Below are 288,358 nucleotides of genomic sequence, written 5' to 3' on the forward strand. Positions count from 1 at the left end.
AAAACAGTTTCTCTGTTCACATTTGCAGAAAGGATACCGTGTATGCATGGGGTCCACAAAGGAGCCCAATATTGCGACTAATAAACGGAAATTGTTGGGTTGGAATCAGGCTGAAATTATGAACCAGGGACAGCAGCACTCTGGAAGCTTTGCGTGTCTCCGCGGTATGAATGTGATTGACTGAGCGTACTCATCCCCCCCGTATCATTCATTCTTTCTTTCTCCCTCCCTGTTGAACGAACGGAATTAGGGGACGACCGTCGGAGGTTATCTAGGAAACTGCGGACATCTCTCCGATGCTAACTTATCAACGATTTCGTATATCCTTGCGAGTAGCCTACCACCATTGCTTTGCCTTTACTCTGTCAAATGTAGAGGACTGCCTATGTTTCTGTCAAATGTAGAGGACTGCCTATGTTTCGTATCACGCCGTGCTGCACAAGCAGCGTGAAAAGATCTGACTCAAGGATGCGGATTTAAACAGAAATACGCTGCCAACTGGGATTTGAAACATTCACATTGAATTAAGTCACTAATGCCAGTAACCAGATACTCTTTATGGTAGTTTTATATTTGATCAGTGACGCGGTAAAAATATCGAGAGCCAACCACCAACGAAGATAAACCGCGAGAACGGGTAAGCGTGCTTTTTTTTTTCTCTCTCTCCAACACAGCATCACCTCCGCCACCCAGAACCAGCTAGCTAGCAAACGTGGGCTAATCCTAATATTCAGGTAAAGATGTTTTTGGGGGTACCCTTTGTCACTTTAAAAATCGACCATTGTCTAAAAAAAATGAGCCATACATTAATAAAGCATTTGCTCTCAACTTGGCTATTTAATGTGTATTCTATTGGCTACCTCGCCATGCTGTGTTGCCTTTGTTTGAGTCGATGTTCGCCAGTTAGCTACTAGCTTGATAGCGCCCCTCATCTTCTCGGTCGAGTCCGCCAGCCATCCAACCTGACCATATTGTCCAACCAGGCGCTGTGTGACTACCCGGCGTCCCACTGAACATGACATTAGCGTTGGGCAAGGTATCTCGCCCCCAATTAAACTGTGTATGCATACCCGACTCAAATTATATGAAGCATCTTCATCAAATGTTTTTTTGCATAGCTTTGTAAATGTTCTACTGAGCGAGCTTCGTAAGGAGTTTTGATATGTCATCGTAGCTATGGGTAAACCTGGCTGTTGCGCTGTCTCACGACGAGACCAAGGAAACGACACGATCGTTCTTCTCTGGGGGACACGGAGGTAGCCAGCATCATCTGCTGGTTGCTCACCATTGCAATGTTAATTGCCTGTGGATATAAACTACAACCGTTATACTTTCAGATGGCTGGCCTGTTAAGATCATATCTGTAATGCATAGCTAGCTAAGTGGTGTATTGATGTCAACCTCCAAGTGTTTTTTTTTGTCTTTCTTCCTGGACAGAGCCCGTGTGGCCTGTACGAGGAGGATCAGTTTAGGTAACTTGGATGAAAAACACCACGTTGTATATGATTTAGTAGGAAACTAAACCTGTGTTTTGTCAGCTACGGTTTAGTCACCATTTGAGGTATGATTATGACCAGTGGAGACTTGTCATTCAGGGCAGTTTTTGAGCCCTACCCGTTTAGTATGTATATATATCTTGTTCAAAAGTTTGGAGTCACTTAGAAATGTCCTTGTTTTTGAAAGAAAAGCATTTTTCTTGTCCATTAAAATAACACACAATTGATCAGAAATACAGTGTAGACATTGTTACTATTGTAGCTGGAAACGGCTGATTTTTAAAATGGAGTATCTACATAGGTGTACCGAGGTCCATTATCAGAAACCATCACTCCTGTGTTCCAATGGCACGTTGTGTTAGATAATCCAAGTTTATCATTTTAAAAGGCTAATTTGATCATTAGAAAACCCTTTTGCAATTGTTAGCACAGCTGAAAACTATTCTGATTAAAGCGAAATAAAACGGGCCTTCTTTAGACTAGTTGAGTATCTGGAGCATCAGCATTTTTGGGTTCGATTACAGGCTAGAAACAAAACTTTCTTCTGAAACTCGTCAGTCTATTCTTGTTCTGAAAAATGAAGGCTAATCCATGCGACAAATTGCCAAGAAACTGAAGATCTGGTACAACGCAGTGTACTACATCCTTCACAGAACAGCGCAAACTGTCTCTAACCAGAAAAGAAAGAGGAGTGGGAGGCCCCGATGCAACTCTGAGCAAGAGGACAAGTACATTAGTGTCTAGTTTGAGAAACAGATGCCTCAAGTCCTCAACTGGCAGCTTCATTAAATAGTACCCGCAAAACACCAGTCTCAAAGTCAACAGTGAGGAGGTGACTCCGGGGTGGTGGCCTTCTAGACAGGGTTCCTCTGTCCAGTGTCTGTGTTCTTTTGCCCATCTTAATCTTCTCTTTTTATATGCCAGTCTGAGATATGGCTTTTTCTTTGCCACTCTGCCTAGAAGGACAGCATCCCGGAGTCGCCTCTTCACTATTTACGTTGAGACTGATGTTTCTGGCCTTTTTTGAGCCTGTAATCGAACCTACAAATGCTGATGCTCCAGATACTCAACTAGTCTAAAGAAGGGCATATTTCTTGCTTCTTTACTCTGAACAACAGTTTTCAGCTGTGCTAACATAATTCCAAAAGGGTTTTCTAATGATCAATTAGCCTTTTAAAATGATAAACTTTGATTAGCTAACACAACGTGCCATTGGAACACATGAGTGATGGTTGCTGATAATGGGCGTACGTAGATAATCCATTAAAAATCAGCCGTTTCCAGCTACAATAGTCATTTACAACTTTAACAATGTCTACTCTAAACTTTTGATCAATTTTATATTTTAATGGACAAAATTTGGATTTCTTTCAAAAACAAGGACATTTCTAAGTGACTGCAAACTTTTGAATGGTGGTGTGTATATACAGTATAAGTACCAGTCAAAAGTTTGGACACCTACTCATTCAAGGGTTTTTATTTGTACTATTTTCTACTTTGTAGAATAATAGTGACAACATCAAAACGATGAAATAACACATATGGAATCATGTAGTAACCAAAAAAGTGTTAACAAATCAAAATCGATTTTATATTTGAGGTTCTTCAAAGTAGCCACCCTTTGCCTTAATGACAGCTTTGCACTCTCTTGGCATTCTCTCAACCAGCTTCACCTGAAATGCTTTTCCAACAGTCTTGAACAGTCTAGAAAGAGTTCCCTCGTGCTGAGCACTTGTTGGCTGGGTTTTCTTCACTCTGCGGTACAACTCATCCCAAACCATCTCAATTGGGTTGAGATCGGGTGATTGTGGAGGCCAAGTCATCTGATGCAGCACTCCATCAATCTCCTTGGTCAAATAACCCTTTCACAGCATGGAGGTGTGTTGGGTCATTGTCCTGCTGAAAAACAAATGATAGTTCCACTAAGCGCAAACCAGATGGGATGGTGTATCACTGCAGAATGCTGTGGTAGCCATGCTGGTTGTGTGCCTTGAATTCTAAATACATCACAAACGGTGTCACCAACAAAGCACCATCACACCTCCTCCATGCTTCACGGTGGGAACTATACATGTGGCGATCATCCGTTCACCTACTCTGCCTCTCACAAAGACATAGCGGTTGGAACGAAAATTCTAATTTGTATTAATCAGACTAAAGGACAGATTTCCACCGGTCTAATGTCCATTGCTAGTGTTTCTTGGCCCAAGCAAGTCTCTTCTTATTGGTGTCCTTTTTTGCAGCAATTTGACCATGAAGGCCTGATTCACACAGTCTCCTCTGAACAATTGATGTTGAGATGTGTCTGTTACTTGAACTCCGTGAAGCATTTATTTTGGCTGTGATATCTGAGGCTGGTAACTCTAATGAACTTATCTTCTGCAGCAGAGGTAACTCTGGGTCTTCCTTTCCTGTGGCGGTCCTCATGAAAGCCAGTTTCATCATAGCACTTGATGGTTTTTGCAACTGCACTTGAAGACACTTTCAAAGTTCTTGAAATTTTCTGAATTGACTGACCTTCCTGTCTTAAAGTAATGATGGACTGTATGTTCTCTTTGCTTATCTGAGCTGTTCTTGCCATAATATGGACTTGGTCTTTTACCAAATAGGGCTATCTTCTGTATACCACCCCTACCTTGTCACAACACAACTGATTGGCTCATATACATTAAGAAGTAAAGAAATACCACAAATTATATTTTAACAAGGCACACCTGTTAATTGAAATGCATTCCATGTGACTATCTCATGAAGCTGGTTGAGAGAACGCCAAGAGTGTGCAAAGCTGTCATCAAGGCAAAGGGTGGCTACTTTGAAGACTCAAATATAAAATATATTTTGATTTAACACTTATGGTTACTACATGATTCCATATGTGTTATTTCATAGTTTTGATGTCTTCACTATTATTCTACAATGTGGAAATTAGTTTTTAAAAAACAGTGAGTATGTGTCGGAACTTTGACTGGTACTATATACAGTGGGGCAAAAAAGTATTTAGTCAGCCACCAATTGTGCAAGTTCTCCCACTTAAAAAGATGAGGCCTGTAATTTTCATCATAGGTACACTTCAACTATGACAGACAAAATGAGAAAAAAAATCCAGAAAATCACATTGTAGGATTTTTAATGAATTTATTTGCAAATTATGGTGGAAAATAAGTATTTGGTCAATAACAAAAGTTTCTCAATACTTTGTTATATACCCTTTGTTGGCAATGACAGAGGTCAAATGTTTTCTGTAAGTCTTCACAAGGTTTTCACACACTGTTGCTGGTATTTTGGCCCATTCCTCCATGCAGATCTCCTCTAGAGCAGTGATGTTTTGGGGCTGTTGCTGGGCAACACGGACTTTCAACTCCCAGATCTGGAGACTGGCTAGGCCACTCCAGGACCTTGAAATGCTTCTTACGATGCCACTCCTTCGTTGCCCGGGCGGTGTGTTTGGGATCATTGTCATGCTGAAAGACCCAGCCACGTTTCATCTTCAATGCCCTTGCTGATGGAAGGAGGTTTTCACTCAAATCTCACGATACTTGGCCCCATTCATTCTTTCCTTTACACGGATCAGTCGTCCTGGTCCCTTTGCAGAAAAACAGCCCCAAAGCATGATGTTTCCACCCCCATGCTTCATGGTAGGTATGGTGTTCTTTGGATGCAACTCAGCATTCTTTGTCCTCCAAACACGACGAGTTGAGTTTTTACCAAAAAGTTGTATTTTGGTTTCATCTGACCATATGACATTCTCCCAATCTTCTTCTGGATCATCCAAATGCTCTCTAGCAAACTTCAGACGGGTCTGGACATGTAATGGCTTAAGCAGGGGGACACGTCTGGCACTGTAGAATTTGAGTCCCTGGCGGCGTAGTGTGTTACCGATGGTAGGCTTTGTTACTTTGGTCCCAGCTCTCTGCAGGTCATTCACTAGGTCCCCACCGTGTGGTTCTGGGATTTTTGCTCACCGTTCTTGTGATCATTTTGACCCCACGGGTTGAGATCTTGCGTGGAGCCCCAGATCGAGGGAGATTATCAGTGGTCTTGTATGTCTTCCATTTCCTAATAATTGCTCCCACAGTTGATTTCTTCAAACCAAGCTGCTTACCTATTGCAGATTCAGTCTTCCCAGCCTGGTGCAGGTCTACAATTTTGTTTCTGGTGTCCTTTGACAGCTCTTTGGTCTTGGCCATAGTGGAGTTTGGAGTGTGACTGTGAGGTTGTGGACAGGTGTCTTTTATACTGATAACAAGTTCAAACAGGTGCCATTAATACAGGTAACGAGTGGAGGACAGAGGAGCCTCTTAAAGAAGAAGTTACAGGTCTGTGAGAGCCAGAAATCTTGCTTGTTTGTAGGTGACCAAATACTTATTTTCCACCATAATTTGCAAATAAATTCATAAAAATCCTACAATGTGATTTTCTATGATGAAATTACATGCCTCAAGTGGGAGAACTTGCACAATTGGTGGCTGACTAAATACTACTTTGCCCCACTGTATATATTATACTGTCAATCCAGCATGAATTCTGCTGGGTTCAAAACAACTGTGAACTCAGAACTGGGAAATCTCCGACTTCGGTGCGTTCAACACAATTGGGAACGAAGGATAAAAATGAGCTCCGACTGGGAAAATACATTTTGAACGGTCATCCAACTCGGAATTCCAAGTCGGGAACTCTGGCTTCTTTCGAGAGCTCTGACTTTCCAACCTGAAGATTGCTGACGTCATGATTCGACCTAGTTTTTTTTCTGAGTTCCCAGTTGTCTTGAAAGCACCACAAATCCATAGAATGCCAGACTTTGATGACAAAGTTTGCACACAAGAAGAACCGCCGTGCCACCTTCCTGTTCAAGTATAACAGTGCTAAAATAGGCCTATGTCTTGTATGCTGCTGTATAAATGATGTAATATGCCAGGGATCTATGTATACTGTAGCTAAGTAATACTATGTGTATGTTGTGTGTTAAGCTGTTAGTAGCCCATGCAAATTTGGTCTATTTGCACCTCTTAATTTAGCCTATTCTGATTTGGTGGTGCACATGTAGCCTATAAGCAGTCTTGGATTAATGTAATCATTGAATATTGTAAAAGCATTCTTTGTCTCCTTATATGCCCTAGTTATTTATCATACGTTTCTAACTTGGTGTACAGGGAGAATACTGTAAGAATACGAAAATGTTCTGAAATCTGTTGCTGTACATTTCAAAGTTCTGAACAAATAGTTATATTGATTACGTCCGTCTTAGCTCGCTCATTAATGTCATAATCGAAATTACTCCTTGCCTCAGATCCCTTCATCGTTCCCTTGTGTCGTAGTTTGTACTTCTCATGTCAGAGTTCGTCATTATTGAAGGATGCGGTTTTTATCGAGTTACACAAATCCACAAGGAGTCAGTAAAAGCCATATTTATTTAAGCAAGTCAGTCATATCAGCTATGGTTTTTAAAAAGGCAGTAAATGAGGCTTAATGAACTGTTTGGCTGCCAGACAAGGCCCCGCTGATAGCCAGGTGTAGCGGTGGTAAGGATTCACGTCATGGTGCCGAAATCAAACAAAGCTCTGATGTTGGGACCGCTTTATGTGGGCACCGTTTGCCACCATTATAGTTACATTTATGTATTGCTTAGTGTTGTGTAGTGGCTTTGCTGGCATGCATCTAAAGAAATTGTTACGTTTGCTCCACCAAGATTTACATGCTAAAATCGCCACTGATTATGACTTAATGACCACTTACGGAGAACCTTTATGGGCCAATGACAAAAACGATCCTATCGCAAAGCTGTCTTATAACTTTCAAAACCATACCCATCCTTGTGCTCCCCCAGCCTAGACAGACCCACTATTTTCCACTAACATTTTTATGAGTACAGTATTGCGAGCTCTAGATGGATGTAGTCCAGCCATTGGTGCACTGGTGTGTTAATCAACAGGATTTGTGAAATTTAAATGTTTGCATGGTGCATCAGCCTAATTGCCGATGTTTATTTTGTTTGAATGTATTACCGTCTTGGACGTAGCCTATTAGTCATGCTGTTGGGAACCTGTTTATCCTTTACATGTACAGTATATGCTGTTGAGGGGGGTATTGACTAAAGGTCGACCTATTAATCGGCATGGCTGATTACATTGCAATCCACGAGGAGACTGCGTGGCAGGCTGACCACCTGTTACGCGAGTGCAGCAAGGAGCCACGGTAAGTTGCTAGCAAGCATTAAACTTATAAAAAAACAATCAATCCTAACATAATCACTAGTTAACTACACATGGTTGATGATATTACTAGTTTAACTAGCTTGTCCAGCGATGCATATAATCAATGCGGTGCCTGTTAATTTATCATCGAATCACAGCCTACGACAAATGGGGGATGATTTAACAAAACCGCATTCACGAAAAAAAGCACAATCGTTGCACTAATGTACCTAACCATAAACATCAATGCATTTCTTAAAATCAATACAGAAGTATATTTTTTAAACCTGTTTATTTAAAAGAAATTCATGTTAGCAGGCAATATTAACTAGGGAAATTGTCACTTCTCTTGCGTTCAGTGCAAGCAGAGTCAGGGTATATGCAGCAGTTTGGGCCGACTGGCTCATTGCGAACTGTGTGAAGACCATTTCTTCCTAATTAACCGTAATACATTTTCCATAATTATACCATTTGAAGGTTGTGCAATGTAACAGCAATATTTAGACTTAGGGTTGCCACCCGTTCAATAAAATACGGAACGGTTCCGTATTTCACTGAAAGAATAAATGTTTTGTTTTTGAAATTATATTTTTCGGATTTGACCATATTAATGACCTAAGGCTCGTATTTCTGTGTATTTATTTTCTGTTATTAAGTCTATGATTGACTATTTGATAGAGCAGTCTGACAGGTGACAGGCAGCAGCAGGCTCGTAAGCATTTATTCGAACATCACTTCCTGCGTTTGCCAGCAGCTCTTTGCAATGCTTGAAGCACAGCGCTGTTTATGACTTCAAGCCTATCAACTCCCGAGATTAGGCTGGCAATACTATAGTGCCTATAAGAAGAACCTCCAATAGTCCGAGGTATATGAAATACAAATGGTACAGAGAGATTCCTATAATAACTACAACCTAAAACTTCTTAACTGGGAATATTGAAGACTCATGTTAAAAGGAACCACCAGCTTTCATATGTTCTGAGCAAGGAATTTAAACGTTGGCTTTTTTACATGGCACATATTGCATTTTTACTTGTCCAGCACTGCTTTTGCATTTATTTAAACTAAATTGAACATGTTTCATTATTTGAGACTAAATTGATGTTATTATGTATTATATTAAGTTAAAATAAGTGTTCATTCAGTATTGTTATTGTCATTATTACCGATTTTGAGATCGGCCGATTTATATATTTCTATCGGCTTTTTTTGGTCCTCCCAATAATCGATATCGGCGTTGAAAAATCATAATCGGTTGACCTCTAGTATGGACTACTTCAGATCTATGGATAGACTATTGGACGGGTTAGGGAGTGTCTTCAGTTGTCGACCCTAGGTGGGTGAGGAATGGATGGATGTTTGGAGAGCGCAAGTTATATGGAGGCTGGGGAATGCAATTGTGGGGCCCCCCCATAGTGCTGATGCTCAGAATCCCTCCCATACAAGCTTGTTTCAACTCCGGCCACTCACAGGATCATTGTGCTGCAGTCATCCATGTCAGTTAAGCTAAGTCATGCCATTATCACTAACCGTGTTATTGTTCTTATCAGATGTGCAGGTCCTGATGCAACAACTCATTTAAACTTTATTCTGCCATTGAGATAAAAGGCAAATAGCCTTCAGTTTTTTTACCCTTCTGTTTCTGCCTATTCTTTTTTTGGTGGGTGTACAGTATCAACTCGAGCACCTCTTCACATTTCAGTATTGCTCTCAGCCTCTTCAGCAGGATTAATTTGATCTGCCCAATGAAGATTAATGTTATGACATCTCAATATTCACTTTAGAAAAAACATTTTGTTTTTTACAAGGTTGAATATGAAAGTTCCAGTGTGTTGTCATTAGTCCACACAGCTAATTGAAACATTGAGATGGACCAAAATGAATGCCATGGTCTACCTGCATGCTTAAGCTACTTGAGGACAGTGATTTCCTCATTGTCTGGGTTTTGTATGGAGTATTTGAATTGCTGGGCTGTTTATAGTGCTTCAATAAATTGTCCTCTGGGCAATTCCACGTTAACGGACTCAGGTTTTCACTTAAAATGTATTTAAAAAAAATTTAAATTTAAAAGTATAACGAACCATAGAACTATGCACGATGACTACTTTTAACTCGGGGCTCTACAGTGCGACCATTTTAAGGATTCTAGCATTAATACCTCAATTTCCTTTGTTATTTTGTGCTCGCCAACGTTTTTCAACTTAGGTGCACTTCAACTTAGGCGTGTTCCTTGTAAAAAAAATATATATATATATATATTTTTAAAGTTAAGCCTAGAGCCCTGTAACAATTTACACTGAACATTTTAAATAAACCGATGCAATGCTTGGTAATGTGACCATGTTTTCCAAAAACTCTTAACCATCTGCTCCAAATTAAGATTCACCGAATCGGTGAATCTTAATTTGGAGCAGATGGTTAAGAGTTTTTGGAAAACATGGTCACATTACCAAGCATTGCATCGGTTTATTTAAAATGTCAGCTATGACATGACACCTTTTCAATTTGAAAAATAAATAAATATTTGCAGTGTTTTCCACAAGTATATAGAGTAGCCAGCCAAACAGAAAATGCACTCTATTTTGGTGGCCTCAGGAACATCCTAATGACTTGATTTCATCTGAAATACACAGCAAAATGATTGAATAATTATTTTCTTTACCTCCCAGGTTGGAAAAATGTGTTGTATTGTCTTTTAAATGACTGACCATTTATGAATTCAGTGTATTGTTGTTTTGGATATTGTCTTGGCCTATATTATCTGTGCCCGATCCATAAAGCATCTCAGTTTAGGAGTGCTGGTCTAGGATCAGGTCCACATCTGTCCATATAATCGTATTCATTATGATCTAGAATATTAAACTGATCCTCGATCAGCACTCCTATTATGAAACACTTTGTGGATATGGGCCCAGGACTGTTTTCGAAGGGACCTTTTTACATTTAACCTGTCTTCTCTTGAGATTAAAGTCATATTTACAGTTTTACTACACAATATGAATTGCTGCTGATGTTTGTTAACATATTTTATTAAAACAGAAAAATGAAGTAAATAGCCCACATTATCATGGAAAAGAAATGAAAGGTTATATTGAAACAATGTATGGGTTATATCAGTCTTAAGTATTATCTTTCTGATTTTACGTAGCCCCAATTCATGAAAAAGTATTGTTAGGTAGGGCTCTATAAAACCCGTAATAATTTTTGCCTGATTTCGTTTGGTTCTTTCCCAAATTCAATCCATTTTTAAAATAAAACATCCAATCTTGTTGTTTTTCTAAGTCCACACCAATGCAACGGCTTCACAAAGTGGAAGACGCGAGCACCACACATGCAGACGGGCATTCTCGTTGCTTCTTCAGAAAGTTGCACGAACTACGAATCACTGATTCATTGGGTTCATCTCTTATGATAAACTTGAACAAATTCATTACATTAATAAAACATTTTTTAAATGTTTAGTTGATTCCCTAAGGTCAATACATTTTTGAATATTGTTGAATTCCGTTTTAATGCCTGGATTTCGTGAAGGCCCTAATTATCATATTTGTACCAGAATGAGGCTCTCCACTGCCTATTGTTTCTGTAGTGGTGATTCACAAACTTCATGGAATGTTATCTGCCTAGGCCTACCTGTAACCTATGCAAATTAGGTAGCCAAATGAACTTCTCTCTCACCGATTCGGTAGTCTACATTGACTGATGAGAGGAGTCACTCACTTGTCATTCATTAAGACACTAACAGCTTACAGACGGTAGGCAATTTAAGGTCACAGTTATGAAAACTTAGGACACTAAAGAGGCCTTTCTACTGACTCACCAAAAGAAAGGTGCCCAGGTTCCCTGCTCATCTGCGTGAATGTGCCTTAGGCATGCTGCAAGGAGACATGAGGACTGCAGATGTGGCCAGGGCAATAAATTGCAATGTCCGTACTGTGAGATGCATAAGACAGCACGGACAGCTGATCGTCCTCACAGTGGCAGACCACGTGTAACAACACCGACACAGGATCGGTACATCTGAACATCACACCTGTGGGACAGGTACAGGATGGCAACAACAACTGCCCAAGTTACACCAGGAATACACAATCCCTCCATCAGTGCTCAGACTGTCCGCAATAGGCTGAGAGAGGCTGTACTGAGGGCTTGTAGGCCTGTTGTAAGGCAGGTCCTCACCAGACATCACCGGCGTCAACGTCGCCTATGAGCACAAACCCACCGATGCTGGACCAGACAGGACTTGCAAAGTGCTCTTCACTGACGAGTTGCGGTTTTGTCTCACAAGGGGTGATGGTCGGATTCGCGTTTAAGGTCGAAGGAATAAGCGTTACACCGAGGCCTGTATTCTGGAGTGGAATCAATTTGGAGGTGGAGGTGCCGTCATGGTCTGGGGCGGTGTATCACAGCATCATTGGACTGAGCTTGTTGTCATTGCAGGCAATTTCAACGCTGTGTGTTACAGGGAAGACATCCTCCTCCCTCATGTGGTACCCTTCCTGCAGGCTCATCCTGACATGACCCTTCAGCATGACAATGCCACCAGCCATACTGCTCGTTCCGTACGTCATTTCCTGCAAGACAGGAATGTGAGTGTTCTGCTATGGCCAGCGAAGAGCCCTAATCTCTATCCCATTGAGCATGTCTGGGACCTGTTGGATTGGAGGGTGAGGGCTAGGGCCATTCCCCCCAGAAATGTCTAGGAGCTTGCAAGTGCCTTGGTGGAAGAGTGGGGTAACATCTCACAGCAAGTACTGTCAAATCTGGTGCAGTCCATGAGGAGGAGATGCACTGCAGTACTTAATGCAGCTGGTGGCTACACCAGATACTGACTGTTACTTTTGATTTTGACCCCCCTCCCCTTTGTTCAGGGACACATTATTCAATTTATGTTAGTCACATGTCTGTGGAACTTGTTCAGTTTGTCTGTGGTTGATTATTATGTTCATACAAATATTTACACATGTTAAGTTTGCTGAAAATAAACGCAGTTGACAGTGAGAGGGCTTCTTTTTTTGCTGAGTTTAGATGACACAAACACATTGACGCAGCAGTCTAAGGCACTGCATCTCAGTACAAGAGGTGACACTACAGTCCTTGGTTCCAATCCAGGCTGTATCACATCCGGCCGTGATTGGGAGTCCCATATGGCACACAATTGGCCCAGCTTCGTCTGGGTTTGGCCGAGGTAGGCCGTCATTGTAAATAAGAATTTGTTCTTAACTGACTTGCCTAGTTAAAGGTCACACACCACACTGACCAAAAAGGTATTTGATAGGCATTTACGTATGTCCCCATTACCAGTAAAACATAATGAATACCCAATATTCCAATGTACAGTTCAGTCGTTTCATTCTCAACCAGGATTTCTATGGAATGCCGTTTGGGTCTTTGCATGTCAAAAAAGACATGTAATATAACTCTATTTAAAGTGTCAAATAAGCTTGTTGACCAATCAGGACCTGAATACGATTGCACGTCATATTTTAACGCGTTCATAAATTTATTTGCGTAGTTATTACACATTGATTGCACATGTCACAACGATTCATCGACACTACTACTATGATGCTGGTAAAGTTGTCTCGCGCACTTACAGTGCTGGTCATTAAAAACAGCTAGCTAGCTCATGGATGCAAACAATGTTCTTCCCCAAAAACATAGCAAAACGGTGTAACGTTTCAGTAGCTTTTTTTAAATGTATATTTATTTCATTTAACTAGGCAAGTCAGTTGAGAACAAACTATTTACAATGACAGCCTAGGAACAGTGGGTTAACTGCCTTGTTCAGGGGCAGAACGACCGATTTTTACCTTGTCAGCTCGGGGATTCGATCTAGCAAACTTTCGGTTACTGGGCCAATGGTCTAACCACTAGGCTACCTGCCGTTAGCTAGCTATATAGCTAGGTGTCATCATGTAAAATAACCCTAATTTATAAGACAGTTTTATTTGATTAATGGTGGTCGGACCCATCTATGTGAAGCTAGCCACAATAAGGATTAGCCACAATAGTGGACTTTGTGGTTACCCTTCAAAGTAAAAGTATGTCATTGACAGGGATGCAAATGAATACTAATAGTAGAATTATGCCGTAATTGAATAGATCATGCTAAACGAGGTTGGAATGTTATATCAAATCAACAAAATACAATTTTGTTAATTTGACAAAAATATGTTGAAGTCACACTATGTATTCTACTTTAGGATTGCATTGGGGGCATACTTATTTCACTGTACCGCCTTACCTATGGATTGTGGATCAATGACATGGGGTATCAGTCTACTCAGTGACACCCAGAGAACATTAGCATTGTAGCTCTTATTGTGGGACTCTGACCCACATTTATTGTCAACCTATGTGTATTGAACACTATTCCAGAGGAAAAACAATACTGCGTGGATTTTCGAGTCTAACTCTGAGGACATTGGTAAAAATGTAGAGGGTAGACCGTTACCCCATTTCATTGCTTCACATTCCAACCTTGCTTAACATTATCTAGTCTAAATATGGCATGATTCCACCAATTTGTAACCTTCTGCATCACTTTTAAATAGGTACTTTTATTTTGAAGGCAAGCCTCAAATTTCCCTATTGTGCTTAATTGTTATTGTGGCTAGCTTCACAACACAACCCGGTCAGGTTGAGCCTCACTAGCCAGATGAAGCTAGCTGGCTGCTTATAACATTAGCTTTGGACGACAGGGTTAACTTGTTATGGCTGCAATCCCACTAACGGGGTAAGTGTCATCAACCGCTGAATAGCATAAATATTACTACAAATATTTATATTCATGAAATCACAAGTGCAATATAGGAAAACACAGCTTAGCCTTTTGTTAATCCACCTGTCATTTTGAAATTATGCTTTACAGCGAAAGCAATCCAAGCGTTTAAGTTTATCGATCTCACGACAAAACATTAAGTACACTTAGCATCAGGAAGCTTGGTCACGAAAATCAGAAAAGCAATCAAATTAATCGTTTACCTTTTGATCTTCGGATGTTTTCACTCACGAGACTCCCAGTTACACAACAAATGTTCCTTTTTGTTCCATAAAGATTATTTTTATATCCAAAATACCTCCGTTTGTTTGTCGCGTTATGTTCAGAAATCCACAGGAAAGAGCGGTCACGACAACGCAGACGAAAATTCCAAATAGTTTCCCATAATGTCCACAGAAACATGTCAAACGTTTTTTATAATCAATCCTCAGGTTGTTTTTAAAATATATAATCGATAATGTATCAACCGCAAATGTCTTTCACAGTAGGAGAGGGAAAAGCAATACCTATCCAAACTCTGTTGCGCGAGCAATACCGACACGGTATTGTAAACACATTGTTCGTGGCCAGTGTTTGCTTGTTTGCAGAATTCTTTTTTTGTACGGCTTTGACAGTGCTACTGATAGCAGTGGTGGCGCTTGGCTTGCACAGGCAAGTTCAGAACACACAACATTCTATAAGATAACTGTTATTTGACGTGTCAAATGGTGTTATTTGACGTGTCAAATGGTGTTATTTGACGTGTCAAATGGTGTTATTTGACGTGTCAAATGGTGTTATTTGACGTGTCAAATGGTGTTATTTGACATATCTTTTTTGACACGCAAAGACCCATGCGGCGTTCTATAGTATGTCGTGAAGTGACGCAATTACTCCATAACTCCGGTAGGGCAACATCTGAACAATAGCACACTTGGTAACGTTAATGTGTACCGGTGCTCAACAAGCTGCGAAAGCCAACATCACCCACGACAGAGAACGGTTGATTGTCAAGGGCAATGAATTCCATTATCTTGGCGTTAATGGATTTCGCCTTTTGAATTGTCTCGCTGAAGTTTTCTTAGTCTTTCAAATGACTGCTCGACTTCTTGACTGCTCAATCCACACAGCAGCAGACATTGTGGACTAAGTTAGGAATGCTGTGTTGCACGTCGCCATTACGTCATGTACCGACGTTATATAGGTATGCACGTCAGCTTTGACATCGGTTTTTCACATCAGCGTTAATCTAGACATCGGGCCGATACCGATGGTGGCATTTTTAGCTATTATCGCCCGATTCCGATATGTTCACCGATTTTAAAAAATGTATATATTTTTATATCGTGCATCCCTATCAAAATGTGGAAAAAGTCAAGGGGTCTGAATACTTTCTGAATACACTGTGTTTGGTCTCATAGGCTGTGAGTGAGATCCTCCTTTCTTTAATTAGTAGTGCTGAAACAACTTCTATTGAAGGCTGCTGCCGTAGGGGAGAGAGTAGGAATGGGCTGGTATTATATTAACTGTGTTTTTAGAGATAAAATTGTTAGGTTTAAGCAATTCATAGATGTTGCCCCAAATTAGATTGTATTACGTTGTTGTTTTGCAATGTTTTCTCTTGTATTGAGAAATGCAGTCCCCTGGCAATTTGCTCTGTTTTGGAGATGGTGATAAGTTTGTCCCCCCACATCATCTGTCCAGTTATCCAAGGCAGGCAGGAGTTTTGCCGCTCAGGATAGAGGGGGTGGGGGATGTTTTGCAAGTTGTGGACATATCCATTTGCCCTCACGCCTCCTGGCCTTGTGAGTTCAACATTTGAACATGTGTTCCTAATTTTTCCCTGTAGAGTCCATGCTGGGCTTTTGGAATTCTTCCTAAACCCCCACAAGTCCGCCAGAGCTCCTTTTTGAGCCATCTCAAGTAAAGAAGCAACAATCTGTTGAACTGATCGGTCGTCCATCCATTGCCTTAAATGGAGAAGGGCCTAAGGTTCAGAGTTTAGGCTGGGAATGATTGACTGTATGGAAATCTGCTGAAAGAACCCTATGTTGGGATCTGTGAGGTTTTCTGTGACCGTGAGTAGGCTGGAGGTCTCTTACCTAAGGGGAGCGCCGACCCTGAACTTTCTCCTACGCCTCATGACCCAGGCCCTGTGGGTGGCATTTGTGCTGCAGGTCATGAGTGCAATGGAGTACATTGGATGGCTCACTTCTGCCAGTTTGGCTAAATTACAAATTCTAACCGAGCACAATAAAAGGGAGGAGAATTGAGAGGATGAGAGTTTCTGCGCTCATAGCTTCATACTAAACTTGACTCTTGTGTTAGAATGTAGCCTAGATGGAGATAACACACAGATGTTGCCCTTATTCCTGGCCAGTCACGCCATAATTAGCCTATTGCACAGTCATGCCATTTCTGTTACCCAGTGTTGAGTAATGAAACCTAGCTTTAGTATAGTGTTCTTATTGCTTGTCCCATGTGGAGAAATGGCTTGTGTGATTTGTCTATGTATAGCCAGGCCCATCCTGTACAATATCGATTTGCTCCGGTCTCCCTTCTCTGGGCATTTTAATAAATTGCAGTTGATGTTCTGTGGCTGTAGCCGTCATGGTCTTTCACATTTGTGATTCGTTTCAGGAAACTAGGCTTATGTCACGCGCCATTACTTCACACAAATCTGGAGACTGAGTCGAAAAGAGAACACACAATGATTTTGTATAAAACATGCATATTACATCTTCAAACTAAGGGCAACCATGGCATCCATGACAGAGGGGGAAGAAGCGTCCATCCATGTATACTGGTAAGAGTCTAGCTAGATACATTTTCAGATATATGTTTCTAATTTTGTCAAAGTTGTTTTCATTTCAAGCTAGCGTATTGTTAGCTAGCTACCTAACGTTAGCTGGCTCACTGTCTAGCTGACGTAACGTGTATGATCAGTGTAGTAATATTATTAGTATCTCAGAGCCATTTGCACTGCTAATTATAGCCTAATGTTAGCTAGCTAACATTTAACCTGTTGAATCTAGGGGGCACTATTTTCATTTTTGGAAAAATAACGTTCCCAAAGTAAACGGGCTATTTTGTCAGGCCAAGATGCTAGAATATGCATATAATTGACAGTTTAGGATAAAAACACCCGAAAGTTTCCAAAACTGTAAAAATATTGCCTGTGAGTATAACAGAACTGATATTGCAGGCGAAAACCTGAGCAAAATCCAATCAGGAAGGGACTCTTATTTAGAAACCTCTGCGTTCCTATGCGTCCCTATTGAGCAGTGAATGAGATATCAATCAGATTCCTTTTTCTATGGCTTCACTAATGTGTCTAGTGTCACAATACATAGTTTCAGGCTTTTATTTTGAAAATTGAGCCTGAACGTCAACATTGCGTCAGTGGTCAGCTGGAGTCTCTTGAGTGTTTTGTGCGTAAGAGACATGCGGCCAATGTTTCTCTTTCCTACTAAGAAGCCATCTGTCCCAGTTGATATATTATCGATTAGATATTTGAAAAACACCTTGAGGATTGATTATAAACACCGTTTGCCATGTTTCTGTCGATATTATGGAGCTAATTTGGAAAACTAACGGAGTTATTTCGGCTACAAAAATACGATTTTTGGAAAAAAGGAACATTTGCTATCTAACTGGGAGTCTTGTGAGTGAAAGCATCCGAAGCTCATCAAAGATAAATGATTTAATTTGATTGCTTTTCTGATTTTCGTGACCAGGTTGCCTGCTGCTAGCTAGGCATAATGCTATGCTAGGCTATCGATAAACTTACACAAATGTTTGTCTTGCTTTGGCTGAAAAGCGTATTTTCAAAATCTGAGATGACAGGGTGATTAACAAAAGGCTAAGCTGTGTTTCGATATATTTCACGAATATTTTCTAGTAATATTTATGTCCGTTGCGTTATGCTAATTAGTGTCAGTTGACGACAATGCTCCCGGATCCGGGATGGGTAGTTACAACACCTGGTTGGTTAGCTACCTGCAGATTCATGCAGGGTAGTAACGCTATGAGTTGGGATTATGGTTCATTGATTATCTAGCTAGCTACCTACATGTCTTAACAAAAGACTCCACTATGCAAGTAACTATTTCAATAGAATGTTTATGATGTCACTGCGACAACGGTCGATAGCCAGAGTGAATTTACCATGAGTGTGCCAGAGTGCAGAATAACTGACAAACACTCAACACCTGCTGAATATGACCGGTGTCAGTAAACGTTGGCAAAAAAGCTCCATTAAATCATTGCCAGCTGCACAGTTGCAGTCGCCAGAGCGTCCAGTGTGCGCTCTGAACGCTCCGTGAGCGAAACGCTCTCAATTTACGAACGCCCAGAGCACACTCTGGCACTCCAGATTAATTTACGACCACAACCATAGTATAAGCCAGCCTTTAGTCTTGAAAACTTAGCCTCACGTGTGAATCTTTAAAGAGATGGTTGGGGCTAAAGCTGAAGAGCGTGCGAGCGATGCTGAATGGGTGTAGACTAAGAAGAGCTCTTCATTAGGTACAAAAACATTTAAGGGACATTTTTTCAAAAGTGAAGTTACAAGTTTATCAACTTTCAAAGCAGAATTACTTTCCCATTGTTCCTTGACTGTAGTGCATGATATTTCATTTTCTACCTCTGAGTCTCTACTTTTATCCAATGTCAAAAATAAATAAAATAAAAAACATTCAAATTTTGCTACGTAAGACCGAATCCAACCTGTCGGTCACATTTTTGCTAAAAAGGTGTTCAGTTTTAAACACAACTGAATTTGAGCTAGCCACAAATGAGAGAATAGGCCTAAAAAGTCTCTGGTGTGTCACATTACATTACATGTATGCCTATAAGAAACTGTCATTAGTGTGTCTGTGTGAGTGTTCCACTAGATTAAGCATGTAGTAGATTGTTCCTGTAGAGGTTTATGTGGGTGTTTTTATATGGATAAAAGCCTTGAGCGCCTGGTACGCGTGTTCCGCGGGTGAATGCATGACGTGGGTGAGCGCAGCAATGGCATGATGAGTGTCGTTGTATGAGTGAATCAATCTGGCTAATGAGAGTGGGTTTGAATGGCCACTGATGGGGAAAACGAAACAGACGTTTTTTGGAGAGATGTGGGGGTGGTAGAGGTGTTGAAGTGATGGAGAGAGAAATAGGAGAGTATGTCATGGAGAGGGCGTTCTCTCTCTGGAGGACTCTGTGTTGGTGAGCATTCTGGGGTGGGGGGTGTGTTTGATGAATGCGACGCTACAGGCTTGACAATGGGCCGCCGCTGCTCTATTCAGAAAAGCATTCAGGGCTGGATCAGCGCCTCTGTGAGTGGCCCTCTGATACATGTGTGTCTCTGGCCACCTCATTTCTGCAAACAGGAAAGGCGTGAGCTGCTGGCCCCTTGTTCTGCTGACTCCTCCATTATGTCGGGCCACTGGCGAGATGGTCTTTGTGCTGGGCTTTTTGGGGATCTCGCCCCTACTCCTGTCCTACCCCATCTGAGCTTGACTGACAGTAGGACATGGAGCCAGAGAGGGGTTACCCCCCCAGGAGATGAGAGGCTGTGGGTAGAGGGGTCTTGCTGCAGTGATTATAATTCCTGATTATTAGCATATAGGCCTAGAACTCAACTCTGGACCTAGAAGCCAGTTTCACTGCATTTTTTCATTGTGCCCCTCTAATCAGGGACTGATTTAGACCTGGGACACCAGGTGGGTGCAATTAATTATCAGGTTGAACAGAACACCAGCAGGCTCTGGACTTCATAGGGTAAGAGTTGAATACACCTGGCATAGAGAAACATCATCCAGTGCTGTGGGGGGTTTGTCTGGGTGGTCATGCAGCCTCCATCCTTATTTTCCACAGTTCAGCTCTGGGACTGGCAGAACTAAATGATTTGATGAGCGGTGTGTGTGTGGTTCCTATAAGACTGTATTCTCTGTCTGACAAAGCAAGCTTAAGTATTGTTGTGGTGTTGGGGGGATCGGATGCATGGCCAGGCTTACAGCCCGTCTGTCTGTCTGGGTGAGGGAGTGAAGTGTGGCCCCATCCCCCGGGCGTAGTGTGGCGCGTGTGCTCATCTGGCATGTTGTGCGCTGGGGTAATTCCCTCCTGGCGACTGTGCTGGGCTCCATTTCTCCCTGATTAACTGGTGCAGTGAAAAACAGACCAGCTAGCGGAGAGGAAAGAAGGTCAGGGAGGGAGGGACAGAATGGAGAATGAGGAAAGAGGGGTGGTGATTCTGCCTGTGATGCTGCTTGCTCTGTCCTGCTTTCCCTCGTTCTTCCAAGCTCCCATCGTTCTCCTGAAAGTGATGCCCTCTCCGTGCCAGAACAGCCACCAACACTAGTCTTCCTTCTAGCGCTGGGCCATGTGGACAAATATCGCGATAAATTGCCTGTATTGATGCGATAATGATAAATACAACCATACGTTTATAGCATTAATGTGGACCAGTTTTTTTTTACTACTACTAATTTGATTGTTGTAGCCATCAATTGTGTCATTAACAATCAGCCATATTAGAAAACTTATTTCATTTCAAACATCACATTTCTCTTGAATAGGCTACTTATTGTAATGAACGATATCAAATCAAAATTTGTCATGTCCCGAATACAATAGGTGTAGACCTTACAGTGAAATGCTTACTTACAAGCCCTTAACCAACATTGCAGTTTAAAGAAAATACCCAAACAAAAAAAAGTAAGACAAGAATAACAAATAATTAAAGAGCAGCAGTAAATAACAATAGTGGGGCGATATACAGGTGGTACCAGTACAGAGTCAATGTGTGTGTGGGGGGGGGGGGGGGGCACCGGTGTCGAGGTCATATGTTCATGTAGGTAGAGGTAAAGTGACTATGCATGGATAATAAACAGAGTAGCAGCTGCGGGGTGGGGACAATGCAAATGGTCCGGGTAGCCATTTGATTAACTGTTCAGCAGTGTTATGGCTTGGGGGTAGAAGCTGTTAAGAAGCCTTTTTGACCTAGACTTGCTCCTCCGGTACCGCTTGCCGTGCGGTAGCAGAAAGAACAGTCTTATTAGGGTGGCGGGTGTCTTTAACAATTCTTTGGGCCTTCCTCTGACACCGCCTGGTATAGGTGAAAAAATAAATAAAAATAGAGGTCCTGGGTGGCAGGAAGCTTGGCCCCGGTGAAGTACTGGGCCATACGCCCTACCCTCTGTAGTGCCTTGCGGTCGGAGGCAGAGCAGTTGCCAAACCAGGCAGTGATGCAACCATTTTTATTATTATGCTTTTGATGGTGCAGCTGTAAAACCTTTTGAGGTTCTGAAGACCCTTGCCAAATCTTTTCACTCCTGAGGAGGAATAGGTTTTGTCGTGCCCTCTTCACGACTGTCTTGGTGTGCTTGGACCATGTTAGTTTGTTGGTTACGTGGACGCCAAGGAACTTGAAGCTCTCAACCTGCTCCACTACAGCCCCGTCGATGAGAATGGGTGTGTGCTCGGTCCTCCTTTTACTGTAGTCCACAATCTCTAGAGGTCGACCTATTTAATTGGAAGGCCGATTTAATTAGGGCCGATTTCATGTTTTCATAACAATCGGAAATCAGCATTTTTGGACCCCTATTTGGCCTATATATATATATATTTTACACCTTTATTTAACTAGGCAAGTCCGTTAAGAACACATTCTTATTTTCATTGACAGCCTAGAAATGGTGGGTTAACTGCCTCGTTCAGGGGCAGAATGACAGATTTTTACCTTGTCAGCTCGGGGGATTCAATCTTGCAACCTTACAGTTAACTAGTCCAACGCTCTAACCACCTGCCTCACGAGGAGTCTGCCTGTTACGCGAATGCAGTAAGCCAAGGTAAGTTGCTAGCTAGCATTACTTATCTTATAAAAAACAATCAATCAATCAATCATAATCACTAGTTAACTACACATGGTTGATGATATTACTAGTTTATTAAACGTGTCCTGTGTTGCATATAATCGATGCGGTGCGTATCGTTGCTCCAATGTGTACCTAACCATAAACATCAATGCCTTTCTTCAAATCAATACACAGAATTATATATTTTTAAACCTGCATATTTAGCTAAAAGAAATCTAGGTTAGCAGGCAATATTAACCAGGTGAAATTGTGTCACTTCTCTTGCGTTCATTGCACGCAGAGTCAGGGTATAATGCAACAGTTTGGGCCGCCTAATTTGCCAGAATTTTACGTAATTATGACATAACATTGAAGGTTGTGCAATGTAACAGGAATATTTAGACTCATGGATGCCATCTGTTAGATAAAATACGGAACGGTTCCGTATTTCACTGAAAGAATAAACGTCTTGTTTTTGAGATGATTTTCTGGATTCGACCATATTAATGACCTAAGGCTCGTATTGCTGTGTGTTATAATGTTATAACCAAGTCTATGATTTGATAAAGCAGTCTGACTGAGCGATGGTAGGTAGCAGCAGGCTCTTAAGCATTCATTCAAACAGCACTTTTGTGCGTTTGCCAGCAGCTGTTTGACTTCAAGCCTATCAACTCCCGAGATTAGGCTGGTGTAACCGATGTGAAATGGCTAGCTAGTTAGCAGGGTGCGCGCTAATAGCGTTTCAAACGTTACTCGCTCTGAGACTTGGAGTAGTTGTTCCCCTTGCTCTGCAAGGGCCGCGGCTTTTGTGTAGCGATGGGTAACGCTGCTTCGAGGGTGGCTGTTGTCGTTGTATTCCTGGTTCGAGCCCAGGTAGGAGCGAGGAGAGGGACGGAAGCTATACTGTTACACTGGCAACGCTAAAGTGCCTATAAGAACATCCAATAGTCAAAGGTTAATGAAATACAAATGGAATAGAGAGAGAGATTCCTATAATAACTACAACCTAAAACTTCTTACCTGGGAATATTGAAGACTCATATTATTTTTTTGGTCCTCCAATGATCGGTATCGGCGTTGAAAAAAAATCATAATCGGTCGACCTCTAATAATCTCCTTTGTCTTGATCACGTTGAGGAAAGTTGCTGTCCTTGCACCACACAGTCAGGTCTCTGACCTCCTCCCTATAGGCTGTTTCATCATTGTCGGTGATCAGGCCTACCACTGTGGTTTCATCAGAAAACGCAATGATTGTTTTGGAGTAGTGCCTGGCCGCGCAGTCATGAGTGAACAGGGAGTACAGGAGGGGACTGAGCACGCACCCCTGAGGGGTCCCCATGTTGAGGATCAGCGTGGCGCATGTGTTATCAGCAAAATGCCTGCGTTAAGTGATCAGTATGGTCGGGGGTGATAATCTTCGGTTCATCGTCCTAGCTCTACCTTCCTCCAATTCTGGAAAGAGCCTGTCCTAGATCTACCTAGTAGCTAATTTAAGAGAACAGGTGTTCTGTCACTTCCCCTTTGCATCATCATAGCATTGCAAAATAGTATCCTCTCCTTCTAACTGTTGAAGCAGGGTTTTAATCTGGGGTTATTCTTGCTGGCAGCAGAGCAGGATGAGAGGGTTTGGGAACATTAGGCAATGTAGCTGGCTACATATATATATTTTTAATGATAAATATTCAAAATGTGATGGCCATGCATCATTTTTGCGAAAAAGTTATTTTTAAGCTAATTTGCTTGTGTGGCTGCTAGCCGAATAGCGTTGCCCTTCTGTCTGTTGTTTCTGCCAAATGTATTGCACTAATGTATTTTTTATCAAGAGATAACTATAGTTCAACTAAAGTTGCACGCCCCTTATCGCTTGAAGAGAAAAAACAGACTTTCAATATAAAACACAGGCGAAGTGGTTTAAAATGCAGATTTTGATTGTCTGCGTTTTGAAAATGCTGATTTCTGAAAGCTAATGCAAACCCTGCATATTTCAGACAGTTTTTTTCCATCTCAAGATTAGAAAGCCAATGTCCCCTTAAAGTAATGTTAATCTGTAGTGACCTGAAGACGCACTGATCTGTTGTGATCTCTCTCTCTCACACACGCACACTCTTGAGACAAAAGCCGGGTTGACAGTTTTTCATGGTGATGAATGGCGTTTACAGGAAGAGTTCCACAGCGTTCAGTATCTACGCACTCCACCATCTTAGCACCCCGTTCTAGCTGTGACATCTTGTTGGTTTATGACTGCCACACTTTTCTTTTTTTCTTCTCCTCTGTCTCTGTTAAAGGGTCACAAGGTGATTTTTATCCAGGACAACCTTGGCACATTTAGTACATCATCCATTTTGGGTTGAGGCTCATAGGTTTGTCCCGTAAGTCCACTGCAACAGCTCGGCAGACGTAAACATGCTCTTCCACCATAATGGCTGTCAACACGAGGCAGGCGCACAATGACGAGTAGAGGGGGAATAAAGCTGATATGATTATTACGGGGTCCGCTGCACTGCAGGTAGGAGTGTCACCCAAATTGTCTATACATCATACATTAAGGGTGATTAGGGAGGTGGTAGCGCTTTACACTTGTACCCTTATATACGGGTTGACAATGGCAGATTTGGACACTGATAAGCGCCTTAATTGGGACGCAGTGGCTGTACAGTAGCGTGCTATACATGAGAGCTCGGGGTCAGAGATCGGGGTCTCCGCTTCACAACGCTGTATGGGATTTGTCTGACAGCCGTTCTGAACTTGAGCACCGTGCGACAAAATGTTGCCCCCATCCCTTCTGCTAATTTAGCAAATTTCTTTTGTCGTCTGAGTGAGGGGGGAAAAAGCTATAAATTACGAGGACTCGATGTATTTTGAAAGATGAAGATTATAATAAATACTGCTTTGACGGCATATAGAGAAAGTCAAACACCTGTGAGTCCAAAGTTGCACTTCACATTTACATATGTAATATCTTGTCATCGTTTATGATCACTATGTTTGGTGTACAGTTACAAGTGGACATGGCGTCATACCCTGAGATGACCTGACCAGAATGAGCCCGTTTGATGTATTGTGAAGAAAATTTGCCATAGGCCACACACCTGAATGCACTCATGACTCATGCTTTTCTGAGTTGCCTTGTGAAAGCTTTCGTTAACAACAAATGTGGCAAAGTACAGTAAATGTAAAATGCTCGTAAAATCAACATTGTAATGTTTGCATTCAGTCTTGTCAGGTGAACTGTCAATTTTCTGAACAGGAACTGAATAATTTCCCCATAATCTCCAAACTGTTCCCTTTTAATTGCTACCAGGGATATCTGTTTATTTGGATCCCCATTGAGCTTTTACAGAAGCAGCAGCTACTCTTCCTGGGGTCCACTAATTATGCATTACATATTTCTTCATTAAGAAACATTTCAATTTAGCCCTATCCATATAGGGCGGTTTCCACGAGTGTATGGGGTTAATTTGCTAAGATGGGGTTCATTTGCTAAGATGGGGTTCATTTGCTAAGATGGGGTTCATTTGCTAAGATGGGGTTCATTTGCTAAGATGGGGTTGGTGGGTGTGTGAGTCGGAGGAGGACGTGTGTGACGGGAATGAATATGTGCATAAAGGAGGTTATTTGTTGGTATGTAGTTAGTGTATTAAAAGACTGCATGTGTGAGAAAGCTGTAGGCTCTCTATTTCTGGCTTGTGTGTATGGAGCAGACAGTCCCAACAAAGCCCTGTCACCTCATCCCCTGCAGGCAGACACACTCCTCCTGGGTCCTGTGTCTGGCCCTCCCTCCCCAGCTCTAAGCCCTATTGATTTATATCCCCTCCAATTCATCACCTTTATCAGTGACCAGGGGAATATTGTAATTCACTCATTAGATATCAGAGAAGGCCATTTTAAACAGTCATTTTTTAAACTTTATGAATTGCACTTTTCTAAGGCACGCGCTGTAGATATGACTAGTGTGACGACGCGTTTTGGAGGATAGAGGTGGTGGTGACAGCCAGGTATCATGATGAAAAATGTCATATTTTTGCCTCATTAACTTTAAAACAAAATTGTGGGATGCTGTTTTGGAGGAGGCTGTGTTCAGGAGGTTGTGTGTATTCTAGGCTCAGTGGGGAGGCTGGCTAGGTTCGAAGCTGTGTCTATTGGCTAGGTTCGAAGCTGTGTCTATTGGCTAGGTTCGAAGCTGTGTCTATTGGCTAGGTTCGAAGCTGTGTCTATTGGCTAGGTTCGAAGCTGTGTCTATTGGCTAGGTTCGAAGCTGTGTCTATTGGCTAGGTTGTGTCAGACGGAGGCTGTGTGTCGTAGGCTACGTCATAGGCTGGGTGTATCGTAGCATGTGTGTTGTACCCTGTGCCCTGTATTGGAGGCTGTGGAAGTGTGAGGGTCTGTGTCATAGTGGGTCAGGGTGTGTGTGTGTCTGATCCAATCAGGAGTGATTAGTCCAGACACTGAGCCCCAGCTCCTCCTAGCCATAGCAGGGATACACCCCCTTACACCCCCAGTCCCCTAGTACCATCTCCTTCCCCCTATTCCCCTCTCCCCCCCCCACCCATCACCATTCCCGTCATACCCCTGCTCCAAGTACAGGAAGTGGTGGTAGCCATGGCCGCCCGTTCGTCCAGGGGTAACGCGATGTCCTCCTCTTGTTGCGTTGGCTCCAGGTACCAAGGACCAAAGCTCTTCCAGGCTCTAGCAGGGGCCTGGTCAGTCAGTCATCCCCAGAGGGCCCATCATGGCTGCCTGTCTGTCTGTGGGGAGGTAACGAGATCGGCGGGTCGCGGGGGTGGACTGGAGGGAGGCGTTGCCGACTGTTCCTCCTGTCTTGCTTTAATCCAAGGATAATGACTGAGTTTCTATTCTGAGCCACTTCCTAATCTGACTAATGGGATTTACCCTGCTTCTTCTTCTCGTTGTTTTGATATTTACATGTGTGAGGAGTGGAGTGCTGCTTGCGCCTGTGTTACGCTATGTGCTGTAGCAAGGCGTTTGTGTGTTCCGTCCCCTCGTAGGCTGACTCATTGGGGCGGCAGGGTAGCCTGGTGGTTAGCGCGTTGGACTAGTAACCTGAAGGCTGCAAGTTCAAATCCCCGAGCTGACAAGGTACAAATCTGTCGTTCTGCCCCTGAACAGGCAGTTAACCCACTGTTCCTAGGCCGTCATTGAAAATAAGAATTTGTTCTTAACTGACTTGCCTAGTTAAAAAAAAAAAAAAAAAAAGATTTCGAAATGTGATTTCACTGTAAGGCCCTTGATGAAGTGTGTTTTAGGCAGTGGAATAGATGGTCCTGTGAGATGTTATTACAGACCGCTTTATTCGGGCCCATCAATCTCTGTCACAAAGACACTGCCCTGGTCCATTGTTCATCACTAGCTAAGAGTCCCATGAATGCATAACCGTACATTCACTAGTACACCTCACTAGTGCCGCATTTCCATGGAGACTTACCCCCACATCAGTGTGTTGCCAGTGTTTTAAGTTAATATAAGCTCTATAGTGTTGTCGTGGATCCATTAGGCATGTGACATGAAACACACTGAGACTCTCGCTGCCGATAGGTATTTATCACAGTGGCAGGCCGTTCCTTTTATTACTAGAACAAAAGCGGTACCTGCTGCGTGCCAACCCGGGTTGCGACGAACTTGCCATTTGTACTTGTAGAAGATCCCAGACATTTTCCATGCACACAAAGCGTATTTCTCCCAAATGTTGTGCATACATTAGTTTACATCCCTATTAGTGAGCATTTCTCCTTTACCAAGATAATCCATCCACCTGACAGGTGTGGCATATCAAGAAGTTGATTAAACAGCATGATCATTACACAGGTGCACCTTGTGCTGGGGGACAATTAAAGGCCACTCTAAAATGTGCAGTTTTGTCACACAACTCAATGCCACAGATGTCTCATGTTTTGAGGTAGTGTGTCGTTTTTAGAAAAGTTTGCAGTACATCCAACTGGACTCACAACCGCAGACCATGTGTAACCACACCATCCCAGGACCTCCACATCCGGCTTCTTCACCTGCGAGATCGTCTGAGGGAGGGGTGCTGAGGATTATTTCTGCCTGTAATAAAGGCCTTTTGTGGGGGGAAAAACTCATTCTGAGTGGGTGGGCCTGGCTCCCCGGTGGATGGGCCCATGCCCAGTCATGTGAAATCCATAAATTAGGGCCTAATTCATTCATTTCAATTGACTGATTTCCTACTATGACCTAACTCTGTAAAATCTTTGAAATTGTTGCATGTTGTGTTTTATTACTAGCGTTACCCATAGACTTCCAGTCATTGTGCTATCTACTATCATGCTGGCAGATACCCATAGACTTCCAGCCACTGCCAGTCACACTTCATATGCAATGTAGGCTATGGGATGGCTAAGTGAACAGACGCAATGCACACAACACTATTGTAGGAATAGGTGGGGTTTAGCATAATTATGACTTTGTGGCTGTGGTAACTAGTGATGACCCTGATGGACAAACTTGGATCCTCTCAATCATGTGAGACACATTTGACAGAAGTACCGAACGTAGCAGAAATTCTAGTACCAAACTGTTTTTTTTACCGTGCAATACAATAGATTAGATTCCATGAAACAGCTGCCGAATTAGTGCAGTGTCCTTAGCTAACTAGCTATGTTGCGCTAACAAGAGAATATGCTAACAAAACAATGCTACTGCCACCTTCTGGTTTGGAGTATTTTAACAATGCTGAGTGGCTGACGACTTCAAAGTCTTTGCTGTGTGAACACAAAAGAGATTTACTGCCGACACTGTTCAGACGTGCTAAATACAGTTTGACAATCCTACCGGTGTCTCTGAGCTATAAGAACTCAGGAGAGAAAAATCAACAACCTCTGCTTCATCAAGACTGTTGCTTTGTTAGAAGGTGTTAAAGTACCGGTGGCCTGGCTTTGGCCCCAGGTAAAAGCAGGTCCACTGGAGCCATGGACCAGTGAGACACGGATGCCGGACCGCATAGACGGAAACAGACTAGTCTCGCCCTTTTGGGTAAAACACTGGGGTAAATCCTGAATGGAAATGCGCCGTAGAAGTGTTCTCTGAGCCCCTACAGACATCCTGCCCTGTCTCACATATAATATCTCTTGTTTTAACACCCCATCCTCCACAAGGTGTCCCCTTTTTATATGAACTCTTTCTGTTCTCTCCGTTCCTGGCCTCTGTCTATTGTCAGTTTATTTGGAGTAGGGACTGGGAATGACAAATGTTCTTTCATTGTACTATGTCCACATTTCTTACCTTGATGCTTCCTGCTTATTAGAGGGAAACCTTTTTTTGATATAGCTGAGGGAAGACAGACTCAGGAGAAGAGACTGAATACTCAATGTGAGACTGTGAATGCTCAATACTGCTGGACATCACATTCTGCTGGATCTGCTGAATATATGAGACTTAAGTTCCTCTGTTTTTCCCAGATGGATCCGTCTGTATTAAAGGTGTCATTCTTGGAGTATGGATTTAGCTAGGCCTAATTGATATGTCTAAATTAGGGGGTGAGTCAGTGTGTGCATACTTGCCTGCATGCATATTTACCACTATTTTGAAAATGGCTCTTGTAGCAGGTCAACTCTCCTCTGGCAGGTCTACTCTTCCCTATTTCCCAGTTCATGTGGTAGTGGTGCTGACACTAACTCAGCGGATGAGGGGTCTCCTATAGCAGAGCATGGAGCAGCAGGAGCTGTCTATCCCGGTGGAGGGAGAGCGGCAGCATGCTCTGCCCCAGCCTTCTGGATTAAGACAGCCTCCTGCAGGGAGAGATGGAGCCTGGAGCAGAAGGCCTGCCGGTCAGCCTGATTTGAGGACAGGGGAGCAGCCTCGCTATCGCTTCGACATAAAGGCCTTAAGGCGTCCGCGTGCTTCCCATTTGAAACAGTTCGGAACAGTTTGTGCATATATTATGTCGACCCGTTTGTTCATTTTGGCCTTCGGCAAGGTATTTAAAATTAAAATAAACTTTTGGCCTTTCAGGAGGCTGAAGTCGACGCCCTTTTGTCTGATTGGTCAACAGTAGGGATTCTTCAATGATGTGTTTGTTGTCATTTAACGGTAGACGGCACGTTTTCGCGCACATTTTTCACTTGAGAAATAATGCACCAAACATCTTAGTTTAGATGTCAAGTTATGCAACTATGATCTCTGCAAAAAACTTAAGTTATTTACGGTGTCTCAAGATGGACAAACGGTACTATTGGTGCTTTTGTCTTGGTTTTTAAAGCCTTTTTAAGAGTGTATGCGAGCACACTCATTCGCTTTGCCTAGCTGAACCGAAGCATGTGGACGGCCTTTACCACAGAAGCCCTACTACTCAACCCCCACCCCTAGATCCCACTAAGAGCCTTACGACAGACACAAAGCCAGACACAACAGAACAAACAAACATGGCCTTGATAAACAGACAGATCCGATCTGTTATCTGTCCTCATAAACAAACAGGCCGTGTCAGCTAATGGGCCTTTTTAGTTAACTGTCTGGGTTTCAATCTGAATAGATTCCCCACGGGGAGGGGAGGCCATATAGCTGTCAGAGAAGATAGAGGGGGTAGTCACTTTAGCCAGGGAGAAACCTGAACCCCCCCCCCCCCACAGTTAACCCACTGTTCAACGGGCCCCGAATACGTGGATGTCGATTATGGACCCCCCCCCCCCCCTCTCTGATTCAGAGGGGGTTGGGTTGAATGCGGAATGCACATTTCAGTTGAATGCATTTAGTTGTGCAACTGACTAGGTATCTCCCTTTCCCCTCTCCATGGTGGGGCTTTAACTCTTACCGTGCCACAGCTTACTCAGAACGCGGGGAAAGGAAGGAGAGGTTCTGGGAAGGAGCAGTGCATGGCCGTGGGCACGTCTCTGTCCTCTCCTGGCTCCTGAGTTCAGTCATTACCCAGAGATCTACTTCTGGACAGTACATGGACGAGTTGGTCTAGTGCACCCACCCACCAACTCAGTGGCCTTGTGATTAGTTTCCGCCCTGAGATTGAAAGGTTGGGAGTTAGATCCTCGGCCGAGTCATACCAAAGACTGTAGAAATGGGACCTGATGCGACTCTGCTTGACACAGATTTGGGGTAAGGCACTGTGATGTACACTCGCCCAGACAGGACGCTAGTCTTTGTACATCAAGCTGCCTCACGCTACAGAAACAGGAGAGAGACTCCTGCCCCTATGAGCTGTTCCAGCTTGCACAACCCAAGGCTGGTGCAAGGCAACTTACTTACCCACCCATCCCGCTGTATCTAACACCGTATTTGATGTCTGGATTTCAGATCCCTTGTACTTTTTACCCTTTTTTCTCCCCAATTTCATGATATCCAGTTGGTAGTTAGTCTTGTCCCATCGCTGCAACTCCTGTACAGACTCAGGAGAGGCGATGGTCGAGAGCCATGCCTCCACCGAAACACAACCCTGCCAAGCCACACTGCTTCTTGACAAAATGCTCGCTTAACCCGGAAGGCAGCCGCACCAATGTGTCGGAGGAAGCACCAACTGGCCACCGTGTCAGCCTGCAAGCCCCGGTCCGCCACAGGAGTCGCTAGAGCGCGACGGGACCAGTCCATCCCGTCCAGTCAAACCCTCCCCTAATCCGGACGACGTTGGGCCAATTGTGCACCGCCTCATGGGTCTCCTGGTCGTGGCCGGCTGCGACACAGCCCAGGATCGATAACGGATCTGTAGTGACACCTATAGCACTGTGATGTAGCGCCTTAGACTGCTGTACCACTCGAAGGGCAGTTTTTCCCACTTGGATTCTGAAGCTGTTGGTGATGGTCAGGGATGTATGTTCTGCAGAGGCATGTTGGTCAGGTCAGGTGGCATTAGAGCTGTGCGATAGACAAACATCCATATTACAATAAATGTATAACGATCAATCAAAAATAAATTTGGGGAGGTGGTAGAGCTGGGGCGACATCGAGCAAAATGGTTATCACAATATAAAACTTTTTCGAACAGTAAATACAACCACTTTACATTCATGGTAGGGCTCTTGAATTTTCTCCAGTGTCAGGCTACCACCTTAGTTGTCTTACTATGATGAAAAGTAAGCTATTTCATCTAACATATTGAGAGAATGCATGCTTGATATTTTTGATGTGTGACCTGTCAAAATAGAATCCAGAATTATCAGATTTCTTTTTTGGCTCTTCAGAGAATTTGACAACATCTTTGTGCATATCGCCCGATAATCTATATTATACACCACCTGAGGAAATGGGAACTCAAAACACCTAGCTAGATTGCCTCTAAGAGGGGAGAAATAAATGATCTACTCAGAGAGCTGCGACTCTCCCCTCTGTAACTAGAACAGCAACGTTGCTTTGAAAACTGTATTTGTCCCAAAATAGCATTTTTAAGCAACGGTCATATGCTTGTTCTTCTCAGAATGCATCTCTCCCTCTTCCATGTCACAGTGGGGAGAGTGAGTGATGGCTGCTGTGTGAACGAGCCACTAACAGCAAAAAGGGGACAGGCAGATACTTTCACAGCATTAATCAACATAATGCATAGGTTATTACTGTTGACCAAATAATGGTTTTAGAACCATCTACAGGAACGTTGTGTAGACAAATGACCTACGTACGCAAATTGCTTCAGGTAAGCGGAAGGTGGAGCCGGTAATTTTCGGTTTACTGTCCCAGTTCTAGGTGACATTGCCCTTGGCACCAGGCCAGAGTGGCATCAGAAATTGGTGTGTGTGTGTGTGTTGTGAGGCGTGTGCGTCCTTCAAACGGATTTCACTGAGAGACATCACGGTTATACAGGTATCTTCTCCTCACGCACGTGTGTGGGTGTGTGCGTTTTTGTGCGCATACGAAAACCATAGGACTTTCTCATGAAGCTGCTCCTCTTGCCGAGTCGAGATAATACAATCAGTTTCTCTGGTATATGAGAGACGATGGCAATTTTAAATATTTATCTTAAGTAAACGGCCAGTTGCATGGCAGTTAAACTACAACAGGTGCCGTTTGTTGTACCAAGCCATCCCTCACCTTTCTCCGTCTCTGCTTGGCTTCATTTTCACTATCTGTCCCAGCTGATATTTGCATCGGCCTTGTCATACCACGCTAGAAAATGTGGCAAATGAAAGTGTGAGACTATCAGTCTGCAGCTTACTGCGGGAGGTGTTAGAGGCTGAATTAAGGGTTCTCCAAAGTCTACGAGGGACGGGCAGATCTAAAAAAAAAAACACTTGTTCGGGTGGGAAAGTACCTCCACGAGGTTTTAAGGCACCTCGACTGACCCCCCCCCCCCCTTCTCTGTTCCCCTGCAGGTTGGATGGTTTTCCCCCAGCCCCGGTCACCATCATGAGCACCATCTCTCCCACCGACTTCGACAGCCAGGAGATCCAGCAGCAGTACAATGACATCAACAACCGCTGGGACCTGGCCGCAGAGACCGACTGGGACAATGAGAACAGCTCGGCACGCCTCTTTGAGCGCTCGCGCATCAAAGCTCTGGCAGGTAGGACGAGGCCCCGGGTGTTAGCGCCGGCATCTGCGTGTGTGTGTGTGTGAATGTCGGTGTGTATGACTAGTGTGTGTTCCCAGTCCACCGTCCTGTTGTGGAACATGACCAGCCACGCTGGTTGCAGTAATGTGGAGGCCCAGCAGAGGGAAGCACCAGGCAGCCAGAGGCAGCATCGGCCACCTCTGTTCTCACTCTACCATTTAAACAGACAAAATCTCTCTGTGGTCACACATACATACACGCACCCCTCCTCACCCCTCAATGCTGGAAGCAGAAACTGACACCACGACTTCAAACTGTGGTATGTGATAGTATAGTGGTGAAGAGAGAGCGCTGTTTAAAAGTTTAGCCTGATCACACATTGAAAAGCAACCATTCTCCTTGTGGGAACAGACTCATTCAGACTGTAGGTCACACTGAACTGACTAACAAACTAGTGTGACCTGAGTAGTGGATGTGTCTTTTCATATAGTATTTGACAAGGTGCGTGTGCTCTTTACTCATCTCCTGGGAATGCCACTGATACCATCTCCTTTTGGCAAGTAGGAGCTTGATGTGCACATTCTTTGACATGCTGCAGCAGTTATCTCTCTCTGTCTCGCTCTCTCTCTCGATCTCGCTCTCTCTCTCTCTCTCCTTCTACACTTGTGTTCTGTTCTTTCATTCTCTCACTCCATTCATGGGCTTCCCCTCTGTGTTCTTATCTGTTGACTAATCCTCTGCTCCCCCTACACAGCGAAGGAGGTGCTAACATCCCCTGTGCTCAGGATCATTTGCATGGGTTTCTCCCTCTTTTGTGTAGACTCATCTATGCACAGCTAGCTCGAACTGTCACGTCCAGGCCTCCGTAGTCTGAGGATTAGAGTTCTCTGTCAAGTGTAGTCTGTATCTACGGACTACCAGAGCACAACAGCACTGTGACTCTCATCAGCAGCACTCTGGTTACCGGTCTGATTCCTGCCATGGCCTAGGAGTGCCTCCTTCCCTCAGCTGTTCATTTGAATACTTCCTGCTCGTGTGTTGGTGTGACTCATCCAACTGTGTGTGTGTGTGTGTGTGGCCTAGTAAGATCTGACATCCCGCGATGTCTTCACAAACCTGTCTGGAGTGTGAAATGCCTGGAAGGGAACATGGCAGGTAGGAACCAGGGTACGACACACTGACAGACTCTGGCTGAGAGAGCTGTCAGAGGGACGGGGAGTAGGGAGCACAGAGGGTGTAATGAGGCCCTGTGTAATGAGGCCCTGTGTAACGAGGCCCTGTGTAACGAGGCCCTGTGTAACGAGGCCCTGTGTAACGAGGCCCTGTGTAACGAGGCCCTGTGTAACGAGGCCCTGTGTAACGAGGCCCTGTGTAACGAGGCCCTGTGTAACGAGGCCCTGTGTAACGAGGCCCTGTGTAACGAGGCCCTGTGTAACGAGGCCCTGTGTAACGAGGCCCTGTGTAACGAGGCCCTGTGTGCGGCGCCAGAACACTGATGCCACTGCACCCCTGTCTCACTGGGCCATGGCTCCAGTGGACCCTGCTCTGACTTGGAGCCAAGGCCTTATTAAGTACTTTTCAGTTGGTATTTACAGAACAATGGCTGACTGAACTAGATCACCTTCTCACAAAGCAACAGTCCTGAATGATACTGAGGTTGTTGATTCTGCTCGCCTCAAGTCTTTAGTGTCACACTCCTGATGGAAACACAACACTAGAGCAACATTAGCATAAAACACTGCCGGCCCACTGGTGTGGGGTTAAGTGTCTTTGGAAAAGCACCATGACAGCCTCAACTCTAACACCGTGACCTGCGGAGAGAGGCATCTGGTTGTTCTTTCTCTATCTCTTGCCCCCCCCCCCTCCACCACATATCCTCACTGAGAGGAATGTGCAGAGGACGAACAGAATAGACCCTCTAGCAGCATCAGTCTACAGGCCTGTCTGGGTGATACTCTACATCCTCCTCTATCCTCCATTCGGGGGTTTTAGTATGACCTCTGTGCCTTTTGCAGGGGCAGGAGTGTGCTGAGCTGCGTGTGGGGAATGTTCCCGGGCGCCTCTCCCTGCCTGGGTCTTTGCGGAGGAGTTGCAGGATGTGGAGATGTTTACTCTCAGCCCCGCCAGTGGATCGCTCCTCTGCCCCCCCCCACATGGTTCACTCCCCCTCTCCTCTCACTCCTCTGCCCCTCCTCACATGGTTCACTCCCCCTCTCCTCTCACTCCTCACCCCCCCTCACATGGTTCACTCCCCTCTCCTCTCACTCCTCTGCCCCTCCTCACATGGTTCACTCCCCTCTCCTCTCACTCCTCTGCCTCTCCTCACATGGTTCACTCCCCCTCTCCTCTCATTCCTCTGCCCCTCCTCACATGGTTCACTCCCCTCTCCTCTCGCTCCTCCCCCTCATGGTTCATGGTCTCACTCCCCTCCCACATCTCGCTCCTCCCCCTCACATGGTTCACTCCCCTCCCCCTCTCAGATGGTTCTCCCCCTCTCCTCCCCCTCACATGGTTCACTCCCCCTCTCCTCTCCTTTCCTCCTCCCCCCCCTCAGATGGTTCACTCCCCCTCTCCTCTCACTCCCCCCCTCACATGGTTCACTCCCCCTCTCCTCTCGCTCCCCCCCTCACATGGTTCACCCCCCCCTCTCCTCACATGGTTCACTCCCCCCCCTCTCCTCCCCCCTCATGGCTCCTCCCCCTCACATGGTTCAAATCTCCCAAATTTTATTTCTCCTCACATAGCAGGTTCACTCCCCCTCTCCTCACATGGTTCACCTCCCCCTCTCCTCACATGGTTCACTCCCCCTCTCCTCACATGGTTCACTCCCCTCTCCTCTCGCTCCTCCCCCTCACATGGTTCACTCCCCTCCCCCTCTCCTCTCGCTCCTCCCCCTCAGATGGTTCACTCCCCCTCTCCTCTCACTCCCCCTCTCCTCACATGGTTCACTCCCCCTCTCCTCTCGCTCCTCCCCCCCTCACATGGTTCACTCCCCCTCCCCTCTCCTCACATGGTTCACTCCCCTCCCCTCCTCTCCTCACATGGTTCACTCCCCCTCTCCTCTCTCTCCTCCCCCTCACATGGTTCACTCCCCCTCTCCTCACATGGTTCACTCCCCTCCTCCCCCTCTCCTCACATGGTTCACTCCCCCCCTCTCCTTCACATGGTTCACTCCCCCTCTCCTCACATGGTTCACTCCCCCTCTCCTCTCGCTCCTCCCCCCTCACATGGTTCACTCCCCCTCTCCTCAGATGGTTCACTCCCCCTCTCCTCTCGCTCCTCCCCCTCCTCACATGGTTCCTCCCCCTCTCCTCACATGGTTCACTCCCCCCTCTCCTCTCGCTCCTCCCCCCTCACATGGTTCACTCCCCCTCTCCTCTCGCCCCCCTCAGATGGTTCACTCCCCTCTCCTCTCGCTCCTCCCCCCATGGTTCGCTCCCCCCCTCTCCTTTCGCCCCCCAGATGGTTCACTCCCCTCTCCTCTCGCTCCTCCTCCCCCCTTATACACATGGTAAGGAATATGTACTCCCCTGGTACAGAGCAGCTCTAGATCCCCCCTCACATGGTTCACTCCCTCCCCTCTCCTCCCCTCACATGGTTCACCCCCCCTCACATGGTTCACTCCCCCTCCCTCTCCTCCCCCCTCACGCTCCTCCCCCCTCACATGGTTCACTCCCCCTCTCCTCACATGGTTCACTCCCCCTCTCCATCTCGCTCCTCCCCCCTCACATGCTCCTCCCCCCCTCACATGGTTCACTCCCCCTCCCCCTCACATGGTTCACTCCCCCTCTCCTCACATGGTTCCTCCCCCTCTCCTCACATGGTTCACTCCCCTCTCCTCACATGGTTCACTCCCCCTCTCCTCACATGGTTCACTCCCCTCTCCTCACATGGTTCACTCCCCCCTCCCCCTCTCCTCACATGGTTCACTCCCCTCTCCTCACATGGTTCACTCCCCTCATGGTTCACTCCCCTCTCTCGCTCCCCCCCTCACATGGTTCACTCCCCTCTCCTCACATGGCTCCTCCTCCCCCTCACATGGTTCACTCCCCCTCTCCTCACATGGTTCACTCCCCCCCTCTCCTCACATGGTTCACTCCCCCTCTCCTCACATGGTTCACTCCCCCCCTCTCCTCTCACATGGTTCACTCCCCCCCCTCGCTCCTCCCCTCACATGGTTCACTCCCCTCTCCTCACATGGTTCACTCCCCTCTCCTCTCGCCCCTCCCCTCACATGGTTCACTCCCCTCTCCTCTCGCTCCTCACCCCCCTCTCACATGGTTCACTCCCCCACTCCTCACATGGTTCACTCCCCCTCTCCTCACATGGTTCACTCCCCATGGTTCACTCCCCTCTCTCCTCCCCTCTCCTCTCTGCTCCACTGTCTTGCTCATGTCCGTAGAACGGGCCATTATCTGTAATTGCACAGTGCTTCATACAGGAGCTCTTGCCGAATGCTTCCTCGTATACTCCCCCCTCTTTTAGTTTTCACAAGTTGCAGAAAAGGGTTGTTTATCCAGCCCTCTGTACAGCAAGCGGACGAGCTGTTTTCTAGAGGAAGGAAGCTTATTTATCCCGAGGCGTGAGCACAGTTACACACACACACTCAGAGACCTGCACACATTACAGGCCTGCATGTTAAGAGAGATGTTTGGTATTTTGTCAGGACAGCGATGAGCGCACCACCGAGCTCTCCTCTCATCACCCCCTGGCGACAGCGACAGAATCCCTTACCCCCCCCCCCAGTGAGAGGCCTGCGTCTGTTCTCTGGGCCTCATTAAGCCACTTCCTTCTATAAAGTGCTGGTCACTCTGAAAACCCTGGCCCCCTAGATCTTCTAATGAGAGTAGGCCGCAGGGCTCCTGTACTGTACAGCCTTAACCCAACCAAACCCAAAGTAGCCCAAACACAGCCTGTAAAACAACAGATCTGAACACGTGCCCCATGGACAGGGCAGGCTATACCCTTACCTTACCCCCACACCTTAGCACGCACCCATTCATGCTACACACACACACATCACAACCGCTGCGACCGGACTCTGATTCTGACTTGCTAAATACCACACAGTTATAAACACTTGAACCCCAAATCCCCCCTTTCCCAAAAACACTTGTAAATATTGAACTATAAATTCTACCTTCCTGTGTTATACTTAAGATACAATATTTTATTCTATTCCACTTGAGCCGTTTACTTTATGTTCATAGTCTTATCTGTTCTCATTTCTTATTGTTGCGTTGTCGAGGAGGAACCCGCGTGGAAGCAACTAGTTAGACACTGTATACCACCACGTGTATCCTGTACATGTGTATGACGAATACAAAACTTCAAACTTGTATCCTAGGGGCTCCTGTATGATTTGGCACAGCCACTTGCTCTGACCTGACTTGTGTGAGAAGGGAGAAGGGTCGTCCCCCCCCAACACGGCTCTGGTGTGTCATATCCAGGTCACTGGAGGACAAGCTTCCGCTGCAGCTAAGCGTTGAGCACAGTACCGAGAGCACTGCAAACGGCTGTCATGTCCACTTATTTCTGAGGAATGCATCGACATTTTTATTTTGGTAGCGTTAAGTCGTTGTGTTCATGTGTATGTAGACATGCGGGAAATCGATGCTTCGACGTTTTTGATTGGGTGGGCCTCAGTGGACAGTGATTGAGCGCACACACACACACACACATTCTCTCATCACACTCCGCTGCTCAGGCAGGAAAGAGCGTTTTGCTGCTGCTGCCGTTTCTCAACTACTTCCTTCCTGTCTTAACGCCTTATTTTAGTCCCGTGAAGCGGAAAGAGAAGAGAGTGATCGTGTAAGACTGAGACAGAGAATGGGAGAACAACAACCGTAGATGCTGGCTTGTGTGACACCTCACTGGCTGACCACACCTCCTACACTACCACTGTGGCATTGTGAAGGATTGGAATGATCCATCTTCTGCCTCTCCCTACTGTACCTTGCTGAATGGTTAAGTCCACCTCACCACTCCTCCAGCCGCCCCCCACCCCCTCCACTGATCCAGCCCATCCACCCGCTCTTTTCTCAGGCTCCTCCCTAAAACACACCTTATGCAAATGTCACAGCTTTCCGTGAGCAGCAGGCTCTGTTTACACAGCCATCCGACCACAGCCGGTTCTCCTGTTGTGCTCAAACAAGGTGTGTGTGTGTGTGTGTGTGTGAGGCGGAATGCGCGCTCAACGTTTTGGAGGGAAGAGCCAGTGTTCATTTGACTCTGAATGTGAAGAGGAGAACTTCTACTGCTCTAAAGGTTTCTACTTTGCTCAGAGAAAAGGAGTGTGGCACAGATTCCAGGAGAGGTGAAAGCGACGAGAACATTCTGCTCTTAGTTTTGTTTGGAAAAACTCCTGCACCTCTGTGAAAGGGGGAGAGAAAACAAAGGAGGATATTATTTTTTTGTACGTGGGGGATAGCATGGCGTGCTCTGCTCATAATCTCTGCTAGAGGAGAAGGACTGGGATTTTACGAGGGAAAGCGATCCATAAAAAAAGCACATTTTGAATCTAACAGACCTTTCCTCAACTAAAGCCTGTAGCTTCTGTAGTAGAATCTACAGGTAGATAGCTAGCTCCTGTCCTGTGGACAGCCCTGCTGGCCCTGTGCTATGCTGGAGAGCCCACTGGCCCAGCCACGCTGCAGAGCTCCATACCTGAGGTTGATTTAGGCTGAGCGGGAGGGAGAGAGCGCTCCAACATGGAGCTGGACCACCAGCGAAACAGGGAGCCCTGTCTCTCCCCGGCGGCGTTTGTTAACCAGGTGCAGTACTCCAACATCCTGGAGGGGAGATTCAAACAGCTGCAAGGTAAGAGCTTACTAATAGTCTGGCTCTTCCCTGGGGCAGGCTGGATTAACACTTATTCTGGTGGCTCCTAAACCTGCTGGAATAAGAAATGGAAAGTCTGTAGAGCTTTTTGGCTCCTGATGTAATATGTTATTGAGGGTTAGAGTGCAGAAAGTCCATCCAAAAGTCCCCAGTTTAGAGAGATGAAGAAATTACTCCCGCAAATCTTTTTTTTCTTCTTCCTTTATTCCTGTTGTGCGTGGTCAGCTCTGACCCCACACCGTGTCTCCGTTTTGTGTGGCCTGTGTTTGAGTATAGCGCAGGGGGCTGTGTAGCTCCAGGCTCCTGTCCCAGGTCTGGCCTGTTCAGGGTAGTTAGAAACACTGGCTGGCCCGACAGATCAGCTCCAACTGATCACCAGGCCACCTGGCCCTCCATATCCAATTACAGGCCTCCGTCAGTGGCCTAAGCCATGCGTGGTCATGGGCACGGAAGTCACAGTTGCCATAGTAAGAAACACAATCAGACGAGTACAACCCAATAGCTGGTTCAAATTGTTCAGGGTAAAGGTTTGAAGTGTTTACCCAGCAGCGATCCATTCCACGGGGCAACCCCTTGTGTAGATCTGGTGATCCCCCTTTTCAATAGAGCCATTATAAGGTTGAGGTGCTGTAGCAGACTAGCAGTAAGGATCAGTATGGGTTACTGGGTATTTGGTTTGTTTATTTTGTCTATCTGGGTGGGTGGGTGTGTGTGTGTGACCAGGTGTGCCTGGCTCCTTTTGAGCTGCACACCTCCCTAGCATGTGGCCATTAGGCAGGGTTAGATTAGCAGAAGTGCGATGCAGTCAGTCAATGAAGTTATCACTAAAGAGCATTGTGTTTCATCTGTTTGTTTTTTTTACTCTTAAAGATTTTAAGAAACGCCGTCTGGGATGGAGCATTTTCAAGGAGTTGACTTGTGGTGCAAGTCCACACACCCTACATGTTTGATATTCTTTGTGCTCGAACGATATTTCACCTCCCGGATTGGGCAATCTGCCCAGTGTCACTAAGGCAGACGCGCAGGGTTTCGTTTTATTTGACTTGAAATCCCCCAGGGTGTCATGACCTCCTCCTTCCACTGTTCAGTCTGTTTGAGGTCACCCCCCTTTTTTACCAGCCAGTAGGATCTTTCTCCATGATAAACCTGTTTATCTGTTTGCTTCTCGTGTTCAAAGAAAGTGTTCTGTGTCTGTGACACTCATTCCATCTGCTGGTAGGTGCTGGTGTATCCAAGCTAAGCTTTGGGTACAGGGTCTACACATTGACTTTAGGTGGAGATAAGAGTTATGTAGTGCACGGTGGGGGTATACTATCTTACATGCCCCTTCACTTGAAAAGAGGGAGCCTAAATCCCACCAATCAGTGTGAAGTTCAGCGTTAAGGAGTGGTAGCTCTGCGCCTAGCAGGATCCTCCTCTCTTTCAGATGGCTTGTGTAAAGTCTGAAATTTGCCTCTGAGTCTGACCTTTTTTTGTCAATCATCTCATCTCCAAACAGGAGCTCAGTCTGCTGATGCCAGACGAGATGTACACATCACTCGCATACCGCTCGCATTCACTTCACCCACATACCCAAAGATATGAGGTGACAGCATTTAAGTCAACTGTTGACAAACTATTTATTCTCTTAACAGAGCAGCCTGCAGTCTAGACCTATAGCAAGGCTGATCAGAAATGTATGAATGGGGTTTTCTGCCTAGTCCCGATCCTTCCCACTCTGCCTCCCGATCCCACCTCACCAGTCCTCTGTCTGTCCATGGCATCGCCACCACCCACCCCCTGTAGACACACTTAGGCACCACACTAGTAATTCCGGTCTGACTGCACTTGAGGCTTATGCTTCTTCCTCCCTCTGTTCTTCTCTGACTGGGGACAGGAAAACTGGCCTGTCTGCTGGGACCGCAGCAGTGCGATAAGACACAGCGATATATTTGATTGACATCGGTACACCATAGTTATCGTGTTAATAAAGGCGTCACTGAAGTGATAGGTATGGTATGCTAAAGAAACGGAATGTTTCCTCATTCTTGTTGCGTCACCGTCCCTCAGGCGGTGTGTTTTGCGTTCAAACATGGGGATCAGTAGGCCGTAGGTCACACAGGACAGGAATGTTCGAACCAGTGATAGTCTTTGAGAATTATTTGTGCCACCGTCGTCATTAGCCAATGTAGCAGGGCACATACAGTGCCTTCGGAAAATATTCAGAGCCCTTGACTTCTTCCACATTTTGTTACGTTACAGCCTTATTCTGAAATTGATTAAATGAAACATTTTCCTCACACACAATACCCCATAATGACAAAGCTAAAAACATATATATATATATATATATTTTTTTACAAATGCATTAAACATAAAAAACAGAAACCTTATTCACGTAAGTATTCATACCCTTTGCTATGAGACTCGAAATTGAGCTTAGGTGCATCTTGTTTCCATTGATCATCCTTGAGCTGTTTCTACAAATTGATTGGAGTCCACCTGTGGTAAATTCAATGGATTGGACTTGATTTGGAAAGGCACACACCTGTCTATATAAGGTCCCACAGTTGACAGTGTATGTCAGAGCAAAAACCAAGCCACGAGGTCGAGATAGGATTGTGTCGAGACACAGATCTGGGGAAGGGTACCCAGAAGTGTCAGCAGCTTTGAAGGTCCACAAGAACACATTGGCCTCCATCATTTTTAAATGGAAGAAGTTTGGAACCACCAAGACTCTTCCTAGGGCTGGCTGCCCAGCCAAACTGAGCAATCTGGGGAGAAGGGCCTTGGTGAGGGAGGTGACCAGGAACCCGATGGTCACTGTGACAGAGCTCCAGAGTTCTTCTGTGGAAATTGGAGAACCTTCCAGAAGGACAACTATCTCTGCAGCACTCCACCATTCAGGCCTTTATGGTAGTTGCCAGACAGAAGCAACTCTTCAGTAAAAGGCAAGTGACAGCCTGCTTGGGGTTTCTCAAAAGGCACTTAGACTCTCAGACCATGAGAAACTAGATTCTCTGGTCTGATAACACAAAGATTGAACTCTTTGGCCTGAATGCTAAGACGCGTCTGGAGGAAACCTGGCACCATCACTACGGTGAAGCATGGTGGTAGCAGCATCATGCTGTGGGGATGTTTTTCAGTGGCAGGGACTGGGAGAGACGAGTCAGGATTGAGGCAAAGATGAACAGAGCAAAGTACAGAGATCCTTGATGAAAACCTGCTCAGGACCTGACTGGGGTGAAGATTCACCTTCCAACAGGACAACAACCCTAAGCACACAGCCAAGACAATGCAGGAGTGGCTTGTCCTTGAGTGACCCAGGCATAGCCCGGACCTGAACCTGATCGAACATCTCTGGAGAGACCTGAAAATAGCTGTGCAGCTGTGCAGCAACACTCCCCATGCAACCTGACAGAGCTTGAGACGTTAGGTTAGTGTGTGTGTGTGTCTACACTTTGTGTAGCCGTTAGTGATGATGCTAATGAAAACCTTCTTATGGTAGAGATCTAAAGATGTATCCAAAAACCTTTTTTTCCAACGTTAACTACAAAGTAGCATGAATTTGCATGAATCCAGTGGCTATGTATTCTTTCAAACTCAGCAATAACATGAGCGCTACAGGAAACATCGCTAACCAAACAACCACAGTCTCTTGCTTGTGCGCACTTGCATTAACTTCTTTGGGGTACCCCCCCCCCCTTCTCAATTTCCACCTAAAGACATACCCTAATCTAACTGCCTGTAGCTCAGGCCCAGAGGCAAGGATATGCATATTCTTGGTGTCATTTGAAAGGAAAGGAGAATATAACACAATAGATCTGGTAGAAGAAAATACAAGGGAATAAACATACATTTTCTGTTTTTTATTGTTGCTGCATCATCTTTCAAATGACCAAGAACAACCAAACATACTGATAGGACCCTGTGGATGATTTGAATGAAGAACATAAGATGGCAACAATAGCTGAGCAAAGTTTTGGACAAAACTTCAAAAATGAGCGAGCTACATGACATTGAGCATTAAGTCACCCAGGTGTCCCACACAAATGTACCCAAGTGGCCGAATTGGTACAGTGATACATTTTGAAGGAAAGAACTATATACAAAATAAATTAATTAATGAATAATAATAAAACAAACAATTAACAAGGGTAACTATTTACTTATTTTCTATTTACAATATTGTGAAGAACCTCAGTCCTCTACACAATATTGTGCTGCTGTTGCCATGGCCCATAGCAGTCTCTTTCTGCTGTAAAGCAAAGGCTTACTGAACAGGTTGTGCAGGTGATGGGGCATTTCCTGTGACAAAGGGCACAACGACTTCTGCTTACTGTGCCCTTTTTGCCCTGAGACACATTCATGTCTGCAGAGATGAATCTGGGCAGGTGAACACCACTGGTTGGAGCAGAAGGGACAGAGGTAGAGGGGACAGAAGGTGCTACAGTGGACTTGCTGTAGCTAGCAAGCTCCTGGATGAGCTGCTAGCTGTGAGATGGGGGGGCTGTCCACAGCTCTTAGCCATTTCCTTCTGGAGGATGAAGGCATTCACCACAGCAATGTCAATGAAATGATAGAAAAATGTCTTGTACCATTTCATGGTCTTGTGGAGAACATTGTAGTATCCTATCAGTGCATCTGACAGGTCCACACCTCCCATGCCCTTGTTGTAGTCCTTCACAGCAGCTGGAATGGGGATATTTTTTGTGGTCCATGACCCGGCACCGTCCTTCACACGCCTGACGACGTGATCTACACTGAAGGACTTGTGGATACTGGAGCACATGACCACCTCTGGTATCCATCCACATCACAAAGAGCAGGCCATCTTCACGGATGGTACCCCGCTCAGCCCGCTTAGGCATGTCGTTCACCTTTGTCTTTGGAAATCCCACTCTGTTTGTCCGAATGGTGCCACAAGCCTACACATCCTGCTTCTTCAGCTCTGTAAACAGGGTAGGGCTTGTGTAGAAGTTGTCCACAAACAGTTTGTAGCCCTTCCCCAGCAGTTGAAAATCCAATAACTCCATAACGGAATCATAACTCAGTCCATTACCGGTAGCAAAACTGTTTTTCCCCTCATAAACAAAAAAATTGCAAGTGTAGGCACACAGAATCAGTCAAAACAAACAGTTTGTAACCCCATTCGGTTGGTTTGTTACGCATGTATTGTTTGAGGCTGATTCTGGCCTTTGGGGCTACCATCCTCTCATCGATGGACAGGTTCTGGGCGGGCTGAAAATAGGTCTTGCAGGCCTCAACGATGTTGGGGTAGAGAGGTTTGATTTTGCACAGCCTATCAAACCTTGGTGTGCCTCTCTTCTTGTCATTCTCCCCATCAACTTCTGGGTCACTGATGGGAAGCGCCCGTGAGATAGTCAGAAACCTTTTACAAGACATGACAGTCATGGGGAAAGGCAGTTGATAGAGAGCTGATGTTTTCCAGTAGTCCCCCCAGCCCCATGTAAATGACCATTGGAAAGTAGCAGAAAAGGTCTGACATGGAAATGATCTTCCATGCCTCTTTCTTTCCTGCCTACACCCGTACTGGTGTTCGACACCAAGGAATCAACAACTGACGAGGTGAAAAACAGTTGAAAAAGTTGAAGGGGGCTGTACTTTGCAGTCATGTCTAGTTGAGGTCCTGGCTGCATTTTGGGTCTAAAAACTGGTGGATTTGGTTCCACATCTTCTAACACAGAGTGCCAACGACCCTCTGGCCCTCTGTCTGCAGGTTTCTCTCTTCCCCACCTCCTCTTCTTTGTCACCGACTTCACATCTCTAGATGGCCGGGTAGGTGTGGAGCCGGAGACAGCGGGGTCCTGCTGGATGAACCAGCTTCCGAGGGAGATGGACACCTAGACATTGGCGGCTCATAATCAGAATCACTGCCACTATGAAAGCTTTTTAAAAATCAGTAACAATACTTTCACGTATGAACCCTGTAATCAACACTTAAAATAAACAGATACAGTGGGGCAAAAAAGTATTTAGTCAGCCACTAACTGTGCAAGTTCTCCCACTTAAAAAGATGAGGCCTGTAATTTTCATCATAGGTACACTTTAACTATGACAGACAAAATGAGAAATTTTTTTTTCTCCAGAAAATCACATTGTAGGTTTTTTTTTAATGAATTTATTTGCAAATTATGGTGGAAAATAAGTATTTGGTCACCTACAAACAAGCAAGATTTCTGGCTCTCACAGACCTGTAACTTCTTTAAGAGGCTCCTCTGTCCTCCACTCGTTGCCTGTATTAATGGCACCTGTTTGAACTTGTTATCGGTATAAAAGACACCTGTCCACAACCTCAAATAGTCACACTCCAAACTCCACTATGGCCAAAACCAAAGAGCTGTCAAAGGACACCAGAAACAAAATTGTAGACCTGCACCAGGCTGGGAAGACTGAATCTGCAATAGGTAAGCAGCTTGGTTTGAAGAAATCAACTGTGGGAGCAATTATTAGGAAATGGAAGACATACAAGACCACTGATAATCTCCCTCGATCTGGGGCTCCACGCAAGATCTCACCCCGTGGGGTCATGTCCAGGCCAATCTGAAGTTTGCTAGAGAGCATTTGGATGATCCAGAAGAAGATTGGGAGAATGTCATATGGTCAGATGAAACCAAAATATAACTTTTTGGTAAAAACTCAACTCTTCGTGTTTGGAGGACAAAGAATGCTGAGTTGCATCCAAAGAACTCCATACCTACTGTGAAGCATGGGGTGGAAACATCATGCTTTGGGGCTGTTTTTTTTGCAAAGGGACCAGGACGACTGATCCGTGTAAAGGAAAGAATGAATGGGGCCATGTATCGTGAGATTTTGAGTGAAAACCTCCTTCCATCAGCAAGGGCATTGAAGATGAAACGTGGCTGGGTCTTTCAGCATGACAATGATCCCAAACACACCGCTCGGGCAACGAAGGAGTGGCTTCCTAAGAAGAATTTCAAGGTCCTGGAGTGGCCTAGCCAGTCTCCAGATCTCAACTCCATAGAAAATCTTTGGAGGGAGTTGAAAGTCCGTGTTGCCCAGCAACAGCCCCAAAACATCACTGCTCTAGAGGAGATCTGCATGGAGGAATGGGCCAAAATACCAGCAACAGTGTGTGAAAACCTTGTGAAGACTTACAGAAAACGTTAGACCTCTGTCATTGCCAACAAAGGGTATATAACAAAGTATTGAGAAACTTTTGTTATTGACCAAATACTTATTTGCCACCATAATTTGCAAATAAATGTATTAAAAATCCTACAATGTGATTTTCTGGATTTCTTTTCTCATTTTGTCTGTCATAGTTGAAGTGTACCTATGATGAAAATTACAGGCCTCATCTTTTTAAGTGGGAGAACTTGCACAATTGGTGGCTAAATACTTTTTTGCCCCACTGTGTGTGTGTGTATATATATATTATATATATATATATATATATATATATATATATATATAGAGTACAGGGAACATAATCACTATGGTGAAGGGCTGTTCCATTCCATGTTTATGTCAAATAAATTTAAAAATATATATATCACACACACACACACACAATATAGCCAATGTATACTTTACACATTTCATTACAGATATTTTTACATATTGGAAATAAAATAAGAAAATCTTTCAAAAAATCTCAAATGAATAATATTTGATATTATTAATTTCCAACAATGACATTAGCATTAGAGTTTACCAATCCAGCATGGCATCCTCGCCATGCAGAAACATGTCTTCTGCCTGGGAGTCAAAACTAGCTTCGCTGAAAAATTAATCTTCCTGAAGCACCTCGGTCTCGCTGTATCGATCTATTTCCTCTATCATTTGGGTTAAATCTGTATACCTAGACTTTGTTTTAGCTTTTCCTGATTTATTCGGCATATTTTAAACATATAAACTTGTTTGAAAATGCTATTGAATATGTACTGCTATGCATAACACCCGTGGCTCCGTCAAGTAGGATTTGCAATGGTGAATGAACCTCTTTTACGCCAGAGTTTACGACAAAGGCTGGTCTTCAAACGTATAACCATTACATATTGCCGTTTACCTCTGCTCATTGGCGATCTTCCAAGCTAGATTTCAAGATGATCATTGGGCCAAAATACAGTCAATCAACGATAGACCGGTCCTACCATTGGTGCGCAATGATGTCATTGATTGGTGTCTTCAAATCGGTTTGTTTCGGTCAATTACGTCCCGGGAAAATAACCATCAAGTATGGTTGTGTTACTAACAACCAGAGGATTGCAATGAAAGCAACCATGACTGGATAAACGTTTGTTTAGTCTGTGTAATTACCACGAACGCATCGTCCAAAGTTGAATGAGACGGAAATCATGACGCAAGCGGTTTACAAATGTTTCGTGTTAGGCTATAAAAATGGATTTTATCAAACAAAATGAACATTCACTGTGTAGTTAGGACACTTGGCATTGCCACCAGAGGAAGATCTTCAATGATAAGCTATTTATTTTATTGTTATTTCTAACTTTCATGACGCTAATGCTTGGTTGGAAAATGCTAGTAATACTTGTGTGTGCGGGGTGCAATCCTCAGATGTTTGCTTTCGTAGTAACAGCTTTTTGAAATCTGATTAAGACGTTCATCTTTTAAACGACGTAAGATACATGTATTTACAAGAATGTTTACGATAACTATAATGTTTACTATGTATTTACAAGAATGTTTACTATAACAAATGGTGTATTTAGAATGTTAGCTCTCTGCAGTTTCACCGGATGTTGGCCTGGTGGGACATTAGCGTCTCACCCTTTAACCGCTCTAGGGTAGGTATCTACACTTCTTCTTTTATTATTTTTTTCTCCCAGATCTCAAAAGTTGTGGACTTAGAAAAACAACATTTGAGGTTCTATGAATAAGGTGAAAACGGAATTTGGGGAGAAACTCAAACGGAATCAGGTAAAAAAAATCTACCGATTTTCTAGGGCCCTATTTGCAGCTGTTTCTCACCACAGTACAGCACAAATCTGGTGAACTATGTGTTCATCATCATAATTTACATGGCAAACACGTCTTCTTTACTTGGCAAACAAAATCATCTAGTTAAAAGCCGTACTGTAACCAGCAGTAAGTCAGCCTTAAGCCCTGTTCCACTGGAGATGCCAGTCTGGGCATCTAATGGGTTCAACGCAAACACACAGGCTAAAGGATACAGTCCATCATCACTGCCTATCTCATGTTGCCATGGTGATAGGCATGGTGAATTTGGTTAGGTAGTGTGTCCGGGTCCAAAGGGTCACTGTCCCTGGTGCCAGTCACCTCTGCCTGCACTTCTGAGTAAACACTGATGTGTGCTTTAGGAGGGACTGCTCAGTAGCCATTAGTAGTGTGCCTCTATTCAACCAGAAGAAAAATAACATATACACTCATTTTAGACATCAAGACACATCTGTTGTTTTTTGGGGGTGGCGTGACAGATCTGCATATTTCCGTTAGGGGACACCACCTCTGAGGTGGGCGTGTGCAATAACCCAATTTGCCTTCTAAACAACTTTCTTTTTGAAAAACTTTTGTGATGGGTGAAGTTCGTAACAGACTGACATCAAACGTTTCATTGATGAGAAAGTTTGCAGAATCCTGGCCAAAATCCATCTCGTTTCATCTTCTCCCAACCTATTTAGTAGTGAGTTGAAACCCCAAGCGAATGCTTCACATTTATACATCCGGTAAAATGTCTGTCTCATTGTGCTATCTTTGTCTATAGGCTGGATCGGGCCTACCTGATTTTAAACACACATGAGCCACACGTCAGGCAGATGTTATCGGAGCGTGAGGTCTGGGGAGAAACAGGCTCAGAAACCGTTTCTATCTACAAGCCATCAGACTGCTGAACACTTGAACTGGACTGACCACCTGCTTTGATTCTCCACACCTTAACACACACTCATTCATTCATGCTCATTCATTCATGCTACACACACACACACAAACTCCTGTTATTATGAGTGCACAATTTAACATCTTGACGCTACCCATCTCTTTAGCGGGATAATTGTCATCAACAACCGCTGAATAGCATAGCGCCATAATATTACTAAAACTATTTATATTCATGGAATCACAAGTGCAATATTGCAAAACACAGTTTAGCCTTCTGTTAATCCACCTGTCGTCTCAGATTTTGAAAATATTTTTTACAGCGAAAGCAATCCAAGCGTTTATTAACTTCTTTGATATAGGGGGCGCTCTTTTAATTTTTGGATAAAAAACCGTTCCCGTTTTAAACAAGATATTTTGTCACGAAAAGATGCTCGACTATGCATATAATTGACAGCTTTGGAAAGAAAACAGTCTGACGTTTCCAAAACTGCAAAGATATGATCTGTGAGTGCCACAGAACTGATGCTACAGGCGAAACCAAGATGAAATTTCAAACAGGAAATGTCCCAGATTTTGAAGGCGCTGTGTTCCAATGTCTCCTTATATGGCTGTGAATGCGCCAGGAATGAGCCTACACTTTCTGTCGTTTCCCCAAGGTGTCTGTAGCATTGTGACGGCATATCATTGGAAGATTGACCATAAGAGACCACATTTACCAGGTGCCCGCTTGGTGTCCTCCGTCGAAATTATTGCGTAATCTCCAGCTGCGTGCATTTTTCCATTTGGTTCAGAGGAGAAACCAAACTGCCACGAATGATTTATCATTGAATAGATATGTGAAAAACACCTTGAGGATTGATTCTAAACAACGTTTGCCATGTTTCTGTCGATATTATGGAGTTAATTTGGAAAAAAGTTTGGCGTTGTAATGACTGAAATTTCAGGGGTTTTTCTTAGCCAAACGTGATGAACAAAACGGAGCGATTTCTCCTACACAAATAATATTTTGGGAAAAACTGAACATTTGCTATCTGAGTCTCCTCATTGAAAACATCCGAAGTTCTTCAAAGGTAAATGATTTTATTTGAATGCTTTTCTTGTTTTTGTGAAAATGTTGCCTGCTGAATGCTAGGCATAATGCTATGTTAGCTATCAATACTCTTACACAAATGCTTGTGTAGCTATGGTTGAAAAGCATATTTTGAAAATCTGAGATGACAGTGTTAACAAAAGGCTAAGCTTCTGAGCCAATATTTATTTCATTTCATTTGCGATTTTCATGAATAGTTAATGTTGCGTTATGGTAATGAGCTTGAGGCTATGATTACGCTCCCGGATACGGGATTGCTCGACGCAAGAAGTTAAGTTTATCGATCGCTCGACAAAACATTAAGTACACTTAGCATCAAGTAGCTCGGTCACAAATCAGAAAAGCAATCAAATTAATCGTTTACCTTTGGTGATCTTCGGATGTTTTCACTCACGAGACTCCCAGTTACACATTAAATGTTCCTTTTGTTCCATAAAGATTATTTTTATATAAAAAAATACCTCCGTTTTTTTGGCGCGTTATGTTCAGAAATCCACAGGAAAGAGCGGTCACGACAACTTAGACAAATTCCAAATAATATCCATAATGTCCACAGAAACATGTCAGTTTTTTATAATCAATCCTCAGGTTGTTTTTAAAATATATAATCAATAATCTATCAACCGCAGATGTCTTTATCAGTAGGAGAGGGAAAGTCTATGGCTGTCCGAACTCTGTTGCGCGAGCAAAACTCGTGACCACCTGACGTGATGTTATCTTTCTGGCTCATTTTTCTAAATAAAAGCCTGAAACTATGTCTGAAGACTGTTGACACATTGAGGAAGCGATTGGAAAAGGAATCTGGTTGATATCCCTTTAAATGGAGCAAAGGGAGGCTATGGAACATGGAGTTTTCAAAATAGAAGCCACTTCCTGGTTTGATTTTTCTCAGGGTTTCGCCTGCAATATCGGTTCTGTTATACTCACAGACAATATTTTGACAGTTTTGGAAATTTAGAGTTTTCTATCCTAATCTGTCAATTATATGTATATTCTAGCATCTGGTCCTGAGAAATAGGCCGTTTACTTTGGGAATGTTATTTTTCCAAACATAAAAATAGTGCCCCCTAGCTTCAAGAGGTTAAACACTTGCCCCCCCCCCCCCCCCCCAATCCACCTTCCCCAAAAACACCTGTAAATATTGGACTATAATTTGTGCCTTCCTGTATTATACTTAAGATACAATGTTTATTCTGTTCTACTGAGCCATGTACTTTGTTTTGTATTCTCATCTTTTATCTCTTATTGTTGAAGGAACCAGAGAATATGCATTTCATTGGACATGTATACCATCCTTGAAAACCATTTGATAAGGCTAAACATCATTATCTGCTCAGCTGTTGACCAGATAAGGGAAATCAGAGAATGTCAGTTAGACAGGTGATAAGGGTCATTCCCACACCCCGTGGAATTGATTTGAATAAGGATCTTGCACTGTCACAGTGACTTAGTCTGACAAAATGTGAGGTTTTGATTGCGATATAGGATAACGGCGGTATGCTAGTTCCTATAGGGTAGAATGTAATGGTTAATCCCTTGGTGTCTAAGCCCTGTCTAAATCCAGGAGGGGGGGAGGGGGTATTAAGGTCATACCAAGGATCATTTAGCTATTTGATTTTGAATTGTAAGACCCCTTGAAGTATTACAAAAATATATTTAAATAATTATTTGATGAAATATTGAATTTGGCCTTACTGCTATAAAACCAGAAAAAAAATGTATTCTCAACTTTTAACAAAATCGGCGATTTGTCACATCCCTAGTTGGTAGGGCAGAGAGAAGCCATTATTGTGGTTCACTTTGTTCACAGGCAGCCTGTTGCACTGTAGTAGTGTTATTCTAATTTAGATACAGGTCACGTGGCTGTCACCCAATAGGGATTGTTCCTATTCGGAGCGTTTGAGCCCTGTGGAGTAGGTGTAAGTGTTGAGGGAATAGAAGACTTGGTCCAGTCTTCCTTCCTCGGGTCATTGACACGCTCCATTTCCTCAGCCTTTTGTTCCTTTACTTTTATTTAAGAAGTGACACTTGAGGAGATCAATTTCCCATTTTTCAGTCACATTACAGGTGTAGTAGAAGGCTCTATAGTAGGCTTATCTCTGGATTTACTAAACCTAGTCCTAGAGGCTTCCACCTTAGATTCACATTTCCAAGGTTGGGATTTACCCTACACACACACACATGATACCTTTTAACAAGGATGCTTTTGTTGACACAGTTTTTATTTTCAGTTTCCTACTTGGGAAAGCAGCAGAATACTCCAGTTTTGGGGTCTTGAGGGGCTATTAGCTGCTACCTGTTGACGCCCATTCTGTGTCCAGATGTTATGACTGAGGGGTGTCTCTGCTCTGCCTCCATCCCAGGGGACTGGGCCTTGGCCGTCTTCATCTTCTCCCCGCAGCAGCTGCACAGAGAGCGAGAGAGGCCTGGGTAGGGTCCATACCTCCACCTTCCACAGTCAGCGGGAGACAGGCTTAGAGACCCATCCATACTTTATCGGTTACCCAAGGATAGAGGTGTTCTCTAGAAGTCAAAAAGTTAACACTTTTGCTATAAATTGCCCTTTCTGTTTGCCTTTCAGTGTATTTATTGAGGTTTACATGGACCGAGCTGGCACCAGATCAGGTGACACACTCCATTTGTTTTTATGCCTGTGCCCACAAGCTGTAAAGAATACAAAATAACCGGCGTCACACGTGGCTAGTCTGTGGTTGAGCAGCACTGAGGGTTGGGTCACATCAGCCCTATTCTCTGAAGTCTTCAGCTGTTTGGGCGGTTATGTTATTGTAGAGAAAAGGAAGTCTGCATGTGTGGTTTTGTGCCCTTCTGCATTTTGTCCTTCAGCTCGCTGTCCTTCTGCAGACATGTCAGGAGCAGTCGTGTCAGGGGGAGTCCTTGCCCTGGCGCTTGTAGGATAAATATGACAGCAGCACATACTGCACAGCCATTTTGCTGTGCTGTCCTTGGCTAACCCACAGAGGACAGCTGTGGCTCACAAAGATGTAGCGTTGTACTGATGGGCTACTATAAATGGTTGCCGAAGAAACATGCTGTCAGTTGAATTGATCCCCTGTACCAATCAGATTTTGCTTTTGAATTTCTTACAACCAGTCTTGCTCAGAGACTCTGTTTTGATGTTGCCTGTGTGGCAGCTGTGTGTTTCCTTCTGAAGCTGTGTGTGGTCTGACCTGCGTTTTGCTCTGAAGTCTTTATGGATTAGGGATGCAAATTTTGGTCATTTTTGCTGCTGACTAACCGAATCACATTAACCGGTCAACAAACCGGTCAGAAAACATGCATACAACGAACAGACATATTTCATTAAGAGCTTAATGAAAACATTCAACAATAACAAGCCTATTATTGCACGTGCAACTGCTGTGATGAGGCAGCTAATAAAACATACTTTTAAAGGGGGGTTGCTTGGTAGTGGCTGGTCTTAGCGGCCCTCTTGGCAGCAGAGACAACATTTTGCTCATTTCCTGCAATTTTACACATTTTGCCATGGGGCAGAGAACATTGTACAGTTTTTTTTAACTATTTTTTTTTAATGAGTAACTCTCAATTCCAATTTTAGCATAAACTGGCTATGTGAACCAAACTGTTGCGCAACCTAACTTTGCATTTTCAAATGTGTTTCCCCTTCACAGCCTTTCTCTTTTTTTTTTTGCATTACATTATTATAGGTGTCGGAATTAAAATTGACAAAATATGAGGGTTACATCTGTTAGATGTGAGGGATACAAGTGTGTGTTGGTGTCATCATGCATGATGCATTTCTATATACATTCAGGTACACAATGATTGTCCCCCTTGACAAAGATGAGCTAAAAAAATATAAAGCTATTTGGCTCACCAGTGGTGGATTTGGCATCGACATAAGGATGCATAAGCTGAAAATAACTCTGTACCTGCTGTGAAATATGGTGGTAGATCTTTGATGTTATGGGGCTATTTTGCTTCCACTGGTCCCGGGCCCTTTGTTAAGGTCAACGGCATCATGAACTTTACCCAGTAGCCGGACATTTTAGCCAAAAACATGGTTGCCTCTGTTGGGAGGCTGAAACTGGGCCGCAAGTGGATCTACCAGCAAGACCATAACCCAAAGCAACAATTCATAAAGAAATAGTTAATTGACCACAAAATCATCATCTTGAAATGGCCATCTCAGTCTCCGGACTTGAACCCCGTTGAAAACCTTTGGTTTGAACCGAAGAGGGTAGTCTACTGTATATGCGCTAGGGGTGTGCCGAGTAGTCAGACAAAACAAGTAATGTAACGGATATGGGCAATTGTCCTGATATGATTATGGTCAGAGTAACTTTATGTTTGATATAATCTTATTTTTTCCGGTGCCGGTGTTCATCTTTCAATTAAGTGCGAGGTGTTATGTGGTCTAAGTAACTCGACTTGCTAGTTTGTCTTTATGTATAGAGAAGGGTGGGCTGTACGTTGACCGTGCGGCTCTGATTGGATAGAGCGAAGCCTTATTTCTCCGTTCACTCGCTTTGCTTCATTCACCCGATCACTTATCCTTGCATGTTTCGGTTGGGTCGTTTTAGATTGCTGCTGGCTCCAGTTAGCCTGCTACTATGATAAATCAAATGCTGAGGATGTTTGCTACAAGGTACTGTTGAAGTCGGAAGTTTACATACAGTTTTTCACATTTCCTGACATTTAATCCTACTAAATATGTCCTGTCTTAGGTTAGTTAGGATCACACTTTATTTTAAGCATGTGAAATGTCAGAAAATAAAGTAGAGATTTATTTCAGCTTTTATTTCTTTCAGCTCGCATTCCCAGTGGGTCAGAAGTTTACACACACTCAATTAGTGTTTGTGGTAGCATTGCCTTTAAATTGTTTAACTTGGGTCAAACATTTCGGGTAGCCTTCCACAAGCTTCCCACAATAAGTTGGGTGAATTTTGGCCCATTTCTCAGGTTTGGAGGCCTCATTGCTCGCACACGCTTTTTCAGTTCTGCCCACAAATGTTCTATAGGATTGAGATCAGGGCTTTGTAACGGCCACTCAAATACCTCGACTTTGTTGTCCTTAAGCCATTTTGCCACAACTTTGGTAGTATGCTTAGGGTCATTGTCCATTTGGAAGACCCATTTGTGACCAAGCTTTAACTTCCTGACTGATGTCTTGAGATGTTGCTTCAAAATACCCACATAATATTCCTCCCTCATGTTGTCATCTATTTTCTGACACAGTCCCTGCTGGTGCACAAGTCCCTCCTGCAGCAAAGCACCCCCACAACAGGATGCTGCCATCCTTGTGCTTCACGGTTGGGATGGTGTTCTTTGGCTTGCAAGCCTCCCCCTTTTTCCTCCATACATAACAATGGTCATTATGGCCAAACAGTTCTATTTTTGTTTAATCAGACCAGAGGACATTTCTCCAAAAAGTACCTTCTTTGTCCCCATGTGCAGTTACAAACTGTACTCTTTCTTTTTTATGGCGGTTTTGGAGCAGTGGCTTCTTCCTTGCTGAGCGGCCTTTCAGGTTATGTTGATATATGACTTATTTTACTGTGGATATATATATTTTTGTACCCTGTTTCCTCCAGCATCTTCACATGGTCCTTTGCTGCTGTTCTGTGATAGAAATTATTCTGTGAATAAATTACAATATCTACATTTTAAATAGAAATATAACTAATTAAACATATACTTTGTTTTATTATATCTGATTAACAATATGAATTAATAAGTGAGGAATTGTGGAGCCTGAAACAGGGGGTAATTACATTTAAATAAATATCATTCCAGCCAGGTTGGAGAAGATTGGAAGTGTTTTTTTTTTAAGTAAGCAGAAAAGGTCTGTAACCTATGGCTGAACCGACGAAACTTAGCTCTGGGATGTTTTAGATAAGGCAGTGAGTGCATTCCCAGGTTTTCTGTTAACTGGAACTGTCAGCTAAGTGGAGATCGATAACGGTGAGGGGTCAAGAGTTAATTCAGTTATATTGTGTGTCCTGTGTGTGTGCTAGTGGGTCGGAATACACTTTTAAACTTGCTTTGTCTTGGTCGGTAGGAGGAGATTCATTCTAGACCCAATGACGTCATATTTTGTATACAAACTGTTCGTGGTTACATGGGAGCGTGCTCTGAGAATAAATACTATTATCTAATTTTGATAAGACTGGTCTCTGTCTATTTTTTGCAAATAAGAATCTTACAAATTCTCATAAAATAGACTAAGTGAATTTAATTAATGAAAACATATTGGAATAATGAAAATATACTAACACGGCTGCGTGGTCCCATGGTGTTTATACTTGCGTACTATTGTTTGTACAGATGAACGTGGTACATTCAGGTGCTTGGAAATTGCTCCCAAGGATGAACCAGACTTGTGGAGGTCTACAATTTCTTTCTGAGGTCTTGGCTGATTTCTTTTGATTTCCCCATGATGTCAAGCAAAGAGTCACTTAGTTTGAAGCTAGGCCTTGAAATACATCCACAGGTACACCTCCAATTGACTCAAATGTCAATTAGCCTATCAGAAGCTTCTAAAGCCATAGCATCATTTTCCGGAATGTTCCAAGCTGTTTAAAGGCACAGTCAACTTTGTGTATGTAAACTTCTGACCCACTGGACTTGTGATACAGTGAATCATAAGTGTATGTAAACTTCCGACTTCAACTGTATCAATGTGCTTAGCATCTAACATGCAGTGTTAGTGTAGGGTAAAAATATGAAATGCTGATGCGCATTCTGACTCGGTGACAGCAAACTTCTCTACCCGTTGCAAATTGATGACAGTCTCTCACACTTTGCGTGCTGCTCCGAATCTGGAGCTTTTTTGGCCTATAAACGTGCAGTATTTTGCCAACATCTAGCCTATTTAGGCATATTAAAACACTTCCATGTTTTCCAGTCCAACTGTCAATCTACGGATACAGTTATGAATATGAGTATGGCCCGGTAGGTACACCCCTAATATGTGCAGATGAAGAATATCAAGGATCTGGATAGATTCTGTATGGAAGATTGGTCTAAGTCAAGAACCCTCCAATTCGATTAAACCCTGTTTTCTCAGGGTTTAAAGTCTTCCATAACACTGTACAAAACATTAAGAACACCTTCCTAATAGGGCGGCAGGGTAGCCTAGTGGTTAGAGCGTTGGGTCAGTAACTGAAAGGTTGCAGGTTTGAATATCTGAGTGGATAAGGCTCTGTCAATGTGCCCTTGAGCAAGGCCCTTAACCCTTATTTGCTCCAGGGGCACCGTACTACTATGGCTGACCCTGTAAAACAACACATTTCACTGCACCTACCTGTGACGATGAAAAACATGTTTTGCCCTCAGAACAGCCTGATAATGGCAATGTTGTTATTAAAAGAAAATCAGACAACCCCATAGTGGAATAGTTTACCTATTTACCTAGTCGGCTTGTGTTCTATGCGATTTTAAAAACGCCATGCTTCAGACTATGTACATTTTATAGCCACATCACTTCATTAGTTGGGCTACAGGTGATAATGCTTTTTGCTAATAGCACATCTGATAGTATAGACCATGCAAAATTGGGCATCATCAACTCATTGTTATGGATGTATCCAAATGAATGTCAATAGAAAACAGGCTGAACAAACGCAAATGTATCTACTTTGCTGTTATTTTGGCTGCAGAGATCATGACCATGTTAGCCGTAGCTAGTTGGCTAGCTAGCAAGCAAGGGACAATAACGTTGCCAATATAGAACCTCCATATATTCTCTAGCAATCAAAAGATGAGTGTGCATTCTCTTGTAAAAATGAAAGTATTACAAATGTTTCATTTATTTCTTCCAGGAAATGTGTTCTTTACTATTGTTTTCTTTGGCAACTGTGCTATACGCTGGATAAACGCCTCCGTTCTGTACATTACCTAGGCTGCGGCGTTGATTATTTCCATTTAAATTTATTGCAACAATATTACACATCAATACAGGGACAGTCCTGTGAATACAATGAACAAAACCATATAGAACACCAGAAAAACATGTTTAATACAAAAAATATGAATAATTCAGGACATCATTAATGTGACAAGGCAATGAGACATTAACAGACATTCAGAGACATGACTTTTTAAGTTTCACAGGTTTGAGAGATTTATAAAATTGTAACAGTTCAATGAAAGAAACTAGAAAATAATGAATTTTTTCCATCCCATTTACATTTGTGAATATATTATTTGGCTAAGAGAATAATAATGTTAATAAGATAGTTGTGATTCTAATTACATGCATCTAAGCATAATGCCATTTAACATCAAAGGTAAACATAGGTCATTCTTATTTCCCAAGGTAATCTACAGAACGTCGGCGTTTATCCCTTACTTATACCATGACACTGTTGAATACTAGTTTCTGATTGGCTTGAAGGACATTCTAGAGCATTTACAGCATATTTGCATGGTAGAATTCAGTAGCTATAGTTTCTTACATGTTCTATGTTTGGGCTACTTTTGAAAGCAGAAGTCGAATTGAAAACATTATTGGCATTTTTGAATTCGATTTTCATAAAAGCAAGCTAGGACTGATGGTTTAGTTAGCTAAACTAGCAAGTCTGGTTGGTTACCAGGCTAACTACTGTCACGATCTAGTAAACTTGCTAGCTACTTCAGTGGACGTTGAACACATTTCTAGCGGCAGTGTGTTATGGCCATGGTATAAAATGGATAGTCAACTTGTGGCTCATTGCGTTCTCTAGAAAATAATGCAACTCCGTGGAAGGTCAGTTCAACTCCGCTAGCGTGTCTTGGAACACACCTTCCACGTCATTCCTTATTTTCCATAGAACGCATAGCCTCTTTTATTATCCCTTACTTATTTTCTAGTCCTTTTTTTTCTCCCTGCGTTTGGGTGGGTGGGTGGCTGGCTGGGCCAGTGTTAATGATTACCCTGGCTCTAGACTCTAATCACAGGCTGTATTGGAGCTGCTTGAGGGAGCTGGCTGAGAAATGGATCCTTAAGCCCAGTTCAGCGTTCAATTACAGAGCTGAAGGAGCAGCGTCTGACTGCACTAACAGTGCCCTTCTGATGAGGGTATTACTCACACGCAGCGCAGGCACACACACACTAATAAACAAACCAACATACGGTAGGCCAATTGTCACCTTGCTTACTACTCTCACACATTCACACTCCTGGCCCAATAAAAACTCTTCCTACGGTAGGTATTGATCCCGTTTATGCTCCGTTTACATTACACTGTTATCCAGAGCGGATTACAAGTAAAGGTACATGTTTAATTCCGAGTTGAACATCCACATGAATACAGAATAACAAGCAAACGCATCCGAAAGTAAATGTCACTACACCGAACGTCATTACAATAAACAGAATTGAAATTCAAATAAATGCAGAATAAAGCCTCTAGCAAAACCGATGGCTTCAGTGGAACATTATGTTGTGGTCGTATCTGTCTACATAAATAATATACAGATTCTTTCTCTCTAGGTACTAGAGCTGAATTTATAAGTCTGGCTCGGAGAGGGCTGTCAGGTAGTGAGGACGTTTGTAGTGCCCTTGGGCCTTGGACAGGATCCCCATAATAATCCTGTATCAGTAGGTGAGTGTGTGACAAAAGGCCGTAAAGGCAGGCAGGCAGGCAGACTGACTGATGCCGGTAGTTTCCTCATTCTTTCTCAGGACGAGGTGACTGGAGGCGCTGGTGCTGGTTACTCAAGCAGGCAGCCCAGTGGTGGTGATACGAGGGAGGGCAGACTTTACAGGGTCAGGGGTAGTGCTGTGGCGGTCATGACATTTTGTCAGCCGGTGATTGTCGAGCAAATAACTGTCTCACGGTAATTGACCGTTAATGAACATAAACACATTTAGCATCTCCTGGCTTAGAATTTATTATTATTTTATAGTATGAAGAATACAATTGAATGAACGATTTGAGGGAGTGCGCATGTGTGGCTATTCTTGTGGTGTTCGGTTAACAAAAAAAAAAAAAAGCTTAATTTGGAGTTAATGTAACTTTAGTTCTACAAATGTTGGGCTATATGATGTTTGATTTTTAATACATTGTAAGGCTGCATGATGCAACCCCTAATGATGATTTGAAAAAGCTCTGCTTTGTTTCTTTGCGCAGGATGTACACACTTTATCAGTCTCGCAATCATTCACAATTTGACAAGCACTTGATAATGCCTCGAATTTCACGGTGGCATCCCCTTTGTGTGACCGTAATGCACCCTAAAAAAGATTGGGTCTTTCTCACAGGCTACAAGTGAAGATAGACAGACACATTTTCTACCCAATTTCATAGTATCCAATTATTAGTAGTTACTATCTTGTCTCATCGCTATAACTCCCGTACTGGCTCGGGAGAGACTAAGGTCGAAAGTCATGCGTCCTCCGAAACACAACCCAACCAAGCCGCACTGCTTCTTAACACAGCGCGCATCCAACCCAGAAGCCAGCCGCACCAATGTGTTTCGGAGGAAACACTGTGCACCTGGTGACCTTGATTAGTGCGCACTGTGCCCGGCCCGCCACAGGAGTCGCTGGTGCGCGATGAGACAAGGATATCCCTACCGGCCTAACCCGGACGACGCTAGGCCAATTGTGCATCGCCCCACGGACCTCCCAGTTGCGGCCGGCTGCGGCAGAGCCTAGGCGCGAACCCAGAGTCTCTGGTGGCACAGCTGGCGCTGCGATGCAGTGCCCTAGACCACTGCGTGACCTGGGAGGCCCCATTTCGAACTATCAATTGCTCAAAAGAACAGGATGACTCTCGGTCGACCAAGATTTGTTTTTAGTCAGGGACAGCCCTAACGTAAAACTATTCTACCATGTGGTTCTCAGATGTTTTTTTCTAGTCAGTACTTGTTTTGTTTGTGGAGGAAAAGTAAATGTGGACTGTTCCAGCATTTTCAAATTGCGCCTTGTTAGAAAAACAAAAAACAAATTGCATGGCCGCAATGAATTTGCCGTGGAGCATCGCCACAGCTAAATGACTGCAGCTGAAACACTGGAGAGGAGAAGAGATGATAGGAGGGGGAGTGGAAGGGGGAGACTCGAGAGTAATGATTAGCAGACGGCCAACACCAGGCAGCCTGGCCAGATGCTTGTTCATAAACCCTTGGTTATGTGCGGTGGGGAATGTTGTGAACCAATTCATCTGCAGAGAGCACTGGTCAGTGGTAGGAGGAAAACAGTACCCAGGAATGCATACACACAGGCAATGTTCAGTTCTAACGAAATGCTCCTGTTGTGTCTAGATATCTATTGCACCACGTTTGAAATCCTATGTCTCCCTCTGGCCAAAGCCCATTCTGTGTCCTGTCCTCAAGTTAGCCCTGTGGGAGCCATGAAGTGGTGAGAGGTGCCGGGTCTGGAGCAACACATCAGTCAGCAGAGATACCTGGCACAGGACTGTACCACTATATGTTCTACTGCACCTGCCGCTGCATGACTGACTGGAGAGACTAGAACTGATAAGCCATGACATGGAGTGGACTGTAGAATACAGGAGGATTACTGGATGAAGGGGCAAAGGTGGACATGTTCAATTAGAGGCATTAAGGGCAAAAAAACACATCAATCATCTCTGTCTCTGGTAGATGTGACGTAATCATCACTACTGGCACAGGGCTAAAGGACTGTTCTGACACAGAGAGCGTGTTGTGTATACAGTGCCTCAAGTTTGCTGTCAATATGGTGTGAAGACATTTTTGAAATGACACCATCTTAGACAGCGATGATAATAGCAGACCCTGAAGTGTATGCCCTTGATGAAGATGCTAGAGATCAGTTAGTTAGTAGAGCTGCTGTCAAGCAATCAGACCCAGCATGTAATTCGCCATGAAGGCGGTCCTAAAGAGAGACCGCTTCATGTTCCATGCCAAGGAACCAGGGGGTAGGGAACTTTTCTCTTTTAAATGATACACCATATCAGTTCAGTCAAGCATCATGTTTTCAAGTGGACCCACTTCCTCAACAAGCCGTCAAAGGACCTGTTGCCCTCATCTATAACCGCCAACTGTCCTTGTCACGGCTTGTCATTATTTCTCCGTTCCACCATTGCTCTGACAGTAGATGACATACAGTAGTGAAAGGTCATGACATACTCAAAGGGGTCAAACTGTATGTTAGGTAGGCTACATGTTACAATGCCGTCTACTGTAGCTACCTGCCAGGGAGGTTCACGATCTGCCCATCTGACCTGAAGTCTCAAGCCAAGGCTAAGCCTGCATGGGCCTCACAGACACAAGATTAACACTGGCTGCATTTCTGCCTGGATTACCTTCAGATCACCGTTCTTATCAGTGTTTCAGCACAGATACCATCAGATGTTGTTGGGGTTCAATTGGAGGGTAGCAGGTCGGACTCGAGAATTTTGTTTTTGTATGACCAAGATGGCGCTGATAAACAAGGTAGCGCTGTTTCTTTGCAGTACACTGAGTATACTAAACATTAGGAACAACATTGAGTTGCACATGCCCCTTTTCCCCTCAGAACAGCCTCAATTTGTCAGGGCCTGGACTCTACAAGGTGTTAAAAGCATTCCACTGGGATGCTGGCCCATGTTGACTCCAATTCTTCCCACAGTTGTGTCAAGTTGGCTGGATGTCCTTTGGGTGGTGGACCATTCATGATAAACACAGGAATCTTTGGAGCGTGAGAAACCCAGCAGTGTTGCAGTTCTTGACACCAAACTGGTGCTACTGGCACCTACTACCATACCCCGTTCAAAGGCACTTACATCTTTTGTCTTGCCCATTCACCCTCACGTACACAATCCCTGTCTCAATTGTCTCAAGACTTAAAAATCCTTCTTCGACCTGTCTCCTCCCCTTCATCTACACTGATTTGAAGTGGGTTTAACAAGTGACATCAATAAGGGATCATTGCTTTGACCTGGTCAGTCTGTCATGGAAAGAGCAGGTGTTCTTAAGTTTTGCATACTCAGTGTAAATACACTGAACAAAAATAAACGCAACATTTAAAGTGTTGGTCGCAAGTTTCATGAGCGGAAATAAGAGCCCAGAAATGTTCCAAACTCACAAAAAGCTTATTTCTCTCAAATTTGTTTACATCCCTGTTAGTGAGCATTTCTCCTTTGCCAAGATAATCCATCCACCTGACAGGTGTGGCATATCAAGAAGCTGATTAAACAGCATGGTCATTACACATGTGCACCTTGTGCTGGGGACAATAAAAGGCCACTCTAAAATGTGCAGGTTTGTCACACAACACAATTCCACAGATGTCTCAAGTTTTGAGGGAGCGTGCAATTGGCATGCTGACTGCAGGAACGTCCACCAGAGAGTTGAATGTTAATTTCTCTACCGTAAGCCACCTCCAACATCGTCTTAGAGAATTTGGCAGTACGTCCAACCGGCCTCAGTCGCAGACCACGTATTACTGCACTGTTTGTGCTTGAAACACAACATTTTCACTGCACCTGCGATAACATCTGCAAATCTGTGTACACGCAACTCAAAATGGTGTTCTTAATGTTTTGTACATTCAGTTTACATACACACTTTATAGTGCGTGTGAATACCATACACACTTTATAGTGCGTGTGAATACCATACACACTTTATAGTGCGTGTGAATACCATACACACTTTATAGTGCGTGTGAATACCATACACACTTTATAGTGCGTGTGAATACCATACACACTTTATAGTGCGTGTGAATACCATACACACTTTATAGTGCGTGTGAATACCATACACACTTTATAGTGCGTGTGAATACCATACACACTTTATAGTGCGTGTGAATACCATACTCACTTTATAGTGCGTGTGAATACCATTCTCACTTTATAGTGCGTGTGAATGCCATACACTTTGAATACAGATGATTTTGAGTCATTAAGACAGGACAGTGGTACAGTTTGTTCTAATACACTGCTTTTAAGTTGAAGCATTTTACACAGCTGATGAAGTGCTTGTGTATGATGAGCAAACACAGCAGAGATGTGTGTATCCTCCTGACTGGGTCTGCTATTAGGAGACGTGGGACAGGGAAGGGTTGAGCCTGGTTTCTGTTAGCCACCCTGTTACCTCCTCCTCCGCAGGGCTGGGTGCTGTCACAACATGACCAGCATCGGGAGGAATGTGCCCCCCCCACCCTCCCTCCCAGCAGTGTAATCCACCTCAGGTGGCTCATTGACCAGGCTTCCTCTGCAGCGCCCCGGCTTACCTCTGGAAAGGTAACCGCACGCTCAGCTATGAGGGAAAACCACACGCTATTGTCTGGCTCTTGTTGTGTGAGAGAGAAGCAGCAGCGAGAGAGAAGCAGCAGCGAGAGTGAAGCGGCTATTATTACTGGTTTGTTTTTTGGGAGCGCCAGGGCAGGTATGATCCCCAGAGGAGGTGGGTGGGTGTATGTGACATGGCAGATGTTCTCACAAAGACCCATGACAAAAAAAGCCACTGTCAGCGAGGCTGTGGCGTCCTATGAGGAGAAAATGCTATTTTCTGACATCTCTGAACTGTGGAAGCCACAGAGCCATTATTGTGGTGTAATGCCATATATTTCTATCCTATCAGTGTTTACCTTGAGTCATTAGGAAGTGTGTGTGTCCATGACAACGGTGAGGGTTAAGAACCTTGTGGCTGGGCCTTGAGGAAGACCTCTCTATTACTGACTCCAAGTCTCCCAGTACAGCTGTTTCTACTCAACCTCATCTGTTTCCTTGAGTCAGGAATAGTGTCGGGAGATAAGTCATTAAGTTTCTAATGTTAATATGTGACTTTCCAGATTCTGCTCTTCAGGATTTCAATCCTATGTGTCTTGATTTGATGAAGTTGTTGGGTGACTTATCACCTGAGTTCAGAGGAGTTTCTTTGACTCCTGGCTCTGTTCAGAGAACACTGGGGTTTGGTTAAGTACAAGCAGTGGTGGGAGAAGTACCCAACTGTCATGCTTGAGGAAAAGTAAAGATACCTTTTTAATAGAAAATGACTCAAGTAAAAGTCACCCAGTAAAATTCTACTTGAGTGGAAGTCGAAAAAGTATTTGGTTTGTCAAGTCCAGGCCATAATCGTCCTTAAGCCGCAGATATTCAATCTGTGTGTTTTGATGGGCTTCTGCTGACTGACAATCACACAGTCAAGCCTATCTTTTATTTAACCTTCATTTAACTAGGCAAGTCCGTTAAGAACAAATTATTATTTACAATGACAGCCTACCCCGGCCAAACCCTAATCCGGGCGACGCTGGGCTAATTGTGTGCCGCCCTGTGGGACTCCCAATCACGGCCGGTTGTGATACAGCCTAGAATCGAACCAGGGTCTGTAGTGACGCCTCTAGCACTGACATGCAGTGCCTTAGACCGGTGCGCCACTCGGTATCCCACTGTCCTACTCCTCTCTATCTTTGTCAAGCCTTCAGACACGCAGAAGACGGTGGGGAGACCAAGCAGGAGAGTAAGTTGTACCTCCATTGTTCCACAAGCCTATGAAACCCAACACTCATTCACCTAAGCCAGGGGCTTCTCAAGGGTACTAACTTAGGGGAGGAAAGAAGATGCTTTTGCAGCTGGAAAATGTCACCTCGAACTGTCATTATTCACACCTGAATTAGAGTGAGTTATAGCAGCCGGAGGGTTTTTAGACTGATGTGTGGACATGTCTCATAGTCTGTCATTCCTGTGTCTTTGCTTCTGGTGCCCCGGGAGATGAGGCAGTGGACGTGACGACTAGCATTTCTAATGCTTTTTATCCAGATTCAATCCCAAACGTATCACACTCCTGTTACTCATCCTTGTCATTTAGTTTTTCTGGCTGAAAAGTCATTCAACAATAGAGATGCTTTTACCACCAATTTGTTTTAGTTTTTAGGGGGGGGGTGCTCACGAGACACTAATTTGTTCCATGGCTATCTGTCTCTGCAATCTAGCTGAAGGGTGTGGTTGCCACTGTCATCTTCTTTCCACAGTCATGAGCTCCTTGGAGGAACACTGTGTTTGTTGGGAGATGGTGATGATGAAACATTTATTTCTGTCGTTGTCCCTTCGGCTTGTTTATGGCAAAGTCTGTAACGCAGGAAAAGGTGCCATTTTCCTTTCACAACAGCAACGGTCTCGCGTCATTCAGTATAGAGACTTGACAAGAACCTACTCAGTCTGTCCAGGATTCTGCGATTGCATTTTTATTTTGTAATTCCCCGCATATTATGCAAGAGCTTGCAAATTTGACCAATCACCGCATAAATCAGTCAAATCATCAATGTTATCGCATAAAACGGGCCCATCACCACAGTACAAAAAGAGGGCTCGCAATTTCAATCACTGCAATTTTCCTCCTCAGGTGACTGAAAAGATTTGGCATGGGTCCCCGGATCCTTAAACAGTTCTACAGCTGCACCATCGAGAGCATCCTGGCCGGTTGTATCACCGCCTGGTATAGCAACTGCTCAGCATCTGGCCGTAAGACGCTACAGAGGGTAGTACGTACGGCCCAGCACATCACTGTGGCCAAGCTTCCTGCCATCCAGGACCTATATACTAGGCGGTGTCAGAATCAATCACATTTATTTATCATGCCCTTCTTACATCAGCTGATGTCACAAAGTGCTGTACAGAAACCCAGCCTAAAACCCCAAACAGCAAACAACGCAGGTGTAGAAGCACGGAAAAACTCCCTAGAAAGGCCAGAACCTAGGAAGAAATGTAGAGAGGAACCAGGCTATGAGGGGTGGCCAGTCCTCTTCTGGCTGTGCCGGGTAGAGATTAAAACAGAACGTAACCAAGTTGTTCAAACAGCAGGTTTGGGACATGTAGCACGTCCGGTGAACAGGTCAGGGTTCCATAGCCGCAGGCAGAACAGTTGGAACTGGAGCAGCAGCACGACCAGGTGGACTGGGGACAGCAAGGAGTCATCAGGCCAGGTAGTCCTGAGGCATGGTCTTAGGGCTCAGGTCCTCAGAGAGAGAGAGAGAGAAAGAGAATTAGAGCGAGCATATTTAAATTCACACAGGACACCGGATAAGACAGGAGAAATACTCCAGATATAACAGACTGACCCTAGCCCCCCGACACATAAACTATTGCAACATAAATACTGGAGACTCCAGTCACCCAAGTCATAGACTGTTTTCTCTGCTACCACACAGCAAGCAGTACCAGAGCACCAAGTCTAGGACCAAAAGTCTCCTTAACAGCTTCTACCCCCAAGCCATAAGACTGCTGAACAATTAATCAAATGGCCACCTGACTATTTACACTGCCCCCCTTAACTGGCCAGCAGTGTACAGAGTCCAGATGGAGTGGCCATCCTCTATTTTGATATTCAGACAGTCGTTGTTTCTGACCCATCCCCCTGAGAGGGGCTGTATTGCTGTTGGCTGGAATGATTCATGTTTTTAATTTCCTTCTTTCTAGGACACTTTATAACATTCAGTTACCACTCACTCTACTGCAGCACACCTCTGGGCAACACCTTTAGTATGTTTTAGCTGTTTGGATATGACTTAGTTAGACAGTAATATATTATCCACCCAGACCATGGAACATATTAATTTATGATGGCCATTCTACTGGAACACTCCTGTGAAAGTGGTCTAAAGGCACGACATATCGGTGCTTGAGGCGTCACTACAGACCCAGGTTCAATCCCAGGCTGTGTCACATCCGGCCGTGACTGGGAATCCCATAGGGTGGCGCACAATTGGCTGGGGCGGGGGGCTTTACTTGGGGAGGGTTTGGTCAGGGCGGGGGGGCTTTACTTGGCTCATCGCGCTCTAGCGACTCCTTGTGGCTGGCCGGGCGCCTGCAGTCTGATTTCAACAAGATCGAAATTGGGGAGAAAAGGGGGGTGAAATACCAACAAAATAGAAATGTGAAGAAAGACTCTTCCTCATTTTGTTTGGAGGTGATTAGCTCACGAGGAGCATTTATTTGAACTGATTGTTCTGTTTTGAGTGTGTGTATAGTACTGTGCCCAGTTTCTAGCTGTTGACAGCTACACACCATTTTGCATTGCAAAGCAGCCCTTTCCTGACAAAACAGGTCACCACTGGCACTGCATTGCATTGCACACGTGGCCCTTCTCTCGCTCTGTGTGAGTGTTTTCGGCCCCAACCTGACCGTTGTATTTCACAGTGACCTTGTTTAGATCTCTCTGCAGAGTACATTCATGTCCACCATTTCAAGTTTTCTCCTTCTGAGCTGTGGATAGTTTGTTCTATCAACACGCAGTGGATTTATAGGAATGGCACTTGGAACCGCCGATCATCATGTACTGAGGTGAATTAAAGGCCACTGTCTGTCTGTTCCACTCCAGCCAGGCTTGGCCGAGGACCCTGAAGCTGTCAAGTTTGCCAGGCACAGACTCAGTCCAGGAGGGAGAGGTTATCCTCTCCTTTTTGTGCTAGATAACAACCACTGGTTCTGGTCACACGCACGCAGGCACGCGCGCACGCACACACACACACATACACACACACACACACTCGAGCCCCCCGAAGATCTCTTCCCGAGTCCCAGATAACTTGAGCAAGTGTTCTGTTGCATGAGCAGCCAGATTCACAGCCGTGGAATTCCATTTATTTGTTAATTGCTCTCTTTATCTCGTGTTTAACAATTTATGGACGTCAAACATCCCATTATAATCCCAGCCCGTCAAACAGTGACATACTGCTGCGCGTCCCCTGTACCCCCTAGCCATGTTTCTAGAGGGAGAAGTAACATTTCAGTCCTTGTCAGGTGTAGTAGAGGGGTACAGGGGAGGTCAGAGCTGCTTCACAGGGGTCACAGGTCAAGCTCAGAGGGGTTTAGGGGAATTTATTTGGGGGGAGCTGGAGCAGATTTCCTCGTCAACAACCAGAAGGGCAGAGGGTCACGCTGGGGATCTTTGGTTATTACTTTGTAGCGAAAGAAAAATAGAGAGATGCATTCCAGAATGGGTCCATTTTTATGTGGTGTCCTGGGTTCAACTTGACATGGGACAGTCAGCGTTTCAGTTGTGTTTTGTCTCGTGTGGCTCCAGGGCGGCAACTCGCTGAACTGGTTTCTTACTAAGTTCTCCCCCCTCAGACGTTTAGCACGTCGCCATGGGACGCGCTCAGTAAATAGGGGTTCTGTTAGATGGAATGGTCCGCCATTATCGCTTGGGCTTTCCTGTATCTGGTCTGATGAGAGCAAACCTCAGTCCGTCTCATTAGAAGTAATCCTGCTTACTGTAGAACCCAACAATTACGTCCAACAATAGGCTGCTGCTTAGACTGGCGAGGAGCTTCCATTACACTCCGCAGCAGAGCCTTTGGGCATATTAATTATATATCTACTATGACATGGTTTAAAAGATACGTTTGGAGTATATGACGTGTGGTTTTTCTTGAAGTTTATTTTGTAAGAGTGTAGAGTCATGTTTATCGAGTTAGCCAGGCCTAACTCGTTATGCCAACCTCTTCTACCCTCCATAAATAAAACAGCTGCCACAGCCAGACTCTCTGAGATGGTATTTGATGAGTACATGTAGAGCGTTTCAAGTTGAAAACTTGCCTCCTTCCCTAAAAGGGTACACCCATGCCTCACTCCATCCTAGTGTCACCCAACGGGAGCTGGCAAGTCTGCAGGCTGTCATCTCGGAGTGACCTGCTGCTGCCTGCCTGTCAATGTCCCTCCCTCTCGCCGCCACCCTCCTCCTCTCCTGAAAAAACCCCATTAGCGTTTGATTGAAAGGATCCTCAGCAGGGATAGGGGGCTTCCTTAAACCTTGTAAAGTGGCCACCTAATCCTTCAAGTACTGCCATAAATCAGCTCAGAAATACCATTCGCTCTGCCATGCAGCCAGCTGCTCCCCGGCCCGGTCGCTGTGCCTGTCATCGGGCAGGGTACCAGCAGGCCACTGGCCAGGCAACGTGGTGCTGCCTATCTCTGTCCTTCGCCCCAGTGTAGGGAGCTGTTAGCCTGGACCCAGGTGGGGCACGGCTCAGCCTAATGGACCTCCTGCTCCAAGGGTGGGTGAGGCGTGAGACAGCAGGGTAGCGTCCTGGCCAGATGGAGAACTAGCTTCCTCGTCATTTAGCCCCTTGTCACAATGTGACATAACTTTGCCTTGAGGAGAGGTTTTCTGCCAGACAACCTGAGCCTAGGTCACAAGGAACATGGTCCATTAGCATGAGGAGTGTATATCACACGTGGGACATCTCACCCGGAGCTTTCCCTTCTGTGTCTCACACAAATTCTCTCACATGGACATCCGTTTCACTGGGTCTTGGAGATGGTGTGACGCTTTCCGTAACAACGTGAAACTCAGCAGCTTGGCTTTGGTTTTTATACACATGGCAAATTTTAAGATTGTGAAGCCATTACTTTTTTTCTGTTAGGATTTGAAGAGGCTTTCATCTTCACCTTAATTACTACAGTCAATTTCACACGGCTTCAGAAGTCCTCTGCTTTTTTACCTCGCAGCCGCAGGATAGTTCGTCTGATTTTATTCCGTTGTGTCTACATTTTATAGTTTTTTTTGTTTGGGCAGTTAATTGTGTCCCATGATGAAATCGGAAAAGGGATTGTGGATCTGTCTCCGTCTGTTCGTTTCTTACATAAGTCACCCGCGATATCTCAGACACAGCTGGCCCAATTTTGACAAAACTTGGATGAATTATGCATCTTTCCATAGAGTTCCGGCATTTATTTGCCCTAGGCGGAAGCTATAGTAATTGCCAGAAATGTGTTACACGCAATATCTGTTGACCCAAGGGGGGGTGTTGTCTTGTTTATTACGTGTGTGGGGTCCCATAGCTACTAGATCTAGCTCACACAGACCATGTGACCTAGAATTATCTCTGCCACTGCTTCATGGCGTCCCCTTTATCTTCCTGGAACGTTTATAGTGACGTGTTCTCCGTTTTTAAAACCCAACGCATTTCATCCCGTCTTCCTTGACCCTCCTTCACCCAGGGCCTGTGTTTTGTTTTAGCCACGTTGTGAGCCGTTAGCGTGGCTGTTCAAGGCCGGTCTCCCATCCAGACTGTCCCTGGCCGCGTCAGCAGCCCAGTCACGTAGGTTCAGTTAGGGGCCTAAAGAACCTTCTGCTAAAGCTGTCTGTCAACTCGACGATCCCAATGACCTAGTGGCATAGCTTATCTGTGAAATGAAGTGCTGCGTACCGGAGCTCAGGTACCCATGAGTTACTGACCCTGTCATCAGTCTCAGGGGTGATTCAGGCTTCTGAATGGCCTTATACGACTACATCAGTGTTTGTCTTGCGAAGAATTGCATCCCCTCTATGTATTTGCCTGACAGTATTGGACGTAGGTTATTACAAAGCAATGAATGACTTCACACTTGCTTCCCAGTCACTATGAGCTGGCTTAGGATTGGTCCCCCCCACGCTGTAACCCACCTTTCCCCTCTGCTCTCCTCTCCAGATGAGCGCGAAGCGGTGCAGAAGAAAACCTTCAATAAGTGGGTGAACTCTCACCTGGGCCGTGTGACGTGCCGCATCGGGGACCTGTACACTGACCTGAGAGATGGACGCATGCTCATCCGCCTGCTGGAGGTGCTGTCAGGAGAACAGCTGGTCAGTAACTCCCTCTGTCCTCCTAACTCTGACTCCTGACCCTAACCCTGACCTTAACCCTGACCCATCACTCATGACTCACCTTGTTGGTCCTGAACAAACCCCTCTCTCATTCCTTCATTCTTTTCCTCATTTGAGCCCTCCACCCTGCTTAACGTGAAATCTGTCTTCATTCCTGTACGCCCTTCCTCTCCCTCTCTGTCATCCATGTCTCTTTCCAGCACTCTCTCACACAACCTGACTCTCCCCCGTCTCTCTCCAGCCGAAGCCCACCAAGGGGCGTATGCGTATCCACTGCCTGGAGAATGTGGACAAGGCCCTGCAGTTCCTCAAGGAGCAGAAGGTCCACCTGGAGAACATGGGCTCTCACGACATCGTGGACGGGAACCACCGCCTCACCCTGGGTCTCATCTGGACCATCATCCTCCGCTTCCAGGTACCGTGTGAATCCTTGTAATGTTCTATACAAAATGCCTTTCTATATGCCTTTCTAGAGAGTAGAAGGTGCATGTGAATATTACCCCCCCGGCCAGTACTGCCCTGTTCCTCACCTCCACCACTCTTCCTAGTCCTATCATGTTCCTCTACCCCACCTGGGTCACCCCACCCTGCCCAGTCTTGTCCTATTCCTCACCCCCACCTGGGTTACCCCACCCTGCCCAGTCCTGTCCTATTCCTCACCCCCATCTGGGTCACCTCGCCCAGTCCTGTCCTATTCCTCACCCCCATCTGGGTCACCCTGCCCAGTCCTGTCCTATTCCTCTACCCCACCTGGGTCACCTCGCCCAGTCCTGTCCTATTCCTCAACCCCACCTGGGTTACCCCACCCTGCCCAGTCCTGTCCTATTCCTCACCCCCATCTGGGTCACCTCGCCCAGTCCTGTCCTATTCCTCACCCCCATCTGGGTCACCCTGCCCAGTCCTGTCCTATTCCTCTACCCCACCTGGGTCACCTCGCCCAGTCCTGTCCTATTCCTCAACCCCACCTGGGTTACCCCACCCTGCCCAGTCCTGTCCTATTCCTCGACCCCACCTGGGGCGCCCCACCCTGCCCAGTCCTGTCCTATTCCTCAACCCCACCTGGGTTACCCCACCCTGCCCAGTCCTGTCCTATTCCTCACCCCCACCTGGGTCACCCTGCCCAGTCCTGTCCTATTCCTCTACCCCACCTGGGTCACCCTGCCCAGTCCTGTCCTATTCCTCAACCCCACCTGGGTCACCCCACCCTGCCAAGTCCTGTCCTATTCCTCTACCTCACCTGGGTCACCTTGCCAAGTCCTGTCCTATTCCTCTACCTCACCTGGGTCACCTCGCCCAGTCCTGTGCTATTCCTCTACCCCACCTTGGTCACCCCACCCTGTCCTATTCCTCACCCCCACCTGGGTCACCCTGCCCAGTCCTGTCCTATTCCTCTACCCCACCTGGGTCACCCTGCCCAGTCCTGTCCTATTCCTCAACCCCACCTGGGTCACCCCACCCTGCCCAGTCCTGTCCTATTCCTCAACCCCACCTGGGTCACCCCACCCTGCCCAGTCCTGTCCTATTCCTCAACCCCACCTGGGTCACCCCACCCTGCCAAGTCCTGTCCTATTCCTCTACCTCACCTGGGTCACCCTGCCAAGTCCTGTCCTATTCCTCTACCTCACCTGGGTCACCTCGCCCTGTCCTATTCCTCTACCCCACCTTGGTCACCCCACCCTGTCATATTCCTCAACCCCACCTGGGGCACCCCACCCTGCCAAGTCCTGTCCTATTCCTCTACCCTACCTGGGGCACCCTGCCCAGTACTGTCCTATTCCTCTACCCCACCTGGGTCACCCCACCCTGTCCTATTCCTCAACCCCACCTGGGGCACCCCACCCTGCCAAGTCCTGTCCTATTCCTCTACCCCACCTGGGTCACCTCGCCCAGTCCTGTCCTATTCCTCTACCCCACCTGGGTCACCTCGCCCGTCCTGTCCTATTCCTCTACCCCACCTGGGTCACCTCGCCCGTCCTGTCCTATTCCTCTACCCCACCTGGGTCACCTCGCCCGTCCTGTCCTATTCCTCTACCCCACCTGGGTCACCTCGTCCTGTCCTATCCCTCTACCCCACCTGGGTCACCTCGCCCAGTCCTGTCCTATTCCTCTACCCCACCTGGGTCACCTCGTCCTATTCCTCTACCCCACCTGGGTCACCTCGTCCTATTCCTCTACCCCACCTGGGTCACCTCGTCCTATTCCTCTACCCCACCTGGGTCACCTCGTCCTGTCCTATTCCTCTACCCCACCTGGGTCACATCGTCCTGTCCTATTCCTCTACCCCACCTGGGTCACCTCGCCCGTCCTGTCCTATTCCTCTACCCCACCTGGGTCACCTCGCCCAGTCCTGTCCTATTCCTCTACCCCACCTGGGTCACCCTGCCAAGTCCTGTCCTATTCCTCTACCCCACCTGGGTCACCCCGCCCAGTCCTATTCCTCTACCCCACCTGGGTCACCCTGCCAAGTCCTGTCCTATTCCTCTACCCCACCTGGGTCACCCCGCCCAGTCCTATTCCTCTACCCCACCTGGGTCACCCTGCCAAGTCCTGTCCTATTCCTCTACCCCACCTGGGTCACCCTGCCAAGTCCTGTCCTATTCCTCTACCCCACCTGGGTCACCCCGCCCAGTCCTATTCCTCTACCCCACCTGGGTCACCCCGCCCAGTCCTATTCCTCTACCCCACCTGGGTCACCCTGCCAAGTCCTGCCCTATTCCTCTACCCCACCTGGGTCACCCCGCCCAGTCCTATTCCTCTACCCCACCTGGGTCACCCTGCCAAGTCCTGTCCTATTCCTCTACCCCACCTGGGTCACCCCGCCCAGTCCTATTCCTCTACCCCACCTGGGTCACCCTGCCAAGTCCTGTCCTATTCCTCTACCCCACCTGTTATGGAATGCTCTTCCACCAAAGGTTACTCAGGGAAAATATATGAATATGTATACAGTTGAAGTCGGAGTTGAGGTTGGAGTCATTAAAACTAGTTTTTCCACAAATTTCTTGTTAACAAACTATAGTTTTGGCAAGTCAGTTAGGACATCCACTTTGTGCATGACGCAAGTCATTTTTCCAACAATTGTTTACAGACAGATTATTTCACTTATAATTCACTGTATCACAATTCCAGTGGTTCAGAAGTTTACATACACTAGGTTGACTGCCTTTAAACAGCTTGGAACATTCCGGAAAATGATGTCATGGCTTTAGAAGCTTCTGATAGGCTAATTGACATAATTTGAGTCTAATGGAGGTGTACCTGTGGATGTATTTCAAGGCCTACCTTCAAACTCAGTGCCTCTTTGCTTGACATCATGGGGAAATCAAAAGAAATCAGCCAAGACCTCAGAAATAAATTGTAGACCTCCACAAGTCTGGTTCATCCTTGGGAGCAATTTACAAATGCCTGAAGGTACGACGTTCACCTGTACAAACAATAGTACGCAAGTATAAACACCATGGGACCACGCAGCCGCCATACCACTCAGGAAGGAGACTCGTTCTGTCTCCTAGAGATGAACGTACTTTGGTGCGAAAAGTGCAAATCAATCCCAGAACAACGGCAAAGGACCTTGTGAATATGCTGGAGGAAACGAGTACAAAAGTATCTATATCCACAGTAAAACGATTCCGATATCGACAACCTGAAAGGCCGCTCAGCAAGGAAGAAGCCACTGCTCCAAAACCAACATAAAAAGTGAATGACCATCATTCTGTTTGGAGGAAAAAGGGGGAGGCTTGCAAGCCGAAGAACACCATCCCAACCGTGAAGTATGGGGGTGGCAGCTTCATGTTGTGGGGGTGCTTTGCTGCAGGAGGGACTGGTGCACTTCACAAAATAGATGGCATTATGAAGAAGGAAAATTGTGGATATATTGAAGCAACATCTCAAGACATCAGTCAGGAAGTTAAAGCTTGGTCGCAAATGGGTCTTCCAAATGGACAATGACCCCAAGCATACTTCCAAAGTTGTGGCAAAATGGCTTAAGGACAACAAAGTCAAGGTATTGAAGTGGCCATCAGAAAGCCTGACTTCAATCCTATAGAACATTTGTGGACAGAACTGGAAAAGCGTGTGCGAGCAAGGAGGCCTACAAACCTGACTCAGTTACACCAGCTCTGTCAGAAGGAATGGACCAAAATTCACCCAACTTATTGTGGGAAGCTTGTGGAAGGCTACCTGAAACGTTTGACCCAAGTTAAACAATTTAAAAGCAATGACCCACTGGGAATGTAATGAAGGAAATAAAAGCTGAAATAAATCATTCTCTCTACAATTATTCTGACACTAAACGTTCTTAAAATAAAGTGGTGATCCTAACTGACCTAAACAGGGAATTATTACTAGGATTAAATGTCAGGGATTGTGAAAAACTGAGTTTAAATGTATTTGGCTAAGGTGTATGTGAACTTCAGACTTCAACTGTATATGAATAATGTGTAAATCGTATTTTTGTTGTCTCTGTGTCTTTCCTTTATTACTTAATTTAATGGAATCGTATATTTTGTCTTCCTCTTCTGTACTCTGTCATGTATTTGTACAATTTATGTGGAGTTAATGGGGTCCCTAAGAAACGTAACTAAACCTCCATTCTGTGGTATTCTGGGACGACGGTGGTTTCAGATTATGTAAATTATTCGAATGAAATTTCAGCGTTCGATTTCTTTCCTCTTCTTTTTTTTTAAATGACATAATTACAAAAAAAACTCAAATGAATCGGCCCTAATCTCTGCTCTCTTGTTAGACTGATTGGATTGTGATTTATCATCAAACCTAATACAAAGCTGCATGTAAGACTGATTTCAGTGAAGTCTTAATTTCCCAGAGAGCGAGAGCTGGCTGAAGTGTTAAGCAGGCAGTGTGTCTAAGAGAGTACTCTGCTCTGCTAACAGATCCAGGACATCAGCGTGGAGACTGAGGATAACAAGGAGAAGAAGTCTGCCAAAGAGGCCCTGCTTCTCTGGTGCCAGATGAAGACCGCTGGGTGAGAAGGGAGAGAGAAACTGGGGAGGGTGAGAGGGGGGAGCGAGACATGTTCAAGGATGTGCAAGCAATGTAAATGTATGATAGAAGTGAAATGATTTGAAGAACGTTGGGTTTCGAGAGCTTGGGACTATAAGGTTCAAAATGTAGATATTGACATAGCCTTGTTTTGTTCAGTGTTGTCCACTCTATATAGTACTCGAACTACCACAATTCATGTTCAGTTCAAAAGAACACAAGAAACATTTCTGACACCATTCAAACCAATTAGGGTTCGGCGATTGAAAGCCAATTATCTCAGAATCATATTTTTGCAGATGGAACCTTAGCGTCCCAAGTCCTTGGTTTGTCAACATCAAAATAGCCTCTAGGTTCTGTGTCGATGATTAATGAGCTGTGACACTGTCCCTGCAGGTACCCCAACGTCAACGTTCACAACTTCACCACCAGCTGGAGAGACGGCCTGGCGTTCAACGCCATCGTGCACAAACACAGGTCAACGCCCTTCTCCTCTGACAATGTGGCCCGTCACACTGTATGAAATGCTTCAGTCACTCATTTCAACAGTAGGCGCTGACATTGTCCATCACCTGACACGCTTTCTGTGTGTTGTGATATAAATCAGTCTGTCCAATACCGTACGTAGCCTGTGCGTTTGAGAAATGGGCTACCTGTTATGACACACAACCTCCCTGGGGTGACTGTATCCCCGTTCTCTATTTTGGGTTTGACCCTCTTTTCAAACCCTCTACAGTTTGGATAAGTGGATACAAATGAATTGGAATAAGTTGACCTAGATAACAGAAATAAAACCCACTGGTTTAGCATGCAAGGCAATGCCTGTTGACTCAACGCTGCCCACTGCTGGTGGCTCCTGCATTACAGTGGGAGACGGGCCTCTAGAGCGACGGGCCTTTTAACATGACTACAACTCTAACAAATGGAAGACCATGTATTATTCTCATCATTGACTCTTTCTTTCTCAACTGAGTCTCAAAGTACGAGCAGATTTGAAATATGCTCTGAATGTGCTACAAGGCAGTCATGTCAGTTCTGTCACTGCCCTTTTTTTCCCTTATCTCATCCTATTCAAAGTGGAGCTGAGGGAGTGGAAGGGATGATTAGAACTGCTCTGAAGAAACAATGTTGTCGTCGTCGACATGGTCCACAGTTACCGTAGAACAGAATCATGGTGGCATGTTGATGAAGATGCTATCTGTCAGTCAATTGAAATACATTCATTAGGCCCTAGTCTATAGATTTCATATGACTGAGCAGAGGCGCAGCCATGTGTGGGCGTTGGAGGGCATAGGCCCACTGACTTGGCAGCTAGGCCCAGCCAATCAGATTGAGTTATTCCCCACAAAAGGGCTTTATTACAGACAGATACTCCTCAGCACCCGTTACGTGGTAGTGAGGCCGGTTGGACGTACTGGCAAATTCTCTAAAATGACATGAGACCAACACTATATTTTTGTTCAGTGTGTGTATGTATATATATATATGCAATTCCTTTCATTAAAAGCGACACCTGTGTTCCCTTCCAGACCGGACGTGATTGAGTTTGACAGCCTGAAGCGTTCCAACGCCCACTACAACCTCCAGAATGCCTTCAACACGGCAGAGAATAAGCTGGGCCTCACCAAACTCCTGGACCCAGAAGGTGAGTATGCTCAGAGCTCTGAGACAGGACATGGGTTGAGCTGTGTGTGCCCTCTGCCTTCCCCCAATGGCTTATGGCCACCAAGACTGTGTTCCTGTCCTGTACCAGGATAGCTGGACATGGTGTGTGGGGAGGGAGGATTACTGGAATGAATTAAAGCTTAAGTGAGAATAGGTGCCGTGTGGTCTGGCTGGACACGGGGCAGGGCTTAATGATGCCCTCTGACATCAAAGAGGAAGTCCATACATGGTGAGGTGTTGGCAACGCTCCAGGGCCATCAATCAGGGCAGATTTAGAGAAGAGCACCGTGTGTTTAAGTTTTTAATTGACTGGGTTGAGATGGGAGTGCGTGGGCGCGTCTGCCTTGTGCGCCTGTGCGTGGGCGCGTCTGCCTGTGCGTGGGCGCGTCTGCCTGTGCGTGGGCGCGTCTGCCTGTGCGTCTGTGCGTGGGCGCGTCTGCATGTGCGTCTGTGTTTGGGCGCGTCTGTCTGTGCGTGGGCGCGTCTGTCTGTGTGTGGGCTAGAGGTCGACCGATTATGATTTTTCAACGCCGATGCCGATTATTGGAGGACCAAAAAAATCGGCCGATTTAAAATATATATATATATATTTTTTATTTATTTTTATAAATACTAATAATAATAAAAATAGATGTATATACAGTGGGGCAAAAAAGTATTTAGTCAGCCACCAATTGTGCAAGTTCTCCCACTTAAAAAGATGAGAGGCCTGTAATTTTCAAATCCAGAAAATCACATTGTAAGATTTTTTATGAATTTATTTGCAAATTATGGTGGAAAATAAGTATTTGGTCACCTACAAACAAGCAAGATTTCTGGCTCTCACAGACCTGTAACTTCTTCTTTAAGAGGCTCCTCTGTCCTCTACTTGTTACCTGTATTAATGGCACCTGTTTGAACTTGCCCCACTGTATATATTCACACACACACACACATTTTTGTAATGATGTCAATTGCAACAATACTGAATGAAAAATGAACACTTTTATTTTAACTTAATATAATACATATGGGCTTTTTGATGGGTGTTCTTAAGATGATTCCACAGGTTGGTGTTATGTTTTTATTTAGCCGTGGCTGACCCCATGCTTACATCTTTATCACAAATAAGACACCTTGCTTTCCCTGGTGCCAATTCCATGTAATAGTCCCACACTGGTGCTCTGCTTTTCTCTGCCATCTGTAAAACACACACACAGCTCTGAAGTGACAATGATACTGAAGAGTCTGCTTAGGAGACAAATACTCTCAACTGTTTGAATAAAAGTTACCTGTGATGAATGTTCATCAAAACTGTAATTTCTATATGCAGGAAATCCTATTTTAATAATGGACATGGTAAGAATTGACTACCAAAGTGCGAGTCATAATTCCTATGACACCTTCTAGCAAAATCTGAAAAGCAGTTCCTTCATTCATTTATTCCATAGGATATTTTTAGATTCCTTAAAATAAGGTCTGTGTTTCGTGTAGGCTTACACCACCTTGACAATTTTATAACTGTGTAGATATCCATAGGACAAGGTAACTCTGATCAATATTGGCTAAATATAATGAAGATCATTTTTTTTGTAGAGTGGATTTATGAAAATATGTTGCCAAACGTTACCTTATCCTAGTGAGATTTACACGGGTATCAAAACGCCGAGGCGGTTTAAGCACGAAACACAGACCTTATTTGAAGTAGATCAAGACATTCTCTATGGAAGACATGAACGGTAAAATAACGAAGGAACCCCTTTCAAGTTCAGCCTCAAGTTATTACAGGAATTATAACGCGTCGACTATTTCTCTCTAAACCATATACCTTTGACTATTACGAGCCTGCTGCTGCCTACCACCCCTCAGCCAGACTGCTCAGTCAAATATCAAATCATAGACTTAACTTTAATAAACACACAGAAATATGAGCCTTAGGTCAAATCCGGAAACTATCAACTCGAAAACAAAAATGTTTATTCCGTTCCGGATGGCATCCATGAGTCTAAATATTCCTGTTACATTGCACAACCTTCAGTGTTCTGTCGTGATTACGTAAAATTCTGGCAAATTAGTTCGCAAAGAGCCAGGCGGCCCAAACTGTTGCATATACCCTGACTCTGCGTGCAATGAACGCAAGAGAAGTGACACAATTTCACCTGGTTAATATTGCCTGCTAACCTGGATTTCTTTTAGCTAAATATGCAGGTTTAAAAATATATACTTGCGTATTGATTTTAAGAAAGGCATTGATGTTTATTGTTAAGTACACATTGGAGCAATGACAGTCGTTGATTGATTTTTACAAGATAAGTTTAATGCTAGCTAGCAACTTACCTTGGCTTACTGCATTCGCGTAACAGGCAGTCTCCTCGTGAGGCAGGTGGTTAGAGCATTGGACAAGTTAACTGTAAGGTTGCAAGATTTGCCTAGTTAAATAAAGGTGTAAAAAAAAAAATACCGATTTCCGATTGTTATGAACTTGAAATCGGCCCTAATTACTCGGCCATTCCAATGAATCGGTCGACCTCTAGTGTGGGCATGTCTGTGTGTGTGTCTGTCGGTGTCTGTCTGTGTGTATGTGTCTGTCTGTGCGTATGTGTCTATCTGTGCGTATGTGTCTGTCTGTGCGTGTGTCTCTGTCTGTGCGTGTGTCTCTGTCTGTGCGTGTGTCTCTGTCTGTGCGTGTGTCTCTGTCTGTGCGTGTGTCTCTGTCTGTGCGTGTGTCTCTGTCTGTGCGTGTGTCTCTGTCTGTGCGTGTGTATCTGTCTGTCTGTATGTGTCTGTCTGTGTATCTGTCTGTCTGTGTATCTGTGTGTGTATGTGCGTCTGTGTATCTGTGTCTGTCTGTGTATCTGTGTCTGTCTGTGTATCTGTGTCTGTCTGTGTATCTGTCTGTCTGTCTGTCTGTGTCTGTCTGTGTCTGTCTGTGTATCTGTGTCTGTCTGTGTATCTGTGTCTGTCTGTGTCTGTGCATGCAGAAGTGTGTGGAGAGGAAATGTGGAGCACAGTGAAAGGATCAAGTGTAAATGAACTTCAGTGCTGAAGTAGTGCATGTCTCTCTTTCCAGATGTCAACGTTGACCAGCCGGATGAGAAGTCCATCATCACCTACGTGGCCACCTACTACCACTACTTCTCCAAGATGAAGGCCCTGGCTGTGGAGGGCAAGAGGGTTGGCAAGGTGGGGTACAACGGCTGTGTGTGTGGGCTTGTTACTGTTCTTGGGGCCCATCTTACCCCTTCTCTCCCTCCCAGGTGCTGGACTATGCCATTGAGGCTGACCAGCTGGTTGGGAACTATGAGAGCCTGGCGTCAGAGCTGCTGCAGTGGATCGAGCAGACCATTCTGACCCTGAACGACCGGCAGCTGGCCAACTCCCTGAGCGCCGTGCAGAACCAGCTGCAAGCCTTCAACACCTACCGCACCGTGGAGAAACCCCCTAAGTAAAACAGGGATACACCGCTGGGGGGGGGATTTAAGAACTGGGATGATGTTCTAGATTAGAACATAAATCTCAGCAGGTTGGAATCATAACTGCACGTATTCCATGGTAGGTTAGGTGTCTGACCTGTCTGTGTTGGTGTTCCTCAGGTTCACAGAGAAAGGCAACCTGGAGGTGCTGCTGTTCACCATTCAGAGCAAGATGAGAGCCAACAACCAGAAGGTGTACATTCCCAGAGAGGGCAAGCTCATCTCTGACATCAACAAGGTATCACTGTCACTCTGTTGTCCACCCAATGGCAAGAAGATTCTACAGAACAAATTGTTAGGCCCCTCCCCGTTTGTTCCATTTGCTTCCGTTTGGGGTTCTGTTTGGTTCCTAATGAATACACCCTCCGGTGACACTGATGCCTTGTAACAAGGTGCAGTTACTCCCTGTTTAAATGCATGACTAGAGTAAAACGTTTAATAAACACCAGTTGACCCTACAGCCGTCTAGGATCATGAATAACACCCCTGGTTTAAGAGACACCTCCGACTTGCTGTGTTCTGATTGGCTCTGCAGGCGTGGGAGCGCCTGGAGAAGGCGGAGCACGAGCGGGAGCTGGCGCTGAGGAACGAGCTGATTCGCCAGGAGAAGCTGGAGATGCTCGCCGCTCGTTTCGACCGCAAGGCCGCCATGAGGGAGACCTGGCTGAGCGAGAACCAGCGGCTCGTCTCTCAGGTAACACACACACACATACACACATTCACTCCCCTGACCTTGAACTGGCAATGTGTTCAAACTGGGAAGGCGGGTGAGGAAGGATGGCGGTTATATTGTCTGTCTCTCAGTTGTCCACAGCCCAGAGTTAACTGTAATCGTAGGTGATGGTTGTGATGACGTTATTTTGATGGAGTGGACAGGCTTAGCGTCCTGCTGTCCTGCAGACAAGCCACTGTAATTATCTCAGTGAGGCAGGGGGGAGGGATTATATACGCTTGTTCAGTAGCTTTATCATAATTGCTACTGTCATAAGGTTATTCAACAGGCTACAGTTGTATGCATTTGAACACACTGACCATGTTGATCACAGATCATTTCATGACCAATGCACACGCTGACCACCTCTTCTCACCTCAAACTGTCCTCTTGTCCCTCAGGACAACTTTGGCGTGGACCTGGGAGCGGTGGACGCCGCGACTCGTAAACACGAGGCCATCGAGACGGACATCGGGGCGTACGGGGAGCGCGTGGCGGCCGTGGAGGCGGTGGCCAGGGAGCTGGAGGCGGAGAATTACCACGACGTGCGCCGTGTGCTGGCGAGGAGGGACAACGTGCTGCGGCTGTGGGAGTATCTGAAGGAGCTGTTAGCCGCTCGCAGGGAGAGACTCAACGCACACCGTGACCTGCAGAGACTGCTGCAGGAGATGAGATCCATCATGGACTGGATGGGAGAGATGAAGGTACTGGAACATATCAACACACCCGATGTTCTCCCAGTGTAGAAAATGCACACTTGGTCATGGTCATGCTGTACATCTCACACTATCAACCCTGCATGCCAGTCCAAACTCAAATGACTCCTTTCAAAAATGGCGGCTACTCCTGGGTGTGATGGGTTACAGAGGTCGACCGAGGTGGTCCTGACTGGGACAGTCTGACAGTGTATTCTTAGCTCTTCCCTTTCCCCTGCCTATCTTAAAGGGGATACTTCGGAATTTGGGCAATGAAGCCCTTTATCTACTTCCCCAGAGTCAGACAAACTCGCGGATACCATTTTTATGTCTCTGTGTCTGGTTTGAAGTAAGTTAAGAGGTAGTTTCGCGAGCCACTGCTAACTGGCGTTACCCATAGACTTGGTCATTGCGCCTCAGAGAGATGGTATTGTGATTCAGAGAGCCTCACCTCATCAAAACCAAGTGAGCGCTCTGTTTTCTAAAGATAAAGTCTCACTTATCAGTCAGCACAAAAGCTGGCCCCTCATTTACAATATTGACGCCGTGACTTAATCTATATCTCTTACTGACTGCTGCAGCTATGTCTTTTACTAATGCCCCTTGCCGTTCACATCTCATTAGCGCCATTTATTAACTGCGGGCAATCCAGACTTAGTGAGTGAATGCGTTTCTAACCTCTTCCTGCTCGGTGCTCTCTCAGGGTCGTCTGCAGTCCCAGGACAGTGGGAAGCACCTGCATGATGTGGAGGACCTGCTGCAGACTCACAACCTGGTGGAGGCAGACATCTCAGCCCAGGCAGAGGGGGTCCGTGGGGTCCAGGGAGCCGCTCAGCGCTTCACCTCGGACCAACAGGGTGAGACTACAGATCTGGCGCCCCCTCACTAATATACACTTGACAGTCAGTTACTGTGCACGTGTGATTATGGTAACGATGGCGTTCAACGACTATGCACTGTGCAGCTTTCATGCGTCACGTAACTTATGAGGAGGATGGAATTTATGAATCTATTTGGATGCCTCTTCGCCGATAACCATTTAGCTAATTCTCCTTATCTCTCTCAGTCTACAAACCGTGTGAGCCGGCGTTGGTGGGAGAGAAGGTGTCTCTGCTGGGCCGGGCCTATGAGGAGCTGGGCCAGCTGGCCGGGGAGCGGAGGGTGCGCCTCGAGGATTCACGGCGCCTCTGGCAGTTCCTGTGGGAGCTGGGAGAGGAGGCGGCCTGGATCAGAGAGCAGGAGCAGATCCTGGCTGGAGGAGACTGTGGCCGCGACCTCACCTCCGCCCTGCACCTCCTCAGCAAGCACGAGGCCTTCAGGGACGAGATGGCAGCCCGCTACGGCCCTCTGGGCAACAGCATCGCCGCGGGACAGACCCTGGTGGAGGAGGGACACATTGGAGCCCCAGAGTGCACTGAGAGGATCAGGGACGTCCGCGCTCAGTGGGCACACCTGGAGGAGGTGAGCAGGCAGGGGAAAGGAGGTTGACCGGTCTGGAGAGAGAAAATGAATTGATCGATTTCAGAAGGGGTTCCTCTTGTTTATATACTGATTCCTTCTCTCCCCCCTCCGTCCCCAGACGTCCCAGCTGAGGGAGCAGCAGCTGAAGGAGGCAGTGGCCCTGCACCAGTTCCAGACGGACGCCAACGACATGGAGGCCTGGATCCTGGAGACGCTGCGCCAGGTGTCCAGCCAGGAGGTGGGCCACGACGAGTTCTCCACCCAGACCTTGGCCCGCAAGCAGAGGGAGGTGGAGGAGGAGATCCAGAGCCACCGCACCCTCATCGACTCCCTGCACGAGCAGGCCCTCACCCTGCCCCCGGTCCATGCAAACGCCCCTCAGGTCAGTTACCCCTGGAACAGCATATCAACCTACACTCACTAGGCACCGTGCTGTTTCTCCCTCTCTCTCTCTGACACACACAAACACTGGCCCATACACATTACAGAAAGACTCCATGTCTCCGATTTTAAGTGAGCCATATTTTATTTATCGCTCCCATTTTGTGTTCCTTGACTTGTTATTGACTCTGCTCGGAGGGGCGTCCTCTGACTGAGTGGTTGTTGCCGTCTGGCTGTGTGTAGGTAGAGGGCCGTCTGCCTGCCATAGAGCAGCGTTACCACGAGCTGGAGGCCCTGTCTGCGTCGCGGCGTCAGGCCCTGGAGGGGGCGCTGGCCCTCTACCGCATGTACAGCGAGGCGGGCGCCTGCCAGCTGTGGGTGGGGGAGAAGGAACAGTGGCTGGACGGCATGCAGATCCCCACCAAACTGGAAGACCTGGAGGTGGTGCAGCAGAGGTGAGCTGGGGAAGGGAGGAGTGTTCCAACGATGGGATAGGAAGGAAGAGGTGGTCTTTATAATGATTTGGTTTTGATCTGTCTACGCTGATCATTGTGCTTCGTTGAGTGGATATCAAACTGCTCCTTTTTACAGTACAGATGTAAAATGGGGTCTTTTTTTGTGTGGAATGGCAGAGCAACGTTTGGGGGATAGAAGCTCTTCCTATGATAATATTTCCCTTCTAATCTCCATTGTAGAGGTAAAGCAATGGGAACATGAGACCGAGTGTTGAATGTACATCCCTGTTTGTGGGCTGCAGGTTCGAGACCCTGGAGCCTGAGATGAACAACCTGGGGACTCGTATCTCTGATGTCAACCAGGTGGCCCAACAGCTGCTGGGATCAGACAACCTCAGCAAAGAGCAGATCCACCAGACACAAGACCAGCTCAACAACAGGTGAGTAGTTCTCAACGTGATGCCTCTCAGATAACACAGCCCAAAACAACTACTTTTATGGTTATGGTTATTTGTGAGAACCAAATTGTATTTGAGAGTATTTTCAAATGCATGGGACTGTTTTTGACTCTGTGTATTTGAGTATTTTCAAATACATTAAAATATTCAACAGCTTTTCTTTTCAAATAAAATATATCTTACTTCCAAGATCTTTGAAATAGCATTTGAACCCAAGTCTGATACACTCACATGAAAAACACATATACCCTCTGATGCATAGCCAATACACTGTATAAAGTGAGCACTGGAAACAGGCGATTGAGACTTCCCCTGTCTCTGGTCCCCAGGTGGAAGGAGTTCCAGCGTCTGGCGGACCAGAGGAAACAGGCCCTGGAGTCGGCCCTCAACATCCAGAACTACCACCTGGAGTGTAACGAGATCCAGAGCTGGATGAGAGAGAAGACCAAGGTGATCGAGTCCACCGAGAGCCTGGGCAACGACCTGGCTGGTGTCATGGCCCTGCAGCGCAAACTCACCGGCATGGAGAGAGACCTGGAGGCCATTCAGGTACGGTGACGGATCAAAGGTTATGGATGTGGACAGCTAAACCACCGCATCAGATCCATGTTTAATAGCGATCGGTTGAGTCATTAACTGGTTCACGTCAATACTTTTGTATCATTTTATGCCATATGATGTTGGTGACACCATTTGTTTATTTTCCTTATCTTTTCAGGGTAAGTTGGACGACCTGAAGAAGGAGGCAGAGACGCTGGCTGAGGAGCACCCGGACCAGGCAGAGGAGATCCATGCCCACCTGGGGGAGATCCAGGAGGTGTGGCAGGAGCTCAACGCCACCATGAAGCGGCGCGAGGAGTCTCTGGGCGAGGCCAGCAAGCTGCAGGGCTTCCTCCGGGACCTGGATGACTTTCAGTCCTGGCTGTCCCGCACGCAGACCGCCGTGGCGTCCGAGGACATCCCCACCTCGCTGCCAGAGGCTGAGCGCCTGCTCTCCCAGCACGAGAGCATCAAGAACGAGGTGGACAACTACAAGGAGGACTATGAGAAGATGCGGGCGGTGGGTGACGAGGTGACTCAGGGCCAGACGGACGCCCAGTACATGTTCCTGGCCCAGAGGCTGCAGGCGCTGGACACCGGCTGGCACGAGCTGCGCCGGATGTGGGAGAACCGCCACAGCCTTCTGGCCCAAGCCTTCGACTTCCAGAGCTTCCTGAGGGAAGTCAAGCAGGCTGAGGGCTTCCTCAACAGCCAGGTGAGGACCAGGACACCAGTGGAGAAGAATCAAACACGTCTATTGTCTATCTCGATGATGTTACTATGTTAGTTCTCTCTCCTTCTGTAGGAGTATGTGCTGTCCCACACTGAGATGCCCTCCAGCCTGCAGGGGGCAGAGGAGGCCATCAAGAAGCACGAGGACTTCCTGACCACCATGGAGGCCAGTGAGGAGAAGATCACGGGCGTGGTGGAGGCCGGACGCCGCCTGGTCAACGACCTTAACGCCAACTCTGACAAGATCCAGGAGAAGGCCGACTCCATCCAGGAGAGACATCAGAAGAATAGGGAAGCTGCAAATGAACTCCTGTCTAAACTGAAGGACAACCGCGAACTTCAGCACTTCCTGCAGGACGGACAGGAGGTACGAATCGCCAAACTGTTACAATAATAATGGTGGTGTGATACATTTTATTGACACTGTTTGTCTTGTAGTAAAAAATACAAATAAAACCGCAGTCAAAGGAATTATCCTGAGGCACATGCATTGAGTAATATCATTCGTCTCGCTCTTTCTCTCTGCAGCTGACTCTGTGGATCAATGAGAAGATGCTGACAGCTCAGGACATGTCGTACGACGAGGCCAGGAACCTCCACAGCAAGTGGCAGAAACACCAGGCCTTCATGGCTGAGCTGGCCTCCAACAAAGACTGGCTGGATAAGATCGATAAGGTATGATCATAAAACTATTATACGATGAAAATAATAAGTGGGAAAAGCAGTGCGAAAGATGTGGGTGCCAGTATTTATGCTTTTTCTGACCCCTTTCCCCCATGCCCCTGTTAGGAGGGCCAGGCCCTGGTGACAGAGAAACCGGAGCTACAGCCTGTAGTCCAGCAAACTCTGGAGGGCCTGCAGAGCCAATGGGAAGAGCTAGAGAACACTACACGCACCAAGGCTCAGTGCCTATTCGATGCCAACAGGGCAGAGCTCTTCACCCAGAGCTGCTCTGCTCTGGACGTGTGGCTGAAGAACCTGTCAGGGCAGCTTCAGAGCGACGACTTCGGCAAGGACCTGACCTCCGTCAACATCCTGCTCAAGAAGCACCAGGTGGGTGACATTACACCGTCGAAGCCCGTTCTCAGTTGTTGTACTCCTTTGTGACCATTTGCGTGGAGAAGTGTCCGTATCGAAATGAAAGAGTAATAACAAACATCCCTGTGTGTGTGTGTGTAGATGCTGGAGCACCAGATGGAGGTGCGTGAGAAGGAGGTGCAGTCGCTGCAGTCCCAGGCGCTGGCGCTGTCCCAGGAAGATGCTGGTGGGGCCGTGGTGGAGGTGGACGGCCAGCAGAGACGTGTCACTGACAGCTTCTCCCAGCTCCAGGACCCCCTCAACCAGAGGCGGCAGCAACTGCTTGCTTCCAAGGAGGCCCACCAGTTCAACAGAGACCTGGAGGATGAGATTGTGAGTGGGACCACCTGACTCGAAATACAGAGATGTTGTACAGAATCATCATCGTCGTCTTTTAATGCACTTCCTCCTGTCTGTCGGTCAATTAGCTGTGGGTGAAGGAGAGGATGCCCCTGGCCACATCCACCGACCATGGGAAGGACCTGTCCAGTGTGCAGCTGCTCATCAAGAAGAACCAGGTACACAGACGAGAGAGGAATTTTATGGAAGAGTCTGGACAGTAGGAGGGAAAAAACACAGCAACACTGTTTTGTTTTCCAGACTTTGCAGAAGGAGATCCAGGGCCACCAGCCCCGTATTGATGACATCCAGACCCACCGCAGGGGGATGTCCCCAGGGCAGGAGGAGATGGACGGGGAGAGGCGGTCTGCTCTGGAGGGCCGTCTGGCGGAGCTCCGGGACTCCTGGGCCCAGCTCATCGCTGAGACGGACGAGCGCCACGCCCGGCTGGTGGAGGCTAACCGCGCCCAGCAGTTCTACACCGACGCTGCCGAGGCCGAGGCCTGGATGGGAGAGCAGGAGCTACACATGATGTCAGAGGAGAAGGCCAAGGTGAGAGGAGAGGCAGGCGGAAGTTAAGCTCCGTCTGTCCTAATGGCGTCTATTGTGCACACTAGTGCTGTGTCCCTGGCTTAATGGTGCTAACTCCATCTCTGTAACGCGTGTGTGTGTGTGTGTGTGACACCCAGGATGAGCAGAGCGCTCTGGTGATGGTGAAGAAGCACCAGACGTTAGAACAGACCTTGGAGGACTACGCCCAGCCCATCCACCAGCTGGCCAACAGCAGCCGCACCATGATGACCAGCGAACACCCAGAGAGGTGAAGGGCACCGGGGTTAACGGGGAGGGGGGGGGCAGTTAAAAGCTAAGTACATTAAACTAATGCCACTTCACAATAGGATTTACCTACAGCCACAATGTCTCAGTCATTACAACTGGCCTGACTCACTCACGCACATATATATATTCCCTGCTGTTAGCGAGCGTATCAACCTACGGCAAGCCCAGGTGGACAAGCTGTACGCAGGGCTGAAGGACCTGGCTGAGGAGCGTCGTGGGCGTCTGCAGGAGAGGCTGAGGCTGACCCAGCTGAAGAGAGAGGTGGACGACCTGGAGCAGTGGATCGCTGAGAGGGAGGTGGTGGCCGGATCACATGAGCTGGGACAGGACTACGAACATGTCACTGTGAGTGGCTTTCCTTTCACTTCCTCATACGTTCAATTACGTACTAACACACACACACACGCTTAGTAACACAACACACACACACGCTTAGTAACACAACACACACACGCGCTTAGTAACACACACACGCGCTTAGTAACACACACACGCGCTTAGTAACACACACACGCGCTTAGTAACACACACACGCGCTTAGTAACACACACACGCGCTTAGTAACACTCACACACGCTTAGTAACACAACACTCACACACGCTTAGTAACACAACACACACACGCGCTTAGTAACACACACACGGGCTTAGTAACACACACACACACACGCTTAGTAACACAACACACACACACGCTTAGTAACACAACACACACACGCGCTTAGTAACACAACACACACACGCGCTTAGTAACACAACACACACACGCGCTTAGCAACACCAACACACACGCGCTTAGTAACAACAACACACCCGCGCTTAGCAACACCAACACACACACACGCGCTTAGCAACACCAACACACACACGCGCTTAGCAACACCAACACACACACGCGCTTAGCAACACCAACACACACACGCGCTTAGCAACACCAACACACACACGCGCTTAGCAACACCAACACACACACGCGCTTAGCAACACCAACACACACACGCGCTTAGTAACACAACACACCCGCGCTTAGCAACACCAACACACACACACGCGCTTAGCAACGCCAACACGCGCGCGCGCTTAGCAACGCCAGCGCGCGCGCTTAGCAACGGCAACGCGCGCGCGCTTAGCAACGGCAACGCGCGCGCGCGCTTAGCAACGGCAACACGCGCGCTAGCAACGGCAACACGCGCGCTTAGCAACGGCAACACGCGCGCTTAGCAACGGCAACACGCGCGCGCTTAGCAACGCCAGCACGCGCGCGCTTAGCAACGCCAACACGCGCGCGCTTAGCAACGCCAACACACACACACGCGCTTAGCAACACACAGGCACTAATTGCTCACCGACAACTATTTTTTTTCTCTGTCAGCTACCTTTTAAGAAGTATGGCGATAACCTGGGATTGTTATCCATATTTAAACCTCTTCTCCTCTCAGATGCTGCGGGACAAGTTCCGCGAGTTTGCTCGGGACACCAGCACCATCGGCCAGGAGCGCGTGGACGGCGTTAACGGGCTGGCCGATGACCTCATCGAGTCGGGTCACCCTGAGAATGCCAGCGTGGCAGAGTGGAAGGACGGGCTGAACGAGGCGTGGGCCGACCTGCTGGAGCTGATCGACACGCGCACCCAGATGCTGTCCGCCTCCTACGAGCTGCACCGCTTCCACCAGGACGCCCGCGAGGCGCTGGGGAGGGTCCGGGAGAAGAAGGAGGCGCTGCCCTCTGACCTGGGCCGTGACCTCAACACCGTCCAGCACCTCCACCGACAGCACACTGCCTACGAGCACGACATCCAGGCCCTCAGCGGACAGGTAGGCTGCTGCTCTTTTAAACTCCTGGCTGCACAATGAATTTCCCTTCGGGACAATAAAGATATTGAATTCAATTGGATGAACTCGGCACCATACCACCAGTGTACAGGGATACTTACAGGAACACTAGTGGTAGAAATAATGTAATTACACACACTTTTACACACCATCCCACAGTAGAATATTAGATTTAATGCATTGTGAGGGCTGCTTTTCAGACTCGTACTGGGGGCAGAAATGTGTCAGAGCACATGAGGGGGCAGGTTAATGGTTTTCAGGATCCCTTCTGAGCCGGCTGCCTCCTCCAACCCCAGGTGAACCAGGTGCAGGACGACGCGGCGCGGCTGCAGAAGGCCTACGCCGGGGAGAAGGCCGAGGAGATCCACCGGAGCGAGCGCTCTGTCACTGAGGCCTGGGAGGGTCTGCTGGGGGCCGGCCAGGCTCGCCGTCACCTCCTGCTGGACACCGTGGAGAAGTTCCGCTTCGTCAACATGGTGCGTGACCTCATGTTGTGGATGGACGGGGTCAACCTGCAGATCGACGCCCACGACAGCCCCAGGTGAGACCTGACCTTACCTCTGTTCTCTCATCGTTGTTCTCAATGTTTTTATTAAGGTTTTACGCTGAATTTCTGTCGTTCGTCCGTCCCATCCTCTCTCTCTCTCTCTCTGTCAGGGACGTGTCCTCTGCAGGGTTGGTCATAGCCAACCATCAGGACATCAAGTCTGAGATCGAGACCCGGGCAGACAGCTTCACCACCTGCAATGAGATGGGACACTCTCTCATCAACAACAACCACTATGCAGCTGATGAGGTATGGGCCATGTCACTGTTACGTCACATACTGGACACCCACATTTGGATTTAGTCACGGGATTAGGACAAAAGCAAATGTAAAAGGTGTGTTTATGCAAATCAAATCACATTTATTTAGTCACATGCTACGTAAACGACAGGTGTAGGCTAACGGTGAAATGCTTACTTGCGGACCATTCCCAGTGATGCAGAAAGAAAAATATAGGAAAATAATAACACGAGGAATAAATACCAGTACCGAGTCGATGTGCAGGGGTACGAGGTAATTGGGGTAGATGTGTACATATAGGGAGGGGTAAAGTGATGACTAGGCAACAGGATAGATAATAAACCGTAGCAGCAGCGTATGTGACGAGTAAGACGAGTTCGGGCAAAAAGGGGTACCGCTTTTCGGGCGGAAGCCGAGAGAACAGTCTATGGCTTGGGTGGTTGGAGTCTTTTTCCGGGCCTTCCTTTCACACCGCCTGATATAGAGGTCCTGGATGGCAGGGAGCTTGGTCCCAGTGATGTACTGGACTGGCCGCACCACCCTCTGTAGCACCATGTAATCGAGGGCGGTGATATTGCCACACCAAGCAGTGATGCAGCCAGTCAAGATGCTCTCAATGGTACTGCTGTAGAACCTTTTTGAGGATTTGAGGGTCCATGCCAAACCTGTTCAACCTCCTGAGGTTTCTTCACAACTGCGCGCGGACCATTTTAAAGTTGTTAGTCTTACTGACGTTGAGGGAGCGGTTGTTCCGGCCCCACACTGACCAGGGACCTACCACCGTCGTGTCGGCGTTAGCCCTGAGTGTGTAGTGCGGCTTGCTGCTGCTTCATGTAATGTTACTGACATACCTGTTGGCTTTCCCATAGATCCTGGAGAAACTGGACCAGCTCCAGGGTAAGAGGGACGAGATCAGCAACAAGTGGCAGGACAAGATGGACCACCTCCTGATAGGTATGTGGACTTCAGGGTGTTTTTTCAGTTGAATTAATGAATTCATTTTGCGTTTGTCTGTTTTAACACGTTTTGCTCGAGATCTTTTCATGGATGCTCATTATTTACTGGTTTCTGTCTCAGTTCTGGAGGTGCTGCAGTTTGGCCGGGATGCGTGCGTGGCAGAGACGTGGCTGGCAGGCCAGGAGCCCCTGGTGCGGGGGGCCGAGCTGGGCTCTAACGTGGACGAGGTGGAGAGCCTGATCAAACGCCACGAGGCCTTCGAGAAGCTGGCCGCCGGCTGGGAGGAACGCTTCACCCTGCTGGAGAAACTGACCACGGTGAGTAGGACGGGGGTGGTTTGCAAATGGGAAGACGGTGGGTTAGCAGGAGTTGGGAGAATGCATGTACTTGGCGTTGTTAGGAAGGTAGGGTAACGTCTCCTCTGAACAGCCACTAACCTGTGCTTCCATTTCAGCTGGAGGAGCAGGAGATCCAGAGGAGGAGGGAGGAGGAGGAGAGGGCGAGGCGAAACCCCACACCACCCCCGACAGAAGAGGTGGCCCCGTCTGAGGCCGAAACACATGATGCCAGGTAAGACTGGAGGAACTCCTAGTAATCAGAGATATTTGATGCCCCCTCCCCTCGTTCTCATGCTCATTTCCCCTTCTGTGTAACCCAGGACCAGCCTGGACCAGACCACACTCAACCAGTCAGTATCAGTCAATGGAGTCCACAGCTACCAGGACACCTCCCAGGTGAGAGAGGACATTGAGACATACTGTATCTAATCAAAGGTTCTAACCTCCTGTTTCATGCACTCAAATTAAACTACTGACTGAAATAGTTCCAGATTTTCACCGCAGTATAAAGTGTTTTTTCCTCTTCATGTTGTCCTGTTCATATGTTTGAGGAGATTTGAATGAAAGATTTTAAATGTTCTAAGTGTGAGAGACGTTACGTCTTTGACATAACTGTAACCAAGCCTGTATATGTTCGACGCGAGTCCGTTTCCCCATTTCTGATGTGATTGTGTCCCTTTGTCGTGCGTGTGTCAGGCTGTTTCAAACGCGTTAGCACAGGGTAGCATGCTATCTCCTAGCACAAGGACTTCTTAACAATGACTTGTTGCGTCTTTACCTGCAGTCGTTATCAGTATCATCAGTGTCAGTGGAAAAGAAAGAGAAGTGTGAACCTGTCTCTAAACCTGTGTCTAAGCCAAAGCATCCGCTGCGCGTGAGTACCTATCCTAGCCTAGCCTCCTCATCCCATCCCCCCATCACCGCCTGCTCTCAGCTCCCGCAGTACCTTAGCATGACCTACTAGAGGGCGCCATCGTCCTCTGTCACTGTGCCATTGCTTTGTTTGATTTTGAAGATATACAGTCCCCGCAGCTGTTGAGCCAATCATGCCTCACACAGATTCATGATATCATTTGGTGTCACCAGAAGCATCAGAGGCTCTTAAGCCTTTCTTGGGTGCTGTTCCATTTGTAACCATCTTCAAAATGACCAGCACATGAGGGTAGTTTCAGTTCCAAGCTATTGTTAGTATGAGGTGATGAGGGTTGTCCCTAGCTGGCAGGTCCCTGGCTGGGCTGTGCCTAGCTTGGTGGGGTTGTTTTGAATGGGGTGTTAGTAGGGAAAGTTTTTTTTTCCCGTTTTTTTTTTAAGAGAGGAAATGTTGATTTCCTTTCAAATTGAGTTTGATGTTTTGCCAGGAAACAAAGATAACAATGCCACACCCCCTCTATAAAAAGCAAAGTGTATCTTAGCAACAGTATGACCATGCTTTCTGCTGCGTTTGCCATGTTCCATTAAGGCTGTGAGTGACATTCAGATGAGGGTTGAACCTCCTCCTGCGGGGTTGGAGCTGTTCTCCATGTGTCTGTCGTCTGTTAACGTGTGTCTGTGTAGTCCTGTATGTGTTTTTTGTCCATCCTTTTCAAAGCTACCATCTAGTGCATGTGTGGATATGGACATTCAGCTGTTGTCTCGTTTTGTCAAGTTCCGACAGACAGTCAATGGCTGGTATTACGCCGCATGGCTTCTAGGAATCGTTGTGGCCATGTGTCCTGACTGCCGTGTGTCTTGGATGACAGGGTTCTGAGTCCGACTCTGTGAATGGTCCGGGGAGGGACAGCGGGCTGGCGTCTTCACGCCTGGACCCGTCTGCCACGCTACCCAGCAAGGGAGATAACGCTGGCACAGACGCCATGGAAGGCCTGCTCTACCGCAAGCAGGAGATGGAGACCCACGCCAAGAGGGCAGCTAGCAGGTGAGATACCGCGACGGGAGATGGGCAGGGGGCATGGAGGGGCGTCTTGGAGTGAGCGTGGGAATGCCATGAAGGGTAAATGGAGAGCCCTAGGTTATATAGACTCCGTCTGTTGAAGGATGGGATTAATACGAGCAAAAACAACACCAGCATAAGAAGTTAGATGTAGGATTTTGGAGTGTCTATTCTTTTGATGAAGAAAATAGCCTTTTGTGTGTCACCATGAACTCTTTGATGTCCCTAACCTTTTCAGGCGCATGCCTGCATGCCTTCCGCCAACAGCTTCTCTCTCTCTTCCCATAGGTCCTGGCAGAATGTCTACTGCGTTCTGCGTAAGGGCAGCCTTGGCTTCTACAAGGACCAGAAGAGCGCCTCCGGCGGGATCCCCTACCACGGAGAAGTCCCCATCAGCCTGGGAGAGGCTGTGTGTGAGGTGGCACACGACTACAAGAAGAGGAAACACGTCTTCAAGCTACGGTGAGAGAGAGGAAACGTGACGGTTTGAAAAGAGAATAGTCTTGTAAACTCAATTAAATTGTGATCTATTACCGACCCGGCTTTTCTCTTGTGCAGGCTAGGGGATGGTAAGGAGTTCCTGTTCCAAGCTAAAGATGAGGTGAGTGTCACATTTGAACCCAAAACAGATTCTGATGCTCCTCTGGTGTTTTCCCCCTACTGAGGACTAACCCTGCGTTTGTCTGTCCCAGCCGGAGATGGCCTCGTGGATCCACTCCATTCATAGCTGCATCCCAGCAGGGGGGTCAGGAGACCGCTCCCCCGGAGGCCCCAGGGCCCTGAGCCGAGCCATGACTATGCCCCCCATCTCCCCTAGCTCAGCAGAGGCTGCAGGGGTCACCATGCGCAACAAGGAGGGCAAGGAGAAGGACCGCGAAAAGAGGTTCAGCTTCTTTGGCAAGAAGAAATAAAACGTCTGGAGAATAACAACATCAAGGAAAATGATATTTGTCAAAATTCCACCAAACTGAAACGGGCAGAAAGGAAAACAGTCTTGTGGCATAAACGCATCGCTCTCAGCCTTGGTCCTAAGGAGTTTGTCAACAACTATGTGGCACACACAGAGCTTGCTCTTCCTCCCTCTCTTCCTCCCTCTCCATTTGTCTTCTCTTTCCCTCTCATATCGCTCTTTTCCTTTCCATTTCTCACATTAGATTCATCCTACCAATGTAAGCCCTTGTATTTTGCATCAATGGCATTTTCAGACAAGAAGCTGTGTTTGTTGATCAGTCACTAATAAGAACTCTTTGACCTCATCGCTGGGGGGAACCAAGGTGTTTGTGTGGAGATGAGAGGCAGGGGTGGTTAGCATTGGCAGAGCCAAGAGGCTATGAGGCCTGTAAGAGTCCATTCTCTTCCATTCACCCACATTGGATTCTGTTTAAAATGAGTTCTTCCTCGACCAGTTTTTAGATGGCTAATCTGCTCTAATGCTGTTTTACCACTAAAAGAGAACCCATGGACCACAGTAGAGAGTGCTGTCCCCTCACGTCCCCTCTCCCAGTCTCTCTCTCCCCCTCCTTGGGAAGGACCACATCATTTTTGGGACGTTGGCGTAATTAACGTTACCAATAATTATTGCTGTTATTATAATTCATATTTATCTTTTTGCTGTTGCAAGCTTGAGGGGGGGGGGGGGGGGGGTTATTTAAAGAGTACGTCAGTGGATGTATTGAGTCATGTTGTGAAACAACAATTTGGTTTAATTCACGGGACCACGTTGGTCTTGTTTCTGTTTGTATCGTTTTCAGTTTGAGGTGGGTTTTGTTTTTTTGTTTTTTAAGAAAGCTCAGTAAATTCTAGCAGTGTGCAGTTAAGTGATTTTCACCAGTGCAGAATGATAGATATATTTAAAGTGGTTTTATTTTAACTTGGAAATTGTACCTGTTTGATTTTGTTCTTCGACGGGATTATTTCTCCTTTGATTGTGAGTTTCCTTGTTTCTTTTGGAAGCAGAGAGATTTAGTTTTCTAGTGAGAGTGTGAGTTGTGGTGCTGTGGGTTTTGCACGTTTCTGTTCTAAATCAGACGTGTCCAGTTGGATGCTGCTTTTCTGACTTAACACACACACACACAGATAAACACACACTTAAAGAAGTTGTTGGGATGGCTTTCTAGAAGTATTCTTAAAATGTAGATGACAATGTGCTAATGAATGAATTAAACGTTCCTCCTAGATGGTTTTCAGACTTCCGTTTCACTCTTCCCTCACCACCTCCTCCTCTGTCTGTTGTTTTGCTATGTGATGGCAGAGGGGTACGTTAACACTGTTTAACACTGCCAGTGCCCAACACTAGAGAGGATTGTAAGCAAAAGCACATCAATGTGGTAGGGGGTCATTACAGGTGGGTTAGGGTCGGGGCGCTGAGGGGGGATGATGAGAGTAGAGAATCAGAAGGTAGTGTGCTGGACGAGGGAGAGGAGGAGTACTGAGCCTTACTGCAGCCCACAGACTTAAGAACCCTTTATTAGCCCAGTCGTTCCTTGAATAGCGCTTAATCACAAAGGGAGCTTTTTCACTCGCGTAACAAATCTCTGAATGTGCCCTTTGGCGTTGACGCGGCATATGTCTATGGATTCTGTACCCAGGTACCATAGGGCGCATGGAGACGGGCCCAGCCGCAACAGCGATTTGAAGGAAGTGAAATGCAGGCAAAGCTCGGTTGGATTGGAGGAGGCGTAACCATGGATCACTTTCCTCACTTGATGGTAAATGATAGAGAGAATAGTCTTCCGGTGTTTTGCCGGAGAGCTTGGAGCTCCTCCGCGTGTGGCATGACCTCATGTAGGATTGTATGTGTCTCGTTTTTCTCTCCAATTCTCACCTAGTCAGATGTTCTAGGTACATGAGATTTCCTCCGTAAGCCATGTATGGCATGATACCATGAAGCCCATGCTGTGGAGGGTGGAGTATTACACAGGTGTATCATTAGCAGTTTGGAAAGAATTCACAAATGGGCAAAAAGAAAATGATATTAAATGACAGTAAAGGTGACATTGATACGTAGATGGCGAGTCCTGGCACAGTGAGTGATTTTTATTTCCTTGTCTGAGACGAGTGGAAGTTTTTCCTGTATAAGACGGCTCTAAACATGGCAGAATCCTGGAGCCTCAATTCTTGCGGGCAAAATGGTATCTGTTACTCAACGATAGGCTTATCTGGGGTGAGGGTGTGGGCGTATCAAAGCCCTGTTAGGTTATTGTATGACCGATGGCTCACCCTCAACCAGAGAAGGAAAGAACAAGCGGCTGGCTAAGTGTCAGAAATGTGCAGCTTTCCAACAGGCAAGACTATTGAACTATTGGCCTTTCATTCCAATACAGTTGGTGTGATTTGGGGTAAATAAGCAAGAGTTGACCCATAATACCCGAGGCTGTAGAATATGCAGTTGACTGCTTTGTCTGCCTTGATTTGTATCCCAGCTGTGAGCCTGAGCTATTGGTCCCAGCCGAATTGTACTGAGCTGAGCCTCTGGCTCCTTAATCACAGTTCAAAGGCCGCTGACCTGTTCAATGAGGCAACAACAACAAAGAAGAAGTCAACAACGCTCAGAGTAGAACAGAGTGAGCCTTGCTGTGTCAATATTCACTGTGACAAACTACGACCAGGGCAGCCAGTGGTGGATCGGCCACAGCACTTCAACAAGTAGCTTGTGTAGCCCTCTACTGGGCGTACTGCTCCAACAGTGACCCAGTTGTAGACACGAGCAGGTTCCCCAGGCCCATTTGAAGTCTCTGAAGATGAGTCTAGCGCTGTATGTTCTAGTATAACTTCTTATGAATGTTTATGGCTCAGAAGGTGAGTTGGCCAAATTGGTCATGTGATGCAAAAGGACATGTTACTTGGAGCCACTATTTCACATACTTTACATGCATACACACTACCTTTCTCTCCTCTCTCTGTCTCACTCTCACACACACACAAACACTCTGATATACTAAGGTAGAATGACTCTGGCCTTCCAGCCAAGCAGAAATATGTGGAGCTGGTTGTGATTTGGTTCCAGACTTGGGTTGCTGTTCAGTCTCTGTGTGTTACTGGTGAGCTTTGACCAGAAAAGGATTGTATTATTGAGGGTGTTGAGATAGGGTTTTTATGGGGTTTTAAAAGTTAAAGTGGAACACCTGAAAAGGTATCTTGGTCTCTTATTTGAAGAGGAAAATAAATACAGTATACATTAAACAGAGGGCTGATGGCAAATTTGAGCTTCCTTTTTCTAGAGTTAGACAGCAGATGTGCTGTCTCGCGGGGTTCTTGTATTTTCTCATCCAGTGGTCTGATCTGTTCTGCAGTGTTTGATAAGCCTGTTCACCCACTCTCATTTCTAATTTCTTTGATGAATCTAAGTTCCTTCTTCTGTGACTTAACTAATTCCAAGTTAATACCACTGCTATGATGTATTATTATTGCTACTGTAATTACTACTACTGTTACTCCTGTTACTTATTACTTTAACTAGAACTGCTGTCCATTTTTCAGGTATGTGTCTGTAATACCAGACCCTTCCACAAGATGTCAGTGTGCTGTGGAGCATTTTCATTACAGATTGAAAATAATGTTTGTTGACTTGTATCTTCATATTAGGAATAATAAAACCTGGTTTAAAAGAAAACAACAAAGTACAGCTGTGGTGTTATTTCTTATTTCTGTCATTCTGTTGTCGGTAATCGTCACTGTGTTTTGATGGTAGTCGATTTCGCTAAAGTTATTCACGTGTAAAAAAAAAACGAATATATTCTAGTCCCTGACCTCTTCCGTGACCAGCCTGTGTGGAAAGGGGACTCTTGTGAACAGGGTCTGTGTGGAGATGCATAGTGCCCAGGTGAGGCCGATAACTTCTGCAACCGAAATAGCACTCATTTTTGATTGGGTGTGCATTCTGTGCTATATACAAGCTCAAAGTATTGGGACAGTGACCTATTATTTTTTTTGTGTGTGTGGCTCTGTACTTAGATGCACAAATATCATACCCACAAGACATGCTAACCTCTCATCATTACATAACGGGAGGTTAGCATTTTTGGTGGGGGTATGATATTTGTGCATCTAACTTTCTCGCTCATCATTATTCACTATTCGTTCAGGATTATCCATATTCATGGTAGCATCCACATGAATGTAGAAGTGTTTAGAAACATGATATTCTTATTTAGAATAAAAGTCACTACAAAATGACACTACATTTTTTACCATTCATTTCTTTTGGCCACAAAATAATCTGAAACACGACCAAAACAAACAGCAAATGTATCAAGTCACAAGCTTGATGTAGTTATTGTTTGCTTTGAATATGGGACCAAATTCTTAACTTTTTACTACTTTAATACACATATAACTGAATTTGTCCCCTAAAATGGGGGGGGTCGATGTACAAAAAGTGTGGTAATTTGTAAACAGTACACCTCAAATTAAATCTGACATTCTACACTTTAACCTCCTAGTCATTGTATCATTTAAAATCCAAAGTACTGGAGTAGAAAGTCAAATCTACTGAAAAAATAAAAAATGGGTCACTGTCCCAATACGTTTGCAGCTAACCATGTATTTATTCTGATTGGACATTGGTAAAACCAAAGTTGTCCGTGTGCTTTTAAGGAAAAATAGTCATATCCTTCAAGCGTATGACGCAGACAGCAGAGAGAGGAAAGGGATTTGGGATATATCCTGTTTTTACGTTGGCTGGACTGGAACAAACAGCTCTGTTAAAAAAAGTACTTATTATTCTTGATTTTCTGTAACTTGGCTGCACATACCCTGCTCTGTGTACATTTGTAGTGGTTTCTGAAGCACTCCGATCATTTTCAATGCACGTCAAAGTCCCAGGTTACAGGACTTAATCAACTGAACTGTTGCTCTTCGCGGGCTTCTCCACAAAAACCTCCAGTAGAAACGTCCTACTGCAGTCTGCAGGTGTTTGTGGGGAAGAGCAGGAACTGAGTTGGTTTGATTATAGTAACAGTAGTAGTAAGGGTCTGTATAATATTTCAGCTTGCTCAGTTTATATCTTTATTTAACTCTACCAATAGATCAGTGTTCATTAATTGGACGATTTAATGAAGACCCCTCATTCTCTGCTTCATAACTCTAATGCGAAGAGGAGGCTTAAACGGCGTGTACATGGTGTTGTAAGAGCCTACAGGCATGAAATAAGCTAATCTAAATAGTAACGGTCGCATTTTCATCTTCATTATTTCTGTTAAAGACGAGTCAATGGCCATAACGACCTCAAATAATCAAGTGCCTTGGATACCTTGGAAACTAGCTACAATATATTGAAGGACATTTAAAAGAGCACAATCCTTCATTTATTCACCCTATCAATAGCCTGTTACCCAGCGACCGTTAAAGCTTCTAGACAAAAGACAAGGAGGTCGTCACAGTGCTGTCGAAGCATTCAGCGCTCCCAAGACAATTGTCTTTGGCATGGTAGCCTACCGATCAGCCTAATATCAACATTTAAAAACTTGAACCTGATTACAAAAGAAAACATGACACATTTTGTCTAACGGAGCTATAAAAAAAAGAAGGAATAAATTCAGTAAGTTGTCTAACTCTTGTTTTTCATACCTTCGTGAAATGTTGACGATATGAATGCGTCCACTGGCCTGGTTTTGAACTCAGGATCCTATTCAATCAAACTGGTAGCCAAGTTCATCAAGTGAATCATACATAATGTTCATTGAGTGCTTAGAGAAAGCATATGTGATTAAGCAGTTCGTTTTTTTATTATTTATTATTATCTCACACTGAAAACGTTGTTTTCTTGAGTATAAATGGATTTATGCATTCTTGCAGGGATAAAACATGTGTTTTTGATTTACCAGAAACCTAGTGGATAACTTGGGTTGAATTGGGTCCTTAATCACTCATACTTTATCTCTAGTAAGCAAAAAGCTGTGGGCATGTGTTGCAAGACTCTTTTTCTTAAGCCCTCTGCATTATGCATGACAAGAACTGTGTTGGGGGCCTGAGCAGTCTGAAGACAGGGGAGCTGAAAGTGCACTTGTCTTTTTTCGGCTTAACAAACCGAAGGACCTGGTGGGAAAGGGACTGAGAGATAGATCCCGAGAGGACTAAAGCTCAGGCTACCTCATGAACACAGATTGGTGAACATGCCTAACATCTGGGCTGTATTTAGAGCTGAATGGAAAGGAGGAAGGGGGAAATACAATAGGTAGTCTGCCCTTATCCGGAACAGAGCTGTTCCCTCTCTACAGCCTTGTTAGTAGGCTTCTTCTCAGACTCTTTAACTAAACCATGTGTAGGCTTCCCTCACATTGTATGGCCAGCTTTGTTTTTACAATTTATGAAATCTTTCAAAAATGGCCTGCACATGCTTTGGTAGAAGTTCACATGTCATTCAGGGCTCCCGAGTGGCGCGGCGGTCTAAGTTACTGCATCTCAGTGCAAGAGGCGTCACTACAGTCCCTGTTTCGAATCCAGGATGTATCACATCCGGTCGTGATTGAGAGTCTCATAGGGCGGCGCACAGTTGGCCCAGTGTCGTCCGGGGTAGGCCGTCATTGTAAACAAGAATTTGTTCTTAACCGACTTGCCTAGTTAAATAAAGGTTAAAAAAAAAAATTTAATGAATGAGTGTAAAAGCGCTGTTGCATTTTTTAAAATGCTGCCGTCATTGCACTATGCGCCTCTTATGTTCACCACGTTTGCTGTCCCTTCTAGAAGAGTACGGAGTATTGATCACTTTTCTCATGTCACGGACAATGTTTTGTTTACCCACATGCAGATAGCACCTACCCCCGGGTGAGACGTTTTAAAGAAGTTTATAATTGGCTGTATCGATGTATTCACATGACCATAACGAATCGTTGGGTTGCATACTGTAGGCCTACATCGGGTCGAGATTCAATGGGAGCAGGTAGTTTACTCCGGTGGGAGCCTAGATGTTGGCATAATCAGCTGCGTTATAATCAAAGAAATGTGATTATTGTAGGCCTGTGGGACTAAATATTACCTTGTGTTAATAATAGAAGTGCCAATGAAGACATTTTGACTGTATTAGAATTGCATTATCTCTGCCCCCTGTCTTTTACTTGCCCTAAATAAGTCTATTTAACACTCATCTTGCTGGGCACACACTGGTTGAATCAACATTGTTTCCATGTCATTTCATTTGTGCCCAGTGGGATGTGTTGTTAGAATTTCGATATCATAAACAGAATTTGAGTTATAAGCAGTTTGACAAGGACATGTCATTCCACCTTCTGCCCCTCATTCACTGTACAGCTGATGATGGCCCATCAAATCGCAACTAGTTTCCATACACTTAGGTTGGAGTCATTAAAACTTGTTTTTCAACCACTCCACAAATGTCTTGTTAATAAACTATAGTTTGGGCAAGTCGGTTAGGACATCTACTTTGTGTATGACACAAGTAATTTTTCCAACAATTGTTTACAGACAGATTATTTCACTTATAATTCACTGTATCACAATTCCAGTGGGTCAGAAGTTTACATACACGAAGTTGACTGTGCCTTTAAACAGCCAGAAAATGAAGTCATGGCTTTAGAAGCTTCTGAGAGGCTAATTTATATCATTTGAGTCAATTGGAGGTGTACCTTGTGGATGTATTTCAAGGCCTACCTTCAAACTCAGTGCCTCTTTACTTGACATCATGGGAAAATCAAAAGAAATCAGCCAAGACCTCAGAAAGAAATTGTAGACCTCCACAAGTCTGGTTCATCCTTGGGAGCAATTTCCAAACGCCTGAATGTACCACTTTCATATGTTCAAACAATAGTACGCAAGTATAAACACCATGGGACCACGCAGCCGTCATACCGCTCAGGAAGGAGACGCGTTCTGTATCCTAGAGATGAACATACTTTGGTGCGAAAAGTGCAAATCAATCCCAAAACAACAGCAAAGGACCTTGTGAAGATGCTGAAGGAAACAGGTACACATGTATATATATCTACAGTAAAACAAGTCTCATATTGACATAACCTGAAAGGCCGCTTAGCAAGAAAGAAGCCACTGCTCCAAAACTGCCATAAAAAAATACAGATTACGGGTTGGAACTGCACATGGGGACAAAGATTGTACTTTTTGGAGAAATGTCCTCTGGTCTGATTAAACAAAAATAGAACTGTTTGGCCATAATGACCATCGTTATGTTTGGAGGAAAAAGGGGAAGGCTTGCAAGCTGAAGAACACCATCCCAACCGTGAAGCACGGGGGTGGCAGCATCATGTGCTTTGCTGCAGGAGGGACTGTGCACTTCACAAAATAGATGACAATATGAGGAGGAAAATTATGTGGAAATATTGAAGCAACATCTCAAGACATCAATCAGGAAGTTAAAGCTTTGTTTCAAATGGGTCTTCCAAGTGGACAATGACCCCAAGCATACTTCCAAAAATGTGGCAAAATGGCTGAAGGACAACAAAGTCAAGGTATTGAAGTGGCCATCACAAAGCCCTGACCTCAATCCTATAGAATATCTGTGGGCAGAACTGAATAAACTCAGTTACACCAGCTCTGTCAGGAGGAATGGGCCGAAATTCACCCAACTTATTGTCGGAAGCTTGTGGAAGGCTACCCGAAACGTTTGACCCCAAGTTAAACCATTTAAAGGCAATGCTACCAAATACTAATTGAGTGTATGTAAACTTCTGACCCCACTGGGAATGTGAATAAATAAATAATTATATATTATTCTGACATTTCACATTCTTAAAATAAAGTGGTGATCCTAACTGACCTAAAACCGGTAATTTTACTAGGATTAAATGTCAGGAATTGTGAAAAACTGAGATTAAATATATTTGGCTAAGATGTATGTAAAACTTCCGGCTTCAACTGTATGAAGAGATGGGCCAGCGCAGCTTGGAATTGACACAGAGGATGCGGAAACAGATCACCAAAAAGTGACTTTTTCAAATCTTCCTACAGTCAGATGCAGGTAAGACGTTTAGATTTTTATACAGTATCAGCAGATTCTGAGGTTTCCAAAACACTTCCCTTTTGCCAAACAGACCTAACTCTCAAAATTCAAGAGATGATTTCAAAATATAACTTTCTACAAGAATAACTGCTGTTCCATGTGCCCCACAAGTGATGAGCACACAGCACTATATACCCCTGTCTACTACGCACAAGACTAGTAAGATAATACCAAAAAAAGTGTTTTCTAATGTTACCCGGGACCTTCATAAACACAACCAAATTATTATGAAATGTTGGCTATTAGACTGTTAGAATGTCAAAATGATTGGTCACCGGCTCAGAACGGGATGGCTCGAGGCCAGGCTTTTCTAGGAACATCTTAGCTGCTGACCACATCAGATTTTAGAATGACACAGTATAGACTGATGCCTTTCGTGGGGGTTGCATGGCAGTCTTTTATGGTTTCAGTTGGCACAGGCAGTGCCGTTTCTAGGTATAAGCGACATAAGCAGCTGCTTAGGGCCCTGCGGCTGCTAGGGGGCCCCCAACCCTCCATATATTTAAGTCAGTTGGGGTCTCAATTTACTGTTAGTGAGGGTAGTAGAATACACCATTTTGAAATGTGGTAGTCCATCAGCAGTTATCCTCTTGTTATGTCAGTCACTGACAGTCACTCGATTAGCCCATGTCAGTTAACATTTTATAGATAGCTGGCTAGACTAACTTACCTAGCAATGTAAACCTTGTAGTATTCATGACCCCATTACTAACCGGGCACACAAGGCATGTGCCCAGGGACCCTGATCTCTAGAGAGTGCCGGTTGATTGTGTTATTCACTCCCACTCAGATATCATATTAACATGGCATAAGGTATGGAAAAATGTGTACAATTGCAGGAAATTCGTTTTAAAACTGCAAAAATCTCTCTGGCCCATGGAAAAATTGGTAGAATTCCAGAAAAATTGCTTTAAACTCAACATTTTCTGTACGGCCCATGGCAAGTATGTAGAATTGCAGGACATTAAAGATGCAGTCCGTGATCTTAAGCACTTACAAATTCATAAAATATTGCCAACACAATTGTGCACAATTTTAGGGACCTGTTTGGCTCTGGAGCACTACTTTCAGAACTAATGGCTGAAATTATACAAAACCTCTAGCATCAATCACTAACTTTAAAGCTGCACATTTTTCTCTCCACAGTCAAGAGGGGTGCCACTCAAATGTTTTGCCCACGAGGTGAAGGGGCCCCCCAACCAAATCTCTCTTAGGGACTGGTCCCCAAAAAGCTAGGAACGGCCCTGGGGACCGCTAGTAACCGCTAGTCAGTGTGCACACTGCTGTGCTTGTACATGTGGACAGTGTCGGAAGCGCATATGTGTTTGAATTGGCAGCCACAAAGTAGCCATATAATCCAACAAAGTTTAAACCCTGTCTGGAGTACAGCTCTTTCGGGGATTGTTCTCTGAGAGTTTTCGCTTTTCTAATCATCGGCCGTTTGGTAAAGTGATATGCACATGGTGGGCCCTGCGCCATCCCTTAACCCAAAGGCCAGCAGACAGCGATATTCAGTCGTTTCCATTTTACCGTCCAAACGCATTGTATGCAGCTGGCAATAGACTCGTTAAACCCGTGGACCGGTTCATACCTAAAACATTATCCATCCAGGCTGCATAGGCATCCATTTAATCCTTACCTAGATTTAATGGTTAGAAGGCAGAAAAAAAACGGGGGAAATATGCCTACTTTTTTTTACGAAACACCATTTTAAACCACCATGCTAAAGTAGATAATGCCTAGTAATTCTAGTCCCAGATGTTGTGGGTATCGCCTTCAGTCAATCAGGTTGCAGCAGGCTGCATTGCAGGGCACAACACCAGTTAGTAGAATGAGCTGTTATTGGTGGAGGGAAATTGTGTTTCATACAGAAAGTACACTTTTTCAGTTTTTTTCTGCTTTTTTCCGGCTTCTCGCTGTTAAATTTAGTTAGTTAGAGGAAATCGAGGCCTTTGCAGCCTGAATGGAGAGTTGTTTATGTACGAACCGGTCCACAGGGGTTAGGAGTGTATTGCTTGCTGCATACAATGTGTTTGGACGGTAAAATGAAACCATCAATACCAGATCGATATCGCCATCTGCCCGCCTTTGGGCTAGCTATATCTCAAAATTGTAAGACGCGAAATCCAGTGCCGGAGTTTCCAGTATGAGGACGAGAACGAAATGGGGTGTAGCGCATCTCTCGGATTCTACCATATCTGCACATAGTCGCTGTAGCAGCCTATGGAACAGGCGATGTGAAGTGGTTACGTTTTGTGATGCAGGCACCTACGCTTCGCCAAGCAGTGTGACTTTTTCGGCTTTTTACGCAACCTTGAATAGCCGACCCCTGCTCTGGGCAGATGAGAGATATTTTTGGTGATAGTCAGGGCTGTCATAACGGATATCGGGAAACTGGGAGGTAAGCGGGTCTTTGGATATATTCTACCTTCTTGAATGTTGCGCACAGCGCCTATGATAAACCGACATGTATCCAGTAGAAATGATATAAAAGATAGCCTAAGTTATCATAGAAGAAGGTGAATAGGAGGGGTACTACGGAAAGACTGTCGGGCGAAGGTTATGTCATCTTGCCTGGAAACCAGACGTTGAATTGCATAGATTCTATGTCGGGCAAAAATGAGCGTTTGAATCAGATAAGTTTCCTCTACATGCCATAATGTTGAATACAATTATATTTCAATATATTTTACCGGTTGTCAATGCGGTTTGCCCTTTTTGGCGGTAGGAATGTGATACAATATATCAACAGGTAAGTATAACTAGGCCACATCAACTTTTCAAAGCACTGGTAGTACATTCCGATTTGTATCACCACAATATGAAAAATACATGCACGCATAATTTCCTTGCTCGTGTACATGTTTACTTGGTTCTGCCTCAGGTGATATAAATCTAAATGCACTAAGAGTGCTTTTAAAATTGTATGTAATTATACTTTCCTGTGGATATATTATCTCATATTCCTACCGCCAAGAGGACCAATTGCATGGACAACCGGTAAAGTACCGTTTTAAAATGTAATTTTATGCAACGTTGGTTTGTTGAGGTCATGAGAGCAAACTTTCCTGACTCAAACGTACATTTAAATTTCTAAGTGGCCTACATTCTAAGAAACTAAGTGGCCTACTTTCAGGCTTACTGACAATGTTGAATCTGACCAAATGGGACTCGTATCTTATTATGAGGATTCCACATTTCTGTTCGCCCATTAGTCATCCCTTGTGGGAGTGTGTTTTGTCATACTGCAGCATATCTCTATTCTAGCTAGATTAGTGGACATTTCTAACAATGTAGGAAATCATTTATGTGTTGGGCGGATGAAACATTGAGAATCTCGATCCTGTTCCCTTTGCTCTCTCTTCCTGGGACAGAGGTGGATATTTGGTATTGTGCTACGATCCTCAAATCAATTAGTTGTATATGTTTATGCAAATTCTGTTTCTCTATTGTTTACCAAACCTCACACTTTCACACAACTTTCGAGGGCTAGAGGAGTATTCCCTAATTTCTCCTTAATAGGTGAGGATTTTTAAAATCATTTTCGGCAGGGTTTTGTTTGTATCATGAGAAAGGAATCTAAAAATGTTACGATCCAAAAATCCTTCAGCTCCACTTTCCTTGAAAGGCTCGTGAAAGCAGATGTTTTTCACTAACGCCTCCATCACACCGACAGTGGTTTTGGTACACCAGAAGTACATTTGTTTCCAATTGAACCCTGCGTTTGCCTTGCAGCATTGCGTTGCAGTGCGTTCTGTGTGGTGCATACATCGAACGTCTGCATCAAATTGTATGTGTAGATTGCTTGACAGAAAAGGTAGCAGAAAGTGAATGTGGACCTTTTGTTGCACACATCCAGATGATGCTTTCTGTGTGATCAAGACATAACACCTGACTTCTTTCAAGCCACAATTCTCCCGCCCTGCAGCAGTAAAATTATTTGAAACGCAGAATGAAGTTATCCCTTCAGCTGTTGAGGCCTGTTGTCTTTCACTGGCCTCCTGTGACAGAACAGTTTGAATGGTGACACTGTGAGCATTGTTCCAAAAAGCGCTTGGTTGCAGTTAACAGTATGTGCTGGGTGAACAATGTCCTTCTTAGACCTCTGACAGTGCTCTTTGTGTGAACTCGCAATGGCAGCCTGGGCCAAAAACGTTGTGACAGTATGTTCCATGCATTATCTAACAAATGAACAAGCCTTTCAAGGGCTTCACCAAGTGCTGTGCAATCTCATCTGTGGCAGTTAAAAACAACTGTCTGATAAAGCCTGGTAATTTTATGGATTAAGCTCACACCTTGTGTGTTGAGGAAACCAGTTGAGACTCAAGAAGCTACACTTTTGGACAATATGAAAGGGGCTTGTCAAAACAGACCCTTAAAATTCCTGTGTTTTATTTTTCCTGTTTATTTTTGAACCTGTTTGAAAGTAAAAGTGACAATTCCATTTCTCAACTGGAACTGAACTTGAGGAAAATATAATGCATGATAAAATGGCAGAAAACAAAGATTTGTGTGTCAACATATTGTATAACATGTGTCAAACTCATTCCGCGGAGCATCGAGAGTCTGTGTGCTTTCGCTCCTGCCTTGTACTTGATTGAATAAAGGTCACTAATTAGTAAGGAACTCCCCTCACCTGGTTGTCTAGGTCTTAATTGAAAAGAGAAACAGGCAGTCACTAGGCCCTCTGTAGAATGAGTTTGACACCCATGTTGTACAATGACCCAGCTTCTGACACACACTTTTAACAATGACCCCCCCCCACACACACACACACAAAAATAACCTCTGGCTGCTTTTTTTGGAGACAACCAAGACATGTCACAAGATTGTCTCCACAACCTTGGCTCCTATCAACTTGATAAGTGGCGTCTCGCACCACTTAGATGGCCATTGTGTGTGAAGTAATGGCTCCGGGAAGCTGTCCCTGTGTCCGTTGCTGTATCTGTGATTGGGGTTTATAATGGCCAGCCTGCCCTCCAGACGGTTGCAGTTCAGCAGAACCGGAGCAAAATGACCTTATTAATATCATGTGACCAGTATCTTTAAACTCAGGGGTCTACCAAGATCTTGGCCCCTTTGTTATGTAGGCAAAGCATTCTTTAAAATATGTTTAACATTCCAGTTTGGGGAAAGACAGGCCTTGGAAACGGCTTACAATGTGCAAGAGCGCTCTCTCTGTGAATGTGCTGTGTGTTTGAGTGAATAGGCCTATACGAAAGGGGAAGAGCGAATGTGTTTTTGAGCATGTTAAATGTACATCAAGTTTAAATGCAGTATGTGTAAGTCATTATAACCTGCTGTGACCAGGGTTAAATACTATTGACCTCCGATAATGGTGATCTGTTAACTCTGACAAATGGATTTTATGGAGGCATTTCATTAGTCTGGTATATATGTATAGCTGTTCCATACGAATACAACAGAGGATCTAAGGCAAGGCTAGAATCTCATTACATTGTTTTGTCCAAACCTTTTAAGTGATTAGATAGTATCCTACTACATTATTGCATTCTAATCGTCCTGATGCTTCTTTTCCCCTTCTCATTTGAATTAAATAGATTGATCGTGTGCTTTAGACCGTTGTATAGTATTCACGTACACAGTCTGGGTCCACAATGGTGCCCCTGAGAGTGGCTTCCTCACTATGGCCAAATGGAGCAGAGCGCAGCTAGGAGATGAGGCCCTGCTCTCTCTTTCTCTCGGTCAGTCATTATCTCCACAGACCAGTCATTCAGTTGGCACTGCTACCCCCTTTTTCTTTCTCTCTCCCCTCCTCTCGCCTTCCTTTCCTCTTCTCTCTGTCTCTCTGTCTCTCTCTCTCTCTCTCTCTCTGTGTGAGTTAACAATGTGTGTCTGTGCTATTGTGAGAGGCATCTGTCACCACCCAGAATGCACTCTGTTCAGGCTCAGCAGAGCCCCAATCAAGTTAGTTGGACCAGCTCCTCTCGCTCTGCAACCCTGACGTCATGTGACATTATATTGTTCCCGCTGGTGCCTTTTTGTGGCTTCAATTCGGTATCACTCTACCATTGTATACTTTGTATGCACGTTGAGGTCAGCTATTGTGTTCCGTACGCTGGCAGAAGGGAGGCGTGGTTTTGTTTTTGTTGCAGAGTGATCTATGCACAGTCGCTGACAGCAAACGTTAAAGGAAATCCTCTGTGAGTGACTGACGCTCAGGCTCCTCCTGTGCACGCAGTGGTGCTACTGTATAGCTGTCTCATAACTAGAACCTAAGAAGCTTGAGTTAATGTCAGCGGCATGCAAGTCATGCCCTCTCTCTCTCATCCTCCTGCTCTGCTTGACCTTGGCCCTGTCTATCTCCTGTGCCCTCGGGGCCAAGGCCCTCACTGAGAAGCAGCACTTTAATCTGCCTCCATCAGACACCAGCCTGACACACACAGCTGCTTCACTAAAGCTCCCTAAATAGGTTTAAACCAGGTTAACCTCTCTCTCGTTCCTCTAGACATGCTACTAAAAATGTCCTCCCTTATTCACACCCTCACACATCTCCCCACCACTCCTCCGCAGTGGATCAGGATTCATTCATTCCAGGATTCGTCAAAACTAGAAAAGCCTTTATTCCCACGCTGCGTTGCCAACAACAATAGACAGAGTCATTATTTTCTGTCCTGCCCTCATATGATACGACGGAACTATGGGTTTATCTTATCTCAACTCATTCAACTCTGTGTGTTTGGTCAGCGTAAATAACGGTTTCTGAGATGCTAGTCAAATTAGGCTTAAGGGGTCCCTGGGTTTTTACATGGTCACAGTTGTTTCATGCTAGAGGTTTTCCCCTCCTGTATCAACGCCTGAGTGTTCATAATCCCTATAGATTATGTTTCAGAACATATGACATGAAGTTCTCTCATGGCGGAGGATTATTCCTGCATGTTTATAAAGCATGCATTTTATAACACGGGTTTTGTAATCGTTTTCTGTTCTAATGGCTTTCTTCTGCTTCTTTCTGCAGTTGATTAAAACTGTGGACATAATCCTTTTACCTCACCAAGAAACCTCCTCCGCAGCCAAAGTGTCAACCCTACATCCTGCTCACTGAAGCTCTGTTCCAAGAGAGTGATCTAGGCTTTGTTTGGTACTATTCATCATTTTAAAGCTGACTGCAGAGGTAGCAGTCCTCCCTGATCACCAGACCTGATTTGACCTGTTAATGGTTTAGCTCAGCCAGCCAGCTTGATTCCTTCTCCCTGTGTCTGATTCAGAGAGGAGCTCTGCCCGGCCTCCTCTCCCCACCACCTCCCCTCACGTTGTTGCAGGAGCTGAGCCTCTGCTGCCCAGGGAGGGCTCCCGACATGTCCACCAAGGCGCCCATCTATCTGAAGCGGCGAAGCAGGAAGGGGAAGAAGGAGAAGCTGCGGGACATCCTTTCCTCTGACATGATCAGTCCTCCGCTGGGGGACTTCCGCCACACCATCCATATCGGGAGCGGCGGGGGGGACGACGACCTGTTTGGGGACCTGTCCTTCCTGCAGGGGAAGTTCCACCTTCTCCCTGGGCAGCAGGGACACAACCTGTATCAGCGCTCCTCCATGTACGCAGAGCCCTTCCAGTTCAGCCGTACTGCCAGCGACAGTGGACACACACCCTCCTCAGAGAGCTCCCCCCTGCTGAAGAACGCCCTCTCGCTGCCCGTCATCGAAGGGGTGCAGGCCATCACCCTACCAGTCACCTCTGCACCCTCCTCGGCCCGCCCCCATCCGCCTCAGAACGCGCCCCCTCCACCCAAGCCTCCCCGACTGCACCTGGATGACGAGATCCTGACGCCCCATCACCCAGGCCTGGACTCGTCTTCTCCCTCAGCACAGGCTCCCAGCAAGATGTCCCAGTTCTGCCCGCCCTCCCCCAGGTTGTCATCAGGCGAAGATGTGTGTATCCAGGACCCTTATCTGGATGATGGGGACCAGGAGCGCCCCTACCTGTCCCATGCAGGCTCCCTGCTCTCCCTGCACCTGGACCTGGACCTGGGCCCCTCCATCCTGGACGACGTGCTGCAGATTATGGATAGCCAGCGCCTCAGTGGCCTCAATGGAACCTGTCTGCAGGGAGGGCGGCAGGAGCTCTACACCTGACCATGAGAAGCCCTCGGCTCTCTGTCCTCTTACTGACCCCCTTAGCGTATAAGAGGAGGTTCTGACCTCAACCAAGCCTTGCTGGATTACAAGGCTGGATTTGTAAAGTAGTACGCTCATATGAAGTGATTTTTTTCCCCTGGAACTTAACTTCAGTTGCTGTTAGTGTTTTAATTGGTATTGAATATCTTTCTACACTTTTCCATGCAAATTACTTAATATAGTAAGTATGAAATGAAGTGACCATGAGCCAAAAGCTGACACTGTTAAATCTCCTCTACCCTTCCCCCAAAGAGGATATGAAGAAACCGGTGAAAGAATATACTGCTGGTCAGGAACTGAGGTCAGTATGTATCTGACTGGGATCATATTTGTCAGTAGGAGTGAAAGGGTATTGTAAAACCTGAAGGTCACAGTTAGATTTTTTTTTTTACTGCACCTGAGCTGTGGACTACTGTCCGTGCTCCTGAGATCACAGTTTGGTGTCTGTGTCACACAGATTTATCCAGCTTACAAAGCTGTTCTGGAACTGACATTCTATTCATGGTTGGATACACATTATCAAAGACACGCTTATGGAAAGATGAACTGTACAACAGGGAAGGTGTCTGCCGAGTGGCGCAGCAGTCTGAGGCACTGCATCTCAGTGCAAGAGGCATCACTACAGACCCTGGTTCGATTCCAGGCTGTATCACAACCGGCCGTGATTGGGAGTCCCATAGGGCGGCGCACAATTGGCCCAGCGTCGTCCGGGTTTGGACGGGGTAGGCCGTCATTGTAAATAAGAATTTGTTCGTAACGGACTTGCCTAGTTAAATAAAGGTTTACATATATTAGTTTTAAATGTCTGCAAGGACAAAGATCCAGAGTGGTAGAGGAGGTCACATCCCTGAGTCAGATGTGTCATTTTCCAGCTTTTGTTATTTTTAATGCAAGAATGTGAATGCTGTAACTTTGCATCAGGAGAGACGATGAGTTTTGGAGAGCTCAGTTCTATATCTTTTAACTTTTCAGCAGATCTACAGAGAGCTGCTTAAACTGGCCCTCATGCTCTGGTAATTGAGATGTTGAGCACGTTTGGAGATTATCTCACCGCTGTAGCCCTCCAAGTCCTTGTGTTGCTCAAACTATCTCTGTACCAACACAGCGAAGTTCTGAATCAGACTTTTACCAATGTTATTTGGAATTCTTGTTATAAGATACAGGGAGAGGGTTTTAATTTGAGCCAGTTTGCTACAGCAGGAAAATAATACTGCAGCAACAGGAAATGTGAATTATTATGTGGATCATCATTAATGGACATTCTTGTAGGGGTTGATACATTTTAAATCTGAAATTTGTGGAAATTACAAACTAATACAGTACAGGATAGAGTTGCCAGATCACCGTTTGCTTCATGGGGTATACAGTAACAATCAAAAGTTTGGACACACCTACTCATTCAAGGGTTTTTCTTTATTTTGACTATTTTATACATGGTAGAATAATAGTGAAGACATCAAAACTATGAAATAGCACATGTAATCATGTAGTAACCCAAAAATATATTTGAGATTCTTCAAAGTAGCCACCCTTTGCCTTGTTGACTGCTTTGCACACTCTTGGCATTCTTCTCAACCAGCTTCATGAGGTAGTCACCTGGAATGCATTTCAATTAACAGGTGTGCCTTGTTAAGTTCATTTGTGGAATTTCTTTCCTTAATGTGTTTGAGCCAATCAGTTGTGTTGTGACACGGTAGGGGTGGTATACAGAAGACAGCTCTATTTGGTAAAAGACCCAGCCTATATTATGGCAAGAACAGCTCAAATAATCAAAGAGAAACGACAGTCCATCATTACTTTAAGACAGGAAGGTCAGTCAATCTGGAAGATTAAAATAATTTAGAAAGTCTCTTCAAGTCCCGTTGCAAAAACCATCAAGCGCCATGGTGAAACTGGCTCTCATGAGGACCGCCACAGATTACAGGCCAAATCAAATTCAGGTAACAGACATATCTCAACATCAACTGTTCAGAGGAGACCGCAAGAATCAGGCCATCATGTTCGAAATGCGGCAAAGAAACCACTACTGAAGGACACCAATAATAAGAAGAGACTTGCTTGGGTCAAGAAACACGAGCAATGGACATTAGACTGGTGGAACTGGTCCTTTGCTATGTCCTTTGGTCTGATGAGTCTAAATGTGAGACTTTTGGTTCCAACCGTCGCATCTTTGTGAGACGCAGAGTAGGTGAACGGATGATCTCCGCATGTGTGGTTCCCACTGTGAAGCATGGAGGAGGAGGTGTGATGGTGCTTTGCTGGTGACACTATCTGTGATTTATTTAGGCACACTTAACCGGCATGGCTACCACAGCATTCTGCAGCAATACGCCATCCCATCTGGTTTGCACTTAGTGAGGCTTTCATTTGTTTTTCAACAGGACAATGACCCAACACACTTCCAGGCTGTGTAAGGACTATTTGACAAAGGAGAGTGATGGAGTGCTGCATCAGATGACCTGGCTTCCATAATCACCCGACCTCAACCCAATTAAGATGGTTTGGGATGAGTTGGACCACAGAGTGAAGAAAAAGCAGCCAACAAGTGCTCCGTAAATGTGGGAACTCCTTCAAGACTGTTGGGAAAGCACTCCAGATGAAGCTGGTTGAGAGTATGTCAAGTGTGTGAAAAGCTGTCATCAAGGCAAAGGGTGGCTATTTGAAGAATCTCATATAAAATATATTTAGATTTGTTTTAACACTTTGTTTTGCCTACTACATATGTGTTATTTCATAGTTTTGAATTCTTCACTATTATTCTACATTGTAGAAAATAGTAAAAAAAAAAAAAAAGGAAAACCCTTGAATGAGTAGGTGTGTCAACTTTTGATTGGTACTGTATATATTTTTTTCAATGTAGCAATCAACTAGAAAATGATAATGGGTTATTGATTCTTCACAAACCCAACAATAAATGCATGATTACTTGCACCCAGAGGTGCAAGGATTCACTTTAACATTGTAGAAAATATTCTGGATGATAGATAATATAATATAGAACATACATTGGTTCTTTGATAACGGTGGACCAATGATGGTTAGGTTTATCTTGAGGATGGACCAATGGCACAAAACGTTGGATTCCCCGTTAACACATTATACCAAGATATACCATATTGTAGGAAAACAGACTACATTTGAGCCTAACGCTTAACAATATCATTATAGTCTCAGATTACATTTCTTGATACTTTGACAAACTCACTAAAGCACTATAAACCTTTTCCTGCACAATAAAATGTTAACATTTACAACTAAACCTGTTGGCAAGCATTGTAACAGCATAGTTCCAGCATTGTTCCATGAATTACAGCTTTTAAACTGCTCTAATTTCTATATTTACTTTTGGATCTCAACTCATCAGGCCATATCTATCAACATATAATGTTCTCATTCCATAAAATCCACCCTGTGCATGGTTTATGTGATTTCTAAATCAGCTGGAAAAGACTCCATAGCTGACATTTTGGGAAGAGGACTGTATTAGTAGACATATGCTTCAACTCAGAGAGAGAGAGAGAGGGAGAGAGGATGTGATAAGATGTACTGCAGCACAGTCTGTCCGTAGCCCGAGCCTGGTCCAGATACTGGAGCTGTCCTGCTGACTGTGGCCAGGCCAGGATGGTGTTACGTAAGACTGTGTTTACTCTGGAGCTCTGCTGGCAGACATGCAGCCAACTCCTCAGTACAGTACACCAGCCTCCTCTGCATCGTGAAAGACTGTTGATGGACTAATGTTGACACTAATAATCTTCGCTGGCTTTTACAATCTAGTTGAAGTCGTCGTGTACAGTATGACTATGTGAATATACTTTGGTCTTCCTTTTTTTTTTAAGCTGTGAAATATGCTATGCCTCCTACGATAATTGAACTCAAGTTATTTTGGCATGTTTCACATTGTATCTATCTACTTGTCCTGACCTCCAAGTAGCTGTTGGTTGTTTTAGAAAGGGATTGCAGCATACAGAACCAAACACATATCGGAATCACCAGATATGAGGCTACACGCAGGGAACTATAGGCACCAAACTTATCAAAGTTTTGTAGATGTCTCTTACATCATAACCTTTGCTGATCTTCCATTTTTGCACAATAATTATGTGTTTGATGATGACTTATCATGCTGCTATCAATTGGCGTATTTTACGTACTGGGACAAATTATTTACTGGCGTCACAAAATTGATTACATGCTGTAATTGAATAAATGCAATATTATGATTAGAAGAAAAACGATGTCCATGTTTTGTCTTTTCTGTTGTGTTTGCCATGGCCCATCCAGTTTAATAGCTCTGGGAACACCACTGAGACGGGCCACGCAGGGGGAGGCTCTCCGAGGAGACGGGGGGGAAACCGCCGGTGCAGACGAGGAGAGGGAGAGACCAAAGAGATTTATTTGTAACCTTTTCTCTCATGGTGTATTTCTTATCAAAGCAAATAGTTGCAGCAAACCAGTTAAAAACAACACTGTTTCAACTGTGTTTTCAAAAAGCTTGTTGTAAATTTGTTTTATCTTGATATTTCTTTCTGCCCCTTTGAGCTTGAGTCTTCAAGGAACTTCAGAAATGGAAAGATATTGAGCTCCCGAGTGGCGCAGCGGTCTAAGGCACTGCATGTCAGTGCTTGAGACATCACTACAGACAGCCTGGTTAGATTCCAGGCCGTGATTGGGAGTTCCATAGGGCGGTGCACAGTTGGCCCAGCGTTGTCCAGGTTTGGCCGGTGTAGGCCGTCATTGTAAATAAGTTAAATAGAGGTTACATTTTAAAAAGAATACAAAATAATATTCTAGTGCAGGGGTCACATGTTATTTGACCTTCGTTATACTGTAATAGTTTTGCAAATTAAAACCATGAGAGGAGTTGGGTTTGATGCTTTTGTGCCATTCTGGGAATGCCTGGATGTCCTATATGCACTGATCCAGATCCTCTACACAAGCGCTTTTGTTTCTCTACAGAGAAAGCGGAAAAAACAGCGATTGGTGCACCAGCAAAGACATGCCTGGAGATTTCCAAGGTGACCTCCAGAATATACTTGTGTTGATTCTTGAACCGCACAATCTTTTCCTCTCTAAGTTAATAATACTCAAAACCTCACGCTTCAGTATAAGTGGAATGTGTCCCCACTGGCCTGGATAAATGATGTAACTGCAAAACAAAAACACCAGTGGCATTCGAAGGAGACCGCTGGTAAGTTTCGCAATCAAACAAGTGTTGTTTTTCACCGTGTCCCTCATTGGCTAGGAACAACAGCTGTGTGTCTAGGTCTAGAAGCATGGTATACACAGATGTGTTGAGGGGATAAGGATGATGGAAAGGCCTGCCGAGTGCCCATGCCAGCCTCTTTCTCCCTGGCCTGAGTTTGGACCTCCGCTGGGGTGGTATAGCGGGATGAGGTTGTCATGAATAGAGGAAAGATGAAAGATGCTATTGTGGGGCACTGACAGGTCTGAAATTGGGTAGCATTCAGTGAGTTTGACGGTTTACATGCCAAAAGAGCTACCTGAAATCTTTGGCCAGAATGATCCTTTCCTTCCACTTGGTTACAACTCCATCTGCTGGACATTTTAGTATATCACTAGAAGTAGTACATTAATCAGTTATAATAGTAACACTGAAGTCTAAATTACATTACACAAGACATGATTTAATCACGTTGCCTGAAATTGCGTAGTGCCTAAACCCCATAGCTGGCTATTGGACCCCCCGCGCAGGCGCAAACTATCCACGTCAAAGCAAACCAAGATGGCGGCTGTTGTTGAGAATGTTGTCAAACTGTAAGTACTGTTCTTTTCCACCTAGTTAAAGTACGCGAATGTGTTTTACGTTTAAATATAATACAGGTCGGTGGTAGCAGAAACAAGTATATGTTATGGTAAATTGCCGAACATGTTCGTTAAAGGAACCGAGTAACTCACTTATCAAACTGAGTAGTTGAGTTTTGCGGACTATAGGAAATGGCTAGCCTGTGGTGTAATACACCGATTATCTTGCAAAACGTTGTCTGTAGCAACAGAAACCGTTTACTTCAAATGGAAAATGCAAACGAGAGTTTATATTGGAATAATCTAGTTAGGTCCCTCCCCGTTTTGTTCTTAAACGGCAAACGTTATCCGTAATGAATTTAACCCCAGCTAGCTAGCCATTCTGTATCAGCACAGAGTCAACACTCAGCAGGTCAGCTAGCTAACGTTTTGTCAATAGTTGTGGTTAATGAACACATTAAAAGGAACCAAATTTCATTATGTAACCAAACATCGGGTACAAGTTAGCAAATATACATAAAGAATTGCAGTCATTGTGGTAGCGATCTAATGTTGCTAGCTAAAACGATTGTAAACTAGATAGCTAGCAAGTCACTGTCCCGGTTTACTTTCACGGTGGGTGTTTTCAAACTCCCCTTGGAATTAGTCGGATTACGGATAGGGAGTTGCGGATAACCCGTTGGCAATTTGGTTGTTACGTTTAGCTTCTTAGAGTGCATAGAGGCTGTTGTAGTATGTAAGGTTGGGCCTACTAGTTAGAATTTAGTCCAGGTCTTGTACCATATGTTCTGAATTTATCATCTGACACTCTGCAGATGTTGTCCTGGCATACTTTTATGTGGAATGCATGTTTTGTTGCGCTTTCCAACAGGAAATGCATGTGTCACCACAATACATTAGTCACTATAAAAGTCATGTTTTTGGGGCAGTGTTAAAAATAACTTTTGCCGAAGGAGTTTGGTGATATGAATCAGATGTGGTTTTCATCAAGACAATAAAACCAATTTCAGAAAATTCCCATGAAACAAATGTAGTTTGTTAAAGCTTAAAGCTTTCATATCACTTTGCATAAAATAGATTTAAAATGATAGTACCATGAAGCTTTCAGGACACCCCACAGAGCATTTAGTTTAAAAAAAAAAATGGGTTTCACTCATGCTGATTTGTGTTGAAAATCTGAACCAGCAGAGGCTGTGCTTCCTCTACCAGGTAGACGCCGTTGCCAAGCCAACAAAAGAGCACCTGCTGACACATTCTCACCAGCTACTAAGTCCAGGGACACAATTACATAGTTTGCTTGCCTGCTGCTCCGAGGTGCCAGCATAAAAGGGACAAAAATGGTTTTAGCTGAGGCTGTGATAAAGGCTTTGAAGTTTTAATTATTTTAAGCCTATTTTACAGCATAGTAGAGAGGTTGCCTAGAATTCAGACCGCATGATTTGGCTTAAAGAGGTGGTAGGACCACATACCACACCTACCTCTATGGCAGAGAAGCGCACCAGGTACTGTCAGTTGTTGAACTGATGCATGAATGTATACTTCTTATCACAGTACACACAGGCAGTCTATTTGCTAGTGCTAACTTGTCCCTGGCTGCTGCTCTCTGTGTGTGGGTGCAGGCTCGGAGAGCAGTACTACAGAGATGCCATGGAGCAGTGCCATAACTACAACGCCCGGCTATGTGCCGAGAGGAGTGTCCGAATGCCCTTCCTGGACTCTCAGACTGGAGTGGCGCAGAGCAACTGTTACATTTGGATGGAGAAGAGACACAGGGGACCAGGTTAGAAATACTGTGTGCATACACACTAACTGAAGTCGCGTAGGAGTTTTCTTTCAGAACTACTGAGTTCACAGATTCGAGTAGTAGGCTATATCATTCACCACCTTCTCATGATCTGGAGATGAGCACAAGAGAGCACTGTAGTTCAAGCCCTCTGGACAACTTGGGTTGAGCTATGTATGCTGAAACATTAAACCAAGTCTTTTAGATATGTCACAGTTAATGCCTTTTTGATAGGTCTAGAACGTATTTAGTTGTAAGTACACTTCAAATGTATTATTTTCACATGCTTCGTAAACAACATTTGTATACTAATACCGTACCCAAAACCGTCCGCGCCATCGTGCGCAAATTTATTCCCCCCCCCCCACACCAAACGGGATCATGACACACAGTTTAAAATATCAAAACAAACTGAACCAATAAAATTAATTTGGGGACAGGTCAAAAAGCATTGTTTATTTTTTTCTTTAAGAAATGGCATATTTCTGGACACTCTTCCATAAAGCCTAGCTCTGTGGAGTGTACGACTTAAAGTGGTACTATGGACAGATACTCCAATCTCCTCTGTGGAGCTTTGCAGCTCCTTCAGGGTTTATCTTTGGTCTCTTTGTTGCCTGTCTGATTAATGCTCTCATTGCCTGGTCCGTGAGTTTTGGTGGATGGACCTCTTTTGGCAGGTTTTTTGCGGTGCCATATTCTTTCATTTTTTAAATAAATAATGGTGCTCTGTAGGATTTTAAAAGTTTCTGATTTTTTTTATAACCCAACCCTGATCTGTACTTCTCCACAACTTTGTCCCTGGCCTGTTTGGAGAGCTCCTTGGTCTTCATGATGCCGCTTGCTTGGTGTTGCAGATTCTGTGGCCTTTCAGAACAAGTGTGTGTGTGTGTGTATATATATTTATATGAGAGATCATGTGACACTTACATTGCACACAGGTGTACTTTATTTAACTAATTATGTGACTTCTGAAGGTAATTGGTTTGCACCAGATCTAATTTAGGGGCTTCATAGCAAAGGGAGTGAATACATATGCACACACCGTTTCTAATATAATTTTTTGAAACAAGTAATTTATTTTGCTTCACCAATTTGGACTATTTTGTGTATGTCCACTACATGAAATCCAAATAAAAAATCTATTTAAATTACAGGTTGTCATGCAACAAAATAGGAAAAACGCCACGGGGGATGAAAACATTTGCAAGGCACTATATTTTGGCGCCTGGCAACGCAGACTCTTGTTGGTGTGCGCGAGCAGTGTGGGTGCAATAATTCAATAACATGTATGTTTCAATTTATTTTGCGACGTGAGCGGTGTGGTCAGCATGTAAGAGTGAAATGCTTACTTACGGCCCTTCCCAACAATGCAGAAAGAAAAATATAGAAAAGTAGTAAATACACAATGAGTAACGATAACATGGCTATATACAGTGCATTCGGAAAGTATTCATCATACCCCTGGACTTTTTCCACATTTTATTACGTTACAGCCTTATTCTAAAATGGATTAAATCGTTTTCCACCTCATCAATCTACACGCAATACCCCATAAAAAACAGGTTTTTAGATATGTTTGCAAATGTATTAAAAATGAAAACAGAAATCACATTTATATAAGTATTTAGATCCTTTACTCAGTACTTTGTTGAAGTGATTACAGCCTCGAGTCTTCTTGGGTATGACGCTACAAGCTTGGCACACCTGTATTTGAGGAGTTTCTCCCATTCTTCTCTGCAGATCCTCTCAAGCTCTGTCATATGGTGTATTGTCTGTAGATTGACAACGATTTTTTTATTTAATACATTTTAGAACACGGCTGTAACGTAACAAAATGTGGGGGGAAAATCAAGGTTTCTGAATACTTTCTGAAGACACTGTATGTATGCGCTGTCACTGTGGGGACATAGTTGCATGTTAGTGAGCACCCTATCTGTCATGTCCCAGGCGTGGCCCCAGGACAGTTGTACACCTACCCATCCCGCAGGTGGAGGAAGAAACGACGATCCCACCCCCCAGAGGATCCCCGACTCGTCTTCCCTCCTCTAAAGTCAGGTACGTCCTTATCATGGCATACCGCTCTGCTTAATAATACTAAAGCTGTGTTGACACGTTTGTGTGCCCCTCTGTTCATCATTTTCCTGTTTGTTCTTCACTCATTTGTAAAGGTTGTTTGTGGTTCTCCCTGTCTGTAGAGCTGGACTTGGGGTTAAAGAAGGATTCCCTGTCCTCTGATGGCAGCAGTCTGGAGGCCCTGCTGAAGGGAGAACCCCTGGACAAACGGGTTCCTCCGGAGCTCCGAGGGCCTGAGGAGGAGTCCAGTCTGACAGACTACACTGGTGGGGCGGTCACCCCTGCAGCACGTGTCAGAAAGGTACCGTAGCCTGCTGTGGTTGGATGGATTGTGTGTGATACCTAGCTTGTTTACTACTCCTCCAGTGACACTAGCTACTAAAGCTACATGCTTTCCTCTGTTAACACAGAGAGTCCTGGAGCCAGATGACTTCCTGGATGACTTGGAGGATGAGGACTATGAGGAGGACACCCCAAAAAGAAGAGGGAAAGGAAAGGGAAAGGTGAGAGAAGCTATTCTAAACCAATAATTGTTAGTGATGTTAAGGGCATGTCATCTGAAATGGTGTCCAGTGTGGCAACATGACTGTAACTATGATATTGGGGATGGTGTGTTATGACAGCGTATTTGTCCGCAGGGTCGTGGAGTAAGCAGTGCCAAGAAGAAGCTGGACGCTGCGGCGGCTGCGCTGGAGGACAAGGACAAGCCCTACTCCTGTGACAGTGAGTCCCAAGGGGGTGCAGCAGAACCTGGGAGGGAAACAGTGGGAGTACAGATGGGCTTTTGCAGAGGTGGGCTACTCTCTAGGAACTCTGTTGCTGGGAAGCAGTCAAAGTCGGTTGTTTTTAGCTCCTGAAATTGTCATCTCTTTCAGCTGAAACTCAGACACTCGGGCGCATTGTTGATGCCTTTCTGATTCTCTCTGTCTGTGACCGTGCTTCTGAGTCTTTCTGTCTATGCTCTCTCTTCTCTCTTTCAGACACTTTCAAACAAAAGCATATTTCAAAACCTTCCGAAAGAGGTATATTTCTCTCGCATTCCTTTTTCCTCTGCCTCCAGTCCAGTCTGCTTAATGCCTGTTTGTTTTTCTCTCTCTATGTGTGTTGGCTCAATGTAGAACACTGAGATTAGTTGAACCCATAGACTAGGATAAATGTAGAACACTGAGATTAGTTGAACCCATAGACTAGGATAAATGTAGAACACTGAGATTAGTTGAACCCATAGACTAGGATAAATGTAGAACACTGAGATTAGTTGAACCCATAGACTAGGCTAAATGTAGAACACTGAGATTAGTTGAACCCATAGACTAGGCTAAATGTAGAACACTGAGATTAGTTGAACCCATAGACTAGGCTAAATGTAGAACACTGAGATTAGTTGAACCCATAGACTAGGATAAATGTAGAACACTGAGATTAGTTGAACCCATAGACTAGGATAAATGTCACTGCCTCCCCTCATCCACTAAATGGCTCTCATTTAAGGTACAATTCAATTGACTTGAAGTCAAAGTTAACTTGATATTCTTGAGAGTGTGGAGATGCCTTTTCTGTGCTTGGTTTCCACCACAGTTTAAGTAGCAGTGTAAATGTGTTATTTTATCCTAAATGACATTTAGGCTACTCCAGCAGTAGTTTGTCTTCAGGACTGTCTTGGCTCTGTATGGCACACTTATTATTACACACACTACAGCCAATCAACTGTTGGCTATATGCTTGTCATAATCTGGCTTTGTGTCTCTTAATTTAGTATGTCTCATTTGCATTTCTTAAAAAAAAATAGAGGGCCGCACACTCATTTGCATTTCTACGTTCTGTCCTGTCTCGTCCTCCTCACCCGTTTCTTTAGAGTGAAATAGTGCCTCTGCGTTTGTTTTGAACCACCAGTTTGGGGCTGTGTGGGTCCTGGTGTGAGAGCGCCTATGGGGGGGTGTTAAGAGCCTTGTCCATCCAGAAGTATACTAACCTGGGTTCTGCATGGCCTTTGACTGGCAGGCTGGGAAAGGGACAGGGAGCTGATCTAGTCAATAATCTTGCCCCTCTCGAAATCAGCTGAAGAAATGAGAGGGTGATTGAGTGAGTGGAGGGATTAAGAGAGCGTGGGAGGGAGGAAGTGTTTGGTCTGCTGGTACATCTTATGTTAGACCTGAGGCTGGGGCAAAACACTGACATCTTTGTTTCCACGACTCAGACAATCCCACCACAAATCCATCTATTTATAACCCTGGGTATTAGTCTAGTCTAGACTCCTCATGCCATTCCCAAAGCACCAGAGTTCTAGTCTGGCACAGGAAGAGTAATCTTCATTCAAGTTATTAGTACTAATCTAAACTGTTTGGTCCATTCGTTAAAACAGACTCCATCAGGCTAAATTCTAGAAGCTAGATTGAGATCTATGCTATGGTTTTGTCTGCTGAAAAGATTCATTCCCACGACCGGATCTCGCCTTCTCCGCTCCAGTTGAAATTGAATTGCACAATTGTCATTCAGGGCCACAGATGGTCTCTCGCCTCCAGCTATTGAGTGCAAATTGAAACGTCTGGAAACGTAATATCACTCTTCCAAGATGAGCCCGTGCAGACTGGAGGGTAGCAGAGTTATGGACGTGCTGAAACTGTTTGACTAAGTGGGAGGATAGGCAAAACAGCAGGCCATTCAGAGGACAGGAGTGCATGGATATGATTTTTCAGCATCAGCAAATGCCATGGCAAGGTCAGACCTGAGCGATTAGGAAACAATGTTGTACTCTGACCTCGTATGAAGGCTACTTAATAGTTTACGTATGTTTTTGTTTTCACACGTGTTGTGTTTGGGGGGTTTCTCTGGCAGTCTGTGGGAAGCGTTACAAGAATCGTCCGGGCCTGAGCTACCACTACACCCACTCGCACCTGGCTGAGGAGGAGGGAGAGGACAAGGAGGAGCCTGAGGTCCACACCCCCACTCCGCCCCAGCCTGAGGAGCCTAAGAGTAAGTGACCAGTCATTGGTGACCAGTGGGGTCATTGGTTGGCCGTGTCCGAAATCTGTCTTGCCTACTACTTACTAAAAATAAATATTGTGTATAATTGTGCTACATACTATTTAGAACGTACTGTTTAGTACAACATAATGCAGTAAGCAACAAATATCCACAACCTAGGCTTTCCAATCCTGAGAAAACATAATCTAATACGCAATTGTCTTGATTCCCGCCATTCATTCATTTGGGTACAGTGCGTCCCGTTATCTCATTATCAGCTGTAGTCAAACACACGCGGAAAGACGATCCTCTTCCTCAAGTGTGCAGCAAATTTTACTAGATGAAAATCCAAAATTAGTATTAATGACATCCTGGCATTTAAAGCATACAATATTTTCCGAAATTCACATAAAATGTTATAAAATGTTTTTTTTTTCCCGCATACTAAAAATGCCTTCTATATAGAACGCAAGTATAGGTATTCGGACACGGCCAATGACACTGGATCCTTGTTAATCAATAACCTTTGAATACGTTGTTTTATTCTGTCTCTCTCCCTCACAGCACCCAAGAAAGGTCCAGATGGTTTGGCGATACCCAATAACTACTGTGACTTCTGCCTGGGAGACTCTGCCCTCAACCAGAAGACGGGCCAGTCAGAGGCGCTGCAGTCCTGCTCAGACTGTGGACGTTCAGGTAACCGCTCCACCCCTGGCCTTTACACTGAGAGACCGGGATAACCTCGGCGATTTGAGACCATTTTGTATGGGCGTGTGTGAGTGGTAGACTTTACTTTAAGATCCGTGTTGAGTGTGTTCAGAGTCAGACGCATGATGACATAGTTACAAAGACCAGCAGTAATGACAGTGGCAGACAGGGTTTGTCCTGTGAGACCCATTCTCTGTGTCCAACCCAGGCCACCCGTCCTGCCTGCAGTTCACCCCCGTGATGATGGCTGCAGTGAAGACCTACCGCTGGCAGTGCATCGAGTGCAAGTGCTGCAACATCTGTGGCACCTCAGAGAACGATGTGAGTTGACCTGCAGGCGTCATGCTTATTATTGTGGGATAAATGAAGTGCACTGTATATTTAGAATGAAGTGGTGCACTGAAAAACTGCGTTGTATAATGAGCCTGTGGTCTTTTGTCCAGGACCAGCTTCTCTTCTGTGATGACTGTGATAGAGGCTATCATATGTACTGTCTCAGCCCCCCTATGGCTGAACCTCCAGAAGGTAAGAGCAGGATGTGAACAATATGTCCCACAATGTTGGTTTAAATGGGCTTTTTTTTTTTTTCACAGCCACTGCCCCATTTGCCTGTCTACTCTGTGTCAACAGCTTTTTTGGTAACGAGTGTTGTGGGTTTCCTCTCCGTAGGGAGACAGATTTATCTCAGTAAATTTGGCAGAGCCGAGTGTCCAAGTAGAGCTCTCAGGCAGCGTAGCCAGACAACGATAGCATGGCCAGGTGTTTTACTGATGAATCACCTCGTTCAGCACTAAGCTAGCGTGGAAATGCTTCATCAATGCAAAGTGTTAGATCACAGAATAGCCTCTACCTTGAGACCCACTGACTTCAACTGGGCTAATGACATGAGGTGGGTCCATGGAAGAAAGAGGATATTTATAGGACTAAAAGTCTGAGTCATTCACCTCTGTTTCCTTGTGTCCTCTAACAGGGAGCTGGAGCTGCCATCTGTGTCTGGACCTATTGAAAGACAAGGCGTCAATATATCAGACCCGTAATGTCCCTCCGTCGTGATGGACCCCCATCCTCACATACAACCCTCCCTCCACAGTGAGGTTATTTCTCTGTGGTCAGTGGAGCGGAGGGGGTGGGACAGATGACTTGTGAAAAGGGAAACGTACCCCCCCCCCCCGTCTGAAACACGCTTAGGTTTGGTTGTTCTATGACTGTTACACAGTTCCAAGCTCAAGTGACCCATGTAGGCTTTTGTTTTCAACTATTTGTCAATATATCAAACTCAATGTGTAATATCCTGAACTTGACAATACATCAAGTATGTTTCTTTAAAAGTGGCTTTAACCACAAACACAGCTTTTACCAGCCAAAGTACACACAATCTCACACACACACAGTGCATTCAGAAAGTATTCAGACCCCTTCACTTTTTCCACATTTTGTTAAGTTACAGCCTTATTCTAAAATTGATTTAAAAAAATACATTTTCCTCATCAATCTACACACAATACCCCATAATGTCTAAAAAACCTTTTGCATTGTCCTTTTTGCAAATTTTGTAAAAAACAACTGAAATAAATTATTTACATTAGTATTCAGACCCTTTGCTATGAGACTTGAAATTGAGCTCAGGTGCGTCCTGTTTCCATTTATCATCCTTGAGCTGTTTCTACAACTTGATTGGAGTCCACCTGTGGTAAATTCAATTGATTGGACATGATTTGGAAAGGCACAGACCTGACGATATAAGGTCCCACAGTTGATGGTGCATATCAGAGCAAAAACCAAGCCATGAGGTCGAAAGAATTGTCCATAGAGCTTCAAGACAGGATTGTGTCGAGGCACAGATCTGGGGAAGGGTACCAAAAAATGTCTGCAGCATTGAAGGTCCCCAAGAACACATTGGCCTTCATCATTCTTAAATGGAAGAAATTTGGAACCACCGAGACTCTTCTTAGAGCTGGCCGCTCAGCAATACTGAGAAATTATGGGAGAAGGGTCTAGGTCGGGGAGGTGACCAGGAACCCGATGGTCACTCTGACAGAGTGTCTCTGTGGCGATGGGAGAACCTTCTGCAGCATTCCATCAACAAGGCATTTATGGTAGGGTGGCCAGACGGAAGTCACTCCTCAGTAAAAAGGCACATGACGGCCTGCTTGGAGTTTGCCAAAAGGCCCTTAAAAGGACTCGGACCATGAGAAACAAGATTTTCTGGTCTGATGAAACCACGATTGAACTCTTTGGCCTGAATGCCAAGCATCACGTCTGGAAGAAACCAGGCAACGCTCATCACCTGGCCAATACCATCCCAACGGTGAAGCATGGTGGTAGGAGCATCATGCTGTGGGGAAGTTTTTCAGCGGAAGGGACTCTGTTAGGGAAAGATGAACGGAGCAAAGATCCTTGATGAAAAACTGTTCCAGAGCACTCAGGACCTCAGATTGGGGTGAAGGTTCACCTTGCAACAGGACAAGTCTCTGAATGTCCTTTAATGGCTCAGCCAGAGCCTGGACTTTAACCCGATCTGATATATCTGGAAAGACCTGTAAATAGCTGTGTAGCGAAGCTCCCCGCTCCAACCTGACAGGGCTTGAGAGGATCTGCAGAGAAGAATAGGAGAAACTCCCCAAATACAGGTGTGCCAAGCTTGTAGCGTCATACCCAAGAAGCTCGAGAATGTAATCGCTGCCAACAAAGTACTAAGTAAAGGGTCTGAATACTTACGGAAATATGATATTTAAGTTTTTTATTTTAAATACATTTGCAAACATTTCTAACAAACTGTTTTCACTTTGTCATTATGGGGTATTTGGTTGTCGATTGGTTGGGGGGGATACATTTTAGAATAAGGCTGTAACGTAACAAAATGTGGAAAAAGTTAAATTGTCTGAAGAATCCGAAGGCACTGCACATGCACACGACTGCTCCGAATCCTACTTTTATTCTGCAAAATATCTGTTTTGCGTGGAGAGGAGAGAAATAGTTGAAATCAATTAGCATGCCAATGCTAATGTTGTTTAAGGTTTTGTATATTTATATATTTGTATAGCATATTAAAGGTGTGAAATGATTTAAAAGCTGCAATAATAGGTTGGTTCTGTAGTCTTTGTGTAGTGCCCATCTTCAATATTAATGAATAATCTTCCATCTCCTGATGTGGAGGCAACACAGAGTTGGGAAAGCATAGAGAGGGCCTTACCATTACTTAGTACCCATCCATCTCTATACCTCAGAGAGAGGAACAGGACCTTGGCGTAACTCTTTTTAAGGAATTGATATTGAGTGTTTACTGCATTGAAGGAACGTGAGGCATTGAAGGAAAGTGAGTCAAGTGGTTGCTGGTTGGTTTAAGTGAATTTGTCGTGGCCAAAAGTTTTGAGAATGACACAAATATTAATTTCCAGAAAGTTTGCTGCTTCAGTGTCTTTAGATATTTTTTGTCAGATGTTACTATGGAATACTGAAGTATAATTACAAGCATTTCATATGTGTCAAAGGCTTTTATTGACAATTACATGAAGTTGATGCAAGCGCCAATATTTGCAGTGTTGACCCTTTTTTTCCCCCAAGACCTCTGCAATCCGCCCTGCATGCTGTCATTTAACTTCTGGGCCACATCCTGACTGATGGCAGCCCATTCTTGCATAATCAATGCTTGGAGTTTGTCAGAATTTGTGAGTTTTTGTTTGTCCATCCACCTCTTGAGGATTGACCACAAGTTCTCAATGGGATTAAGGTCCTGGCCATGGACCCAAAATATCAATATTTTGTTACCCGTGCCACTTAGTTATCACTTTTGCCTCATGGCAAGGTGCTCCATCATGCTGGAAAAGGCATTGTTCGTCACCAAACTGTTCCTGACAGAGGAAGAACAATGATTCCAAGCACCACCCTCCTTTTGAAGCTTCCAGTCTGTTATTCAAACTCAATCAGCATGACAGAGTGATCTCCAGCCTTGTCCTCGTCAACACTCACACCTGTGTTAACGAGTGAATCACTGACATGATGTCAGCTGGTCCTTTTGTGGCAGGGCTGAAATGCAATGGAAATGTTTTGGGGGGGATTCAGTTCATTTTCATAGCAAAGAGGGAGGGACTTTGCATTTAATTGCAATTCATCTGATCACTCTTCATAACATTCTGGAGTATATGCAAATTGCCATCATACAAACTGATGCAGCAGACATTGTGAAAATTAATATTTGTGTCATTTTCAAAACTTTTGGCCACGACTGTATACCTACAGCCAGCATTTTACCAACAATAGTTACATATTCCATTGGTAGGCAACACAGGTCCTAGAGAGCTACACTAGTCCTGAACCCGACCCCTTGTTATGTGTTGGGAAATGGCTACCGAGCACAGGACTTTGTTTCCCTTCCCATAACGGCTCAGAAGTCTCATCCCACCCTGCTCCACTGGGGCCTCACGTGACTGTCATGATCTACACTCCCCTTCAGTTATAGCCACAGGAGGGCAGTAATGAGCAATACAAGTGCTACTGGGACTGTCAGGGGGATAATGTTATTGGAATGATGGGGGAGCCATTGGAGGATCTAGTCAGACAGTGGTGTGTTAACACAAACTGCAGACTGGTGTGTGCACCTGCATTTGCTATACTGTAGCATTTTCCTTAGAGGAAAAATGTATTGACATTGTCATATATAGGTCTACATTTATATCATTTGTAAGATGGGCACAAAGGGATTCTAAGGTGAACCTTAAAGGCACATTTCTGAATCAATTGCATGTCTGAGTTGTTTGTCTCATGGAAAGGGAACACCTGTTTTTTTCCCTTGTATTTTCTCAATGCCCTTCTCCCCCAAAGCTGGGCACAATGCTCTCCACAGGTCTGGCACACAAATTACACTAATTACAATTAGCGAAGATGTTTTTACCTTAACTAGTGACAGTAAAAAACACAGGATACATTGACAGACATGGTAAGAAAGGCAAAACAGTCAAGCAAGTGCATGATAATGTGTGCTAATGGTATGCTCAGATTTGAATTGATCAAAGTGTAAAGGGAAGTTGTGTAATATAATTTAGCTATTCTATCATGTTATATCAATAGCCAACTAACAAATACTAAAGCGTTAAACAAGTATTTCTCATGACACTTTTTGGGGTGTTTGTTTAGAAGCGGTTTCCAGGAACATAACGGCTTTTGTTTTGCCGTCATATTCAGCAATGATATTGATTCAGTTGATGTAGAACAGTTTTGGGACTTTATTTGAGTTGTGAATGAATATTGCCTTTATGGTAGAAGGGTTTTCCCCCCCCCCCCCCCCAGGAAAATAAAATATTTGTCACTGGCTGTATTTGGTGCCGTGTCCTCTTTTCTCTATTGCAACAGTGTGCATTCAGGTTCACTGAAGCACTATAGTATCAGTGATGGAATCTTAGTGTCTGTTATATTTTTACCTTTTTCTATTGCAAGTTCCTGGTGATGATTTAACATTAAGGCATATGGACCAATTCATAACCCTGTTTCAATAAACATGTCATAAACAGAAGCCATTTCATGGCTCTGGACCGAAGTCAAAACGGGCAGACCAACAGCTCCATGGAGAGGAACTGAAGGGGAGGGTGAGGAAGGAAGGTTTGAAGACAGTCATGGGCAAAAAACAGACTGCATGATTATCATAGATCTATGCAATGTAATGTTCTTAAGAAAGACTACTTTGAGGCAATACCTTAACTCTCCACAGGTCTTTCTTTTTTGAGGTTTTCTGCTATTGACTGTTATACATGTCAATGCCCATCATACTTAGCATGTCTGTTACTTTTTCCTTTTTACCGAACAGTCAAAAAGCAATTCCTCTGCCGCCTTCAAAAAATCATCCCCTTGCATGGATTGTCTTTTACTAGGGCAGGTCTGACTCTTCTTAAGCTAGAGGGTAGTGTATAGCTTTGAATAAGTTCAGACAGTACTGCTGGTTTTGTGTGTCCTGAAGGAGGCATGGTTGGCGTTATAAGCCATTCCCCAGTTCCTCTGTCCCGGCCTGCAGAGCAGCAGCGTCTTAAAGGTGACTCTGAAGTGCTCGTTGCAGAGGGCGTAGCAGACTGGGTTGACGGTGCTGTTGATGTAGCAGAGCCAGTAGCCAAGCTGCCACAGCTTCTCGGGCACGCAGTAGGAGACGGACACCAGCACCATGATGTTGTACGGCGTCCAGGTCAGGATGAAAGCCAGCAGGATGGCACACAGGGTCCTGGCTGCCTTCTTCTCCCTGACAACTGTGTTCTTCCTCCTCTTGGCTTTGGGCTGCTTGTGGCGTCTGGAGTCTGATGTGGAGCCCCTTAGGGGGGGCTGCCTGCCCTGTGGACCTGCTGTACTGTCCTCTGCCCTGGATGTCAGGGGTTTGATGGCCCCTACGGTGTTTCTGCCCTGGGCGTCTCTGAGTGGGATCATGGCTTTAGGGCTTGTCTTAGCGCTCGCCCCCTGCTGCGTCTGCTCTGGTTCTTCCTCTGAGGAGGAAAGGGAGACAGTAGGCTCTTCCTCATCTATGTTACAGCTGCTGTCTCTGCAGCCCTCCCTGTAGGCCCCCTTGGTGGGAGACAATGACAGTGTTGCTATTCTCCTCTCACTGCTCTGTTTAGGCTCCTCTCTCACAGGGAAGCAGCCCTGGGACACCTCACTGCTCTGCTCCCTGCCCACAGGCACCTCTCTGGAGCTGCTCACACGGCTCTTGGTGCTGCTGGAGTAGACATCCCTTCGCCCAGACACCTGGGAGGCCCCTCCACTGCTCCCAGACCCCATTAGCCCCTCCAGACCCTGGGCTCGCTTCTCGATCTCCCAGTAGATCTTCCAGTACAGGATTCCCATGATGGTGACAGGAAGGTAGAAGGCAGCGATGGCCGTGCCGAATGTGAGAGCAGGCTCGGTCAGGAACGGGATAGAGCATTCCCCCGCGTGCTGTGCTTCCCTGCCCACTACATGGGGCCAGAACAGGATGGCTGGCCCCCACAGGATGAAGGACACGGCCCAGGCCAGGCCGATGGCTGCGGCTGCCCGGCGTGTGGTGCGCTTGGCCCGGTAGGTGAGAGGTCTGGTGATGGAGTAGAAGCGGTCGAAGCTGATGACCAGCAGGTTCATAACGGAGGCGTTGCTGGCCACATAATCCACAGCCAGCCAGACGTCACAGGCCAGGCTGCCCAGGGTCCAGCGTCCCATGATAATGTAAACAGCGTAGAGGTTCATAGAGACTGCTCCCAGGATCAGGTCCGCCACCGCCAAGCTCAGCAGAAAGTAATTGCTGAAGGTGCGCAGCTGCCTGTTGACCCGGAAGGAGATCACCACCAGCAGGTTACCTATGATAGTGACCAGGGAGAGAGGCCCTGTGATGAGTACAATCACCACCACCTCCCATATCTCATGGCCCCCCAGTGGATCTGCTGTCACATTGGTGGTGTCACTGGTCTGGGAGAGACAGGAGTGGTTCATCTTCCACAGAGCGACGCAGAGTTAAGCTGTGGAGCAAAAGTCATTCTTCTTCACAACAGGGAATCGCTGATGTTGACATCTGGCATGGAGTTACCGTCTCAGGGCCAACTGCAGAACAAGAGAACAGTCATGAGATGGAGCACATTGCTAACAACCATGACCTTTATACACATATTTTGTCAATAATTTAGAGAATTTGTTTAACTGGTCCATTGATATAATTAGAAAAACGTCATCCCGGTAAATGACATTGTCATATCTCCAGTAAAGGCAGTTCTGAGAAACTCATTAAGTTTACCCACCATGTTCAGTTTACCCACCATGTTTGATATCCTGCCTTTCTGTTGACTCACAGACTAGGTGACATGCTGTAACTATGATACATCTTTCATAACTTTTAGTGCTTAATGAGTTTACTGCTGAATGCAAACAAGAGGATATACTGAACAAAAATATAAATGCAACAATTTGAAAGTTACAGTTCATATTAGGAAATCAGTCAATTTAAATAAATAAATTAGGCCCTAATCTATGGATTTCACATGACTGGGAATACAGATACCTTTAAACACAAAAAGGTAGAGAAAACCAGTCAGTATCTGATCATTTCCCTCATGCAGTGTGACACATCTCATTTGAATAGAGTTGACCAGGCTGTTGATTGTGACCTGTGGAATGTGGTCCCACTCCTCTTCAATGGCTTGCTCGAAATTGGTGGGAACTGGAATGCTCTGTCGTACACTTCAATCCAGAGTGTCCCAAACATGATCAATGGGTGATATGCCTGGTGAGTATGCAGGCCATGGAAGAACTGGGACATTTTCAGCTTCCAGGAATTGTGTACAGATCCTTGTGACATGGGGCTGTGTATTATCATGCTGAAACATGAGGTGATGACAGCGGATGAATGACACAACAATGGGCCTCAGGATCTCGTTACGGTATCTCTGTGCATTCAAAATAGGCCATCGATAAAGTACAATTGTGTTCATTGTCCGTAGCTTATGCCTGTCCATACCATAACCCTACCGCCACCATGGGGCACTGGTCACAGCGTTGACATCCGCAAACCACTTGCCCGCATGTGGTCTGCGGTTGTGAGGCCGGTTAGACATACTGCCAAATTCTCGAAAACCACATTCGAGGTGGCTTGTGGTAGAGAAATTAACCTTCAATTCTCTAGTACCAGTTCTGGTGGTCATTCCTGCAGTCAGCATGCCAATTGCATGCTCCCCCAACTTGAGACGTCTGTGGTCATTGTGTTGTGTGACAAAACTGCACATTTTAGAGTGGCCTTTTATTGTCCCCAGCACAAGGTGCACCTGTGAAATGACCATGCTGTTTAATCAGCTTCTTGATATGCCACACCTGTCAGGTGGATGGATTATCTTGGCAAATGATAAATACTCACTAACAGGGATGTAAACAAATTTGTGCACAATATTTGAGAGAAATAAGCTTTTTGTTGATATAGAACATTTCTAGCATGTTTTATTTCACGTCATGAATCATGTGACCAACACTTTACATGTTGTGTTTATATTTTTTTTCATTGCAGATTAATAGGGAGAGGAATGTGTTGAAATTGAAAATCAGTTTACATCATTTTTGTAAATAGTGCAGGTATGGGGGCAGTTGTCATAGTTTTGACTACTTTGAGTTGCATTGATTGTAGGTAGAGCTACTGCAACTCTCGTAGTAAAATCGATAGTGTGAAATCTCCCAGTAAGCAAAATGATGTTGAAAAGACTTTAGACGTCTTTTCCAGACAACATCATGTGTATTTCAGGTGCTGAATGAAAGTTAGAAGACGTCTTTTCCGGATGTGAAAAATACATCTTATACGGATGTCGAAAATAGGTATTTTCCAGGCGTTGAACATACAGTACCAGTCGAAAGTTTGGACACACCTACTCATTCAAGGGTTTCTCATTATTTTACTATTTACTGCATTGTAGAATAATAGTGAAGACATCAAAACTATGAAATAACACACATGGAATCGTGTAGTAACCAAAAAAAAGTGTTAAACCTATCAAAATATATTTTATATTTGAGATTCTTCAAAGTAGCCACCCTTTGCCTTGATGATAGCTTTGTACACTCATGGCATTCTCTCAACTAGCTTCACCTGGAATGCTTTTCCAAAAGTCTTGAAGGAGTTCCCACATATGCTGAGCACTTGTTGGCTGCTTTTCCTTCACTCTGTGGTCCAAATCATCCCAAACCATCTCGATTTGGTTTAGGTCGGGTGATTGTGGAAGCCAGGTCATCTGATGCAGCACTGCATCACTCTCGTTCTTGGTCAAATAGCCCTTACACAGCCTGGAGGTGTGTTGGGTCATTGTCCTGTTGAAAAACAAATGATAGTCCCACTAAGCACAAACCAGAATGCTGTGGTAGCCATGCTGGTTAAGTGTGCATTTAATTCTAAATAAATCACAGTCAGTGTCACCAGCAAAGCACCCCCAAACCATCCCACCTCCTCCTCCATGCATCACGGTGGGAACCACATGCAGAGATCATCCGTTCACCTACACTGCGTCTCACAAAATCGCACATTTGGACTCATCAGACCAAAGGATATATTTCCACTGTTCTAATGTCCATTGCTCGAGGTTCTTGCCCACAGCAAGTCTCTTCTTCTTATTGGTGTCCTTTTGTAGTCGTTTCTTTGCAGCAATTCGACCATGAAGGCCTGATTTCACGCAGTCTCCTCTGAACCGTTGAGGTGTTTGTTACTTGAACTCTGTGAAGCATTTATTTGGGCTGCAGTTTCTGAGGCTGGTACTCTAATTACCTTATCCTCTGCAGCAGAGGTAACTCTGGGTCTTCCTTTCCTGTGGCGGTCCTCATGAGAGCCAGTTTCATCATAGCGCTTGATGGTTCTTGCGACTGCATTTTGAAAAAACTTTCAACGTTTTTGAAATGTTCCCTATTGACTGACCTTCATGTCTTAAAGTAATGATGGACCCATTTCCCTTTGCTTATTTGAGCTGTTCTTGCAATAATATGGACTTGGTCTTTTACCAAATAGGGCTCTCTTCTGTATACCATCCCTACCTTGTCACAATACACCTGATTGGCTCAAACGTATTAAGGAAAGGAATTGCGCACATTAACTTTTAACAAGGCACACCTGTTAATTGGAAAGCATTCCAGGTGACTACCTCATGAAGCTGTTTGAGAGAATGGAAAGTGTGTGCCAAGTTGTCATCAAGGCAAAAGGTGGCTCCTTTGAAGAATCTCAAATATAAAATATATTTTGATTTGTTTTACACTTATTTGGTTACTACATGATTCCATATGTGTTATTTCATACTTTTGATGTCTACAGTATTATTCTATCATGTAGAAAATAGTACTGATAAAGAAAAACCCTGGAATGAGTAGGTGTGTCAACTTTTGACCGGAACTGTATAGTTCAGCCATTGATTATATGGCGAAATTTCAACTGCTATACCTTCTCAACTAAGAAAGCATTATATCACAATAATAATTTGTCACACCTCTTAATAGGAAAGAGGAGCCAACAGACATTGTCGCCCTGTTCCTAGCATACTGCAGTATTTGTTTTCGTGTGTAATTTCTTACATTATTTGCTCTTAATTCCTTTCTTTTTATTTTTTGGGGACTTGTGTGTGTATTTTTTGGTGTGTGTTGTTAGGTAGTACTGCACTGTTTGGAGCTAGAAACAAGCATTTCACTGCACCTGCGATAACATCTGCAAAATATGTGTACGCAACCAATATACCATTTTGATTTTAGATTACAACAAAATCTGTGTTATTGCTCCCATCTATCACATGGACTTATGTTAGCTTTTTCAAAAGCTTTAACACTGGCAGTGAGGATTTTTTAAAGTAGTCCAACGTACAGAATAAACCAATAGACCACAACTACAATAACATTCTGAGTAACTGTTACAGATATTTTGTCTTGCTATGACTGTGATATGTTGTTGTTTATCTACCTACAGTGAATGCAGTGACTGTAAGTCACTCTGGATAACAGAAGAGTACAGTACAATATGGTAAGGTGTGGTACAATACAGTAGAGTGTTATGCAGTAGAACAGTACATTACAGTACAGTAGAGTTTAATTCAGTGGAGTAGTCAGTAGAGTACACTACAGTATGGTACAGTACCGTTTAATTATAGTAATGAACAGAACAGTATAGTTTAATGCAGTAGAGTACACCACAGCACAGTATAGTTTAATTCAGTAGAGTACAGTCGAGTTTAATTCAGTAGAGTACAGTCAGAGTAGAGTATGATACAGTAAAATGTAATGAATTAGAGTAGAGTACATTAGACTACAGTAAAGTACAGTATAGTTTGATTCGGTAGAGGTACAGTTTAGTTCCGTAGGGTATAGTAAAGTTGAGTACAGTACACTACTCTACTTTTCTTTACTGCACTGTGTACTGTAATGTACTGTACTCTACTGTCCTATATTCTGCTGTACTGTGATGTCCAAACTTGTGAAACATAGATGCCTATGATTGGTTCAGATTTGGTCCGGTTCGGCCTATGTTTGGGCCAAATATCGGCTGGTCCGGACCTGATGTCTGTTAACGTCTATGATTGGTTCAGATTTGGTCCGGTCCGCACCAAAAATCAACTCCTGTGGAAGGTGAAATCAAGGCGGGTTCGCAACAAAAAAATGACAAAAAAATAAGTCCAAAAGATGTCGCCTGACGTCAAATACTTCGTGGGCTGCTGCTCAACTGCACGCTCTAATAATATACCCTTTATGCAACAACACACCTTGGTAAGAAACTATTTATGGTCACGATTGCTGCCACAATAAGTAATAACATTTACGACACTGCTTGAAACAACTGTTTATAGTACATGCTTCAACACTTACCAACTAAGTCTTGGATGCTGTCCATATGCCCACAATGAAACAACAGGTTTCCCCATCCTTAACGGTACATTCTCGTGGCAATGAAAAGTCAATGCGATGGTCCATTCATGTAGCTGAAGTCGTAAAGTTACAGTAAGAAAAATAGTTACTCATCATGGTCCATCCAATGAGAGAAACTTCGCCGCTCTGGTGTCTCTTTTGTTCAAACTTACTACAGTGTCCGCTGTTCGTGCATGTAGTTTAATTTATTATGCACATTAATTATTGCTCCTCATATGGCTTGGTCATAAGGTGCGACATGGTGTGTTCTTCGAAGAGAAAAACGCAATAGGAGGACAGAAACAAATGAAACCAGGGCTCCTGCCATAACTGGTGTAAATAATGTGTCAGGCAGACTACTGTACAAACTCAAGCAGCTGACATTCGGCTACCATCTCCCCAATCATTCCTTCAACTTATTTCCTGTCCTATACTCCAGTAATTGAACACATTTAGATAAACATTTCTCAATGTTTACAGATGGCAATAAGGCGTTAATAAAGCTGAAGGGCAAAGTAATCACCCAGGACATCTTGATTGGGTTCGCACACTGACACATAACATGAGAACAAACAGACAATTATATTTAGAATATTTAGTATATTTGGGTTAGACTGTAGGTCTACATAGTTATGTTCTCCCTCACACACAAGCACACACACTCTCTGCCTGTCCACCTGCCTGAGTATCAGTCATTCAGAATTTCATTCCAAACCGCCTATTTCTCCTTTTCTTTTGCAGTGTGGTTTGCAACACCATATTTCTACAGTTGTTATACAGTATTTGAGAGCTGTGAGTGCTGGCACAGTGGGCACGGATTGACTGTTATATAACTGAGCCACAGCAGGGACTGGCCCTTATGACAGAGATGGAATGACTTTTACAACACTTTCAGCTACTGTTTCGTACCTGCACGGGATTGTTTAGTCTTGTACTTAGATAACATTGAACAGTGAGTTGTATTGTTGTACAGTAGGCCTGTCCTACAATAGATTAACACAATATATTCTCAGATTTCTCTTCAGACTTAGGAAATCTATGCTTTTCCTATTCAGACTTACACAATATATACAAAAGTATGTGGACACCCCTTCAAATGAGTGGATTCGGCTATTTCAGCCACGCCCATTTCTGATAGGTGTATAAAATTGAGTGCACAGCCACGCTATCTCCATAGACAAACACTGGCGGTAGAATGGCCTTACTGAAGAGCCCAGTGACTTTCAATGTGGCACTGTCACAGAATGCCACCTTTCCAACAAGTCAGTTCGATCAAATGTCTGCCCTGTTATAGCTGCCCCGGTCAACTGTAACCGCTGTTATTGTGAAGTGGAAACATCTAGGAACAACATGCCACTGTGAAGTGGAAACGTCTAGGAGCAACAACGGCTCAGCTGCGAAGTGGTAGGCCACACAAGTTCACAGAATGGGACAGCTTCTGTCCTTGATTGCAACACTCAGTTCCAAACTGCCTCTGGAAACAACATCAGCACAATAACTGTTCGTCAGAAGCTTCATGAAATTAGTTTCCATGGCCAGGCAGCCACTCAAAATCCTAAAATCACCATGCCAATTGTTGGCTTTGGTGATGTAAATCTTGCCGCCATTGGACTCTGGAGCAGTTGAAATGCGTTTTCTGGAGTGATGAATCACCCTTCACCATCTGGCAGTCCGATGGACAAATCTGGGTTTGGCAGATGCCCCAATGCATAGTGCCAACTGTCAAGTTTGGTGGATGAGGAATAATGGTCTGGGGCTGTTTTTCATGGTTTGGGCTAGGCTGAATGGAAGCAAGTCCCCGCAGCAATGTTCCAGTATCTAGAGGAAAACCTTCCCAGAAGAGTGGAGGCTGTTATAGCAGCAGAGGCGGGACCAATTCCACATTAATGCCCATGAGCAGGTGTCAACATACTTTTGGTCATGTACTGTACCTTATGCTAGTGCGTTACGGGCTTTACAGGCATGGTTCCCTTGCATGCTCTGAATAAATTGAATTCAACCACTGAAAACCCTCCCTCTTGCTGGCCAATATAATTCCTTGTGGAGTTTTCATTCAATAGTGTTTTCAGTACATTTATCTAAAGCCATTCCTTTTCATTTTGGTGTACCTTTTAAATAGAATTTTCTCGACAGACTAAAATATATAAAAAGAGCGTTCATAATATTAGGGATCAGTGACAGAAGCCATGTAAATACACAATTATTCGTCTCCTTTTCATCACCAATTGGTGGAATTAAAAATACTCTGATCTTGTATATTATTTAGGGTTAGGAAAGTACAGTGCCTTCAGAAGGTATTCATGCCCCTTGACTTTTTCCACATTTTGTTGTGCTACAGCCTGAATTCAAGATAGATCACCCATCTACAGACAATACCCTATAATGACAAAGTGAAAACATGTTTTTAGAAATGTTTGCAAATGTATTGAAAATTAAATACAGAAATAGAAACATGTACATAAGTAGTCACACTCCTGAGTAAATACTTTGTAGAATCACCTTAGGCAGCGATTAAATCTGTTAGTCTTTCTGGGTAAGTCTCTAAGAACTTTCCACACCGGGAGTGTGCAACATTTGTCCATTATTCTGTTCAAAATTCTTCATGCTCTGTCAATTCGGTTGATGACCATTGCTAGACATCCATTTTCAGGTCTTGCCATAGATTTTCAAGAAGATTTATTAAGTCAAAACTGTAACTCGACCACTGAGGAACGTTCACTGTCTTCTTGGTAAGCAACTCCAGTGTAGATTTGGCCTTGTGTTTTAGGTTATTGTCCTGCTGAAGGTAAATTCATCTCACGGTGTCTGGTGAATACAACCAGGTTTTTCTCTAGGATTTTGCCTGTGCTTAGCTCTATTGCGTTTATTTTTTATCCTTAAAAACTCCCCAGTCCTTAACGATTACAAGCATACCCATAACATGATGCAGCCATCACTATGCTTGGAAATACTGTATGCAGGAAAAAAAGTGAATTCCTTTGCCACTTTTTTTTGCAAATACATTAAACTCAGTTTTTCACAATTCCTGACATTTAATCCTAGTAAAAATTCCCTGTTTTAGGTCAGTTAGGAGCACCATTTTACTTTAAGAATGTGAAATGTCAGAATAATAGTAGAGAGAATGATTTATTTCATCTTTTATTTCTTTCATCACATTCTCAGTGGGTCAGAAGTTTACATACACTCAATTAGTATTTGGTAGCATTGCCTTTAAATTGTTTAACTTGGGTCAAACATTTCGGGTAGCCTTCCACAAGCTTCCCACAATAATTTGGGTAAATTTTGGCCCATTCCTCCTGACAGAGCTGGTGTAACTGAGTCAGGTTTGTAGGCCTCCTTGCTCACACACGCTTTTTCACTTCTGCCCACAAATTGTCTATAGGATTGAGGTCAAGGCTTTGTGATGGCCACTCCAATACTTTTACTTTGTTTTCCTTAAGCCATTTTGCCACAACTTTGGAAGTATGCTTAGGGTCATTGTCCATTTGGAAGACCCATTTGTGACCAAGCTTTAACTTCCTGACTGATGTCTTGAGATGTTGCTTCAATATATCCACATAATTTTCCTAGTCATAATGCCATCTATTTTGTGAAGTGCACCAGTCCCTCCTGCAGCAAAGCACCCCCGCAACATTTTATTTTATTTTATTTTTATTTCACCTTTATTTAACCAGGTAGGCTAGTTGAGAACAAGTTCTCATTTGCAACTGCGACCTGGCCAAGATGAAGCATAGCAATTCGACACATACAACAACACAGTTACACATGTAATAAACCAAACATAGGCAATAATACAGTAGAAAAAAGAAGGGGAAAAAAGGGGAAATACAGTGAGTGCAAATGAGGTAAGATAAGGGAGTTAAGGCAATAAATAGGCCATGGTGGCGAAGTAATTACAATATAGCAATTAAAACACTGGAATGGTAGATGTGCAGAAGATGAATGTGCAAGTAGAGATACTGGGGTGCAAAGGAGCAAGATAAATAAATAAATACAGTATGGGGATTAGGTAGGTAGATATATGGGCTGTTTACAGATGGGCTGTTTACAGATAGGCTAAGTACAGGTGCAGTGATCGGTAAGCTGCTCTGACAGCTGGTGCTTAAAGCTAGAGATTTTTGCAGTTTGTTCCAGTCATTGGCAGCAGAGAACTGGAAGGAAAGACGACCAAAGGAGGAATTGGCTTTGGGGGTGACCAGTGAGATATACCTGCTAGAGAGTGTGCTACGAGTGGGTGCTACTATGGTGACCAGTGAGCTGAGATAAGGTGGGGCTTTACCTAGCAGAGACTTGTAGATAACCTGTAGCTAGTGGTTTTGGCGATGAGTATAAAGCGAGGGCCAACCAACGATGGCGTACAGGTCGCAATGGTGGGTAGTGTATGGGGCTTTGGTGACAAAATGGATGGCACTGTGATAGACTGCATCCAGTTTGTTGAGTAGAGTGTTGGAGGCAATTTTATAGATGACATGATTCTGCCACCCTCGTGCTTCACGTTTGGGAAGGTGTTCTTCGGCTTGAAGGCCTCCCCCTTTTTCCTCCTAACATAACGATGGTGGCCAAACAGTTCTATTTTTGTTTCATCCGACCAGAGGACATTTCTCCAAAAAGTACGATCTTTGTCCCCAAGTGCATTTGAAAACCGTAGTCTGTTTTTTTTATAGCGGTTTTGGAGCAGTGGCTTCCTACTTGCTGAGCGGTCTTTCAGGTTATGTTGATATATGACTCATTTTACTATGGATATAGACACTTTTGTGCCTGTTTCCTCCAGCGTCTTCACAGGGTCCTTTGCTGTTGTTTTGGGATTGATTTGCACTTTTCGCACCAAAGTACGTTCATCTCTAGGAGACTCCTTCCTGAGCGGTATGAAGGCTGTGTGGTCCCATGGTGTTTATACTTGCGTACTATTGTTTGTACAGATGAACGTGGAATCTTCAGGCGTTTGGAAATTGATCCCAAGGATGAACCAGACTTGTGGAGGTCTACAATTTATTTTCTGAGGTCTTGGCTGATTTCTTATGATTTTCCCATGATGTCAAGTAAAGAGGCACTGAGTTTGAAGGTAGGCCTTGAAATACATCCACAAGTACACCTCCAATTGACTCAAATGATGTCAATTAGCCTATCAGAAGCTTCTAAAGCCATGATATCATTTTCTGGAATTTTCCAAGCTGTTTAACGGCACTGTCAACTTAGTGTATGTAAACTTCTGACGCACTGGAATTGTGATACAGTGAATTATAAGTGAAAAATTACTTGGGTTTATGCACAAAGGAGATGTCCTAACCGACTTGCCAAAACTATAGTTTTGTGACATTTGTGGAGTGGTTGAAAAACAAGTTTTAATGACTCCAACCTAAGTGTATGTAAACTTACGACTTCAACTTTAGCTACTTAACTAAACAATGGAAGGTGCACAATCCATAGCTGGCTAGTTAGCTGTATCTACACTGTAATCTACCATGACGTAATAGATAGTAATATAAACAAGTTGAGAAAACGTGAAAAGATCCTTAAAACAATTCCTTTAGGTAAAAGGGGAAATGATTCCTTAAGGGAAAGACTTAAGATGCTTTATGCAATCGGGTCTGGGTTTCACCAAATTATTTCCCCAACACTTTCCTGGCTGCCACTGCTCTTGCCCAACAAAACATGTTTTCTGTGTCATCACAACTTTTTGAGATATTTAAACAAAACAATTATGTGTTAAATTGATTTAAATTTTTTAAAATTATAATAATTTGTTTTTTAAATATACAAGTAGGAATACCTTAAGATAAATAATCAACTTGTTTAGAGAGAAATGTTTAGATCGTTTTGTCGTAAAGGTGTAATATGTTGGATGACTGACTAATTAGTTGAGTTACTGCTATTAAATGTTAATACATTTTGAGGTATTTTACCTCCTTTTTCATGAGACCCAATTTTGATCTTGTCTCATCACTGAGGGGCGAAGGTCAAGCCATGCATCCTCCGAAACATGACCCACCAAACCATGCTCCTTAACAACACCCGCCAGCTGCATCAACATGTGGGAGGAAACAGGCATCAACATGTGGGAGGAAACACCGTTCAACTCACGACCGAAGTCAGCCTGCAGGCGCCCGGCCTCCACAAGGATTTGCTAGAGCGCAGTGAGTCATGAAATAACTACAAAAGTATAAACTGTAGCCATTTATTTATCTTTATGGTTTATTCACCTAAGCATGACCTTCATCCACATACCAATTTTTTCCCAAACATTGCTTTTTTGTGTCAGCGATTAGACATTGCTAGTTACCACCTAGTACCCTATAACTGATGGTGGCTATCGATAGTGGCTAATATTTAACAACATCCAAATTGTAAAAAATACTGTGAAAAGTCCAGGCATATAATTACAACATTATATCATAAATCAACTCTGTAAGTTTGGCGCTAAACTGTCATTTTTGCTTGGCACATTTCATATCTGCAAGGCCAGCATTTCATAAACTTCACTGGGGAAAAGGTGATATGTTGATATGCTTCGGTTTGCTGCCATGTGACTGGTTTCACATTTGTCTCCAGGGATCATAAGGTAATATACATATAAAACACAATCCCCTTATCCAAAGGACTTACTCATTTACCTAGCTGTTACATAGCCGAGGGAAGTTGTGGAGCTGAGGGTGATATAAACAAAATAAAAATATTTAAAAAAATTATATATATATATATATATACACACTGTATATAACTAGGCCGTTATTGTTCCGGTATCAGCGGCCAAAAATATTCCTCAGCAGTTCAAGGTCAGAATATGCGAGAGAGAGAAAGGCGCATAGGGAATTACCTTTAATTTACACACGCTTAACTCGGGTCGGAATTTCCCCTAATTGAAAATGTTTCTATTAAATGCATCTCTGTCGACTGTCGAGTATTTGTAATGTACACAGTCATTTAGGAAATTGCCACAAAAAACTGACAGCAGCAGGCAGGAACACTGTATCATATTGGATGATGCCATATCACACTGGACATGTCGTTAAACATCTATTGTTATACAAGGTATAACTTCATTAACTCCTTCTATTCAATTTCCTTTGTCTACCCATGGCCTCTCATCTGTGGATCCGAATTAAGATAAAGAAATGGGGTTTTTAGTCCCCACTATGCTCATCATTATGACTGTGACTGGAAATTCTGTGTGTGTGTGTCAATTGCAGTGTGTAGCATATGGTAAGCAGAGATGGGTTGTTGTCTACATGACTCCCTCTGGACTCTAATCGGAAGGAGGTGCTTGCTTTGAGAGGCTCAGATCCCAAGACCACAAGTGGATATACACTACAGAAGGCGGACTTCCTCTGTGGGTGGAACGCAACGAAAAGTCCACTGGCCCCCCAAAAAAACTCCACCGATGTGCACGTAGATCAACAGAGTGGAGCGTGTAAAGAGGCCTTAAAAGCTTACTGCAGCTCTTCACGGGTTAATGAGTAAACGACAGGTCTGGAGTCAGCAAAGGAGACAGAGAGACCCGATGAGGCAGACAGAGAGAGAATGAGAGAGGTATAACCGATCGGTGGATCAACTATGCAATTCTGGACAAGATCAGTGAGTGTCTGTGTAGCTTCTCCTAGAGCCATTTTTTTGTTGCCTCGTAGACAGACTTGGCTCTCACTTCCCTTTTGAGTGTTTCTTTTTCATTTCCACTGGTAGACTACAATCCCTTTGATGAGGAAAAAAACACTGGGACTGTTTCCCCTGTCCTCATCCACCCATCATTTCTCAGATCTTTACAGCTGTACTTACTGTAAGGACTTAAGGAGAGAGACATGGATTGTTATTGCACAAATTGTATTTATTGCATTCAACAACATACAAAAGTTCTCAATGATCAGAGGTCATCTGTAAAGAAACTAATCTCAGTGCTAGAATAGCTGGTGGTTCCAACCTAACAGAACAAAACATTGAGGAAGAACACACTTCAAACACAGCTGCTTCATGACAGAACTAAATCAGGCTTCTATTTGGTGCTCTGACCTGCTCTGTTAACAGAGTCAGGATTTATAAGAGGTTGGTTGGTAGTGGGGACTCCTTGGTGGTCGTCCTATCGAAGTAGGTACTTATTAAAGGCCTACACTGAAAATACGACAGGTAACTACACCTGGGATAATTAGCAGCTCCAGCAACCAGTGTGTACAACACTCAACAGTCTGCCCACTCCTCTTCAACATGCACTGGGGCAAAAAAAGTATTTATAAATACTTTTTTTGCCCCACTGTACAGTACCAGTCAATAGTTTTGACACACCTACTCATTCAAGGGTTTTTCTTTAGTTTTACTATTTTCTACATTGTATAATTATAGTGAAGACATCAAAACTATGAAATAACACTTATTGGTCATGTAAAATCTCAAGTTTGGACTCATCAGACCAAAGGACAGATTTTCACCAGTCTAATGTTCATTGCTTGTGTTTCTTGGCCCAAGCAAGTCTCTTCTTCTTATTGGTGTCCTTTAGTTGTGGTTTCTTTGCAGCAATTCGAACATGAAGGCCTGATTCACGCAGTCGCCTCTGAACAGTTGATGTTGAGATGTCTTAACATTTTCAGAATTGACTGACCTTCATGTCTTAAAGTAATGATGGACTGTCGTTTCTCCTTGCTTATTTGAGCTGTTCTTGCCATAATATGGACTTGGCCTTTTACCAAATAAGGTTATCTTCTGTATACCACCCCTACCTTGTCACATCAAAACTGATTAGCTCAAACGCATTACGAAGGAAATAAATTCCACAAATAAACTTTAAACAAGGCACATCTGTTAATTGAAATGCATTCCAAGTGACTACCTCATGAAGCTGGCTGAGAGAATGCCAAGAGTGTGCAAAGCTGTCATCAAGGCAAAGGGTGGCAACTTTGAAGAATCTCAAATATAAATATATTTTTATTTGTTTACCACTTTTTTGGTTACTACACGATTCCATATGTGTTATTTCATAGTTTCGATGTCTTCGCTGCTATTCTACAATGTAGACAATAGCAAAAATAAAGAGTAGGTGTGTCCAAACTTGACTGGTTCTGTGTGAGCCTCTTTTAAAATGTTAACAATGCTTATGAGTGGCTGAGAGCAAACAGCAGAACTAATAGTTCTATGACACACAGAGTATTTTCTGCAGTCCTTTCATTTGGCAAAAATGTTTGAGTCATTTGATCTGATCTGAAATCTAAATTATATTTAATAAAGTTACCATTGTGGTAATGAAAGAAACCATTTTCAAAATAAATAACAGGTTTTGAGAATATACTATTTTGAGGAGCAAACCAATGCTTATTGTCATCACAAGCACTTGATAAACGAAATATGCAAAATCTCGGAAATAATAAATAACGATACTAAATCGAGGGGGTCAGGTGCTGAAAAAGGATCTAATCTGGGTTAAATAACCTAATAGTGGAATAGAACGGGACATTCAATATAACCCTATATATAACCCTCTTAGATCTAGGTGTGCTGATCTGACGCGTCAGTCTTCTTTACCATCACTTTACCAAAGTGACAAAAAATATACATCGTCTTTCAGTTACAACATATGGTATTCTCACAAATATCATAGGAAGAATATTATCTAGTTCTTACAAATATCAAAAACATCACAAATCTAGTCTCTGTCTGACATTCATTTTTTGAAAAACTATGTAAAATATTTAGTAAACATTTAGAAACAGTAAAAAGTATGGTCTTGTTGACTTAATAATTGTAATACTGAAAAAAAAAATGTACAGAAAGATTTTCTTTTTTTACAAACATTGATCATACTTTAGTGAACTATTACAACAGACCCGTACGCATTTAATCAGGTTATGACACTCATAGAAACATGTCGCCAATAGTCGCCAATAGTAATAACACTTCTAAAAACGCTACAAATCATAGATTTCACGGTAGCCTATTATTTACTTAGTTTGTAACAATACTTGTTTAAAAGCAGTGAGGCAACAAACAAAAAAATCATTCATAAATCCTCTTTTTGGAGGAACTCGGTCAGTTATAGGTCACAATAATCTGCATCTCTTATTAACATTTTCTCCATCATAAGTCTATGCTGCCCATTTGTCCTATTGCTATGTCCCTAGTTCCTGACTGACAGTTCTATGCTCCACTGTACCCCAGCACTGCTACACATTAGCACAAATGTACATACTGAATCCCCACACAACAAGGTAACATCAGCTAGGTCGTACATTCAAAACAAACACGGCTGTTCCAAACTTAAGGTTAAAGAAACAAGAGTACTAGTCTATTGTATTATTTCTCCATGGTGACAGCTGAACATTATGTGTTGCTGTGTATTAAAACACTGCACTACAGTGAGTGTGTGGGTATTGTGTGTGTGTGTGTGTGTGTGTGTGTGGGGGTATTGTGTGTGTGTGTGTGTGTGTATAACGTCATCCGAGCATATTCTGTCTGTGCTACATCACGTTAACTTTTAGCACAATGTAGCCGAGACTGTTGTTTCGTTTTAGGGGCGAGGACCTCTGGGAGACAGAGGACTCCTGGACGTGGCAGCTTACAGGAAAGCGAATCAGGGTTGACCTTTGACCCCCAGTGTCAGCCTCACATCTGCCCAAAGAAGATGGAGCAGAGCAGGAAGATGGCATAGAGGAATATCAGCCCCAGGCCCAGCCGGCGGTCCAGCTTCCAGTGGTTCAGATGAACACTCATCACCTGGAGGGAGAGGAGGTGAGAAGGGGCAGAAAGGGAGGTGGAGAGAGAGAACGGGATGGCCAGATGGAGAGGGGTTCAGTGGAAAGGGAACGGGGGGGGTGCAAGAGGTAAAAGGAATAGCTTTGCTATGACTGGATGGGTTGGTGGAACCGCACAATTAAACGTGTCTCGAACCGAAACAGTAGATGGACCAAAACCCTTCTCCAGAAAGACTGTACTATACTAGCCCTGCCTTCCGCCACCCTGCTTATGGTCCATAACAAATGTATTGTAAAAAGTGCAATACCAATAAAACTATAATCGCCCTGTGTGTTTGTGGTCCATAACAAAAGACTTGTAAAAAGTGAAACGGCAATAAAATTGTAATATGTATACAGCAAGGCCTGTTACGTGTTTGAATGACGCTCGGAACCAGATGTGTAGCACAACAGTCACTCATGGTGAACTCCATTGTGGCACGATACATGCATGCAGGCACGCACACACACACACACACACTTACTGTGAGGAAGACAGAGGCCAGCAGCAGGACAACAGAATACACCAGGCCCTTGTTGTTAATGTAGACCTGTGAGGAAGAAGAGGGTGAGGGGGTCAGATGCTGGGCTTATATTTTATCTCACGTGGCTCTTATGTATTAACAGGCATGTGTGAATTGGATTTTCTTTGGTTTGTTTGTTGCATATCCCACGGCCAGGGTCTGCCATTATCAACGGCAACCCTGAGAGCAATTTAGGGTTAAGTGCCTTGCTCAAGGACAAATGGACAGATTTTCAGTTACTGGCCCAACGCTCTAACCTGCTAGGCTACCTGTCGCCTTAATAATATGCTGATGGTTGTTAAATGTCCATAGTTGTAATAAATAAGTGCCCACCGACGATCCGTTGTCCACCACCAGAGTGCGCAGAGCCCAGGGGAAACCCAGCCCCAACAGGATGTCAAAGATATTACTGCCAATGGAGTTAGACACAGCCATGTCCCCCATACCTGAGGAGAGAGGGAGAGTAAAGTCAAACTGAAACAGTCTACGCTACACCACCAGGACGTTGAAAGGCTGGTCAGGAGTCAGGAGTCTGAGGAGAGAGGGTGACGGGTACCTTGCCGAGCTACAATGAGGCTGGCCATGCAGTCTGGCACGCTGGTGCCCGCTGCCAGGAAGGTGATACCCATGATGTAGTCTGGGATGTCTAGTGTGTAGCTGACGATGGTGACCTGGTGGGGACACACAGCTAGTTCAGAGACACCACACACACACTCACTCACTCACCTTCTTAAAGCTGCACCATGACACTTTTTGGGGGCGACCCGACCAAATGCACATAGAAATGTGGGTTATAGATCTGCCAGTCAACCTGAATGCAGTTCTAAGAAGCGCTATATCTGTTCTATGTGCGCTATTTCTATGCTTCCCGTTCTTAAGATTTGTTTTTGCGTCTTTTACTTTGGGTTTTGTACACCACCTTCAAACAGCTGAAAATACAATATTTTTGGTTATGGAAAATACATTTCACAGCGGTTTAGATGGTACAACTGTTCTGCCTGCGGCTATGGAATCCAGACCTGTTCACCGGACGTGCTACCTGTCCCAGACCTGCTGTTTTCAACTCTCTAGACACAGCAGGAGTGGTAGAGATACACTTAATGATCGGCTATGAAAAGCCAACTGACATTTACTCTTGAGGTGCTGACTTGATGCACCCTCGACAACTACTGTGATTATTATTATTTGACAATGTTGGTCATTTATGAACATTTGAACATCTTGGCCATGTTCTGTTATAATCTCCACCCGGCACAGCCAGAAGAGGACTGGCCACCCCTCATAGCCTGGTTCCTCTCTAGGTTTCTTCCTAGGTTTTGGCCTTTCCAGGGAGTTTTTCCTAGCCACTGTGCTTCTACACCTGCATTGCTTGCTGTTTGGGGTTTTAGGCTGGGTTTCTGTACTTTGAGATATCAGTTGATGTACGAAGGGCTATATAAATAAATTTGATTTGATTTGATTTACAATGATTCTCTACACTATACTTGCTTATTTTGTCACAAATGGAAATTAGGCTAAATATTAGAATTTTAGCAACGAGGAAAAGGAGGAGCGATTTCTGCATAGTGCATCTTTAAATGCCATCCTATCACTTCTGGAAGGCAACAGTCATTACAACGTTGTAGAAAGCCTGGCTTTGCAGTTCCGATATGGCCTTTACGGCTCTGCTGTTAGTCCTTACCATCCACACCATGAGGTAGGAGAAGATGGCTATCCACAGGGTGGAGGCCACGAAGGTGACCATGAACCAGCGGTGCCAGCGGGGGAACACACAGTTAGGCACAGTGCAGTACAGCAGCAGGCCCAGGGGCCACGAGATCAGCCACTTGACCCGCGCACAGCAACCATCTGCCACACACACAATAACAAGAATATACCAGAGTTGACATGCAGTGTTTCCCTCGAATGCAATTTCAGCGAAAATTGCCTTTAAAAGGTCAAGTGCAGTGCGATGTTTGTACAGTGTGTTTTTTTTCTCAATCCCGACCTCAGTCAGGCACATAGCACATGGCAAGAAAAAAAACATCCTCACCTGGCCAGTGCAGAGGCCTGAACGGCCCATCATCATCCTCCTCTTCCTCAGCCTGACAACCCTCCGCCCCTGGCTTCTCCCCTGCGTCCCCTAGCCCTGCCCCCTCGGGGGTCTGTCTCTCCACACTGCCCCCATTCTCCAGACCTCCAGAACCCTTCAGAGGGGTGCCCCCTGCCCCTGCGCTGGTCTCTCCATCCAGCTGGCTGTTGGGACTCCTGATCAACCTCTGTCTCTGTGTGGGAGAAAAGAAATGAGTGCCTCATAGTGGCTAACGTTGCTGATGTTCCTCCAACCTGAGTCAACTACCTCACTGATGAGCATGCGGCCTGCCATTCTGAGCCTGGTGCGAGGGGAGAAGTGGGGGGTAATCATGATGCGCAGGCCAGCCTCGGAAAAGGACAACTGGTGGGGGTTGAGGATGAGGAGTTCGTCCACCATCATCACCGGAGGAAACTCCTGACCCTGGAGTTGGCCTGCAGGATGAGAGAGTGATAGAAAGAGGGGTAACACTTTACCTAAAGCCGGCAGGCAGGTATAATGCGGTTCTAATTAACTGTGAGACTTTTGATGAGCTAAAAAAAAGGCAGGCAGGCAGGGCTGTAATGAGCTCCAGACAGACCTTTCCTGAGCAGCACCATGTTGGTGTTGCAGGCGGGTCCGTCCTCTGCCATCTCCTCATCTCGGTGTCCCTCACTACCCAGGCAACACTGACCCGGACCACCAAAACAACGAGTCACACACCCCAAGAGCTGGGAGTTGAACCTGAAACCACAAAACAGCTTTCACATGAGGAACACAAGCACAATCAGACACTGCTGTACATGCTCTGTGGATTGAGGGCTCCTGTGAGATGGGGCTAAGCAGAATACTCACTTCATGATAACAATGTAAACTCCATACATAGTCATTAGAAGCACGGCCTCCCACCTACAATCAGAGAAATACACCGGTCAACTACCACCTAAAACCACTAAACTGCTATTTTACTGTACTTTTACAATTCTGACATAAGTAACATTGAGACTGTTGTCACAAAAGTAAATGATGTGTAGGTTCATTCAAATAATTGGGATAAAACTCACCAGACAACTTTTGCATCAAAGATAACCTACAAAGAGAAAGCTAACGCGTTAAACTAGTCACTGCGACTTGCAGTTTATTCAGCACTGTAATCGTAGAGCACAAGTAACTGACTGTATTTAAAAGCATGTGATTGTATGGTCTTCATTTCCCCTCCTCTCTCCTTTGTCTGCCTCACCAGGATGAGAGCCAGCACAGAGAAGATGTAGTAGGTGGAGTCCCTGAACAGAGACCACCACGTTAGAACCACCGTCTGCAGAGGGGAGAGAGAGAGTAAGAGAGAGACACTACTAATAGACAAGCAACACATAGCTGCCTCCTCATGTTCACTCAGCCAGTGCGTGTCTAGGGAAACATGTTTCCATGTACTCATGAGGTCTTCAGCCATAGCCACACTGTTAAGGCCATAAAGGTGTGTAGTGCCAGAGGTCTATACCTGGCCCGCAAAGATGCCACACACACCAATGATGACCAGGATGTTGAAGACCGCTGAGCCCACGATGGTGCCAACCCCCACGTCTCCTTTAGTGATAAACACACCTGCACGAGATAGAGAGTTGTAGTGACAATTCCATTTTAGAGGATGAAACCAATGGCTATGTCAATTGCCTTCCTATACCTTTGATGTAGACTTAAAGACTATTCATATTGACTCTGCTGACATCTGATGGATATTTGTGGCATTACATGATACGCAAACAAGGTCATTGGGATGGATTGCAAGATCCATAGCAAGATGGTGAAAGACGTGCGTCATATGTATCAGTCAGTGTTGGGCATATGTATAGCGTTCACCGACCCAATTTATTGGCCACTGCTGACACTACTGTTTTAAGAGAAGAGAAATACAGAGCGATTAAGAACTGACCAATGAGAGAGGTGAAGAGCTCTGGGGCTGAGCTTCCTGCAGCCATGAAGGTTGCCCCTGCCACATCCTCACTGAGCTGCAGGTTCTGAGAGGGCCAGAGCAAAGCGTGAACCTTCTCACACAATCATAATACATGATCAAGAAGCACTACGTCTTTGTAGAAATACGTGATACAGGAACAGTTTATATTTGGAATGACTCAACTAATAGAGTGTTAAAAAGCAGCATATGGTGCCACCGTCTTCCTGCATTCAAAGTGAAATTGGTGCTGTTGGTTCTCTCACCTCTGATATCTTCTCCAGGGACGGAACAAAGTAGTCATCGCAGACAATAGCAAGAGCGTAGAACATGTAGATAGCCTAAGAGGCACAGTGAGAGACGACAACAGAGACACGGTCCGTAAAGGATTTGATAAGGAAGTGTTTAAGTAATTCAGAGGCCATTCGGGCAGGACGGACATTAATACGAGAGTGTGGTCGGCGGATCAATTCTATTATGAAGTCCCGTCGCATCTGAACAGGTGGCATTGTGCGAAGAATGTGGCTGCAAAACTGCGGAATCAGGGTATCGCGGATGTTTTTGTGAGGTGTTGTTTAACAGGAATGTTTTCTGCTGGGCGCGTTACAGGACACTCACACACAGCACATGTAACAGCACTGCTCCTCTTTTCAGCTCCTCCTTGGTAAATATATCTTCTGGAAACTCATGGATGGCTGAGGGAGAGAGAGAACAGTAAAACATCACAGTTAGACACAGGTCTTACCTCTGTCTACAGAGAGAGAGGGGGGAGAGAGAGGGGGGTGGAGAGAGAGAGAGGGGGGGGGAGAGAGAGAGGGGGAGAGAGAGAGGGGGGAGAGAGAGAGGTGGGGGGAGAGAGAGGTGGGGGGAGAGAGAGAGGTGGGGAGAGAGAGAGGGGGGAGAGAGAGAGGTGGGGGGAGAGGGGGGGAAGAGAGATGGAGAGGGAGAGAGAGAACAGTAAAACATCACAGTTAGACACAGGTCTTACCTCTGTCTACAGAGAGAGAGGGGGAGGGGGAGAGAGAGAGAGGGGGGGAGAGAGAGAGGGGGGAGAGAGGTGGGGGAGAGGGGGGGAAGAGAGATGGAGAGAGAGAGAGAGGAGAGAGAGAACAGTAAAACATCACAGTTAGACACAGGTCTTACCTCTGTCTACAGAGAGAGAGGGGGAGGGGGGGAGAGGGGGAGAGAGAGAGAGGGGGGGAGAGAGAGAGAGAGGGGGAGAGAGGGGGGGAGAGAGATGGAGAGTTGGAGGTGGAAAAGGATATTCAACAACACCAGAGAGGGAAGAAAATCAGAGTCTTGCACTACTGCTGCCCAACGATCAGAACTAGAAAAGTAGAGCACAAACATCAAACTGCCACAATGGTTGGACACAAGCAGTCGATCACTGGGCAACAAACAGACGCTATATTCCTCACACTGGTAGGAATACCATTCCTTTCCTGTCTCCATCTCATCATCCTCCGTATATTATAGGACAGGTGCAAAACACAGAATTGGTATATATATATAGATATAGATATATAACTGAAGGAGGCCTGATTTGACTCCCATAAATCTCACTTCTCCGACTGACACACCACAGCTTAATAACTATGATCTCTATTGAACTGCTTCCTCCAAGCAGCCACACACCTGCACAGGCTAGCAGATTCTAGACCCCTGGGCCGGGTAGAGAGAGAGGAGCAGAGGAGCAGAGCACTGAGGAGGAGGTGTGTGGAACAGCTGCTTCCTGCTCATCCGGTCCTCAGGTGTGAATGAGCGTGTTAATGAGAGCCCAGCTTCCCCTCGTTTCCCCCCGGCGTGATGAGAAGAGGAGAGGAGGCTGCAGCCTGGAGAGCACAATGCAGCGCTGCTAAATCAGTACTCAGACGCAGGGGAAAATGAACTTTAACGACTGGGGAGCTCAACCCTATTAATAGCGCTGTTGCTCTGAGGCAGCGCTGGGAAGCCTACACAGTCAGTCCCACAATGCAGACTGTCTGACGCCGCACAACACATGCTGCACGACTTATTCCACACCACACGCGCTTTCTATAATGCACATGTTACACATCACGTGGTGGACGACACACGCTACCAAACACAGGCTTCATGACACTTTCTACACAACACAGTACGCACACTGCATGCCATGCCCTGCGCTGTAAACCTACCGCAGCATTCTGAACCGTCTCCCTGTGGATTAAGAGAGCAACGCCTCCCATGTGATCAAGGATATTCGATTTTGACCCTTGAATCTGTAGTGTGTACCGGAGAGGGCAGGGGGCCATATGGTCTACTCTAGATGGCTGGAAGTTGACAGTATGCTTGGCCATGCCCTTTTATACTGTGTAATCAACATCCTGAATCTGAGACTTAGAGGGTGAGGGTCTCTGTCTCTGGTTGTTTAATATTCCCGCCTCCCAGAGAACTGTGGAGACTGTGGAGAAAGGAGATTATTTAATTTCTGGACAGCTGTTGCAGGACCTGTTCACGAAACCATCTCGAAACCATCTCGGTGTAGCATGTCAGATTATCATAAGAAAGAGTGAGGCAGAATCTCACTAAAGAAGGTGGGTAGACATCTGAATCCTATCAGGGTCAGGACACCTGCGCTCTAGATGTGGTTGTTCTATTATTTCCTGTTTTCGTTATCCTATAGCTGGGATCTGGAAAGCAGGCCAGATCCGGAATCTGCCCCAGGTCCCCAAGATATTTAGCCCCAATACAAAATGCCCCAGTTTCTATGTACAATGCCTTCAGAAAGAATTCACATCCCTTGACTTTTCCACATGAATTTCAAATGGATTAAATTTAGATTTTGTGTCACTGGCCTACACACAATACCCAATCATGTCAAAGTGGAATTATGTTTTTAGAAATGTTTACAAATTAATAGAAAATGAAAATCTGAAATGTCTTGAGTCAATAAGTATTCAACCCCGTTGTTATGGCGAGACTGAATAAGTTCAGGAGTAAAAATGTGCTCAACAAGTCCCATAATAAGTTGCATGGACTCACTCTGTGTGCAATAATAGTGTTAAACATGATTTTTGAATGACTACCTCATCTCTGTACCACACACATACAGATAATTGTAAGGTCCCGCAGTCGAGCAGTGAATTTCAAACAGATTCAACCACAAAGACCAGGGAGGTTTTCCAATGCCTCGCAAAGAAGGGCACCTATTGGTAGATTTTGAATACCTCTTTGAGCATGGTGAAGTTATTAATTACACTTTGGATGGTGTATCAATACACCCAGTCACTACAAAGATACAGGCGTCCTTCCTAACTCAGCTGCCGGAGAGGAAGGAAAACACCCAGGGATTTCCCCATGAGGCCAATGGTGACTTTAAAACAGTTACAGAGTTTAATGGCTGTGATAGGAGAACAACATTATCGTTTTTTCCAAAACATGCATCCTGTTTGCAACAAGGCACTAAAGTAAAACTGCAAAAAAATGTGGCAAAGAAATTACATTTATGTCCTTAATACAAAGTGTTGTTTGGGACAAATCCAACAAAACACATCACTGAGTACCACTCTTCATATTTTCAAACATGGTTGTGGCTGCATCATGTTACTGGTTATGCTTGTCATCGGCAAGGACTAGGGAGATTTTTTTTCTTTTTTAGAGAAGCACAGGCAAAAACCTGGTTCAGGTCTGCTTTCCACCAGACAATGGGAGACCTAAAATCTACGGCAAAAAAACTTGAGTTTGAAGAATTTAAAAAATAATAGTGTGCAAATATTCTACAATCCAGGTGTGCGATGCTCTTAGAGACTTACCCAGAAAGACTAGCAGTTGTAACCACTACCATAGGTGACTGTAACATGTATTGACTCAGGGGTGTGAATACTTTGAAAATAGATATTTTTGTATTTCTTTTTCAATAAATTTGCAAATATTTCTAAAAACATGTTTTCACTTTGTCATTATGGGGTATTGAGTGTAGGTGTGTGAGAAAAAAATACACTGCTCAAAAAAATAAAGGGAACACTTAAACAACACAATGTAACTCCAAGTCAATCACACTTCTGTGAAATCAAACTGTCCACTTAGGAAGCAACACTGATTGAAAATACATTCCACATGCTGTTGTGCAAATGGAATAGACAATAGGTGGAAAGTATAGGCATTTAGCAAGACGCCCCCAATAAAGGAGTGGTTCTGCAGGTGGTGACCAGACCACTTCTCAGTTCCTATGCTTCCCGGCTGATGTTTTGGTCACTTTTGAATGCTGGCGGTGCTTTCACTCTAGTGGTAGCATGAGACGGAGTCTACAACCCACACAAGTGGCTCAGGTAGTGCAGCTCATCCAGGATGGCACATCAATGCGAGCTGTGGCAAGAATGTTTGCTGTGTCTGTCAGCGTAGTGTCCAGAGCATGGAGGCGCTACCAGGAGACAGGCCAGTACATCAGGAGACGTGGAGGAGGCCGTAGGAGGGCAACAACCCAGCAGCAGGACCGCTACCTCCGCCTTTGTGCAAGGAGGAGCAGGACGAGCACTGCCAGAGCCCTGGAAAATGACCTCCAGCAGGCCACAAATGTGCATGTGTATGCTCAAACAGTCAGAAACAGACTCCATGAGGGTGGTATGAGGGCCCGACGTCCACAGGTGGGGGTTGTGCTTACAGCCCAACACTGTGCAGGACGTTTGGCATTTGCCAGAGAACACCAAGATTGGCAAATTCGCAAAGTGGCGCCCTGTGCTCTTCACAGATGAAAGCAGGTTCACACTGAGCACGTGACAGAGTGACAGAGTCTGGAGACGCCGTGGAGAACGTTCTGCTGCCTGCAACATCCTCCAGCATGACCGGTTTGGCGGTGGTCAGTCATGGTGTGGGGTGGCATTTCTTTGGGGGGCCGCACAGCCCTCCATGTGCTCGCCAGAGGTAGCCTGACTGCCATTAGGTACCTAGATGAGATCCTCAGACCCCTTGTGAGACCATATGCTGGTGCAGTTGGCCCTGGGTTCCTCCTAATGCAAGACAATGCTAGACCTCATGTGGCTGGAGTGTGTCAGCAGTTCCTGCAAGAGGAAGGCATTGATGCTATGGACTGGCCCGCCCGTTCCCCAGACCTGAATCCAATTGAGCACATCTGGGACATCATGTCTCGCTCCATCCACCAACGCCACGTTGCACCACAGACTATCAAGGAGTTGGCGGATGCTTTAGTCCAGGTCTGGGAGGAGATCCCTCAGGAGACCATCCACCACCTCATCAGGAGCATGCCCAGGCGTTGTAGGGAGGTCATACAGGCACGTGGAGGCCATACACACTACTGAGCCTAATTTTGACTTGTTTTAAGGACATTACATCAAAGTTGGATCAGCCTGTAGTGTGGTTTTCCACTTAAATTTTGAGTGTGACTCCAAATCCAGACCTCCATGGGTTGATAAATTTGATTTCCATTGATAATTTTCGTGTGATTTTGTTGTCAGCACATTCAACTATGTAAAGAAAAAAGTATTTAATAAGAATATTTCATTCATTCAGATCTAGGATGTGTTATTTTAGTGTTCCCTTTATTTTTTTGAGCAGTGTATATACTTAATCCATGTTGAATTCAGGCCATAATACAACCAAATGTGGAATAATTCAAGGGTTATGAATACTTTCTGAAGGCACTGTAAATGCAGTCCTGAAACACATGGCTCAGATGAACGTATTGACAAGTTGCTTCGGTGAAAAGCAGTTGCCACGGAAACCCTCTCCCTGGGGGCAACGGTTTGTTGACAGGCGGCAGTGGGAAGCCAATGACGGCTGCGTGAATGGTGAGAAAGGGGGAGGGGAATGTGTGTTTCCCATGGTCTTGGCTTATGAAATATGAAAAAAGAGATTTGACAAGCAGCTCTGGAGCGAAATTTCTAAAAATATTTATCTTTCCTTGCCAAAGCTCAGGAGAGGTTCTTTGAGAGAAAGCCCGAGAGAGAGCATACAAGAGGGTGTTGGCCAGGAATTTTCTTTGTGAGGATGCCCTTCCTCTATTCCCATATACCAGGCTTTTGTCACTGCATGCAGCATGGTTTTGCTTATTGACTAGACCAGCTGTAAGCTGATTTGGCTTTCAATTCTGGACAGGACACGGGACATAATCAGCTCTCATGAAGTTGACAGCATTCTGATCACAGATTCAGCGTGTGCCCTTAGCAGTGACAGTGAGTGCTCACGTCAGCCTCAGCCTGCCTGGGGACTGAGTGACTCCATCCACTCTAGCCTTGGGGGAGGCTACAGCAGCATTCACGTGTTGCTCCTCTGGCATCACAGGCTGCCCCAGCCAGCCAGGCACATCTCCCTGCTCTAATTACATCTATCGCCTGGTCTCCTATAGATACAGTAGATCTCCTTTTATATTCACACTGTCTGAGGCTTGATCTAATTTCATTTCACCGCTGATCCCATCAAGAATCTGGAGAAGGGGTCAAAATGGACATGTGATGTAGTCATGCTGCAGGGGACTCAAATGGACTGCAATTGTGACCAAATGGCAGGCAGAGGGAAGGAGAGAAAGATATGTTATTGATTCTGCAGGGTATCTTGGAGTCAAGCTAATGTATTGAGTGAAACACAGAAAACGAAAGCAGTCTCACACACCAACAGAAACAGCACCACTACATAGAATAAACCACTGCAACAACCTTTTGCATTTTTTTAATGAAGAATCCAAACATTTGCTTTCATCCATGTAATGAAAATTCAATATGGAAATATTTTTCATTCTTTGATTTTATGACATAATCAGTCATCTCTTAGAAAGGCAGATAAGAGCAAACCCAAAGGTGGCAAGACAGGTTCGAAACTGGTGTATCAAAATTTGTAAGTGCCTTTTCTGGGGCCTGTAGTTTTACCTCATTACCTGGTCAGGTAAAACACTGAGTCCAACATTAACATTTCTTTTCACTTGCCTGACCGGACTCAGTTGGCCAAAAATCGACTGAACGAAAACCTCTACTGGTCCCGACATGGTGTAGTTTTTAAATGCATTGGGGTTATGCAGGGACTATAGGTTAGCATGCTTTCTCTCTATATGCAGCTATTAATAAGTTATATTTGGTTATTATGATATGTATTACAAAGCTTTTTAATATAAATTAGCACAGTAAGTCATTACTCTATTCTTTAGAATTGCATTGTATTAATAGCTTTCATTTTTGTTTCTAAATAGGACGCTGCCCATAATGGCTACATAATGGCTTCAAACGAGATATCAACCTGGCTACTGTAGGCTAGCCAAGGAATGCTAAAGCAGGGCTTGATTAATGCGTGTCCTCTTGTCCCGGACAAGTTTTTAAAAAAACAACAGAGAGGCCAACATTGGAATAATATTCCAATCTATTTTTATGTACATACAAAGCCTACAGGACAAAGAATCAAGCCTTTAGAGGCTAATGTTGATTATCCGACATTATATTTGTCAAACATGACTGGCGTTTAGCCTATATTTATGAAATTAAAAGTCTCATTAAAGTTTGGCTACATTTTATGTCGCGTCCCTCGTGTCAGCATCGGTCTGGACATGAGGCTGTAGCCAGTATGCAAGTCACCTATAATGTAGGATAATCAACATTTACCTCTAAAGGCTTGATTCTGTCGACATACTCAAAGCACAAATGGCCACAAGTCCGGAGAGTAAAGGACAATGTCTGTTGCGCAACGCATTTTGAAACGAATTGTTTAACCCAATGAGTCCCACCGTATCACCGGCGTGTTTTTGAATTCTAACCCCTTTTAAACATGATGTGTTTGAGTTACAGACTTCTTGTACCATTGGATTCGTCTATTCGTTTTTGTGATTAGTGAGGGCTGAGCTAGAGGGGTGTTTGTGAAGGGGTCCGGGTCCCAGTCTTTTATACAAAAACAGAATAGTTTCAGCTACAAACTATTAAAATACCATTAAAATGCTGAAACTCTCACGAACACACATGACACTCAAGCTACACAAGCGTCGTTAGAAGGTAAGGGATTCTTCTACATAGAATACCATTTGAAATCCCAGGACATAGAGTCTATAATACTGTAATAAACTCACATAGTTGCCGTCGCAAACTCCACACAGTTGTCACTGACTAGTTGGATATTCCTTTCCCAGTGAGCAAACAATTCAAATGTACAGGATTCATATAAATTCATTTTTATACGCAGGTTTTTGCATTGGCTGAATGCAACTGTTTATGTCAAATTGTTCTACTTTTAGCCCTGGTTGTCCTGAAAATAAAAGGGTAAAACCTTTTATTGGGGCTAAATATAAGGGACATGCAGAACAAGTCAGATACATGAAAAGTAGATTTTTGCTGGGATCTCGGGACTGATAGTTCAAACCTGGACGTTTTATGTAATTTTTTATTTTTTTTATTTTATTTTACCTTTATTTAACCAGGCAAGTCAGTTAAGAACACATTCTTATTTTCAATGACGGCCTGGGAACATTGGGTTAACTGCCTGTTCAGGGGCAGAACGACAGCTCGGGGGTTTGAACTCGCAACCTTCCGGTTACTAGTCCAACGCTCTAACCACTAGGCTACCCTGCCACCCCATGAAAGGGAAAGGGGGATGCATTCAACTGAAATGTGACTTCCGCATTTAACCCAACCCGTCTGAATCAAAGAGGTGCTACAGTCACTGAAGTCCATGGCTCTCGCAGGTTGGCCATACCTGAAAGAGGAGACACCTTTCACAGTGAGAGAATACTGGACCTTTCGAGATGAGATCAGCGTGCAAAATGGCGTCTTGTTCAGAGGTCAGAAGGTCATTGGAGACTTTTATCTCCCTCACCAACTTCAAACATCAGCTATCCGAGCAGCTAACCGATCGCTGCAGCTGTACATAGTCTATTGGTAAATAGCCCACCCATTTTCACCTACCTCATCCCCATACTGTTTTTATACTGTTTTTTTTATTTATTTATTTACTTTTCTGCTCTTTTGCACACCAATATCTCTACCTGTACATGACCATCTGATCATTTATCACCCCAGTGTTCATCTGCAAAATTGTATTATTCGCCTACCTCCTCATGCCTTTTGCACACATTGTATATAGACTGCCCATTTTTTTTTTCTACTGTGTTATTGACTTGTTAATTGCTTACTCCATGTGTAACTCTGTGTTGTCTGTTCACACTGCTATGCTTTATCTTGGCCAGGTCGCAGTTGCAAATGAGAACTTGTTCTCAACTAGCCTACCTGGTTAAATAAAGGTGAAATAAAAAAAATAAATAAAAAATTATTCCCAAATCACTACGTCCAGAGATGCTTACCCGCATACACTCCAGTCACGTTGGAGGTGATGCATGCTACCGCCAGGCTCGTGAAACATTATACTGGCCAAACATGCAAGCAGAAATTAAAGACTTTGTCAGCAACTGTACCACATGCAACGAGTACGCTCATGAACATCAAAAGGAAACCATGATGTCACACGAACTGCCCACAAGGGCCTGGCAAATCGTCAGCATGGACTTATTCAGCCACAGACAAAAGGACTATCTTCTCATCGTTGATCACTACTCTGACTTTTGGGAAATTGAACTGCTCCCTGACTTGTCTGCAGAGACGGTCATAAAGCGCTGCAAGGCGCAGTTTGCAAGGCAAGGTCAGCCTGACACGGTAATCACGGACAATGGCCCACAATTCACTGCACAGTTCAAGCGTTTCGCCTCAGAATGGGAGTTTGACCACGTGACCTCCTCTCCAAAACACCCAAAAGCAAATGGCAAGGCAGAATCAGCTGTCAAGATTGCAAAAAAACATGTTAAGCAGGGCCTTGCGCGACAGCAACGACCCATGGAAAGCGATCTTACAGTGGAGGAACACACCCACTGAAAACATGGACAGCAGCCCAGCACAACGCCTTCTGTCCAGACGTCTGAAGACTACCATCCCCGTAGCTAACAAGCTACTTGAGCCCTGCGTCATGGTTGGCGTCACGGACAAACTGTGTCACAGAAAGCAGCTCGCTAAGTGCTTCTACGACCGGACTGCTCGGGACCTACCAGAGCTGGAGGTGGGTGAAACGATAAGGATGAAACCGCTGCCGGGAGACCACACAGGACTTTGGAGGCTGGGCACATGCCTGCAGAGAGTTGCACCACGTTCTTACCTGGTGGATGTTGGTGTCTCCCTCTATCGTCGCAATCGGGTGGATCTGCGCGTAGCAGAGCAGACAAACCAGAACACGCCATACACTCACCTAGATGAGCTGGATCACAGTCCAGGCCTAAGGGTAAGGGGTGCAGAATTGAGACATGGGCCAACTGAAGGTGAGGCTTCTACCCCACCAAGCTCTCCAGCTCGTGCCCCTAATCCTACCCCTGTCAGAGCCAATACTTACTCACGGGTGGGTCGGCTGTGCAAGCCACCGGACAGGCTTACTCTGTAAGGAAGGGACTGTTAACTTGCCCTCGGTTAATTAAAATCTATATTTGTTCTTAAATAATTAAATTGAAATTAAAAAAGGAAGATGACAACTGAAGTAAAAAAGAAATGTAATGCTTTTTCTATTGTTATGACCTGACTGTTAAGAATTTAATGTTTTGCCTTTATGTTTGCACTTTCTATTGAAAAGGATGATGTTACGGAGTCTAGTTGATAGGTAATCGACTAGCCGGACTGTTCCCCGGACTCCAGTTGTAGCCATTCATACAATGCACAAACAAGGCTATTGAACCTGACATTGGTGTCTGTCGTTATTCCTTTATCTAACATATCATACTGAAACAATAACCGACATCCACGTCTTCCGCGCCCGGGGAACAGTGGGTAAACTTGCCTTGTTTCAAAGTAACTACGCCAAAATATGACCATATAAATGTTGAGGGAATGGGACATCCTTCATTTCGAGCCCTGGAGGGAATTATTTTATAAAGATATACAAAGTCGTTTGTTGTCATTTATTGTAATGTTGTAATATTTTATAGGCTTCCACTACCAATTATCTATGGTAAAAAGAGATAATAAGATATAATATATCTTGTAAGTGGTTCCTTACAATGATGTAAAAATTGTTTACAAACCATTCTTTTGTGGGCGACAAGTAGAAATAAAAATGAATGTCAAGCCCTGTAAAGTGTATTTTTGTAGCTTTCTTTTTCCAGACTATTATCATTAGCCAGCATATTGCTAGTATATTCACTATTGAACGTTTACTTTTGTTAATTACTATCCCTAAAATAAATAAACTCTGCGCTTCTTTTTGCTCAGGACAGTTTACGTGTGCTGTGTGAACGTAGCTTTCGACGTCTGTACTGCTCGAGTGCTCGAGAAGTTTCGACTCGGGAATGCGTAGTGGTGCTTGAATAAACGGCCAATCATATTGCTCAAATACAATCAGCACACATTTTCTGCGTCGTCTAGTCTTCAATGGTTTTCAATGGTAAGACTACAACACAGCAGATAAATGTTTAACTGGAACGCAAAAATGCGCTGACAAGTCACTGACCCGGTTCTAAACAAAGCCAATCCTGCCATACAAATCCCACCAACACTCAATAACCATCCTTCATCCAACAAAACAGTGGCTGTAATCATTTGAGAAATCCTCAGAAGACCTACAGTGGGAGTGCAATCGATAAACTTCACTCCCTCGCGGGAGATTACTCCACCTCTTCAGACACGTAACATGGTACCATCCATCATCTCAAAGAGTCAGACTCAATGTCATGTTGGTGGGCTGGGAAACACAGGACGCTACTGAAGTAAAAAAATTAGCCACCACTAATATCCTTTCTGAAATCAAATCAATCAAATATAATGTTATTCGTCACATGCTTTGTAAACAACATGTGTAAAATAACATTGAAAGGCTTTCCCAAAAATGCAGAAAGAAAAGAGAGAAATAATTGAAAAGTAATAACACGTTATAATAAATACACAATGGGTGTTTCTGAAAATGTATTCTACCGTGGCCATATCTTTTCAGCCTCCTGAGGGGGAAGAGGCATTGTCGTGCCCTCTTTACGTGTTGGTGTGTGTGGACCATGATAGATCCTTAGTGATGTGGACACCGAGGAACTTGAAGCTCTCGACCCGCTCCACTAAAGCCCCGTCGATGTGAATGGGGGCGTGCTCGGCCCTCCGTTTCCTGCAGATCTCGACCCGCTCCACTAAAGCCCCGTCGATGTGAATGGGGGCGTGCTCGGCCCTCCGTTTCCTGCAGATCTCGACCCGCTCCACTAAAGCCCCGTCGATGTGAATGGGGGCGTGCTCGGCCCTCCGTTTCCTGCAGATCTCGACCCGCTCCACTAAAGCCCCGTCGATGTGAATGGGGGCGTGCTCGGCCCTCCGTTTCCTGCAGATCTCGACCCGCTCCACTAAAGCCCCGTCGATGTGAATGGGGGCGTGCTCGGCCCTCTGTTTCCTGCAGATCTCGATCAGCTCCATTATCTTGCTGACGTTAAGGGAGAGGTTGTTGTCCTGGCACCACACTGCCAGATCTCTGACCTCCTCCCTATAGGCTGTGTCATCGTCATCGGTGATCAGGCCTAGCACCGCAGTGTCGTCAGCAAACTTAATGATGGTGTTGGAGTTGTGCACGGCCAAGCAGTTATGGGTGAACAGGGAATATAGGAGGGGACAAAGCACGCACCCCTGAGGGTGCCCCCGTGTTGAGGATCAGTGTTACAGATGTGTTGTTGCCTATCCTCACCACCAGGGGGTGGCCCATCAGGAAGTCCAGGATCCAGTTGCAAAGGGAGGTGTTCAGTCCCAGGGTCCTTAGCTTAGTGATGAGCTTTGAGGGCACTATGGTGTTGAACACTGAGATGTAGTCAATGAACAGCATTTTCACATAGGTGTTCCTCTTGTCCAGGTGGGAGAGGGCAGAGTGGAGTGCAATAGAGATTGCGTTATCTGTGGATTGCATCATCTGTTAGGGCATTATGCAAATCTGAGTGGGTCCAGGGTGTCTAGGATGATGGTGTTGATGTGTGCCATGACCATGGCTTCTGGTTGGGATATGTACGTATGGTCACTGTGGAGACATCATTGTTAATGAAGCTAGTGACTAATGTGGTAAACTCCTCAACGTCATCAGATAAATCCTGGAACATATTCCAGTCTGTGCTAGCAAAACAGTCCAGTCGCTTAGCATCCGCTATATCGGACCACTTCCGTATTAAGCGCGTCACTGGTACTTCCTGTTTGAGTTTTTGCTTGTAAGCAGGAAACAGGAGGATAGTTTTGGTCAGATTTGCCAAATGGAGGGTGAGGGAGAGCTTTCTATGCATTTCTGTGTGTAAAGATGATCTAGAGTTTTGGCTCCTCTAGCTGCACATGTGACATGCTGGTAGAAAGTAGGTAAGACGTATTTCAGTTTCCCTGCATTTAAATCACAGGCCACTAGGAGCGCCGCCTCTGGATTAGCATTTCCTATTTGCTTATGGCCCTATACAGGTCGTTTTGTACTGTCTTAGTGCCAACATTGGTTTGTGGTGGTAAATAGACAGCCACAAAAATAGATGACAATTCTCTTGGTAAATAGTATAGTCAACAATAGTCATGAGATAATTTAACTCAGGCGAGCAGAACCTCGAGACTTCCTTAATATTTGTCACGTCCTGACCTTAGTTCCTTTTTTATGTCTCTATTTTAGTTTGGTCAGGGCGTGAGTTGGGGTGGGCATTCTATGTTTTGTTCTGTGTGTTATATGTCTAGGTGTTTGGCCTGGTATGGTTCCCAATCAGAGGCAGCTGTCGATCGTTGTCTCTGATTGAGAACCATACTTAGGCAGCCTGTTTTCCCACTATGGGTTGTGGGTAGTTGTTTTCTGTGTCTGTGTTTTTCCATACAGAACCGTTTCGGTTTTCATTTATTTCTCTTGTTCTTTTGTATTTCAGTGTTCAGTTATATTTCATTAAAATATGGACACTTACCACACTGCGCATTGGTCCGATCTTTCATACTCCTCGTCAGAGGAAGAAGAAAAACATTACAGTATTAGAGATCGCTCACCAGCTTTTATTTGCGAACATAGTTTTGTCAGGGTGCTCGCCGTCGGCGTCTTTTCCTTTTCCGTGGCTCTGGGATCAGGGCCTGGCCCGGGGTGAGCAGTATGTCCTGCGCCGCCGACTCGCTGAAGTAGAAATCTTCATCTAAAGGGAGGTTAGTGACCGCTGTTCTAATGTACAGAAGATTTTTTTGGTCAAAGGAAGAGATGGCTGAAACCTTTATGTACAAAACAAATTATGATCAGCTCAAAAAACCTAGCAAAATAGCAGAATTGGTCAGGAACCCATAAAACAGCAGATATCCATTGCAGCGTCATTCTACATAAATTTAGACGGTATACGTGAGCCATATACTGAAAACGTGTTTTTATCTTCAAACATGCAAAGATCTGTCTGTGAGTGTGAGTCTGACCTCCATCCTTAACCTCTGCTCTTTAAATTACCATCAGAAACCAATGTGAACGCAGAGAGGACAAGGGTTCTAGAGAGACGGGAGGGAGTGATGGAAAGCTAAGAATATTTCCCCCAATTCCCAAAGACTTCAGACAAAAAGAAAACTACTCCCATGTTTAATGGTTGCATTAATAGCCATTTGCTTTATTTGACAGCCATAATACATTACTCCCCTGACAAAACTCAGATTCTCTTTCTGCCAGATTCTCTTTTTCAGTCAACCACTAAAATATATCTGTGGAAAAATCATCCTCAAACGTCTGGCTCTGTTGTTTGCCAAAACCAACAGACGTATGCATAAAAAAAAACATGAGCGATCGTTATCGACACTTATAAAAATCCACGAGCTTATCTTCTCCTGCTGGTTTATTTTTAGCTCGTTGTGGTTGTTAATTCTGTCTCGGCACTTTGAATGCTTGAAAGACAGAATTTTCTGGGTTTCAACATTTAGCATTCAGTTGCTTAGCAACGCTGGCCTCAAAGGGTTGACGACGGAAGGCAGACGTTGCCGTCTCGGTCTTGTTAAGCAGGGGGGATAGAGAGCGAGACCTCCTTTACGCTATCCCAAAGATAATATTCCTTGAGTTCCGAGCTGGCCGTTTGATCCCACTATGGATTATGTAATTATTACCAGTAACAGTAAGCAAGAGCTTACCCCCCACACACACACACATTCTGAAATTGCATTTTTGTCCCCCCCAGTTTTATCATTGGAATGTGATACAAACAGGGCAATGGTGTGCTTTAGGACCATGCGTAAGACTCCGAGCGGTCGGGTAGGCTGTTCGGAGTGTTTATCTGACCAAAAAAAGTATAATAATAATAATTATGTCCCGCCCACTTCTAAAACCCTGACTTTATCACCCCATCTATATGGGAGACAACACATCTGGTGCTTGATATACTGGTGTAGTAGGTACACATCTTGCATTAATGGCTCTCCTTTGCCAAGCGTAAAAATATAATGATTGTGGCAGCCTGGCAGGTGTCCTCAGGGACATAGTAGTATCCAATGCAGTTCATTATTTTTCATGCTGCAGATTGAAGTCAAAGCACTGTGTGTTGCTCAGTCCTGTTGTCCTGCTGGAGAGCTCTCCTCCCAAGCTGCCCCCCCCCCCCCCCCCCCCCCCATGTCCTCCACTGTGTTTACTAACGGTTTATCTATTGCCTTGATTCTTCCATTGCACAAGTCTGGCATGGTGATCTAACCCCTCCAGACAGAACCTTTCCTCTGGCTCGGCAGCCAAGTTTGAGACACAGTTTACAGAGCAGAGATTCCTGACAACCACTGCACTGCAGCCTCGGCCCACATGACCTTTTCAGTTAACCCGCAGAGGAGAGGGAGAGCCAGGGTTCACCAGCACACACACAGACTCCACTGCCTACCCCAAACACGCATAAACATAAACACACACTCAGTCACATCTACACAGCTAAGACACACTTGGAGCCCCCTCAAGTGTCCCACAAAGTTTGGAAAATAAATCTTTAGTCGAGAGACAGTTTGTGCATCACGTGTGTCTTCGGGACTTGTAGGGCTCCTATGGAATCTCATTAATAATTGAATGCATAGTGGAGCACTATTAAGTTGCTCTGTATAAGAGCATCTGCTAAATGACTAAACATGTCATGTAAAATGAGTACAAAGAGACTATTGAGTTTGAAGGTGGTCTGCATCAGTTGTAATTCTCTGAGGAAATCTAAATCTGTGTGCCAGAGGACATGGCTGGAAACATAAACTTTTGGCTAGCAGGGAGGTCAGTTAGCACCAGCGGCAAGGTGGAAGTGAGAAAGATTTGGGGCTGAGAGGCGGACTCACCTGGTCTAGAAAGGTCCAGGGTCTGGTTGTCTTCTGTCCACTCTTCCTGCATCAGCCTGCGTCTGGCACGGACTGGAACGCCATCCTCTCCAGAATGAGACCCGGATGACTCCGGCTCTGTTGAAATAGAAGACATTTGGCTTGTAATTTGAGTATTGTGTTGCACTGAGGCTCCTCAAAAGACTGATCAAAAAGACACTGTTGGACACAACATTCCCAGGCTTGTGTTCTAACGCAGATCCGACAGAAGATGAAGAGAAATTTGGACACCTTACTATGGAGGCTGGAGAAAGAAACCGGAGCGGGTCAGCAGAGGAGACCATGTAATCTTTCATGTAATCTTTTATGAGTGAACGCTCATAAACCATTCATCTCTGTAATCGCTTCACGGCGTAAATCCCTGTTCTATATCCCTCTGCTGATAGCCAATCTCTGTATTTGGGCTTCAGCTTTGCACCACTATATAAGGAAGGGCAGCATCCACAGTGAGGATCTCCACTGCTACACTACATGATCTATTTGATTGGACCTTTATTTAACTTTATGTGGACACCTGCTCGTCAAACATCTCATTCCAAAATCATGGGCATTAAAATGGAGTTGGTCCCCCCTTTGCTGCTTTCCACTTAGATGTTGGAACATTGCTGCGGGGACTTGCTTCCATTCAGTCACAAGAGCTAGAGAGGTTGGGCACTGGTGTTGGGCGATTAGGCCTGGTTCGCAGTTGGTATTCCAATTCATCCAAAAGGTGTTCGATGGGGTGGAGGTCAGGGCTCTGTGCAGGCCAGTCAATTTCTTCCACACCGATCTCGACAAACAATTTCTGTATGGACCTCGCTTTGTGCACGGGGGGCATTGTCATGCTGAAACAAGGAAGGGCCTTCCCTAACCTTTTGCTACAAAATTGGAATAATCTAGAATGTCATTGTATGCTGTAGCCTTAAGATGTATCTTCACTGGAACTAAGGGGCCTAGCCCAAACCATGAAAATCAGCCCCAGACCATTACTCCTCCTCCACCAAACTTTACAGTTGGCACTGTGCATTCGGGCAGGTAGCGTGTCGGACTGCCAGATGGCTAAGTGTGATTCATCACTCCAGAGAACGAGTTTTCACTGCTCCAGGGTCCAATGGCAGAGAGCTTTACACCACTCCAGCCGACGCTTGGCATTGTGCATGGTGATCTTAGGATTGTGTGCGGCTGCTCGGCCATGGAAACCCATGTCATGAAGCTCCCAACAAACAGTTCTTGTGCCGACGTTGCTTCCAGAGGCAGTTTGGAACAGAGTAGTGACTGTTGCGCACTATGCGCTTCAGCATTCGGCGGTCCTGTTCTGTGAGTTGGTGTTACCTACCACTTCGCGGCTGAGCTGCTGTTGCTCCTAGAGGTTTCCACTTCACAATAACTGCACTTACAGTTGACTGGGGAAGCTCTAGCAGGGCAGAAATTTGACAAACTGACTTGTTGGAAAGGTGACATCCTAAATAGGAACAGGTCATTCTACTGCCAATGTTTGTCTATGGAGCTGTGTGCTAGATTTTATACACCTGTCAGCAATGGCTATAGCTGAAATAGCTGAATCCACTCATTTGAAGGGGTGTCCACATACTTAAAAAAAATATATATAGTGTATATCTAAGTGATTGTCTCCTATGGAAACACATAGAGGTAGCCACTACCAACTACTGTCCAGAGCCGAGCAGAGCCAGCCAATGGGGGCCATTACCCTCGGTTGTTATGAGACTGCTTGTTCTCTCTCTGTGTCCAGTCTGTTTCATGATCACTGTCCGCTTTGTTTTACATTACAGTCCAATCAACGTGTTTCACAAGCTCTTTGCTCTAAACCTGAGCATGGGGATGTGGCAGCTTTCATGTGGAGGCGTCAAGAGGAGCCTGGGTAATGTGAAATTCTAAAATGGGCCCGTCACAGATGGCGCCGCTGCCGCCATCATTATTACACTCTCACAGCACGACCACACATCACAGAACACGGGGCTTTAACCCAAACCCAGACTGAGACCACAAAACACAGGGTTTTAACCCAGACCCAGACTGAGACCACAGAACACAGGGCTTTAACCCAGACTGAGATCACACATCACAGAACACAGGGCTTTAACCCAGACTGAGACTGAGACTAAGACCACACAGGGCTTTAACCCAGACCCAGACTGAGACCACAGAACACAGGGCTTTAACCCAGACTGAGACTACACATCACAGAACACAGGGCTTTAACCCAGACTGAGATCACAGAACACAGGGCTTTAACCCAGACTGAGACCACACATCACAGGGCTTTAACCCAGACTGAGACCACAGAACACAGGGCTTTAACCCAGACCCAGACTGAGACCACAGAACACAGGGCTTTAACCCAGACTGAGACCACACAACACAGGGCTTTAACCCAGACTGAGACTACACATCACAGAACACAGGGCTTTAACCCAGACTGAGACCACACATCACAGAACACAGGGCTTTAACCCAGACTGAGACCACAGAACACAGGGCTTTAACCCAGACTGAGACCACATAACACAGGGCTTTAACCCAGACTGAGACCACACATCACAGAACACAGGGCTTTAACCCAGACTGAGATCACACTCTGATCTAAGTCGAGTCTCTTTGAGACACTTTGTCACATCAGGTCATGTCCTTTTGAGGAGGGAAGATTCAAAGATGTGGGGTTCAGATATGGGTACATCCTTCCCTCACTCCTTGGGATGAGCTGTCTGCTGCATTGTAGGCATTGGTGTTATGGTCCATCTCGTACTAGGCTGGAATCAGCAATAAATTAAACAGCCTTCAAAAACAACTGGGAAGGGAATACCTAGTCAGTTCCACAACTGAACGCATTCAACCAAAATGTGTCTTCTGCATTTAACCCAACCCCTCTAAATCAGAGGGGTGCAGGGGGCTGCCTTAATCAACATCACAGCACCCAGTTGTTGATGGGGCAGATTTTTCCACCTTGCCGTCTCAGGGATTTGAACCAGCAACCTTTCGGTTACTGGCCCAAAGCTCTTAATCGCTAGGCTACCTGCCACCCTATAGTGACTAGGATTATTTATTTTACCCTTATTTTACCAGGTAGGTTGACTGAAAACACATTGTTATTTACAGCAACGACCTGGGAAATAGTTACAGGGGAGAGGAGGGGGAATGAATGAACCAATTGGAAGCTTGGGATGATAATGTGGCCATGGTGGTATGAGGGCCAGATTGTAATTAAGGCCAGCTTGGTATGAGGGCCATGGTGGTATGAGGGCCAGATTGGTATGAGGGCCAGATTGGTATGAAGGCCATGGTGGTATGAGGGCCAGATTGGTATGAGGGCCAGATTGGTATGAAGGCCATGGTGGTATGAGGGCCAGATTGGTATGAGGGCCATGGTGGTGTGAGGGCCAGATTGGTATGAGGGTAATGGTGGTGTGAGGGTCAGATTGGTATGAAGGCCATGGTGGTATAAGGGCCAGATTGGTGTGAAGGCCATGGTGGTATGAGGGCCAGATTGGTATGAGGGCCATGGTGGTATGAGGGCCAGATTGGTATGAAGGCCATGGTGGTATGAGGGCCAGATTGGTATGAGGGCCATGGTGGTGTGAGGACCAGATTGGTATGAAGGCCATGGTGGTATGAGGGCCAGATTGGTGTGAAGGTCATGGTGATATGAGGGCCAGATTGGTATGAAGGCCATGGTGGTATGAGGGCCATGGTGGTATGAGGGCCAGATTGGTATGAAGGTCATGGTGGTATGAGGGCCAGATTGGTATGAAGGCCATGGTGGTATGAGGGCCAGATTGGTATGAAGGCCATGGTGGTATGAGGGCCAGATTGGTATGAAGGCCATGGTGGTATGGGGGCCAGATTGGTATGAAGGTCATGGTGGTATGGGGGCCAGATTGGTATGAAGGTCATGGTGGTATGAGGGCCAGATTGGTATGAAGGTCATGGTGGTATGAGGGCCAGATTGGTAGGAAGGTCATGGTGGTATGAGGGCCAGATTGGTATGAAGGTCATGGTGGTATGAGGGCCAGGACACAGGGTTAACACCCCTACTCTTACTATAAAGTACCATGGGACCTTCACTGACCACAGAGAGTTAGGACACCCATTTATTGTCCTATCCGAAAGACAGCATCCTTCACAGGGCAATATCCCCAATCACTGCCCTGGGGCATTTGAATCTTTTCCAATGCCCTACCACTAGAATGATACTGTGTGATGAATATGCCAAATGAATGCATTTATAGAGTAATACAAATATGTTGTCATTAGAAAGATACATTAAGTAATTACTCATTGTATTTCCCAAGATTAGACTTATTAACGAAGCTATGGGGTAATATTAACAGTATCAGAACACTGGTTGTCAGAACGTTGGTGTCATTTTTTATTTAACTAGACAAGTCAGTTAAGAACAAATTCTTATATACAATGACGGCCTACCAGAAGGCAAAAGGCCTCCTACGGGGACGGGGGCTGGGAGTAAAAAATATAGGACAAAACACACATCACGACAAGAGCGACACCACAACACTACATAAAGAGAGACCTAAGACAACAACATAGCATGGCAGCAACACATGACAACACAGCAGGGTAGCAACACAACATGACAACAACATGGTAGCAACACGACATGGCAACAACATGGCAGCAACACAACACGGCAACAACATGGTAGCAGCACAAAACATGGCACAAACATTATTGGACACAGACAACAGCACAAAGGGCAAGAAGGTAGAGACAACAATACATCACACAAAGCAGCCACAACTGTCAGTAAGAGTGTCCATGATTGAGTCTTTGAATGAAGAGACCGAGATAAAACGGTCTAGTTTGAGTGTTTGTTGCAACTCGTTTCAGTCGCTAGCTGCAGCGAACTGAAAAGAGGAGCGACCCAGGGATGTGTGTGCTTTGGGGACCTTAAACAGAATGTGACTGGCAGAACGGGTGTTGTATGTGGAGGATGAGGGCTACAGTAGATATCTCAGATAGGGGGGAGTGAGACCTAAGAGCGTTTTATAAATAAGCATCAACCAGTGGGTCTTGTGACGGGTTTACAGAGATGACCAGTTTACAGAAGAGTATAGAGTGCAGTGATGTGTCCTATAACGAGCATTGGTGGCAAATCTGATGGCCGAATGGTAAAGAACATCTAGCCGCTCGAGAGCACCCTTACCTGCCGATCTATAAATTACGTCTCCGTAATCTAGCATGGGTAGGATGGTCATCTGAATCATGGTTAGTTTGGCAGCTGGGTTGAAAGAGGAGCGATTACGATAGAGGAAACCAAGTCTAGATTTAATCTTAGCCTGCAACTTTGATATGTGCTGAGAGAAGGACAGTGTACCGTCTAGCCATACTCCCAAGCACTTTAATGAGGTGACTACCTCAAGCTCTAAACCCTCAGAGGTACTAATCACACCTGTGGGGAGAGGGGCATTCTTCTTACCAAACCACATGACCTTTGTTTTGGAGGTGTTCAGAACAAGGTTAAGGGTAGAGAAAGCTTTGTTGTAGAGCATTTAACACAAAATCCAGGAAGGGGCCAGCTGAGTATAAGACTGCATCATCTTCATATAACTGGATGAGAGAGCTTCGTACTGCCTGAGCTATGTTGTAAATGTAAATTGAGAAGAGCGTGGAGCGTGGGACATAGCTATGAAAATCATTACTTTAACTCGTACTCTCTCGACCTCCAAATCACGGGACCGGCCCACACAATCTCACGCACGTACACACGCACACCTCATGATTGAATGCTTTAGCCTGATCCTCGGTTGCTTCCTAGCTGAATATGTGAATCCATCTTCCAAGAGGAAACCGTAGACCCAGCTCTGTAGAGAATAAGGCCCCTATAGGGTGAATGTTGACCATATGATGTTCATACAAAGGATATGAATAATTGCATCCCAATGTCCTCTTCTGTTCATACACGCATCCTTTAGCACAGTTTACATGCGTATCCCTTTTCTGACTGCAGTGCCATTTCCGCCATCTGTCTTCAGTGTTACTTAATGCAGTGCTTGATGGAGACGTATTCTCTGAGTTCCCTCGGGTGATTCTCTGCGGTTCTGTGCAGGTTATTGGCCGAGAGTATGCCAGGTTGGAGCAGGGAAAGGGGGATGCCTAGTCAGTTGTACAACTGAATGCATTCAACTGAAATGTGTCTTCCGCAATTAACCCCCAACCCCTCTGAATCAGAGAGGTGATGCTGAAAGTATGCTCCCAATGTGAAGCAGGTGTCACACTCAAGGTGCTAATATTGGGGGAGGGGACAGGGGAGGGGATCCTCCAATCTGTTGGTTACAAATCTCTCTCTTTCATCCCATACAGCCTTTTATCAATATGGTTACATAATGATCTCCTCAGACATATTGAGTAATCAGACATATTTAGTGAGGGTGGTATTTAATTGAGTATTTAATGAATGAAGAATGTGACACAGAATGAGTTGACTGACAGATGCCTTTCCCCCCCTAGGTAGCCTACTATAATTAAATCTATGACATGAAAATGTGCTAAAATTCTAAAAATTAGTTTAAAATGTGTGATACTAAAAACACACCAAAACACACAAGGAATATCAACACATTGACATTCTGCAAAATTGCCCTCATCATTAATCCTTGTGAACAACTCACCTATCACGTGCGCGAACTGTGAGAGCCAAATGACCGCGAGAAGCCCAACTCCACAGCAGCAGAACCGCTGGAACGGCCGCGGTCTCCCAGTCTGTACTGCCGTCTTCATTCCGGAGTCGGTCCCTCACCGGTCAAAACATATCTGTTTGCGATCAGGTCGGTTTCCACTTTCGCGACAAGCAGCTTGCACTAGGCTACACTTTCCCCTACAACAACTTGAATGTCAAATTAGCGGATTGTGTAAACCAGGGCTAAACCCTCGCAGACTGTGCTCAATTCGGATTACAATATTGTATTATGCCAAGGCGCACCGTGACATCCATGCCTTGAGATCACACAAGATTACAAATGGGGAGTGGGTGGGTGTAGAAGTAACGACAGCACTTACAGCATTCAGATCGGTAGATAGATTGAAAGGTCGGTGACAGCAGAAGCAGGTTTAAACCAAAGAGTTGAGGCGGTGGCAAACGACTGGCTCTGAAGTCGTGTCCGTCGTGTTGTGCGCTCCGTTAAAAGTGGGAACCACTAGGCGGCGACATGCAATACATAGAGCAACAAAACAACATAGAAAACAGTGCTCAGGACGATTTTTCAAAGACAAGTCGATGTCCTCAAGCAACCAGTGTGACAATTTGACACCTGAACATAGTGGAAGGAATTCTTCATCAGCTCTGGATGTATAATAGACACTAGTAGACGTACTAATGTACTACTGTAGTCAAACAACACAAGGGATGTGGTTGGCGAAGTGTAAAATTGGCCCGGGCTAAACATTTTCACAGACATTATATCTGAACAGGAGAGAGGCCGTTTCTTCCCTCTCTCCACACACACACGCGCTCATCCCGAGACAGACACCCGTGCATGCTGTCTATGTTTACAGAACATCCACGAGTACAACCTGCATTAAGTCCTTGTGCTACGGTATGTCTGGCACACGTTTTCCTCTGGCCCCTAGTGAAGATTCTGCCCGCTGCTCCAACCCCAAATAAAGACATAAAGCCACGGTATTGTTGTCGTCAGCCCTTCTCCAGGTGTCAGGCCAGGGAAGATAAAGAGCCTCACCGCGGCCGGTGTTTACGAAAGCTTTCCAGGGGACACAGTTCAGGGAAGTGTTTGTGTTATGTTGTCTCCACTTGTTATGGACCATGCTTGTGTGGAACGAGACTGGAAACATGTGTTTGCCTTTCTGTATACTGTATGCACTCAGGAAGACATTTAGCACAATCCCACACAGGGCTCGGTGTTCTGTAGTGTTTAGTGTGTGCATGTGCATGCATATGCACGAGGAGAGTGTGCATGCACTATATAGTAAATTCCAGAGGAGTTCCGTTAAATAAACACTTCCCTTTCTATATTTAGTCATGTTGTCATTACTCACTCTGTGACTTGTGTTTCGCGTGCAGTAAAACGTCTCAGACCGATGGCGATGCTCTCCGTGTCTAGTGTGTACAGTCACCTATAGAAAGTCCTACATCTACTTCTGAATGGATCCGTTACACGGGATGATGCTGATCACATGCAAACGTAATGTAGGCTATTCAACTGTGGACGGTCCAGTTATTGGATGACTGCAGTCGGGGTTGTGTTGCGTGTGAATGACCCGGCGGAGTGAAATGATGTCGAGGTTGTAACACACTGCAGTAAAGGTGTCAGGGCTCATCTGGAGTGATCATGTTGTTGTCACATTATTGTCAACAGGTGGCTTTTTACAAGTCTGAGTCGCATCAAAAGAACAATCCTCCGTTGGACATTCCCGACATTCCCGACACTGCCACTTCTCAGGCCTCACAAAGAAAGAGACACTGACAATCATAGCATTGATACACCAACCACTTCGAAAGGTACAGAGGAATCTTTATTGCCATGAGCCCTCCAGTTCACAGTACATGAACAACATTTAGTCAATTTACTCTTCTCGTGGATGACATAACAGGTGAAGGTGGCATCATACTGAAACCATGTTTTGTCACAGCACATTCCCTCAGTGTGCCACTGCCTGGCTATGGTAACGTCAGCTCTTTAACTGGCTGAGCAGAGTGCATAGTGCGTGCTACCGTTGTGACATGAGCGACGTGTGGCCAGGCCTCCCATAAACCTACACTGGGGATGTGATGTTGTGTGTGGTTCCACTGGTAATAATGTACTGTATTCTATCATCCTTACTGTATGGCCACATGAATACATCCCATTCTACAACAGCAGCAAAGAGATGACAAGGTGGAAGTAGGGCACACACTGTACGGAGAGCATTGGTTTCCTGTAAGGATGATGCAATGACATATAAGGCAAACAAATAAGAGGGTAAAAGAAAAACAACTGGTCATTGGTTTCCTCTCCTACAGCATGGATGGGAGGAGGCAACAACCACAATGTCTCTACCAGGGATCATTCTCACAGGTTTACTATTGGCCGGGTGGAGATCGTTTGCCAGCTGATGTAGCCTAGAGCAGGTGAGTGAAAGGACTACTGCATTGTTACCATCTGCAATGTGTTGTTATGGGTCACTCAGGCATACAAGGTGTTGTTAGGGGTCACTCAGGGATACAAGGTGTTGTTAGGGGTCACTCGGGGATCAAGGTGTTCTTAGGAGTCACTCAGGCATACAAGGTGTTGTTAGGGGTCACTCAGGCATACAATGTGTTGTTAGGGGTCACTCAGACATACAAGGTGTTGTTAGGGGTCACTCAGGGATACAAGGTGTTGTTAGGGGTCACTCGGGCATACAATGTGTTGTTAGGGGTCACTCAGGCATACAAGGTGTTGTTAGGGGTCACTCAGGAATACAAGGTGTTGTTAGGAGTCACTTGGGCATACAAGGTGTTGTTAGGGGTCACTCAGGCATACAATGTGTTGTTAGGGGTCACTCAGGAATACAAGGTGTTGTTAGGAGTCACTCGGGCATACAAGGTGTTGTTAGGGGTCACTCGGGCATACAAGGTGTTGTTAGGGGTCACTCAGGCATACAATGTGTTGTTAGGGGTCACTCAGGCATACAAGGTGTTGTTAGGGGTCACTCAGGGATACTTTTTGTGATACATAAATGGAGGTTCAAAGTGCACTGGATGGTTCATGTCCAAATGATTATGGAAAGTTATGTTTTTATGCATCGAATGATTGTGATTCAATAAGGTTGGAGATGCTGGTCTTAAACCAGCGCTATACGGATCATTTCCTTTAACCTAACAAAAGCAAACACACTTCATATCGTCTTCATATAACCTTTATGACACTTTCCTGGGGTCCCTAAACCCATCTTTTTGATTTAATGGCCATAGATCCTCCGGGAGGGTTGACGAGCAGACCCTGGAGAGACCCCATACCAACCAACCCTACATCTACCACTGTCATGTGGCAGACACACCTGTCTATCCTGCAGGATACAGGACAACCCGACACTGTCTGAAAACAATGACCATGAAGAACAGAAATGAATACACCACGCTGAGTTACCATACATTACAATTTCAGGTAGGCACAATGTCTGAGAGAGAAGCCTTCACATGAACCAGTCTGACCATGTTGTCTGTCCTGTCCTCTCTGGAGAGTCCCAGAGTCACTCTTTAAGGCGTACCTAGTGGCATTAGAGACCTTATTGAACGTGAACGTAGGAGCTCTGAATGAATAGCTCAATACTAGAATGATAACGATAGCCATTATCGTTTCCCCAAGAAATACTATAACACTGCAGAAATATTTGACCTCTTGTCTTCTTGTATTTGAATGTATATATAAAAACAGATTCTTCCTTAAAACCAACCCCTATCATACCATTTGAACTTTATAGCACATCTAATTGCTGCCTCCCTCCCCTTGTATTGACACATCTAACAGGGAATTCCACATTTGCAAGATTAATAAGTTATTACATTTTTTTTGTTATTTTTTTGTTACATACATACACACACACAGAGAGGGGAGCTAGGAAGTGACCTGGTGCATTATCAAGCTTCATCAACCTCCTACAATCTACAGAACTATACAGAAGAACACAGTAAAACATCAGCTATTCTTACACTTCTCCACTCTGCTAATCATTTCCAACAACAAGGCATCACCATTTTAAACAGCCTGGCTCAAACTGCCTGTTTGGGCACATTTACACTGGGCTCCATATTAAACCATCCTGCAATTGAGGGCATACACAACCAAATGTACTAAGTAGCACTGAGCAGTTCAGCTGTACATGTTGTCTTCACATATAGATAAAGTTTAGATTTATAATTTAATTTGAATATATCATTATCTGCTGGTACCGGGTAATCACAGTGACTCTAAAATAAAATTACAAGAGGAAGTAAAATAGTATATACAACAAACAAGAGCTTTTTGTTTGGCATCCCTTACAGAGCTGTACAACACAGCTGGGTCCAGTGGTTTGAGTTGGGTGTAGGAGAGCTGCCTTGGCATCTTTTGGCAGAACAGTCTTGGAGGAGGAATAATCCCGTTCTCCTCTGATCTCACATTGTTATTGGCGTCATCAGCAGTGGACCTGAAGGTGAGGTGGGGTGAGGTGAAGTGGTGAGATCAAATCCACTTAAATGTTTCAAGCAAGGCATGAACCTGGGCAGGAGGTTAAATATGTGCCCTGTCCCATGCCGATATAGGTGATGCTAAAAGTGCAAGAACAACACAGAAACACACATACAGTAGGTACACAGACAAAAAGGGTGAAATGGGGGAATCCCTCACCCACAGGTAACCACTCCATTCTGGATTCATTTCAAATACACTGAATTGTCATTGTGGCCATCAAACACAACATATATTGTAACACAGAAGGCTGTGTTCACTAAAGAAATCCTGTCCAGTTCACATTAAATCCCTACAATAGTTTTGTCTAAAAGGAGAGCTGCCTTATGACAATGCATGGTTCAGTCCAGCAGGAGGTGCACTTTCTACAGCATAGCTTCTACAGCCAGTCAGCCAGTCTTTCAGGGATGACGAGGATCTCCCCCATTGTTTCATCCTCGGCAGAGGTGTTATCCACTTGAATATCTGTTTCAACTCAATCAGAATTAATTTGGTGAGTCAATTCCCTTATAAATAAATTGTGTCTCATTCACTGGAAGCAGACGTGGAATACTCAAGTCCACCACCCTTGAAATTAAGCTGAGGAGGTATGGAGAGGAGAGAATGGTGTCTCTACCCAATGAATGAACCATTCCGTGAGAATGTTGGCAGAGAGAGGCAGGGTCAGTATGCATCATTCCATCTTTTCCAGCAGGCTGCCTGCAGGCATGCAATTGTCATGTTCCCTTTTCCCTGTGTAATATGTAGCCCAAAGGCCCTCCACTCTAAGGGTGCCCAGCTGAACTGCTCTCGGTCCGAGACGCTGCATATCATGGCGTGGGTTGAGCAGAGAGGGGAGGGAGACTACTGTTTACATACGTACCTCATGAGACATACACACACGCTTTGTGTCAATTGAAATAAACAGCCACCAAACATGCTGCACACGTGCCTCTTCATCTAAATCAACTGGGTTGTTTTAAGCAATTGCTATTCTGCCCAACTTGTCAAGTATGTGAAGCAAGATAAAAGAACCATAGTGACGGCACACACACACACACACACACTCACTTGCGCACACTCAAGGTACAAAACACACTCTTGGGTAAAGCACAACCATTAGTCAATCTATTGGGAGGACTATCAGATGGTGAGAAATGTTTCAGAGTTGTTTTTTGAGTTGACTCCGTCCTCATGGGCTTGCCCAGAGGTAAAATGTCATCCGACAGAATGCGGAGTATTATGCATGTGTGGTGTAGAGCAGGTTGATGTACTGTGCTGGTGTGTTTTTATACAATATTGAATGTGCAGTGTGTTTGTGATCTGTGTGCGATCATCTGTGTGTGTTTGTGTGTGATCTGTGTGTGTTTGTGTGTGTGTGTGTGTGTGTGTGTGTGTGTGTGTGTGTGTGTGTGTGTGTGTGTGTGTGTGTACACAGTGTGCACTGTGGTGGAGCTAACAGGGCTTGTTGACATTGCACAGCAGCTCGGTGACTTTGATGAGGCGGGACACGGTGCTCTGGGATTCCTCCTGCAGCCGCTGGTTATTCTGCCTGAGGCTCTGCACCTCGGCCTGCAGCACCGCCTTGTCCTCCTTCTCCTGCCAGGGAGCGGCACACAACAACACCCGTCTGTCAGACCACCATGGCTGGGATGGATGGAGGGGTGAGAGGGGGCTGGGTATGGGTGGAGGAGGGTGAGGGGTGGCTGCATTGAGTGGACAAGACTGCAGGCACACACAGACAGAGGGGTTCACAAACATACAAGCCTTATAGTGGTGGAGGCAGTGCAAGACTGGGTACTGGAGAAGCACACACACACATACCAGATGCTTGCACGCACGCACATACACGCAAATACAAACCAATTACCTTCCATAAAAGCACTCCATGGGGAGAGGTGGCGTATAGAGGAAATGTTCAAACGGATTTACTATGGCAACCACTTGTTCGAGACCATACAACCAATTAATAAATCAATCTCTAATTAAAGACCCAGTGCAGTCAACAACTAGACTTTCCTGTGTTTTATATATATTTCCACACTATGAGGTAGGAATAATACTGTGAAAAGTTTGATAATGCCCTTTTAGAGAGCTGTTTGAAAAGACTGCCTGAAATGTCAGCATGTTTTGGTGGTATGGAGTTTTGGCCTGCCCGGTGACATCACAGTTAATAGACCAGTAAGAAAGAGAGTTCCAAACCTCTCTGCCAATAACAGCTACTTTTTAGTTCTCCCCACTCCCAGACCACACCCAGACAGTCATAGTAAAATTCTTGCTTGAGGAATTGCTCTTTGCCAAGAAGCTATTTTTATTTCTTTATGACCATTATTTTTGATTTTATTATTTTACCCCTTTTTCATGGTATCCAATTGGTAGTTACAGTCCTGTCCCATCGCTGCAACTCCCGTACGGACTCGGGAGAGGCGAAGGTCGAGAGCTGTGCGTCCTCCAAAACACAGCCCAGCTGCTTCTTGACACAATGCCCGCTTAGCCCAGAAGCCAGCCACACCAATGTGTCGGAGGAAGCACTGTACACCTGGTGACCGTGTCAGTGCATTTCGTCTGGCCTGCCACAGGAGTTGCTAGGGCGCGATGGGACAGGAACATCCCTGCTGGCCAAACCCTCCCCTAACCTGGACAACGCTGGGCCCTTTTGTGCACCGCCCCATGGGTCTCCCAGTCGTGGCCGGCTGCGACAGAGCCTGGACTCAAACCAGGTTCTCTAGTGGCACAACTAGCACTGCAGAGCCTTAGACCACTGCGCCATTCGGGAGGCCCCTTTTTGACCCTTTTAATTGAAAACAATCACAGTAAAACAGCTCCGTTGGACCTTTAAACGAGAGCAGAGGAATTGCCATAACATGTTTAATGTTATACAAGTGAAATGTCTCTAAAGACTCAAACTCCAAAATGACAGGAATTCCTAATCTAGCAAACAGCAGGGGTCACCCTAATCCCTCACTATTTGGAACTGAGTTTGAAATCAGCTACTGCAACTTTCAGAGCAGTGATTTGCCATAGTAAATGCTTCCTGTTTGCTATGTTATACACGGTAGCAACAGAGACGGGAAACCAGAGACTCAGGGTAGACAAACAGACAGGGGCAACTACCACTACAACCAGTTTTGCCAACTGTATTCCTATCACACCACCTTTAACTGACTTTTTGTAACCCTCCAAAAGAGATGTGCGTTGCCACATCTGCTGTTCACTTGCAGAACAAAGTCATTGATCAATAAAGAAAGATTGCTTCATTGCAGAAAGTTGGCAACACTGGGTGCAGAGTAATATGCCAGATCCCTTTACGGAAAAAGTGTTACAAAATGACATGTTCTCATGTGACCACGTGCTTTTATGTGAAGTGAATGTGACAACGTGACGACATGTAAAGCGACATGTGACAACACGAAACTACACATGTGAAAATGTGATCACGTGTGAAATGTTCCGATCATGTGATTTTGTGAAATCATGTGGTGTTTCTGTAAGGGATTCGCCGCAGTGGATAAGGGGTTTGAGCAATGGTATGAAATGTAAGCTCATTGTAACTTAATCTTCGATAAGTACAGCGTGCCATGAGTGAGCGAGCTATACTTAGCTTGGGCCAATTAGCTTGGTGATTGGATTTATTCAAACTCAATCAAAAAAAAAAAATGGAATGAATGCAATGTAATATTGCCTCCACACACCATTGCCTTGTGTGATGGTGTTGATTTATTTGATTGTCTATACGGAGAATGGGTTCTAACCCTGACTGACTCCAGTGTTGTCTGTCTGTCTGCTGTGTTGTGAGTCGTGGGACTCACAAAACATTGACAATAACAATGAATGATAGCTGAAACCAGTTAGGTATTATCATCAATCTGGGTCAATAGGAATTCTCTTTGGTAGCAGCAGTACTGTATGGTCTTGCTGGTTCAACTCCCTAGTGGGCCATAGTGCAACTGTGCCCTAAAGCAAATCAATTAACCTGGAATAACCAGTACTCAGCTTTATAATTGGAAAATAAACTGATGAGATTGTAACTCACACAGAAAGCAAAGGAACACATTCTCATCGCCACATCAGATGATTTTGCTCAAATCTGTACTAGCTCAGCTGTAAACCCTCCCCTTCTTGGCAGTCATGGACAGAAACCAAAGACTAACCAAAAGTAGTCTAGGTGACACAGCACACTTCTGAATGGAACCCAACTAGCTCCTCCCACAGTCTTCGGTGAGTCCTATTTCTACTGGCCCTACTATGGGACTGGGAGAGCCTAGAACCAACCATGCTCACTCACTCACTCTCCCAGGGCAGAGGGTAAACAACAGAGAAAAGTGGAAAGGGGTCATCTGATGTGGTAGTTCTCTGTTAGATCGTCCTCCTTGGTTCATTGTCCCTGACTGTCAATGTCTCTGTGTTGTGTAAATTGATGATAATACTGTGTTAATGGTGCGTTTTCCGAGGAAGCGTAGGGAGTTACAGACAAAAACAGAGGGTAAGACTTTGGTTATGTTGGTGTTATAGCCACAGGGTTTGTGACCAGAAATTCTGCAGAGTTTGATTCTTTTGAGTTTGATTCTTTTGAGTTTGATTCTTTTGAGTTTGATTCTTTTGAGTTTGATTCTTTTGAGTTTGATTCTTTTGTGTGCTTTATGTCTCACGTGTTTCAAGAACCAAGTTGAGCGAATAGCATTTGCACAAAAAAATCCTTGGAATGTCATTCACTTAGTCGGATGCCAGCTTAAAACTCTGGCAGTGTGGCGTCTCTTGGATATATGAGTGGTGAAAAGGACTTGGTTGGAGGGGATATAGCGCACACTGCATACCACAGGGTTTCATTTGACCTTCGAGATTATACAGTCTCGTTACTGTAACACAGGATTCACGTTTCACCCAATTGAGAATGTGTTTAAGGACGCTCGGGAGGCTTCCAAACTCTCTCTCTCTCTCTCTCTCTCCCCCCTTCTTTCGCTCTTTCTCTCTCTCCCTTTCTCCAATGTGCTTCTTCCTTTTACATTACAAGAGTAACCAGTCATTCGGCGGTTGTGAGGACTTCAAAAGGTATCCCCAAGTCTCCGTGTTTCCCAGAGAAGAGCTGGTAACGGGGTGAGGAACATAGTGCTAAGAGATCCAGAGGCTGCACACAGGGATGACTGACAGCCTGTCAGACTTTCAGGGTTGTGAGGAGGAACTTCACTTCCAATGTTTCACATCCATGAAGGACCCTAGTGGTGGATTTGGGTTATTGGGTTAATGAATTCGGGGCCCGTTTTTTAGTAGTTCTATTTCCAATTGTTATTGTTCTGTTGTCTTAACACAACAGCAGAGGACACATCTCGTGCTTTTACTTGCCTCTGCTGCCATTTGGTCGCTTGGTGTTGAGAGAGTGAGCATGCTTGCCCAATGTCACTCCAGCCAATCTTCTCATCTCCTCTGTTCACCTGCCCAATGACAAGACAGGTTTCTTTTGCTTGTCCCGCCTGCTGCCCACCCTACCTCTACATTCCCTCTGTGTGTTTGTGTGTTTGCAGTAGGACTCAGGGGGTTGGGGGAGGCGGAGGGAGGGGGGGGGGTCACTGTGTGGGCAGGATGCTGTGAGGGGGGTCTGGGGAGGGGCTGTGGTTGGCCATCTGAATGGGGAGTACCTTTTGCAGGTCGTCCTGCAGCCTCTTCAGCATGTCCTCCAGCTGGGAAACCTTCTCCATGTGGCCAGGGGAGTCACTACAGGGACATGGGAGAGAGACACACACTCAGCATAATGCACAGACAGGTAACTGCCAAAATACAGGAAACACCAACATAAAGTGTCTTAATAGGGCATTGGGCCACCCTGAGCTGCCAGAAGAGCTCCAATGCACCTTGGGATAGATTCTAAGGTGTCTGGAAATCTATTGGAGGGATGTGACACTATTAACTCAATAACCACCCCTGTGTGGAAGCACCTTTGTACCCTTTGTATCCCTCATTTACTCAAGCGTTTCCATTATTTAGATTTAGTCAGTTACCTGTAGTTCGGTAGTGTCTGTATGTGTTAGCAGTAGGGATCCTTTCTTTTGGTTTGGTGTGTGTATGAGAAGACCGTGAGTAAACACGTGTATGTATGTGAGCAAGAGAGACATGGGGTCAGAATGGGAGAGACAATAAGGAGGGAATGGGCTGCCAGGGAAACGCCACCACACGGAATCAAGGAGGGAGGCTGATGCACTGACTAAATCAGAAAGACAATACATGACAGAACAGAGAACGAGTGTTAGTCAGTTCTTCAAGAAAGAGAAAAAAAGCGTGAGAGACGATGAAGAGCGAGATAAGGACAGGCAACATGCCAGTGAGCCAGTATCATGATGAGCAACAGAGGCTGAACTATGAGAACTGTTCAACAGTCCATCTCTGAATCAGAAACTCCCACAGACACAGATCCACACAATGAGTCAGACACCATTTGGAGTTCACATACAGAGAGAAATATGCAGAGGTCTACAGTGACCCACTGTGTGTGTGTGTGTGTGTGTGTGTGTGTATAGCTGGAGACTCAAACCCACCTGTCCTTCATGTCCTTTAGCTTGCCATCTGTCAGGGAGTCTGCTCCTTGGGTCCCATCTCCTGCTTTACGATCTGAAACATGACACATCACTCAACCGTGTTAGTCACCGAGCTCAACCACACAGTCATATAGACTGAATAGAAAATGTACCATGTTTCATTTTCAACACTGCCACGATTGCCATTTCCAGTGATAATGTGTAAAATATAACAGATGTAGATGTATTTAGTAAAATAAAATATAAATCATCTGTTGTAATCCCCCGCAGATGTTTTCTTACCTTCCTGTGACAAGGCCTCCAGGATGCCGCGACAGGCGGAGGCTAGATCAGCTATCGACTGCCACTCCTCCTCTGAGGAATCTGTGTTCTCGGACAGGACTGAGAGAGAAAACAGGGTTTCAATGTGCTTTCATCACAAAAGCATATCTCTGAGGGGAGTAGCAGAACATGAATGTATGTAGGACAATACAGTTTGACAACACAATAGAATTGTGGGATTTATGAGCAGGCAAATTCTCTGGTTTAACAATGACAAAGAGCCACCACCAGGGGGTGGTATCATGATGCTTTGCCGCCTCGGTGGCACTGGCCGACTAGCTGCAGCGCGAGAGGGAGAAGTGGGTTCTTTCCATCTCTGTGTGTGACTGACTTCTGGAGTGTGGGGAGGGAAACGGAGATAATCTCCTCCGAAAAAAACAAAGTATTTGCTGAGGGGATGAGTGTGTGTGCTCTTATAGAAATATGAGTTGCATAGCCTCACGGCAGAGAGAGAGAGAGAGAGAGAGAGAGAGAGCAGATGGTCCAAAAGGGATCCCTGATTTGAAGCAACCTAAAGCCCACCCCTCCCACCCTCCATCTGTCCCTCCTTTAGACTGGAGCTCGTAGGGGGTGGTAGAGGGGCGGGGGGCATATTGGGTTAGGGGATAGGGGGCAGCCAAGATGAAAGAAGAGGGACAAAGGGGATGGAAGGCAGGGCTAAATGAGGATAATGAGAAGAGGGGTTTAGGGGAGAAAGGGTCCGGAGGCTAAAAACGGATTTGAGGCTCAATTAAAGCGGAGAACATTTTTGAACAGTTGTAATTGTTCAATTTCAGCACCATTCCGCCTGGCCTTATCAGCTGGCACAGGGTCTGCGCAGAGGACTTTTGTTTCAGACAGCTGCCTGTCCGTCCGATCAGCCTCCTAGCCATGCCTTCACACTCCTCCTCTTATCATAGCGACTCATCTCTCACTCTTTACAGCTTCTCTCTTTTGTTTGACTGCTCTCCCTCTCAAGCTGTTGGTTGCTGTGGCAGAGGAACAACGGTGTGTTCCTTGTCGATTATGAGCGTTATCAAGATCATTGAGGAGATCCCTCTTCGCTACCGCCCATGCATGCATGCAGAAATACATAGGAAGTGGGATTCATAACACATCACCAACCTCATCTCGACAAAGGAAGTCTAGCTAGAAGTTGACATTTGAGGATATGTTGATGGTTTAGAGGTGTGCGAGGACATTTGAGAGGAATGGGATGGTTACAGAGGACAGAGTGAGCGGTGTGGTGGAACACCCACTCTTGGTGATGGAGTTGTGTAGGCTCAAAGCTCGGGAGTTCCTCTCTGTTCTGTCCAGACACGACAACCGGGCGGAGGACAGGGAAGGGTCCCTCGCTAACGTCCTCTCCTCACCCAACTCAGCCCCTACAAACTAGAGAGAGAGAGATTGAGAGAGAGAGAGAGAGAGAGAGAGAGAGAGAGAGAGAGAGAGAGAGAGAGAAAGAGAGAAGAGGGTTAGAGGTTTATCGAATAGGGAACCTTCAACAGATCACTCACCAGGTGTTTGTCCGTGTGTGTCTCTGTACCTGCTCCTCGTCCAGGGGCACCTTGGGTTTAACAGCCAGGATGAGGTCAGGCGTGGCGTCTCTCAGCTCCCCTGGGTTCTCATAGATGTGACGTTCCATCTTCACACCCACGTTGTCATACACATGCCTGTCACAGAGAGACACGGGGAGATTGAGACATACATTATAAATCCGCTGTTTATACAAATTACTTTCCAATCCAATCTGGAGGGCAAACTGGTTAACCTAGTAATCTTCAGGATAGCTCAAATTTGGGCTAAGATTTGAGTTTAGCAGTCTGCTTCTGCTTACTGTGAAACCATAAATACACACGCACAAAGTAATACCTCGTAAAACCAACCGTCTTAACGCAGGATGACTAGGATGCAGGGCTTGACATGAACTTTTTTTTCAATTTATCCTTGCGACAAGCAGAACAGATTTTTTACTTGTCTGAAAGCTGAAGTCATTTGCCCCCCCCCTAAAAAAAAAGGTCTGTAACACCATTTTTACATAATTGTATGATGCAAAGAACCCCTTTACAAAATAAAATGCATTCTTATCTTTTTTTACGATAGAGAATCAGACAAAAATATAGGCTACCGTCTTTGCATATTCAAGCCTGTCTCAAAATACAACACGGCCTTTTTAAGACTCTCGTGGAGGATGGTGACCACCCTTGGTCGCCTATAAAATATTGAAACATTACAATTACAACCAAATACTTTTTATGTCTTTATAAAATAAATTCTCTCCACGGCTCTATACATTTATGTCGTTCCATTGTCCCTGAGACGATAAAAAATATGTTGAAAGTTAAAAACTCTGGGACAGTTCTGGGGCGAGAGACCCCAAATAGAGCCCCAAAAATTATACAGCCAAAAAATTTTTGTATAAATATTTATAAAATATTTTAAAAAGCAATGAGGCTGATGCAACAGACCAGACCATTAAGCTTAACATTTCGATAAAGTTTCTATATTATAAAGCTCAACAATGCACACTTGGCGGTAGGCTACATGCAAATGTTTCAAAATGTAAAAACACCTTTCTCAAAAGCGCACCACAAAGCACACCACAAAGCACACCACAAAGCACACCACAAAGAACACCACAAAGCGCACCACAAAGCACACCACAAAGCGCACCACAAAGCACACCACAAAGCACAGCACATGTGGTTCTATGTGACAGAGATGAAAATATATGTTCGAAAGTAAGAGGGGAGATCTAAGGATGCTTCAACTAGCATGAGTTACCAATATGACTAGGATAATAAATCATGTGGATTTGAAAACCAATAGAACATGAGAGAAATGCTGGTTTCTATGTCATATTAAGTGTTTCTAAAATAATTCTCTCAACATTTCTATGGTCCTATTTTGGCTAGGATACTTTGAAACAAGGTAATACATGCATCATAAAATGACACGAAACGTCCAGGTTTTAAACAATTACGTTTATTTTTAAATAGTTTCAAAATGCTGACCCCTCCGACTCTCCGGACCGGTTTGCCGTGCCTGGAGTTCAAAATCAAGCGCTTAAAGGTTCATGTTAATTTTACTTCATTATATTTGTCAAACATGACTGGTGTTTAGCCTATATTTATGGAATTAAAAGGCTCATTAAAGTTTGGCTACATTTTCTAAGGCCTCCCTCATGTCATTATCGGTTTGGACATGAGGCTGTAGCCAATATGCATTTCACCTACACTTTGACCTGTAGGCTTTGTTATTTATGTACATGAAAAATAAATATATTTGAATATTATTGGCCTCTCTGATCGGAGAAATTGTTTGATATTGTGATTTTTATGTATTTTTTTACTAGTCCATTGGGACAACTTATATCTACACTGAGTGTATAAAACATTAGGAACACCTTCCTAGTATTTAATTGCACGCCCTTTTGCTCTCAGAACAGCCTCAAATTCTTGGGGAATGGACTACAAGGTGTAGAAAGCGTTCCACAGGGATGCTGCTGTTGACTCCAATGCTTCCCACAGTTGTCAAGTTGGCTGTGTTGTAGTGTTGCAGTTCTTGACACACTCAAACCGGTGTGCATGGCACCTACTACCATACCCCGTTCAAAGGCACTTAAATCTTTTGTCTCGCCCATTCACCCTCTGAATGGCACACATACACAATCCATGTCTCAATTGTCTCAAGGCTTAAACATCTTTCTTTAACCTGTCTCCTCTCCTTCATCTACACTGATTGAAGTAAGGGGATCAATAAGAAGCTGAATAAGGGATCATTGCCTTCACCTGGATTCACCTGGTTAATCTATGTAATGGAAAGATTGGTGTACCTAATGTTTTGCACACTCAGTCCAACAAAAAATGTTATGAGAGGACACGCGTTAATGTCAAGCCCCCGGATGTCAGAAAATCCTCTGAGTAAAGCAGACATAACCTGAGGTGTATGATGAGACTGAGGGTGGAGGTCACGTACCCGCCACATATGTCCTGGGAGTACTCTAAGGAGTAGCTGCGTGTTAGCTGGGAGTGGTTGATCGCCTCCATGGTCTGGTTGGGGGGGTGGTCATGCAGAGAGGTGGCCCGTAAAATAGGCAGGCTGGGTGTGGAGAAAAGGGAGCCCTGGTCCCCCTGGTCCTCCTCACCCTGTCCCATCTCTGACGGCCTGTCCTCAGCCTCTCCTCCCTCATCTGGTCCCTCCATCGTCTCCGCCTCCTTTCCCTCTCCCTGTTCACGCTCCTTTTCCTCCATCTCCTCCTCCTCCTCCCTCTCGTCCAGTACCCAGGCCTCTCCAGACTGGCCCTCCCCAGGCTTACGCTCTGCATCCTGGATGGCTTTCTGGTACAACTCGGAGAAACTCCTGGAGCCATCAGAGACAGAATACACACCAACAACATGTTATTACTGAGGAAATATTCATACTTCCCTTTTTAAGCATTCAGTTTGATCAGGAATGATACAATCCAGTAAGCAAAATCACATTGAAAAGACGTCTTCGCCAGACGTTGAAGTTAGGTTCATTTTAGGTGCTGAATGAAAGGTGAAAATACAACTTTTCCCAGACGTTGAAATCAGGTTCATTTTCTGTTTTGAATGAACGTAGAAACCGCGTAATTTACAGACGTTGAAAATATGTATGGCCAAATTTCAACTGCACATACATTCTAAAGGAAGTAAGTGTTATATCACAATAATATTACCATTTTTTTCTTTCTGTCACACGCACTAATGTTAGCTTTTTCAGAAACTTTAAATCTGGCAAAGATGATGTTCAAGGTAGTCCAACCTACTGTATTATAATAAACCAACAGACCACTTCAACTACAATATCATTCTCAGTAACGGATACAGAAATGTTGTTCTTTTTCTTGTTATGACTGCGATATGTTGTCGTTTTATATACCTTAGTCGAATGCACTGACTGTAAGTCACTCTGGACGAGAGCGTCTGCTGAATGACAGTGGTTCTGTAATGTCGTGTGTGTAGGTGGCAGGGAAGTCAGGCGCAGGAGAATCGAATTTGGTATAAATGGAGTCGTTTAATAGACTTGACAAAACTCCATAATCAAAATACAAGATAAAATAAAAGTGGGTACAAGAAAAGTCACTCTGGATAAGAGCGTCTGCTGAATGACAGTGGTTCCCACAGTTTGGGAAGCACTGCTGTAGAGCACAGTAGAGTACAGTAGAGTAGAGTACGGCACGGTATGGTACAGGACAGTAGAGTTTAACTCAGTAGAGTAGAGCAGAGTGAAGTTTAATGCAGTAGGGTACAGTTAAGTAAAGTACAGTTTAGTTCAGTAGAGTACATAAGAGTAAAATAGGGTATAATGCAGTACATTATACTGTACTATACTCTTCTGTGCCATACTGTAGTCTGTGGTTGTTGAAATCAATGACTGTCCGGCTCACACCAAAAAAAAAGTTTTAAAAAATGTACAAACACGTCTGGTCCGTGCTTTAGTATTCTAGAGCAGTACCTCTGAGCCAGACGGATGAGGAGGATAAAACAAGAAATACTTATGAAGAAACATGGAATCTCTTTGAAATCAAAGAAGTGTCATTCCCTATCACAGGATATGACAACATTGTAACAGCCGCTACACTTTTTTGGGGCTGATGTTAAACATAACTGTCAAAGCAGCATCCGCTATCTCTCTAGATATTTCCACTAGCCAGTTTGACAGGTATGTGGTAAGCAAAGTTGTGAAGCTAATATCCTGTTAAGTGTTCCCTTTCCTCTATCTGAGCAGTTCCTCCTTCACCAGGCTGCAGTAACACTGGAACACTGGCGATCTGGCTGACATTAAAATGATGTAGAGGGTTCTGCTAACAGCCACTACCTGGGCCACTATCATTAGAGGCCATTAGAGCCATTGATTGGTGGTTAGCCAGTTGGTGGGACACTGACGACAGCACGCCATAAACAACAGAGTGAGCTGTGACCCTGGCATGGTGCCTCCCTGGCCTCCTCAATGAATCTGTTCCCCTCAGCCCTCCCTCCTCCTACTCCTTTAACCACTCATCCACTCATCAACATTACTCTTCACCTACCACACTACTAAAACACTGACCCCGTCCCTCTCTCCATATCTGCCTCTACCCTAATCCTTGCCATGTTACCCTCCCCTCCCCACTCTCCTCTATCCCCATCCATCTCTCACTCCCCCTCTCCCCCCTCTCTGACCTGCGGGGCTTGCCGTTCTCGTCTGGAGGGATGACGGTGATGTGGATCTTGTGGGCAGTGCGGAGCAGTCTGGCCCTCTCCTCCGGCCCCAGGTGCACCAGGGCGTGACCACACAGTCGCACCACCCGCGCTCCCAGCTGCAGACCCCCACTCTCCGCATAGCCAAATCGCTGCAGGTCTGTCACAAAGCCCTCCTCGCTCATCAGGAAGCCTGGCTGGCCCACCCCGTCACGCAGCGGGGTCACCTCCCGCGCCTCACAGCCCCGCGTCACCAGCTGAGGACAACAACAGGACCCAGTGAGTTGAATACAGTTACAGTGGGGCAAAAAAGTATTTAGTCAGCCACCAATTGTGCAAGTTCTCCCACTTAAAAAGATGAGAGGCCTGTAATTTTCATCATAGGTACACTTCAACTATGACAGACAAAATGAGAAAAAAAATCCAGAAAATCACATTGTAGGATTTTTTATTAATTTATTTGCAAATTATGGTGGCAAATAAGTATTTGGTCAATAACAAAAGTTTCTCAATACTTTGTTATATACCCTTTGTTGGCAATGACAGAGGTCAAACATTTTCTGTAAGTCTTCACAAGGTTTTCACACACTGTTGCTGGTATTTTGGCCCATTCCTCCATGCAGAGCTCCTCTAGAGCAGTGATGTTTTCAATGCCCTTGCTGATGGAAGGAGGTTTTCACTCAAAATCTCACGATACATGGCCCCATTCATTCTTTCCTTTACACGGACCAGTCGTACTGGTCCCTTTGCAGAAAAACAGCCCCAAAGCATGATGTTTCCACCCCCATGCTTCACAGTAGGTATGGTGTTCTTTGGATGCAACTCAGCATTCTTTGTCCTCCAGACACGACGAGTTGAGTTTTTACCAAAAAGTTATATTTTGGTTTCATCTGACCATATGACATTCTCCCAATCTTCTTCTGGATCATCCAAATGCTCTCTAGCAAACTTCAGACGGGCCTGGACATGTACTGGCTTAAGCAGGGGGACACGTCTGGCACTGCGGGATTTGAGTCCCTGGCGGCGTAGTGTATTACTGATGGTAGGCTTTGTTACTTTGGTCCCAGCTCTCTGCAGGTCATTCACTAGGTCCCGGGATTTTTTCTCACCGTTCTTGTGATCATTTTGACCCCACGGGGTGAGATCTTTTGTGGAGCCCCACGAGGGAGATTATCAGTGGTCTTGTATGTCTTCCATTTCCTAATAATTGCTCCCACAGTTGATTTCTTCAAACCAAGCTGCTTACCTATTGCAGATTCAGTCTTCCCAGCCTGGTGCAGGTCTACAATTTTTTTTTCTGGTGTCCTTTGACAGCTCTTTGGTCTTGGCCATAGTGGAGTTTGGAGTGTGACTGTTTGAGGTTGTGGACAGGTGTCTTTTATACTGATAACAAGTTCAAACAGGTGCCATTAATACAGGTAACGAGTGGAGGACAGAGGAGCCTCTTAAAGAAGAAGTTACAGGTCTGTGAGAGCCAGAAATCTTCCTTGTTTGTAGGTGACCAAATACTTATTTTCCACCATAATTTGCAAATAAATTCATTAAAAATCCTACAATGTGATTTTCTGGATTTTTTGTTTCTCATTTTGTCTGTCATAGTTGAAGTGTACCTATGATGAAAATTACAGGCCTCTCTCATCTTTTTAAGTGGGAGAACTTGCATAATTGGTGGCTGACTAAATACTTTTTTGCCCCACTGTATGTAACATCGGAACAGAAACCATGATGCGATAACACAATATGAGCAGTGGTGTTTGAAAGCCTTTCCACTCACCTCTAGTCTCTGCACCATCTCCCGTATCTCCTCTGCCTGGCTGTCCATCACACTGATTGACACTGCCTCCCCCCTCTCATAGAAGATATCCAGGCAAGGCCCACCTATGGCCCTGCTGTCTGTCACCGCCTTCCAGCCAATCACGTCACGGCAGCAGCAGTTGAACACCACCCTCCGTGTGTATCTCTCGATCAGCACCACTGATTCAGCTGAGACCCCCAGTAGACAGGGCAGCTTTTGTCCTCCTGTCTCCTCCTCATTCCCACTGGTGGCCCTGACAGCCCAGACTAGCGCCCCAGCACTGTGCAGCTCTGCCCCCTTGGCCCCCTTCAGTTTGTCTTTGCGCTTGCCCCCCAAGGACAGCAGGGGGAACTTGGTGGAAGAGTCGATTGGCGTGGTGGTCACGTAGTTCTCTGCCAGGTCTTTCAGGTACTCCTGCCGTGTACGCGTGGCCATGGAGCGGAACTTCTCCGCCTTCTCGGCAGCGTTCTCAGCGTTCACCGCCTTGGCCAGCAGGAAGTCTCTGAAGGCAGGGGAACGGGGGAATCGAGCACCCTTAGGGAACAGAGGCCCGAATAACGGGATGTCTTTGGAGCGTGTTACCGCCACCCTGGGGGCGAGAGAGATTGTCAGGGTAAAAAAATCAGAAATCCAACCCCATAATCAGAGTCTTGCAGCACACTTCTAGTTTTGATACCCTTGTAAATACAATGTGACAACAGTAAACATGTTGTTACACCTGTCATTTCTGATTGATAATGCTGAAAGCAGATAAACATACAAAGACAGTTGTGGAGCAGCCAGGGACAGCGGTACAGCTCGAGACAAACAGAGACAGTTGTGGAGCAGCCAGGGACAGCGGTGCAGCTCGAGACAAACAGAGACAGTTGTGGAGCAGCCAGGGACAGTGGTACAGCTCGAGACAAACAGAGACCGTTGTGGAGCAGCCAGGGACAGCGGTACAGCTCGAGACAAACAGAGACAGTTGTGGAGCAGCCAGGGACAGCGGTGCAGCTCGAGACAAACAGAGACAGTTGTGGAGCAGCCAGGGACAGCGGTGCAGCTCGAGACAAACAGAGACAGTTGTGGAGCAGCCAGGGACAGCGGTGCAGCTCGAGACAAACAGAGACAGTTGTGGAGCAGCCAGGGACAGCGGTGCAGCTCGAGACAAACAGAGACAGTTGTGGAGCAGCCAGGGACAGTGGTACAGCTCGAGACAAACAGAGACCGTTGTGGAGCAGCCAGGGACAGCGGTACAGCTCGAGACAAACAGAGACAGTTGTGGAGCAGCCAGGGACAGCGGTACAGCTCGAGACAAACAGAGACAGTTGTGGAGCAGCCAGGGACAGCGGTACAGCTCGAGACAAACAGAGACAGTTGTGGAGCAGCCAGGGACAGCGGTGCAGCTCGAGACAAACAGAGGCAGTTGTGGAGCAGCCAGGGACAGCGGTACAGCTCGAGACAAACAGAGACAGTTGTGGAGCAGCCAGGGACAGCGGTGCAGCTCGAGACAAACAGAGACAGTTGTGGAGCAGCCAGGGACAGCGGTGCAGCTCGAGACAAACAGAGACAGTTGTGGAGCAGCCAGGGACAGCGGTACAGCTCGAGACAAACAGAGACAGTTGTGGAGCAGCCAGGGACAGCGGTGCAGCTCGAGACAAACAGAGACAGTTGTGGAGCAGCCAGGGACAGCGGTGCAGCTCGAGACAAACAGAGACAGTTGTGGAGCAGCCAGGGACAGCGGTGCAGCTCAAGACAAACAGAGACAGTTGTGTAGCAGCCAGGGACAGCGGTACAGCAGGAGAGAAGGCTCTCATCTCACCTGTAGTAGGTGTGGTCAGAGCAGGACTTTTCCACCTGGATGATGATGAAGACATGTTGGAAATGGGAGCGAATGGCCTTAGGAGTGAAGGGCAAAGCCCCTGGCTCCTGGAACACTATGGTCACTATGTCATTCCCAATGTGCCTCTTCCTCAGCAACTACAGTACCAGAGAGAGAGAGAGAGAGAGAGAGAGAGAGAGAGGAGGGGGTTAGAGGTAGTCAAGAGAGCTGTTAATACATTTTGGTTATTTGATCAACTAATGATCATGTGCAGTTAGCTATTCGGTGTTACTTATTTGTATGGTGTCGTGTTTCCAAATCACTCCAACCGAAGAGCTGGCAGATGTGAGCGGCTCTCCAGCCTGACTGCCAGCCAAACAGACAGAGTGGCAGTAGCTCAGTATCTATAGTGTATGGGCAGACACAGCATGCTTTTAGAGTGGGAGTTGGACATAGAGACGCAGAGGAACAAGTCATTTGCCTGCCGTGCTTGTTGTGCAACATTCCTCAAGCGGGGACGCCTTCATTTGAACATGGAGAAATGTGTAGGTTTTAAAACCAAAGAATAATGTTACCATAAACACAGAATCAAGAAGATTATTTTTCATACATTTTTTGCGAGGAATGCTGCTTATTCTCTTCAATATTTGCCCCAAAAAAGACCTAACTATGCTTGTGTAAAAGATCAGAATCTCCGTTTCTAATCGTTTTCGATTAAAAAGGACTTTCTAAACAACCACGTTAACACATTATCACTATCACGGCTTCAAGTTGTCTGACTGGGTTTCCTTAGCGTCCTGTAAAGCAGCGTGTAGTGTGTATGTGTTGTTTGTTACCTGTTGTGTGTTGTTGGCCGTGTAGGGCAGCATGGTGGACACGTGGAACATGACCTCATAGTCCTGGTAGCGCGTGTAGAGGGACTGGATCCCCGTGGAGTCCGCTGTGTGCACACACGCGCGCACGAGCACACACACACACGCGCACAGAAAGGTTTAAACACGTCGCTATCAGCCTCGTAGCTAACAGAGTGAGAGACAGTCTACAGATAGTGTAAACACAGACTAAAAAAAAACATCAGTCTGACTTTAGGTGCTTTAGATTACAGTGATAGACAGTATTAAGATAGAGGACACACACAGTGACTATACAGCTTCTCCCAATACTGCTACAATTACACCGTGTTAGATAGTGTTAATCTTATATGTTTACTAACCCCTGATGCCCTGTGATTCAATATATACAGTGAACAAACAATGTAACGCAACACGCAACAATTTCAACAATTTTACTGAGTTACAGTTCATATAGGGAAATCAGTCAATTGAAATAAATTAATTAGGCACTAATCTATGGATTTCACGACTGGGAATACAGATATGCAACTGTTGGTCACAGATACCTTCAAAAAAAGGTAGGGACCTGAATCAGAAAAATAGTCCGTATCTGGTGTGTCCACCATTTGCATGACACATCTCCTTTGCATAGAGTTGATCAGGTTGTTGATTGTGGCCTGTGGAATGTTGTCCCACTCCTCTTCAATGGCTGAGCGATGTTGCTGGATATCGGTGGGAACTGGAACACACTGTCGTACACGTCGATCCAGAGCATTCCAAACATGATCAATGGGTGACATGCCTGGTGAGTATTCAGGTCATGGAAGAACTGAGACCTTTTCAGCTTCCAGGAATTGTGTACAGATCCTTGCGACATGGAGCCGTGCGGATGAATGGCATGACAATGAGCCTGTGCATTCAAATGACTATCGATGAAATGCATTTGTGTTTGTTGTCATTATCTTATGCCTGCCCATACCGTAACCCCACCGCCACCATGGGGCACTCAGCAAACCGTTTGCCCACACAACGCCTTACTCGCTACCCTGTCTGCCATCTGCTCGGAACAGTTTGAACCAGGATTCATATGTAAATAGCACACTTCTCCAGCGTGCTAGTGGCCATCGAAGGTGAGCATTTGCTCACTGAAGTCGGTTAAGAAGCCAAACTGCAGCCAGGTCAAGACCCTGGGGAGGACGACAAGCACGCAGATGAGCTTCCCTGAGACAGTTTCTGGTAGTTTGTGCAGAAATGCTTTGCTTGTGCAAACCCACAGTTTCATCGGCTGTCCAGGCGGCTGGTCTCAGACCATCCCGCAAGTGAAAAAGCCAGATGTGGAAGTCCTGGGCTGGCGTGGTTACATGTGGTCTGCGGTTGTGAGGCCGGTTGGACATACTGCCAAATTCTCTAAAACAACATTGAAGGCGGCTTATGGTAGAGAAATTAACATTACATTCTCTGGCAACAACCCTGGTGGACATTCCTACAGTCAGCATGCCAAATGCACACTCCCACAAAACTTGAGACATCGGTGGCATTGTGTTGTGTGACAAAAATGTACATTTTAGAGTTGCCTTATATTGTCCCCAGCACAAGGTGCACCTGGGTAATGATCATGCTGTTTAATCAGCTTCTTGATATGCCACACCATCAGGTGCATGGATTATCTTGGCAAATGAGAAATGCTCACTAACAGGGATGTAAACCAATTTGTATACAACATTTGAGAGAAAAGCTTTTTGTGAGCATGAACAATTTGGGGGTTATTTTATTTCAGCTCATGAAACATGGGACCAACACTTTACATTTAGCGTTTATATTTTTGTTCAGTATATATCCTGCCTGTAGATAACGTGTAGATAGTATGTATGTGTAGGGCTCACTCTTGGTGTCCAGCTGAGCGCGGTACTTCTCCCAGCCTTTAAGCTTCACTCGCTCCCCCAGCAGGTCCAGGAACTCCTCGAAAGCCGGCCCAGAGCTCTCGTTGTTGTACATGTCCTCCTCAGAGCTCTGGCCTGCACGGCAGTACATCACCCCCACCTTCCTCTGGAAGTTCAGCTGGGGGGGGGGGGGGGGGGGGAGAAAGAGAGAGAGAGAGAGATTTTCATCAACTATTGTGTTTTTTCTAATAACCATGGCAGCCCAAAACTTTTAGAATAGATGTACTGTATCTCTTTGAATGCCTGTTCAAGTTCAAGTGATAGTATCAGAATGGACAGATCAGACACATTTCTCTGTAGACTGCTCCATAGGAGGTTTACATGAACCATCTAAAAGAGTATCCTGATGGATCTGACATCTTATTGGCCATGAGCAGGACACTGAGTGGGGTCAACCCAGGGTGGGTCCTACTCACCCCCTGTTCGTCCAGCTTGAGCAGGGTATCTCGGACCTTGGGCGAGGTGGAGGCCAGACGCAAGCAGTGGAGGTTGAGCTCAGGGATGATGAACTCCAGGAGCCTCTTGGGAGACAGGCCGCGCGGGGTGGTGTGGCGGGCCGCTGACGGCACGGACTCCTCCAGGATGGAGCCTCTCAGAGTCTTCAGCTGGGAGGCAGGGACAGTCCCGAGGGGTGTGAGTAGATGGACAAATGTGTGCAACAATAGTAAGTATGGGTATGTGTGAATGGCGGTATGTATTCAGAAAAGGATCTAGAAGTCTGTCAATACTGTATACTCATATTGACCTTGAGTGTGTATTGTAGACTGACCTCAGTGGTTCTGAAGATGATTCTGTAGTTATACTGAGCTCCACTGGACCCCTCCTTCTCCTCTCTACGGAAGCTGATGGCCACTGGACCCAGGCGGTCATCTATACCAAAGAAGTTCTGATGATCTGAGGAATGGAAAGAAATATCCCTGTAACACTGTTGTTGACGAACACAAACAGTCTCAATCATTTAATGAGGTAAAGCAAACATGATCTTTCACACACAACGACGCAGCACTCACCTTTCATGTAGAAGTATTTGCGGTAGTAGTGGGCTCCCAGGTCTGCGTGTTCTATGAAGTAGTTGCTCTTGCCCTGCTGTTGGACGTGGCTCTCTCTGGGTTCCTCCAGTACTGACACTGCATCGTTGGGGTTCCTCAAGCTCAGCCACAGGCACCCTCTTCCCTGTGTATTCCCCAGGCCCGCCCGCTCCTCACCCCCCATCTCGTTACGGAAGTGGGGGCAGCTGAGCAGCAGCTCGTTGTCGTTCCCATCTCCCTCGTCCAGCAGACACTGGTCAGGGTCCTCCACAGCCCCCCCACCACTACCCCCACCCTGCGAGGGGGAGGAGGGTGTGGCCTGGGTGAGGGGGCGCATCGTTGAGGCGGCCGACGCCCCTGAGGTGATGTTCTTTTTGCGGCCGATGCTGTCCCGATTGCTGGCTGCTTCCAAGAGATCAAACAGAATGCTCTGAACATCATAGTGGGCAAAGTTCCTGACCCAGGCTCCGCCTCCCAGGTTGTCATAAGGACCTGGTTGGGGGATCTGTGGGGGTGAAGGCTTGGCCTTCTTGCTCAGCCCCTCAGGCTTGGGGGGCTTGGCTGGTTTTGGAGTTTCTCCTGTGGGGGCGGAAAGAGCCCTGAAGAAGCCGTCTGGTTCTGGGGGTGTTGCATGCAGACCCAGCAGAAGGAAGGGGTCTTTGAAGCGGAGGGCGTTGGGGCTCAGAGCTCCCTGGTCGTCTGCACTGAGCTCCTGTGTTCCTGACAGACCTGTCTGTCTCTCCAGTGAGGAGAGGCTGCCATACTCCCTGTGCAGCACCACCCCTGAGTCCCCCTGAGCCCCGGCACCTGCCTTCTCCCCCACCGCCCGTGTGGCCTTCCCTCCCACCTTACCAGAAGAGTCCAGGTCACCCAGAGTCACGTCACTGTTGCTTCTCTGCATGATGTGTCCTCGGCCCACGGACCTCAGGTTCAGACTCACACGGTTCGGGTTAGTAAGGCTCTCCCCATCTGCCCCCTCCCCGTCCCTCCTCGGGGGCCACTCCCCTGCCAGCACCCGCGCCCGTACCCCACCGTCCCGCTTAGAGTCAAAGTTGACCGTTGCCAGAGGGGGTCGCGGCCTTTGCCGGCAGAACTTGCGGAGGAAGAGGTCGTCAGACTGCATGGTGCCTCAGACTCCAATCCTCCAACTGTCTCTCCTCACTTTCCCAAACCGGATGAGTAAAGGTACTACACGTGTTCCTCATCCACATTCAATAACACAATGCAGAGGACTATTAGATGACAGTTATGTCCACACAGTCAGATACAATTATATGTTTTAAGTCTGGAAAGCGTACACCCATTCCAAGTTATTTTAGGACGTTCTCCAGCTCTGCAGATGACTAAGATTCTGGTGTGCCCCAGTTTTGGATTGGTCCAGTTTTGGTTTGGTCCTGCTGGTAAAAATGTACAGAGGAGAGGAGAGTTAACCATCAGAAGAGCCCAGCTCTTTATACCCTGTCATCCATTCTCTTTGGTCTCTTCCACTGGTCACCTGTGCACAGAGACAAAGCTACGGTCATTGACCACAGACACCCGTCTCCCACCCATACTGCTATTATCCTTCCTGACGCCTCAGATGTCATTCAGTCACTGAGGTTTTGTTCAATGGTTGCAAATCAAACTATGCGCCAGTGTTTTTTAAGCCACTTTGTCAAAACATTATCCTGAAATTCGAATGCATTTCTTTTCAACAATGACGCATAGAAATCGAAAAAGGCAAACAAGCAGCTCTGACGTGTGTTGTTTTGTTCTGTATTGTTAAACCTCTCAATACTTGCATTATGATTTTTTTTCCTTTGCAAAAATAGCTGCCAAGTAGTCGTATGTGGCCCACCACATCCCCTCTATGGACAGGCACAATAGAACACTGCAGGAAGGGGGAGGTGGCCTTCCTGTCCTCAAACAAGTTAAGAATAAAATGGTAATAAACATAACAATGCTGGCCAGCCTGCCAACAGAATAAGACTCACTCTATCTATCTCATACAGTGTCTATTTTGAATACAGTAGCCTGCTGTGTGTCTAAGACAATATTCCCCTCTGAGACATTACAATTCATCCTCTCCTATCATATGCAATCCCCAGAGAAAGCAGAAACATTAAACGCCACCGGACTTCTAAATCCACACAACCCCACACATGATCTGACATTCCAAATGTAACACGGGCCTTTTGCTTGTTCATTTTGATTTTATGGTCACATTTGCTCATAAATTGTCATATCCCACCAACTCTCTCTCTCTCTCTTGATCAATGCAAGTCAATGGTACCTATATTAGCATTTTCAAAATCATGTCCAAATCATCTATAAGCAACTCCTTTGAGTTACACAATCAATGTTGAGATACTTTAGGATGGTTCGGACCAGAAGGGCACAAATAAAACGAGAGTCTGTACATCAAAACCTCAATATAGTGAGGATATTAATAGTGAGATGTCCAATGTCATTTTGTTCAGATATTTGATTTATTTCATTAAAATATGAAACATAGACTTTGGCTTGTAAGAGTCAATTAAATAAAAATGCCCAAATGAAACGTATAAATTGGATTTTAACATACTAATCTTCAGGGGCCATTTAGGCTTTTTTACTGAATAACATAACAAAACAATTGTTTGCCTAAGGATAGCCAGTATGTAAATATCTACATTTTTTTATGTCTCGAAATGAACCAAGGTACTCTAACAGTAAATGATAGAGTAAGACTTCCGTCAATAAGTGACAGGCCAGTCTGTTGCTTAAATGAGGGCCACTATTCATAAGTGGATTTTCATTATCTACACTTATTCTAAACATCCTAAATCTTTCTCATTACAGACTATTTGTTTCAGGTCAACTCACAGGCGAAAATAGGTTGTTTTCAAATGAATTTCCTCGGTTCCTGGTATCCCCATTCTTTGTTCCCTTCTCTCTGGTCAAATTGACGTCAATCATACGATATCGGAAACCAGTTTCTCTTGAATCCAAATATTAGATTTCTTCTACATTCTAAAGGCTGCTTCCTGTCTCGCTATTTCTCATGCATCTCCTGTCTCGAGAGGATTTGCAGCCTCGAGAGCAGGTGCAGCGACGCAGCTCACACTCATGTTTCCCGGTGCGCGTTAGCACAGAATGCTGCAGAGATGTTGAGGTGACTGGTGAGAGAGGGAGTCATCTCTCTCTCTCTCTCTCTCTCTCTCTCGCTCTCTCTCTCTGCCTCTGCACAACTGAATGTTAATAGTTACTCCAGATATTGACTGAATATTGGAGATTTGCAATTCACCTTCTGTCCCCATAAAGGAACAATCACATTGTGCCTGGTTGCATAGATACAATATTTTAGACCACGATGACATTTAAACATGACAACATGTTTGGACATCCTTTCTGACATTTCTCTAGCTATGTACTGGATGCCCTTAACCACAGCAATTCACTCTGATATATTTTCTGGATAATATCAATTTCTTCAGTTCTTTGAAAGTTTTTTTTTTTACTGAAGCAAATCAGGTTAAGCGACTTGTTCGATGACAGAGCAGCAGCTTCCATCTCCCTGCTGGTACCGAGCCCAGCCACTTACTTTCCATCCAAGGTCTCTGAATCTCCCATCAGAGTGTCCTGACTTGTGGGAGTCAAGATGAAACCATGTGTACTCTGAAGGTGATAGCTGGGTTTGCAAAATAGTTTAGGATAGAAGTCTTTGAAACATGTGCATTACTTGTATTTTTTCTGAAATGAGAAAAAGGACTACAGCATTTGTGTGTTCATTGAGCACACACTGAGATTATATATGGAGTGGCTGTACATCCACTGTATGGCCATGCGTTCCCCCTGGGGCCACTCGATAGTTCCCTGGTGCTTTTAGTGACCCAATGGCAGATTGTAAGCACACAATCAACAATACCAAAAGCTGCATGCATCCACAACAAGTGGCCATTCATTTAATTCATCTATTATAACAACACAATAACACATGCTAAATATTTGATCAATCCAGTCTCTGTTTTCAGTCTCATGCATTATAAATTGATTGCCAGTTTAGAGTAAAGCTGGAAATCCAGTGGTTTAGTTCATCAAAACCATATAAAGGCCTGCAGAGGAACCTGCCCTGCAGTCAAATCATTCTACTCCCAAGTTCTGTGGGTTGACAAAGAGCAGGACATACGATATACTAAAGTAAGGAGTCAAACTGATAAAGGGAAGCTTTAACTAGTCCAGTACTGTATGTGATGTTCTCTAACTGCCCCAGTGAGACTTCTGGTTCAACTACGCAATAGGGGTCTACGGTGACCACAGCTTCCTCCTCATGTCACTTCTGTGCATAGCTGCAGAGGTTCACTTCTCCATCCTCCACAGACTACTATCCAACATGTCTGGTGGTTTCTGTGTCTAACAGGGTAACGAGTGACTCTGTTGACTGTATCAAAGTTATAGGGAGAGTGTTTCCCCCACCCTAAAGGCCATGTGAACTAACCTAGTTCTTCGGTCACATCTGTCACTTCCTCTGAACCAAATTCAATATATTTTTTTTGTTAGATCTGCATTTGGGTTTTCGTTCAAACAAAAGGTAGAGCACAGGTTGTAAGCTTTGCAACTTCATAGAAAATTGGTTAATGTTTTTCATTTGAAACACCTAGGAAGGAAAGCTTTAAAGGGGCATTTAAAAAAAAAATTTAACTTCATATTCATAATTTCCAGCACCAACCCAACAACCCTTATCTTCCTCTATATATTTTATTACAAAACCTAGAAACGTGCACATTTCACAAATGTTGATGTTGGGGTGGTGCTGGAGATGATACATTTGAAGTTGGAAAATTGTGAAATGTCCCTTTAAGAGTTCAATACGCATACTTCACTATATTGTACGCATAAAGTTCATATTACAGTACATCACAATAACCTACAAATTACAGTATTTTTCCTCTCCTATCAAAAGATTAAGCAAAGGGGGATTACCCGAAACATGCAGCCAAGGGATTAAAAGGCTCTCCAGGACTTTCTGAAGATTGGGAGCGTTCATCATGACAGTTCAGCGGGCCCATTTCACAGTCCACACATCCTCACATGAAACCAGAGAGCAGAGCAGTCTCAGTGCCTCAGAAGTCAAACCAGGCATGCACTGCCTCACTACATCATTAAGCTAGGACAACTGGTGTTTGATGCGGTGTCTAACCATGCTGACAGAACACTGCTAGCAGTGAGTGGCTGCTAATGATCTCAGATCTCAGCCTCTATCCCGAGTATCTTGGCTCTCTGTGTGACCTGTGTTGAACCAGTCTTTATAACAGGACTGTGCTGTCAGCCCCTTGGTACTTTAACAGACTTCCTTTACAGGTACTACAGTATGCCTGTGTCAGACGTGGGTTGCAATACTATTTCAGGTATTCCAATTACTTTCAAAGACATTTGGAAGTAAGAATTAAGATATTTTTCAAGTAGTTACTTGAAATACTTAAATATACTGACTCAAATACACCCTCGTTCATGGTATTTGAAATAATTTATTTGAAAACAGGTCTAGTCTGTGTTGGGCTCATGTTTTCTAGTGTTTTTTCACAAGCACTGCTCTGACCTCAGTGCTTCGGAGGCATGAGTGTTCAGCGCAGTGGGGTCGCCATCCTGTTTGGTGTACATGCTAGACCCAGGACAAGGCTCCAGGGTGTGTGCTGTCCGGATGTTACTGTGAAAGGGGAGTCATAGGGCTGCCATGGTGACCATACGCCCACTTTAGGGAAGCCGTGTTTCCAGGAACACTTTTCTCTGACCCCTCCTCCCTTTTGAGACTCTGCGTCCTGTGATGTCACCTGCATCCTGACCTTACTAGCCCTCAGAGGAAGGGTGTCATCATCATATCTCCCCCTCCCATCATGGCTAACTGGACTGTTGTATCAGAGAGCGGAGACCAGGCTGACTTCAGCCCTACCAACCATAAGTCTCTGTTCAACTCCTGACCTACATCTCACAATGAAGATTACATCTGATGCGGTTTTATTAAGCTCCTACTCATCAGCAAATCGTTTTGAGGGGGAAAAACAGCAACCACAAAAGCATTTATGAATAAATGATATATTGTATTTGGTGTAGCCTACAGTAGGGTCCATGCTTGAAATGTATTTCCTTCAGGCCCAGCTCTGGGGGGGACAAAACTCGCCATAGGCAGCCATTCAATGTGATCAATGACCAGGATTGGTATCCGCCCCATGGCCATATCAGACCTATCAGGTGACAAACGGGTTCTTTATGGAAGGTTTCATCAAATCCTTGATGGGCTCATAGTTACTATGTCTGTATAAGATAGAAACGGGTCCCTGTGTTATTAAACCAGCTATATGCCAGTACTGACGATGCAATCTGCCGTTGAAAATATCTGACTCCCCTGACCTGTTTCTGTTTCTGGCTCATGGTTCTCCACGCACATGTGGGATTAAAATTATCTCTTGAAATTGGGAGCAGGACAGATTACTATCATAACTCAAACCAAAGGCCATCAAGAGTATGTATTTCTGTACTTCTGGAATGATTTAAAAAACCCTCATTAGAACTGCAGAGAAGTGCGATACGATAACAAGGATTCCAAGCATACGTGTCACTAGACCTCAGAGCAACATCGTGTGTTATACAATTTTCCTCATTGCATACTAGTATTCTATGCTGAATCACAGTACTGCCACCAGCTCTGCAACCTCTGTCCTCCAAAACACAGTACTGACTGCTACACAATCTCTGTCCTCCAAAACACAGTACTGACTGCTACGCAATCTCTGTCCTCCAAAACACAGTACTGACTGCTACGCAATCTCTGTCCTCCAAAACAAAGTACTGACTGCTACACAATCTCTGTCCTCCAAATCACAGTACTGACTGCTACGCAACCTCTGTTCTCCAAAACACAGTACTGACTGCTACGCAACCTCTGTCCTCCAAAACACAGTACTGACTGCTACGCAATCTCTGTCCTCCAAATCACAGTACTGCCACCAGCTCTGCAACCTCTGTCCTCCAAAACACAGTACTGACTGCTACGCAACCTCTGTCCTCCAAAACACAGTACTGACTGCTACGCAACCTCTGTCCTCCAAAACACAGTACTGACTGCTACGCAATCTCTGTCCTCCAAAACACAGTACTGACTGCTACACAATCTCTGTCCTCCAAATCACAGTACTGACTGCTACGCAACCTCTGTCCTCCAAAACACAGTACTGACTGCTACGCAATCTCTGTCCTCCAAAACACAGTACTGACTGCTACGCAACCTCTGTCCTCCAAAACACAGTACTGACTGCTACGCAACCTCTGTCCTCCAAAACACAGTACTGACTGCTACGCAATCTCTGTCCTCCAAATCACAGTACTGCCACCAGCTCTGCAACCTCTGTCCTCCAAAACACAGTACTGACTGCTACGCAACCTCTGTCCTCCAAAACACAGTACTGACTGCTACGCAACCTCTGTCCTCCAAAACACAGTACTGACTGCTACGCAATCTCTGTCCTCCAAATCACAGTACTGCCACCAGCTCTGCAACCTCTGTCCTCCAAAACACAGTACTGCCACCAGCTCTGCAACCTCTGTCCTCCAAAACACAGTACTGCCACCAGCTACGCAACCTCTGACCTCCAAATAACAGTACTGCCACCAGCTACGCAACCTCTGACCTCCAAATCACAGTGATTGGTGCTTACGATACGTTAGGGCCTAAATCGACTATTAGGGATGATTGATTTAGGAAAATTGAGCTAATTAACCGTGTGTTCTCACTGTGCCCAGCAGCCAATCCCAGGGCCTGTTATTGATCCCAGCTCTGCCTGATACATTTGGATTCACACTGCATAACTACCATGTCATTGGAAACACAAAACGGGCTTCAAAGACTAAAAACAGCCAGTGGGTGTGTTATTGCACACAAAATTGGTTTCAGGAAATAAAGTAATCCCAATGCTGCTACTCCCTCACACTTCCTCCAATCACCCTTCATCCTTCCCTTTTGCTTCTGCCCGCTGAGTAGGGTCTGGGCCAGGTCCAGAGCCTGCTAAGTGATTGGTTCTGGCACACTCATTTTGTCCCACATTTTATCTCGGTTTTGATTTATTACTTAGAGTTAGCAGATGTCTGTCTGAGTTGTTGGTCTCCAAAGACACATAGTTCGTCTACTCAATAGATTGACTTTAGAGTAGAGGTTAGCTGTCAAGGTGGCAGAGAGGAAGGAGGCAAGTGGAAAGGTTCTTAGGACCACCCTGTACAGGATCACATGATCGTGTCTCAGAGGTCAGATGTTGATCTGAGGAGTGGAAATTGACAGATGATACCATGATGGTAATGAGGATAACAGGTAGTCTCCCTGACTGCTTCTGGCACGTCTCCAGGCTGAGTCAGGGCAGTCAGTGGGAGTGCAAATACACAACCCTCCCTGCCTTCCACACATGCTTCTTATCACTTCCCAACCTTTTACTGTTCTGCCTTATTATTATTGGACCATTCTGGTCATTTATGAACATTTGAACATCTTGGCCATGTTCTGTTATAATCTCCACCCGGCACAGCCAGAAGAGGACTGGCCACCCCACATAGCCTGGTTCCTCTCTAGGTTTCTTCCTAGGTTTTGGCCTTTCTAGGGAGCTTTTCCTAGCCACCGTGCTTCTACACCTGCATTGCTTGCTGTTTGGGGATTTAGGCTGGGTTTCTGTACAGCACTTTGAGATATCAGCTGATGTACGAAGGGCTATATAAATTAATTTGATTTGATTTACCTTCCTACCCTCGTGAGTTTAAAGTATATGTCACACTGGACACACAAAGGAAGTAAAAAAAATTCTAAAAAGATTGTCACCTCTCATTTCCAATGTCATTTTGCTAAGCCTTTAATGTCACCTTGCAGAGTGTGTTTGGCTGCTGTCTGCCTGTGTCCTCCAGTGGGGGACATTGTGACAGAGTGTACTGGGCATCTGTTTCTGCTGTTGGTCTGTGGAGGTCAAGCCCACCTTTAGGCTGTGCTGATGTTAGCATCTGCTGAAGACAACTAAAAACAGATTCATTTTTGAGAGGAGGCTGTCCTCCCGCAAATACGTCCTTCAGAAATGGAACATATGTCTGTCGTGCTATCAATTATTAATGAGGGGGAAAAGATGGGGCTAGAGTTAGACAGTGTTGAATAATTCATGAGGCAGCCCCCCCCAAGCCCACTCTCTGACCATGGGACTTGGGCCTGGGCCGTCCAAAACATCACCTATACATTTTGTTGTCACAAAGAACTGTACACAGACGTGTGTACTGCCATATCGTGTGTGTATGTGTGTGTGACTTCTAAAAATATGTGTGTGAGAAAGCTCCAATTTAGTCATCTGAAGTTTTGGATTCGATACTGTAAAACAGTCTTCAGTTTTTATAAGTCCCTTCCTCTTTGGAAATCTCTGATACCAAAGAAGTGTGTGTGTGTGTGTGTGTGTGTGTGTGTGTGTGTGTGTGTGTGTGTGTGTGTGTGTGGAAACAAAAGTATTATTCTGATCATTGATAAAACATATTGCATCTGCGTATTGAATCACATATATGTACAATATGTCATGAACTAAGCATGTTTAAATCTGATGTTACCTCCTATTTCAGTGAAAGAAGGCCAGAAAGAGGAAGTTGGTTCAGAAATGGCTCTTTCCATAACATTGTCTGTGCATCTAACCCTGACTTCCTCTTTTACTGAAACTACCAACTAAAAGAATTATGATCAGGGGCGTAGGAGCGACTCTGACAAGGGGACACATTTCGCTAAACATAAGTTTACACCTGGTTATGGGCTTAAAAAAAGAGGCACACTCCAGGATATAAATAAAAAATGCAATAAAAAGGTTTTAAATGCTAATTTCTAGTCACTTTTGAGAAAAGGATACAGACAAATCGTAGCCCTTTCCTGCAGTAAAATGACCTCGTAGCCTCATCATTTCAGTTTTGTTGTATGTCACATTTAATATTGGGATGCAAACATAAAATGTAATACATTTCAACTCTATAACTGACATGGTACAGGTGTCTTCTTTTTTCTTAAGCCCTTGACCATGTGTGTGAGGTATATACTTTTGTTTCAAAGTAGATTTCAAAGTTACTTTACCCGGTGCATTGAGTAATGATGGTGGTGCTGCACAGTGCTGTTTCTATCACTCACACGCACTGCCACACTGCTTGTAACAAACCGAGAGTGAGAATGAAGCAGTCAGTGGGGGCGGGGCAAGTGACTGCAGTGGAGGCCATTTCAAAATAAAAATCCCTCAATGAATGTGGTGACTTCTCTCACGTGTTTTACCTGCTTCTAACATTGGGGGGTGGGGTAGACCCCCCACCCGGCTCCTACGCCCTTGGGGATGATACATCTTTGTCCCTCTCACTCCATGCCATCTTACATTATTATGGTCATCAATCACCACTGTGATAAAGCATTTGAACATTTTCACTATGGTATTGGTCATTCGCATGCTCAAAGGACTTTATTGTGTGGGTATATGGGAGTGCATGGCATGCGTGCAAGAGTTGGTCGGAGTGAATGTGTCTGTGTCGTTCTTTGTGTGCCTTTGCTGACTCTATGAAAGAGTGTAAAAGCCACAGTGGCAGGAAGAACAGCTGTCCCTCTGCAACTGCACTGTGTGATTCTGCCCGTGACTTTCTATCTCTGTGCGTGTGTGTGGGGGTGTGCACTTGTGTGTGCAGGCGTGTGTGGGGGGGTGTATGTGTGTGACAGAAATGAGAGGGGAACTGACCCTCACGTCATCACTGCTGCTATTATGTGAAGCTGAACTGCACACTGTTCTTCCTCTCCTATCTGTGCAGCTGGCTCTGAGGCCGAGAGACTGTCCACCAATAGCATTTCTAGCAGTCTGAACTGTCACCCCTACCCTGTCCTCTCAGAGAGGAAGAGACACTGGCCTCCCTCACTTCCTCACTATCCCCGCTATTGTGCTTCGAAATTAAGCCTGGTCCTCCTGAAACGGCTGCACCGCCTACACTCTCTTTCTCTCTCTCTCTCTCTCTCTCTCTCTCTCTCTCTCTCTCTCTCACACACACACACCTACCCAGCTAAGCTCTGCGTATGACCCCAAATTCTTTAATTATGAGTCTCTACTCTAACCACCCCTATGAGACCTAATGTTGATTGGTTAAATTTAACTTGTGTTTTGTCCCTAAAACAACACCAGCTGCACCAGGTTCTGTTCTCTTGTAACCAATGTTCTGCATGACATTGTATTTGTGTATATTAGGGATCCAAGACAGAAGCTACTCTTCCTGGGGTCCAAACACACCAAAGCATCCACATTACATATAAAACAGTGAACTATGTTTGTACTGAATGAGATAAAGATAAAACAGTACATCATGTAAGATCTCTACACCACCACATATCCTCAACACAAAATGTTCACCATACAACAATACTTCCATTCAACAATATCACAATGTGTGTCACGCCCTGACCTTAGAGATCCTTTTTATGTCTCTATTTGGTTTGGTTAGGGTGTGATTTGGGGTGGGTATTCTATGTTCTATTATTTGTATTTCTATGTTTTGGCCGGGTAGGGTTCTCAACCAGGGACAGCTGTCTATCGTTGTCTCTGATTGAGAACCATACTTAGGTAGCCCTTTTTCCCACCTGTCTTTGTGGGAAGTTGACTTTGTTTATGGCACATAGCCTTTAGCTTCACGGTTTGTTTTGTAGTGTTTATTGTTTTGTTCGGCGTCTTTTCATTCTAATAAAGAAAATGTACGCTGATCACTCTGCACCTTGGTCCAGTTCTTTCAACGGCCGTGACAATGTGTGCGTATGCATGTGTCTGTACCTTTGTGTGTCTCTTCACAGTCCCCGTTGTTCCATCAGGTGTATTTGTACCTGCTTTTTAAATCTGACTCTACTGCTTGCATCAGTTACCTGATGTGGAATAGAGTTCTATGTAATCAAATCCAAGTTTATTTGTCACGTGCGCCAAATACAATAGGTGTAAACCTTACAGTGAAATGCTTACTTACAGGCTCTAACCAATGGTGCGGGGGAAAAAGGCATGTGTAGTTAAGTAAAGAAATAAAACAACAAAAAGACATTTGAAAAAAGAGTAGCAAGGCTATATTCAGACACCTGTTAGTCAGGCTTATTGAGGTAGTATGTAGGTATCGTTAAAGTGACTGCATATATGAACAGAAAGTAGCAGAAGCGTAAAAAGAGGGGTTAGCGGGTGGTGGGACACAATGCAGATAGCCTGGTTAGCCAATGTGCGGGAGCACTGGTTGGTCGGGCCAATTTAGGTAGTATGTACATGAATGTATAGTTAAAGTGACTATGCATATAAGATAAACAGAGAGTAGCAGCAGCGTAAAAGAGGGGTTGGCTCTATGTAGTACTGTGCGCCTCCCATAGTCTGTTCTGGACTTGGGGACTGTGAAGAGACCTCTGGTGGTATGTCTTGTGGGGTATGCATGAGTGTCCGAGCTGGGTGCTAGTAGTTTAAACAGACAGCTGGGTGCATTCAGCTTGTCAACACTTCTTACAAAAACAAGTAGTGATGAAGTCAATCTCTCATCCACTTTGAGCCATGAGAGACGTACATACATGTTATTAATGTTAGCTCTACGTGTATGTTTAAGGGCCAGCCGTGCTGCCCTGTTCTGAGCCAACTGTAATTTTCTCAAGTCCCTCTTTGTAGCATCTGACCACACTACTGAACAGGTGTCAAGGTGTGACAAAACTAGGGCCTGTACGACCTGCCTTGTTGATAGTGTTGTTAAAAAGGCAGGCAGAGCCGTGCTTTATTATGGACAGACTTCTCCCCATCTTAGCTACTGTAGTATCAACATGTTTGACCACGCCAGTTTACAAACCAGGGTTACTCAGAGCAGTTTAGTCACCTCAACTTGCTCAATTTCCACATTATTCATTACGAGATGTAGTTGAGGTTTAGGGTTCAGTGAATGATTTGTCCCAAATACAATGTTTTTAGTTTTGGAAATATTTAAGACTAACTTATTCCCTGCCACCCACTCTGAAACTAACTGCAGCTCTTTGTTAAGTGTTGCAGTCATTCCTGTCGCTGTAGTAGCTGATGTGTATAGTGTTGAGTCCTCTGCATACATAGACACACTGGCCTTACTCAAAGCCAGTGGCATGTCGTTAGTAAAGTTTGAGAAAAGCAAGGGGCCTAAACAGCTACCCCGGTGACTGACTGAGAGGACAGTGGTCACGGTTGCCTGTCTTCCACCTCATAGGTAGATACCTGGCATCAGACAAGCCATCCTGCTGCTCTCTCTAGCCTCAACATCAAGTTATGGCTCCGTCTCCCCTATGTACTCTGTACATTGCCCTGGAACTACATGCCAATATGCGAACTGTGCTTGATGACACAAGCTAATTTTGCTCATTTCCGTGTGCAGGCTACATCTGCTTGTGTGTGTCATGCTTCATAGTTCAACCATCAGAGTGTAACCAAGCCATTAATGCCTCTTTAAGGAAGTGGAGAGCGAGAAAGAGACTGTAACCCAAGCACATTGATTTAGTTGAAATCAATGGCATGAGCTTTTGTAAGGTATGATAGTAAAGTAAACAGACACAAAAGCTACTCTCTGGTTGGATTTGGAATAATATTGGGGGTGGAACTGGAGCTGAGTATCAGTGTAGTAACTAAGGGACGATAAGTCATGATAATGACTACCTAAAGGAGAGGATCAGTGTAGTAACTAAGTGATGATAAGTCATGATAATGACTAAAGATGAGTATCAGTGTAGTAACTAAGTGATGATAAGTAATGTTAATGACTAACTAAAGATGAGTATCAGTGTAGTAACTAAGTGATGATAAGTAATGATAATGACTAAAGGAGAGGATCAGTGTAGTAACTAAGTGATGATAAGTCATGATAATGACTAACTAAAGGAGAGGATCGGTGGAGTAACTAAGTGATGATAAGTCATGATAATGACTACCTAAAGGAGAGGATCAGTGTAGTAACTAAGTGATGATAAGGAATGATAATGACTAACTAAAGGAGAGGATCGGTGGAGTAACTAAGTGATGATAAGTCATGATAATGACTACCTAAAGGAGAGGATCAGTGTAGTAACTAAGTGATGATAAGTCATGATAATGACAAAAGGAGAGGATCGGTGCAGTAACTAAGTGACGATAAGTAATGATAATGACTAACTAAAGGAGAGGATCAGTGTAGTAACTAAGTGATGATAAGTTGTGATAATGACAAAAGGAGAGGATCGGTGCAGTAACTAAGTGTTGATAGGTAATGATAATGTCTAAAGGAGAGGATCAGTGTAGTAACTAAGTGACGATAAGTAATGATAATGACTAACTAAAGGAGAGGATCAGTGTAGTAACTAAGTGATGATAAATCGTGATAATGACTAAGGAGAGGATCAGTGTAGTAACTAAGTGATGACAAGTCATAATAATGACTAAAGGAGAGGATCAGTGTAGTAACTAAGTGATGACAAGTCATGATAATGACTAACTAAAGGAGAGGATCAGTGTAGTAACTAAGTGATGATAAGTCATGATAATGACAAAAGGAGAGGATCGGTGCAGTAACTAAGTGACGATAAGTAATGATAATGACTAACTAAAGGAGAGGATCAGTGTAGTAACTAAGTGATGATAAGTTGTGATAATGACAAAAGGAGAGGATCGGTGCAGTAACTAAGTGTTGATAGGTAATGATAATGTCTAAAGGAGAGGATCAGTGTAGTAACTAAGTGACGATAAGTAATGATAATGACTAACTAAAGGAGAGGATCGGTGTAGTAACTAAGTGATGATAAGTTGTGATAATGACAAAAAGGAGAGGACCGGTGCAGTAACTAAGTGTTGATAGGTAACGATAATGTCTAAAGGAGAGGATCGGTGTAGTAACTAAGTGACGATAAGTAATGATAATGACTAACTAAAGGAGAGGATCAGTGTAGTAACTAAGTGATGATAAGTCATGATAATGACTAAGGAGAGGATCAGTGTAGTAACTAAGTGATGACAAGTCATAATAATGACTAAAGGAGAGGATCAGTGTAGTAACTAAGTGATGACAAGTCATGATAATGACTAACTAAAGGAGAGGATCAGTGTAGTAACTAAGTGATGATAAGTCGTGATAATGACTAACTAAAGGAGAGGATCAGTGTAGTAACTAAGTGATGATAAGGCATGATAATGACTACCCAAAGGAGAGTATCGGAGCTTGCTAGTGCACTATGCTCAGTGTTTCTGACCTAGCTATGAGGCCCCCCACCTCAGTCTGTGAGGTCACATCCCGTCTGTGTGTTTCCTGTGCGGTGGCTGTCTGAGCCGAGGATCAGTGTAGTAACTAAGTGATGATAAGTAATGATAATGACTAAAGGAGAGGATCAGTGTAGTAACTAAGTGATGATAAGTCATGATAATGACTAAAGATGAGTATCAGTGTAGTAACTAAGTGATGATAAGTAATGTTAATGACTAACTAAAGATGAGTATCAGTGTAGTAACTAAGTGATGATAAGTAATGATAATGACTAAAGGAGAGGATCAGTGTAGTAACTAAGTGATGATAAGTCATGATAATGACTAACTAAAGGAGAGGATCGGTGGAGTAACTAAGTGATGATAAGTCATGATAATGACTACCTAAAGGAGAGGATCCGTGTAGTAACTAAGTGATGATAAGTCATGATAATGACAAAAGGAGAGGATCGGTGCAGTAACTAAGTGACGATAAGTAATGATAATGACTAACTAAAGGAGAGGATCAGTGTAGTAACTAAGTGATGATAAGTTGTGATAATGACAAAGGAGAGGATCGGTGCAGTAACTAAGTGTTGATAGGTAATGATAATGTCTAAAGGAGAGGATCAGTGTAGTAACTAAGTGACGATAAGTAATGATAATGACTAACTAAAGGAGAGGATCAGTGTAGTAACTAAGTGATGATAAATCGTGATAATGACTAAGGAGAGGATCAGTGTAGTAACTAAGTGATGACAAGTCATAATAATGACTAAAGGAGAGGATCAGTGTAGTAACTAAGTGATGACAAGTCATGATAATGACTAACTAAAGGAGAGGATCAGTGTAGTAACTAAGTGATGATAAGTCATGATAATGACAAAAGGAGAGGATCGGTGCAGTAACTAAGTGACGATAAGTAATGATAATGACTAACTAAAGGAGAGGATCAGTGTAGTAACTAAGTGATGATAAGTTGTGATAATGACAAAAGGAGAGGATCGGTGCAGTAACTAAGTGTTGATAGGTAATGATAATGTCTAAAGGAGAGGATCAGTGTAGTAACTAAGTGACGATAAGTAATGATAATAACTAACTAAAGGAGAGGATCGGTGTAGTAACTAAGTGATGATAAGTTGTGATAATGACAAAAGGAGAGGACCGGTGCAGTAACTAAGTGTTGATAGGTAACGATAATGTCTAAAGGAGAGGATCGGTGTAGTAACTAAGTGACGATAAGTAATGATAATGACTAACTAAAGGAGAGGATCAGTGTAGTAACTAAGTGATGATAAGTAATGATAATGACTAACTAAAGGAGAGGATCAGTGTAGTAACTAAGTGATGATAAGTCGTGATAATGACTAAGGAGAGGATCAGTGTAGTAACTAAGTGATGACAAGTCATGATAATGACTAACTAAAGGAGAGGATCAGTGTAGTAACTAAGTGATGATAAGTCATGATAATGACAAAAGGAGAGGATCGGTGCAGTAACTAAGTGACGATAAGTAATGATAATGACTAACTAAAGGAGAGGATCAGTGTAGTAACTAAGTGATGATAAGTTGTGATAATGACAAAAGGAGAGGATCGGTGCAGTAACTAAGTGTTGATAGGTAATGATAATGTCTAAAGGAGAGGATCAGTGTAGTAACTAAGTGACGATAAGTAATGATAATGACTAACTAAAGGAGAGGATCGGTGTAGTAACTAAGTGATGATAAGTTGTGATAATGACAAAAAGGAGAGGACCGGTGCAGTAACTAAGTGTTGATAGGTAACGATAATGTCTAAAGGAGAGGATCGGTGTAGTAACTAAGTGACGATAAGTAATGATAATGACTAACTAAAGGAGAGGATCAGTGTAGTAACTAAGTGATGATAAGTCGTGATAATGACTAAGGAGAGGATCAGTGTAGTAACTAAGTGATGACAAGTCATAATAATGACTAAAGGAGAGGATCAGTGTAGTAACTAAGTGATGACAAGTCATGATAATGACTAACTAAAGGAGAGGATCAGTGTAGTAACTAAGTGATGATAAGTCGTGATAATGACTAAGGAGAGGATCAGTGTAGTAACTAAGTGATGACAAGTCATAATAATGACTAAAGGAGAGGATCAGTGTAGTAACTAAGTGATGACAAGTCATGATAATGACTAACTAAAGGAGAGGATCAGTGTAGTAACTAAGTGATGATAAGTCATGATAATGACTACCCAAAGGAGAGTATCGGAGCTTGCTAGTGCACTATGCTCAGTGTTTCTGACCTAGCTATGAGGCCCCCCACCTCAGTCTGTGAGGTCACATCCCGTCTGTGTGTTTCCTGTGCGGTGGCTGTCTGAGCCGAGGATCAGTGTAGTAACTAAGTGATGACAAGTCATAATAATGACTAAAGATGAGTGTCAGTGTAGTAACTAAGTGATTATAAGGAACGTTAATGACTAACTAAAGATGAGTATCAGTGTAGTAACTAAGTGATGATAAGTAATGATAATGACTAAAGGAGAGAATCAGTGTAGTAACTAAGTGATGATAAGTCATGATAATGACTAAAGGAGAGGATCAGTGTAGTAACTAAGTGATGATAAGTCATGATAATGACTAACTAAAGGAGAGGATCAGTGTAGCATCTAAGTGATGATAAGTCATGATAATGACTACAGGAGGGGATCAGTGTAGTAACTAAGTGATGATAAGTCATGATAATGACTACCCAAAGGAGAGAATCAGTGTAGTAACTAAGTGATGATAAGTCATGATAATGACTAAAGGAGGGGATCAGTGTAGTAACTAAGTGTTGATAAGTAATGATAATGTCTTAAGAGAGGATCAGTGTAGTAACTAAGTGATGATAAGTAATGATAATGACTAACTAAAGGAGAGGATCGGTGTAGTAACTAAGTGATGATAAGTCATGATAATGACAAAAGGAAAGGATTAGTGCAGTAACTAAGTGATGATACGTCATGATAATGACTAAAGGAGGGGATCAGTGTAGTAACTAAGTGTTGATAAGTAATAATAATGTCTAAAGGAGAGGATCAGTGTAGTAACTAAGTGATGATAAGTCACGATAATGACTCAAGGAGAGGATCAGTGTAGTAACTAAGTGATGATAAATCATGATAATGACAAAAGGAGAGGATTAGTGCAGTAACTAAGTGATGATAAGTCATGATAATGACTAAAGGAGAGTATCGGAGCTTGCTAGTGCACTATGCTCAGTGTTTCTGACCTAGCTATGAGGCCCCCCACCTCAGTCTGTGAGGTCACATCCCGTCTGTGTGTTTCCTGTGCGGTGGCTGTCTGAGCCGAGCCTCAGGGGCACACACAAGGGCAGGACAGACAGGCGTGAAGCAGATCTGCCAGTGCCACAGCTAACCGCTTCTCATTGGTAACCCTGTTTCTTTCTCTCTCTCTTTACTGCCAATGCCATTAACATGCAAACACAGCCAGTTTCACAATGACTCTTCCCCTCTTCTTGACTGTAGCATGACATAGTATGAAGTGCTTTTTCCACATGGCTAGAGCAGTAATGATTTTCACTATATTGTATGTATCTACCCATTGATGTGATATTGTGGCAATGTTCCTGAGGTGTTTTCCCCTGACAGATTCTCTGTGCAGGGTTGTTTTCTACCTTTTTGATCTATCTTTGCTCAGGATGGGGAAGTAGTGATGTCGTGGGAGTGTATTGAGTTAGATGTCTTTTCAGCACCACTGAATGTCACTGAGTGCACTTCTCCTATAATGGGAATTGGAACAACGAAGACAGTAGGTGTTTGTGTGTGTTTTTTAGTGTATGTATGATATAACTGGTTGATTAATAATACTGACGACAGCAAACTCCACACACACACTGCCTACAGTATTTCTGACTAGTGGGTTATTTACAGTATGCAAATCTCTATCAAGGGATCAACATGTGACATGACCAACCACCACTAGAGTGAATTTATTCAAATTCACAGAAGTCATGCTTTCATTCAATTTATGCCATCTCAAAATAATCTTGATCATAATCCTGATTATAAATCAAACGCAAACATTTGTGGGACTGGAAAGAACACGTTTCGACCTGCATTAAGACCTAATATAGAGAAGTTAAACAACAAACCAATATGAGTTGAAACATGTTAATTTAGAGAAGTAAAACAACAAGCCAATACAGGTTGAAACATGTTCCTTCCAGTTGCACAAAAACACACGACTTGATTTACGTCTCACCATCTCTCTTTCCAATCCTCCTCTCTGCCTCTCTCTCCTTTCCTTCATTCCCTTCCCTCCCATCACTTTCTCTTTCTCCTTTTTCTCTCCTCTCCTGTCCTGCTCATTGTGCAGTCAGGTCCTGTGCAGCAGAGCAGAGCTATAGGCCGGCCAGAGCCCAGGGACAGAAATCTGAGGGTGACTCCACTCCAGAGAGGGCTGAGCTCCCATTAAGAGCATGGCCACAGAGGACAGGTGACAAAGGAGAGCACAAGCCGATTAGAGGATCCACCCAGTGGCTTACACTGCCATCCACCATCCTACCATCCTATGCTCTGCTCAGAGGGGGTGGCACTGCTGGGCCACCAGCCTACCTCGGTCACACAGACATACTGCTCACCAGGAGGGATAGAGAGACGGGGCCTAGTGACCCAAAATGGCTCCAAATGAGGGAGATGGTGTGGTGCTGACTCATGTTTTAGAGGAGAGAATAATCTGCCCGGTAACATTGATCCATGTTGATTGGACATATTGATTATTTCTCCTAAGACACCAGGGAAATCTATTTAACTGTAGTCTTAGTCATTTTCGCTCATATTTGTCATTTGTCCTTGCATAAAAGATGAGAGTAGAAATAGGTCAGTTTGTCACGGCACGGTGGGAGCACCATGGTGACTTTCCTCTCTCGCGGAGCACAGTAGGCCTCAACGTAGATTGAATAGCATTTTTACAAGCCTCAGGTTGTTGTCGGACAGGCGCCTGTCTATGTCGTGCTATGTGAAGACGGTTGGTTGACTGTTGAGAGGCTATACGCTGCAGCGGTCCAACAGAGAGGAGTTGCTTTTGGCATTGAAATACAACTTGGTATGCAAAGAGTGCAGCGGTGTGATCTGGAGTTGAAATCCTGGGTGACACACAGCTTTAGTACCTCTGAGACAAGCAGGGTCTGTTAGCTCCGGGGCTCTGCTAGCATCCTGCGGCACAAACGTGTACTACCGCTGCTCTCACTATTATTTCCATCAATATCATATAAGTCATTTTGGCCTTCAATGTTTTAAGGATCTCCACTTATTAAACTGGCAAAGGACAAACATGCAACAGTTCCTTTACATTTCATCTATACATTTAAGACGTCAAGTGGTTCTGTACGTACACCCTTGATTCATCAGATGCCTCTTACTATGGAACACAATGTTGTTTAATAGATCTGTCCTCTGTGGTCAGGGGCTGGTGTAGGAATGGACAGTGATGTAGCAATTTGATTGTGCAGGAAATACAAGTGGGCCTGATCGATCACAGAGACGAGCTGTTCAGCCTCTCCTTTCCTCCCACTCAGCTGAAGAATTTGTGCCACAGGTCCCTGCTGACTGACAGAGAGCCTCTAATATTTAAAAAGAGTCCCAGACACCCACAGGTTTTTGTAGCCCCCTACTGTGACAATACTAGTCCTAGCTAGATGAACAAATATAGACACGTACATGCTCTGACGCCAACGGCTAGTTCCCATCATTTGGGTCAAAACAGCATATTTAAAGCGCCACATTTTTAACATGTTCGAAGAAAAAGTGTTCTTTTTGAGAGCGCCCGAGTGCTTCACTACTTTAACTAGAACAGGCATGTTTCTGTCACAGACACACACAGACACACATCTGATTGTTCTATACTTACAATAATATAACGACCTCCCTACTGTCCACAAACTATAAAAGTCTGAGGGCAAAGTATTTTCCTGTTATGTTGTCAAATAATAGAGAATATACCTTTTTTTTTCTCGTAGTTTGAGTACATGGGAGTTTATTTAACCCTAAAATACTGGCGGGTATATCCATGAACCTACATTTGACTGACAAGTAAATAACTGTCGGGTTGAGATTGCTGCATTAAATAGTTGAATGTCTGTTAAGAGTGGACATTTTATCTGGCCTAACCTTCTCAAAGAACACTCAAAATAACAATACATTTGATCCCAAGTTGAATGCCCTTTTGCAATCCTATTTTGTAATCACTCTGTTATTATTGTGATATTATTACATTATCAATTCTTTTGAATATTTTAGAAGCATTTCATGAAAATTTAAGCACTGTGGTAGGGTCCGTTTCCCTCGATAAAACCGGCATCTGTCCCCATCATTGGCAGTGTGACCTCAAAGCGTCACCAGACTCTTGTACCCATGTGCTATGTGTGCAATGATAGTGGTTGTGTGTCATGGTGGCACCAACAAATCTGATGTTATCATCCGGCTTCAGTTACCCCCGATCACATATACAGTATATTCATTCTCAGAGAGCTTGATTTCAGAAGATTGACTTTCATACACACACACACATATCCATGAGCACATCTGGCCAACCATCTAGGTTAACAGTCTAGGACCGATAACGTCACACCCTCTGCCAATCTGGCCAGGAACGCACAAAGACCATGACCAAGTCCCTGTCATCAAATTTAGACAAGCACACGGCCTACCACACTCCTCGGGAAAGAGTGCAAGGACTTCACCATGTCAAGTCCCGATGCATTCATCATCATAAGGAATACCATTGTCCATTAACGACAACCACAGTGAACACCACATCTGGCGCAAAATAAATTAAATGGCCAGTCCTTATAGTGCACTAGCTTATGTAAGCTGTCCCTCATCCCTCTCCTCTTCATCTCCCTCCTTGTTCCCCCTTTCTCTTCTACACCAGCCCTCTCAATCCCTTGCATCCCCAACCCCCAAAAAGCACAACCCCCCCTCACTGCCAAAATGAGAAAAAAAATGATATCCCGCATCCCTCCTTTTCTTTGCCACCTTGAAAACAACACCCTGATCCCAGCTCTGGTTCTCCATTCCATCATTGTCTGTGCACATTACATGCAGTACCCTCTCAGTCCTCTTTATCATCCCCCACACAAAAACAGGCAGGGGCTGCAGACCTTAGTCTGTAAAAAAAAAAGTATATTTATATGTATATCCTATTTCTCTTACCTTTTTGTTTCTGTGTCACTATAGTTCCTGTCTATTCACCTCTTTCATTCTCCCTGTCTTTGGCGTGCTCTCTGTCTCTTCATCCCTCCCTCCATTCCTCCACCTGGCCCACATCTCTGGGTCCTGCAGCCCCGAGCGCCCTACAGCAAGGTCTGCAGTGACTTCATGTCAATGTCATTACACCGTTTTTAAACGAGCCCAGAACACCAGAGGGGTGGGTGGGGGGGGGGGGGGAGCGTGAAGATAGCAGAATGCCGCTCAGACATAATTTTCTACCCCTGACAAAGCGTCCGTTCATTGTGTTGACACATCCTTTGCTCTCTCACTTCTGTACGGCAGAATGATCTGAATCTCTGGTGAAATCGACAGGAAATAAGAGCATATGCATGCTCACATAGGGGGTGTCCTGAACAAATCAATCACATTCATTATCACCAGACATAGGATATAGGGAATTAGGAATGTGTGCATTCTGAAGGCTTTGAGTAAAGAAAGACAGTGCTTACCTCCACATCTCAGCTCCGCTCCACCCTGCCTGGTATCATCCTGTTCCTTTCTGTAGCCTCCCTCCCCCCTCTCCCCATGACAGCATTTTTCTGCTATCTATCCCCACGCTGAGGCTTTTTCTCCTCCTCGTCCCTCTTCGATTTCCCTTGCCTGCTCCCTTCTTCCCCTCTCCAAAAATAAAACTCCTCTCTGGTCAGTGTGCCTAGGAGCTCAGCTCTTCCGTTCCGTTGTTCAGTCAAAAGAGGCAGGTTGATTTGTTCTGTCTCCCTCCCTCACGCTGATTCTATTTCATTCACATCACACTGAAGCCAAACCCCTCCTTCTCCTCCCCTCACACACGGCACATCCCCAATCTCTCTCCTCCCCCTCCTCTCTCTCTCTCTCTCTCTTTCTCTCTCTGTCAAAGAGAGGCTGAGGCAGCAATAGACAGCAAACTAGGCAAGATGTGCTCTCTTTCTCTCCCTCTCTCTAATCCGTATTCAAGACTAATGGTTGAATGATTAGGGTGACTAGATTAAGCGACCAATGAGTGCATCTAGCCTGTCAGCCACAATGTGCCATTCTACGTGTTTGGTTGGAGGAAAGGTTGGGGGGGGGAAGGAGCATGTGTAGTGTTCTCCCCAAACATGGACCAATGGGTGGGGGTCACACTAAACAATTAAATGGTTCCCCAACAAGGAGGGTACATTGTTTACTAGACTCTAAACATTCAGAGGGCTCCCGAGTGGCGCAGCGGTCTAAGGCACTGCATCTCAGTGCAAGAGGTGTCACTACGGTCCCTGGTTTGAATCCAGGCTGTATCAGATCCGGCCATGATTGGGAGTCCCGTAGAGAGGCGCACAATTGGCCCAGCATTGTCCGGTTTTGGCCAGGATTGGCCGGCATTGTAAATAAGAATTTGTTTTTAACTGACTTGCCTAGTTAAATAAAGGTTAAAAAAATTTTTAAAGAGGGCCATCATCACTGTTCACCTCCCCCTCCCCTCCCATTCCCTCCCTGCCCAGTAGGTTCTCTGCCACCTGACCTTCCAAAATGGTTTCCATGTGTTTGATGCCATTCCATTTGCGCCGTTCCAGGCATTATTATGAGCCATTCTGCATTTCCATAGACATTACCTTGGCTCCCTAAGTCCAGCCATGGCGTGGTGTGATTATGACACCCTACAAAAGCACAGGTGTCAGTCACAGACTGAACACCGGAGATGTTTATGAGAAAGAGGGGAATTATGCTGCTCTTTGTGAGCCTTTTACTGCGGCAAATTAAAGCATTATCATTAAGGATTATGGTCCTTTCGATTTGTCTTTGTTGTGCCAGCACAGTAATATTTATCTATTTTTTCAGATGGTTTTCAGATGGATTTTCTCACTAGGGGTTATAGAGAGTCACAAACAACAGTATTTTGGACCTCAATCTAGAACAAGACTGGGCACCTAATCCCAGGTTCTCCACCTCTCATCACGCTCAAATGCATCCTTATGTTGAAAGCACAGTACAACACCGTGGAAGTGTATGCTGCATGATTCATAACATTATAGGCATATCCCATGTGTGTGTAATAGCACAATAAATAGTTGTATATTGTAGACATTGGTACATGGTTTCTATACTCAGTTATGTGCTGAGACTGCCTGTTTTGCCTGAGACTGTCTGTTTTGACTACTAGCCTTACCAGTTCCGCTTTAAACAACCCTTTAGCTAATGTGGCACTGGAGCTGGGGCCCGACTCCATCCACTAATTACTGTATGAAGTCACCCCCCGCCTGACCATATGGCCCTGATAGGTCACCAACTCTGGTCAAGCCCACAACAGAGCTGGGTGTGGGGGTGGGGGCTAGGGGGACAGGTTGGGGGTGGTGAGTCTAAAACCAATTAAAACAAGGAAACAATGATAATAGTTTTGGATGCACAAGACAGTAGATTTATGTGATAGCAGTTTAGGTCATGGGGTATAGTCTAAGACTAGAATGACATTGCTGATACATCAAATGACCCCTGATGTTAATTTTTTTCATCATTCATTATTATTTTGCATTTGAGATATGTTCAAACTACCATTTTGACACATGGCAATGCAAACATTTTCCTCAGTAATTCCTATAATTTACATAATGTAGATTAAATATATATTTCAAATAACTGTTACCATACATAAGTCCAATCAGTTAAACAGAAAATAGTTTGTAAGCAGTGATTGTGGATCAGACAAAGATTTTTTTCTAGTTCCTATTATTCCTTGGTATGATTGGTTTTCATTGTCAAAGACCAGCCTAGCCCCAGTTCATTTATTCTAAGCACTACTTCTCCTTCCTATTTTGTAAGAGAACCATGAACTGCCTGAGAAGCTGGATGCTTCACTTTGTATCTCTATTATAAAAAATGGTTGAATGGAATTCTAACTGCTGTCACATTATCCAACCTAAGACCATGACGCTAGACAGAACCTACTGCATCTATCCGCTTTACCAAGTCTAGCTGCCTGGCCAGTTGGGTGGGTAGAATTTGTCGAACGTTCCAACAGGAATCTGTTCCAAAAACTATGTAAAGTACAAGGTTGCCAACAAACAACGCATACAATACTTTGTATTTGCATGATCAATTCACCACGCTAACTAGCTGCCGAATAGGCATCAACTCACCACGTAGCTTATTCTTAATGTTTTTCCATAAGCTACCAGAGACATTTTTCGGAATAAACGTGATGAGTGAAAACCTAATGAAATAGCCCACTCCCTACCCGGTATCTTATTCGGCCGCTATCCAACGTTGTATGCGTTGTTTGTTGGCAACCTTGTTATTTACGAAGTTTTTGGAACAGATTCCCGTTGGAACGTTCCACACATTATACCCACCCTGGTCAGTGTGTTTCGTGAACAAGAAAAGGTAGATGGGTTGCTGTAGCATTGATAGAGGCCTAACATAATTACACTCCACCGAATGCTGAATACAAATGATCTTATAGGCCCAAACAAAGTCAGCCCTGGAACTGAACTAAACGGCATAGGTTGTCGTTACCCATTTCACGTGAATACATGATAACACAAGGTTTCCACGTCCTTTGCGCTGTCATATATCACGTTATGTGTACTGGTGAATTATCAATACTAGCTCACAGCAATAGTCAGTAATACAGCGACATCTAGTGGTAAACTGCATCGTAGACAACCTTGTGTGCAATTGTGACCAGGTCCCAGACTTTGCATCTGTAGAGCCCTGTAAAATCCGCGATACGGAGAACACTTACAGAATCACGGAATCTAGACATCAAAACGGAATTCAACAATATTGAAAATGTATTGAACTTAGTATGGAATCAACTAAATGTATTGAAAATGAATTCGTTGTTACACGTGTATCATAAAACATTAACAGAATGAATTGGTGATTCGTATTTCCTGCAACTTGCTGAAGAGACAATGAGAATTCCCCTTGTCTGTGTTTGTGCGTTTACCACTTTGTGTAGGCAGTAGCGACGATGCTAATAAAAAGTGGAAAGTCTTTCCCCAAAACCTTGTCAATTAAACGTTAACTACAAAGTAGCCTATGCTTACCTGGTAGAATGATGTCAGAAGTATTTGAATCAATCCAGTGGGCATTTGTTTTGCAAACTACTATCAAGCAAGTGCGCTACAAAAACACCACTAAACAACAGCCTATTGCTATGTGCCACTTGAATTAAAGGGTAACTACACACAAACATAAAATAAAACATTCCCAGACCTCAAAAGTGGCCCTCCTGATGGGGTTTAAACATTGTTGTGGACTTACAACATCCAATTTAGCTGTTTTTCTTTCTTTTTTTTAAAGGATCAACTCTACCTCTCAACCATAACCTCCATCCTTACCCGAGCTTCATGTCCACCTCCTGGTTCAACCCTAACCCTAGCAATAAACCTAATCCTAACTCTAGCTTCATGTCCACATCCTGGTTCAACCCTAACCCTAGCAATAAACCTAATCCTAACTCTAGCTTCATGTCCACATCCTGGTTCAACTCTAACCCTAGCAATAAACCTAATCCTAACTCTAGCTTCATGTCCACATCCTGGTTCAACCCTAACCCTAGCAATAAACCTAATCCTAACTCTAGCTTCATGTCCACATCCCGGTTCAACCCTAAACCCAGCAATAAACCTAATCCTAACTCTAGCTTCATGTCCACATCCCGGTTCAACCCTAAGCCTAGCTTCATGTCCAAATCTCAGGGAGTAAAACCATTACTTGTTATAGTGCACTTCTAAGAATAATTACACAGTAATAACAAAACTGTGGGCTCTATTTTCGGCTGGCAATTTCGCCATGTAAAAACTGGCGCACTGCTATTTTCCATCCCTTTTTATTTATTTTATTTCACTTTTATTTAACCGGGTAGACAAGTACAATTGCGACCTGGCCAAGATAAAGCAAAGCAGTTCGACACATACAACGAAACAGAGTTACACATGGAGTAAAACAAACATACAGTCAATAATACAGTAGAAAAATAAGTCTATATACAATGTGAGCAAATTAGGTGAGATAAGGGAGGTAAAGGCAAAAAAAGGCCATGGTGGCGAAGTAAATACAATATAGCAAGTAAAACACTGGAATGGTAGATTTGCAGAGGAAGAAAGTGCAAAGTAAAGATAGAAATAATGGGGTGCAAAGGAGCAAAATAAATAAATAAATACAGTAGGGGGAGGGGTAGTTGTTTGGGCTAAATTATAGATGGGCTATGTACAGGTGCAGTAATCTGTGAGCTGCTCTGACAGCTGGTGCTTAAAGCTAGTGAGGGACATAAGTGTTTCCAGTTTCAGAGATTTTTGTAGTTCGTTCCAGTCATTTGGCAGCAGAAAACTGTAAGGAGAGACAGCCAAAGGAAGAATTGGTTTTGGGGGTGACCAGAGAGATATATCTGCTGGAGCTCGTGCCACAGGTGGGTGCTGCTATGGTGACTAGCGAGCTGAGATAAGAGGGGACTTTACCTAGCAGGGTCTTGTAGATGACCTGGAGCCAGTGGGTTTGGCGACGAGTATGAAGCGAGGGCCAGCCAACGAGAGCGTACAGGTCGCAGTGATGGGTAGTAAAGATAATAGGGGTTGCAACGATTTCAGCAGATCATTTTAGAAAGAAAGGGTCCAGATTGTCTAGTCCGGCTGATTTGTAGGGGTCCAGATTTTCCAGCTCTTTCAGAACATCAGCTGACTGGATTTGGGAGAAGGAGAAATGGGGAGGCTTGGGCGAGTTGCTGTGGGGGGTGCAGTGCTATTGAACGGGGTAGGGGTAGCCAGGTGGAAAGCATGGCCAGCCGTAGAAAAATGCATATTGAAATTCTCAATTACAGTGGATTTATCAGTGGTGACAGTGTTTCCTATCCTCAGTGCAGTGGGCAGCTGGGAGGAGGTGTTCTTATTCTCTATGGACTTTACAGTGTCCCAGAACTTTTTTGAGTTTGTGTTGCAAGGAAGCAAATTTCTGCTTGAAAAAAGCTAGCCTTGGCTTTTCTAACTGCCTGTGTATATTGTTTTCTAGCTTCCCTGAAAAGTTGCATATCACGGGGGCTGTTCAATGCTAATGCAGAATAACATAGGATGTTTTTGTGTTGGTTAAGGGCAGTCAGGTCTGGAGAGAACCAAGGGCTATATCTGTTCCTGGTTCTAATTTTCTTGAATGAAGCATGCTTATTTAAGATGGTGAGGAAGGCATTTAAAAAAAATAACCAGGCATCCTCTACTGACAGGATGAGATCAATATCCTTCCAGGATACTCCCGCCAGGTCGATTAGAAAGGCCTGCTCGCTGAAGTGTCTCAGGGAGCGTTTGACAGTGATGCGTGGGGGTTGTTTGACCACTGACCCATTACGGATGCAGGCAGTGAGGCAGTGATTGCTGAGATCTTGGTTGAAAACAGCAGAGGTGTATTTAGAGGGCAAGTTGGTTAGGATGATATATATGAGGGTGCCCGTGTTTACGGCTTTGTGGTGGTACTTGATAGGTTCATTGATAATTTGTGTGAGATTGAGGGCATCAAGCTTAGATTGTAGGATGGCTGGGGTGTTAAGCATGTTCCAGATTAGGTCGCCTAGCAGCACGAGCTCTGAAGATAGATGGGGGGCAACCAGTTCACAAATGGTGTCCAGAGCACAGCTGGGGGCAGAGGGTGGTCTATAGCAGGCAGCAACGGTGAGAGACTTGTTTTTAGAGAGGTGCATTTTTAAAAGTAGAAGTTAAAATTGTTTGGGTACAGACCTGGATAGTAGGACAGAACTCTGCAGGCTATCTTTGCAGTAGATTGCAACACCGCCCCCTTTGGCCATTCTATCTTGTCTGAAAATGTTGTAGTTTGGGATGGAGATTTCAGAATTTTTGGTGGTCTTCCTAAGTCAGGATTCAGACACGGCTAGAACATCCGGGTTGACAGAGTGTGCTAAAGCAGTGAATAAAACAAACTTAGGGAGGAGGCTTCTAATGTTAACATGCATGAAACCAAGGCTATTACGGTTACAGAAGTCATCAAAAGAGAGCGCCTGGGGAATAGAGGAACAGAGGAGGAGTAGGATAAGGGTACGGCTAAAAGCTATGAGAATTGGTCGTCTAGAACGTCTGGAATGTCTGGAACGTCTGGAACAGAGAGTAAAATGACGTTTCTGGGGGCGATAAAATAGCTTCAAGGTATAATGTACAGACAAAGGTATGGTAGGATGTGAATACAGTGGAGGTAAACCTAGGTATTGAGTGATGATGAAAGAGATATTGTCTCTAGAAACATTATTGAAACCAGGTGATGTCATCGCATGTGTGGGTGGTGGAACTGAAAGGTTGGATAAGGTATAATGAGCAGGGCTATAGGCTCTACAGTGAAATAAGCCAATAAACACTAACCAGAACAGCAATGGACAAGGCATATTGACATTAAGGAGAGGCATGCTTAGTTGAGTGATCATAAGGGTCCAGTGAGTAGTGAGGTTGGTTGGGGTAACGGCGATTCAAACAGCTAGCCGGGCCATCGATAGCAAGCTAGCATAGGATGGAGGTCTGTTATTAGCCACCTTGTGCGTTTCCGTCGGTAGATTAGTGGGGTTCCGTGTGGTTAGAGGGGATCAATCCAATTGGCAAAATAGATATAGTTATAGTGACCCAAGAAAAATTGTCCAATAGACCTATTCAGATAGCAGCCAATAAGACAGCTAACGATTAGCGGGCCACAGATGGGCGTTCAGGTAACGTCGCGACGCAGGGGCCAGTTGAATAACTCCCTCAGGCAGATAACGTCGGTAGTCCAGTCGTGAAGGCCCGGTGGGGCTCAGCATCGGCAGTAAAACGTGTCCGGATAGGTGATTGTAGCCCAGGAGTGGCTGATGGAACTCTTCAGCTGGCTAGCTCCAGAATAATTGATGTTTACTCCGGAATCGACGTAAGCCAATAGTCACACGGATATAGCAGCTAGCTAGCTGCGAGATCCAGGTGTAAATGGTCGTAAACCCTTACGCCAGGTTCAGCAATTTACCTGTCTAATATCAGCTCGCTTCCGCTGAGAGGGAAGGGTGGCCATATTTGAGGTGTGTCCATATAAACAAGCACACAAGTGATAATTTCATGCAGCGCTAAAGGGAAGTTTTAAGAACCACCAAAAGCAGGTCTTAACTGTAACGCATTTGATAATGACATGGATTTTGAGAGCGGAAGCGCAGCCTATCCAGCTGTGTGCCCATGAGAGTTGTGCCTTTTGGAATGGTTTCCACCCATTTCATTTGATTTGATTAAAAAAAAACAAGCCTAGCCTACCTTTCCCTTAATCAAGGCTAGTTTAGCAGCTTTGCATAGTGCGTATTTTCATCCTGGCCATGCATTAGCCAAGTAGCCAATGAAAAAATAGTTTTTTTTATGGTCTACTGACAGTGGCTGGAAGTATTTTGGAGGTTTTTGCCCTCGTGCTTTTTCATGATTCACAATTCACATACCTGCATATTTCATTTTGTTTGTTCAAGTAGTTTACACATCCCCGTTTACAAAGAGCGCCCCTCGTCCGATTACCAAAGACGTGCTCCACCAAACTATTCAGTCCTTCTATAATGCATATCAACGGCAGATTTTTTTGAGAATGTGCCTCGCACATAGGCAACAATACAATTGACAGGAGCCATGTATTTTGTATAGGCATGTGAATGTTATGCGTAGAGATATTTACTCCTAGGTTTGTAGCCTAATGGTATCACCGTTAAAGCTAGTCTGTGGTTGGTACATCCATTTTTGGACTTTTAAATTAATGATATATAGCCATTGATTATATAATAATATAAATGCCTCATTAGCTTAGTTCAACTGTCTTACCCCATTACAACTAAAAATATATGATTGTTTTACTCCATTGTTTGTAAACAATGTACCCTAATTGTACACAAAAACTGTATAGCTTAAAAAATAATGTGAGGTTTTGCCCGCCCTACAGATGTCTATATCGGTCAGCTAATACAGGACTAGCAAGGGCCCAGTACTTTTGTGGGAAACAAAAAAACTTTTTTGAATTTTATTATTAAGATTTTTTTTGTAATTCAGATTTTTAAAGGGGATGCTGCTCCACCCTCAGCACCCTTACTTTCCGCGACTATTTGTATATTGGTTTAAAAGAATCGCGAAAGTCAATTTGTGAAGTTCCATTTTGAGACCTTTCTGAATTCTCCAGGCCTATTAGCCATCATTAGCTCTATTCTCAGAAGGTTCCGTGGAAGGAAAGGTGTCCTAGAAAGGCCAGAAAGATGTACAAAGACTCCAGGCACCTCAGCCATGGACTGTTCTTTCTGCAAGCGTGACCGGAGCATCAGGTCTTGGACTAACAGGATCCAAGACAGCTTCTATCCCCAAGAAAGAAGACCGCTAAACAGCTAATCAATGGCTGCCCACCCTCACCCACAAACTATCTGCACTGACCCTTTCTGCACTGACTGCATACTCACAGGTATCCACCCACCCATTCACACATACCTACACTGACACTCTTGCACACACACACTCAAACTCACATACTGACGTCCACACACACACACGCACACACACACACACACACTCACATACTGACGTCCACACACACTCACACACACACACCATCATGCAAACACTCACCATATCTGCTGCTACTATTTATTATTATTGTTATTATTATTATACTTTATCTTGCTGCTAACAGTCACTTTTTGTTTTACCCCTGCTTACATGTACATAGCCTATTTACCTCACTACTCCAGTATCCCTGCACATTGAAACTATGGTACATGTTTTGTTTTTTAAATTTATATAATTTCTTCTTACCTTGATATTCAACAGATTGCTGGGAAAGAGAGCGCTATCAGATTTGACACCAATGCTCCTTATAGGACACATCATTGCACTGCACTCTATACACATCACTGCACTCTATACTCCTCTGTAAACTGGTCATCTCTGTATACCTGTCGCAAGACCCACTGGTTGTTGCTTATTTATAAAAACCCTCTTAGGCCTCACTACCCCTATCTGAGATACCTACTGCACACCTCATCCTCCACAAACAACACCTGTTCTGCCAGTCAGGTCCCCAAAGCACACACATCCCTGGGTCACTCGTTTTTTCAGTTCGCTGCAGCAACAAACAGTTTTATCGCAATCTCTTCAATCAAAGACTCAATCATGGACACTATTACTGGCAGTTGTGGCTGCTTTGTGACATGTATTGTTGTCTCTACCTTCGTGCCCTTTGTGCTGTTGTCTGTGCCCAACAATGTTTGTACCCTGTTTTGTGGTGCTACCATATGCTGCTGCCATGTTGTGTTGCTACCATGCTGTGTTGTCATGTGTTGCTGCCATGCTATGTTGTCATCTTAGGTCTCTCTTTATGTAGTGTTGTGTTGTCTTTCTTGTCGTGATGTGTGTTTTGTCCTATATTTTTTATTTGTACTCCCAGCCCCCGTCCCCGTAGGAGGCCTTTTGCCTTCTGGTAGGCCGTCATTGTAAATAAGAATTTGTTCTTAACTGACTGGCCTAGTTAAATAAAAAAATAACAAATAAAAAAACAACAGGGGGGAAGGCCTGGGTGTTATAGATGTGACCTACTCCTCCTAATTTATGCTATTTGTGGCTTTAGAGTAGGGAGAGCATTGGTTAGTGGAACACCTCGCAAAGTGGGACACTTAAGCTTTGTAATTGATATGTTTAAATGTGTACTATAACATAACGCCTGTGTGTTAGTGAGGAAGTATGTGATGATAAAAAAATGGGTATGGCGTCATCGTTGTGGGCGTGGCATCCCGTGTAATGACACGTGTCTCGAGGCATAATGGTAAGTAAATTGACATAGGGTTCTGAGGTAAATAATGTTAAGGTTATAAAACACTAAGAAAGGATTTTCAGTGTCTCATTACTACCTACTCTCACGTTTTAGAATAGTGATATTGTGACAGTGTGCCAGTATGCCAATCGCCTACTGTCAAAATGGGACACCCCTCTAGGCCATTTTAATGCAGAAAAAAATATTTCCGGGGATTATGAATGACATGTTTTCTTAACAGAAATCTATTTTCTAAATAGGATCAAATGTTCAATTTCATTTTCCTCAAATTTGCAAATCAGCTAGCTTGCTAAAAAAAATACATGAAACATTCTAGCAAGCTATATTCATAACTATAAAGGTATATGATGACTAAAAAAATATATTTTGCTGTATTTGACTATGGTAACAATAAAACAGTCGTTGAAATGTTTGATAGGTAAGGTCTTTCTGGTTTCGTTCTACAAAATGTCCATTAGAGTGTGATGTTGAGCTGATAGGCCTAAATGAAGTTAATTTTATTTTATGAATAGGCTATACAATTACATATAGGCTACATCATATAATTATAATCAAGTATGATGATGATAATGATAATAATAATGATAAATTATCCTTCTTAATGTTCCACAAAAATACATAAATAATGTTTTAATACATTTAATTTGTATGAAGAACATTTTGAAATTACTCATATACTCTTTAATTTATTATTCTTTACGAGAACGATTTGTGTCTCACTTTGCCAATCAAGGTGTCGCAATTTACCAGTATTGACTTAAAACATTTGGGCTCAGGACGGTTTGTGTTTGAAGAGTCCTCTGTGTTTAATATTATACTTTTTATGTATAGTGTAGTAGAGTTCTTAAGTTATTTAGAATTGTATCATTTTGGGGGTTAAGACAATGAGATGCTTCTGCGTAAGGTGTTCCGGAAAACGACTTTTCAGAAAGTGTCCCACTTTACCAATACTCACCCTATATACACCCCGCCTTTACCCAATTGAATCTGGTTGAAAAGGGATTGGATGGAGAACCATGGCGCTGTAGCTGCATGTTTGTTTATTCTATTGTTATTGGGGACTGGGAGGCTGTGTATTCATGTCCTCAGCAAATACTGTACAGCTGTATGTAAATAAGACAGCACGAACTGCACATGGCTGAGGAACGAGCGATACGGGCCAATCGCTGGCGTTCCTGCATCCTTCCCGGTAGCAACAAGATTACACATTCCGAATTCCTCCTGCCCAGGCTGCGCACTGAACAAAGGGAGGGTAGTCCTATAGGGTGACGTGTCTCTCTTGTAGGCTACTGTAGGCCAGGCAATGGATTTTCTTCGAAAAACGTTTCCATGCAATTGCTACGATTATTATGTCGAATCATCAGTAATGTGCGTGAGCATGAGGCTAGGTGGCATTTATTGGGACGACTCATGTAGGTAGCTCTGCAATGTGGTCACTAGCTGGCGCAGCCACAAAGGCATACAATCAGATTTTTTTAACCTAACCTTAACCACACTGCTAACCCTAATGCCTAAACCTAACCTTAAATTAAGACTAAAAAGTAGATTTTTGTTTTCATGAATTTTGACGGAATAGGCTATTTTGACTTGCAGCTGGCCCATCAAGTGGAAATCGCTCAGATCTGCCCTCAGGGCAAGATTCATGACAATAAACGTCAACCTGCTATTTACAGGTCTAGTCGGTAGCCTAATATGGAGCAAGTTCTGACCACGATTAACATTCCAGAGGTGGTTAGCCATTATCTTCATGACTTCTGTTTCTCAAAAGGTGCTGCTCTCAGCTCTTTGTGACTCATGTCTGAGACGTTTAATTCCCTGGTTGTGATCGTGTTCTTATTAGCCTGAATGTTCAAACAAGTTTCTATATTATTCTTATAACCTTTACCTACTGGGGCTGAATTCACGTGTCTAATGTAGCTCAAGATATGGCTCATAAACACAACCTGAGGGGCCATGCAACACATTGCTCTTTTTTGATTGGGCAACATGTTCAAAACAACATTGTGGAACATTGTCTAGTTGTATCAGAAGTATTTCATTTAAATTAACGGAATTAGTTTGAACAGGTTGACGAGTCTATATGCTATATTGTGCGTGACCATGGCGCCTTTTTAAAACGTGTTATTCTTCATATGCCTCAGTGGAGATAGGTATTCCGTTAGTTTAAAAGCGCCACATTTGTGATTCCGATTAATTATGCCGCTGCTGAATTGTGCGTCTGAGCCGCCAGTAATGGGGTAAGTCAGGCAGGTCACGTCAAAGAATAGGACCGAAATCAATTCTCCAGCTTTATGCAAATAGTGTGTCACAGAGGTCAGGGCGGGCGCGTGGCTTGTGCCTCCAAAGGCACACGCTTCAAACTTCCAATTCCAACAAAGGCGGAAAGTAAAAGAATTGGGAATGTCCCCCTTCGACCCCCAACACATATACAAATACACGCCCCTCGCCCCTCCATACCGCAATCCTTCTCGCGCTCTAACTTTTTTTTGTTGTCTCCTATCCCCAAAGGACGAAAAAAAATCCAATAACAATCAACGCTCCCCGGAGACAACAGACCGGTTGGGCGACACCACACAACGGCTGGGGGATGTGTGTGCGTGCGTGCGTGCGTGCGTGCGTTTGTGGGTGTGCGCCTTGAGCATATTCCAAATGAGTTTGCTGCGGAGTACAAGACAATGTCTGTTTCTGCATGGGACATGCTTATTTTTCATAACGATATTATGTGATGTCTATTTTAAATCAGTGGTGACAAGTTATAGGCGAAAGAAAAGAAGACCTATAAGAAAACAGGTAAAAATGTATTATTTTGCCTGAGTTGACAGGCCTAATATCTATCAAAACAGGAAATGGGGATGTTGCAATAACATATCCTATTGACTTTTATTTCAGGAACTTATAGAATTGCGACAATATGCATACACAAAATGTTGGTGTTGAGCCCAAAAGAGGCTACAAAACATTAATCAATGCAACTGACTTCTTAGATTTATGTGCATTGTTTAAGAGCCAACCTTACCTCTCTCCATAGTTTACAGGAAGATGTTTTGTCTGTGACCGTTACTGTTGATTGATTTCAACCGTTTTGTTGGCCTTTACAATATAACCCTGATGCAGATAGCCCTGCTGCTATTCCCAATGTATCACTAATAATATTTAGTTTTAGAAGGGTGGGGGTTGGGTGGGTCTGTATATGTGATGTGCTTTTGCGCCAAATTGTGGGCATGTGATGGAAAATTGTTAATTTCGCTGACAGTGACACGACAGACTGTTTCTATTGTTGAGTCGAGACGTTTGATAGTGGGGGTATTGGTTCTGGGCAGTTTGCCACAACGATGAAGCAGAGTTGATGACGACTATTCAAATAATTAGGATACCCTTCACACCAGGGATTGAACAAATCATATGGAGTTATTTTGTGTGGAGTTATTTTGCTTTTTCTTTTCATAATGTTGAATCACACATTTTTTAATGAAATTAACATGTTCAAATAGTTGAATGCCCCTGGACGCTGTGTAGGCTAAGGTGCATTTGGGCAGAGCATTGAACACTGATCTGCTTAGATTCACTGGTGCTGTGCCTCGTCTGCTCTGCTTCTTTGCCTCCAAACTGACACAAACCTGACTCCCCGCAGGCACTTTTCCCCTCCTTTTGATTCGTGCGTTTCGATGAATGGGACGGACGGCTGTGGCACGTGTGTGTTGAATAGAGTCTCAGAGGACATGGGAAGATAAAGGCTGGATAAGGGTGGTATGGCTCTGTGTAATCTACATAATGGCTAGGAACCGTCAAGGACGGGGCAAGTGGTCGGGGTGGGAGTGGGGCGGGGGAAGACAGGGGCCTAGGCAATGGGGGAGGCTGACATCTGCCGCTGTGCTCCTCAGAGACTCCCGGTGGATCATGTTGCCGGGCCTTTCTATTGACGGCTGGACTGCTGCCATCTGCGTCCTAACTGACGCACAATGACAGCTTGGGGGCTTTATAAAGACCGAGACAAACGAAAGAGGGCCAGTGTGGACAAGTACTGCAGAGAGAACAGGACGCATTACGATTACGCACGCCTCTTTACAATCCCTGGCCTCGACTTTAACAGTGAAGACACGTATTGAGGTTGAAGATAACGCGTCGTGTGTGCTTTCTGACAGTCACCATGCCAAAGGGTTTCCTTATAAAACGTTCTAAAAAGGCTGGTCCTGTTTCATACAGGATGCGCGAGGAGGACTTGGCGCTGGTCGCCAACTGTTCACCGCTAGTCGAGAATGGCCCGGCTCATGCACAGCCCTCGGTGTGCCACAACTTTATCAGAGTTCCGAGCCGGGTTATTTTCGGTGGAATGTCAGAGTCTCACTGCGCGCCCTCGCTGAGCCCGACCCGACCTGACAGCGAGGGATATCAGTACCCACCAGCGGACTCCGCTCATCAAATGCTCAGCTCTCTTTCTCCTGCTCCAGCAGATACCTTTCCAGAGGCAAATTTGGGAAGCTTTGCCATTGATGGCTCCCCAGTGTCGCCGTCTCTTCCGGAGATGACCACCAGACTGGACACCATGTGCGGGAATGCTAAATATGCAGCAGTGAAGCGGCCTGCCTTCTCCAACGCCAGATCTCCCCATACTAATTCTAAAAAGCGCAAGTCCTCAAGCTCCCCAAACCAAGAGAAGAAGTCCAGCGTCCGACATGAGGTAACCAAATCTCCCGTCCTCGGGTTGAGCATTACGGAGGAGGCAGAGGATGAGGTGAAGCAGCACTCCAACACCAGTAGTCCGCTCGGAGAGTTTATCTGTCAGCTTTGCAAGGAGCGGTACACGGACCCTCTAACTTTGGCCTTCCACAAGTGCTCTCGCATCGTCCGAGTCGAATATCGCTGCGACGAGTGTGACAAAGTGTTTAGTTGTCCCGCTAACCTGGCCTCCCACCGACGTTGGCACAAGCCAAAGGGTTTCCAAGTGGAGAGAGTCTCGTCACAGAGAGAGGAGAGCCGACCTCATACACCAACAGCCAGATATACGCTCCCACCCTCCACGCCACCCTCAGACTCGGGCTCGGATGAAGAAATGATGTTCAGCTGCCCTCAGTGCTCAAAGAAATTCAGAAAACAAGCGTACCTGAGGAAACACCTGGCCTTGCACAACAGGAAAGCAGCTAGTCATCCCCAGAATCAGACTCCTTCCTCTCCTTTGGCCATAGTCACAGACCAACAACACAGCTGCCCGCTCGAGTCCAGCCGGGAATCACCCCAGCCCTCCGCAAAATACGCAGGGACCGAGCGTATCACAAAGGTGACAGGAGAGGTGTTTCCGTGTCGATTTTGTGGGGATAATTTCTTCTCCTCCCCTGGCCTCACCAGACACATCAACAAGTATCACCCAACGGAGCGCAGACAGGTGATAGTTTTGTCCCAAACTATTTAATGACCTCAGGCTTTTGCTTCGGCATTAATGACTTCATTCCGTTTGGACAGAGTTATTGTAAACATTTGTTTCACCTCGCAAACGGACAAACCTCTTTGATGTGAAATCACACATGTTCCTCCTGAATAGTCTACTTTTGTGTAAATGTCTTCTCTTTTTTTAAATTATTATTATTATTTTTTTTACAAATGTATATTTATCTATAGTCGATTATTTATTTGATATTTATTGATTTGTTAATTTAATAATGTGTTTGTTTATTTATTTATCTGCCCAGATTTGTATTAATCATGTTGCTTTTGACTGGGTTGATGTGAGCCATGACGTAAAAAACAATTACGCATTGCCTCAAATGACCTCTGACCAAATGTGTATACTTTTCCTTGAAACACAATACTATCATGCCAACTTCTTCCTAAAATAATAAAGTATAAATCTACTCTGCAATTGTCTATTTATTATATAAAATATCTTATTGTGTTTACTTTTTGTTTGGCTACATCCATTTCTGCAACATCTACTTTCCATACATGCCAACACCAAATATGCCCTTTATTTAGAGTTGATGGATCAGGTCTACTTGTGATATGATAGATAGACAATTGAATAACATGGCCAATGCCATGTCCCCATTTGATATCGAATGGGCCCAACCGACAAATCAATTTCCAACTTTAAGCATCGACCTTGACAGTGGTCATTAGGTTCAAGTTCAGGGGAAGCGGGGCAAGGTGCAATATGATAAAGGTTTGTCTTTAGTTCAGCCTAGTCTTATAGACTAGAAACAACATAGTAAACGTAATCCTGGACACTAAAATGTATATGATACTGTATCATACTAAATGGAGTGTCTCGTATTTACGAACAGAATAATACGAAATGCTCTGAGACCAGGTTGCAGCGTTCTACAAACAGAAGGTAAAATGGTTAAAAAAGAAAGTCAGGAATAAGTATTTTGGCTATACTTACGAAAATACGCATGTTTTCATAAAACATAGTGATTAGCCTATTATCCATTTGAAAATGTAGCCATTTCAAATATGTTGGAAATCTGGCACATAAGTAGGTCCTACTTTTTTAACGCTATTCCAAAATAAATGTAAATGGTTGGAATTAAAATGGCTCCTTATAAAAAGCCTCTCATATCAACTGAAAACAATTGTTGTAAGCTACACTGGTATCATCCCGCGCCCTTGTGGTACAACAAATAATTGCTGCCGCTTGCTTTACACCCCAGAAAAGGGAATTCCCCCTCTCCCTGTGTAGCCTGGATACCAGTCTTTTTAGCTAACATTCCACTCCTATCATTTGCCAAAGGCAAAGACTACTCCTTGAGCATAGTGGAGTAGAATTGAATGCATGGAATAGAATGAATGGTCAAAGAAGTGTTGAGAATAAATCAATCCTGATGAAGCACTGATGTTTTCCAGTGTCTTTCTTTCTGTACCATTACCTCCATGCTGAAGGTTTCATTTCTTTCCAGAGACAATCGGGTAAATGCTTAGCTACTTGTTTGTATTCATGAGTATTTGACAGATGCCTTAATTACAAGTGTTTGTAATGAAACTGGTAATTGTTGTGAAGATAAAGTAGTAATGGCATGAAGTAATGTTCCCCTGGGAAAAATGAAGTTCCTCTAAGTCTAGCAATACAATATATAATTGTGCCGCCATCAGAAAGTGCTCAAGATTCCCCACTATGACCCTTTTGGTGGCCACGGCATCAGTAGCATTAGAGGTTGTTACAATAAGAGATTACTGGTTTGATCATGTTTTCACGATACTCTGGTACTCTTCTCTGCGGTGTGTGTGTGTGTTTAGCCTGGAGTGCAAGATGGAACGTCAACCATCACTAACATACAGGCAGTGACTGGAAAGGTCAAGACTCCCCATAACCCTATGAGCACTCACTTAGCCTACATACTCATCTACAATATTTTACTTTTACATGGAAGAATGACTTCAGAATCCAGTATTTACAATCCACACGGTCATAAAACCTCTCACACTGTTGTGTTTGCATGTCTACTGTACGACCATCATCATTCATGATCTGTTATGCAGGCTCAACAAGCCAGTTCCTGCTTTCCTGGTAATCTATTTCATGCAATGTGTGCTGGATGCTTGAAAATACTTGTCTGGGGTCGACTCTACTTAAAAAAAAACTGATATGACCTGGTTGGTAGCTGTTTGCATTGGGGGCAGTCACAAAACCCTCTCCAATGTTTTACAACAAGAGTGTCCCACTGTGTCACCTACTTTCTATTTTTCTCCTCTCTACTCTGCCTTTCTTTCTCTCTCTCCCCCCGACTTTTTCATCATTATCATGAGCCTTGTTGACTTACTGCTGCCACTCATTGAGTCTGAGTAGGGAGCTCCAGTGGAGGCCAGGCATCCATAGTCTTCTGCATCCTCAAAATCTTCAAAGAGGTTTAGACCATCTGAGCGTCCTGGGTCCTGCGTACCATCCGGTAGGATGCTGAGTGTCTTCCGGCCTTAACTCATTACTCAGGCCGACCACCCCTGCTTGATTTCTCATCATAGCACTTCAATGGATGTAAATAACCTATAGTACATAACCTAGAGTTGAAGTTGAAAGTTTACATACACCTTAGCCAAATACATTTAAACTCAGTTTTTCACAATTCCTGACATTCAATCCTAGTAAAAAATTCCCTGTTTTAGGTCAGTTAGGATCACCACTTTTTAAGAATGTGAAATGTCAGAATAATAGTAGAGATAATTATTTATTTCAGCTTTTATTTCTTTCATCACATTTCCAGTGGGTCAGAAGTTTACATACACTCAATTAGTATTTGGTAGCATTGCTTTTAAATTGTTTAACTTGGGTCAAACGTTTCAGGTAGCCTTCCACAAGCTTCCCACAATAAGTTGGGTGAATTTTGGCCCATTCCTCCTGACAGAGCTGGTGTAACTGAGTCAGGTTTGTAGGCCTCCTTGCTCGCACATGCTTTTTCAGTTCTGCCAACTAATTTTAAGATTGAGGTCAGGGCTTTGTGATAGCCACTCCAATACCTTGACTTTGTTGTCCTTCAGCCATTTTGCCACAACCTTGGAAGTATGCTTGGGGTCCTTGTCCATTTGGAAGACCCATTTGTGACCAAGCTTTAACTTCCTGACTGATGTCTTGAGATGTTGCTTCAATATATCCACATAATGTTCCCTCCTCATGATTTTATCTATTTTGTGAAGTGCACCAGTCCCTTTGGAAACTGCTCCCAAGGATGAACTAGACTTGTGGAGGTCTACAATTTTGTTTCTGAGGTTTTGGATGATTTCTTTTGATTTTCCCATGATGTCAAGCAAAGAGGCACTGAGTTTGAAGGTAGGCCTTGAAATACATCCACAGGTACACCTACAATTGACTAAAATGATGTCAATTAGCCTATCAGAAGCTTCTAAAGCCATGACATAATTTTCTGGAATTTTCCAAGCTGTTTAAAGGCACAGTCAACTTAGTGTATGTAAACTTCTGACCCACTGGAATTGTGATACAATGACTTTTAAGTTAAATAATCTGTCTGTAAACAATGGTTGGAAAAATTACTTGTGTCATGCACAAAGTAGATGGCCTAACCGACTTGCCAAAACTATAGTTTGTTAACAAGAAATTTGTGGAGTGGTTGGAAAATGAGTTTTAATAACTCCAACCTAAGTGTATGTAAACTTCCGACTTCAACTGTATGAATACATCCCTATCTATACTGAACAAAAATATAAATGCAACACGTGAAGCGCTGGTCTCATGTTTCATGAGCTGAAATAAAAGATCCCAGAAATGTTCCATACTCACAAACAGCTTATTTCTCTAAATTTGTTTACAGCCCTATTGGTGAGCATTTTATCCTTCGGGATGGCAATCATGAGGCGATCCTGAGTGGCGCAGCGGTCTAAGGTACTGCGGTGCTAGAGTTGTCACTACAGAACTGGGTTCGATCCCGGGCTGTATCACAACCGGCTGTGATCGGGAGTCCAATAGGGCACCCCAGCATTGTCCAGGTTAGGGGAGGGTTTGGCCAAGGTAGGTCATCATTTTAAATAAGAATTTGTTCTTAACTGACATGCCTAATTAAATAAAGGTTAAATAAAAAATAAGATACTCCATCCACCTGACAGGTGTGGCCTTTCAAGATGCTGATTAAATAGCATGATCATTCCACAGGTGCAACTTGTGCTGGAGACAATAAATGGACACTAAAATGTGCCGTTTTATCACCCAACACAATGCCACAGATATCTCAAGTTTTGAGGGAGCATGCAATTGGCATGCTGACTGCAGGAGTGTCCACCAGAGCTGTTGTCAGAGAATTTGGCCCTTTTGTGGGGGAAAATCTCATTCTGATTCTGGGTGGGCCTGGCTCCCAAGTTGTTTGGCCTATGCACTCCCAGTACCACCCATGGCTGCATCCCTGCTCAGTCACGTGAAATCTATAGATTAGGGCCTAATGAATTCATTTCAATTGACTGATATCCTTATATGAACTGTAATTCAGCAAAATATTTGAAATTTTACAATGTACAAGAATTCAGACCCCTTGACTTCTTCCACATTTTGTTACGTTACAGCCTTATTCTAAAATGTATTACATCGTTTTTTCCCTCATCAATCTACACACAATACCACATAATGACATCACAATACCCCATAATGACAAAGCAAAAACAGATTTTTAGAAATGTTTCTCCCATTCTTCTCTGCTTCTTCTCAAGCTCTGTCAGGTTGGATGGGGAGTGTCGCTGCACAGCTATTTTCAGGTCTCTCCAGAGATGTTTTGATCGGGTTCAAGTCCGTGCTCCGGCTGGGCCACTCAAAGACATTCAGAGACTTGTCCCGAAGTCACTCCTGCATTGTCTTAGCTGTGTGTTTAGGGTCGTTGTCTTGTTGGAAGGTGAACCTTCGCCCCATTCTGAGGTCCTGAGCACTCTGGAGTAGGTTTTCATCAAGGATCTCTCTGTTCTTTGTTCCATTCATCTTTCCCTGGATCCTGACTAGTCTCCCAGTTCCCGCCACTGAAAAACATCTCCGCAGCATGATGCTGCCATCACCATGCTTCACCATATGGATGGTGCCAGGTTTCCTCCAGATATGATGCTTGGCATTCAGGCACAATAGTTCGTTCTTGGTTTCATCAGACCAGAGAATCTTGTTTCTAATGGACTGAGAGTCCTTTAGGTGCCTTTTTGGCAAACTCCAAGTGGGCTGTCATGTGCCTTTTACTGAGGAGTGGCTTCTGTCTGGCCACCCTACCATAAAGGCTTGATTGGTGGCCTCCCAACTCCACAGAGGAACTCTGGAGCTCTGTCAGAGTGATCATCGGGTTCTTGGTCACCTCCCTGACCAAGGCCCTTCTCCTGATCGCTCAATTTGGCCGGGCGGCCAGCTCTAGGAAGAGTCTTGGTGGTTCCAAACTTCTTCCATTTAAGAATGATGGAAGCCACTGTGTTCTTGGGGACCTTCAATGCTGCAGACATTTTTTGGTACCCTTCCCCAGATCTGTGCCTCGTCACAATTCCTTCGAGGTCATGGCTTGGTTCTTGCTCTGACATGCACTGTCAACTGTGGGACCTTACATAGACAGGTGTGTGCCTTTCCAAATCATGTTAATTTACTACAGATGGACTCCAATCAAGTTGTAGAAACATCTCAAGGATGACCAATCGAAACAGGATGCACCTGAGTTCAATTTCAAGTCTCATAGCAAATGGTCTGAATACTTGTGTAAATAAAGTATTTCTGTTTTCATTTTGAATACATTTGCAAAAATGTCTAAAAACCTGTTTTCGCTCCGTCATTATGGGGTAATGTGTGTAGATTGACTGATGATTTTTAATCAATTGTATAATAAGGCTGTAACGTAACAAAATGTGCAAAAAGTCAAGGAGTCTGAATACTTTCAGAATGTAACCTTGTGTTCTGTATATCTTTCATCACGGTTCAGTAACGTCATCCTTTCCTTGACATCTTTCTCCAAAATCTCCAGTCCATCATGTCAACCCGCCTCCAGTCCATCATCCTCATGTTCACATTCCTTTTCATGTTTGCTGCCATTTTCCGAGAGATGTTCAATGAGCCTGACCCGGAGAGCTTCGCACTCTGTTCCAGCTGCTCACGCTGGATGACTGGGTTTTCATCTCCTCTACCCGCCAAGACCTCGGTGAAGAAACACTACTGTTTGTGTGAAGCATGGTCTAGAAGATGGGCATCATCAGTCATCATCACCATGTAAATACCTGAGCTCATGACGTACATTTTCTTAAATTTTTATGAAAGGTCAACCCACATTCTAATCTTCCTTGTCCTGTACATTGTGGTGGAATACCTCACTTTCCTCAAGTGAGTAAGCTTAGAAATGTTGCAACAAAGACACTACCGTATGTTTATTGTACATTGTGATTTTCCCTGCATAGTCTATTCATTGCTGTCCTTGTCGACAACTTCCAACTGACAATCAAGAAACGGATAACGTCAAAAGATCCAAAAGCTATTCATACCATGACAAACAATAGGGCAAGACAGATACTGGAGTAGATTTAGCTGAACATTACATTCTTTCTCTATTCTTTTCTACTTTAGAGGACATAAACTCAGTAAAAAAAGGAAACAGCCCTATTTCAGGACCCTGTCTTTCAAAGATAATTCATAAAAATCCAAATAACTTCACAGATCTTCATTGTAAAGGGTTTAAACACTGTTTCCCATGCTTGTTCAATGAACCATAAACAACTAATGAACATGCACCTGTGGAACGGTCGTTAACACACTAACAGCTTACAGACGGTAGGCAATTAAGGTCACAGTTAAGAAAAATTAGGACACTAAAGAGGCCTTTCTACTTACTCTGAAAAACACAAAAAGAAAGATGCCCAGGGTCCCTGCTCATCTGCGTAAACTTGCCTTAGGCATGCTGCAAGGAGGCATGAGGACTGCAGATGTGACCAGGGCAATATATTGCAATGTCCGTACTGTGAGACACCCAAGGGCTTGTAGGCCTGTTGTAAGGCAGGTCCTCACCAGACATTACAGGCAACAGCGTTGCCTATGGGCAAAACCCACCATCGTTGGACCAGACAGGACTGGCAAGAAGTGCTCTTCACTGACGAGTTGCGGTTTTGCCTCACCAGAGGTGATGGTCGGATTCGCGTTTATCGTTGAAGGGATGAGCATTACACTGAGGCCTGTACTCCGGAGCGGGATCGATTTGGAGGGTCCGTCATGGTCTGGGGCGGTGTGTCACAGCATCATCGGACTGAGCTTGTTGACATTGCAGGCATTCTCAACGCTGTGCGTTACAGGGAAGACATCCTCCTCCCTCATGCGGTACCCTTCCTGCAGGCTCATCCTGATATGACCCTCCGGCATGACAATGCCACCAGCCATACTGCTCGTTTTGTGTGGGATTTCCTGCAAGACAGGAATGTCAGTGTTCTGCCATGGCCAGCGAAGAGCCTGGATCTCAATCCTATTGAGCACGCTTGGGACCTATTGGATCGGAGGGTGAGGGCTAGGGCCATTCCTCCCCAGAAATGTCCGGGAACTTGCAGGTGCCTTGGTGGAAGAGTGGGGTAACATCTCACAGCAAGAACTGGCAAATCTGGTGCAGTCCATGAGGAGATGCACTGCAGTACTTAATGCAGCTGGTGGCTACACCAGATACTATTACTTTTGACCCCTCCTTTATTCCATTTCTGTTAGTCCCACGTCTGTGGAACTTGTTCTGTTTATGTCTGTTGTTGAATCTTATGTTTATACAAATATTTACACGTGACGTTTGCTGAAAATAAATGCAGTCGACAGTGAGGACGTTTCTTTTTTGGTGAGCTTATATGAGGACGAGATGCAGTCAATGAAGAAGTTAGGTTGGTCCCACAATTTCAAAAGGCTCCCACATAGCACGTGGGCGAGGCTAAATGCAACCAATAGGCAGAAGACCGAACTGACTCCCCTTCACGGTACCTGCCTGTAGAGCTCCAGTAAACCACAGAATTGACCTAAAGTGACAAGTATGGAAAGAGATAAGAGACTAAGCGTTCTTTTCTTTGTACACAAAGACAGCAGAGCACACTAGATACATTTTACTTCCATATAAATGTGTCTGCTGCCTAAGAATGTCTAAACAGCCCAGGAATAGATCTTTGATTCAGTTCCTAAACTGTTGTTTTGACCTCCTTTTCAGTCAAATGAGGACATTCAGGGGAATGACATGGACAAAACTTTTAAAAAACAACATATTTCTCCATGTGAGTGATGACAACTCAGTCAGATTTTATCCTTTGAGAACTCATTAAAGCCATGAAACACAGTAAGTGTCCTAGTTTATTAGATGTGTAAAGCCATCTCTCCGTAAGGCTCTTATATCAAATCCCATCTGTTGGTCAGATTTATAGTCTTTTTCAATATATAGCCAAACATCTAATACAACAATTTGAATCACCCATTCCTTAACTCTAAACCACTTACAAAGAGAAGATGACTCCATGTAGAATTTACACTTAAATATGAAGGGAAATAGAATAGCTGTCTAACCATTGAACACAATAACAAAGTATGAATCACTTGTTACAAATGAACACACACAAATGTACAGTAAATAGTCTCATTAAATTAAATGACACGCTATTGTGCCAAACGTGTTAGTTTTACATTCCATTTTTTTAAAGGACAAACAACTGTAAAGGTATCCAAATATACATTCTTGTAAGAGTTCAACATGGCTTATTTTCTGTACTGAACATCCCCGCACATCTCATTTAACATACAGAAATGAATCACACCTTGAAAAAAATCCTTTATAAAACAGTATATCACAGTATATACAATTACTACTTGTCCCAAGCAGTTAGGGGTTAGATCTGTAATTCTCATAGTGCGTTGGATCAATGAGACTGGATATGTGCAGTCATTATTCAAGATCACATCCAAAACAATAATAGTATTATGTGCTTATGTAGGTGAAAAATAACTAACTAGTCCAAGAGTGTTGAAAGCTGAGTAAGACAAATGCCAGGAAGGCAAAGAAACAGAAGGTAGGAGTCATCTATCCAACATTAATAGATGACAATTCCTACTACTGAGACTAAGCAAATGGATCTACTGTTGCTAATGACAGAGAATCTGGTGAGGGCAATAGGAGGATTGACATGATTCAGAAAAATGATGCTGAATATAAACACAGTTCTTGTTCATTTTTAAATCTTTGATCCTCTCTGGGGAGACCTGCGTGGTGCTCTTCACCCGGAGTGCTTCAGGAAAGTATGCGGTAAGAGAGAAAGAGAGACCAGGAGAACCAGATAGGGTCCTACCACTTGCCCCTCTTGCTCCAGTCCTTAGGGGTGAAGTGAAGGCATTTGGAGTCAATGCGCAGGTGACGCTTCTGCATTGCCCTCTCATGCCCCTCCACTATGTCCTCCGAAAGAGTCAGGATATACTGGCCCTGAGAAGCCACAGGAAGAGAAGAGGTTCAAATATGCTGATCAAGATTGCCCTTTCATAAAAAATTAAAAAAGTGAAGTGCTGTTCCCTGCACTAGTATCCCTCACCTTATAGTAATTAATTAGGTTAAGGTACTGAAGTGTAGATATGACATCCTCTTTCTTCACACTGGTGATCTCGCTGATGTCACTGGAAATACACAAGACGCATGATATTAGGTTACAGAAATAACAGCAGATTGAGCTATAAGAGAGAACAAGCTGGGAGAACAACAGGACAGAGGCGTACTTGATGGTGATCTGCGGCCGCTCCCCGTTGTCAGGCTTGAGGTCCATGAGTATCTCCAGGATGGTCTGGGACCAGTAGGAGCGGTAGGAGAGCAGCCCCAGGTCAGACAGAGGCTTCTCTGGTGTGCCCGTCTTCCCCTCTACCTTAGACAGCTCATAACCTGATGACCAAAAGACAACACCTTCAGTTATGGCATACTGAATGGCCACATTTCAACACACTCCCACACAGGTAGAACACTGTGTAGACTGTTTGTACAGATTTAAAATGTTTATTTCACCTTTATTTAACCAGGTAGGCCAGTTGAGAACAAGTTCTCATTTACAACTGCGACCTGGCCAAGATAAAGCAAAGCAGTGCGACAAAAACAACAGAGTTACACAAACAAACGCACAGTCAATAACACAAAAGAAAAGAAAAATAGAAAAATCTATGTACAGTGTGTGCAAATGTAGATGAGTAGGGAGGTAGGCAATAAATAGGCCCTAGAGGCAAAAATAATTCAAATGTAGCATTAATATTGTAGTGATAGATATGCAGATGATGATGTGCAAGTAGAGATTCTGGGGTGCAAAAGAGCAAGAGGGTGTAATAATATGGGGATGAGGTAGTTGGGTGTGCTATTACAGATTGGCTGTGTACAGGTACAGTGATCGGTAAGCTGATGCTTAAAGTTAGAGCGGGAGATATAAGTCTCCAGCTTCAGAGATTTTTGCAATTTGTTCCAGTCATTGGCAGCAGAGAACTGGAAGGAAAGGCGGCCAAAGGAAGTTTTGGCTTTGGGGATGACAAGTGCAATATACCTGCTGGAGCGCATGCTACGGGTGGTTGTTGCTATGGTGACTAGTGAGCTGAGATAAGGCGGGGCTTTACCTAGCAAAGACTTATAGATGACCTGGAGCCAGTGGGTTTGAACGCCCTAGATCCAAAATTAAAATCCACGTTTTAAAGTCAGTAACTTCTTTCTGGTTCACTTACTGAACTCAATGAGCAATTTGCCGTAGCCTCTCCGCTGGTAGGGAGGTAAGGTGAGGATACAGGCCACGTTGTAATCTTCCGTCGACTCTTTCTCCTGCGCACAGAAAAAGAAAAAAAAAGAAGAAAAAGAGTAAGTCGGCTGCATTTTCAACATGTCTAAGGGTTTGGTTGTAAATGTCAAGTATTACACAGTATTATTGCTGATCTTCATGAGCAACGGGTTTAACTGCAAGCACCAGGTGATAAGAAGCCTTTCATGTACCTTGGAGAAGTAGCCCACTATGTGGAAGCCCTTGGCGTCGTACTCTGTCATGACGTAGAAAAGGAAGGGATCTGTGTCATAGTACAGCGTCTTGTGGTCCAGGAAACACTTGGCCAGTAAACACAGGTTCTGAGAGTATGTCTGGCAAACATGGAAGAAACAAGAGTTGTTAAGCGAGAAACTCATTACAGTGACGAGGTGTGACCAGGCAGCAGGGAGGATCATGGATATTACTCACTTTGTTTTTTCTGCCATCTATTTCAAAAAAGGAGATAGTGCCCTTGCGGTAGATCTCATTGCCAGGTGGATGCCGAAGATTACACTTGGTCTGAATGAGAGAGGAGGAGAATAATATGTGACAACATGTTCTGCAGCTCAAACGCAATACTACGACTGCACAGCAACTCTCTCCCCTCTGGCTCTTGTATTGGTGTTACATACATTTCATTGAGATATTCCAATCTAGTATCTCACCAGATGCCTCTGCAGACACTTGAGGCTCTTGAGGTACTTCAAGCAGAACTCACAGAGGTAGAGAATAGGCAATGTGGTCAGTTCCTGTGGGTAGGGCGAGAAGTACCAGGGCTTCAGCCTGTGGCGGCCCAGTTCAATGCAGTCAATGTTCTTCATACGCGTGACAATGTCGTCATGGCTACGGTCCGACACCAGACTGCCAGTCATGCGAGGGGTGGAGGGGATGCCATCAGAGCTGTCCTGCGAGTCCTGATGCAAGATGGTAGGAAGGGAGCAGCGGAAAGGAAGAGAACGATATTATTACAATATCTGACACATCGCTTAGAATCTTGTCAAAATAAAAGGGAACTAATAAAGATTAAATAACTGATTAAAAATAGGGAGCATTCCTTACAAAGCTCTCACATGAGATACCAAAGGTCTGATTGAAGGCCATAACCTTTAAAATAATTCCATAAACAAAGAGAGACAGGCAAACAGGCAATGAGAAGGAAATGAGACGGACCTCTCCTGGCTGCAGATAGACATTGGCACATCGAGGGCTGTTGTTATACTGGAAAACCTTTATTATCTAGCAGAAAAACACAAGCGGACGAGGGCTTTTGGACACTGATTTAAAAAGGGAAGGAAAATTATTATTGCTTATACTAATTTGATCAATGTGGGAAGATTCAGGAGTTAAAGGTCACCAGGGATATTTCTGCATACATTATATTGACCTGTTCTTTATTTCCTTGTTAATTTGGGAGGGATATCTTAACATTAAAACAGAAAGGGGAAGGCAATAATTCACAATGGTCAATAATTCCAGAATTCACACATAATTATGTAAAATGCAGTTCCGCCTTCTCACACTATCACTAGCTACAATGCTGCAAGTAACATTGTTGAAAATGTGCTTGTGCTGATACCAACATTGAATTGACTCGGCTTGCTCAGATTACTGTCTAACTGAAAGCATATAACCATGAAAGGTAAACGTATAGGACTAGGAAAGTACGATCCTGTTAGTCAACGCTAATCTAGTATCCCGGCTCATACTAGTCTAGCATAGTAAGGGCCCTATCGCTAACTGGGTATTAGTGACATCCATAAGAAGTTTGTCCTGTATTAAAATCTGTTTTCTTTTTGACCTATTCAAGCTAAAAGGATGCTGATCAAGCTAAAAGGATGCTGATGCAATTTCTGAAAATAGAAGAATGACTTGTTTATGCCAGTATGTCGCTAAAGTGTGTTACTCTACAAATGTGAATGATGGGAGCAGATACCGCGGTCTACAGTTGAAATGAGGGCAAATAATGACTTGGTTAAAGAAGCAATTCCCATAATCCCTAAAGTGTTCCATACCTCATCGGTTCCCCCGCAGTTGGGAGGCTGCTTCCTCTTCCTGCCTGGCTGATTGGGCATGGGGCGACGGGCAGTACCATTCTGGGATCATTTGAAAAGGGGGGAGATAAGAAACCAAACACCAACAGAATAATAGTGGGAGACTAGCGATTGATCATTACTGAAACGCAAAGTTATCAAATGTTGGTTTACCGTGGTGAGAGAGGTAAGCTGCTCATGGTCATCGCGGGCGTTGGATTTGAGGTTGAAGGTGTTGGTGTCCCTTACAGCAGGGTAAACAGATGCCTGGGAGGCTTCAGCCAAACCTGGCAAGGATGGCACGGGGGTTGCCGGGGACACTTGTGTTGCCAGGGACACAGACTCTGCTTTCCTCTTCTGTATGAGAGATGAGACATGGGCAGACATGAGAAAAAGCTCTGGAGCAACTGAAAATAATGAATATTTAAAGATTATGTTGATGGGATTTCAAATCCCAACCACACCACAGACATAACAGGTATTCTAGCTATATTTTACATTACCAAACAGTCATATACTAGGTCCGGGACAAACCCCCCCCACAGTTATCAATATCACTTACTTAGAAATCATCTACTTTAAGATGTTTCTCCTTCATTTTAGAATTATACAACTGTAGGAGTTCTTACATAAATGTGTTTGTTGTCGTTACTATTCAAGTGCAGCTATGAACCCATTCTGACTTTGTGGACCAAACAGGTCTTAATCATGGCTGTGTAGAATGGGTAAATTGATGCTGTACCGGCGTGGGGAGAGTTTTGCCTCTGGAAGGAGCGGTGGCAGTTTGAAGGTTGAGGTCTAGACTCTTCCTCTGAATTTGAACAGAAAGAAGGGGGATTAACTGACAGTCACACTCAAACAATGCGCTGTATTTTCACTTCAACTTATGTTATTCATTGAACATTGTAATAAAAGCCTAATCAATAACCCAGTCAAGATAGCATATACTTGAGTAGATCAAAACAAAAACATATGGTTTGCATAGAGACTGAGCATGATTTAAAAATAGAATGACCTAATAAAAAGGTCAAGACAATACAAACCTGTTTATGTTTCATAATAAACTTAGGCCGGACAACGTTGAATTACTGTTCAAAGGATGCCCCGCCTCACTTTTCTCCACCCCCCACCCAAAATAGAAAAATAATAAGCAAAGAGGCACTGAGTTTGAAGGTAGGCCTTGAAATATATCCACAGGTACACCTCCAATTGACTCAAATTATGTCAATTAGCCTATCATAAGCTTCTAAAGCCATGACATCCTTTTCTGGAATTTTCCAAGCTGTTTAAAGGCACAGTCAACTTAGTGCATGTAAACTTATGACCCACTGGAATTGTAATACAGTGAATTATAAGTGAAATAATCCGACTGTAAACAATTGTTGGAAAAATGACTTGTGTCATGCACAAAGTAGATGTCCTAACAGACTTGCCAAAACTATAGTTTGTTAACTTTTGGCTTTTGAAGAAATGACCAGGTGGCGAATCGCATCTCTGCATGTCTGGCAGACATATCAGTGTGGATGACGGATCACCACCTCAAGCTGAACCTCGGCAAGACGGAGCTGCTCTTCCTCCCGGGGAAGGACTGCCCGTTCCATGATCTCGCCATCACGGTTGACAACTCCATTGTGTCCTCCTCCCAGAGCGCTAAGAACCTTGGCGTGATCCTGGACAACACCCTGTCGTTCTCAACTAACATCAAGGCGGTGGCCCGTTCTTGTAGGTTCATGCTCTACAACATCCGCAGAGTACGACCCTGCCTCACACAGGAAGCAGCGCAGGTCCTAATCCAGGCACTTGTCATCTCCCGTCTGGATTACTGCAACTCGCTGTTGGCTGGGCTCCCTGCCTGTGCCATTAAACCCCTACAACTCATCCAGAACGCCGCAGCCCGTCTGGTGTTCAACCTTCCCAAGTTCTCTCACGTCACCCCGCTCCTCCGCTCTCTCCACTGGCTTCCAGTTGAAAGCTCGCATCCGCTACAAGACCATGGTGCTTGCCTACGGAGCTGTGAGGGGAACGGCACCTCAGTACCTCCAGGCTCTGATCAGGCCCTACACCCAAACAAGGGCACTGCGTTCATCCACCTCTGGCCTGCTCGCCTCCCTACCACTGAGGAAGTACAGTTCCCGCGCAGCCCAGTCAAAACTGTTCGCTGCTCTGGCCCCCCAATGGTGGAACAAACTCCCTCACGACAGCGGAGTCAATCACCACCTTCCGGAGACACCTGAAACCCCACCTCTTTCAGGAATACCTAGGATAGGATAAAGTAATCCTTCTCACCCCCCTTGAAAGATTTAGATGCACTATTGTAAAGTGGCTGTTCCACTGGATGTCTTAAGGTGAACGCACCAATTTGTAAGTCGCTCTGGATAAGAGCGTCTGCTAAATGACTTAAATGTAAATGTTAACAATAAATTTGTGGAGTGGTTGAAAAACTAGTTTTAATGACTCCAACCTAAGTGTATGTAAACTTCCGACTTCAACTGTATGCGGCACTTTGTTTATAATGCACTGTCCGTTCTCCCTTGAGGCTTTCCCAAGTTGATGCCCAAGAGACCAAACAGCCTCAGATCATGTTCGAGCCTCGGATTGGACAGTGAAACACACGCTGGCACCTGAAGGCGACGTGCAGATGTTTAATTTCTCTCTCATGACGGAAGTCAGCGCAAAGTCCTACTACTTGTGTCCAGGTTAAACGTGGGACGTCCCTCATTATAAACAAACAGTCAATTAAATCCATGGTTATTGCATCATTTTCAGATCTATTGGAAGCGATTAATAGATGAAACAATGTAATTTAACCAATTGGCTGGCGAGAGATTAGGGCATTCATCAACAAAGACGCAGTGCAAGCTGATAGTATTTTTGGACAACCAAATTGAAGTCAAAATGATAGATGAAATGGAAGTGTGTCAGCTGTATGGTGATTTGCAATTCATAACTTACATTTTACCGGTACTACCAGTAGTAGTAGGCCAACCGATAATACCACGACGGAATGCGTTTGAAGTGATGATGCACCGCCGAGAACAGCTAGCATGTCCAGTAAAGTACATCGCCAGTAGCACGCACACAAATCAGCAGGTGGGGGCTTTTCGTGGCCGCCAGACGAGACAATTGAAGGAGGATGCGGTGAGACGTTACTGGGCTCGAATTTATTCACGCTTGATCTATATAGATTGATGCTTCCAATTGTGCATGTTATAAACAACATTTTTTTTTGATGATGATGAGTTATACTCTATAGCTGGATTTATGTATATATTTCCAATGCTACATTCATTTGGCAGACCTAACTTGATTGACCCTCTTTCTACAAGGCCTAGTCTGAGAGGCCTAATCATATTTGTATTAATATTTTGATAACACCTATAGGCTATAGAGATGCATTCAGGTAATGAACTCATTATTCAACATTTTAATTTTATTACAATTATTTATTGTTAACCACTCTTGAATTTGTTAGACGACCACAATGTGGTACTGTTATTCATTATCACCTTAACAATTTTTTTGTTCTGTTGCTCGCCCGCCACACTTTTCTGGGGGGAAAATCCGTTAAACAGTGAATCAGTTTTGTCTGGCCTTAGGCTAAAACATATGTAAATGCATTTGTATATCATCCAAGAAATACAACACCCTTATTTTGACAATTCTGTCTCTCATCACAGAGGCAAGACCAGAGAAATGTTATTTCACAGAAATCTTGAATTAAGCTACTGGAAGTAGCATTTCACAGATCTTTGAAATGATTCATGAAGCACAAATTGCAAGGTCTATCATTTCATCATGTTCATTGGTCTAATTTAACTAAAACATCATAGCTCGAAAAGACTGCAGACCAAATGGTGGTGATAACAATTGGGTTGTACAGTAGAGTAGTTGTTTAACAAAAACAGCGTTCCAAGATCTCAGCATTAAGTATGACACACGACTGCAGGAAAAGAACATTGGTTATAATGTAGATCGCAAGCAAACAGGGTACAATTGCCAGGACTGGGCTTAAGACACTACTACCAAACCTGAGCTTGTTGTTGCAACACTTGAAAGTCTGGTAGAGAAGTTTTGGTGGGTATAGACTTCTGCTGGGCTTGCGGCTGTGGGGGCCTGCTGGGGGTATGTTGGGGGCCAGCTCCGGCCACTCTTACCACTTCGCTCTCCGGGGAGCTGGGCCGCGACCCCGGAAGCCCGTTCTTAGTGGGCGTTTTAGCTTCCTTCTTAGGGAACTGGAGCTTCTTCATGTCAAGCCTGTCCGGCGTAACCCACTCATCCAGACGCTTGTTGACTTTAAACAAGCAGAAGCACAAACACATAACACACCTGAGTTGATCTCTAGTCAAATGTTTGCCAACTTCACATTTACCCATATCTGCTTCTTCTGTCAATATCACTGATGGCAATGTTGGAGTTATACATTCATATTTACATGAAGTATAGGCTACTCACAGTCAATATAGTGGACATAGTAGAGTTTTCTCCCAGGGATCTCTTTCACACTGAGAATTTCAGCCAAGGCTGCAAGGAAAACATCACACGACATGACAGATCTAGAAACATATCCAATCTGTGGGTCTCTTCGCTATCTGAATATATACATTGGCTACGAAGCAAGCTAGCAAAGTTGTCTACAAAACACAACGTCGTTACGTTAAATGTAACTAACTTCAGCATAGCTACAGAATCGAAATACTTATCTAGCTAACGTTAATGCTTTCGTAACTGATAAGACAATTAGTAAACAATTGAAATCTCCATTAAACGTCACCAGTGCATTTGTTTACTATGTGCCACGACCGTAACTAGCCGCCTGTGTTTTCAAATATTCAGTCATGCCAGTTGTTTTATTAAGCAGCTATTAACCTTTGCGCCAGTTACCCTAGTGGTAGCCAAGAGGACGATACTCACGCCACTCATCTTCGTTTTCCTGATTTTTTCGGAGAACAGGGAGCCTACAGCCCTCGACAACATCGACCTGTCGAAAGATAATATATTGAAAATATATATTCACGAAAGTTGAGGGAACACATCTGGATAAAAACGTTGTAGTTGTATAATGACTTGGGACTATCGAGTACCCACCGACGAATCCGCCATTTTGGTCATCTGCGAACGTACAATGTAGAAGCGCGCAAGTAGTTATGGGAAAATGGCCTGCTCAATGGTTGTGGGTATGTTCGAGGGAGTAAATTGTTTACGCAGCATTGATGCGGGTCGTTTACTTCACTATCATTGGAAGACTACTAAAAGTACTGGCTACATGTACATAATCACAAGAACCATGTCCGCAGTCTTAAACTTAAACGAATAAATAAAGCAGTGAGTCCTTAACACAAATAGGAACCTTTATTTTAGGCATTTAGGCAGTATGCATAGTTAAATCAAAGTTTATTGGTCACATACACAGATTTGCAGATGTTATCGCAGGTGCAGCGAAATGCTTGCGTTTCTATCTCTAACGAATAAATAAAGCAGTGAGTCCTTAACACAAATAGGAACCTTTATTTTAGGCATTTAGGCAGTATGCATAGTTAAATCAAAGTTTATTGGTCACATACACAGATTTGCAGATGTTATCGCAGGTGCAGCGAAATGCTTGCGTTTCTATCTCTAATAATTCTTAGCTATACACACATAATCCAAAAAGTAAAATAAATTTAAAAAATAATATCAGAACGAGCAATGTCAGATGTCAGAGTCCGGAATAATATATATTACAGACTCTGACATTGCTGGATGGAAGCGGGGTGAAAAGGCCGTGGCTTGGGTGGCTGAGGTCCTTGATGACCTTCTTGGCCTTCCTGTGATGGCAGGTGCTGTAGATGTCCTGGCAGGCAGTCAGTGTGCCCACAAAGATGAGTTGGGCAGACCGTACCACCCTCTGCGGTTGTAGACGGTAGAATTGCCATTTCAGGCTGTGAGCTCTCAATGGTGCATCTGTAGAAGTTCGTAAATGGGCTAATAATTCACTAACTAGCAAAGAATATTAACAAATGTGCACGTGGATACAAGCAGCCTTCGCTTTGATCTCAAACAAGCTGTAATAATCGCGCCCGCTCATGCTGTAAGACAGTCCAGTGAATGGCACAAATCCATATTGGGCAATGGTCTATTTGCATATAAGCCTACTGCAGCTCTGATTGGTCATAGCGCATTAGTTCGTGTAGAGTATAGGCCTGAGTTGCACCTGTCAATGCAATAGAATCCTATTCCAATGTGCTGTGCTTACAACAAATGTTCTTGCATAGTTAGTTGTGCATACTAAGTCTTGCATAGTTGGTTTTGTTTCGGGATGTTGCATTGAAAGTGGCTAATATTGCGTTGATTCAATCACAATTGCCACAGTAAAGGGAAACATTGATAGTGGGAAAACTCTAGAAAGCTGAGTGAAGTTCTTGTGATTCTCTGCGCTGACTGATATTTCTTTTGCATGGCAGTCCTGACATGCGCGCAGTTTAGAGGGAACAATGGTTGCAAAGTTGCTAATTAGCTCAAATGTTAAAGTTGTCCGTGATGATATTTGAACACACAACCTTTGGGTTGGTAGACTTTCATGTAAGTAACCTTCTGTCTTATGTAACAATACCAAACGTAACATATCATACTCATTTGAATGTCCTGGATTTTCATTTACTTTGTTACATCTAGTCTATGAGGCCAGGCTGGGTAACTAACATGTGCTGGTTTTGCTGGTGACCAGCCTTCATTGTGTTTTAGACACTTTGATGCTGGTATGCTGGTGATGCTGCAGCGTACCAGCTTAAACTGGCCACCAGCAAAACCAGCATCAAAGTGTTTAACCTCTAAAAGTCTGAGCTGTAGAGGGAGGGGGGTATCCAAAAAGGTAGGTTTCCAAAAATAATATTACTAAATTATTTGATGAAATATTGAATTTGGTCTAGCCCATAGAAACGCATTGAATAACACATACATAAATGGCAAAATAGACAGTAAAAAAATGTATAATAAGGAATACATTTTTGAAGTGTCTTTCCCACATTTGTGAATGCTCAGGAAATATATATACTGTATATATATATTTAACACATATTTAACTGAATTTTTGGGGGGACACAAAACTACCTCCATTTGTCTGTATAGCTTACCTTCAGACAAGTTTTGTGACACACAGCCACCTTCCACCGCAGATGCGGAAGGCTGACATAGGAGGCCGTGGTGGATTGAGACGCAGCCCCACGCAAAACTGATATCTGTAGCTTAAACTGAAGGATTTTTATTATGTTACTTAGATTGACACAGATTGACGCACCCGCTAGCTGTCTGTGTTACTTAGATTGACACACCAGCTAGCTGTCTATGACAGTATGATGAAACCATAAAGAGAGTTCCAGAGCTTCATCTCATGGATATTTAGAGGGCTTCATGGCCACCAGTCAGCTTGTAAAAGAGCATCTGGTTCAACACCTCTGTCTGTTCTCTGGTGCGTGTGGCAATGAAGATGTTGCCCCCAATGTACACGTGCACAATCTTGCAGGTAGCAGTCACACAGCTGAAGGCATCTAAAAAAGGAATTATTTAAGACAATAAATGACATACCAGCATAACCATATGGAAAAGATATAGAAGAATTGAACAATATTTTATATGTTCTACCTGGAACTTGTAAGAAATACATATGGCAGCCAATATACTTACAATATTCATAGGAAATTCTTGTAATATTACAGTATATGGGTGGGTAACATTTAGACATAACATACATTTTAAGTGTATTCTATAAAAAACATACAACATACATTTTAATTTAGCCTTCTAAGGTCACGCAACGACACACTAATTCAAGAAAGATGGAGAGTCCGCTGCGAGGAGGAGCAGGTGGAAGAAAGGGGGGAAAAGAAGAGGAGGAGCAGGAGTGGGAAGGAGGGAGAGGAGAGGAGGAGGAGCAGGTGGAGGAAGGGGACGGGGGAAAGCAGGATGGGGAAAACAGGAGGAGGAAGGAGGGGGAGGAGAGGAGAGAAGCAGGTGGAGGAGGAAGTGGGATGGGGGAAAGTAGGAAGGGGAGGAGGAGCAGCTGGAGGAAGGGGGAAAGCAGGAGGGGGAGAAGAGGAGGGGAGAAGAGGAGGAGCAGGGGATGAAGGGGGACACGGGAAAGCAGGAGGAGGGGGAGGAAGGGGACTGGGGAAAGCTGGAGGAGGAGGAAGGGGACGGGAGAAAGCAGGAGGAGGAAAGGTACGGGGAAAGCAGGAGGAGGAAGGGGATGGGGGAAAGCAGGAGGAGTAAGGGGACAGGGGAAAGTAGGAGGAGGAAGGGGATGGGGGAAAGCAGGAGGAGGAAGGGGACGGGGAAAGCAGGAGGAAGAAGGGGACGGGGGAAAGCAGGAGGAGGAGGAAGGGGATGGGGGAAAGCAGGAGGAGGAAGGGGACGGGGGAAAGCAGGAGGAGGAGGAGGAAGGGGACGGGGAAAAGCAGGAGGAGGAAGGGGACACGGGAAAGCAGGAGGAGGAAGGGGATGGGGGAAAGCAGGAGGAGGAGGAGGAAGGGGACGGGGAAAGCAGGAAGAGGAGGAGGAAGGGGACGGGGGAAAGCAGGAGGAGGAGGAGGAAGGGGATGGGGGAAAGCAGGAAGAGGAGGAGGAAGGGGATGGGGGAAAGCAGGAGGAGGAAGGGGACGGGGGAAAGCAGGAGGAGGAGGAGGAAGGGGATGGGGGAAAGCAGGAAGAGGAGGAGGAAGGGGATGGGGGAAAGCAGGAAGAGGAGGAGGAAGGGGATGGGGGAAAGCAGGAGGAGGAGGAGGAAGGGGATGGGGGAAAGCAGGAGGAGGAGGAAGGGGAAGAATGACTTTGATAGGAGCAGTGAATCTATTTAGATAGTGGTGCTCTCTCAACTATTATTCTCACAATAGCACATTGGTAGTAGTCAGTGACAAATATCAAAGCTAAGCTGGGCTTGGTTAAAACCCTGGATAGGAGGTGCTGCCCAGCTTTAACTATGGAAACTCATACTGGAAAATGTATATACAAATATTGTATTTTTCTTATAGTAATTCTCATGTTTTTTATATGTTGACTTGTAAAAAATACTATGTGAAACCCACAAGGAAAGCATTTATTTTGTAGAACATACACCTTTCTTATAATATTCATAGATGACTCATAATTCATATATTTTACTCAAATAGGTTATACCATATCTATGTTGTAAATTCACCACAATCATGTATTCAATTGTGTATGTCATATAAGGCATATAAAACATATACAAGTACATCACTGACATATAAGGGAAAACATTACCAGATCCTTATTAGATAACTTATTAGATATTGGTACAAATACTCTTCTTCTGCCATACAAGATTCTTATTTGATTTTCATGATTCTTTTCCATATGAGTAACCAGCTAGACTATGCTGGTAAACCAGGATAGCAAGCTAGACCATGCTGGTCAGACCAGCTAGACCATGCTGAACAACAAGCATAACCAGTTAGACCATGCTGGTCAGATCAGCTAGACCATGCTGGACAACAAGCATAACCAGCTAGACCATGCTGGTCAGACCAGCTCGACCATGCTTGACAACAAGCGCTAGACTATGCTGGTCAGACCAGCTAGACCATGCTGGACAACAAACATAACCAGCTAGACTATGCTGGACAACAAGCATAACCAGCTAGACCATGCTGGTCAGACCAGCTAGAACATGCTGAACAATAAGCATAACCAGCTAGACCATGCTGGTCAGACCAGCTAGCTGTCTATGACAGTATGATGAAACCATAAAGAGAGTTCCAGAGCTTCATCTCATGGATATTTAGAGGGCTTCATGGCCACCAGTCAGCTTGTAAAAGAGCATCTGGTTCAACACCTCTGTCTGCTCTCTGGTGTGTGTGGCAATGAAGATATAGCCCCCAATGTACTCATGCACAATCTTGCAGGTAGCAGTCACACAGCTGAAGGCAATGTTCACATTGCCATTGAACTCGATGGCCACCTGGAATAAAGAATAGAGGATTTTGGCAATGAAGCCCTTTCTCTACATCACCAGAGTCATATAAACTCATGGATAAAAATGTATCTCGGCATCCAGTATGAAGGAAGTTAGAGGTAGTTTTTCGTGCCAATGCTAACTAGCGTTAGCACAATTACTAGAAGTATATGGTATATATCTACTACCATGCTAGCAGTTACCATAGATTTCCAGTCATTGTGCTAACACTAGTTTGCAATTGCTCTTATGCTAGTTAGCAACTTCCTTCAAACTGCACGCAGAAGCATAAAAATGGTATCCACAAGTGACTCTGGGAAGTAGATAAAGGGCTTCATTGCCAAAATCCTGAAGTATCCCTTTAATGGTCTTCAGATAAACATTTAAGTCATAATTAGTTGGGCCAGACCCTGGCATATCGTCAGATGTACACACACAGAGACACTGAACACTGTACACAAGTCATAATATACAGATCTCATTGCAAATGGTGAGGGGAAACCCAGATTTTTGTTGTAAAGAAATTAGTTAAAACCCCAGATCCTTTACCCCCTCCATTGAGCAATGCAACAGTTTTATTTAATTTCCCCAATACAAAATCAAGGACATCTACTGCACTGTACAAACTACACCTTGCTTAGGACCTGCCCCTCTGCTTCAGACTGAGCCTCCCAGCTGCAGTTTAAACAAATTCAAATTGACAACCCCAACATCTGTCTCTGAAATTCTCCAAACTATGAGTTAAACTATCTGCCCCTGTCCCTATTCTAACAGCAATCATTAAATCCAGCCTCATTCTTCTCAGAAAACTGCCTCCATTATACTAACATTGAAAAAACCTGGACTGGACCCCAACACCCTAAGCAATTACATACCAATTTCCAACTTGCCATTTCTATGAAAGGTCCTTGTATGTGTGGTCTCAATACAGCTACATAACTACCTTTCAACCAACAATCTGCATGAACCCTTCTAGTCCGGCTTCTGTGCATGGCAGAGAACAAAGACAGCCCTGGTAAAAGTAACAAATAGCTTGTTGATGGCAGCTGATGATGGAGACACTAGTATCCTTTTACTTCTGGGCATGACAGCAGCATTTGACACACCGAATCATGAGATTCTCATCAGCAGACGTAAGAACTTGCTTGGATTCTCTGGCACAGAGACTGACAGACAAGAATTTGTGACTCTTGGTAATTATAAATCCAACCCTGCCACAGTCACTCAAGGGGTTCCACAGGGCTCTGTTCTGGGGGCCACTCTTGTTCTCTATATACATGGTAGCACTTGATATACTAATCTTAAGATCTGGATGAAACTTTAATATTTATGCAGATGACACACAAAAATACACTACATTACGAAAAGTATGTGGATCAAATCAAATCAACTTATATAGCCCTTCTTAGATCAGCTTATATCTCAAAGTGCTGTACAGAAACCCAGCCTAAAACCCCAAACAGCAAGCAATGCAGGTGTAGACACCTGGATGTCGAAAATCATGGGCATTAAAAATGGAGTTGGTCTCCCATTTGCTGCTATTACAGCCTTCACTCTTCTGGGATGGCTTTCCACTAGATGTTGGAACATTGCTGTGGGGAGCATTAGTGAGATCGGGCACTGATGTTGGGCCTGGCTCGCAGTTGGCGTTCCAATTCAATCCAAAGGTGTTCGATGGGTTGTGGTCATGGCTCTGTGCAGGCCAGTGAAGTTCTTCCACACTGATCTCGACAAACCATTTCTGTATGGACCTCGCTTTGTGCAGGGGAGTATTGTCATGCTAAAACAGGAAAGGGCCTTCCCTAAACTGTTGCCACAAAGTTGGAAGCACAGAATCATCTAGAATGCCATTATTATGCTGTAGTGTTAATGTGTCTCTTCACTAGAAATAAGGGGCCCAGCCTGAATAATGAAAAACAGCCCCAGACCATTATTCCTCCTCCACTAAACTTTACAGTTGGCACTATTCATTCGGGCAGGTAGCGTTCTCCTGGCATCCTCCAAACCAGTCCGTCGGACTGCCAGATGGTGAAACGTGATTCATCACTCCAGAGAACGTGTTTCCACTGCTCCGGAGACCAATGGCGGCGAGCTTTACACCACTCCAGCCGATGCTTGGAGTTGCGCATTGTGACCTTAGGCTTGTGTGTGGCTGTTCGGCCATGGAACCCCATTTCATGAAGTTTCTGACGAACAGTTATTGTGCTGACGTTGCTTCTAGAGACAGTTTGGAACTCTGTAGTGAGTGTTCCATTGAATCCTGCCTCTCTGCAATAAAAACATAAATGCAAAAAAACTTCCTCAAGCTCAACAGTGATAAAATGGAACTCCTCATAGGCACCAAATCCACCTTCACCAAAGCTGGCAACCTCACCCTCATCATTGATGACACCATTGTCTCTTCCTCCCTCCACGCACGCAACCTTGGCGTCATCCTGGACTCCACCCTCTCATTTGACCACCACATAAGAGACTGTCAAATCCTCATTTGTACATCACTGGAGCCAAGCTTCCTGCCATCCAGGACCTCTATATCAGGCAGTGTCATATCAAGCCCTAGAAATTGTCAGACTCCAGCCACCCAAGTCATAGACTGTACTCTCTGCTACCGCATGGCAAGCAGTACCGGAGCGCCAAGTCGAGGTCCAAAGGGCTTCTTAACAGCTTCTACTCCCAAGCCATAAGACTCCTGAACAGCTAATCAAAGGGCTACCCAGACCTCTCTTTTACACCGCTACTACTCTCTGTTTATAATCTATGCATAATCTATGCATAGTCACTTTAACTCTACCTACATGTACATACAACCTAAATTACCTCGCCTGTCCAGTGCCCCTGCACATCGACTCTGTACTGGTACCCCCTGTATATACCCTCGCTTGTTATTTTACTGCTGCTGTTTCATTATTTGTTACTTTTATTTTCTACTTATCTATTTTATGCAAAACACCTTTTTTTCTTAACTTCTTAAAGCATTGTTGGTTAAGGGCTTATAAGTAAGCATTTCACTGTAAGGTCTACTACACCTGTTGTATTCCAAACACACCACCCGGGCAACGAAGGAGTGGCCTCTCAACCCCATAAAAATCTTTGGAGGGAGTTGAAAGTCTGTGTTGCCCAGCAACAGCTCCAAAACATCACTGCTCTAGAGGAGATCTGCATGGAGGAATGGGCCAAAATACCAGCAACAGTGTGTGAAAACCTTGTGAAGACTTACAGAAAACATTTGACCTCTGTCATTGCCAACAAAGGGTATATAACAAAGTATTGAGATAAACTTTTGTTATTGACCAAATACTTATTTTCCACCATAATTTGCAAATAAATTCATAAAAAATCCTACCATGGGATTTTCTGGATTTTATTTTCTTATTTTGTCTGTCATAGTTGAAGTGTACCTATGATGAAAATTACAGGCCTCTCTCATTTTTTTAAGTGGGAGAACTTGCACAATTGGTGGCTGACTAAATACTTTTTTGCCCCACTGTATATACATGTACATTAATCAGTGGTCAAATTCGAATAGCTTTTTACTTATAGGAAGAGTGCTTCGAACAGAGTGAGCTGAGCATTGAGTTCCTTCCATTCTCACAGCGTAGGTAGACCTCATTCATGCCCTGAGCCCCAGGAATCAGCAGTCTGATGCAGAACTTCTGACCAGCCACACTAATGTCTGGGACCACCTCACAGCCTGGGGAGCACAGCACTTTCTTATGGGACCAGTTTGGACTCATTTGGCTTGTTAATAAAGTCACCAGTGAAGAAACGTCATTATATCTAGAATGTCTTTTCTGATGCTCTAAGTACTACACATCTTCGTGTCAACTTGTGTGGTTGTGGTTCTATGTGAAAATGTGGTCTGAATGTAGAGTATGTGCACGTGGGTGGGCATTTTCACCACAGTGAATGTCAGTACATATGACCTTTGAGGTTCATCTGCTGAATGGGCTCCGTGAGGCTCTCCTCTTTACTCTTGTAGTAGGAGATGGATGTGTTGTTGAACGTGAACCAGAACTGCTGATAGCCCTTTAGTGTCAGTCTCTTTGGTCTAGGAGAGAGTGAGATGAAACAAACTAGAATGCTAAGGGTTTTCAGCAACATTGGAAAGGGTACGCAGTTGTATGTCTGTGTGAGTGAGCATGTCAATATAACCGTAGCTGCGGTTAGTGTGTGTGTGTGTGTGTGTGTGTGTGTGTGTCTATAAAAACTCATCCAGACTATCAGAGTCTCATATATCTTGTGTGATCGATATCCAATCTAAAATCCATGGCAGGAAAAGGTGGTCACCGGCAGAAAGATGGATGTGAGTCAGAGGGCGTTCAGCCAGCCAGCAGTGATGTATGTTCTCAACCCATCTTACCTGAAGATGTTCCAAGTAGTCATGCAGCTCTGGTGCTACCCTCATTGTTTCCTGTGAAGAGATAAAACCCTGTGTCTATTTTGTGTCATATGCGGTTGCAATTCAACTTTTTCCATGTCACTTGTTTTGCTTCCTTACAAACCAGCCCTGATCACCATTACAGACTGCTACAGTATGGTGGAGAATCAGAGGGACTAACCAGCATGTCTTCAGCGCTGCTCTCCTCTGCATCCATCTTCACCTCCAAACACTGCAGGGCGGAGTCAAGGTCATCCATGGCAGGACATGATGTCATCAGCCGGGGCTCTGACAGAGACACCTTTACCAATCTGGTCCTGAGGATAGCACACGCACAAATGTATAACAGTGTGAAAGATAAGGGAAGCAATGCGTCATAGACAGAGAATAACCTTTGGGGACAGTTGTTGTTTGTTTACCTGAAGGGCAGCAAAGAGCATCATCTCTTCCTCTGTGCAGCCAACATCCTCCAACAAGAAGGCCCAGTGAGCCTGCTCAAACATCTGGGTCAGACGGACTGCGTCATACTGGAGACGGAGACAAGGTAGATAAAGTGACCGATTATACACAGCACAATTCATGGCCACCATGAGGTAGAAGAAGGAAATAATCGATAGCCCCTCAGAAAGCATGTTGCAGGGCTACCTTGGGCTGCAGGTCATGGAAGCAGTAGTATTTGAAGTGTAGCAGCAGCCTGTCATGCTCTTGCACTCCCTGTTGGAGCAGAGAACGAGACGAATCCAGTCCACAATAAAACACATGTAATTCATTGAATTTACACTCCGTTATTTTTCACTGACAATACACAGAGTAACATATGCATACCTAAACATATCTATGTGTGTTGTGAACACACAGACACCTGCTGTGAACTTAGTCTCAGGAGCAGGTAGGCTGACAGACAACATCTTATACACAGCCTCAGTCTGGGGTGAGTCAGCAAAGTGCACAGGCATGCCATTGGACACGGTGTGAGCTGGACCTGTCGTTATTACACATGCAGTTGGGATATGTTACATGACATTTGGTATGTACTGTACAGCGAAAGCTATTGTACTTAATGTTGCCCATCCATTTTGAAATTTGATGTGTACCACCAATTCCACTGGACCTACCTGATGAGATACGAAGGCTTGTTAGATCATATACTACTACTTCCTCCTCCGTGTCTTTCTTCTTTTTCTTCTCCTCCACCGGCCGTAACAACGACCGCTCCTCTGGGTGACGCATGTCTGAGAATGAGCAGTGCGAGGGAATACTGATTAACACCTGCAACAATAAACCTCTAGTTAGAGAGCTCGGTATAGCCCAGATGCACTTCTTCGGGTACCTGCAGATTCGCAACTTTACAAAAAAAGATTTCCCCTCTTTCCCATCTCTCCCACCCACCAGCTGGCTTGATGAATGTTTGATCCTGGATCCGCATGTAAAGGGACATACAGTCTTTCTATGGTTTAAGACATTATTCAGAATATGATATGCCCCACTCTTGACCATGTAAAGCATTCATGGGAGGTGAGATTGGAGGTGAGATTTCTGAGTAAAGGGTCTGAATACTTATGTAAATAAGGTATTTCAGTTTTTTATTTTTAATACATTGCAAAAATTTCTGAAAGCCTGTTTTTGCTTTGTATTCATCTGGTATTGTGTGTAGATTGATAAGGGGGAAAAACATATTTAATCAATTTTAGAAAAAAACTGTAAACATAACAACATGTGGAAAAAAGTTGAGGGATCTGAATACTTTCCAAATGCACTGTATTCCTGTATTCCGGTAATGACTCAAAATTATTTCAATACCATGGACCAATATCGAATACATTTAGGTCATTTCCAGACCATGTATAAATTGTCCATAGCCCCTACAACAGTGCCAACATTTGTCAGACACAGAAGGTTGCATGAGTTTCAATTTCCTAGGGGTCAAATATTCTCTATACAGACATTTGAAATGGATACAATTATTCAAAACATAATTTTTTTCCAGATATGTTCCCATGTTTCAGAAGAAAGGTGGACACCTAAATAATTCTCCCAGCACAATTCTACACGTGGCATACACAAGATCTGGAGTGAGAAAGGATTTTATCAAATTGATTAGCTAAGTGACTATTGTACTTAACATTTCAGTTTTCCAATTCAGTAGACTTTGGAGATCTTCTCTCCCACATGTTTAGAAAAATGTGACCTTATTTGTAAGTAGAGTAGGAAGACCTTATTCGGAAAATGTAATTAATTTCTGATTTGTTCAAATGATCCCATATTGTTCTCATCAAATAAATTTGATTTTCCATTATTCAACAAACCCCAATTTTACCAAAGAGGGGCTTGGGATGAATGATTCCAACAAAGCTCAAAGTTGTATGTATGTATAATCTCACAGAAACATTTTAAAATGAGATTCTTTATTCCTTCCCAGTACTTTGGATTGTACCACAGGGCCCGAAGAGACAACGAACATTTGTTAATGTCAAAGACCTCTTGTTCTATGACCTTCCAAGGAGTGGGATTGTTGTTATAAGCCCATTTAAGAGGGTACCTTGCAATAAATAACAAATAGTTTTTTCTGAATATCAGGAAGGCCCAGGCCACCTCTATTTCTGTCCATTGATCATTTTGAATGGCTGACTCAAGGGGGTTTGTTTCTCTCGCCAGAGAAACTTCCTAAAAAAAGTAATTCACTTCTTGAACCATTCTCCCGAAAAGGGGAGAGGGATTACACTGAGGAGGTATGTTATAGCTGGGCTAGACAATCTGGACCCTCTCTTTCTAAAATTATCCACCGAAATTGTTGCAACCGTTATTACTGGTATAAGATTGAACATCTTTCGCATCGTCTGAGATCCCCAAAGATTGGAAAGCTGCCGTGGTCATCCCCTTCTTCAAAGGGGAGACACTCTAGACCCAAACTGTTGTAGACATATATCCATCCTGCCACGCCTTCCTAAAAATCTTTGAAAGCCAAGTTAACAAACAGATCACCGACCATTTCAAATCCCACCGCACATTCTCCACTATGCAATCTGGCTTCCGAGCTGGTCATTGGTACACCTCAGCCACGATCAAGGTCCTAAATGATATCATAACCGCCATCGATAAAAGACTGTACTGTGCAGCCGTTTTCAGCGACCTGGCTATGATATGGACAGGCATTTTACATTTTATCAATGGCAATTTGAATGCACAGAGATACCTTGACGAGATCCTGAGGCCCATTGTCGTGTCAATCATCTGCCGCCATCACCTCACGTTTCAGCATGATAATGCACGGCCCCATGTCATGAGAATCTGTGCACAATTCCTGGAAGCTGCAAATGGCCCAGTTTTTTCATGGCCTGCATACTCACCAGACATGTTATCCATTGATCATGTTTGGGATGCTCTGGATCGACGTGTACGGCAGCGTGTTCCTGTTCCCGCCAATATTCAGCAACTTCAAATCACATTTTATTTGTCACATACATATGGTTAGCAGATGTCAATGCAAGTGTAGAGAAATGCTTGTGCTTCTAGTTCCGACAATGCAGTAATAACAAACGAGTAATCTAACCTAACAATTCCACAACTACTACCTTATACACACAAGTGTAAAGGGATAAAGAATATGTACATAAAGATATATGAATGAGTGATGGTACAGAACGGCATAGGCAAGATGCAGTAGATGGTGTTCACAAAGCCATTGAAGACATTTTTTTAAAGGTATCAGTGACCATTAGATGCATATCTGTATTCCCAGAAATGTGAAATCCACACAGTAGATTAGGGCCTATTGAATTTATTTTAATGGACTGATTTGCTTATGTGAACTGTAACTCAGTAAAGTCTTTTAATTTGTTACACTTTACGTTTATATTTTTGTTCAGTGTATAAAAACATTTACCAGAATATTTGATTGTTTCATATATAACTAATTGGCCAATACATACGTAGCATCAGCAATCCAGGGTTTATATACATCATTGATTTCAACCACAATTTTTATGCCTTCTTGTTTTTAATTGGAAGTCCGATACCAAGCCATCACATGCTCACTGGGTTATGGAATGTTATGGCCCATCTCAAAGCTAAAGTATTTCACCCGTGACTCCACTCAACAGTTAGTTTTACAAGGTCTGGCAGCCATTCCTCGACTACTTGGAGAGCAACCTCTCTGCTGAGAACTTAATGTAGCCCCTGCACCCCCCCCTTGTCTTATTATATTTGGTTGTTTCTCTCCTTAATTTCCACCAGCGGTTCCATAGGATAGTACCCATGTAATCTTAATTGATGCGTCCAGGTGTAACAGGGGAATTTAGTTATTGTACCTGATGTTGTATCATGTTTGTTACTGTAGATAATGTTCTGCTTTTATGTGTTCCAATTACAATATCTGCAACAATAACTTCTTACTTTTATTTAGGTAGGAACTCCTCATACATGTACTTACTCAGCAGATGACAGACTCCCATAACAGTTTGGAAGACTGGACGAGAGAAGCAGGCCTGAAGCCTCAGAGTGGTCCCGTTGGGTAGGCCCAGTGTCAGGGACTTGTGCTGGGGGGGGGGCTCAGGCGAACATCGGCATGGATCTCATACTTCTCAAGGGTCCACGAGAGCTGGAGCAGCTACTGCTGCTTCTGCTCCCACAACAGGGCATGGTCTGACCAGTTTATCTCTGGGGTGGACAGAGGAGTCGGTGCTTTATATCAACACATTTATAGCGTGTCTCATAGACACTTTGAATCTTGTTTTGAAATCAATATTCATGTTCTGATTTACAGATTGTGGAGTACATCTATAATCACTTACTACACCCCTCGATTAAAAGATATCAACAACGCTGAGAAATGACAAAATAGATACTCATATGCAATCGAAAAATATATGTATCTTAAATATAGTCCCAAGATGGAAGTTGAAGTGTTTGTTGGTAGGGAACTCACGTGTCTTCTCCACAATTCTGAATACGACACCACCAATGTGCAGGTCTGAGGTCACGCTAACGTTGAAGGGTGTAGCCTCAAGGCCAAGCTCCTCCACTGTCACAGACAGATCCCAAGCAGTCATACTTACAGAGAGAAAACATAGCACTCATCTTTTATTATTGGTATTAATTGTGATAAGTGATGCTACATTATGGCTTTAACAATAAACTCTCGTTTGAAGACGCTGTATTACAATGTGGTAATACAACCATCGGGTTATGCTAGTAACACACATTAACACATTTTTTCAATTAAAGCAAAAAGTAAAGTAAAATGCTGAATTCTGATAGTGTACGGTTATTTATAAACAGACAAAACTGGGGAACATGGTAATGCCCTGAATCAAACTACAGGTCAAATTTTAGGCAACCCTAGTCTTGGCTATTCCCCACATGAAAATATATTGTAATAATGTACTCCACCAACACATTATAATAAGACAGAGCAAAATCATATTCCTTCCTGTAAATGAATGACCCCTTTCTTAGTCATCGGTTCACTTACCCCCATACCCCCTATCCAAGCGTTATATCTGCCCCTCCTTTTAGGACAAGGCCAATTGGACTGTTAGAATATTGAATCTGACAATTAATCATAATGGTTGTACAGTCGTCTCAAATAAAACTGTGAAGGACCTCAGCGTTACTCTGGAACCTGATCTCTCTTTTGAAGAACGTATCAAGACCATTTGAAGGACAGCTTTTTTCCCATCTACGTAACATTGCAAAAATCAGAAACTTTCTGTCCAAAAATGATGCAGAAAAAAGAATCCATGTTTTTGTCACTTCTAGGTTAGACTACTGCAATGCTCTACTTTCCGGCTACCCGGATAAAGCACTAAATAAACTTCAGTTAGTGCTAAATACGGCTGCTAGAATCCTGACTAGAACCAAAAAAATGTGATCATATTACTCCAGTGCTAGCCTCCCTACACTGGCTTCCTGTCAAAGCCAGGGCTGATTTCAAGGTTTTACTGCTAACCTACAAAGCATTACATGGGCTTGCTCCTACCTATCTCTCTGATTTGGTCCTGCCATACATACCTACACGTACGCTACGGTCACAAGACGCAGGCCTCCTAATTGTCCCTAGAATTTCTAAGCAAACAGCTGGAGGCAGGGCTTTCTCCTATAGAGCTCCATTTTTATGGAACGGTCTGCCTACCCATGTCAGAGACTCAAACTCGGTCTCAACCTTTAAGTCTTTACTGAAGACTCATCTCTTCAGTGGGTCATATGATTGAGTGTAGTCTGGCCCAGGAGTGGGAAGGTGAACGGAAAGGCTCTGGAGCAACGAACCCTTGCTGTCTCTGCCTGGCCGGTTCCCCTCTTTCCCCTGTGATTCTCTGCCTCTAACCCTATTACAGGGGCTGAGTCACTGGCTTACTGGGGCTCTCTCATACCGTCCCTGGGACGGGTGCGTCACCTGAGTAGGTTGAGTCACTGATGTGATCATCCTGTCTGCTGCTCCAGTTTCAACTGTTCTGCCTTATTATAATTGGACCATGCTGGTCATTTATGAACATTTGAACATCTTGGCCATGTTCTGTTATAATCTCCACCCGGCACAGCCAGAAGAGTACTGGCCACCCCACATAGCCTGGTTCCTCTCTAGGTTTCTTCCTAGGTTTTGGCCTTTCTAGGGAGTTTTTCCTAGCCACCATGCTTCTACACCTGCATTGCTTGCTGTTTGGGGTTTTAGGCTGGGTTTCTGTACAGCACTTTGAGATATCAGCTGATGTACGAAGGGCTATATAAATACATTTGATTTGATTATCATAAAACGTTACACCAGTAAGCCACTATTCAGTTTGGGCAATTCTATTACTGGCCTGTGCCTCAACATCACCCTGTCTGTCTCCATTTTCATAGAGTATCTCTATCAGTGTCTCTATAGTCTCTGCCCCGGGAGGACATTGTTGTTCCCTTACCTAGTTGTAGTCCCAAACCAAATGTTCTTTAGAGTCAAACACCAGGTGCCCTCAGTCTCTACCACTGTTGGGTGGTCATTGCGGCTTGTGAGATATCTCGGTCACTTCCTCCTGTCTATCTCCCTCTCGGTCTTAGTGGCTGCGGTCATATCCTGTGTAAAATGTCAAGAGATAGAGGACTGTTCCTCTTTCACATACCATCAGGGCTGTAGGTGGTTGTTTTAAAGGGGGAGTTATCAGATACTGTTGCTGAGCAACTATTGTTTTGACAAACATGCAATAATAATTTTCCATATGTGTAAACACATATTGGTATTGGGATAGTTATAAGAACAACTTGATTAATTGCCATCTAAAAAATATATATTCTACAATAAAAATTGGAGAGAAAAAAAATGGATAGTTAAAGATGCAATCCAGGATCTTAAGCGCTTATACATTTAAAATATTGTACGAATTGGAAATTGTAACATATTTTATGCAGGACGTAACATATCATACGAAATGAATGACGTAGCATACAATGTTCAGGGACACGTTTTTGACTCGAGCACTACTTACAAAACTACTGTAAAAAATGATAGTCTGTTAATGGGTCGGTGGAGTTTAGACACTCCTGAGGAAGACCCTCTAGTGGTCAATTACAGGTTAATCATGAGATGCAAGGTTTGTTTTCAGGGCATTAGGGAAATACTTTCCCGTACATTTACAAAGAACGGTAACTTTTTTTTTAACCAAGCAGTACGAAAAGCCATACTGATTAGCAAACGTGGAACATGCTTGATGAAGGGTTTTCCCAGTTTGGAAAGGAAGAAAATAGAAGCAGAAGGATGCATAACCACAGACACGGATCAATATAGAAATAAACGTCCTCTCACTGTCAACTGCGTTTATTTTAAGCAAACTTAACATGTGTAAATATTTGTATGAACATAAGATTCAACAACTGAGACATAAACAAAGGGGGGGGGGATCAAAATCAAAAGTAACAGTCAGTATCTGGTGTGGCCACCAGCTGCATTAACTACTGTAGTGTATCTCCTCATGGACTGCGCCAGATTTGCCCGTTCTTGCGATGAGATGTTACCCCACTCTTCCACCAAGGCACCTGCAAATTCCTGGATATTTCTGGGGGGAATGGCCCTAGCCCTCACCCTCCGATCCAACAGGCCCCAGATGTGCTTAATGGGATTGAGATCCGGGCTCTTCGTTGGCCATGGCAGAACACTGACATTCCGGTCTTGCAGGAAATCACGCACAGAACGAGCAGTATGGCTGGTGGCATTGTCATGCTGGAGGGTCATGTCAGGATGAGCCTGCAGGAAAGGTAACACGAGGGAGGATGTCTTCCCTGTAACGCACAGCGTTGAGATTGCCTGCAATGACACCAAGCTCAGTCCGGTGATGCTGTGACACACCGCCCCAGACCATGACGGACCCTTCACCTCCAAATCAATCGTGCTCCAGATTACAGGCCTCAGTGTAACAATCATTCCATCGATGATAAACAGGATACTTCCAAGATGGCGTAGCAGTAAGTGTCCTGTCGTATCGTCTCTCTGTAAATATCGTCTCTTTTTCGTTTTAGATATTTTTAGATATTTTTTTCTTCGCATATCTTTAAAAACATTTTGCTAAACCTAAGCTTCCAAATACTCTTCTGCAACCCGCCAATGTAGCTACTTTTCCTAAAGTAGTTATATTTACCTCGGAACCGGACCCCCTCAACGGACCCCCTCAACTGAAGCTAGCCAGCTAACTACCAGATATGCTAGCGGTCTTCGGCTAACTGGTCATCAACTAACCTTTAGCTCGGAAAGCTCTCGCCAGTTCAAACAACGCGACGCTAACCAGAGCATAACGGACCTATTTAATTTTTTTTACCCCCGGATTCCCACCACAAACGGAACATTCTTCAGCTGGATCTTCGCAACTAGCTATCGAGCTAAACAGCAACCCTGGTTGATTACTCCTGGCTAGCGTTTCCACCCACGTAGCTTGAAGCTAGCCCGGCCAGAGCTCCTAGCATACTCCTGGGCTACAATACCCTGACTACGACCGGTCTATCGATATCACCGCATGAAGAGGAATAAACAGACTCACCCCATCGCGACGTCCTCCAAAGGCTAACTCTCTAGCCCTCGCTATCTCCTTGCTTGCTAGTTCGGCATGCTAACTGCTAGCTTGTTTAGCCCAGGTCCGCTAACTACTACCTTGTTTACCCCGGCCTGCTAATCTGTTAGCTTGTTAGCACAGGCCTGCTAACCGTCTTCATCGCCGCGTCCCAAAAACGCAGTGGCCCATATGTACTCTATCTCTTCCCGATTTTTAAAAAATGTGTTCATACCTTCTGAAACCTGCCTCACCCAATGTGATACGGAATCGCTATTATCTTTATTTTTAGAACACACTCAAGAACCTCCAGAAGCTAACCAGCTAGCTAGCTACAAGCTATTTAGTCATTGTTAGTTTTCTTAACCTGGATAACACTCGCCAGCCCAGCCCCCCTGCCCCATCCACCGCTGCCCCCTGGACTCTGAACACTTGGCTACATAGCTGATGCACGCTGGACTGTCCATTAATCACGGTACTCCATTCTGCTTGTTTGTTTTATCTGTCGGCCGAGTTGCCTAGTCAATGCCATCTCACCTGCTGTTGTTATGCTAGCTGATTAGCTGTTGTCTCACCCACTGTTTTAGCTAGCTTTCCCAATTCAACACCTGTGTTTACTGTATGCCTCGCTGTATGTCTCTCTCAAATGTCAATATGCCTTGTATACTGTTGCTCAGGTTAGTTATCATTGTTTTAGTTCACAATGGAGCCCCTAGTCCCATTCCTCAGACCCCTGATACCTCCTTTGTCCCTCCTCCCACATATGCGGTGACCTCACCCATTACAACCAGCATGTCCAGAGATAAAACCTCTCCCAGTGCCTGGGCTTACCTCCGCTGTACCCGCACCCCACCATACCCCTGTCTGTGCATTATGCCCTGAATATATTCTACCATGCCCAGAAACCTGCTCCTCTTATTCTCTGTCCCCAACGCTCTAGGCGACCAGTTTTGATAGCCCTTAGCCGCACCCTCATACTACTCCTTCTCTGTTCCGCGGGTGATGTGGAGGTAAACCCAGGCCCTGCATGTCCCCAGGCACCTTCATTTGTTGACTTCTGTGATCGAAAAAGCCTTGGTTTCATGCATGTCAACATTAGAAGCCTCCTCCCTAAGTCTGTTTTACTCACTGCTTTAACACACTCTGCTAACCCTGATGTCCTTGCCGTGTCTGAATCCTGGCTCAGGAAGGCCACCAAAAATTCAGAGATTTCCATACCCAACTATAACATCTTCCGTCAAGACAGAACTGCCAAAGGGGCAGGAGTCGCAGTCTACTGCAGAGATAGCCTGCAAAGTAATGTCATACTTTCCAGGTCCATACCCAAACAGTTCGAACTACTAATTCTGAAAATTACTCTCTCCAGAAATAAGTCTCTCACTGTTGCCGCCTGCTACCGACCCCCCTCAGCTCCCAGCAGTGCCCTGGACACCATTTGTGAATTGATTGCCCCCCATCTAGCTTCTGAGTTTGTTCTGTTAGGTGACCTAAACTGGGATATGCTTAACACCCCGGCAGTCCTACAATCTAAGCTAGATGCCCTCAATCTCACACAAATCATCAAGGAACCCACCAGGTACAACCCTAACTCTGTAAGCAAGGGCACCCTCATAGACGTCATCCTGACCAACTGGCCCCCCAAATACACCTCCGCTGTCTTCAACCAGGATCTCAGCGACCACTGCCTCATTACCTGTATCCGCTACGGTGCTGCAGTCAAACGACCACCCCTCATCACTGTCAAACGCTCCCTAAAACACTTCTGTGAGCAGGCCTTTCTAATCGACCTGGCCCGGGTATCCTGGAAGGACATTGACCTCATCCCGTCAGTTGAGGATGCCTGGTCATTCTTTAAAAGTAACTTCCTCACCATTTTAGATAAGCATGCTCCATTCAAAAAATGCAGAACTAAGAACAGATATAGCCCTTGGTTCACTCCAGACCTGACTGCCCTCGACCAGCACAAAAACATCCTGTGGCGGACTGCAATAGCATCGAACAGTCCCCGCGATATGCAACTGTTCAGGGAAGTCAGGAACCAATACACGCAGTCAGCTTCTTCAGGCAGAAGTTTGCATCCTGTAGCTCCAACTCCAAAAAGTTCTGGGACACTGTGATGTCCATGGAGAACAAGAGCACCTCCTCCCAGCTGCCCACTGCACTGAGGCTAGGGAACACGGTCACCACCGACAAATCCATGATTATCGAAAACTTCAACAAGCATTTCTCAACGGCTGGCCATGCCTTCCGCCTGGCTACTCCTACCTCGGCCAACAGCTCCGGCCCCCCCGCAGCTCCTCGCCCAAGCCTCTCCAGGTTCTCCTTTACCCAAATCCAGATAGCAGATGTTCTGAAAGAGCTGCAAAACCTGGACCCGTATAAATCAGCTGGGCTTGACAATCTGGACCCTCTATTTCTGAAACTATCCAACGCCATTGTCGCAACCCCTATTACCAGCCTGTTCAACCTCTCTTTCATATCGTCTGAGATCCCCAAGGATTGGAAAGCTGCCGCAGTCATCCCCCTCTTCAAAGGGGAGACACCCTGGACCCAAACTGTTACAGACCTATATCCATTCTGCCCTGCCTATCTAAGGTCTTCGAAAGCCAAGTCAACAAACAGGTCACTGACCATCTCGAATCCCACCGTACCTTCTCCGCTATGCAATCTGGTTTCCGAGCCGGTCACGGGTGCACCTCAGCCACACTCAAGGTACTAAACGACATCATAACCGCCATCGATAAAAGACAGTACTGTGCAGCCGTCTTCATCGACCTTGCCAAGGATTTCGACTCTGTCAATCACCATATTCTTATCGGCAGACTCAGTAGCCTCGGTTTTTCGGATGACTGCCTTGCCTGGTTCACCAATTACTTTGCAGACAGAGTTCAGTGTGTCAAATCGGAGGGCATGTTGTCCGGTCCTCTGGCAGTCTCTATGGGGTGCCACAGGGTTCAATTCTCGGGCCGACTCTTTTCTCTGTGTATATCAATGATGTTGCTCTTGCTGCGGGCGATTCCCTGATCCACCTCTACGCAGACGACACCATTCTATACACTTTCGGCCCGTCATTGGACACTGTGCCATCTAACCTCCAATCGAGCTTCAATGCCATACAACACTCCTTCCGTGGCCTCCAACTGCTCTTAAACGCTAGTAAAACCAAATGCATGCTTTTCAACCGATCGCTGCCTGCACCCGCTTGCCCGACTAGCATCACCACACTGGATGGTTCCGACCTTGAATATGTGGACACCTATAAGTACCTAGGTGTCTGGCTAGACTGCAAACTCTCCTTCCAGACCCATATCAAACATCTCCAATCGAAAATCAAATGAAGAGTCGGCTTTCTATTCCGCAACAAAGCCTCCTTCACTCACGCTGCCAAGCTTACCCTAGTAAAACTAACTATCCTACCGATCTTCGACTTCGGCGATGTCATCTACAAAATTGCTTCCAACACTCTTCTCAGCAAACTGGATGCAGTTTATCACAGTGCCATCCGTTTTGTCACTAAAGCACCTTATACTACCCACCACTGCGACTTGTATGCTCTAGTCGGCTGGCCCTCGCTACATATTCGTCGCCAGATCCACTGGCTCCAGGTCATCTACAAGGCCATGCTAGGCAAAGCTCCGCCTTATCTCAGCTCACTGGTCACGATGGCAACACCCATCCGTAGCACGCGCTCCAGCAGGTGTATCTCATTGATCATCCCTAAAGCCAACACCTCATTCGTCGCCTTTCGTTCCAGTACTCTGCTGCCTGTGACTGGAACGAATTGCAAAAAATCGCTGAAGTTGGAGACTTTTATCTCCCTCACCAACTTCAAACATCAGCTATCTGAGCAGCTAACCGATCGCTGCAGCTGTACATAATCTATTGGTAAATAGCCCACCCATTTTCACCTACCTCATCCCCACAGTTTTTATTTATTTACTTTTCTGCTCTTTTGCACACCAATATCTCTACCTGTACATGATCATCTGATCATTTATCACTCCAGTGTTAATCTGCAATATTGTAATTATTCGCCTACCTCCTCATGCCTTTTGCACACATTGTATATAGACTCCCCTTTTTTTCTCTACTGTGTTATTGACTTGTTAATTGTTTACTCCATGTGTAACTCTGTGTTGTCTGTTCACACTGCTATGCTTTATCTTGGCCAGGTCGCAGTTGCAAATGAGAACCTGTTCTCAACTAGCCTACCTGGTTAAATAAAGGTGAAATAAAAAAATTTAAAATCTGATCATCACCCCCTGGTGAGACAAAACTGCGACACGTCAGTAGAGCACTTTTTGCCAGTCCTGTCTGGTCCAGCAACGGTGGGTTTGTGCTTTGTTGTTGCCTGTGATGTCTGCTTAGGACCTGAATTACAACAGGCATACAAGCCCTCAGTCCAGCCTCTCTCAGCCTATTGCAGACAGTCTGAGCACTGATGGACGGATTGTGCGTTCCTGATGTAACTTGGGCAGTTGTTGCCATCCTGTACCTGTCCCGCAGGTGTGATGTTCGGATGTACCGATCCTGTGCAGGTGTTGTTACACGTGGTCTGCCACGGCAAGGATGATCAGCTGTCTGTCCTGTCTTCCTGTAGCGCTGTCTTAGGCGTCCCACAGTACGGACATTGCAATTTATTGCTCTGGTCACATGCAGTCCTCATACCTCCTTGCAGCATGCCTAAGGCACATTCAAGCAGGGACCCTGGGCATCTTTCTTTTGGTGTTTTTCAGTCAGTAGAAAGGCCTCTTTATAGCATCCTAAGTTTTCATAACTGTGACCTTGACTACAGTCTGTCTGTAAGCTGTTAGTGTCTTAACAACCGTTCCACAGGTGCATGTTCATTAATTGTTTATGGTTCATTGAACAAGCATGGCAAACAGTGTTTAAACCCTTTACAATGAAGATCTGTGAAGTTAATTGGAATTTGACAAATTCTTTGAAAGACAGGGCCCTGAAAAAGGGACGTTTCTTTTTTTGCTGAGTTTACATTGAGATACATTTTCCATAACAGGATTAATTTCACGTGTACACCATGTGACTAACTTTGTGTGTGACTAACATCATGTGTGAGAGCGCCACTTCTGAGAATGGGCGAGTTGTGTAATCATAGGACTAAAATATGATAAACTCTCCCATATTTCTACTCTAGTTCAATTTAGTGGCATCCAGTGTCATGAACTCCAGCAGACCAATGGCTTTGGTGAGATGCTGAAATGAAAAAAAATAATAAAAGCTTGAAGGGAACAGTACATATATTTTAAACACAATCCTCCCCCCATTACTCTTTGAAACAAGACAAAACATCCATGGGTATGACATCGCAGACCTTCAGGAAACGGTGTCCTGCGGTTGTTGGCTGGCGGCCATTTTGTGCGCCATGTGAAGTAAAGAGCTTTTATACAAAACACCCAACTACAGAGGCTACTTTTCCCAGCTCTGTATTGTCAGTCAAAGGGGTTTAATAAAGGGAGAAGAGATTCAACGTTCAATCACCTTTAATCCAGTTTGAACACCTGATCCCAAGATCAGTACTTACAAGACCGAACAACATTTAATTCTAAAGATCTGGAAAGCACAGTAATGTGAGATTGTAAGCCCGTCTCTGTACACCGGTAGCAAAACTACATTGACCTCAAGTTATGAAAGATATCCTGGGGGGCCATCATAGTCAGGCGCCCTACATAGATATTGACTGGCTATCTGATCCAAGCAGGAACCAGCAGTTTTAAATACACAAAGGAAGTGAAAAACGAAGCAGTCATATTGCACCTTGACATTGTTCGAACACCCAACAGAGACCACAAAATAGAGCATAAATTATTTAGCTGAAGTATTTTTGTTATTAGCTGCAGTATCATCGTACCAAACAAAGCTCTAGCCTTGTCTTCAGCTACTTCAACAGGGCTTTGATACCTTTTCCTAATTCAATTATTTGTTTCAGAAAGTTCTCTGATGAGGAATAGATTAAGTACAATTTCATTAAAGGCCATAAGATGGACAAAGTAAAAATGAAACCCTTTGTTGGTTGAAGTTTCGGGAAGATGGCGTACAGTATAATTTTGAGGGTGGGAGGGAGAGGGGGGTGTTGTTATAACTGGAGGGAACGGAATCTTGATCCACTGTGGTCTTGCTGTTCTTCATGGGTCTGGGCCTCTCCTTACTCATCACCGGATGGCTATAAGTCCCACATCTATCAGTTTCTGGATCTTCTGAGCAATGCCTGGATTCTTAAGGTGACTGAGAGGGAGAAATAAGGGAGGGAAAACCAATTTAAAAAAGCCAATTAGTGTGTGATTAATGGTGCATGTGCTGTATACTGTGTAGTGAGTGTGTACATGTGCTTGTGATGATGCATAGAGCTGGCCCGCTTACTCGCTGAGTGCCTGTGGATCCTTCTGCATCTGCTCCAGGATCATGCGCATGGCTGGGTCACTCATGATCTGCTGCACTTCCGGGTCAGCCATGGCCCTCCTCTTCACATCCTCTGGACTGTCGTCGTTCCTCACGTGCTGGCTCATCAGGCAGCGCTGAATGCCCTCTGTGGCCTCCTGCACCCAGAATGGAGAGCCAGATAGTTCAACGGTTAGCCTCAGCTTGGTCAGTGACACCAACAACAAACAAAAAAAAGGTAGAAGAACTAAAAGCCATGGAGTCATATTTAATAGATATTTCTAGGGCTCTACTTTTGGCGTTAAGTCGGCGCAATTGTCAAACGCACGTTAGTTTGCCATTTTCAACCAGTTTCAACCAGTTAAAGCCAGCGCTCCTAATTTCAAACCCTAGTGCCAGGATTTGTTTTTACTTGTTTTATAATGAGCTCGCTTGCGCTGAAGTGGGAGGGGTGGAAATATCTACGGTGTGTCCTTAAAAATCATGCGCCAAAGTACCAATTTCAGCATGCACTGGTGGGGGTATTTAAGACCAACCGAAAGCTGGTCTTTGAGGTAAACGCATGGATTTTGACAACAGAAGCGCAGCCTATCCAGCCGCGACGCACATGGAATAGACAGGGATGTAAACTGCTGAGGGCCCAAAAAAGTGACACTTTTTTTTGCACTGAAACATGCAAAAAAGATCCCTGCTATGGGGATATGCAGGTTTTAACTAATTAAACAAAGAATATGATCTACATGATCAGTCTGTGTGTAAAATAAAAAGTGGTTAATGTGAACCCAACTCACAGCTAAAAAAATGCAAAGAAAACAACCCGATGTTATTTGTTTCATAGACTTTACTGCAAATGACACTCAAGTCTTGAGAAAAAAACAATACATTATTGCAGTTAGTCATGACAGCCTTTATAATAGAACGCTTGTGACCACACACACACACACATCTAAATATTGCACTTGGGAGAAAAACATTTAAAAGTAGAAATCGAATGAAACAAACAAGGCATTCTATTTTTGCTCTATTATAGTGGCCACTATTAGTAGACATCAATCAAGTTCACAAGGCTACATGTGCACAAAAATAAAGGTCACAGATTTACAAAATTATAACCCCCCCCCCACTCACACGTGTTACGGTCAAGTTCAACACAACAAAAACTATGTCTTTGGGCTACACTGCACATTATACACTTTCTGCCTGTGGACATCTGTTCTACTGTACAATGTCCCCCCAATGATACCCTTTGTCAGCATAATAGATCTCTTTCAGGCAGAGAGTACACCTGGCATACCCCTTTTACCACTGTATTGAAGAAGAGGGAAAGTGTGTGGTGTTCTTTTCAACTCTATAGTGGCATCCAGCTTAACCACATACTGTTGAGGGAAAACATTTAAGTGTCTTACATCAGCTGAAAGCTTAAATTCTTGTTAATATAACTGCACTGTCCAATTTACAGAAGCTTTTACTGCGAAAAAATGCCATGCTATTGTTTGAGGAGAGCTCCGAACATCAAAACACTTTTCCCACCGCGATAGGTTTGATAAATTCACCTCTGAAGGTGAAATGTGTACTTATATTCTGAAATCTTGCTCTGATTTATCCTCCAAAGGGTCCCAGAGATAACATGAAGTGTCGTTTTGTTAGATAAAATCATTTTTCATATCCTAAAAAAAGGTCCATATAGCATGCACGATCGATTTTGTATTTCCACTCGTTCAATTTGCAAAGAAAGGAATCGGTGAAAATCTAAACCTAAACGTTGTTTCAACCAGTCAAATCACATTCGTATGTATTCCTCAGAGATCCTAGTATGTAACCAGACTTCACTATATCATTAGGGGTGTAGTATATCCTATAGGACATCATATTTGGTCAGAGAGCGATGCCTTCATGGCACGCCGATGACGAGGGCGGTCTTCACTTGATCGACTCTAACTTTGTCAAATAAGCTCCAATCGGGGTCAAACAATGCGAGCTAGATAGCCAATGAGCTGGGCTTTACGGGAGTATCTGGAAAATGTAGCTGCTAACCATGTGCGACAGCATGCCTTTTCCTTTTGGACAAAAGTTAAGAATATTCAGAGTTATGAAAACTGGTTGTTTTGCAAAAGTTGAACTTATAATATGGCTACTAATACTGGAAAAGCCGAATCAAAGTCCAAGTTTACAGATTTGACGATATTCTTGCAGAATTGTTTTATATGAATGCAAATGTCTCCTTCACGATTTGCCCAAATGTACCTGGGTGACTTCACACTAAATGTCATGTAGTTCGCTCATACTTCAAGTTATCCGTCTGAAACCTTGCACACACTGCTGTCATCTTGTAGACACCATTGGAATTACAACCAGAGTGATGGTTAGAATAGGGACCTTTGTTGCATTTCAAAGATGGTGGTACCAGATCTATTGTGTTATATTCTCCTACATTCAATTCACATTTCCACAAACTTCAAAGTGTTTCTTTTCAAATGGTACCAATAATATGCATATCCTTGCTTCAGGGCCTGAGCTACATGCAGTTAGATTTGGGTATGTAATTTTTATGCGAAAATTGAAGAAAAAAAAGGGGGCTACCCCTTAACAGATAGTGGGTTAGTTCGTTAGCTAGTTTCACACAGATTGCCAGGGTCCAGTAAGCAACTAACGAGTTAGAACTTGAGGACCGGCAAGGAGTCGTATACCAGTTAATACTATAGCGAATTGGTTAGGTTACTAATGTTAGCTCATCTGACTTTATTAGCAAGCTAATTTCACACCATAAACTCAATTATTTGATCCGTTAAATTGGCTAATGTTGCTCAACATTATTCTGGCTAGCCAACGGATAATTCAATCCAGCTAGCAAGATACTTAACAATGCTAATACTTGTTCCACCATACTTTCTCCCTCACCTCAAACTTTCCAAATGCCAGTTGTTTTTCAGTTACAGCTCGTAACGTACGCTAACCCCATTCCGTACAAATGTGCGCAACCGCGACATTCAAACGAGGCTGCAAAAGAAAACGAATGGGACTGTAGCGACTGTGTTGACATCAAAATCTGGGGTGTGAACAAGGTTTCTATTCAAGCGTTGACTGACATGGTAATGGCTCTATAGTGTAGGAGAAAAGTTGAAAAAACTGACGCTGTAGGTTACATCGTAACATACAGCACGCATAAAGCAACTAATTCTGCTTACAGCCTCTCTCCACCAGGTGTAGCACTTCTCTCACCATTTAAAAACAAGAAGTGGACAGTGACGGGGGTAAGGTGGGATACCTAGTCATTTTTTGCGTCATCACTGCAAGCTATCATGACTCTCAAAAGCCACTGTTTACTTCTGAAGATCACTTTAGCACTGCCCTAAATACCCGATTCAAATTCGACACAAACCTTCAAATAGGTATGTAAACGACACATTATATAAACTCTTTATAGTGTTTTATTTACATTTTAGAGGCGATAAGGTGATAAGTTGGACAGATCGAGTGAAAAAAGGCCATTTTCCCACACGACATCTCTCCTTCTCACTATCACGCATTAGGTTTAGCTTCCCCACCCGCCATTTTTAAAAAGACCCGACGGAGCTCATTGCCTTCTTGAATCATGTAGAGATGGGCATCATGAAGGTCTCGTCATTGATTTTGTTGGAAAGGGGAGAAATTGTGCTTTACAATGGTATTGATATTACAGTTGATCTGGAAGTATTACGTTTTTTGGGCGCTAAAATGAAGGTCAATTGTACAGACCAGCGTGATA

The 288,358-nt window shown here is 44.5% G+C and overlaps 10 protein-coding genes and 1 pseudogene across 29 annotated transcripts in view; 5 read left to right on the forward strand and 6 right to left on the reverse strand.

The window, feature by feature from the left end:
• Window positions 1-230: 230 nt before the first annotated feature.
• Window positions 231-98,857, forward strand: LOC115135592 (spectrin beta chain, non-erythrocytic 1-like). 5 transcript variants are annotated; one of them, XM_029670438.2, is made up of 39 exons: window positions 231-637; window positions 33,574-33,764; window positions 72,854-73,005; window positions 73,268-73,441; window positions 77,916-78,007; window positions 78,421-78,501; window positions 79,554-79,669; window positions 82,739-82,851; window positions 82,926-83,113; window positions 83,262-83,379; window positions 83,677-83,835; window positions 84,255-84,557; window positions 85,252-85,405; window positions 85,615-86,009; window positions 86,128-86,391; window positions 86,634-86,845; window positions 87,148-87,285; window positions 87,633-87,852; window positions 88,022-88,558; window positions 88,649-88,942; window positions 89,104-89,250; window positions 89,365-89,628; window positions 89,755-89,985; window positions 90,081-90,170; window positions 90,253-90,543; window positions 90,681-90,811; window positions 90,972-91,176; window positions 92,271-92,645; window positions 92,960-93,204; window positions 93,321-93,459; window positions 94,320-94,404; window positions 94,528-94,724; window positions 94,862-94,977; window positions 95,066-95,141; window positions 95,530-95,619; window positions 96,485-96,660; window positions 96,943-97,137; window positions 97,234-97,276; window positions 97,368-98,857. In XM_029670438.2, exons 2-39 carry the CDS (start codon window positions 33,608-33,610, stop codon window positions 97,584-97,586), a joined length of 7,182 nt encoding a protein of 2,393 aa, XP_029526298.1. In that variant the 5' UTR covers window positions 231-637; window positions 33,574-33,607; the 3' UTR covers window positions 97,587-98,857. The 5 variants fall into 5 exon arrangements, with proteins under 5 accessions (XP_029526298.1, XP_029526299.1, XP_029526301.1 ...); XM_029670439.2 differs by having other exon boundaries at window positions 96,964-97,137; XM_029670441.2 differs by lacking the exon at window positions 95,530-95,619.
• A 9,679-nt stretch (window positions 98,858-108,536) lies between these two features.
• On the forward strand, window positions 108,537-119,009 carry LOC115135633 (cdc42 effector protein 2-like). Its single transcript, XM_029670533.2, has 2 exons — window positions 108,537-109,046; window positions 113,625-119,009. Exon 2 carries the CDS (start codon window positions 113,965-113,967, stop codon window positions 114,739-114,741), a length of 777 nt encoding a protein of 258 aa, XP_029526393.1. The 5' UTR covers window positions 108,537-109,046; window positions 113,625-113,964; the 3' UTR covers window positions 114,742-119,009.
• A 1,496-nt stretch (window positions 119,010-120,505) lies between these two features.
• On the forward strand, window positions 120,506-133,356 carry LOC115135625 (zinc finger protein ubi-d4-like). 2 transcript variants are annotated; one of them, XM_029670522.2, is made up of 12 exons: window positions 120,506-120,558; window positions 122,166-122,326; window positions 124,277-124,384; window positions 124,525-124,703; window positions 124,813-124,905; window positions 125,041-125,125; window positions 125,383-125,424; window positions 127,238-127,375; window positions 127,931-128,062; window positions 128,283-128,395; window positions 128,518-128,599; window positions 129,045-133,356. In XM_029670522.2, the coding sequence occupies exons 1-12, from the start codon at window positions 120,527-120,529 to the stop codon at window positions 129,125-129,127; spliced, it is 1,248 nt and encodes a 415-aa protein (XP_029526382.1). In that variant the 5' UTR covers window positions 120,506-120,526; the 3' UTR covers window positions 129,128-133,356. The 2 variants fall into 2 exon arrangements, with proteins under 2 accessions (XP_029526382.1, XP_029526384.1); XM_029670524.2 differs by lacking the exon at window positions 125,383-125,424.
• Window positions 133,357-133,364: 8 nt separating this feature from the next.
• Window positions 133,365-140,829, reverse strand: LOC115135619 (muscarinic acetylcholine receptor M3-like). The gene is made up of 2 exons (XM_029670513.2): window positions 140,384-140,829; window positions 133,365-135,619 (listed from the first exon to the last, which is right to left on the reverse strand). Exon 2 carries the CDS (start codon window positions 135,509-135,511, stop codon window positions 133,991-133,993), a length of 1,521 nt encoding a protein of 506 aa, XP_029526373.1. The 5' UTR covers window positions 135,512-135,619; window positions 140,384-140,829; the 3' UTR covers window positions 133,365-133,990.
• Window positions 140,830-148,220: 7,391 nt separating this feature from the next.
• LOC115135612 (sodium/potassium/calcium exchanger 3-like) lies at window positions 148,221-179,272 on the reverse strand. Of its 5 annotated transcripts, none has more exons than XM_029670501.2 (17): window positions 178,518-179,053; window positions 171,856-171,972; window positions 156,269-156,345; window positions 155,917-155,991; window positions 155,633-155,717; window positions 155,201-155,304; window positions 154,943-155,017; window positions 154,767-154,792; window positions 154,558-154,611; window positions 154,304-154,446; window positions 153,991-154,157; window positions 153,685-153,916; window positions 153,334-153,500; window positions 152,209-152,323; window positions 151,986-152,098; window positions 151,614-151,679; window positions 148,221-151,111 (listed from the first exon to the last, which is right to left on the reverse strand). In XM_029670501.2, exons 1-17 carry the CDS (start codon window positions 178,624-178,626, stop codon window positions 151,001-151,003), a joined length of 1,836 nt encoding a protein of 611 aa, XP_029526361.1. In that variant the 5' UTR covers window positions 178,627-179,053; the 3' UTR covers window positions 148,221-151,000. The 5 variants fall into 5 exon arrangements, with proteins under 5 accessions (XP_029526361.1, XP_029526362.1, XP_029526364.1 ...); XM_029670502.2 differs by having other exon boundaries at window positions 178,906-179,047; XM_029670504.2 differs by lacking the exons at window positions 171,856-171,972; window positions 178,518-179,053 and adding an exon at window positions 157,807-159,544.
• Window positions 179,273-180,357: 1,085 nt separating this feature from the next.
• On the reverse strand, window positions 180,358-226,651 carry LOC115135594 (signal-induced proliferation-associated 1-like protein 1). 11 transcript variants are annotated; one of them, XM_029670450.2, is made up of 16 exons: window positions 226,365-226,650; window positions 203,442-204,853; window positions 203,201-203,325; window positions 202,848-203,036; window positions 202,375-202,549; window positions 200,495-200,598; window positions 199,659-199,816; window positions 197,837-198,446; window positions 196,045-196,319; window positions 193,835-194,218; window positions 191,403-191,529; window positions 191,116-191,248; window positions 189,839-189,937; window positions 189,557-189,629; window positions 188,663-188,738; window positions 180,358-184,754 (listed from the first exon to the last, which is right to left on the reverse strand). In XM_029670450.2, exons 2-16 carry the CDS (start codon window positions 204,580-204,582, stop codon window positions 184,485-184,487), a joined length of 3,939 nt encoding a protein of 1,312 aa, XP_029526310.1. In that variant the 5' UTR covers window positions 204,583-204,853; window positions 226,365-226,650; the 3' UTR covers window positions 180,358-184,484. The 11 variants fall into 11 exon arrangements, with proteins under 11 accessions (XP_029526310.1, XP_029526317.1, XP_029526314.1 ...); XM_029670457.2 differs by having other exon boundaries at window positions 180,358-183,009; window positions 203,442-204,856; XM_029670454.2 differs by having other exon boundaries at window positions 180,358-184,628; window positions 203,442-204,856.
• A 13,871-nt stretch (window positions 226,652-240,522) lies between these two features.
• On the forward strand, window positions 240,523-242,487 carry LOC115135624 (insulinoma-associated protein 1a-like; annotated as a pseudogene).
• Window positions 242,488-250,384: 7,897 nt separating this feature from the next.
• On the reverse strand, window positions 250,385-260,014 carry LOC115135613 (histone acetyltransferase KAT5-like). The gene is made up of 15 exons (XM_029670507.1): window positions 259,971-260,014; window positions 259,797-259,863; window positions 259,338-259,406; window positions 258,914-259,176; window positions 255,628-255,696; window positions 255,060-255,242; window positions 254,868-254,948; window positions 254,026-254,091; window positions 253,521-253,769; window positions 253,285-253,374; window positions 253,047-253,187; window positions 252,785-252,878; window positions 251,807-251,966; window positions 251,626-251,707; window positions 250,385-251,519 (listed from the first exon to the last, which is right to left on the reverse strand). Exons 1-15 carry the CDS (start codon window positions 259,992-259,994, stop codon window positions 251,385-251,387), a joined length of 1,773 nt encoding a protein of 590 aa, XP_029526367.1. The 5' UTR covers window positions 259,995-260,014; the 3' UTR covers window positions 250,385-251,384.
• A 2,086-nt stretch (window positions 260,015-262,100) lies between these two features.
• On the reverse strand, window positions 262,101-274,054 carry LOC115135637 (fermitin family homolog 3-like). Its single transcript, XM_029670536.2, has 7 exons — window positions 270,325-274,054; window positions 270,035-270,191; window positions 269,855-269,923; window positions 269,629-269,736; window positions 269,391-269,526; window positions 269,192-269,242; window positions 262,101-264,837 (listed from the first exon to the last, which is right to left on the reverse strand). Exons 5-7 carry the CDS (start codon window positions 269,484-269,486, stop codon window positions 264,658-264,660), a joined length of 327 nt encoding a protein of 108 aa, XP_029526396.2. The 5' UTR covers window positions 269,487-269,526; window positions 269,629-269,736; window positions 269,855-269,923; window positions 270,035-270,191; window positions 270,325-274,054; the 3' UTR covers window positions 262,101-264,657.
• LOC135573715 (uncharacterized) lies at window positions 262,981-263,685 on the forward strand. Its single transcript, XM_065023355.1, has one exon. It carries the CDS (start codon window positions 262,981-262,983, stop codon window positions 263,683-263,685), a length of 705 nt encoding a protein of 234 aa, XP_064879427.1.
• A 9,646-nt stretch (window positions 274,055-283,700) lies between the features above and the next one.
• LOC115135615 (stress-induced-phosphoprotein 1-like) overlaps window positions 283,701-288,358 on the reverse strand; it is a 16,684-nt gene continuing 12,026 nt past the window's right edge. The window contains exons 13-14 of the mRNA XM_029670509.2: window positions 284,596-284,771; window positions 283,701-284,460 (exon numbers count right to left, since the gene is read on the reverse strand). Of these exons, the coding sequence (XP_029526369.1) occupies window positions 284,388-284,460; window positions 284,596-284,771 (249 nt within the window). The 3' untranslated portion in view covers window positions 283,701-284,387. The remainder of the gene's footprint in view (window positions 284,461-284,595; window positions 284,772-288,358) is intronic.

This window comes from Oncorhynchus nerka, linkage group LG10 (assembly GCF_034236695.1).
Source record: "Oncorhynchus nerka isolate Pitt River linkage group LG10, Oner_Uvic_2.0, whole genome shotgun sequence".
Classification (NCBI taxonomy): Eukaryota; Metazoa; Chordata; class Actinopteri; order Salmoniformes; family Salmonidae; genus Oncorhynchus; species Oncorhynchus nerka.

Excerpts from the sequence above, each read along its gene's own strand:
- LOC115135592 (XM_029670438.2), top strand. The coding sequence starts at position 33,608 with ATGAGCACCATCTCTCCCACCGACTTCGACAGCCAGGAGATCCAGCAG. Across the intron at positions 73,006-73,267 it reads TGCTGTCAGGAGAACAGCTG|CCGAAGCCCACCAAGGGGCG; the intron begins GTCAGTAACTCC and ends GTCTCTCTCCAG. Across the intron at positions 95,620-96,484 it reads AGCCAAAGCATCCGCTGCGC|GGTTCTGAGTCCGACTCTGT; the intron begins GTGAGTACCTAT and ends CTTGGATGACAG.
- LOC115135633 (XM_029670533.2), top strand. The coding sequence starts at position 113,965 with ATGTCCACCAAGGCGCCCATCTATCTGAAGCGGCGAAGCAGGAAGGGG.
- LOC115135625 (XM_029670522.2), top strand. The coding sequence starts at position 120,527 with ATGGCGGCTGTTGTTGAGAATGTTGTCAAACT. Across the intron at positions 120,559-122,165 it reads GTTGAGAATGTTGTCAAACT|GCTCGGAGAGCAGTACTACA; the intron begins GTAAGTACTGTT and ends GTGTGGGTGCAG. Across the intron at positions 128,396-128,517 it reads GTGGCACCTCAGAGAACGAT|GACCAGCTTCTCTTCTGTGA; the intron begins GTGAGTTGACCT and ends TCTTTTGTCCAG.
- LOC115135619 (XM_029670513.2), bottom strand. The coding sequence starts at position 135,511 with ATGAACCACTCCTGTCTCTCCCAGACCAGTGACACCACCAATGTGACA.
- LOC115135612 (XM_029670501.2), bottom strand. The coding sequence starts at position 178,626 with ATGAAGACGGCAGTACAGACTGGGAGACCGCGGCCGTTCCAGCGGTTC. Across the intron at positions 155,018-155,200 it reads GTGGCATCTTTGCGGGCCAG|ACGGTGGTTCTAACGTGGTG; the intron begins GTATAGACCTCT and ends TCCCCTCTGCAG. Across the intron at positions 154,158-154,303 it reads CATGGTGCTGCTCAGGAAAG|GCCAACTCCAGGGTCAGGAG; the intron begins GTCTGTCTGGAG and ends CTCATCCTGCAG.
- LOC115135594 (XM_029670450.2), bottom strand. The coding sequence starts at position 204,582 with ATGCAGTCTGACGACCTCTTCCTCCGCAAGTTCTGCCGGCAAAGGCCG. Across the intron at positions 200,599-202,374 it reads CGCTCAGCTGGACACCAAGA|CGGACTCCACGGGGATCCAG; the intron begins GTGAGCCCTACA and ends GTGTGCACACAG. Across the intron at positions 194,219-196,044 it reads GAGAACGGCAAGCCCCGCAG|GAGTTTCTCCGAGTTGTACC; the intron begins GTCAGAGAGGGG and ends TGATGGCTCCAG.
- LOC115135613 (XM_029670507.1), bottom strand. The coding sequence starts at position 259,994 with ATGACCAAAATGGCGGATTCGTCG. Across the intron at positions 255,697-258,913 it reads TGTTGCAACAACAAGCTCAG|AGGAAGAGTCTAGACCTCAA; the intron begins GTTTGGTAGTAG and ends GTTCAAATTCAG. Across the intron at positions 251,520-251,625 it reads ACCTAATTAATTACTATAAG|GGCCAGTATATCCTGACTCT; the intron begins GTGAGGGATACT and ends GTGGCTTCTCAG.
- LOC135573715 (XM_065023355.1), top strand. The coding sequence starts at position 262,981 with ATGAAGGGGGACACGGGAAAGCAGGAGGAGGGGGAGGAAGGGGACTGG.
- LOC115135637 (XM_029670536.2), bottom strand. The coding sequence starts at position 269,486 with ATGACATCATGTCCTGCCATGGATGACCTTGACTCCGCCCTGCAGTGT. Across the intron at positions 269,243-269,390 it reads GCAGCGCTGAAGACATGCTG|GAAACAATGAGGGTAGCACC; the intron begins GTTAGTCCCTCT and ends ATCTCTTCACAG. Across the intron at positions 264,838-269,191 it reads ACTACTTGGAACATCTTCAG|GTGGCCATCGAGTTCAATGG; the intron begins GTAAGATGGGTT and ends TCTTTATTCCAG.